The sequence below is a fragment of the Dunckerocampus dactyliophorus genome, chromosome 2 (assembly GCF_027744805.1).
Source record: "Dunckerocampus dactyliophorus isolate RoL2022-P2 chromosome 2, RoL_Ddac_1.1, whole genome shotgun sequence".
NCBI classification, from domain to species: Eukaryota; Metazoa; Chordata; class Actinopteri; order Syngnathiformes; family Syngnathidae; genus Dunckerocampus; species Dunckerocampus dactyliophorus.
Window position 1 is genome coordinate 7,977,327 of NC_072820.1, and position 287,773 is coordinate 8,265,099.

General features: G+C 40.2%; 15 protein-coding genes and 1 non-coding gene across 32 annotated transcripts in view; 12 read left to right on the forward strand and 4 right to left on the reverse strand.

Moving 5' to 3' along the window:
• gtf2b (general transcription factor IIB) overlaps positions 1-7,450 on the reverse strand; it is a 7,885-nt gene extending 435 nt beyond the window's left edge. Inside the window, exons 1-7 of the mRNA XM_054769414.1 lie at positions 7,397-7,450; positions 5,856-5,968; positions 2,736-2,869; positions 2,492-2,638; positions 2,274-2,403; positions 121-402; positions 1-36 (exon numbers count right to left, since the gene is read on the reverse strand). The exon at positions 1-36 is cut by the window's left edge and continues 435 nt beyond it. Coding sequence (XP_054625389.1) covers positions 1-36; positions 121-402; positions 2,274-2,403; positions 2,492-2,638; positions 2,736-2,869; positions 5,856-5,968; positions 7,397-7,413 — 859 coding nt within the window. The 5' untranslated portion in view covers positions 7,414-7,450. The remainder of the gene's footprint in view (positions 37-120; positions 403-2,273; positions 2,404-2,491; positions 2,639-2,735; positions 2,870-5,855; positions 5,969-7,396) is intronic.
• Positions 7,451-10,046: 2,596 nt separating this feature from the next.
• lrrc8da (leucine rich repeat containing 8 VRAC subunit Da) lies at positions 10,047-22,934 on the forward strand. Its single transcript, XM_054766769.1, has 2 exons — positions 10,047-10,333; positions 18,911-22,934. Exon 2 carries the CDS (start codon positions 18,913-18,915, stop codon positions 21,304-21,306), a length of 2,394 nt encoding a protein of 797 aa, XP_054622744.1. The 5' UTR covers positions 10,047-10,333; positions 18,911-18,912; the 3' UTR covers positions 21,307-22,934.
• Positions 22,935-32,106: 9,172 nt separating this feature from the next.
• LOC129176588 (DBIRD complex subunit ZNF326-like) lies at positions 32,107-42,569 on the forward strand. The gene is made up of 12 exons (XM_054766781.1): positions 32,107-32,297; positions 32,620-32,693; positions 33,207-33,300; positions 34,622-34,735; positions 35,480-35,798; positions 36,160-36,235; positions 38,026-38,092; positions 38,241-38,388; positions 38,651-38,711; positions 38,787-38,917; positions 39,008-39,097; positions 42,445-42,569. Exons 1-12 carry the CDS (start codon positions 32,221-32,223, stop codon positions 42,463-42,465), a joined length of 1,272 nt encoding a protein of 423 aa, XP_054622756.1. The 5' UTR covers positions 32,107-32,220; the 3' UTR covers positions 42,466-42,569.
• Positions 42,108-56,971, reverse strand: znf644a (zinc finger protein 644a). Its single transcript, XM_054766768.1, has 6 exons — positions 56,704-56,971; positions 52,300-54,757; positions 50,287-50,856; positions 47,589-47,714; positions 44,611-44,713; positions 42,108-44,529 (listed from the first exon to the last, which is right to left on the reverse strand). The coding sequence occupies exons 2-6, from the start codon at positions 54,752-54,754 to the stop codon at positions 44,334-44,336; spliced, it is 3,450 nt and encodes a 1,149-aa protein (XP_054622743.1). The 5' UTR covers positions 54,755-54,757; positions 56,704-56,971; the 3' UTR covers positions 42,108-44,333.
• hfm1 (helicase for meiosis 1) lies at positions 42,449-78,750 on the forward strand. 4 transcript variants are annotated; one of them, XM_054766763.1, is made up of 43 exons: positions 42,469-42,623; positions 43,218-43,265; positions 48,480-48,539; positions 58,705-58,804; positions 58,882-58,997; positions 59,525-59,768; positions 60,116-60,459; positions 60,719-60,760; positions 60,877-60,947; positions 61,029-61,161; positions 63,433-63,584; positions 63,653-63,730; positions 63,864-64,019; positions 64,095-64,295; positions 65,029-65,117; positions 65,206-65,249; positions 65,901-66,002; positions 66,233-66,378; positions 67,173-67,267; positions 67,345-67,478; positions 67,563-67,592; positions 67,661-67,741; positions 69,172-69,263; positions 69,325-69,431; positions 69,540-69,587; positions 69,662-69,759; positions 69,850-69,984; positions 70,069-70,154; positions 71,660-71,743; positions 71,869-72,026; positions 72,161-72,264; positions 72,356-72,541; positions 72,620-72,685; positions 72,776-72,900; positions 74,093-74,172; positions 74,243-74,337; positions 74,424-74,498; positions 74,576-74,613; positions 74,688-74,907; positions 77,289-77,337; positions 77,449-77,521; positions 78,118-78,260; positions 78,384-78,750. In XM_054766763.1, the coding sequence occupies exons 1-43, from the start codon at positions 42,617-42,619 to the stop codon at positions 78,436-78,438; spliced, it is 4,590 nt and encodes a 1,529-aa protein (XP_054622738.1). In that variant the 5' UTR covers positions 42,469-42,616; the 3' UTR covers positions 78,439-78,750. The 4 variants fall into 4 exon arrangements, with proteins under 4 accessions (XP_054622741.1, XP_054622738.1, XP_054622739.1 ...); XM_054766766.1 differs by lacking the exons at positions 43,218-43,265; positions 48,480-48,539 and having other exon boundaries at positions 42,449-42,569; positions 67,545-67,592; positions 78,384-78,527; XM_054766764.1 differs by lacking the exons at positions 42,469-42,623; positions 48,480-48,539 and having other exon boundaries at positions 43,223-43,265; positions 67,545-67,592; positions 78,384-78,527.
• On the forward strand, positions 70,808-70,879 carry trnam-cau (transfer RNA methionine (anticodon CAU)). The gene has a single exon. It is a non-coding gene; the product is annotated as a tRNA-Met (tRNA).
• A 206-nt stretch (positions 78,751-78,956) lies between the features above and the next one.
• On the forward strand, positions 78,957-86,558 carry cdc7 (cell division cycle 7 homolog (S. cerevisiae)). Of its 3 annotated transcripts, XM_054766776.1 has the most exons (13): positions 79,002-79,017; positions 79,127-79,182; positions 79,408-79,489; positions 80,667-80,753; positions 82,709-82,844; positions 82,932-83,025; positions 83,710-83,852; positions 83,924-84,227; positions 84,345-84,449; positions 84,538-84,701; positions 84,788-84,870; positions 85,692-85,841; positions 85,931-86,558. In XM_054766776.1, exons 3-13 carry the CDS (start codon positions 79,408-79,410, stop codon positions 86,323-86,325), a joined length of 1,743 nt encoding a protein of 580 aa, XP_054622751.1. In that variant the 5' UTR covers positions 79,002-79,017; positions 79,127-79,182; the 3' UTR covers positions 86,326-86,558. The 3 variants fall into 3 exon arrangements, with proteins under 3 accessions (XP_054622750.1, XP_054622751.1, XP_054622752.1); XM_054766775.1 differs by having other exon boundaries at positions 78,957-79,182; XM_054766777.1 differs by lacking the exon at positions 79,002-79,017 and having other exon boundaries at positions 79,070-79,182; positions 79,356-79,489.
• A 9-nt stretch (positions 86,559-86,567) lies between these two features.
• Positions 86,568-100,010, reverse strand: glmna (glomulin, FKBP associated protein a). Its single transcript, XM_054766772.1, has 19 exons — positions 99,908-100,010; positions 99,586-99,656; positions 99,263-99,388; positions 96,262-96,375; positions 96,083-96,191; positions 94,283-94,586; positions 92,745-92,844; positions 92,239-92,420; positions 90,784-90,837; positions 90,550-90,580; positions 90,345-90,434; positions 90,224-90,265; positions 89,153-89,226; positions 88,998-89,082; positions 88,818-88,927; positions 88,593-88,656; positions 87,953-88,088; positions 87,810-87,880; positions 86,568-87,734 (listed from the first exon to the last, which is right to left on the reverse strand). The coding sequence occupies exons 2-19, from the start codon at positions 99,622-99,624 to the stop codon at positions 87,645-87,647; spliced, it is 1,821 nt and encodes a 606-aa protein (XP_054622747.1). The 5' UTR covers positions 99,625-99,656; positions 99,908-100,010; the 3' UTR covers positions 86,568-87,644.
• On the forward strand, positions 100,008-115,997 carry rpap2 (RNA polymerase II associated protein 2). Of its 5 annotated transcripts, XR_008569478.1 has the most exons (16): positions 100,008-100,110; positions 100,189-100,234; positions 100,343-100,457; positions 100,648-100,746; positions 100,831-100,896; positions 100,981-101,069; positions 102,900-102,935; positions 103,024-104,011; positions 104,279-104,379; positions 105,965-106,045; positions 107,563-107,631; positions 111,816-111,951; positions 113,078-113,225; positions 114,161-114,467; positions 114,579-115,131; positions 115,199-115,994. XR_008569478.1 is itself a non-coding variant. In XM_054766771.1 (14 exons), the coding sequence occupies exons 1-14, from the start codon at positions 100,020-100,022 to the stop codon at positions 114,211-114,213; spliced, it is 2,118 nt and encodes a 705-aa protein (XP_054622746.1). In that variant the 5' UTR covers positions 100,008-100,019; the 3' UTR covers positions 114,214-115,997. The 5 variants fall into 5 exon arrangements, 2 of the variants coding, with proteins under 2 accessions (XP_054622746.1, XP_054622745.1); XR_008569477.1 differs by having other exon boundaries at positions 114,161-115,131; positions 115,199-115,996; XR_008569479.1 differs by lacking the exons at positions 114,579-115,131; positions 115,199-115,994 and having other exon boundaries at positions 114,161-114,315; positions 114,427-114,467.
• Positions 115,342-141,558, forward strand: rpl5a (ribosomal protein L5a). Of its 4 annotated transcripts, XR_008569480.1 has the most exons (11): positions 125,087-125,226; positions 125,328-125,390; positions 127,556-127,679; positions 128,010-128,079; positions 128,271-128,386; positions 128,474-128,608; positions 129,098-129,300; positions 129,610-129,787; positions 131,290-131,378; positions 131,564-136,493; positions 138,307-141,558. XR_008569480.1 is itself a non-coding variant. In XM_054766782.1 (10 exons), exons 1-10 carry the CDS (start codon positions 125,144-125,146, stop codon positions 131,664-131,666), a joined length of 1,164 nt encoding a protein of 387 aa, XP_054622757.1. In that variant the 5' UTR covers positions 125,087-125,143; the 3' UTR covers positions 131,667-137,256. The 4 variants fall into 4 exon arrangements, 3 of the variants coding, with proteins under 3 accessions (XP_054622759.1, XP_054622757.1, XP_054622758.1); XM_054766782.1 differs by lacking the exon at positions 138,307-141,558 and having other exon boundaries at positions 131,564-137,256; XM_054766783.1 differs by lacking the exon at positions 138,307-141,558 and having other exon boundaries at positions 125,093-125,226; positions 127,533-127,679; positions 131,564-137,257.
• On the reverse strand, positions 131,364-141,682 carry dipk1aa (divergent protein kinase domain 1Aa). Of its 2 annotated transcripts, XM_054766779.1 has the most exons (6): positions 141,090-141,680; positions 137,637-137,771; positions 136,259-136,366; positions 136,009-136,185; positions 134,603-134,734; positions 131,365-133,874 (listed from the first exon to the last, which is right to left on the reverse strand). In XM_054766779.1, the coding sequence occupies exons 1-6, from the start codon at positions 141,141-141,143 to the stop codon at positions 133,194-133,196; spliced, it is 1,287 nt and encodes a 428-aa protein (XP_054622754.1). In that variant the 5' UTR covers positions 141,144-141,680; the 3' UTR covers positions 131,365-133,193. The 2 variants fall into 2 exon arrangements, with proteins under 2 accessions (XP_054622755.1, XP_054622754.1); XM_054766780.1 differs by lacking the exon at positions 137,637-137,771 and having other exon boundaries at positions 131,364-133,874; positions 141,090-141,682.
• A 367-nt stretch (positions 141,683-142,049) lies between these two features.
• On the forward strand, positions 142,050-155,724 carry mtf2 (metal response element binding transcription factor 2). 2 transcript variants are annotated; one of them, XM_054766773.1, is made up of 15 exons: positions 142,050-142,503; positions 142,988-143,174; positions 144,220-144,301; positions 146,867-146,977; positions 147,056-147,156; positions 147,245-147,363; positions 147,475-147,570; positions 148,075-148,143; positions 148,410-148,533; positions 148,962-149,029; positions 150,343-150,504; positions 150,695-150,806; positions 153,644-153,702; positions 153,853-153,954; positions 154,035-155,724. In XM_054766773.1, exons 1-15 carry the CDS (start codon positions 142,499-142,501, stop codon positions 154,408-154,410), a joined length of 1,773 nt encoding a protein of 590 aa, XP_054622748.1. In that variant the 5' UTR covers positions 142,050-142,498; the 3' UTR covers positions 154,411-155,724. The 2 variants fall into 2 exon arrangements, with proteins under 2 accessions (XP_054622748.1, XP_054622749.1); XM_054766774.1 differs by having other exon boundaries at positions 142,051-142,503; positions 147,248-147,363.
• Positions 155,725-156,255: 531 nt separating this feature from the next.
• ccdc18 (coiled-coil domain containing 18) lies at positions 156,256-181,223 on the forward strand. Of its 3 annotated transcripts, XM_054769255.1 has the most exons (25): positions 156,256-156,711; positions 156,817-156,960; positions 159,325-159,431; positions 161,326-161,454; positions 161,564-161,660; positions 162,034-162,155; positions 162,239-162,527; positions 162,657-162,744; positions 164,144-164,352; positions 164,481-164,591; positions 165,720-165,851; positions 167,136-167,270; positions 167,357-167,434; positions 169,250-169,366; positions 169,442-169,609; positions 172,381-172,523; positions 173,062-173,225; positions 173,310-173,523; positions 174,645-174,744; positions 174,821-174,952; positions 177,573-177,662; positions 177,750-177,887; positions 178,636-179,025; positions 179,098-179,721; positions 180,355-181,223. In XM_054769255.1, the coding sequence occupies exons 2-25, from the start codon at positions 156,829-156,831 to the stop codon at positions 180,373-180,375; spliced, it is 3,930 nt and encodes a 1,309-aa protein (XP_054625230.1). In that variant the 5' UTR covers positions 156,256-156,711; positions 156,817-156,828; the 3' UTR covers positions 180,376-181,223. The 3 variants fall into 3 exon arrangements, with proteins under 3 accessions (XP_054625230.1, XP_054625232.1, XP_054625233.1); XM_054769258.1 differs by lacking the exon at positions 156,256-156,711 and having other exon boundaries at positions 156,936-156,960; positions 159,325-159,426; XM_054769257.1 differs by lacking the exons at positions 156,256-156,711; positions 159,325-159,431 and having other exon boundaries at positions 156,854-156,960.
• A 4,500-nt stretch (positions 181,224-185,723) lies between these two features.
• scinlb (scinderin like b) lies at positions 185,724-210,784 on the forward strand. Its single transcript, XM_054767780.1, has 17 exons — positions 185,724-186,005; positions 188,194-188,381; positions 190,441-190,595; positions 196,788-196,949; positions 198,059-198,208; positions 200,909-200,998; positions 202,406-202,538; positions 202,720-202,808; positions 203,868-204,083; positions 204,316-204,437; positions 204,640-204,730; positions 205,787-205,957; positions 206,033-206,207; positions 207,039-207,154; positions 207,231-207,308; positions 207,385-207,445; positions 210,118-210,784. The coding sequence occupies exons 2-17, from the start codon at positions 188,201-188,203 to the stop codon at positions 210,276-210,278; spliced, it is 2,151 nt and encodes a 716-aa protein (XP_054623755.1). The 5' UTR covers positions 185,724-186,005; positions 188,194-188,200; the 3' UTR covers positions 210,279-210,784.
• Positions 210,785-212,883: 2,099 nt separating this feature from the next.
• On the forward strand, positions 212,884-238,407 carry wls (Wnt ligand secretion mediator). Its single transcript, XM_054768811.1, has 12 exons — positions 212,884-213,157; positions 218,563-218,835; positions 225,630-225,754; positions 225,861-226,022; positions 226,989-227,125; positions 231,319-231,487; positions 231,569-231,666; positions 231,771-231,834; positions 233,686-233,829; positions 233,911-233,994; positions 234,772-234,940; positions 237,501-238,407. Exons 1-12 carry the CDS (start codon positions 213,052-213,054, stop codon positions 237,608-237,610), a joined length of 1,641 nt encoding a protein of 546 aa, XP_054624786.1. The 5' UTR covers positions 212,884-213,051; the 3' UTR covers positions 237,611-238,407.
• Positions 238,408-238,966: 559 nt separating this feature from the next.
• On the forward strand, positions 238,967-279,003 carry gng12a (guanine nucleotide binding protein (G protein), gamma 12a). The gene is made up of 3 exons (XM_054767823.1): positions 238,967-239,302; positions 277,385-277,492; positions 277,565-279,003. The coding sequence occupies exons 2-3, from the start codon at positions 277,400-277,402 to the stop codon at positions 277,688-277,690; spliced, it is 219 nt and encodes a 72-aa protein (XP_054623798.1). The 5' UTR covers positions 238,967-239,302; positions 277,385-277,399; the 3' UTR covers positions 277,691-279,003.
• The last annotated feature ends 8,770 nt before the right edge of the window (positions 279,004-287,773 follow it).

The window sequence follows — 287,773 nt, forward strand, 5'->3', positions numbered from 1 at the left end:
TCGTGACATCAGCTACGCCGGCGATGTCGCCGATTTCTGTGGAGGCACACGAGTAGATCATGTAAAACTGCTGAATTGAATAAAGAGACTTTTTTTTTTTTTTGTCCAATTGTGACTCACCTTTCTGTGTTTTCTTCTCTGCGGAGGCCTGTGAGGCCATGTAGATGGCTGCAGCAGCCACGGAGATGGGGCTTCGGCCGGGCACCAGGTCCAGCTCCACGGCCTTCATGGCGATGTAGGTGGCGGCCATCTGCACTTGCTTCGGCAAGCCCAGGTTGGAGCAGAAGCGGGACATGAAGTCGCCTGTGGTGATGAGGTCCACGCTGGTCTCCAGAGCCTTGAGGATCAGCTTGAAGCACCTGCCTATCTCCTTCTTGGAGATGCGGGACACGGCACAGATCTCTGCGGAGAGCGGGAATGTAAGGCCGAGTATGGTTACTGTGATCACTAGGGACCATTACTTGATTGACCATGGGAACTTCAATCAATCGCTTAAAACAGGGGTGTCCAACGTGAAGCCTGCGCTGTTTTTTTTTTTTTAACAATAACAACAAATAAGGGGAAAAAAATTCAATTTACAAGAATAAGTCAAAAATATTAAGAGGAAAATGTTGTAATCTAATGAGAAAAAGTCATAATTTACAAGAATAACGTAATACTATGAGGAAATATAGCATAATATAAAGTTATGGAAATAGTCAAAATATTATGGGAATTTCTAATATTACGAGACGAAAATTTGTTTTAAAGTTTAAATATTTGGCAAATTTTACAAAACAGGCCGCACGGTGGTCTAGTGGTTAGCACGTTGGCCAATACAGGAACAGCCTGGAGATCAGGAACACCTGGGTTCGATTCTCCCGTGGGCATTTCTGTGTGGAGTTTGCATGTTCTCCCCCGTGTGCGCGTGGGTTTTCTCCGGGTACTCCGGCTTCCTCCCACATTCCCAAAAACATGCATGTTAGGTTAATTGGAGACTCTAAATTGTCCATAGGTATGAATGTGAGTGTGAATGGTTGTTTGTCTAAATGTGCCCTGCCATTGGCTGGCGACCAGTCCAGGGTGTACCCCGCCTGTCGCCCGAAGTCAGCTGGGATAGGCTCCAGCATGCCCCCGCGACCCTAATGAGGATGAAGCGGTATAGAAAATGGATGGATGGATGGATTTTACAAAACAGCAAAAATGGGGCAAAAACGAGTCAAGACCGAAGTTCAAACTAATAAGCTTTTCCACCAACAGTACGTCACAAAACTGTGATGCGGTTTGATTTTTTTGACACTCCTGATGAAAATGTTAAGACCAGTTGAGAAATTGCAAGAATTTACATTTTGCACAGTTGGACCTTAAGGAGGTTCTAAGTAAAGCTTCAAAATGAAAAAAGAAGAAATGGGAGTGAAACAAAAACTAATCTGAGTAAGCAATTTATTGCAAAGCGAAATAGGCTGTTCATCACCGGACAAAAAGACCAAAAGACCACAGCCTTTAAAAGCCCAAATTTTGGCAAAAATTCATTTTCTGTCAGGTATTAACATCATCATCATCATCATCATCATCATCTCCTGATGGCAAAGGCAAAAAAGCTTTCTCTCATTGGATGCGGCCAGATTGTAGAGCTGCATAAGCAAGGCCTTTCGCAGCGCACGCCATTGCTGCTGAGGGTGGACGCAGTAAGACATTCATTTGAAACTTCTTTTAAAAATCCTGGGTATTATGGAACTAAAGAGGTAGAAAAAAAAGAGGATCCAATTGGTTGTCTTGTGTCATTACTAGGCGGCAGTAATGACCCAAAACATCACCTGACATTACATTACCTTAACACTGCATGAAGTCATGAAATCAGCCATGGCATGTCCGACATGATAGGAGGGGGAAAAAAAGCTCTCCCATTCTGTGTGGAAGTGGTACATGGCTTCTTAAGTTTAAGAGAAATAAATTCAAAGCTAACTGATTAGCTTGTTAGCTGGCTAGCTTGGGGGACTACTTTAATGGTTTGCAATAAATTGCTTATTCTTTTTTTTGTCTCACTTCCATTTCTTCTTTTTGTATTTTGAAGCTCTACTTAGCAGCTCCTTAAAATCCTCCTTAAACGTGTTTGTTTACAAAATATCCAAGTGGCCCTTGCATCCTTCAATTTTTCAGTATGTGGCCCTAGGTGGAAAACGTATGGACACCCCTGGCTAAAGAGATGGGAGAAGTTCTGAACTTTTGTACAAAGAATTTGAATATTTACAACAAATGTCCTGTTTCCATTTCCACAACAGTATAACGGGTACCTTTAAAGGTTCTCGGGACACCCTCTTGTCTGCAGGCGATGTAGAGACAAGCCGATGCGATGGCGTCATTCGCTCGCCCTTTCAGGCTCTTCTGTTCATAAACTTGCTTAAATAAGTTGTTGGTTCTGTCCTGCAAGGCAAACACATGAACACAAAGTAATGATCCCCAAGGTTCCGTCAGTGCCGCAAGTTACCAAACCAGTTGATTAAACGCTTACGATGATGTTCCTCGGCAGGTTGATGCGATCCGCCATGGTGGTGATTTCTTTGAAGGCGTTCAGCATGGCCCGGTCAGAGCTGCTCATGGTGCGACGGTTCTGGTACTTGGAGTTGCCAAACTCGTCAAAACTAGCGGCACCTGTTCCCTGTGGTGGAGGAGCATGTGCAGTATGTTTTTTTCAGGTGATGCCATGACATGCCTTCTAGATCCAGAAGGAGCAGAGAAGATTATCTGGAGGATACCTTGCTGATCATGGTGGTGAGGTCTCCTCCATTCAACAGTGTATTCTGGGCATCTCCCACTCTGGACGGATCTTTGAGGGCTTTCTCATTGGAAAAAGTCCTCCACTCTGAGCCAACATCAATCACTCGATCACCTGAGCAGGCACAACAGCACCATTAGCCTCTTAAACCCTGGGTCATGTCTCATAAATGACATTCACAATAAACGGGAGCAATGTTTTAAAGCTTTTAGTCAAGAAATGTAATAAACTTCGCGAAATAACATATTTAAAACATCTGGACACATTTTTGGCGCAAATCATACATGTCCATATGTCTAATATTGATAGTTCTCATGATGTAAATGAACCGGCCTGTTTATCTGGGATACAATGGCCGAGCTGAATATGTAACGCCAACGCTTACAGCCAATAAGACGAGCTTCGGCCTCCAGTTTCAAATTGGCCAATCCGTTTTGACTGTCCACACACATGTCCACATACAGTCGTGCCTCATCACATTGCGGTTCCAATTTTGCGGATTCACTCTCACCTTTTTTCAAACATATATTAATAAATCACACTGTTTTGTGGTTGAATACGGTCCGTTATTATTGCATATTTAAGCAATTGTTGGGTATTTATTTAGCTAAATTAATCATTTTCAAGCATAAAAATGTCTAAATGAACTATAACACAAACGTAAGGCATTCAAAAGACACATTCAAACACATTGATGATATGCAGTATTCTACACTGGTCACTAGGTGTCAGTCATGTTACTGTAATGTTCAGTGAGACACACAATCACCAGACTTGATTGCCAGCGCATATCTCAGCACAGACAATAATCCCTAATAAAAACACATGCTACTGCTGTGGCCGTAACCCACAGCAAGCTGAAACTCAACTCTGAACCCCCAATGTCCCTTCCTGTCCACCCCTTCACTCAGCTCCCATGACACCGGAATATGTTTATAGTAACACACACGAGCATGAGTTGGGTATTATGAGTGCAAATGTGACTATAGGGGTGTTATTTTCTGTCTAGAGGGCTCTAATATAAAAAAAATATTCAATTTAAAACAAAGGGATCATACTTAGCGCAAATTCACTTATCACGGTCGGGTCTGGAACCAATTAACTGCGAAAAATGAGGGATTACTGTATATTAGTGATGGTCCGATCAGGGATTTATGCTGCCAATTCCAATACCGATCATCCGTGAGTAAAATCGTCCAATACCAATACAGATCACATGAATTAATATTATAAATTTTTTAATTTACTGTATTTATGATGAGAGCTATTGTTCATGGGTGTCATAGAAGGGTGAAAAGTCAGGAATATTCCAAGGTCCCGTGACTGCCAAAGTGATTCCCCCGCCCCTCTACTGCTGACTAAGGCTGCTAACCTCGTCTGAAGAATTCAATTATTTTTCGCCTTATTTCCTTAGCCTTCTGACTGTCACGCAGACTCGGGACGCACTTTGTTATACAGAGTTTCGGCTTTGTCGTTTGATGATCACACCGTGAGCCTCGAAAACTCACCATACTCGGTGAAGAGTTTGTTCTTCAAATGCCGTATTATTGCCGTATGCATTTTTCATGGCATGTGTTGGCAGGTACGTTCCACACGCCAGACATGTTTGTTTTTGTTCTGGCGTGCCCGCGCAGTGTTAAGGAAAATGGGAGGACGCAACAGAAGACGTTAGGGCAAGACACTACACTGCATGCAGGGATCGCTATAGGTTGCAGGCTGCAATGGTACGGGCCACAGGTGATCGACATTTATCGGCATATGCCTATCACATGCTTTTTCACGGAAATCGGCCGACACTGATCGGTGGCCGATCGATCTGAGCATCCCTACTGTATATGGTTCCTACCATAGAGAAAATACAATTGTTTCTGGTGGAAATCATTTCACTGTAACAATTGGCTAACATAAAAACCTTTTGCAAAACTATTCACAATTGCTTGTTTTTCAACCATAGACAGCTCTCTGGTTTTCATGTTTTCACCTACACAGTCAGTCATCCCTCGTTTACCGCAGTTAATTGGTTCCAGACCCGACCGCGAAAAGCGCATTTTCACGAAGTAGGATTCAATATTAATAAATGTAATATTTTCATAGAGCATAGAAAACCTGTTTATGACCTTGTAAAAACGTTTAACATTATTAGAGCCCTGTAAACACAAAATAACACCCCTATAGTCACATTTATAGTCTTATTACCTAATATAGTAGATATGAAAAGCAATAATAAGGCATAATAACTCCCCGTTAACATTGGGAAAGTTCCTTTTTGTTGTCAAATGTAATGTGGGTCGATTGCACATCGTGTTAAAAAAAAAAAAAGAACCATCAGCCTATCATCCATCCTCACTATGACGTTTGTCACTTGATTGAAATATAGTGTTCCCTCGTTTATCACGAGGGATAGGTTCCCAAAATAGCCCGCAATAAGTGAAATCCGTGAAGTAGCCAACGTCATTTTTTTTTATTACAATGTTTTAAAGCTGTAAAACCCCTCACCATATACTTTATACACTTCTCAGATGGGCAATAACATTTTCTCACATTTTTCTCTTGTTTAAACACTCTCCAAAAAGTTCAAACCTTTGTTTGAATTTTAATGATCAACACAAGAAATTATTAAGCCACTCACGCATATTTCATTCCTGTGACCGTGCATTTTCGTCCTGGCGACGTTCTGCTGTTCTGTAGAGTTTTTGTATCCTTGTTAAAACATATTGCTGCAGACGAACCGAAGATCCATTTACAAGCTAGCAAGCAAATCCGCGAAAGGTGAACTGTGAGAGAGCGAGGGAACACTGTATTCATGCCAGTCTGACACGCATCTGCCCTACATAGACGTATCCGTACTGCTAGCTTTGTTTACGTCACATTGCGCGCCACTTGAAATGTTGTTCTCTGGTCTAATATTCATTTTTGACATCAAATCCACATGTTTTTAGTCTACCCCAAAAATAAAGGAATTGACCTCACTGTTCCAAAACGTCTGGAGGGCACTGAATGTTTCTCCCAAACGTTTGCTCCACCTTCTGGGGGAGTTTTGACTTAAGGGGTTATAGTCTACTTAAAAAAAAAAAATACGATTTTCGTAGGGTATACTCACCCACTACAAGGCCACACTCAGGACAGATCATGTCTCCTGCTCGGTAGTCCTCCACCAATATGGCATCAGGATGGTTGGGACACTGAACTCTGGGCAGAGTCAACCCATCTCCACTAGAAAACAAAAGGCATAAGTGAGGAAAAAGCCCCCTAATGAACTTTCAATCCTATTCAGAAAGGCTCAAAACAACAACAGTGATATAAAGCAAAGTCTGTGAATATATTTCTAACTTTACCGCAATTTGTTGGTGGACTTGAATAGAGTTGGACTACTGAATCGACAGCACTACCTGCTGTTGTCGAGTGCAAATTACAGGCCATTTCTCAGAAAGTTTACTGGCATTTGTGTGTGGATCTGCAAGGTGGAAAATGAGTGCCAAAAGTCACAGTGACAGTTTTTCGTAGTTGTAGAATTTCTTTTTTGTACTTTCAGTATTTTTGTTGTACTTGAAAGATATTTTTTGTATCTGTTTAGGCTCTCAGTCGTACAGGAGTTGTCCATCGAGGGAAAGGCTTCTTGAGACGTCATCTGTACTTCTGCGAAGAAGGTGTCGGATGAGGAGCGAAAACGTCCGATACCTTCTTCGCAGAAGTACAGATGACGTCTCAAGAAGCCTTTCCCTCGATATTTTTTGTACTAGAAAATTTGTAATTTGTACTTTTTTTTTTTTTTATATGTTCCTTTGTATGCATAAAACATGCTGGTATTTGTTACTGAAGCATGATGTATTTGTTTGATAGGCTAAGTTTCTTATTTGCAAAACAAAATGCATTAGTTTGCTAATGATGTTTCGTATTTGCAAACCACACGGTTTGTGGATGTTGGGCGTGAGTAAAACATGTGTGTTTGAGGTTCTGGCATGATTTTAACTCCTTAGTATCCTGCCTCTTGCCAAAGTCTGCTGGGATAGGCATCCAGCTCACCCTAATGACAAGAGGTCATGAAAATGCATGGATGGGTGATATCACGGTATCACTTTCCATTCTCCTGTTGCCAAGGAGAACCTATTATACACAACAGAAACATAAGATACAACAGAAACTGAGGGTGAAAAGAATAATTGTGTTAAGACAGAACAGCAATGGGTATGGTTGATTACTCTGAGGTGTGTTCGCTCATTATTTTTCTATACAGGTTTCGTTAACGCCTTCACAAATGAAACAACATGTTTGAATGTGATGACGCTGCGCAATACACGCCAACGTCAACGAGAACCGGAGAGAGAGGCACCGTTAGCTAGCTGGGACAATGTCGCAGAAAATAACATGTTAAGCATCACTGGCAACAAATGCGATTTGGAGACGTTTGAATGAGGCATATGAGATACTGAGCGCCAACATAAAGGACGGGAGCAACCGGTGAGCTACCATGCTAACTACAAGATGCTACTTCTACGGCGGGGAGAATCGAGAGGTATTGAGCGACCACTTCGTGTTGTCTGTAATTTCAACTTCGGTCGCTTTAACTCATTTATGTGTCACAAACGAAGAAAGTAATGACGTTAATCCATTCTATCTACGAATGAAGAAGGCTGTACTCACCGGCTCGTCGACGCCATTGCACAACCTACACTGACTGGAAACAAGCCAATGCAAAACGCAAGGCACCCCTTATTTATAGATTTTTAATCACGTGGTCATTTCAGTACGGCAAGCCAGACAAATCAAATTACTCTAAATACAAGTTTTTATTTTAATACACAACCAGAAATAGGCACTTGCTCGTCACAAATTCCACGATGGGCAATATCCATGTCAATGTAAAATAATGCTACATAAATACCGGACCAAGTAAGGATACAATAAACAGTTAGGAAACAGAAGAATGAAAAGTGACTACTAAATACAATACAATCACAAATAACAAATCAATCGGGGCTTGTCGAACTTAAAAGCAAACTTAATAAAAGGCCAAAACTTGAGGGCTTTCCTATCTTTTGCAAAATTCAGTGCCTTGCTTAATACGCCAGTGAATATTATTATTATTATTATTATTATTTGCTTAATAGTTTTAACTCATTAGTCCTCTGGGACAATATTCCAAATACATTTAACGGGCCTACTTTTGTCATTTGGTTAACTAGATGCATTTACTTGAGTTCATTATAAATAATGGGTACAATGATGAAATTACTTTACCCAATGTCTAATAAAGCACTTTTTAATACTTTAATTAAAGTGTTATAATGCCATTCCTACTATGGTATGGATGCTGCTAGACAGTGTATTTATAATTATAAGACTGATTTAAAGTTGCAAATGATTCTGAATATATGTATCGAGCTGCATTTATTTGTAGATGAAAAAAATCCAGTGAAACACCTTCAAATATAAGAGAATAATATGACCTACTGCCAAACTACAAATAAGCAGTGATAATGGATGGATGTCAGCCTCTGTCTGACTGTACCAGTCTGTGTTTGTGCTCGTCCCTTGTGTTTGCTGGAAATCAAATAGTCACAAAGAATCACTTGATCTGAGCAACCCAAATTTCTGCACTATTTGAATGATATGCCTCTGAATATATAGTAAAACATTGTGGTTTTCTTAGTAACAGAAAACAAGATTGTGGTCAAAACATTACAGTTTATGTGAATAACTAAACAGAAAATAATAGGCCTTCTCATCAATCTTCATCGCATCATTTGTCTTTTATTCAGATCAAAAATCCAATGTGCATCAACACTGAATAACATTTTTTTTTAGAAACACTTTGTTTGAATGAAGGAGGTTGCCAGGCTGCATCTCTCAGCGCAAATACGCAGCATATGACTTTGCAGAAAACTGCTACTAAAATGTATGTACGTTGTAGATCACGGGTCTCACACTTGCGGCCCCCTACTTGACATCAAAGTTTAGTGTTACTGTGGCCCGTGACCTTATGTCCCGCAAGAGATGGTCGGAGGCTCTTTAGCCTGCCAAAGTAAGAGGCTCTTTCATTGGGCAAATCATAGTCAACAGTGACGATTACGCAAAGGCGTGAGCACAAAAATGACAGCACAACATGTAACAGGTAAGTGAACATACATAGGACACTATTACCACTATGGGGAATAAAACAACTCCCATTTCTCTTGGCAATGAATAAAGTATATATACAGCATATAAATAAAGTACATTGAAGGTAGAAATATGTTAGACAAGTCAAGTCCATTTACATGGTAACCAGGGTATAGAAATGATACATATTATAACTTTCAAAGGTTCTACAGTCACAAAAATCATGTGGTCCCAAGAGTGGCAGATCTAATAAACCTAATGCATCTTGACTTCTGGAGTCTGCAAAGTCCATAAACCACACTGCTGTGCTGTTTGTGGAATAAGGCTGCATGCACAACTTACATGTTACATTAAAAAATGGATGCTGTAACACAGACTGTCAAATAACACGCTCCAATGATTGATTTATTTTCCTCTTGTTTCCTACCCCCTTTCAAAGTACAGTGCAGTACATGAGTATCGTGAGGAACAGCCAGTGCCAGCAGCCAGCAGCCCAAGACCGGTTGAAACCTGTATAGGTAAAAGGGACACTCCCTCTGCCCGGTGCATCATCAACCAAATCCAGTAAAAGCTGGAAAATGATGCCATGAGTTTAGATTTTTGGGTCCTACTGACTGTTGAGTTAAACAGGCGAGCAGATGGAAGGAAAGAAAGGGACACTGCCACGGTCACAAACTTAACCAGGAAGGAAGGATGTTTGCATTATTATGTGAAGTGATAATGTAAAGATACATGGAAAGGCTAAATATTTTCAGATGAGACAAAACCACATACACAGCTATTCAACATGTGCCTATACAAAAATTGTGTATTCAATAACAGCTGCCACTGGAATGTACCTAAATAAAGTAACTATTGCTGAAGCTGGAGCCTATCCCAGCTGACTTAGGGTACTGGTCAGCCACCGGAGACATAACGTATAGACAACCACTAACGCTCACATACTGTAGTCTGTCAGTCTAGACACGAAGTGCAATTTAGAATAGAGTCTTCTGGGATAACATGGATAAACATGCAAAAATCCTCCCAATAATTAACAATTAAACATCTGATTCGGATGCATATTGGGTGTTAACTTTATAAATGCAGGGACAATGGAAAAGTGCATTCCGCTAATAGGTTTCTGTTGATCCTCTTTTTTCCGTTTAACATGAACGCCGCATGGGATAAAGGTAGCAAGCCGCGTCTTCAGGAAGTAGCAGTCACTTGATTGTCCAATCAGGAGCGAGGAAAGCACAACAACGGCTCCATGTTTGATCAGCCTCTCTCCTTCACTTACTCGGGCTTCGTGTCTACGCACATTGTCCGAGGCTTCAAGCTAACGGCTCTAGTCGAGAGGGTTCTACTCAGGAGGATGTAGCCGCACTCCCACATCCAGATGCTGCGTTTACACCAGATCGTTTTAACAGCTGTGGATTTGGATGACTGAACCCTGGCATGTCGGCTGAGGAAGAAATAACTGTAACCGCCACAGTGGCAGTAAGTACTTTACTTCTGTATGCATTATCATTCCTACATGATTGCAGTCCTGAGTAGAAGTAGAACTTAATTTGAGGGGTTGCTGTAATGAATGGCTAAAATGACTACATTTATTATATGTAGTTTCCCAGCAACAAGTCACCTGACTTGTGTCCAACAAGACATCATTTAAAGCACAGGAAGATGTCACGTGAGGAAATGTTTCGTCCTTCAATGGATGGCGAAGTCTGTCTGATCAGAAAGAAGGGAGCACCACTTCTTCTCCAACTACTCTATACCACTTTATTATCGCTTAATGTACATACAGGCCATGTCATGCTGGCATCATTCATTGCGGCGTTTACTTGACCTCGAAATTTGGGAGATGAAAGAAAAGCGTTTCAGACATGAGGCACATTTCTCATTATTTGAACAAAGAAAAGATCGCCATACTTTTATACATTCCCCCCGAAACCTGGAACGACCTGTCTTTTGATTTTTGTGAAGTGTGGTTACATGTAGAGCTCCCCTGACGATCAACATCTAATCACATCTCGTCCTAACTGATACTCGTGCATGTGAACGTCATACATGGAAATGTTGTGTTACATAAGCGTCGTTGTATTCACTGATGGAGACGACGTATAGGACACAAAAAATGACGTTCTCTGTTGTTATCACTAGCGAACACATGGGGATATGTTGCTTTTGTTTATATCGCCTGTTCAAAACGCTCTATTGAACTTTGGGCACAAGCCATTCCCCACTTTAATGGTTAGTGGACGTTAGCGAACACCGGTTGCATCGTATCACTATGAATTTCATTCAGAAAACCCAGTAGCTACACGTTTGTAGATAGATGTTTGATTCAATGGATCAATTCAATTGATTCGACAACACCGTTAAAACAAGTTTCAGCACTTAGTGTACTACTCCTCACTGTTGACACAAGCAGTAGCCACTTCATGCTGCATTCACGGGGTGCTTGTTTCCCTTAATTTTCGAGTTGGAACGCAGCATTATACCCAAACCGCTGTACTGTATACTGTATATATAATGATAATTAAATTAATACATTTCAGCTCTGAATGCATAGTGTCTTTGGGAAGACGTGCTTTAAAATATTAAACGTTTGGCTAACTTCTTTACAGAGACAGAAGAGAGGCATGTCATCTTAAAAACTATGTTCCTAGTATGTTTTCAGCACAGGTGGTCATCAGTTCTTACAAGTGCCCGTAATCCGTTCTTAGACTGTGATGTAAGTCAGGTTTTAGTGTAAATGGGACGTAAATTATACCTAAATTAACTCCTAAATGACTCACACTGCACACAGAACACATTCAGGACATAAAACACGGTAATAAGAAGACTAAATACAATAATTAAGTGAAAGAGTAATAGAAAAAGAGAGAACAAGTCCTTACTTTTATCCTTGTGGTTGTCTTCCTGTACCTTCTTAAAATGTTCCAGGCTAGTCTGGAACATTAACCGCTTCTGCTCCCACATTCCTTGTAGCAGCGCACGGAATCCATGACCCCTCTAGCTTTCATTAGCATTCAGTAATCTTTATTTTTAATGATGGTCGCAACAGTCAAGCTTTGGGAGCAAAAGAGCGGCCAATATTGGTGGGCGTGTCTGTACTCTCTGAGCTTTTTATGATTTTCACCTCCACGATGATGCCTTTCTTTTTCTTTGACACGCTGCGGCTTGGGAGACATAATGAAGTGCAAAAACTAAACGAATAAGCGATGTCATCATTCCTCATTGTAGCTGCGCAGGCTCACACTGCCGAGGGTTCGAGGCATACACTGCATTCTTAATGTAACTAGTCCTCGAGTGAGTCTCCTATTTATGTACCAAAATAAAGTTTTTAATTACAGTCGTCCCTCGCAATATTGCGCTTCAATCATCGCTCCCTCGCTATATCGCGTTTTTTTTTTTTTTTTCAGAAGGTGAGAGAGAAGTTACGTGAAGCAGGGTTTGTACGAACGCACCTTCAAAAGTGTCCGGGGGGCCCATGGTGGATGTAGCATGGATATGGATGGCACAGCTCCGGCTCCATTTCCTATTTCTGCACGTTCTCGCCTTGCATTAACAAAGAATGTGAGACAGAATAGTGTCAAGTACTGGTGGTGGGTCAGTACCAGCACCAAAGTGCAAACAAACACGTTAATTATCGGCCGTGCCGGTGTTGTTGTTGTTTTTGGACACAAGAAGAAGAAGCGGAAATGACGCGCATCGCGGAAATGACGTTTTCCGTGCGTTTTTTTTGGTTGTTTGTTTTTTCACGTCACACATGTAAACGGCTTATTCCGAATGTTTCAGAAACCGGAATAGTGACCGTAACCCGAATATTGACTGCATGTCAACGTAGTGATTGAGACATTACCTTACATTACCTTAACACTGCATGAAGTCATGAGGTCAGCCACGGCATGTCCGATATGATTAAAGTCCCCCTCCCATTTCCGTGTGGAAGTGGTAGGTTTTTGACTTCTTAAGTTTAGACGAAATAAAATTCAGGCTAACTGGTTAGCTTGCTAGCTAGCGGCCGCCTCAAGTCCCTGCAGGATAAGAGTTTGCGCAATGTGGTGTAAACTGAATAATAGGAGTTTAAAGGTGACTATAGGGGTGTTATGTCATGTCTACAGGGCTCTAATAATGTTAAAAAAAATACTATAATATCAAAAAATATTCGAATCATTAACACTTAACCACGATAAACCAGGGACGACTGTAATTTAAAACTTAACACGGAACGTCATAAACCGAGGACCACCTGTACTTAGCACTTATTCTGTAAAACCATGTACATTTACGGAATTTTAAAGTATGTGAAAGTTTGCAGGACAAGGACAAAATGATGTAATGTCGACTGTTGGTTACATATTCACTCACTGTGAATGCAGCTTAAATAAGTAACCCGGGCCTTTCACTCTCTTGTGGATTTAAACCTGGCAGGTTTAACTTCCTGACCTGGTTTTATTATTGTTCCCCCCAAAAAAGAAGCATGCAGAACAGGAAGGATTGTTCATGTTAAATCGTAAGTAACATTGTGTTTCACAAAGATTGCCCTCGAAACCAGGAATGCAAATAACATCCTTTGCTGTATAAATACTGCGTATACATACAGTGGAACCTCTATAAGATCCAACAATCTTCAGGATGCTGGGAATAGAATGGAAATAATTTGTTTACGAAGTCGAGAATAAAGTGAAAATATGAAGAGAAAGAAGTTTTACGAGAAGCTCGTGGGGCTCCTGAAGCAGCTGACAAGTACCGACCAGCAGGCCAAGCGGCACTCGGCTTCGGCGGTGGCTGAGGCAAAAACTCGGTGGCGGGAAGAATTCGGCGAGGCCATGGAGCACGATTTTCGGTCGGCCTTGAAGACTTTCTGCCAACCCATTTTGACACCTCAGAAAGGGGAAGCGGTGCCCGGTCCACACTGTTTACAGTGGGGACGGAGGCCTGCTGACCTTGACTGAGGTGTACTCGGGCGTTGGAAGGAATACTTCAAGGCCCTTCTCAATCCCTCCTCAGTGGCACAGCTCTAGTGGTGGACGAGTTTCGCAATGAATTCCTCAAGGCTCTGGCTGTTGGGGGACTGTATTGCAGGGCTCCAGACTAACTTTTTTTTTTTTTTTTTTACAAGTAGAACAGTGACCTTTAACTTTAAATGTTAGGAGTGCAAGCAGAAAATTTAGGGGCGAACACCAAAATGGACTTGCAAAGTAAATATTCACATTGCCTCTCATTTTCACTGTATTACTGATAAATATTCAAACAATAAATAACAACTGTCTTTTCTATCCATCCTGTTTCTGTCCTGCCTCATTGGTGGCATCCTAACCATTATAACTCCAATACCGCCTTCTTGCCGCCGCCTTCTTTGGTGTTTGTCTCCTTTCTTCCTCTTTAGGAGTTAGTGTGGGTTGGCAAACAAGCTCATTTGCACGTTACTGTCAACTACTGGGCTAGTGTGGAGCACAAATTTGCCCGCAACAAAAAATATCCAATAATAATAAAATAAAATGGGCAAATCAACTGGTAAGGTGCCATCTTCTGGAAAAACAAAGGGCCAACTAACCTGACTATTGTTTTTTTGCCTTTAATTGTGTGAAACAAATTTTGTACTATTTGACAAAAACCTTATTTTAATTTGATGCCTGGGAAGTTAATTGTTTTATAAAATATTTTTTAGTTAAAAATAACACAATTAACAGAATAAAATAGCAATTTAAATACTGTCTTATAGAAATCTGTCCCTCAAGAGTATAAATTGAGTATCCAGGTTTATCCAGGTGTATCCAACTTCCAGCACTACTTTGACAAAAAGAAAGTAGACGAGAGATATTTGTGTTTTATGTGAATGCCCACATTTCAATTGTACTTTTGTGCTTTGTATGTATTTACAAAGCACATCTCCACTCAAACAGTGTGCTCATTGTCTTTATGCTATTTTGTGTGCATTTGTCATTCGATACAGGCATCATGTCTGAATTGAACAGTTATAATCAATACTAAGAGTTGAAGCAAATATTCTTTGGTGAGCTCCTCAATCTGATCAGACGAGCTACCTGTTAAGATCCCGTGATAGCATCGCTGTTTTAAAGCTGGACACACTACGAGGTTATGTTGAACAACTTAAGACACACAACTAGCGACACAACTGTGGTTAAAAAAATTTAAAAAAAAGTCACATTAGTCCAATGACCTCAAACCAGGCGGATAACTATAGCAAGCGAGCCAGGCGAAATGTATGATGGTAGAATAGTGGAACTTCAATGCAAGTCAAACATGAGCGATCACACACTCTGGCCTCGATAGGCTTAGACTGTGACAAGCTGTCGTCAATTGACTACACATTTCACAGACTAGCATTCATTGGCACGGCAATAAGGGACGTCCCTGGTGAACTCAATACGGGCTACGTACTTTTATCTGGACATAAATGCGCGAGTAGATGAAAAATTCACTCGCAATGTCTCATATTTTTGCCGCAAAATACGACCATTTAGTCGCAGTCTGGACACGTCTTTAGAATATAGACTATTATTGGGCAATCCCACTTCTCAGCCTCCTTGGGAAAGTCTATTCCAAGTTGACGGAGAGAAGGGTACGACCGAGAGTCAAGCCTCGGCCACAGGAGGTGCAATGTGAGTTTTGTCCTGGTCGCGGAGCACTTGGACCAGCTCTATACCCTTGCAAGGGGAGGGAACATGGGAGTTTGCCCACCCAGTCTACAGTATATGTGCTTTGTGGCATTTGACCACCTGTGGGGGGGTGCTCTGGGAGTACGCTACTACATGCCATTTGGTTCGCATTACCAGCAGTAAGTCGAGCCTGTTTCCGGTGAACGTTGGCCTCTGCCAAGGCTTCCCTTTGTCACCAAAACAATAATTTTCATGTACAGAATTTCTAGGCACAGCCAAGGTGTCAAGGAGTCCAGTTTGGGGGCCTTAGGAGTTTGTCTCTGCTATGTGCAGACGATGTGGTCCCGATGACCTCATTGGGCTGTGACCTTCAGCGTTTACAGGGGAGGTAAGCAGCTGAGTGTGAAGCTTCTGGGATGAGACTCAGCACCTCCAAATCCGAGTCCATGGTTCTCATTCGGAAAAGGGTGGATTGTACCCTTCGGGTGGGGAGTGAGGGAAGGTTGGAGAGTGAGGTCGACAGGCAGATCGGCACAGCGGCTACACTAATGCAGTCGCTGCTCCTTCACATCGAGAGGAATCAGTTGAGGTCAGACGCATCTCTGGTCAGGTGTCCTGGGCATGCCCAGTCGGAAGGAGGCGTCGTAGGCAGACCTAGGACACGCTGGAGGGATTATGTCTCACAGCTGGCCTGGGAACGCCTTGGTGTCCTCCCAGTGGAACTGGTAGAGGTGGCCGGGTACCGGGAAGTCTGGACTTCCCGACTGAGACTGCTGCCCCCGCGACCCGCACACGGATAAGCGGAAGAAGATGGATGGATGGAAGTCAAAATATTATGGGAATAGAGTCATAATTCCAAGAAGAACAATGTTGAAATAGTTATATTAAAGTTGATTTTTTTTTTAATTAGGTTGTTGAAAAAGTTAGACTATTATGGAACTAAAGTCAAAATATTATGGAAATAAAATCATAATATTACGAGAAGAAAAACTACACAAATGATTTTAAAAAAACAACAAAAATGGAGAAAAACGTAAAGAGTGAAGTTGACACTAATAGGCTTTTTCACCTACAGTATATCACAAAGCTCAGATGCAGTTTCTTGAATACAGTGGTGTAAAAAAGTGTTTGCCTCCTACCTGATTTCTTTTTTTTTTTGTCACACTTAAATGTTTCAGATCATCAAGCAAATTTAAAGATTAGTCAATGACAACACAACTGAAAACAAAATGCAGTTTTTAAAGACAAAAACTCTGTGGTCTGACGAGACATAATGCCACCTTTCAGAAAAAGAACATCATACCAACAGTAAAATATGGTGGTGGTAGTGTGTTGGTCTGGGACTGTTTTGCTGCTTCAGGACCTGGAAGACTTGCTGTGATAAATGGAACCATGAATTCTCCTGTCTACCAAAAAAATCCTCAAGGAAAAATGTCCGGCCATCTGATTGTGACCTCAAGCTGAAACAAACTTGGGTTCTGCAGCAGGACAATGATCCAAAACACACCAGCAAGTCCACCTCTGAATGGCTGAAGAAAAACAAAATGAAGACTTTGGAGTGGCTTAGTCAAAGTCTTGATCTAAATCCTATTGAGATTTTGTGGCATGACTTTAAAAAGGAGGTTCATGCTGGAAAACCCTCCAATGTGGCTGAATTACAACAATTCTGCAAAGATGAGTGGGCCAAAATTCCTCCACTGCGCTGTAAGAGACTCATTGCAAACGCTTGATTGCAGTTGTTGCTGCTAAGGGTGGCCCAACCAGTTATTAGGTTTAGGGGGCGATCACTTTTTCACACACATGTAGGTTTGGATTTTTTTTCTCCCTTAATAATAAAAAGTTTCATTTACAAAGTATTTTCAGTGAAGTTGTGTTGTCATTGGCTAATATTTACATTTGTCTGATGATCTGAAACATTGAAGTGTGACAAACATGCAAAATAATGAGAAATCGGGAAGGGAGCAAAGACCTTTTCACACCCACTGTACTGTTTACTGTATTTACATAATACATATATAAAAAAATTGGACACCCCTGTATTAAAGTTGGAGAATTGCCGCCATGAAGGCGAGGATTAGTAACTTAGAAGAGCATCTCCGCACATACTTTAGCCACAGTAGCTAATGCGCTACATTACATTTATGACTTGTCGCAACTTGTCGCTCTCAATTTTGCAGCACAAGGCGAGGCTGCGTAATCAACCTACATTGTCGCAATAGGGCAATACAATGAAAATCTCTATCGTAGGCAAAGTTTTTATTGTTTCTATTGTGTATCTATATGGTAATTTCCTACCACAAATAATGGATGCACCCATAAAAAGCCCTAAGAATACCTATTTTTGATACTCCAAACCCTATAATATGTCTCTCACATATGAAACAATTTGTTTTACACATTAAGAAGCAATTGCAGGCATACATTGTACAGTATTGTCCTTACAAACTGTGTAGTTCCACATCACATCTTGTCAAAGCATCTTGGGGTGCGTTGAGTGAACTTGTGTGAGAGCTCCCTCTGCTGGATTCATAGTGGAAGCACTTTATTCCCCTGCAAATAGTGCCATCGAACTACATTATATTTAACTTACCTTAAAAACCTAATTATTTACAATTTAAAGCACAGAAAAGAAACCTGTGACTATGCGGAAGAGTGAGTGACGAACCACAAATAGGTTGGACTCTACGCAAATGCAAGTGAGCCATTTTGGACGCACATATTTTCTTTGTATATAAATCAGGGAAACATATCATTTGTCATTCTGTGGTAAGCTGTGACCGCTAATGTTTTCCTGAATTTTCAAAATACAGTCAGCCCTCGTTTATCGCGGTTAACTGTGAATTTCCCCGACGTAGGATTCAATATTAATAAACGAAATATTTTCGTAGTTAGAGCCGAGAAAACCTGTTTATGACTTCTTGAATATGGGTTTTAACATTATTAGAGCCCTGAAGACATGAAATAACACCCTATAGTCACTTTTACACTCCTATTGTTAATTGTTTACATCACATTGCGCAGGCTACGCGATCACTGCAGGGACAAAAGACGGCTGCCGCTAGCATAGCACTGAGCTAACTAGTTAGCCTCTCAAATTGACTTATTCTAAACTTAAGAAAGAGTTTCAAACGGAGTGGGGAAGAAGGACAAAGAAGCGAACAACTTACCACTTCCACACTGAATAGGAGGAGAACCTTTTTTCACTCTTAGCCATGACATGTCCGACATGGTGACTCCAAGCAGTGTGAAAGTAATGCAATAGAACGTCATGTCTCATCAGTGTAACATTACTGATTTTCGTTAATAATAGGCCATAGTCAACCACAAAACAGTAATCACTGTTGAAAAGACGCGGTTGAGTGAGCAAGTGATGTTTGAACCACGATATAATCAATTGCTCTAATAATAGTACTCAGTTAATTGATTGTCATTCTTTCCGTTGCAGTAATGTTCACAGTTACCGAGTTTGCGTCCTTGAATGACGTGCAGCCGACGTACCGTATTCTGAAGCCATGGTGGGACGTCTTCATGGACTACCTGAGCCTGGTCATGCTGATGCTGGCCCTGTTTGCCATGACCATGCAGATCACCAAGGACCAGGTAGCCTGCCTTCCTTTAATGGAGGAATCGCAGGAGGCTGCAGGAAACAGTTTGAGCCCTACCGCTACAGGGATCAAGACCGATTTGGACTATCAACAGTATATGTTTATTAACCAAATATGTTATCACCTTGCCTTGCCCTGGTATTCCAAATACTTTCCCTACCTCATCCTCATCAACACTGTCATCCTGATGATCAGCAGCAATTTTTGGTTTAAATTTCCCAAGACCAGCTCCAAAGTTGAGCATTTCGTTTCAATTCTGTGTCGGTGTTTTGAATCACCGTGGACTACAAAGGCTGTATCCGAAACGGCCTGCGAAGACTCTGAGGAGAACAAACAGAGGTTGAGTGGCACCTCGTTTGCACATAATAAGGCGTCTTTAGAGGGAAAAGAGGACAGCTCAAACGCCACCCCAAGCTCCCCCATGCTTGGAGGGGTGGTCTCCGCAGATAAGCCCATTGCAGAAGCTCCTATCAGTATGCCAATCTTGGATAAAAAGGACGGGGAGCAGGCCAAAGCCCTGTTTGAAAAAGTGAGGAAGTTCCGAGCTCACGTGGAGGACGACGATTTTATTTACAGGTTTTACGCAGCGCAGACCATTTTCAAAACGGTCACATTCATCACCATGCTTTCCCACACGTCAAGCTTTTTGGTTCAAATAAAGTTCGTACACATCTGTGAGAATGACGTCAAATCGTTGGTGGGGTATGACCGTTTTTTTTGTACGCATAACATGGCTTTCATGCTGGACAAGATGCTCATTTGCTACATAGCTCTGATGATAATGTATGGAATAGTGTGTCTCTACTCTCTCTTCTGGGTATTCCGAGGACCTCTGAAGGAGTATTCCTTTGAGAAGGTCAGGGAAGAGAGCAGTTTTAGTGACATTCCTGATGTCAAAAATGACTTTGCATTCCTCCTACACATGGTTGACCAGTATGATCAGCTCTACTCCAAGCGCTTCGGCGTCTTCCTGTCTGAGGTGAGCGAGAACAAGCTGAGGGAGATTAGCCTCAATCACGAGTGGAACTTCAAAAAAGCCAGAAAGTGCGTGACGCGCAACGCACAAGACCAGCAGGAGCTGCACCTTAAGAATCTCTTTGGTCTCCCAAATGTGGTCTTTGACCTCACAGACTTGGAAGTGCTAAAGCTAGAGAAGATTCCTGAGGTGAGATTCTCCGCCAAGGTCTCTCAGATGACCAGCCTGAGGGAGCTCCATCTCTACGAGTGTCCGGCCAAAGTGGAGCAGACCGGTTTTGCGTTCCTCCGGGACCATCTCTACTGCCTGCATGTCAGCTTCACTGACGTGGCAGAGATCCCCACGTGGGTCTACTTGCTGAGGAACCTGCGAGAGCTTAACCTCGTCGGGAACTTGAGCTTGGAAAGTAACCGGATGGTTGGTCTGGAGTCCATGCGGGACTTGAAGCACTTGAAGACGTTACACCTGAAGAACAACCTCACCAAATTGCCCACAAACATCACGGATGTGTCGCAGCACCTTATTAAGTTAGTGGTGCACAATGACGGCACTAAACTCCTGGTGCTGAATAGTCTGAAAAAGATGATCAACCTCATTGAACTGGAGCTGCTTAGTTGTGAACTAGAGAGGATTCCTCACGCCATTTTCAGTTTGATCAACCTCCAAGAGCTCGATCTGAAAGCTAACAACATCCGAACCATAGAGGAGATCGTCAGCTTCCAGCACCTCAAGAGGCTGACGTGTCTGAAACTGTGGCACAACAAAATAACCACCATCCCATCCTCCATCGGCCTGGTCAAGTCTCTGGAGTCTCTCCACCTCTCGCACAACAAACTGGAGTCCCTGGCTCCGGCCTTGTTCAAGCTACCTAAACTACGACATTTAGATGTGGCTCACAACTTCATCACGGTCCTCCCGCCAGATGTGGGCCTCCTGCTGGACCTGCAGCACCTGGACATCACTTCCAACAAGCTGGAGGTGTTGCCAAAACATATGTTCAAGTGCACCAAGCTGAGGGTGTTATGCGTGGGCCACAACGCCCTCACCGACCTGCCGGAAGCCGTGGGCGAGCTGGTTCAGCTCACTCATCTGGAGCTGAGAGACAACTGTCTGTACAGGCTGCCTTCCCAGCTTGGCAACTGCCGCCGGCTGCGCAGAAACGACCTGCTTGTGGAGGACCACCTCTACGAGATGCTGCCTGTGGAGGTGAAGGAGAGCATCAGCCGAGACTACAGCATGGCGAGTACAAGTGCTTTATAGCACTAAACGTAACGGGCTGGCCTGCTGGAAGCTTTGTGGAACAAAGTAGTCCTTTCACAATTATTGTATTTTTGATAGCTACACAAATGAATGCAGTTCCATTGTTGTATTAATGGATTGTCTTACTTAGTTGCTCACTCTATGTAAAAAGAAAATGAATGTGCACCTACCTGGTATTTAAATGAACTCTTTTTTTCCCTTTTTTTTATAGTTTAACAATACCAACCAAACCTATGTGTATCATCTTTTTCAATGTAGAGCCTCTCAGGTATAATTATACACGGTACGGTGTGTTTTTCCACAGTGGGCCCGAAAACCCCCCACATTCTCTTTTCCGTTTTGTTCTGCGCACTACTTCAAGAATATTTCACCACTCGTTTTTTGTCACAGTTCAGGTTTTTAGTGTTTGGTCATATAATCACAGCGTCAACCGCAAAGTTGTCGAAATTATTTCTTTGCACATTGAGATCAGCAAATGTTCTGTGAATATGTCTTCCGAGGATTGCAGGACATTTACACCGTTTCCTCAAGCTGTAAAATGTAAAAATACGCTAAACCTGTGTATTAGATTAAAGGACTAATTACCCTTTTGTGTTAGAAGAAAGAACTTGAATAGTAACTAACGCATTGCGGTAGAAAATGAATGGATTAAAATGCATTAAAAGGTTTTATATTTTGAACGTTATTTCAACACTGTGATTTCTGTAATGTTTTACTTTAAAATGTCTCCAAAACATTTTTTTATATACATTTTATCGTGAGAAGAACAAAAGAGCCTCATCTGGCTCCCGACCCATAGGTTCCCTACCCGTTTTAGAAGAGAGAACTTGAACGGTAAACCCGTCTGCCTTTATTTCTGTATTTATATGTGTTGTAAGTCAGTAGATTCATTGTCACAGCTGCTGTATCACCTCAGTGTCCAACGCTCACAAGTTCACATCTTTTATGGCTCAATAAAAGATTTTTCATGACACCGTTCATCAGTATCTATCGTCAGTACATGTTTTTACCATAAAATGATAACAGATGCGATTGCGTGAAGGCTATCTGTCATTGAATGTGGATGGATTCCTGAACTGCACAAGAAAGGCCTCTCGCTTGACGGGGATTTTAAATATCTGCAAAAATCCTGAGCGGTATGGGACAATAAAGTCAAGCAGTAGACTGCAGAAAATGTCAGGATCCGAGGGGTTTGTCCATGCAGACACGGGTCAATCCTCCATTCCCCAAATTAAAGCCCTTATTACTGATGCTGGCTGCAGACCTGCCGGTGTTGTGCCGAGTTTGGCATCCATGCCGAGATCTGCATGCAGGTCGCGGGAGCGCGCACGCTCAGCTGAAAACCACACCGTGCTATTCTTAAAGGCACAGTACTTCATGATAACGAAGCGATGGTACGTTTTGTCAGCTTTATGGGTAACTATACAGCACCCAAAGCACGAATTTCTTGGCTTTATATTTGTTAGATATGTGGAAGCATTTGATTCAAGCATATCTAGAAACGCGGTGGGAGGAGCAGGTTAGACATTCACAATGTAACTGTGGCACTTTGTTACACAGTTGTCCCTCGATTTATTTGTTTCTGCATAACAAATGACAAATTACCAAGCTCATTCATTTATAGAAAAGAGGGGCATGCATGCAGTATTCGGTAGGGAGGATTTTGGAGCTGCCGAAAATTGCATGCACCCCTGGTTGGTCAAATACGCCTCCTAAATGTGTGTAATTCACACGATGTGCTTCAAAGACACCCATCTCTCACATGGACTGCATCATTTCATCTAAAAATGTCCCAAACAAGAAGTAGAGGGTGCATGCAATTCTCGGCAGGACGGATTTTGGAGCTGCCGAAAATTGCATGCACCCCTCGTTGGTCAAATACGACTCCTAAATGTGTGTAATTCACACAATGTGCTTCAAAGACACACATCTCTCACGTAGTTGGCGTAATTTCATCTAAAAATGTCCCAAACAAGAAATAGGGGGTGCATGCAATTCTCGGCAGGACGGATTTTGAACCTGCCGAAAATTGCATCCACCCCTGGTTGGTCATATACGACTCCTAAATGTGTGTAATTCACACGATGTGTTTCAAAGACACCCACCACCAATTCCGACATAATTTATTTAAAGTGCAGACAAGTAAAAGCATGCATAATGACATGTTACTCATATAAAAATACAGTCTGTATACATATACATATATTTAAATAACATGATTATTTGTAATTCCTGTGTTATTTTTGCATTTTGTTGTAATTTTAAAGGTGTCTAAACCCTGTTTTATTGGTTGGTGTGGCATGTTGTGGCATGTTGCATTTTGGTGTTGGTCTGGAGAGGTTGAATTAGTGATGTGCGATACTACTGATTTCATCTCCGATTCGATACTAAGTAAAATTCAAGCTGGTATTGGCTATACCAATACCATACCAATATTTTGTGCAAATACACTTAGTGTTTCTGATAATTTTAACAAAGTACAGTATTTCAAATCACACTGCATGATAATCCCACTGCATAAATAATACAAGACATCAGAATGATTTTGACGTCGGTAATTCACAATCATCACAATTCCATTAATGATCAGGCATAGTTTCAACAGGCTGAGAGAGACTGACTGAGCAGTGTTGTTTTTACGCATTCCACACTTACCCTGGAAGAAAAAGAACAATTAGCTCCCACCAATTACCGATCATTTCAGCAACATCTCAATCATTACCTTACCTTCCATTGTGTTCATGATAATGATATACATTACCAGTAAATCTGACTTAAGGATCAAAATTATTGATATTTTGGTTTAGAATCGATTTTACAACATAAACATTTGGTATCGGAAGTAGCGATATTTCCGTATCGATTCCTACATCACTTACTAGCAAGTGCTTTACAGTAGCTGCGGTAGTTTTTGTAATTATCGATTAGTTAACATGGACCCTGCATTGTACGAAACTTTGTTGTTGTACAAAACACAAGGAAAGTACACAGATGGGCTGACAAGACCACAGAAGTCCGAACTTCGCAGAAAAGCGTCGAAGTATTATGTTGAAGGTAAGTAGGCTAATTAAGGTTCACTGGCAAACGTCAACTTGTGTCAGGACTTATGAGATCATTTGTGAATCCCTTAGTTTGTCAAACTATCGTGAAAATAAAATGCTCTGCTTTAAGAAATACAGGATGTCACAAGAAATTGACATAGTTTAAGTTTTTCTCAACTTTACTAAGTAGGTTAAACGGTGATGTAAGGTTTAGTCGTGCATGACACCAACCACTATATCCTCATATATGTATAGCTTTAAACATTAACAGGCTACTTAATGTCATTGATTGATATCGTATCAGTCAGCAGACTTTTTCATAGTGTTAGTGTTTTAAATAAATTCAAGGTCTGGTATGCTATAAATAAATTCATGTCGTCATTTATCCTGTAGGTGGAGCACTGTATTACACCAAGGGATCTGGCAGAGAAATAAAAACAAAAGTGGTTTGTGGTACAGAAGAAGCAAACACAATTTTTGTTGAGTTTCATGCTAGCCCCACAGGAGCTCACACTGGCCAGAAAAAAACACGGGATGCTATTTGCATACGTTTTTTCTGGCCTGGAATGACCAAGGACATAGATACATGGGTAAGAACACACTAATTTATAATTGTATTTTGTGTTTGGCCTCACAACCAGTTTGGCTCTTGTAGAACATACTGACGATGCTGAAGTTGGCTTCCGATTCACCAGATTCTGATTCGGCTTGTGGAATTTAAGGTGACGTTATGAGCAATGCAAGTTTTTTTTTACTGATGGTCTTTTTTTTGTTACTCTTCTTAATGTGAAAATATTGAAGACATTTTAGTTAAGACATTGCCTTTTCCTGACACTCACTATTGGATTTGTGAAAGTTTTGATTTGTGAAAATGCAGCAGAGGCACATTTAGACATTTGTGCATAGATTTATAAGAAGGCATTGAACATGTACAGCTATTATTTGAAGAATATTAAAATGAGTCAATTGTGTGCACACGGTACCATACTGATTTCATCCTAAATCTTCTGTGTGCTAAGACACATACACACACATCTTGTGAGTGTTTCCAAGAGCCCCTCCCTCAGCAAAAGACCCACCAATGTAAGAGGATATTCTTCTGGTAATAGCTGTAGTGTATACTGTATGCTCAATGCCTTTTCATGCATACAATGAGGGCCTCTGCTCTACACAAAAGGGTACTGACCAAGTTAGTTACCTAGGGGTCATATTGAGGCCATATGCTTTTTCTGACATTTCCACAAATAAAGAAAGGTTTCACAAATATCAACTATGTTTTTATAAATGTTTGGGGTCTGTAGATTAACCCAGTCCAAATTTGAGAAGTCTAGGTCTAATGGTTTTCAAAGTGGACCTGGTCTAATATGGACTAGGTCCTAAAAATGCCTAAAGTAGTTTTCTATTGTAGTGGTAGTAATGCCTACAGTAAAAGATAACGTATAGAAAGGATTTGAATAACACCTCCAATGTTTTTCATTTTCAGATTTGCTGTGACAACTGCAGCAGGTGGTTCCACCACACGTGCTTAAATACTCCTTCGCTGGATGACGAGTATCTCTGCCCTCTCTGCGTGTAGGATAAGGGGGAGAGAAGAGCAAGTGTTTGCTACAGTTGGGACTTACCGCATGGTGGCCTAGAGGTTAGCATGTTGGCCACAAAGTCAGGAGATTTGAATTTGAATCTGTGTGGAAAATGATGGATGGCGTTCTGATTGTTCTAACTTTGCCTGTGTTTACTTTTCACTGTGTTTTACTTTTGTTCCATCCGAGTTACATTTTTATTATTCATATATATTTATTTATTGTATATAGTTTGAAAAAATCACCACTAATAAGCACATTTCTGTTAAAATACTATTTATATATTTTGTAATAAAGTTTTCATATAAAACATTTCCCCCTCCTATTTACTGTTTGGGACATTTTGAAAATATATGATCTTAAACCAAACAGAGTGGATTTTGGTCCTGCCAAATATTGCATCCGCCTTCCTTTTTGCTGTTTGGGACATTTTTAGATGAAATGACGCCAACTACGTGAGAGATGGGTGTCTTTGAAGCACATTGTGTGAATTACACACATTTAGGAGTCGTATTTGACCAACGAGGGGTGGATGCAATTTTCGGCAGCTCCAAAATCCGTCCTGCCGAGAATTGCATGCACCCCCTATTTCTTGTTTGGGACATTTTTAGAAGAAATGACGCAAACTACGTGAGAGGTGGGTGTCTTTGAAGCACATTGTGTGAATTACACACATTTAGGAGTCGTATTTGACCAACGAGGGGTGGATGCAATTTTCGGCAGCTCCAAAATCCGTCCTGCCGAGAATTGCATGCACCCCCTATTTCTTGTTTGGGACATTTTTAGAAGAAATGACGCAAACTACGTGAGAGGTGGGTGTCTTTGAAGCACATTGTGTGAATTACACACATTTAGGAGTCGTATTTGACCAACGAGGGGTGGATGCAATTTTCGGCAGCTCCAAAATCCGTCCTGCCGAGAATTGCATGCACCCCCTATTTCTTGTTTGGGACATTTTTAGAAGAAATGACGCAAACTACGTGAGAGGTGGGTGTCTTTGAAGCACATTGTGTGAATTACACACATTTAGGAGTCGTATTTGACCAACGAGGGGTGGATGCAATTTTCGGCAGCTCCAAAATCCGTCCTGCCGAGAATTGCATATACCCCCTATTTCTTGTTTGGGACATTTTTAGAAGAAATGACGCCAACTACGTGAGAGATGGATGTCTTTGAAGCACATCGTGTGAATTACACACATTTAGGAGTCGTATTTGACCAACCAGGGGTGGATGCAATTTTCGGCAGCTCCAAAATCCGTCCTGCCGAGAATTGCATGCACCCCCTACTTCTTGTTTGGGACATTTTTAGAAGAAATGACGCCAACTACGTGAGAGGTGGGTGTCTTTGAAGCACATTGTGTGAATTACACACATTTAGGAGTCGTATTTGACCAACGAGGGGTGCATGCAATTTTCGGCAGCTCCAAAATCCGTCCTGCCGAGAATTGCATGCACCCTCTACTTCTTGTTTGGGACATTTTTAGATGAAATGATGCAGTCCATGTGAGAGATGGGTGTCTTTGAAGCACATTGTGTGAATTACACACATTTAGGAGTCGTATTTGACCAACGAGGGGTGGATGCAATTTTCGGCAGCTCCAAAATCCGTCCTGCCGAGAATTGCATGCACCCCCTATTTCTTGTTTGGGACATTTTTAGATGAAATGACGCCAACTACGTGAGAGATGTGTGTCTTTGAAGCACATTGTGTGAATTACACACATTTAGGAGTCGTATTTGACCAACGAGGGGTGCATGCAATTTTCGGCAGCTCCAAAATCCGTTCTGCCGAGAATTGCATGCACCCCCTATTTCTTGTTTGGGACATTTTTAGAAGAAATGACGCCAACTACGTGAGAGGTGGGTGTCTTTGAAGCACATTGTGTGAATTACACACATTTAGGAGTCGTATTTGACCAACGAGGGGTGCATGCAATTTTCGGCAGCTCCAAAATCCGTCCTGCCGAGAATTGCATGCACCCTCTACTTCTTGTTTGGGACATTTTTAGATGAAATGATGCAGTCCATGTGAGAGATGGGTGTCTTTGAAGCACATCGTGTGAATTACACACATTTAGGAGTCGTATTTGACCAACCAGGGGTGCATGCAATTTTCGGCAGCTCCAAAATCCTCCCTACCGAATACTGCATGCATGCCCCTCTTTTCTATAAATGAATGAGCTTGGTAATTTGTCATTTGTTATACAGAAACAAATAAATCGAGGGACAACTGTGTAACAAAGTGCCACAGTTACATTGTGAATGTCTAACCTGCTCCTCCCACCGCGTTTCTAGATATGCTTGAATCAAATGCTTCCACATATCTAACAAATATAAAGTCAAGAAATTCGTGCTTTGGGTGCTGTATAGTTACCCATAAAGCTGACAAAACGTACCATCGCTTCATTATCATGAAGTACTGTGCCTTAAGACTAACACGGCGTCACACGGTTGAGTTTTCAGCTGAGCGTGCGCGCTCCCGCGACCTGCATGCAGATCTCGGCATGGATGCCAAACTCGGCACAACACCGGATCCTTCATCGTAGCACAGGTGAAATTCTTTTTGAGGTAATGTGTATGTATTAGGGGTGTCACAAGACGACACGTTACATGACATTGGGGTCTACAAGACGAGATTGGTGCAATGACGAAAAAGAAACATGGCTGGACGGACACATTTTTTTATAGTCACAAAACAACGCTTGTGCATTTTGAAATATGTATTGTCCCCCCAAATCATTGATATAATATTATTGCCAGCATTATTTTGAGGCAAAGGGGGTATAACGCGAAAATGGCTCAACGAACCCAGGCTTTGTACGCAAGATGCAACTCGACAAAACCTAACATCCGCGATCACATTTAATTGGTGGTTATCGACTTACTTAATCAAGTCCGGTTTTTGGCTTTGTGCTAAGTGCGCGTTCACATGAAAGGCGGCGTTTGACGTCATATTATTCTACAAGTACTTTAGTTGAAAGGTGAAGCGATCCCAGCCAGTGTATTTTACTAAAATTAGTACATAATTACTATGCAGCGTTATGAGGAGTTACCAAAATATCATGACTGCTGAAAGAAACACTGTCGCCGCCAATAGAGCGAAGAAAGACCGCTGACAGAATAATGCTGATCATGTAATGCGCAAGTTAACACTGATTTATTATACTAACTATACCCTACTAGTCTTTTCATTTATCAGCGCTCAACATTGCACAACTATGACATTTTAACACGTATCCATTCTGAATAAATTCAAGCATAAACTTATTTATTTAAATCTTTTAAGTATGTCTTCTTGTTGTATCGCGTTGTGACCACTAGATGGCAGTGTTGACTTGAGTACTCACGCAAGGACTGCGGCGTTTACGTCTGCTCGTGTTGGCCTAATTATTTCATACTGCATTTCATTCCTGGTGCCCGTGTGAGCGTATCTAGCGTATTCCCTCGTCTGGAAATCTATCTCGCTTAAAGATGGATAATATCAGGGAATACTCTTTTTGTCCATCTTTTTTCTCCATGTCCCCTAGGGAACCTCGTAGGTTCTCAATAAATGGTGAAGCCATCTCCGAATTAGTTAAAACTGTGAACTTTCATAGCTGATTTTAAGATGAAAGCCTGGGCATAACCTGGTCCTGACCTGGTTATGAGTTGAGCTAAAGTTACCATGGTGATACAACTGCTTTAAAAGAGGCATTCCACTCAACACCACCCACTAAACTCGCTTTGCAGAATAGCCCCAAATTAACCACTAATGTTATAATATATCATCGTACATAGAAAAAAAATATATAAGGTGTCACAAGATCAAAAAGTGATGAGATTTCTTGTTCAGATAAAAACTGTCTCGTGGTAATAATTAATCACACAATCAATGAAAATGAACTTGATCATTTTGCCGGCCTCCATATATTGCCATGTGCGTGCATGTCTGTATTCCTCGTCTCTCACCTCCAAACAGGCAGGAAGAGGACTCACTCTGCACTGGTTCACCACCTACACACTTCATATAACAACGGTGAACAGAGTGAGACCTCTTGTCAATCATACAGTCACTTTGCCCCTGTGGGGGAAACGGGGCCCTAGCATACACACAGCAAAAGAGTGGAGCCTCGTGAGCAGCAATGCAAGGTAATGCAGTAAAAGTTAGGAGGGAAAAAGATACTTGCAAAGTCAAATGCCAAAGCCCCCATGTGGGAATATTAACAATGAGCAAGGTGAGCTCATCAACACAAGCGAGCCAGTGTGCCGAATTTATTGGAAAGTGGGAGCAACCTAAAAGAAAACAAAACGAACTTGCACACCTCAAACATCCACCCGACCCAGTTTTCCCATCTGGGAAAAAAAACAACCCAAACACATCGAGATGCAGGAGCCTTCGTCACGATAGTCAACATTTGACTGCCAACATAGGCGTTTGGTCGGCAAAGTAAATACAAACGAACAGCGCAAAATTGTCATTGTAAAAGAAATGATGCTCTTTTACAGTTGAAAAGCCAACATTTCAAGAAATGCTGCAAACATTAGACAGTACGAATTGCCTTTGAGAAAATACACATCACAAAAGCCAGTTCCGCAACTTTACAAAGTAAAAGATGACATATTAAAGGAAATATTGCATCATTATATTACTATTATGGGCCTGCAAGCAAAGCGCAGCAGCCCATCTTACTGTTCCTCAGTTATACTTTATTATTATATCTTATTCTGCCGCAACAAATGACAGATAAACCATGCAAAGAACACCTGCATATGTTACATCATTGGAAAGTACATCATGAAAAGACATCATTTGTACAACCGTGGTTCTTGTTGCTAATATCTCATGGAAAGCTCCATAGACCGTCGAACAGAATGATGTCGCGACCGTTTCACCTGCAGTTTAGCTTTATTACACGTAACACGTGTGCACTAAGCACTTATAACACTGTTTAGTTATACCAACTGTTGAACCACGGGGTTTAAACGAGTAATATGTGGGATAATATGACGTGTTTGTAATGTTTAGATGCGCATTGGCTAGAGTTTCCTAGTTAGCACTGTTAATAACACACTTCATGCTAGGGGTTAGCATGTTCGTCACAACCTCAAAATTACCTTAGCATTTTATATTAAATTGTAAATAAAACAGTTTAGCAATTCTAAGACAATACAGTAATAAATTGCACAAAACAGTACATGTAATATGCTCAGCATGGACCTTGGCAATCACAGAAGTACAGTATTAATCAATGATACATCTTTCAATTGCACCCCATTTCTTTTCATATAAAACAAGCTAAATCATTTTAACAGGCTGGATCATTTTTATTCATCAATAAAGATCTTATTATATATTGACAATTAAATGGATTTAAATTGAGCTCAAAACCAATTTGTAGAGTATAAGAACAAAGTATCTTTTTAATATTTTTATTAGACCTTACAGCGGCATTCGACACAATTGATCACCAAATCCTAATACGGAGATTAGAACATGCCCTTGGCATTAAAGAAACTGCATTCCAATGGTTTCAGTCCTGTTTGTCAGATCGCCTGCAGTTTGTATCCATTGGTAATAAAGAATCTAGACACGTGAAGGTCAGTCATGGCATCCCACAGGGTTCTGTGCTAGGACCTGTGTTGTTCAGCCTATATACAGTATGTCTCCTTTAGGCAATGTTACAAAACGCTCCATTGACTTCCACTGACGCACAACTGTACTTATCAATGAAACCTAACTCCAGGCGTGTCTTAACGACATAAAGAGCTGGATGACCTCAAACTTTTTACCATTAAACTCAGATAAGACTGAAATCATAGTCCTTGGTTCCCAGTACCTCAGAGACAAGATTGCAAATGATATTACTGCCCTAGATTGTCTAAAGCACTACACGGTCTGGCACCAGTATAGAGCTCCAAGAACCCTATCAACCCAGGAGAACACTGCGCACCGAGAATTTACAATTACTTGCCACTCCTAGAATTTTTAGAAGTAGAATGGGAGGCAGACCTTTTAGTTAACAGGCTCCGCTGTTGTGGAACCATCTCTCCAACTCAATCAGGGGGGCTGACACTCTCTCGCTATTTAAAAGTCAACTCAAATGGATGGATACCAGGGGTGAATCAGTGAACGAGTTAACGGAGTCGAGTACCAGTGAGTCCCGATTCAGTAAAAACCACTCGCGAGGTTGGAACGATTCGTTCATGACTTGACCATCTCGACTTCATTCTCATGTCCTGACTGAGCTGTAACTTATAGCTTCTCCGTCGCCGTTCATAGCTGTACTTCAAATACTTTAAGGATAATAAACAATGAATCAGCAAATAAATAAAAGACGAGCCACAGGGGCTGTTGGAAGAGGACTATTCAAAGAGCAACAAGCTAGCAGGTAATAGGCCTATTGTGCTCTCTGAAGATTTTGTAGCCGCTAACCAGTGTTAACCTAACGTCTTTTTTTCAGCACAGTTTAAAAGTGTGACACCTTTCCTAGCCAACTTGTATGGTCGTTGTTTGATTTACTATGAAAAAAATCGCTGAAGTGCTTGTGTTTGTAGCTTTTTGGCTAATGCTAGATAGCTTTGCTAGCATGATACGAGTTGTTGCAGAAACGACACCCCTTGATTAGCATCGTACATTGGTACTCCATGGCTGCTGTTGTGGCATTTGCTTGTTTTCTTTATTGCTATTTCTGTTGTCTTTTTTATTGACAGAGTACATTGCGACTTGAACGAAAGCAAGGTACACATTCCAGCTGCTGGGAGAAACGCAGAGTATACTAGTGCAGGTAGCGGTTTAAGTACACCTAGCAGACACACATGCATTCAAAAGGAATCCCGTCTTGACCCGTACTTTGTGTCAATCCACCACTAAACGTTGAGTGTTGCTTAAAATTGGCATAAAACGAGCAGGAATGTAACTTTCTTTTGATGACAGGATATTTTGTTTCCATGGGAATGAAATGTGCAAGAGAGGCCTCTAGCGGTGACATGGGATATGACAAGTATCTAAAAAGGAAATGGAATCAGTGTTCTAGTAATAAACCACATGGAGTCGCGCCAATCTATCACAAGACATCTTAACAAGCAAAGATCTACCTGACGGTGTAGTTTTATCAGATTGACGACAATCACAATCCCATGTGTACTTGTAGCCAAATCAATAACATTTAAACATGTTATTTTATCATCACAAAATCCCTTCCTAAAATGGTTTGAAAATGCATAGCATGAAAATGAATGAACACTGAATTATGTCCTGTCAGTCAAGATAACGTGTTCTTTGTTCATTTACCTGTTAGCGCAAGCCTCTGCTGGTAAATGGAAGTCTTCATTCAAACCAGTCGACAAGCAAAATCCTGAAGATGATTCCCAGGAGCAAAGCAGTGTGCAAAGGTAAGTTGCAGGTTGGCATATAGGCACAGTTGGTTTTGCTTAAAGAAGCGGCGTCCAAAGTGCGGCCCGCAGCACAGTCTAAAAATGTAATTTAATAAGAAAACTAAAAAAAACAATACCGGCAGCAAAAATGCAGAAGTCAAAATATTTATTTAGGAGAAGAGTTGTAATGTAGCAAGGAAAAAAAGCCATAATTTCACAAGAATAAAGTAATAGTATCAGGGAAAAATGTCATTTTAGTAGCATGAAGTTGAAATATTAAAGTATTAAATCATATTTTTTAAGTAAAAAAAAAAAAAAAGCAACAGCAGACATTTTACCATAGTAAAGTCAAAATATTAAGAGAAAAATATCTATTTTTGTAACAACAAAAAAGATGCAATTTTATGAGAGTAAACTTGTAAAATAAGGAAAAATATCATTTTTGTAACCATGTTGAAATAAAGAAAAAATACATTATTTTTAAAAAGAGATATAAAGTTATCATTATGAGAAGAAAATTGACAAGAGGGAAGCTGAAATGAAATAGTTGGGACATAAAAAACCCCCAGCAGAAATGGATAAAAAACAGCTTTTATTTTACAGGAATAAAGTCAAAATATAAAAAAAAGTCATAATGGAATGAAGAACAAAAGTCGCAGTTTTATAAGAATAAACTCTTATTATGGAAAAAACGTCATTTTCAGTAGCATTTCACCTATATGACAACGCTGAAATGCTGTTTTTTTTCTTGGGCTACAGACACAGTAGCTTCTTAGCATATCGCAATGTGTTGGTTGGCGAAATATCAAAGCGGCCATTGCATCCTTTCATTTTTCAGAATGTGGCCCTCGGTGGAAAAAGTTTGGGCACCCCTGGCTTAAAGCTAGTGTATGTTAGTGGCTCAAAATTACATAAAAAAAAAAAAAAAAAAAAATATATATATATATATAAGACCAACACCACCAGGTAGCATATACAAGTGGTTTAAAAGAACTGATTTAAAAAAAATGCCGATTTTTTACAAATTAATTTAAAGTAAGACATACTAAACAATGCTGTTGTAGAAATAAAAAAATATATATATATATAACATTAGTAGCTAAACTTTGCCAAATCCCTACCATTAGCTGCCATCAAACATAAGTCATTTTACCCACATTTGCAGTTTGTTACAGCCGAAGTGGAACCACCAATGACATCCAAGTTCTTATGTCCTTTTAATGTTTTTATTTCTCTCACAACCTCATTGAGAAAGATGTTGTAGAATGGCTAGTGTTGCATTGTTGCATTTATTTTAACTTAAATGTTCTACTGATGTTTTCCCTGTGCTTTGCCTTAGATATGAAAAATACAAGAATGATGTTGTGACCTCTACACCGTCACACCACCAGCACTTAGCAAAGGCTGCTCACCCGCCCGTGTCCAATATTGTCTCAGGCACTGTGTCTCAAGGGTAAGAAAATGCTCTGAAGCCAGTTATGGCGTGTAGCTTCTAATTATAACTTTTTCCTCAACCTAATTTTACAAAAAATTTCAACTTTACTTTATTTTGTTCTGTTTTTTCTCATAATATTCCGACAAAAAAATAACATTTTTTCTGTAATATTTCAACTCTATGCTACTCAAATGTTATTTTTCCTCATAATATTACAACGTTATTCTCATAAAATTATGACTTTTTCTTGCTAGATTACAACTTTGTCAATATTTTGATAATATTTTTGTAAAATTACTGCAGATTTTTGCTGTCTTTTAGTTTTCTTTTTATATTTTTAGTGCAGCTGGCCAATTAAAAAAACAAAACAAAACAAAAAACAGCCGAAGGCAGCAAAAGGCCCCCTGACTGCACTTTGGATACCCCTGAGTTAATGTATCCAATTAACTTAACATGCATGTTTTTGGAATGTGGGAGGTAGCCACAAAACCCACTCATCCACAGAGCGAACATACAAAATCCACACAGAGATGCCCAAATGGAGATTCGAACCCTGGCTCTCCTGACTGACTTATCTAAGATAAGATAAGATAAGATATGCCTTTATTAGTCCCACAAGGGGAAATTCCAGCATACTGTATTGTCTAAAAAGTGTTTTACTGACTAGTTTAAGCACTCAGCGCCTCATTCATTCGTCGATGAACTCCGATGTTATGACAGAAAATGACGCACTAACAGTCATCCTCCCTCTGTTGCCACCAGGGCTGAACTTTATGACCCCTTTGATAACGACGCGGTTGACTCGGACTCGGCAAATGACAGCTTATGGCACACAAAGGACAACTTCCCACCTGAGCGGCAACGTTTGTCTCCAGGCAGGAGCAGTCATGTCATGGCCTCCTGGGAGTTAAGCCGACCCCTTGACTATAACACGGAAAACGGACACAGTGAGAGCCATCCAGGTCACACACTGCCTGAATGGCGGTCTTACAGCCCGGACATTAAATCACTGGAGCCACCAGGGTATGGATCCATGAGTACACCCTATGGAGGAGAGCGTCCCGATGGAGGGGAAAGGATGGTAAGGCCAGAGCACAGAAGCACGGTATAGTGTCAGTGTGATGTGATGTCTAGTTGTGTGTGCTTCCGGTCAGTGAGCATGGTAACACATGAACAACATTACAGATTTCATGTTTGGGATTATGGAGCAGAGCAAGACATTTATTTTTGGATCCAGCAAGCTTGTTGTATGTGGCAAATGGGTAGCCTTTTTTAATGCACATTACCGCTAACTACAAGACTGGAGTGGAACAATACATCTTGGTATTTCATGACTTTTCTCCATGATTATTCAGCCCTGGCCCTTTTAGGTATGTTTTTATGTTCAAGTACTGATAATACTATGATTCTCTGAACCAGTTACTACCCTTTCCCCTTCACAGATGGTCCCACGTGTTAGGTTGTCCTCACCCAAGTTGCTGCAGGACCATCAGATTGAGGTGGAGCCCGTAGAAGCAGGTAAAAAAGCACCACAGTTCAGAACAATTAGTTCCAGAAGGTGCGACTCTTAACTGAAACAGGCGCTAACTGAATCAATTTTTCCCTGAAGAAATCATGTAAATCCAGTTAATTCGTTCCAGAAAACCCAAACTTTTTTACAAATATAGTTTTACATGCAGTAAACAATTCCAAGTACATATAAATACAAATACAGTACGTGATAGTCCAAAGTAGATGATAATTAACTACTTCCTGGGAATGCACTCTTAAGCATCATGGGAACTGTAGTTCTTTTACTGTTAAACAAAGCTACTTTTCTGCCATGTGCAATCCGTTTTACTTGTGTCGTCACAAAACTACACATAAACATTAATGATTAGCAGTAGAGGCTACAACTGCCATCAGTGTTTTAACGTTGATCATTTTTGGGTTTTTTTTTCCATTGATGGAAAAAAGTTCAACAGTTAAAAGCATCACAAGCACACAAAGTTATACATTTCACCCATTTCAAAATGTACCTGCATTGTTTAGTGACACAGTTAAAAGAAAATTTTGCCATTGTAGTTTTTTTTAAAATTTTTTAAAGTAATGTTAAAATATCGTCTTGCGTTGTTCCCGTGAACCCAATATTGTGTATCGTCTCGTCTCGTGAGCTGAGGGTATCGTGACGCCCCTGGCATCAAGGCATTGGAATGAATAAACGGATCTTAAATTGTATTCCTTATGGTCTTTAAAAGTCTTAAATTTGATGTGTATAAACTTGCAGAGACCCTGTTTTAATGCCCCATTTTTTTTGCTTTTAAGCTAAATAAACACCCTGTTATTATTATTCACGATAGTACAGTAATCCGTCATTTATTGTGGATAATCATTTCCAGGCCCAACCGTCACAAGTGAATTTCCGCAAAATAGGATTCAATACTAATAAACGTAATGTTTTCGTAGTTAGAGCGTAGAAAACCTGTCTGACTTTCGACATAAGATTTTTGCCATTATTAGAGCACTCTAGACATGAAATAACACCCCTATAGTCACCTTTACACTCATATTACCCAATGTAGTAGACATAATCCAAGAAAATAAGCCATTCAAGACATAAATAAGACTCGTGCTCGTGTGTGTTTCAATAAATGTCCGGACGTGTGGGCAGGAAGTGACTTCGGCGACTCAGACTTGAATTTTAGCTGGAGTACGGCCACGACAGTAGCCTGGTAGTTATTATTTTATTATTTTTATGTTATTATTGTGCCTTTTGTGAGATGTAATTATAAAATAATAAAAGCCTGTCGTTGGTGATCAAGTCTGGTGCGTGTTTGTAGTGACATCTAGTGGCCACTGTAGACTACAGTTCATCAACATCTTGTACTACCTTAAACTGTATTTGTATTTTAGTTTGTTTAGAACATTTCTATGTTTGAAAATGCTTAATTTAGGCCAAGAATACGTAACTTTTGCTTAAATATGCATTTTTTTAAAACTAATAATAGGCCATAGTCAACCACGATCATTTATGAATGCATCTTTGAAAAATCACAATAGAGTGAGGGAGCGATGTCGAACTGCGATGCAGCGACGGACAACTGTATTACTTAAATCTTTAATCTAAACTCATAAAACACCTACGGTAGATGTTGCGCTGACATGTTGAGGGGCTGTTTATAGTTGTCTAATGTATTTCAGAGGGTCTGCAGTTCTTGCCTCCACTACCTTAGGACACGGAATGTTATTTTATTGCCTCTATGTGTTTCCCATCATCGTTAGATTGGTAAACATCCAATCACAAATGTTTTTGTGTACCGTTTTTATAGAAGAGGAACAGAGTGCGTCTTCAAGTAGGACAAAAAGTGAAAGGACCAGAGTTATACGAATGGATCAGTGAGTAGCACACATCTCCCCTGGCTTATTTAACTAGGATATTGACTGTGCAAATGAGAAGGATAAGCATGTAAAAGTGTAAAAAGGATTTCCACCTAAAATGCACCACAGCACTATTAACAAATTCTATGCTATTCTGGTTTTGAAGGATAACCATCAACTGTGACCTGTGCGACATAGAAGTGAGCAATGGGAAGGAGCTGGAGGACCACTTGGACAGCAAAATTCACTGGGACATAATGGAGCACATCCAGCAGCAGAATAATTATGACGACATGACTATAGCCTTCCTGCAGGTAAAAGACTCACTTTAGAAGACCAAAGTCGGGTTTACTGACAGCAGGGTTTCCCAAACCTTTTTAGCTTCAGGCCCAAATTGGAAATGAATAGCATGTTAATCAAAACAGAGCATTATATTCTTTTGTAAAGGCGGTATTACTCATCCAGCTTTTGTATTGGACGATAGGTGAGTGGTATCAAGGCGATGTTTTGGTTTTTAGTACGTGGAAAAACATGAAAGAAATGCACATATTTTCACCCTGTGTTTTAATTTTGTAGGACGTCATGCTGTATAAGAGCATCAAGTGCAGCCGAGCCATAGATGACAGCTCTCTTCTCGGTAGTGAAGCCTTCAGGACAAAAACCTACCTACGCTACGCTCAGCCTAAAGAACAGTGTTTCTCTTTTCGGTCAGCTCTGCAGGAGAACGACCACATGACAAAGGTAGCATTGTTCCACTGCGCAGCGTGCCAAGTTCTCGTATCCACGGCAGCATCATCTGTGCAGAATCACATCACCTCGCCGGAACACCTCTCCAACACAAAGGTAACATCTGTGCTGTGCGCTAATTAGCTGTACTCTACTGTCATACATAGAATTCTCCCCTAACAATGGAATTTTGTTGAATTCTTGGAGGAATTTGGAGCACAGCGGAGACATGCTTCACTCGACAAAGCAGATACCATCATGAAAGAACTGCAGCCTCAGTTTGAAAATTTCCTCAAGGTATTTCTGACATACTAAATATTCATCAGGTGAAATACTACTAAAAAAAACTTTTTTCTTACCAAACACTTTCTTTGTTAGACCAAGATTTTAATCCTAAATGCAACTCACTCCCTATTACATTATTTATAACCAAAAAATATAAGATCACCACCACCAGCTAGCATATGTCAGCAATAGTGGTTTAAAAGAATGTAGCTTTTACAAAAAAATGTCAATTTTTATTTTTATTTTTTTACAGTTATGAGTTAGCAACCTAGTGAGTTAGTAACCTAGTGGTTAGCATGTTGGCCAACACAGTAACAGCCTGGAGATCGGGAAGACCTGGGTTCGATTCGCCCTCATTTCTGTGTGGAGTTTGCATGTTCTACCCGCGCGTGCGCGGGTTTTCTCCGGGTACTCCGGTTTCCTCCCACATCCAAAAACATGCATGCTAAGTTAATTGCCGACTCTAAATTGTCCATAGGTATGAATCTTTGTCGTTTGTTGTTTGTCTATATGTGCCCTGCGATTGGCTGGCGACCAGTCCAGGCTGTACCCCAGCTGTCGCCCAAAGTCAGCTGGGATAGGCTCCAGCATGCCCCCGCGACTCTAAAGAGGAGAAGCAGTATAGAAAAATGGAGTTAAACTGCATCAAAATTGTCGTAAATTTTAGTTCGACGCGAATAAAATAATGGCTGTCACTCACAGCTGTGTGGTATTCATGTATACGTCCACAACACGTATACACACACACACACACACACACACACACAAAAGCAGTCTCAGTGATGCAATCAACCATTTACATTCATGTTGTTACGATATACAGTCTTCCCTCGCAATGTCGTGGTTCGATTATCACTCCCTTGCCATATTGCGGTTTTCAGATGTGAATTAATAAACGATCACTGTTTTGTGGTGGACAATGGTCTATTATTATTCAAAACATATTGAAATACAAGTGATATGTAGTATTGCGGTCACTCAGCGGCAGTAATGACACAAAACATTGATGAGACGTTACCTTACATTACATTACCTTCACACCATGAAGTTAGCCATGGCATGTCCGACATAAGAGGGAAAAAAAGTCCTCCTCCCATCCCATGTGGAAGTGGTGAGGTGTTGGGTTCTTAAGTTTAGAAGATGTGAGTTCGAGGCTAACTGGTTAGCTCGCTAGCTAGCGGCCATCTCGAGTCCCTACGCAATGTGGTGTAAACAATGAATAACAGAAGTGTAACGGTGAATATAGACGTGTTATTTCATGTCTACAGGGCTCTAATAAAGTTAAAAATTTCATTTTCAAAGTCTTAAACAAGTTTTCTATGGCCTAATTACGAAAATAATATTTGTTAACATTGAATCCTATATCACAAGAATTCATTTATTGCGGTCGGGTCTGGAACCAATTAACTGCATAAACGAGGGACGACTGTGCATTCAATGACAGCTACATTTTGCCAAATCGCTATCATGAGCTGACAACAAACATAAGAAATGGGCATGCTTGTGTTACACGGAGCATACTTTATGTATGTACTTTATGAGGAAGGGGGTGGGATCTACAATAATCCCTTGTTTTATCGTGGTTAACTGACTCCAGACCCAACCGTGACAAATGAACTTACGTAAAGTAGGGTTCCTTATTTATAAGTGGAATATTTTCGTAGTTAGAAAACGTGTTTACGATTAGAGCCCTTTTAGACATGAAGTTACACCCCTATAGTCACCTTTACACTCGTATTACTTAATATAGTAGACATAATCAGTAAATAAGCGAGTAATTAAGTGCTAGTGTGTTGCTATAAATGTCTCTACCTGGGGAAGCTGAGTGGCGGGCGGACAGGAAGTGACGTCGGGAGTTCAAAGTTGAGGTTTAGTTTGGTGTAGGTTGCTGCAGCAACAGTAGCTTGTGTTTTATTATGGATTATTGTGCCTTTTGTGAGAATAATTCAAACCTGCAATAAAAGCCTGTTGTTGCGGTGATCAAATATGTTGTTTGTGTGTCTCACCAAACATTACAGTAACATCACTGACATCTGGTGACCAGTGTGGAATACTACATAACATTCTCAGCGTCTTTGAATGCGTCGTCTGAATGCCTTATATATGTACTTTAGTTCATTTTGCCATTTTTATGCTTGATTCTTGTTCGTGAATACACATTCATGCAGAGGTAAGTAAAGCTGCTCAGTATGCTTCAAATGCAGCTACTGCCATCACTACAGTGTTCCTTCGCTACATTGCGGTTCACCTTTCGCAGATTTGCTCTTTTGCCGATTTTTTTTTAAGCGCAATTTTGCATGTTTTTTTAACAGCGTATGAATCATGCATTGTGTTCTGTGTCCTTGTGGTGTATTAAGAGTGATCTATCGATGTTCTGTTGCTTGGGTCTGTTATTGTATTTACTACTACTACCAGTAGAGGGTGTTGTATACTCATGTGAGAGATGAAGATGTGTCCAGGTCGTTTCAATAAATATAGAACCACAACAGTCCTGATTGGCTAAGGGAGAACCCGCCCATTGTGTTCTGCATTCTGATTGGCTGTAGATCATTGTCAATCAGTCTTCGTGCATGACTGCCTGTTTCCTGTTGTATGATCGCGAGCAGCTAGCGAACACACATGCTGAATGAAGGCAGAAGTTACGCGGCTGTTGGGTGCCTGGAATACTGTAAATTACCCTTTGGTTCATGGAGGACGATGAGGAGGAATATGTTTTAATAAGGATACAAAAACGCTACAGCCTAATGGCGTCACGATCAGAGGAGTGGTAGCCGTGAGCCACTTAATTTCTTGTGTCCAATCTCCTAAATCAGGGGTCACCAACGTTTCTTCTTGTGAGAGCTACTTTTAGAAAATGAAAATGAATGCTGGCCTGCGGGCACCTCATGTGGTCGTGGGGGCTACCTGGTGCCCGCAGGCACTGTGTTGGTGACCCCTGTTCTAAATTGATCATTAAAATTCAAACGAAATTTGAACTTTGAGAGTGTTTAAACAAGAGAGAAATGTGATAACGTTAATGCCCGTCTGAGAAAAGTGTATAAAGTTGTATGATGAGGGGTTTTACAGCCTTAAAACATAGATAGTAATTGTACAAAAATATAGTTGGCTATTCTACGGATTTCACTTATTGCGGGCTATTTTGGGAACCTATCCCCCACGATAAACGAGGGAACACTGTACATCAGCAGGTTGACTACAGCCACATCACCCAGAAACCATAGGAGACTATGTGGTTAATTGAACACAAGTGTGAATAGTATGTACCTTATGGAGACTGTCTTAAGACTAGTTTCAACTGTACATATGTGCTTGACCATGTGGAAAAAGCATAATTATATATACATATGTTGTATTTATAGGGTTTCAGCCAGTTTGAATGACGGAAGACCTCCACCCCAATGATGGTATCGACATCCCAAGTGCTGTTTGCCACAAGTTAACAATGGACTTCACCTTCACCATCACAACCACGTACAATTTGATGGTGTGTGTGTGTGTGTGTACGTACACCAGTGATGTGCGGTGAGGATCATGGCTGGTGAGGCACTGACTTTTTTTATGTTAATATAGGTTACTCATTAAGAGAACAACCAAAAAAAGAGAATCATTCACTTTAGTTTAAAAACAAATGATACTTCCATCCATCCATTTTCTATGCCGCTGGCTTTTCCTCTGCGGAAGGGCGTCAATGTCAAGCGTCTTCCAGCTCACGCACACCCCCCACCGCTTCAAGATGCAGTGGTTATGCAAGTGCCTCCAGTATGACATTTCTATGTATTTTATTGTCTGATTAGCAAGAATAATGTCATGCTTACCGGTACATTAATACATTACATTGGCTATAGAAAGTCATGGTGTGTAATGTCTCTGCAACATTGTTATTTGCGACATGCTGACCAGAAACTGAACAGAAACTGGTAGGTGGGGCTTGCGCACAAAATTGAGAAGCCATGCTCGGGGTGGTCTCATTTTAGGTTTCTTCCTTGTATTAGATCAGGAAATCTGTAAATTCAGCAGTTTTTATTAAGATGTTAAAAACTATTGGAATCGTACAGAAAATACACTTATAATACGGTTCAATGGACAAATATTTATTTATTATTATTCGTTTTTGTATTTTTTATCGCGACAGGTGAGTCTCCCCTGACCGCATGCCACTGGTGTACGTGCAGCATTTCAGGTATTTTTTTCCCCAAAACCTTGAATCTGCCTTTTGTAGAACTTTTGTGGGGGAAAAAAACATTGGAGAAAAGTCAACTTGTGCATTTTTTAAATTTATTTAGAAACACAAATGTTTTAAACATTGTATTTGTGATATAATACATTTCAAAATTAAATTATTTAAAAACCATATATTTCATCGTTAAATATCGTAGACGTGGATGTAGGGCATGAACAGCAATGGTTTAGTTTTTTGTTTGTTTTTCTTACCCATTTTACAGTGGAACCTCCAAAGTTGAAAACACCAACAACTGAACATTTTCAGCCATAAGTTGGTGGAAAAATATGCCTCAAAAGTCAAACTAAAAATGGAGTTTGAACAGCTCATCAAACGGGACGTCACATAAGACGTCAGCAAATCTCATAAGATTTCAGCTCACTAAGCATTTAACGAACTTTATAATGAAAACTTGTTTTTTGGGGTTTTTTATACATGAAATTAGAGACAACCGGCATGAAAGAGGTCGTCTTCTACTTGGGAGGCTCCACTCTATAGTTAAAATAGAAACAAAATCAAATGTAAAGAAAAAAAAGGTTCTATGCATAATAGTTGCACATTTTATTTTCGTCACTTTTTTTTGTCTTTAGTGAAATTTTCTGATACTGATCACTTAATTGGAATCTGTCACGAAGTGTGTATGGGTTTATGATAATGGAGTAGAACAAAGCAATTAGCATTTTTAAAATACAGCAGAGGTGCTCCCAAATTTAGAAAAAGGGTTGACTCCAACACGAGTTAATCTGAGGTATAGGTTGTCTTCCGTGGACACTTACTGCATGAAAACAAGACTATTTGGAACTGTACTTCCAAAGGGTGAATGCATGTCAAAACAGAAAACAGGCAATATCCAAAATAACTGTCACCTGCCAAGTGTCTCGACGTATACGGGCAATCTTAAAGATGAATTTTGTACTTTTGGACAGTACTTGACTAAAAAAAAGTGAAAAAACATCCAATGTACATACACATACAGTCTAGTAAAGTCTAAAAAAAAAAAAAAAAACAGAAAAAAGCCCCCCACTGGTTTCACGAGGTGGCTTGTGCAGCATTCAGATTGTTCTCTTGGTCTGTCTTGATGCAAGCCAAGTCTGTGGATGGTGATGTGACCTCAACCATGCCAAGCCCAGTGTGGGGGACACCAGTGTTCATTATGTGTCTTTGTAAATGCTTAACCCAGTCCTCCTGGACCGATAAGGGACCCTGGAAGACGAGGTCACAGAACCTGTAAGGAGAATGTGATAATGCATTACAGTACATCCGACGTGATGGCACACTGACACGCAAAAGGGCCAGACGAGGTTACCTGCATGTAAGTCTGTACATTTCCTCTGGAGTTTGTGTTAACGGAAGCATCTTCTTCTTTGAGCTCTGCCTTAAACGCTGCCGCCTCGCTTTACAGTCAAATGCTGAAAGAAACAATTTATATTAGGAATAAAGGGACTTTGGCAGTGGTTAGCACGTCTGCCTCACAGCTAAGAGGTTCTAGGTTCGAATCTCAGCTGTGTTCATCCCATGCTTGTGTTCTTTCCATGCTTGTTCACAAACAGTGGTGCACACTATGAGAGGCAGGGGGACTTTCTGTAGTAATGTATTTATTTATTCATGTTTGAACGATAAACAAGCCTCCAGCTAGATGGCAGCAATGCTCAAATTGATCAATAGGCTGACCAGGGTATGAAATGAAGTGCAGTAATCTCTAGTTTATCACGGTTAATCAGTTACTATGACGGAGTATTAGGGCCAAATTGGAAAAAAAATAATCTTGAGATTGAGAATACAAAATCATAAATTCACAAGCAAAAAAGTCGTAATATTACCTTTTTTGAAGGCCAAAGGTCAGATATGTCCCCCCTTCATAGCTGTCTCAGTCAATGCCTGTTACTACGGAGTGACAAGCAATTCACTTAACTTTTTCCGTATTCTTAAATATTTTGCTGTCATCTGTCATTCGGCGTCTGCATTTAATGAAGTTAAATGTTTTGCCTCAATGTTTTCCGGTAGTTACATTTTTCAGTTGCTTCCATGTTGTCCATCAATGTTTTGCATGAGTTTAGGTTTTGTAGATGGCAAGCATATGTTTTGCCTCTATTTCTTGTCCAAGATGAGTTGATTAGGTCTCCATGTTATGTCTTCAGTTGCTTTGTTGTTGAAAAGCATTTTTTGTCACAAACCGGGTTTATAGGCAATTATGCATTTCCTATTTTCAACTTTATTTCAAATTTTGCTGGTCAAAGCAAACTCAAGCGTGATCATATTTGGCTGCACGTGACAAGAGAGCAGCAGCCACAATTCTCTGCATTTTTTTTGGTTCTTTCTTGAACTTTTTTCTCCTTCATGATGGACTAATCTCAGGAACTCTGTAATAACTTTTTCCAAAAGTCGTATTTGAATAAATGTATGAGGCATTTTCACTTTGATTCAACTTGGAGTCTCGTTCCGACTATATTTGCCCCCAAGTGCTTGAGCCCGTTACGACGACAACCCAGTGATCACGACAAATTGTCAGTGTAAGATGGCGGCATCGTGAGGCTATGGAAGCACTAGCTTCAACAGTCAACCTGATTACAATCTGGCCTCAAAACCTGCAGCAAGGTGAACACAACATGTATTTTAGTAAGTTGTTATTGGAATTACAAGCAAGCAAGCAATGTGGATTTTCTACACAGCTTGGGGAAACGCCTTGTCGGGCTAGGATGACCCAGTGGCCAAAGGAGCCGTGTACCACTGCTTGCTGCTTTAGAGGGAGCTTAAGGCAGCCCCACAACACACAGAAGGGCGGTTGTAGCACCGGCCTGATGACCAGGCTAAAGGCTAGACCGTGACTCATATTTCATCTCTTTCATCATTCATTAGTGGTGAGTACTTATACATGTTTTACTATAAATGCATTTTACATGTCAGAGGCATATTGTAGGGCTTAATAGCTTGTTAGCTTCATTTGTAACAAGTGAAAATTGGCAATTTAAGAGACACGGGGAGGGTTGTGGAGATCTAATCTAATAATTACAAAAGTCACTTATTGCAAATGATCCAAAATCGGCTCGCAGCAGGAGGGTTTGGAGGGGGAGGAGTGAGCCGGCGTAGCGTACGGTGGCGCCTCGATGCAGCAGCAGACTGTCAAAAATAGACATTTTTATGCGCGTCTCAATTACTCACATTTATTTGAATAGCAGGGTTCTACTGTAGCAGTATTTGGACATGGCGTAAATTACAAATGGTTGTTGTCTTTTTGTCACTGTGCCCTCTGACTGCTGACCAGTCCAGGGTGTACCACACCTCCTGCCTACAGTCAGCTGGGATAGGCTCCAGCTCACCCTGAACAGGATAAGGAAAGAATAACTAATGAAAAGGTGATCAATCATGGCCATCCCTACTGGTCAGTATGAAAGACTGTTGCCACACAATTGGTGGTGTATTACACTATAGACCAGGGGTCACCAACGTGGTGCCCGCGGGCACCAGGTAGCCCCCCACGACCACATGAGGTGCCCGCCAGCATGCTTTTCAGTCAGGTTTTCAGTTAATAATGTGAGAACACTAGAAAGAAAAGTATTCTGAAACATAAAATGTGGATTGTGGATAGCAGCATTTTGTGAATGTTTTGGTAAAACAAGCATATTTGCTTTGTTTGGGTTGAAATAAGGTATGAAAATCATTTCTACAAAAATGAGTAACTCGTGGCCATTTTCATTTTATAAAAGTATCTCTCGCAAGAAAAAACGTTGGTGACCCCTGCTGTAGACATTATAGCTGCAAAGACACACTGATTACGTGCATCTGTAACCTTTAATGTCTGTTGACCTTGGTAAATTGAAATATTTGTTAGTTTACTTTTAGAACAAATTATGTAACGTTCGTGACAGCTGGAGAGGCTTCGACATTGTTCATGCTTAAACGTATATTACTACAAAATTATTGTACACTGTAAAATAGGCCGACTAGAGCCTGGATGTTCAACATTCTGAAAAATCCAAAGATGCTGGGTCATTTTGATATTTTTCATTTTGGCTAAAACCAATCCAATGTATAGTATAAGCTAAAATTGGACATACTGTATTTAAAGAAAAAAAACCTTTGGTTTGGTTTGTGTTACACGTGAAAATATTATTCGTATTTCTTACGTTTTTTTTTTTTTTTTGCTCACTTCCATTTTTTCCCCCGCTTTTTTTTTTTTTTTTTTTTTTTGGTTTGTTAAATTGTATTTTAGACTGTGCCGTGTAAGAAAACAAGTTCTGGGTACTTTGGAGAGCAACATGGGCAATTTATTTGGCTGGCACTTACCGGTTCCCTCTAGTGAAGCAGTTCTTTTCCGCTTTACACATGCCCGGAGATGATTAGACAGGCTAACGCCACTGTGAAAACTTGCATTGCAGTGGATACACGCCTTCCTGTTGAATTCACCTTTCTCTGCAAAAGGAACACACATTCACACATCTAACACTTACAGCGGGGTGAAAAAGTGTTTGCCTCCTTCCTGAATTATTATTTTTTTGCATGTTTGTCACATTTAAATGTTTATCAAACAAATTTAATTAGTCGGTGACAACATAACTGAATGCAAAATGCCGTTTATAAATGAAACTTTTTATTATTGAGGGAGAAAAATCCAAACCTTCATGGCCCTATGTGGAAAAAGTGATTGCCCCCTAAACCTAATAACTGGTTGTGCCACCCTTAGCTACAACAGCTGCAATTGAGCGTTTCTTCAGCCATTCAGAGGTGCTGGTGTGTTTTGGATCATTGTCCTGCTGCAGAACCCAAGTTTGTTTCAGCTTGAGGTCACAATCAAATGGCCGGACATTTTTTTTACAGACAGCAGAATTGATGGTTCCATTTATCACAGCAAGTCTTCCAGGTTCTGAAGCAGCAAAATAGCCCCAGACCGTCACACTACCACCACCATATTTTACTGTTTGTGTGATGTCTTTTTCTGTAATGCGGCGTTACTTTTACGCCAGATGTAAATGGGACACACACCTTCCAAAAAGTTCCAACTTTTGTCTAGTCAGACCAGAGTATTTTCCCAAAGGTCTTGGGGATCATCAAGATGTTTTCTGGCAAAAGTGAGACGAGTCTTAAAGGAAAACTGCACATTTTTTGTAATTTTGCCCATCATCCACAATCCTTATGAGACATGAACACACATCTTTGTCTTTTCTGTCCGTTCTCAAGATATAAAGAGACAGCCAAAGATCCACCTCCAAAGATCGCTGCCAAGTCACCTCCAACAAGGTTTTATATATTTATTTTACATATATATATTTTTATATACATGCTGTGAACGTGTAATACTAAGAGTATTTTGATCATTTTAAACATTACCAGAACTTCTTTCCAGGGAGCATTGATTTCACATCTAGTGCTACTTCCGTCAACAGCAGCAGTGTTTCAAGTGCATGTCTGTTTGCTACTACTAATCATGGCCGACTTTGTGAGAGCCGCCGCCGCAGACTACTTTTGGACAAATGACAATCCTTATCTTTTTGAGCCTGAATATACGGAGGATGAGCCCACAGGAAGAGAGAGTGAAACTTCGAAAGTAGCAGATAGGGGGCAAGTCATTACACCGGCGTGACTTGGTGGTGTAAATGTGGAGCTTGTCAAGTCATACCAACAGAAATTGAGTGTGGTATACAGTGTTACCATCAATGGAAAGGCTTCGTGTGTATGTCGAGGAGGACATTGCTCCATGAGACTGCGTCACAACGAAAGAAGAATTGTTACCGTTAACAAACACTGCAGTGATAGAAACTTTCTTCCACCTACCCAACATAAACTGGAAAAGACACCCTAGACCAGCTGGACAACTGTCCATCTAGTAAGTCACCATGATATTGATTGTGATACATGGAGCACATAGCACATCACAACTATCACAACACAGTCCATTAGCTGTGTATAAACAAAACATGGAACCCTGGGATAATTTGGTTCTCTATTTGCAGTTGCTCATATGTTTCCTAGTCAGTACAGATTGGTGTCCTACCGCATTGTTTTGAACATTGTCCTATCGCACTCAACATCGCTCGGCCGTGGCGTGAGGCCCAGCACAACTACGCCAGAAAATAGTTTTGTGTTAGCTGCTACAAATACAGTGTTGCTGTAGCTTGGTTTATATACAGATCAGTTATGTAAATAGAACATTTTTGGCGTTTTTTTTTTTAGGGCTTTATGGTCAAAATAGGTGTGTCCTGTAATGTGCATTGTTAGCTCCCACATGCTAGCTGTTTTTTCTTTACAACGTGCAGAAAAGAGAAAGGCGTTTGGTCATGTTTAACATAAAGATTGTGGATGACGGGTGAAATTAAAAAAAAGTGCAGTTGAACTGCCAAAACCCTTGGAGTGATTTAGACAAGTTTGTAAGGTTTGAGCAATGTTGGCAAATGTGTAAAATAAGTTTCAAATACATTTCGCGGAGAGTTTGTCAGGTGACTTATGTCGTGTGACGTTTGGGACTCGGCTTACAGTATTGTTCAATTCCTAATTGTATCCAATCGAGATCACTGTATTTCACAGTTCAATACATGTATTGTTGCACCCCTAAAGACCATACAATCATGGAAAAAATGATTAGACCACCCTTGTTTCTTCAGTTTATTGATACATTTTAATGCCTGATACAACTAAAGGCACATTTGTTTGGACAAATATAATGATAACAAATATAGCTCATAAGAGTTTAGGAGCTGATATCTAGCAACTTCCATGGTTTTGTTGATAATAACCCAAATCACTTAAGTTATTACATGAATAGCTATAGCACTTTACTGCCAAAAATTTAACTCTTGTGAGCTATTTTTGTTATTATATTTGTCCAAACAAACAAGGGTGGCCTACATTTTTTCCATGACTATACACTATATATTTTTATTAGATATTATTATATATATATATATATATATATATATATATATATATATATATATATATATATATATATATATATATTATACATAGTGCCTTTGATAAGGCTACTTACCCGATGTAGCGATTGGCAGTGAAGACGCAACTCTTGGTCCCGAGCTATGTTCACTGTTTGAGGAGACTGCTACAGGGTACCTGGATATATGTAAAATCCCCTTGGGTTTGGAGTCTTCCTGGCACTTTCTCTTCTTCAGAATTCCTATCAATGCAGTGGTGTCCGAAAGTGACTCCTGCTCTTCTAACTTGGTCTGTAGTTGCCTTTTGTCAGCGTCCGTTTCCAATAATGAAAATACAGGCATGAGTGGTTTGACATCAGTGCACACGTTTGAATCAGAGTCATTCTGGTGGATTCCAAAGGAAGTTGGCATGAAATGATTAGCACCATAATGGGAATTATTTTGTTTCTTTCCTAGGATCTCAACTGCCCTCAGGTACTCCTTTTTGTTCCGCATCAACTCCTTGAGTACAATTAATGGGGATCTGTTCTTTGATAAATAGCCTCTACCAATCTTTTTGAGGTGACCACGTACGTGGTTGGACTGTCCTTTCCTATTGTCAAATGAGTCCCCACATAATGGGCAGGAATGGATACCCGTTTCCTCAGAATCTGGCTGCAACTGCAACACTGCAAAACAAAATCAAGAGTAAGCATTAAACAATATCGTCCAGTAGAAGAGCCAAAACAAAAACATAAAAGATATTCAAAACAAACTTTGTGGCGTGGGCTCAATCACAACTAGGGAATGGCATCATACAATTTAATTACTGTATTGACTATAAATATAAGTATTTTTCCCCTACAAAACAGAAAAAGATGTCGGAAAAGTTGTGTCGTTTTATATTTGGAGTCTAGAGATTTATACATGCAACTCCCACAGCGAGTCAAAGCTTTTCTTCCTGTCACTCACACACACTTGGAGGCTGGGCGGTTTGTAGTCGTCCCTCGTTTACAGCGGTTAATTGGTTCCAGACTGCAATAAATGAATCTCTGCGATATAGGATTCAATGTTAATAAATGGAATATTTTCGTAGTTAGAGCATCGAAAACCTGTTTTGACTTTCAAAATACGTTTATTAATAGAGCCCTGTAGACATGAAATAACACACCTATTGTCACCTTTACACTCCTGTTATTCATTGTTTATATCACATTGCACAACTCTTGTGCTGCAGGGACTTGGGGCGGCCACTAGCTAGCGAATTAGCAAGCTAATAAGCTAGCGAACTAGCCAGTTAGCCTCAAATTTATTTCTTCTAAACTTAAGCCAAAAATTTACCACTTCCACATAGATTGGTAGGAGAACTTTTTCCACTCACGTCAGACATGCCATGGCTGACTTCATGCAGTGTTAAGGTAATGTAAGTTAATGTCTCATCAATGTTTTGTCATAACTGCCACCTAGTAACCAGAATATTACACATCACTTGTATTTCAATATGTTTTGACTGATAATGTCTACCACAAAACAATCATTTATTAATTAATCAATTTCTGAAAGAACGCAATATAGTGAGGGAGCGATAATCAAACCACGCTATTGCGAGGGATGACCGTGTCTCAAAAGGTAAAGGCAAGTTAACACACAACAGAAGATGAGGTATGATGCCACTTTTAAGATAATGATCAATGAAATCGGGCGTCTAAGAAATATATCCTTTTTTTAACGCAATCTACCTGTCAATTACATTGAAAACGTGATTTTTAATATTTTGTCAAATGTGTGCAAAGGATTTTTTTGTGAATTTAAAAATATGTATTATTAAACAGGTCTTGAAAAGAGGGATCGCCTTATATTCAGAGTTGTCTTATATTAGGTCAGTACGGTTAATTTCTAACAACTGAGTCCACAGCTGGTATTGATTGTTAATTGCATCTTGAAGCAACTGAACTACTCCACGAATAAGAAGTTGCAACCAGCAAAAGCAACATGACACCAGCTATGGAAAGTTGAGTTACATCCTATTTTCCCCTTAGATGAACAAGGAAATTTAGTCAAATGCCCATCCCTAATCACAACCATACTTTTTTTTGTAACCGGCAGTTAAAATAAAAGAATACAACAGGTACCTTTTTTCAGTTTCTGGAACGATGTGATCTTCCGAGGGATTTTGGGCTTACGGTCTTTACAAACCACCTGCTCAGGAGTCAGGACATGGCGCGCTTTGTAGGTCAGTCCAACCCTGTGAAGATGTCCTCTCACGTGATTGGACAAGCCCACTCCCGACTGGAAGACCGCAGGACAGTACGGGCAGCTCTTGCGGTCCAGTTCCAGCTCTGACATGTCTTCTGCTATGGATTCTTGCAGTGGCATTGGATGAGAGTCAAAGGCTTCTTGAAACACTTCTGTTTCGATGCATTCTTCTTTTATTGTAGGGTCGCTCTGCTCCTGCTCCGTGTTTTTTGCTTTCTCAAAAAGCTGTTTTGATGCTTGCAGAGCACCACGTATTGACATTCTTCTGCTATAGGTATAAATTAAATTATGATTTTCTGGATTGACACCATTGTCAAAAATGTTGGCATCTGTATCTTTTAGATGGAAAGTGTCTTTTCTGTTATAGTCATCAGCATCTCCTTGGTTTAGTCTCTTCGGGCTTGGCACAGGTTTTGGCAAGATGAAACATGAGTCTTGGTCAGAAGTGTTGCGGTACGGGGTGGACATCTTTCTTTTAGATGGGGACTTCCTGATGGGCGACTGATGTAGGTTGCAATTGGAAACTCTTTCCGCCTCATGGGATGATCCTGTGAGGCCATTTGGAGATAACACTGTATTTTCCCTAACTGGAGGGGCTACCTGATCAGAACCTTCTTTTTCACAACTCCAATCAGTTACAGATGTGCCGCATGCGTTTTCTTTCCTCTGCACTGCAGTCTTCCTTCCATGTTTTTGTCGGGACAGTAGAACATTAATGGATTTATCCAATTTGGATTCAGTTAGTTGAGACTTTAGACCTCGCCTGATCTTGTTACTTTTAAATAAATCCGAAATGTCGCTTGGCTCAGCGGGCAAACAAGCCCTTTTTGAAGAGACTTGATTTTTTATCATAATTTTTGAGGTCAACTCTGCATCTTCTGCTTCTGTGCAAGAAGCAATGTGCTGCTCTTCGGATGGTTGTATGTTTTTCTCAGCATACTGTGCAGATTCATATTCCTCAAACTCTTGTTGGTGGCGACGCAGCAGGTGATTTTTAAAAACATTTTTGCTAAAAGCTTTGTAAGAACAAATGTGGCAAGAGAAGGTTTTCGAGTCACTGTCCCTGATTTGCTTTCTAACCGCGTTTACAGTGTGCTGTACGATGTCATGTCTCAGAAGATCATGCCTGCTCTCGGTCCTGTAGCTACATTTGTCACATTGAAACTTTCTCTTGTCGTGGGTTTTTGCATGTTGAACAAACGTGTTGGGGCAGTTTGTTCTAAATGGACACTGCGGGCAGAAAAGCTTTGCATCGTTATCCTCATTGTTCTTCTCCGCCCATCCTTTCAGTTCGTCGGGGAGCCTTGATCTTTTTTCATGGTGCACACGCATGTGCTCAATCAGGAGACTACTTTGTCTGAAAGAATCGCCACATTCTCTGCACATAAAGGTCTTTGGCAAATTATTTGGTGGGTCTTCATGAGTTTTCATATGACGTTGCAAATGATAGGCCTTCTTGAAAATGAGCTTACATTTTGAGCATGGGTGACGAGATGCTTTCTCCTCTGAATGCGAATTCACTGTGAGCCTCCCATTCAACGATGAAAGGCCATGGCTTGGGTTATCTTCATGTGAATGTCTTCCCGGTACGTTGCAGAGAACTTGCTTGATGGCTTTCATGGTTCCATTGGGATAACCTGGAACGTTCACTGTCTGGGATGTCTGCAGCTTAGAGAAAGTCCTTGCCTGTCTGACATCTTTGAGAGGAACTGAGTCCACTTGGTCTTCCGTATGAGAAAAATCCTCAGGTGACTTGCGACTCAAATCTGAATACACGTCCTCTGAGGGATCCATCATGACAACCATGTCCATTTTGCATTTTCTTCTGTTCTGGTTGTTTAGAGGATGCACTTCCTCTTGAGGTTCCTGACCTGAGGAATCATTGTGATTCTCCCACAGAAGCTGCATAAACTCTTTATGAGGGTCCCATTGGATGTCACTGGGGCTACTGAAATCATCTGACGAGTTCGCCGGCAAATCCACATCAAAGCCCCAAATTCCAGCAGTATCTATTTCTTGCACAGTTTTTAACTGGGTGATGCTTTTTTCCTCATCTTTTTCTATGGGCATGCTGTTGAGTTCATCAGCCTGTGTGGCCTCTTGTAAAGAAAGTCCATTTCCTAAGCCAATTGGAGACAACATGTCTGTGTTTGACAGAACATCTAGGACAGTGGATTGCTTTAGAGTCTGTTTGTCCAAAGAATCATTGCAAGAGGTTGATTCTTCCGCCATTTTCACTGATTCTTGCAGAAGGATGAGGGCGTTAATGTCAGGCTCTGCATCTTTGTCATCTCCATCAACACCTGCCAGACATGACATTTCAGCTGCCATGGCCTAAAAGACAGCAAAAGAAGTAAAAGATTTTTTTTCAACAAAAAAAACCTGGACGACTCCGCTGATTAGTTCAACACATTTCATATGGTCAATTGATGTGTAGTTTGCATTTTCTGTCAGTATGCTTCCATGCACTAAATTAGTCAGATTATTTCTCCATTTTTCACATCTCAGCGTGAGGTCCCTGTTTATATGCACAATCGCCCCTGCGATTATTGGCCATACGTTGAATGCTAGATGGCGCTTATGTTTCTTTCAGCACGGGCAAAGTTTAGCGTTTCCAATTGACCTGTTATGTCAAATATAAACAAAGCATCGCGGCCAGCATTTCCCAGATTTGTTGATGATAAGCGACTTGAGCTGTTTTTTGTAAAGACGTTTGCAACTTCCCAAGTTTCCTGTTTTGAATTTTTTTTTTTGTAAAGTCGCTTGCAAATTTAGACAGTTTAGATTGCAGCTAAAGATACATCCATGAAACATGCACACATATTAGCTTAGCTACAAAAAAACACCTAACATTGACACATATCAGCTACTAGCAATGTGTATGCAGAGAACATTTTGCAATTTCTACACAATCATGACCCACTTGGCCACAATTAATTACGGGTTACATTCCCGCCATGGAGACTGGCGTGTGCACAGAACGCCAGCTCCGCTCCAGTACCACGGACATATAAGAGAGAGAATTAGTTTCCAAGCGCTTAATCTAGGTATGTTAATCTGACTTTTAAAAAGCCAAACACGATCTCGATTAAGGCATTTACATGCATGTTTAAAATGTAGTTTTATGCAAATTCATGCAATAATTTGTTGGGTTTTTTTGAGCACGCAAACATACTGAGTGTGTGGTTGAATGGGTTCTTTCTGGGTTTCCTTCCCAGAGTCCAAAAACATACTACGTATTGTTATGTTAGTTCAACTAAACACTCAAAATTAGCCAATTTCCACCATGGACAAACTACAGTTTGACTAAAATGCCCAAAAGCGTGAAAGTGTGATATAATTTTTATAAAAACTTCATGGTCCTCTGATAAGAAACAAAAACTTCATAGTCCTCTGATGATAAACTAATCCATAACAGTGTAGTATGCATGCCACGCCAATAGATGGGGATGTAACGCTGAAAGCCTTCAAAAACATCAAAGAAAGATGATCGTCTGCAGAAAACCACATATAGTTTGGTAGTCTGCCATTGTTCCTGCTGTCTTCCTGCTCACACAGTAATATTTATCTATAAGTAAAATACACATGCGTGAACTGAGGCCGGGAGGCTACAGTCTTTACAGTAATCACATATTGCAAGCCACTACTGTACATGAACAAACCAATATGTACACAACCGTTTATGTGTAACCACAACTGATTTTGTGTCTTGCCTAAAATGCAGTTGGGATCAGGTTATTCAAGCGTTACTGCTCCAATTAGCGGTGTTTACAAGCTACTTAGCTTGCTAATGCATCGTACATGGCCATTGCTTAAATGTTTAATTGAAACCATTTATGAAGGACAGAAGGAAGTCCGATGTCTCGGAAGTGCAGGGCAATATAAGTGTCACAAGAAGTGAGTGCATCATCACAAAATACGAGGAGAGCATCAACACAGCAGAGACAAAACAGAGGGTTAAATGACAATAATGGCTTTTGACAATCGCCTTTGAATTGTGTAAAACTTTCGCCAGCGTAGTTTATAGATGTAATGCCGGCTAACAATGTAGTTGATGCCGGAGTTATGGACGTATTGGTAGATCATTGTTTCCTAATATTTCTGCCATTAATATTAGCCTGTGTTGTTGGATGCTGCTGGCATGAGCTGCAGACCATTCCAACAAGGCTGTTCCATACCAAAAAAACCCATTACCGAAGCTAAACTGCAGCTAATGGCAAATACCACTCACTCGATTCGACACGGATGGCAATGAAATGTTAAAAACGAGCACATATTACCTCCCAACTGTGTGGATGGAGACTGGACGCAAGGAATACGGAGCATTTGACAAATTCTGACTTTCGTCTTCCATCTACTTCACAGTCGCCATTTTCCGTGGTGGTCTGGTGTGGCACAGATCATTTATTTTTTTAATGGGTAACCGTGCACATGTTTTCCCGCACAGCACCAAAACCAACGAAGTGGACATTCGCAGGGTTGTAATGTGAACAATTTGTGCTAAGTGTCGAATCAAAGCTACGTGTGTTGCTGTCGCTTTGAATTTAGCCACGTAATGTTTGGAGTCGGCGCTTGTACCCCCGCAAAGTGCTAAGAATGGTACGTTCCACATAGAACGCATAAAAGAGAGTTAATGCCCATCCCCTGTAGGTGGCAGATTTTGGTATCATAATGGTGAATAACCGTCGTTAGACTAGTTTAATCGGCGCCGAAATGCAGTTAACAGCTGCGGGGGTTATTATTTTTGAAAAATTAAAACACAATGGGTTGGTTAAAGAAAGTTAGCTGACAGACAGGCATTGATGATGAAGACTGGAGAGACGTTACCATAATGCCCCCATAGCTGCCTTGGTATGGCTCTTTGTTGCCCTGATGGATTAGTCTGTTGTAACATTGCCTATTTAAAAACTATACGTCACCTAATTAATTGGAGGACACAAAAGTCTCATTCTTTTGTCATGACAAACTTTCAGCATGATCAACATTAATCAATTACATGTGCATGGAAGCCTTGAATATGCCTGATTTCCCCCCCGTTGCATTAAAAAATTGTTTTTTTCCCACACAATTATAATTATTCTGCCCGTATATTTTTAAAAAGTGCCATACCTGAGATTAAAATTAGTAAGGTGCCAAATAATACGGTTGATAGCGATTTTAATTTGCGGATCATTCAAACTGGCAATGAGGGCGACTACTAAAATTTCTAATGGTTAGATTAATGACAAATATATGGCGTCATTGTATAGCATTCTTGAACGGAACAATTTGTGAACACAGGTGGGTACACCGAAAAGGATAATAAAAAAAAGGCAAATGTTATGGTTGAAATGTATTCTGGTGTAAAATTTATTAAAAAAGATGCTTGCTATCCGTTCGTAAGGCTATGTAGTTATCTTAGCTCTTTAGCTAGAAATTAGCAATGCTTAAAAATTTCTCTGTTCTTAAGATCATAAAAACAGTGGAAAATACATGGAATGTTTGTTGAAACAGGTATTTCATTAAAATTTGTTATTCACAAATCGTATTTTAGATAGTAATATATGAATATTTTGTGCTAAAGAAACGTAGAAGGCTAACTTTAAAAATTGTGTTTTCATTGGATTAAAAAAATGCAAATTATGAAAAGATATGTCTAGTAATTGTTAATATAATGGAATATGAAGTTCAATAAATCATGACAATAAATGGAAAATACTAATGCATTTTGGTAAAAATATTGCTTTAAATATGAAATCCAATTTTTTTTCATTGAATAATGTGTCATTTAGGGGATTGTGGCTCAAGAGTTAATAGACTATTTGTAATGACTCTGGAGCACAGACAAGTCTATTTTCAACATCTATTGTTGAATTCTGGGGTTTCTTGTAATAATTGCTCAACTGAATCCATGCCAAGTTAGCTATTTATTGAATGTTGTGTCATTTGGGGGCTTGTGGCACAGGCACATTTTCAAGCACATGTATATTCACACATCTGTGTAGTCAATATTTGTAACATCTTTGCCTATACAATTGCAAAAGACAAATGCACTAGGTCCCCAACCAACGAACACAATTCGTTCCAGACGACCGTTCGCAAGTCAGAATACAAAATACATGAAAATATAGACCAGTCAGCTTGCTTTTGTATCTCCGAATGTTTGCAAGTCGGATGTTCGTAAGTTGGGGACCTAGTGTACATTATTTCCAAATGCCTGTGGGATCTTTGAAAAAACAAAATACTACAGTTCATGTGTGTATTGATAATTTTGCAATTGTAATTTTGTTGTTTCCTGGTAGTGACACCCCTTCAATCGACAATGAATGGGTTTTCCAACTCAGATGACTGCACCTTGTCCTTGGACAATCTATTTCATGAGAAACCCATTGTCCACAAAGTGTAAGTACAAAGAGATAGCACTGAAAGCTGTTCTCATCCCTTTGATTATAGTTCACATTTTGGGTTGTCATTAACAGAAAGCCACTGCACCAGGAGGCCAGTGCATGGCAGCTGGAATCACCTCCGTCTCTTTCACAGATTCCAACCACTCAGGTCATGCAGGAAGGGGCAGAGTCGCTAGCTGCACTGTGCAGTATGTAATGCTCTGGATTAGGGGGAATTCCTTTTCACTTGACTTGCGTAAACTACTTAGTATCTGGCTGATTTTAATCTAACTGAATTCAACACACCAACATTATTGCTTGAACAGACTTGAAAGCTTTTCACTTGCCTCGCAAAATGATGTTGTGAATAGTATTTCAAGATGTACAGTAGGTGGTTAAAATGTTATAGAGATGCTTGGTTTTCTTACCGATAGCCGATATACCGATATTGTCCAGCACTTCATTACCGATATCAACAATACATGTACAGTATTGGCAGCAGCTCTTCCCTCAAACTGATGTTGTGTAATGAACACATTATGCTTCTTTTACTGTGATGCTTCTTTTACTGGATGCATTTCACAAATAGACACTGGAAATACGCAATATGCATTGTAAGTTATAGAAAAAGTGCCATATTTATTTGAAACATTTTTCCTCACCAAAATAGTCATTCATATGCCTACATTTGAACATTGTCACATCAATAAAAACCTGAGGTCTACCTCTCTTTTAGAATTCACAGGTTTCTCACAAAAGAAAAGATCAGCTGGCAATTTCTGTGGGTTAAGCAGCGTTGAGAAAGACAACGAGGAGATCCAAGATGGCAGCTGCAGCACCGGCAGATACGAGTCCCTTTGGGGAGGTGAAGGCTTCAGCACCATAGCTGAAGATGAAAGTCTGCAGGACGCTGATCAAGGAACCGTCAGCATGAAATATTTATCTGTGGGCAAGAATAAAGGTCCACCTCTGCAGAGAAGGCAAGTGGCAGTGAATATTTAGTCTACATTTTAGAATGACGTCCCTTTTTCAATGCACATATTGAAAAATACTTGAGGGATTGTGTTGTTTTTTAAAATTTTCTATTGCAATCCTGGTCATATTCACAGTTAAGCTGGGGCCTATCCCAGCTGACTTTGGGCAAAGGGGGGTACACCCTTGTTCTGGTCACCAGTCAATCACCGGACACATAGACACAAAAAAACCATTGCTAATTTAGATTCTCTGTTTATCCTGTTTGTTGCTAGAGGCCTGTTTTAAAGTAACCTTTAAAGTCAAAGCGACAACATTATTTATATTCTTTCTCTTCTGTGTTCCTCCAAAGCAGCTTGTTCAAGGTTCCTGCATTGAGCGGCGTAAGTGACTCGTCCAACACAAATGACCTCTGCAGCAGCGACAGCAGCGGTCGCCAGACAGCAGCCAGACCTCAAACTTTTCCCAGTGTGGTTACCATGGCAACAGCGCCTCCTCCTCATCAGCCACCACCACGGGTGACATTTAGCCAGGCCGCTCCTCCTTCCCCCTTGAAGAATCCCTTCCTCCCCCTTGCTTTGGGCTCGTCTGCATCGAGTGTCAGATCCCCCCAGCAGACGGCACATGCAGAAATGCAGAACAAGGGCACAAAGAGAGCCTTGGTAACCCCCATGACGCCTCAACCGCTCCACATTCAAGGTGCTGCACTGCAATGACACACACACACACATGCTCTCTAATGACCACAGTTACTGGATACTACATACTGCAGCTAATGTTCGTGTCATGACTGCAGATAGCACAATATGTTACAGTTGATGGGGTTAACTGAGGTGAGCTTCCCTCATTGACTTCCTAGTTGTAATGGAACACTTTGGCCACTAGATGGTAGAAATGAGCAATAGGTAGAGCAAACTACGTAGTTGAAATTTAGACACTTGGATTGTGTGCATTCCAGGGTCTTCAGAATCTGACATTTTGCGCCCGGTCTCAGAAATCCGTATCCTTTTTAACTGAGAAAAAAGCAAAAGAAAAAGAATGAAAGTTATACCTTTGAATTATCTTTTAGGATTTCACAAATACTACAGATTCATTTCCTGAACTGTGCTAACACAGCCGCTAAGTTCAGACCTGTATTCGATGAGTTCCCCTTTTTCAACTATGTCCAGTCCAAAGCTCTTGATGATGTAAGTAGTATTTAAACTATTGCTTTTGTTGAGAAATGTTTATTTTGAGAATATAAGCATCTATTTTGGTTCATTTTCTAGGTTCTTTATACGGACAAGAATTTTGTGGCATGTGCACCTACTGGATCTGGTAAAACAGCACTGTTTGAACTCGCCATCATTCACCTGTTGATGGAGACCTCAGAGCCCTGGAGAGATGTCAAAGCTGTATATAGTAAGCTAAAGTTAGACCAGGGGTCACCAACGTGGTGCCCACGGGCACCAGGTAGCCCCCCACGACCACGCATGAGGTGTCCGCAAGTCTGCTTTTCATTTAGGTTTTCAGTTAATAATGAAAGAACAGTGGAAAGAAATGCATTCTGAAATACAAAATGTGAGTTGTGGACACCAGCATTTTGTTAATGTTCTGGTAAAACAAGCATATTCGCTTTTTTTAGGGGGTTTAAAATAAGCTCTGAAAATAAATATTACAAAAATGAGTAGCTCTTGGCCATTTTCATTTTGTATAAGTAGCTCTCACAAGGAAAAACGTTGGTGACCCCTGCGTTTGACCAATTAGTCAAAAAATGTGCTTATGTGGCATAGATGGGCTGTACTTTTCCCACAAGAAGATCAAACATTTGTATGTGGACTAGAAAAAAAAACTGTTGGTGTAGATTAAAATGATGAGATACCTAGGGCTGTCACATATGATCAAAATGTTTCTGCATAAAAAACGGTCTTGCAATCCATCCATCCATTTTCTATGCCGCTTATCCTCGCGCAGTTAACGTGCGCACGTCTTGTTTGACCCTCAGCCCACACCATAGTTTGAGGAAACGCAGCAGTGTGGCAGATGATGTTGACCCACAAACGGGAAAAAATATTAAATAGAAATGGACAAAGGGTATTTTGAATGATAAGCTTCAAAGCCCTGGCAGATGGCGCTCTCGACAAGACCAAAGTTATTCGTATCTACTGTCGCTGTGAGTTGACTTGTCACAGAGTACGTCAAGTCTCAAATGACAGAGAGAAGAGAAAAGGTACTGGACGACTGCAGTTTTTTTTTAATTGTCATTTATACAGTGGTATGTTGGCATATGAGTGTCCCCATTGAGTGCTTTTTAGATATGATTTTTTTGCTTTGAACTGTGAGCTAAAATTTGGTTTACGAACTGCTAGTTACCAGCAGGCATAACTGTGCACAGCTATTTGTAGGGCTTGTGTCAATGTGAGGCGGAAGTGAGCGGGCACACACACAGCGCTCAATGAGATGGCAGTAAAGGCTCGCGAGGGAATTTATTAGCGATTTATTAGCGTTTGTGCTTGAACTGCTGTCAAAAATGACAGAATAAAAGTTGCGTGCTGAAAGACACGTGGTATCATACTTCCACGCTTTTGAAGTCGCCAGACCAAGAAAAGTGTGTAAAAGTGTTTGTAAAAGAGTGTTCTGTAAACGACTGACTGTTCTTGAGCACACCAATTTTTTGTAAGTTGTCAATATGTATTTTTCTAACACCCTGTTTTTATTTCACTTAGTTGTTGGGTGTTTCTGCAAACCTTTATTTATAATGACGAGGAGAATTATATGTGAGTGATTGACCTTTTACCTTACCAGTGTCTCCTTGTTGTACACTGTGTTTGTGTTTTCATACAAGATCCATTTTGTGTTGAGCTGTTTAAAAAAACGATTGTTTAATAAACAAAAATTCATATAAAGCAAAGATATTATCCAGTTGATAGGTGTATTGTAAACTTTAGAATGATCTTTCAAAGGTACACTTATTATAGATAAAAAGTTCTTTCATCTGCAATGAATGGCAATTTATTACAAGTTAACTGTGAACAAAATACAATTAATTTGCTTCAATATTTTAATTGATTGACAGCCCTAATTATTATATATTATCCTATCCTCGTTTATTTGGTTTAAAAAGTGCTGACAATAATAAGCCTTTAGCTTTGCTTTGTGGGACCACAAACATTTCAAAACGCACCTGCATTTCAATTAAATAAGTTTGTTTGTCATATTTTTTCATTGTACTTTTCTTCACATTAATGTTAAAATCTCGTCTCGTTCTCACAGACCAAATCTCATGTATCGTCTCGTCCCGTGAGTTGGGTGTCTCGGGACACCCCAAAATAGCTTTGATGTCATCTCTTGTGTTACTCTCATCAGTTCACTTTGTCTTTGGTGTATTGTTTTTCTGCAACAGCATTTCTTGGTAATATCAGCAACTTTAGGCCAAATAAATTAATAAATCTCATGTGAACTCACAGCTAACAAGTAGATTCTAGGGATTTGAGAGGATAAAATATCACAACAAAATGTACTGTGCGTTAAAAAAAAAACTAATTTGAAAAGATATACTGTGCAGATCAAATGTACAAATGGACGTCATCATGCACATACTCTACAGTATGTCAAAGTGACGTGTAAGTTTAGACAAGCAAAGGAAAGAAAGATGTTTTATTAAATGTTTTATGGATTGTTTCTGCTTGCCAGTGGCTCCCATCAAAGCTCTCTGCAGTCAGTGCTTGGAGAGCTGGACGAAGAAGTTTGGACCTCTGGGGCTCAACTGCAAGGAGCTGACGGGCGACACAGAGATTGATGACTTCTTTGAAATTCAGGACTCCCACATCATCCTCACCACCCCAGTGTGTGACAGTAATGCAACGAGGAAAACAACGTGAGTACATGTGATGAGGATGTATTTCTTCCACAGGAAAAATGGGACAGCATGACAAGAAAGTGGAGGGATAACTGTCTGCTGCAGTTGGTCAGGCTCTTCCTTATAGATGAGGTCAGTGTGTTTATCAAACATTGAGTCCTTATGTTTGGGGAGTACTCCTTTTTAATACATGTGCAAAATAAGATGATATTCAATTTCCGCATTTGGATGCTAGCATCCCTTTATTTCAAATGTGTTCTTGTAGGTTCATGTCGTGAAGGATGCAACTCGTGGTGCCACTCTGGAAGTGGTGGTTAGCAGAATGAAGGCTGTGCATGCATACAGGACAGCCCAAAACCCAGACACAGCCCTCTCTATGAGGTTTGTGGCTGCGTCAGCCACTATACCCAATATTTCTGACGTAAGAACAATATAAATTGTCTGTCTATATATAACTTATGGTTAATCCTCTTTTATTATTGCCAATGGTGTTTAGATAGCAGACTGGCTTTCCAGCGAGAAAGGTCCCGCTACATATTTGGAGGTGGATGAGAGCCACCGTCCAGTGAAGCTGAGGAAGGTGGTGTTAGGATTCCCCTGCAGTCCAAACCAAACAGAGTTCAAGTTTGATTTGTCTCTCAACTACAAGATGGCCAATGTCATACAGACTTATTCTGACCAGAAGCCTGCTTTAGTGGTGTGTCAGGTTACACACAGTGGTGTCAAAAAGTGTTTGCCCTCTTACTGATTTCTTATTTTTTGCGTGTTTGTCACACTTAAATGTTTCAGATCATCAGAAAAAAATTATCAGTCATTGCCAACACAACTGAACACAAAATGCAGTTTTTAAATGAAACTCTTTATTATTAAGGGAGAAAACCTAAATGGCCCTGTGTGAAAAAGCGATGAAGCTGAAACCAACTTCGGACAATGCTCAAGTCCACTTGTTAATGGCTGAAGAAAAACAGTCTGCACCGGAATCCTATTGCGATGCTGTGGCATGACCTTAAAAAGGCGCTTCATGCGGCAAAACCCTCCAATGTGGCTGAACAATTCCACAAAGATGAGTGGGCCAAAATTCTCCTCCACAGCGCTGTAAGGGACTCATTGCAAGTTATTGCAAACGCTTGACTGCAGTTGCTGCTGCTAAGTGTGGCCCAACCAGTTATTAGGTTTAGAGGGCAATCACTTTTTCACACAGGGCCATGTAGGTTTGGATGTTGTTTCTCCCTTAATAATAAAAAGTTTCATTTAAAACTGCATTTTGTGTTCAGTTGTGTTGTTTAAGTGTGACAAACATGCAAAAAAAAAAGAAAGAAATCATGAAGGGGGCAAACACCTTTTCACACCATTGTATATTGTCTTGAATGAAGATTGTTCTATGGTGAATTGGTAAAGGTGGTTGACAACATACTCATCTACTTTTGCAGTTTTGCTCCACTAGGAAAGGAACCCAGCAGTCGGCTGCCGTTCTGGCTCAGGATACACGGTTTATTATGCCGTTTGAACACAAGCAAAGGTGCATGCTCATACATGAATACACATTCATGCATGCGATAACTTGTTTTTTCAGATTAAAGGCATTACTTGACCCTCTTGACCTACAGGTTGAAGAAATATGCACAGGGCATTGTAGATTCAAAATTGAGAGGTGAGTGTTTTGATCATGTTCAACATATGTGGAGTTTAGGGGTGTCACAAGATCATGCGAGATTAAAACGTGACAAGATTTCTCGTTCACTAGGCCTGGGACCATAATAAATTAATTAAATAATCACGCAATAAATGAAAATGAACTCGCTAATTTCGCCGACCTCAGTATATTTCCATGTGCATGCGTGTCAGTTTTCCTCGTCTCTCGCCTCCAAACAGGCATTAAGAAGGTTCATTCTCTCCGCCTTGGCGCGTTTGTTCCATAGAACGACGGCATGAATGGAGTGAGCCCTATATTAAATAGTAGATATATTGTATAAACAGACAATATATTGTCATATATTTTTTGTTCTCTTAGATCCAGCCATGTGTATCGTCTAACAAAACAACAACTTTGAGGAAGTAGATACTAATACTCCCGTGTACATGACAAATGTCTTTACAAATATTCATCAGTGAGAAATTAAATTTAATTTTTTGCTTTATTGCAGCACCTTTGAGCTATAGAGACTAGTAAATTTATACTTAGAGGGGGTGAATATTTTTTTTCAGGACAAATGCTCTGATGTCCACAGTAATATTAGCCTTGTTATGTTTGTTGAGAGACACACATGTTGATAACATTGCTTTTCATATATTTGGTGTCCAGATCTTGTGATGCTAGGAGTTGGTTACCACCATGCTGGAGTTGACATGTCAGACAGAAAACTGATAGAAAACGTCTTCGCTCTGGGAGACCTGCCTGTCCTTTGTAAGACAGATTGTGAATAAATATGTGTATTATATATTTTGTAATAAAGAATGAATGTACATTGCTTTTGTGTAAATGGCATAGCTTTTTAAATCAAATGTATTACATAGAATGTGTAAATTAGTTAATATTTTAATGTTACCTGCCAGAAATTGCTGAGGTTGTTATTGTATTTCAACTTCCATTTTTGTGATGTACGCTTAGACATTGACTGTGTTCCAATCCTATAGTTACCACACGCACACTGGCCATGGGAGTCAACCTGCCAGCTCATCTGGTGGTGATCAAGTCCACAATGCAGTATACTGCAGGCTCCTGTGAAGAGTACAGCGAGGCTGACCTGCTGCAGATGATTGGCCGGGCTGGGAGACCACAGGTGATGTCACAATGATGATAGACTTTGAATATACAGTGGTGTGAAAAAGTGTTTGTCACACTTAAAGTTTCAGATCATCAAACAAATTGAAATATTAGTCAATGACAACAAACTGAACACAAAATGCAGTTTTTAAATCATATCAAGGGAGAGAAACAATCCAAACCTACATGGCTCTGTGTGATTGACAGTTATAAAAGAAAAGGTTATAAAGCAATTTCTAAAGCTTTGGGACTCCAGCGAACCACAGTGAGAGCCATTATCCACCAGCAAGTCCACCTCTGAATGGCTGAAGAAAAACAAAATGAAGACTTTCAAGTGGCCTAGTCAAAGTGGTTCATGCTGGAAAACCCTCCAATGTGGCTGAATTACCACAATTCTGCAAAGATCAGTGGGCTGAAATTCATCCACCGCGCTGTAAGAGACTCATTGCAAGTTATCACAAATGCTTGATTGCAGTTATTGCTGCTAAGGGTGGCCAAAGATGTTTTTAGGTTTAGGGGGCAATCACTTTTTCACACAGGGCCATGTGGATTTGGATTTTTTTTTCACCCTTAATAATAAAAAGTTTCATTTACAAACTGCATTTTGTGTTCTGTTGTGTTTTCATTGACTAATATTTAAATTTGCTTGATGATCTGAAACAGTTTAGTGTAATAAACATGCAAAAAAATAAATACATCAGGAACACTTTTTCACACCACTGTATGTCTTAAAAACTATGATGCGCATCTATTTGTATATAATGCACTACAACCCTGCTTTTCGATGACTTCATTTTTTTATTGCGTTAGTTTGACACATCCGCCACGGCAGTGATCATGACCAAAGTGCAAACCAAAGACAAGTATATGAAACTGATGAACAGGGTGGAAATTCTCGAGAGCAGGTATTGCATCTCCTCTTCATCAAAGTAAATGTGCCGGTAGATCATCAAGTAGTCGTATTAAATGTGATGTGTGACAGTTTGCACAGTCATCTGGTGGAGCACCTCAATGCTGAGATAGTTCTGCAAACCATCAATGACGTCAACATGGCTCTGGACTGGATACGCTCCACCTTCCTCTACATCCGAGCACTGAAGAATCCATCACATTATGGTCTGCTCTCAAAGCACCGAAGTCTTCCACTGTTATTGAAAAGCTTTAAAGTAGTTCTTATTTCAGGTTTCTCTGCTAACTTAGACAGATGTGGAATTGAAGCAAAACTTCAAGGTGGGCTTTTACCTTTTTGAATATGAGGAATTAAGAGTTTAAAATCAAATTATGCTGTCCTCTTACAGAGCTGTGCCTGAAGAATCTCAACTCTCTGTCGTCTATTGGATTGATCAGTATGGATGAGGACGTCAACATTAAACCGACAGGTAGAGACACACCTTAAATAGCGCAGAAATCCTTCTCCGAATAGCTTTTTCTTTTCATTGCTGTGGGTTTTCCCTTTTTTTATTTATTTGTACGCAACTGTCTGGTGTCTGTTTTTAATATAATATAAATATTCATGTCTTGTAATACTAACCTTGTTTTGTTATGATTAGAAAAATCCCTGTCGTTTCTGAACTTGAAGACTTTAAGTTCAAATATTATTCAGTTAATCAAAATTTGCTCTACATATTTATTTATTGTTTATTTGATGTGGACATCACAATTACATTGGACCGACCAGATGCATTGTTTGAGTGTTTTAGCACATGTGCTAATTTGCACCACTTGTCGACAGGAGGCTTTTGAAATGATAAAAACATTTAAAATGAAAAAGAGAGACAAGAAAATAGAAAAAGAAAATACAGTGTACAATAACATGACATCAATAGAAAAGAGGCAGTTTTTCAAATTAAATACATTTGCAAGTTAAAGAGTAAAGGCAACTTGGTCAAACAATCAACCAGTTAAACGTCATGTGAACACTTCTGCTTTGAGTTTAGCCATTGTTTAAGTCTTTTGTTAAAACCATTATTGTTGGTCTCTAATTTTAAATGATTGGGGAGAGAGTTCCAAAGCTGTGCCCCTTTTGCAGAAATAGTAGACTGACAAAATGAAATCTCGCATCTTGGGACAAGACAATTACCACTGGTGGAAGCTCTGCTCTGTGAGAGCTCTGACGCCTCGTGGCCAATTTAGAAAACAATGGTGGCACGTGATTATTTAGACATTTAAAAAAAACAGTTTAAGAGTGCTAACATCCGTAGCATTTTCAAAAGTAAGACGGTTCTGTTTTCTTAAAATGCGGCAGTGGTGTCATTTCATTGGTTTCTGGTCCATGAGTTTTATTGCACGTTTGTATATTGAGATGATAAGTTTTAATGTGGTTGGAGAAGCTTGTGACCATGATGTAATACAAAATTACAGATGAGAAGAGTCAAAAGCAGAAAATGTAAAGTTAACATAGTGTAGTTAACATGCTGTATATATTTGTAATGGTCTTACAGATTTAATTTCTCATAGTTTCTATTTTTTTTGTCATATTTCTTATTCTTTTTTGATGTGTAAATGTTAGATTGTTTTTATTACTTTTATGCTAGAACCTGGTTAGAGATTTCTACTATATTTTAGGACCTTAATGTATATTGTGAGCTACTGGACAGCCGAATTAATAAAGTATCTATCTATCTAGAAACCTCAGACATGTACTATATTTCTGTCAAATCTTCCAATCAGGTTGTTATGCAGGATTGTATTACATTTGTCCCATTTTTTAACCTCCTTTTAACTGTTAGCCTATAATCATTTTGCAGATGACAAGTGGCAAGGACAAGGTCTGTGCTTTAAGGATGCTCTTGTTTGTTTGTTTTCCCAGAGGCTGGCCGGTTGATGGCGAGGTGCTGTGTCGCCTTTGACACCATGCAGCAGTTCCAAAAAGTGTCTGGCACTGAGAACCTGTCTGACCTTGTAAGTTACCTGGGCAGGTTGACCAGTATTACACTGGGATGATGAATGTCAATATGTTTAGATCGATGTGGTGTCGAAGAGCAGAGAGTTCACTGACATCCAGTTGAGAATGAATGAGAAGAGACCCTTGAATATCTTGAACCGGGACAAGAACAGGATTACCATCAGGTCAGACACAATAGGGGCTTATTACTGTATATCATAATATCTATTCATTATTAAGTTAATATTGAGTTTTGGGAGCTTTGTTCAAATAAATCCACATGTATTTCCCAGGTTTCCAATGGAAGGAAAGATCAAAAGCAGTGATATGAAAGTGAATTGGTAGGTGTATTTGTTCTCTGTGTCTTCTTATGAATCAAATTTTCAATGTACCCCGTGCTTTTGTTTCCTTGTAGCTTGATTCAAGCTCAGTTGGGTTCCATCTCAATTCAGGAGTTTAGCCTCACACAGGACACAGCAAAAATCTTCAGGAATGGGTTGCGAATCACCAAGTGTATGTCGGCCAAAGGCAATAACAAATGAGTTTAAAGTTAGAGCTCTCCAAACATGCTCTAACTTTGATCGTGATGTTGACTCTAACCAGGCCTTTTTGAATTCCTGAGTCAGAATTCCAAGATTGGGTTCAGTGCTCTGCTCAACTCTCTGATTCTGGCCAAATGTTTCAGAGCCAAGCTGTGGGAGAATTCGCCTTATGTTTCTAAACAGCTTGACAAGATAGGTGAGGATGCTGTCAACATGCAAAACATCTCTCAATGGAAATTTTGTGTAGCAAACATTTAAATACTTTAATGCTGCTTTTCAGGTCAGACTCTTTCAACGGCTATGGTGAATGCTGGACTCACCACATTCAGCAAGATAGAACAAACCAACGCAAGAGAGATTGAGCTGGTCAGTCTCCCGTCTATTTTCGAAAAGATGTAACAAAATGTATCGCTCCACAGTTTGTTTTCACTTTTGTTAATAGCTCAACAAGGTCTGTGATACTGATTTTAATTCCTCATGAAAATCAACGGGAAGTGTAGCTCCCTGTAGCCACCCACAGCTCTTAGTCTTGCAAATGAGGTGGAGCCAGGGCCGAGCCAGAACAATAGATGCTAACGAGCCAGTATCAGAGTCGTTCATACCCAACTACAGGGAGCTACACTTCCCCTTTGATCGGAGGTGCTAATGGCAGGAGAGGATTAGACCACTACTCCGCCCAGGCTTAGTGTAAGGAACCAATAGGAGGAGGGTGTTGGCACACCAATTCCGCCCACTCTTACTGTATTTAAGGCCTAGGCTACCAGTACTTGTTAGTTCGCTGACGAAGCTCTTCGGATGAGGAGCGAAATGTCTGACACATTCTTCACAGAAGTACAGATGACGTCTCAAGAAGCCTTTCCCTCGATGCAGTACAAGATGCTTTCCAAACATTTTTTCTACACATCTTATTAGTCAGGAAGTAGACTAGCATCCTCTCCAACAACAAGCGGCAATTTATTGCCACTGTTGCAGTTGGCCTATCAGCTGACATACACTACAGTGCTGTCTCTAAATCCCCAAGCAGAGTGGCGCAGCGGAAGCGTGCTGGGCCCATAACCCAGAGGTCGATGGATCGAAACCATCCTCTGCTAGTTTTTTTTTTTTTAAATGTCTCCAATGACAGGACTTTTGCCTTCCTCTCTTGCTGTGCTGTGCATCCAAGCTGTGACGCTTTTGCTTGTCCCATCACTTCTAGTCTGCTGTTTTACTGCAATTTCTCTGACTCTTTCCAGTCGTATTTGCGGGCGTTCTGATTATTGCTGCTGGTTGCTGCTGTCTTTAATTACTTGCAAGAAGAGCAATCACATTACTTAACTGACATGGCCTATTCTGCTGTATTACTGCAAATTCTCTGGCTTAGTGGACTATTTCCAGTCTCATTTGTAGTCTGATTATATATTTTTTGCAATGTCGCCGCTGTCATTGATTTTCACAAGAGCAGCGATCACCTGAATTAAATTACAAGCCTTTATTACACATGAATGTAGCCGCTGGTGAGCGAGAATGTTGTGGGTTTGACTTTTGGATCAATTTGGAGTCTTTTTTAATGTTTTATTATGAATTGTGTCTTTTATTATTAAGAATCTGCATGCAACAGTCACACCATGACTATACGTAGGGAATTAACCGGGTCTCGGAAATTTTTAGTCATTCATCAAAGAAAACACAATGTTGGTCCTAAAAATGTTTGAAGAGTATTTTTGAATCCTGATGAATCCAATTCTTATGAATCCAAATCATGAAATAACCCTATCATCATGTAATGTTTTCAAATCTGTATAATTAATTAACAATATGTATAGCAGTTGTTGATTAAGATAAATACTACATTTAGTGGGTGGATAAAGTGCGGTGTATTGTTTTTTTCGCAGATTCTCAACAGACATCCACCATTTGGAAACCAAGTCAAAGAATTTGTCATGCACCTCCCCAAGTACGAGGTCACCTTGGAGCAGGTAGAGAGTGTTGCAAAAAGTGAAAAGCATTTGTCATTTGGCCAGACACCCTAGTGCATGATTTCTGTAGCTGTAGTACCCCTCTTTTTTTTAACTTTCTCTCAAGTTAATATCGCCTTTTTCAGCTGCCGAGATATAGCTCCAGTATAGCTGAGATTATTGTGAAGGTGAACCTCAAAAACCAAGCACAGCTGCTGTCCAGGAGAACAGCTCCGAACCACCACTACGTGTCCCTGATCATTGGAGACTCTGACAACAATTGTGTCTTCCGGCAAAAATTTACGTGAGAATGAAATTAATTTTGCTTTCTGGTCATATTGCTAAGAAATCGTAATGCTGATTTAGCAACATTATGTAATGAAATTCAATGAGAATGAGTTGATACTCATTAAGTAGTCAGTATTGTTTATTTTCCAGTGACCTAACGCTGTTGAAGTGCAGTTGCTGGTCAAAGAAGATCGAGGTGGCAAAGGCGTTAAAGGGAGATGAGATCAGTGTTAATCTCATCAGCTCAGAATATGGTAAACATTCCTATATAACAATCACCATTGCAGCAGATGGAGACTACCTGATTGGACCAAATTGTCTTTTCTGTATTCTCCTCTTTTACAGTTGGCCTAGACATCCAGCAGAAATTCAATGTGTATTACTCTGGAGCCCGCAGGTTTGAAACTGATAATCTGTACAACACGTCATATGATTGTGCTGGACGAAGGCCACAACAGTCATCACCAAATCCACAGTGTGTTGACAAAGCTGCACCCCTGAGGGGAAACACCACATCTTCCACACAGCAAGGTGCTACACGCATGTTTTGAAATTGGTATAATTGAAGATTTTCTTTAACCGCTTTCATTGTTTGCAATGCAACTTCAGATGGTGGTAATAAAAGACAGTGTAACCACCTCTGCAAGAATAAAGAGCAGTGTGGCCATGACTGCTGTAAGATGTACCTTGTATCGATGTAATCATCCATCTATCAGTGTATCCCACAGACTGTAAATTACTGAATATTCTTCATCTGCTCTCAAGGTAAAATAGGTGTAGCCGTGGTAAGAAAGAGGCTGACCAACCAAGAATCTGGGTTTTCCTTGTATTTGAGAGATCTGAGGAGTCGGTGTGACACACTTTCACCCACTCCTGTGAAACGACTCAAGGTGAGGTGATGACATGACAGATGGGGATTTAATGCAAATGTACCACTACAGTGGGTTGACATGTATGTCAGTGGTTGTCAAGGAACCAACTTGACAGTATGTACTGTACGGTAATCACTCATTTATTGCGATGAATTTGTTCCAGACCCGACTATGATAAATGAATTTCTGCAAAGTAGGATTGCTTATTTATAAGTCAAACATTTTCATAGTTAGAGCATAGAAAACCTGTTTACGACCTTCTGTGTGTTTTTTAACATTATTACCGGCCTCCAGACATGAAATAACACCCCATAGTCAACTTTACACCTATAATTACTCAATATAGTAGACATAAAAAACAGAAAATATGTCATTTAAGACATAAATGCATTGGGAGAGTCCCTTGTTGCTGTTACTTCCTGCGGTGGCTATTGCCTCATCAGTGTAACATTACTGGCACCTAGTGACTAGTGTACAATAGTACATATCAACGACATGTATTTTAATGCGTCCTCTGAATGCCTAATACCAGGGGTGTACAAAGTGCAACCTGGCGGCCATTTGCGGCCTGCAGCTTGTTTTTTATTGGCCCCCGGCACATTATAGAAATAGAATTAAACAAAAAAAAATAGCAAAAATGCTAAATGTAAAGAGAAGAAGCTGAAATGTAAATGCTAATAACTAATAATAACACAAAGCTTTGTCTTTAAAGATATATAAAGTTTTATTTTTAACTTTTTTTACAAAATTTAAAAAATACATCTGCTATTGGCTGGCGACCAGTGCAGGGTGTACCTCGCCTCTCCAGCATACCCCCGCAACCCTAATGAGGATAAGAGGCATAGAAAGTGGATTGATGAATGGAAAAAAATACATTAAAATATCAAAGCGGCCTCCTGAATCCTTTGAGTTTCAGTATGCCGTCCTCTGAAGTGTGGACATCCCTTCCTTATACAAGTATATGTATTTTAGTTCATGTAACCATTTTTATGCTTGAAAATGCTTAATACGTTAATGATATTAAAATGCATAATTTAGTACAGAAATATGTAAAAATATGCATGTTTTTCACTAATAATAGGCTGTATAATCACCCACAAAACAGTGCTGATACGTGATAGAATGAAGCCACTAAATTCGAACCGCAAAGTGGCGAGGGATGACTGTACTGACGACGAAGTGGCTTGTTTGAATATTGTTTTCTCATTAGATGAAAATGAATGAGGAGTCTGTCGGTGTCGACATGCAGCAGTTTTCATACAAAGCTAAGAAACTGCCCGCTGTATCCAGGTGATTCCTGCAATCTTCTTGAAATAAAATGTCAGAGCGTGTAATTTCATTGTTTCTATCATGTTTTAAGCAATGCCAGGTATCGCGGTGCTCCCACTGAGACGAGAACAAGAGAAGATTGTTCACAATGTTCACACAGTTCTTATCAGGGTGACTATGATGACGGTACAGTTTCCTCCTCAAACTTGCTCTCATTCTTTGTCATTGCGTGGTTACTTGTTCTGTGACTACATTTTATGCTTCTTTTTTAGATGCTGCTGTTGTAGACACACACAGAACAATGGAGAAGGCAGTCCACGCTGACATCGCAGATCATATCCACCAAGGTTAATAAACACCTTAACTATTTTAGCCCAGGAAGCACAAAACATCCAATCAGTCATTTGTTTTAATTATTATTCAGGTTCCAGTGGGTGGAGGAATGCTGGATTGGATGCTGCTGTAAGTGAAACCTCCAAACGGCTCCTGAACTCAATCAACGCAGTCAACTCTGTCCATCATGTTTTGTTTCATAGAGACCCTGGCAAGTGTCCCATCAGGGCAATCACAGCAACAATGACATACTGTCACAAATACCAAGTGTCAACTTTGACCTTGGAAATGATTGGGACGACTGGAGCGATTTTGATGACGAGAACTTGGTTCATGCCAGCGACACATCACAGAGGTTATGTGTCCCTGCCACAAGTGCAATTCATCAGTCGGCTGAGTGCAGCATAGCCTACCTGAGTGCAGGTAGCCAATATACATTACTATTTATAGTCATGGTTAGCTTAAGTTGAAATTAATGTGTGGATCGGTCTGTTTTTTTATACACTGAGAGGTACAGTGGATTCTCTGGTTTTGTCATTAATCTGTTCTCAAAGGTCCGGAACATATGAAAACCAAATCAATTTTTTTCCCATTAAAAAATACTACAAATGCAATTCATCCAATGCACACCCAAAGATATTAACTCAAAACACATTTTATAGAGAATAATTGTAGTTGTACATGCAGAAAGCAATGTAAAATACTTATAAATGACAAATGAAATTGATAAATGAACATTTAACATCACTTTCACTCTTCTTGAAGACTTGTTGGTGAACATTACGATGAGTGGAGAGGAGGGGAGGGGACGGAAGACACACGGACACGTTTCACTGTAGTCCAGATGTTCCCCCCACGTCGATTGTGAGCTAACGGTCGATCACAAAGGTAATTTGGGTCGATCGCATAAGCGTCACTTTGTAGATGTCACACGATATCAGTCAGCTGACATTAAGCTCCCCTCCTGATTTGCTCTTGCTCCCCCTCGGCAATGATGAACAGACGTATCAAAGTACACACGGAGATGCAACTTTCATCTTTTTTATTCCAATTATGGATAAACGTCTGTGTAGGCTCTCAGTCGTACAGGAGTTGTCCATCGAGGGAAAGGCTTCTTGAGACGTCATCAGTACTTATGTGAAGACACCTTCTTCACAGAAGTACTGATGACGTCTCAAGAAGCCTTTCCCTCGAATTACGGATAAACTAACTCAGCGGTAAGATGCCCATATCTACTGTATAAAAAAGTTATCCGTTCACTTGTAGAGGCAAGTTATGCAGAAAAAAAGTCAATTGTTTGATGGCTTTGCTTTGCGTCCTGAACCCCACAATAGAAATGCGTGTTTTCTACACTTCCGTTTCTTAAACTGTTATTTGGTGATTAATTTGAAAATGTGCCCATTGCTGAAACCTTTTTAATATGTTGCCTTGACTTCGACTGCATTGTCTGTTGCATAATCATTTTCATTTCTTGTATATTGGTAATGTTTGATAGCAAATGCTAACTGGACGTAATACATGAACTGTGTGTCTAATGAACGCTACATGGCTATTTTGTACTGACATATTACCGGTACTCAGGTTGTGGACACAACTATTAGGGAGTTATGTGTAATTATCTTTATTACCATATTGAATTGAATTGTGAATTATATCAACTACTTTTGATTACCTGTAAACTTTAAAACTGTGAATGTGAAATACTAACCATTAGTATTTAGTATAGTAGTTTAAAGTTTACCGGTTAAATTTTATATATATGTTGTATGTTTTATAGTAAGAGATAGATCATGTCGACTCGTAACTTGCATGCTGAAAAAGTGCGTGCTCCCTGATATACATGTACATATACATTTACGATGTACGTACAATAAAAACTCATTTATAAATACAGTAAATATATATGTTTTCTATATTTATAGTATATAGTGTATTTTTGGGACTTGGTCATTTTAAAAATAGCTCGCAGGCTGAAAAAGTATCAGCATCCCTGCTCTAGTCCGTTACAAACTTAACTTTAAAGAGTGGACAGTTAGAGCTGTATACTTGCTCATTTAAACTTTATGGTAAACTTCAGCAGTAGGTGCAATCATCATTACACACACTGGCCAGGATCACTCTCTGTTTTGCATCTCAGTTAAACAATTCCCCCTGCAACCTGTGTTGATGAAGGACCCTTTACATTACAATCCCATTTAACAGTTGGTACCTTCATACTACGTGACAAATTTTTCTTGAATTCAGTAGCGTTTCTCACCTTCTTTATCAAAGCTCTGGCACTTGAAACTTTTTTGCAGACCTATTCTATAAAAAAAAAGCACATACTGTCTGAAAGCTTGTTCGCCTAACACTCAGAAATACACAGTACGCAAGGTGCACAGTGTTTTAGGAGGAAGAAAGGAGACAGAAACTTAGTTGTTTATTGTTCTGTGTGCGTTGTATGAATGAATAAACCACCCAAAAAACAGAAAATAAAAATTATTAAAAGATTCCCTGGCCGGAATCTGCCTACAGTGTCCCATCTCTAAAGGAACCACTATCCGTTCTCCACAGAGACTGAGTCACCAACACATGGATACTTTGTATGGGCACTAGATTCCGTGGAATGATACAGTGTACGTGGGCGAACAGACTAGTTCGGTGAGCGCACTGTTTAGCCGTATGATAACAAAGACATTTTTGGCAATCATTTTTTTTCGAAAATCAAATCCTACGAAAACCGAGGTACCACTGTAACTGAAATAAGTCACACTATCTCCTGTGGCACAAGAACATAAGACTGAAATTCACGTTTACATGTGCAGGTTACATTGCTCCATCACCACATGTAACCAGTGCCAGGCCCCCACTGAGGTATTTTATGTTGTAGCAAAAAAAACAACAACAACTGTTAAGTAGCTGAAAGATGTTTTAACTGGCGGTGGTTATGAAGCATTTTCAACATTTCCTCCTTTTTTTTTATAGGTCAATTTCCCAGACAGCATTAAACAAACCCGAACCCTCACACATCACAGGCAGACACGAGAACCAAATAAAGGTGTGTGCATGCAGAGATGCAGTATGTATGATGCAGTATGGAATGTTCTGCATCCGATATACATTTGTGAGATAATTCATATATATTGCAGGAAAACCAACGATGGCACATGTTCATGCAGGTTTAACTGATGGAAAAGATCATATAAAAAGATATATCTTAATCCGAAATTGAACAAATTGTGAACCATAGCGAATGTTTTAGTATAACCTAAATTTCAGAATGTTAAAACAGTCACAATATAACATAGACAACAGATTTTTTTTCAATAAATATTCAGATTTTGACTTTTTTTTTTTAAAGAATTTGTAATTTTTTTAGTTTGTTGGTGATGTTTACCCCATTTTGACCCATTATGTCAATAGTTGATGCTTGTAACTCAATATCCCAAGAGAGGTGTTGATGTGAATGTTGATGTGTTGCTTTTGCTAAAGATCTGTCAAGATATACAATAAATGTATTGTCTTGGTTACCCTAATGACAATTTCAGAGTATTTTAAAAGTAAGCAAAAAAAGTGGTTCACAATGGTACCCAGCTAAACCCTAAAAAATGGAATTGCCCTTAATAGAAATGTAATTATTTTCTTCTTGTGCAGTATCCAAACAAGTTAAGTAAAGGGCTGGCAGTAACGGCACCAGAGAGACAAACTGCAACCTGTGTGGCTCCACTTGTGCAGCGGTTTGATTTCTTCTCAACAATGAGTGTGCCATTTGATGCCACCACGACTGACAACAGCAGGTAGAGACTTGTTTAATTGCAAGGCTTGTTTTGAATTACTACAAATTAACACTGATTACCATAACCAATGAACTCCCTTCATGTTAATTTTACTCTGTCTTGTTTTGCACTCATTTTTTGCAGCACCAACACCAAAGAAGAAGAAGCTTTTATAGGGATATTTGATGGTATATTTTAGAACTTCCGGATGACTAGTTTACATAAATGCTCTTAAATGCACGTTGCAGCCTGTTTGAAATACCTGTAGGTATATTGTTGATGTTTTTGTGTCAAGTGGTTCCTCATCTCATTGTTAAATTATTTCTTCTCTATTAAATGAGTCAGGACAGTGTCAATGTGTATTAGATTTAGGCAGGTTTGTAGGGTGTATTGAGTATGTGCATTTGCAGAATGATGAATAGAAAATGTAAGGGCATGTATTGAAATGTTAATGTTTACTCCTCAAGAAGTGCACAGCACAAGCAGTTTTTGCATCGTATTTATTAAAACCCGTCAAGATAAGACAGTGTTTTTTTTTTAATTAAATGATTCAATTTTTTCTTACAGTATAGGGGGTGCATCAGTTATTTAGCTTTTACAAAGTTAAGGAAGCTCAGTTTTAATTGAGAGTCAGAAAGGTGTTAATCAAACAAACTACATTCTCACAATACAATTGAGACTATGCATACACGGTTGTGTACTGTTCTCGCGGTATTGCTTACCTATCGCGAGATTTTGGTAACGTCATTTTTAGCGCGTAGTTTGTTGGCGGAGAAGCGTAAGTCGACAAGTGAACTACTCTTCTGTATACTTTCAGTCGGGTTTTGCCTGTCAAGTGTTTACTAACCATCGTTTCTCCCACTGAACATCATCTCGGAACTTTACAGAGTTTATAATATAGGTGTACTTTTGAGACAGCCGTAGTCGACGTCAAACAAACACGGTGAGTTTCTTTTTGTTTTTTGTCTAAGCTGTTTAGATCTCCTGCTAGGAGTAACGCTAGCATACATTCAATGTAGAGTTTGAGATAAAATGAAACCTTTTAACCTATTTTAATTTGCCGTTTGAGCCACTTGATCTTCAGCCGACATGATTATGTTTCCACACTGCTTACAGAGCAGTCCGTGTGTCCTTGTCAACTCATTTGGCGTGTTTTTCTCTGATCAAGATGGATTCTTCCGTCCTCTGCACCGAAACCCTCCGGGTAGACGGATGTATCAAATCTGCAAACAAGAAAAGAAAACTCTCAAGTGAGTTGGAATGTGATTTAACCATCAGGGAGAATGAAGGACTAGCTTATGAGTTGACCCGGAAATCATTTCCGTGTTATTGACTGTACAGTACCTTGATTAACTCTAGCAGACAAGTGAAAAGGCACACTAGTGTTGACATGAACATGTAAGGCAGGGGTGTCTAAGCTTTTTCCACAGGGGGCCACCTAGTGAAAAAGAATCTAAGGGCCACTTTGATATTTTGTATACCAACACGTAGTTGTGCTCGGCAGTTATGTATTTTTCAAGAATAAACTACATTTCCGTTTTGTGATATACGTAGGTGAACAAAAGTATTATTAGTATGAACTTAGGTCCTTTTCCCTATTTTTTTCCATTTTTATCTTCCAATTATTTCAACTTTCCTCTTAAATAACCTTTGTAAATTTTGACTTTATTCCCATCATAATATAACTTTTTCCCCAACCTAATTTTCCAAATACTAAAATTTTGTTTGGTTTGTTTCTCAAAATATTGACTTAAAAAAAAATAACATTTTTTCTTTAATATTTCAACTCTATGATAAGAAACTGACATTATTTTTCCTCATAATATTACGAGTTTATTCTTGTAACATTTTTTCTTGTTAGAATGCAACTTTTTTTTCTTAATATTTTTACTCTATTCTCATAAAAATTACAGCAGGTTTTTTTTCATTGTTGCTGTTGCCTTCGTCCCATAATATTCAAACTTTTTCCTCAACCTAATTTTCAAAAAAATTACACCTTTATTTTGTTTTGTTTCTCATAGTATTACAACTTCAAAAAACATGTATTTATTTTAAGATTTCAACTCTATGCTACTAAAATTACATTATTTTCCTCATAATATTTATGAGCTTATTCTCGTAAAGTTGCAACGTTTTTTCTCGATGTATACGACTTTATTCCCCTAATAAAGTCGTATTCCCCTTATTCCCCTAATATCCCCTTTATCCCCTAATGTTATTCTCATAACATTAAAACAATCTTGTTAAATTAAATGTTTACAATGTGCCGTGGGCCAATAAAAAAAAAAAAACAGCCCCACTTTGGACACGCCGGATGTACAGTAAGTTGTTTTGCACATTTACATCCTTCATGTGTTACTGTGTTTTATCATTTAGAGTTGTTAAACCGTGAACATCTGCCATAACATGCTTCCTGTTTTCCTCCAGGGGATGTAGAGTCGGACATTGAATCTCTCTACAAAGCTCTTCCTCGACTTGCCAAGACTTTTCGCATCATAGACAAAATTGGCGAAGGTATACGATTGATAATATTTTTGAATGAATGCTTACAGTTACCTTATTGAGTCAAATATATGTCTCATATTCGGCGTCCAGAGGTTCATGCATTCATTTTTCTCCTGGAGCCTATCCCAGCTGACTGCTGGCGAGAGGTGGAGTTCAGCCTCGACTGTTCGCCAGCCACTCACAGTGTGGATATAGACAAACAAGCATTCACACTCATATTCACACCTACGGACAATTTAGAGTTTTCCAATTAACCTAACATTGGAATGTGAGAGGTTTTTTCCAAAAATGGGAATTGTCTTATATTCAAATCAATGCAGTACTACAGTGGAACCTTGGTTAGTGTTATTATTCTTTCCCAGGAGGTCCGACTAACCGAAAAGTACTCTAACCGAATTCATTTTTCCCACAAGAAGTCTTTTAAATCCATTTAATCCGTTCCAGAAAGCCAAAAATGTTTTAAAAATATACATTTTTATAGTTTTACATGCAGAAACAATTCAATATGCATATAAACACATACAATATAAATGATGAATGAAAGGAATAAATGAACATTTAAGGTTAGATGTAATTCTTTACCACGACGCGTTGTGGCAGCGAGATCAACACAGACACCACCTTTGTGTTTTGCCATGAGTTATTTCTTGAATTCAGTAGTTTCTCACCTCAAGTCTCCGCTTTTCCTTTGCTCACGGCTTCAAAATAACCCACAGTGGAGCAAAAGAACGTTGCAAGTGCCAACATTTTGATAAAGAAGGAGCGAAGCACTATTGAGTTCAAGAAGTAATCATGGCAAAACTCAAATGTGGTTAATCTCGCTGTCTGATGTCTTCAATGAAGGTAAAAGTAACCTTAAATGTTCATTTATCCCTTTCATTCGTCATTCGTTATATGTATTTACAATTGTTTTATTCATGTAAAGTTATAAATGTGAAAGTGTTTTGGATTAATGTTTAGCAAGTAACTCCAGAGTCAACTGCTGATTACATAGACGCGTGACGGAGCTGACTTCCGATTCTGGTTGCCATGTATTAGCAAGCTGCTAACAAGGTTCATTAAGAACACAGTTGCAGCCACACAGTGTCTTAAAGGGATAGTTCAGATATATTGACTTGAAGTTATATGACATCCCCATCAGCCTTGTAGTCCAATAACAGTGACTTACCCCCCACTTGGTCTCCTAAGTCCAGTTCTGGCCAGATTTCTGTGATGAAGAACGTAGATAGTTGCTGGGGACAATTAAGTAAAGACTTTGGCTTCTCAAAACAATATGCTTTCAAAATTTGCATCACAAAAATGCCTTCTCAAAAAACTCAAACCTCACAAAATGCTTGCGTTATATCTGTCTCCCGCCATATACCTGCGCGCTGTTGTCTGTGCGTTCATGTGTGTGTGAATGCATCTTCTTCCGCTGTGGAACACATACGTAAACAAGATGGCCGCGGCACTCCGTCGCGGAAGTAGATGCGAGCGTCTTTGTCGTACACACATGAACGCACAGGCGACAATGCGCAGGGATACGGCGGGAGACAGATATAACGCCAAGCATTTTGTGAGGTTTGAGTTTTTTGAGAATTTCTGTGAATTTTTTTGAGAAGGCATTCTTGTGATGCAAATGTATTAATCTTTTGAACACGTATTGTTTTGAGAAGCCAAAGTCTTTACGTAATTGTCCCCAGCAACTGAGTGGAACTACGTTCTTCATCATGGAAATCTGACAAGAACTGGACTTAGGAAATCAAGTGGGGGGTAAGTCTCTGCTATTGGACTACAATGCTGATGGGGATGTCATACAACTTCATGTCAAAAAATACAAACTATCCTGTTAATAACATGACAAGACACAAGCCATATTGTACGCTAACCGGAAAATGTACACAGAGGCAAACTTTTTACGGAAACGTCCGACGTTAACCGAAAACACACTAACCGAGGTTCCACTGTGGTCGTGTGCACACCAGGTACCTTCAGCTCAGTCTACCTCGGTGAGGCTCGGATGCGGGACGGCAGCAGAGACCTGTTTGCCCTTAAGCACCTCATCCCAACCAGCCACCCGACTCGCATTGCTGCTGAGCTCCAGTGTCTGACTGTTGTCGGGTTTGTTAACTATTATTGTTCTTGTTTTATTCTCCTAAAATGAGCTTGAACCTGAAAACTACATCACTGTCATGCTTGTTGTTGCAGGGGCAGGGAGAATGTGATGGGTGTGGAGTACTGCTTCAGGAAGGAGGATCATGTAGTGATTGTCATGCCTTACATGGAGCATCAAGCAATAGTAGTAAGAAATAGCCACACAAGCTGAAAGGTGTTGTTAACATTTTGGTTTGTTTATTATATACATGAGAGAGGTAGGATTATATAAGCTCTTTTTCAGACATGTTGAATTGTACAAGTGTAACATTGTGATGTACTTCAATGTACCGTAAGCATCCATCCATCTTCTATGCCGCTTATCCTCACTGGGGTCGTGGGTATGCTGTAGCCTATCTCAGCTGACTTTGGGCGAGAAGCTGGATACACCCTGAACTGGTCGCCAGGACACATATAGACAAACAACCATTCACACTCTGGACAATTAGAGTCACCAATTAACCTAACATGCATGTTTTTGGACATGTGGGAGGAAATCGGACAACATGCAAACTCCAAACAGAGGTGCTCAACGGAGATTCGAACCCAGAGCTTCCTGATCTCCTGACTGTGTGGCCAAAATGCTAACCACTAGGGTTCCGTGCGGCCCCCTTGTTAAGCATGTTGAAAACAAATACCTCCATTAGCAAAATACAGTTTTAGAAGCGCCTTGGCTTAATAATACAGTTTTATAATCAATAAAAAACATATTGTCTTTTACTTATCACATTCTATTGTGTACCAATTGCTGTGGTTGGTTGGTGATTGAATGTCATTCCAAAACAAGCAACACTGATTTTTTTTCCTCTTCTTTCTGTGTTCACTAAACTAGGACATCATCAGTTCATTAAGCTTTGAAGAGGTCCGTCTGTACATCTACCACCTGCTGAAAGCCCTGAGGCACATTCACCAGTTTGGTATCATTCACCGAGACATCAAACCAAACAACTTCCTGTACAACAGGAAGGCTAAGACGTGAGTAGAAGCCACTTTCACTTGACTATAGATCAAATAAATGGACATACTTTCTGGATTTGTGTGTGCAGGTTTGCGCTGGTGGACTTTGGCCTAGCTCAGGGAACAGCCGACACTCAGCTCGAACTGCTTAAGGTGGTGAGACAGAAGCCGTCGCAGCCAAAAGCTGGAAGTTCCACAGAGAGACAAGATAAAGCCCCACCTAAACCTCCTTCTACCACCACAGCCTCACACCAATCCACAGCTCACTCACCTCCCTCCTCCTCTTCCTCCCCCACCACCTCCTCAGCCGTTCGGAAAGCACTGATTAAAAAAACACGTTCCATCACTACCACAGCGGGCGCCTCCACTTCTCGCAGCGCAAGGCACACAAAGGTGTCTGCCCTGAAATGATCACTTTCTTGGTGATTTGGGATCATGTCACCATGTTTGTCCTGTCTTGTCTTCTGCAGTGTTCCAATGAGCTAACCTGTTATGTTCGTTTTGTTTTAGGATTTAATGGGAATACGTAAAGCACCGAGGCCTGTGTTTAGCGAGAGGAACCTGAACAGCTGCACTTTAGCTCCATCTATCACCAAGCAAGCAAATACATCAGAAGTAAGCCTGTTGCGAAGTGAATCTTCTACACCACTCAAAACCACAATAATAAATGATTGAATGAATCAATGTTTCCTCTTATATTCAGCTTGTGAAACGTGTGAAACCAGGGGACCTCTCAAATCGAAGGTCGACTTCAGCTAGAGGGGGCCCAGCTACTGTCAGACCTCAGAAACCTCAGCGAACCGTCCACCAGCCTCTCACCTGTACTTGCTTTCATACAGACCGAGTCTGCAATGTCTGCCTGGCCAGGTAAGGCTGTGAATGTTTTTTTGTGGCGGCAGCTTTCTCTGCTTCTGACAGTCCTCGACTTGACCTGCTCTTTTTGTGCTTAAAAGGAAGCAGCAGGTGGCTCCCAGGGCTGGAACTCCAGGCTTCCGAGCACCAGAGGTTCTCACCAAGTGTCCACACCAAGGGACAGGTGAGTGTATTTAATAGGAATTGTAAATGTACTGCAACAGTAAATATTGTTACAGTAACTGTACAGTAAATAATACAACCTAGATAAATACTTTGCAGTGTGATGTAATGCAGTTCTACACCACCGAAAACGACAACCACAATAAACATTAAGCGTAAAATGTATTACAATCTTTCCATTAGCTTGAAACAAATTACAAAATGACCAGAAACTTAGTAAAGTGTTTTTAAATGACTTGGCGCAAGGACAACCAATTGTAGATGTTTTACCAGATTTAAAAAAAAACAACATTTTTTAAATACTCAGTTGTAGATTTATTGTTAAATTCACATTTCACATACTTTGGGGCAGATTTTGTCCTTTTTCCTCTAACGCTGGGGTGTCAGGTCACTTGCAAAAGACACTATTAATCCCCATCGCTTGAAATAAAAAGTCAAAACTGAGTGTGAATGCACAGCCAAGTGCAAATCCCATTGATCACGACTGTTTAGTCACGTAGCAGTATTACCAAAATATTACGTAACTAACATTAGGGTTTGCTGCAAATGTGAAGTTATAGAAGGAGGAATTTATTTTTGTTCGCTTGAGGCCAAGTGGGGCAGTGACCCATCAGATCCAGCAGATGGAGCCGTGCAGGAAAAAACTTGGCGTGACAGTGGCATCCTGTTTGTACTGCACCCATTTGTTCTATAGATGTATCCCACCCACATCCTGACTTTATCAGCAGGTTAAAATGCACTCTTGTGGGCATTCATAAGTCATTTAATGGAAAAAACTAAAAATTTAAATCCTCTTGCCAATGTGTCTCATGCTGCACTCAGCCATCGACATGTGGTCAGCGGGAGTCGTCCTGCTCTCGCTGCTGAGTGGACGCTACCCTTTCTTCAAAGCCAGTGATGACTTGATCGCTCTCGCTCAGATTATGACAATACGAGGCTCCAGAGAGACCGTACGCGCTGCTAAATCATTTGGTGCGTATGAACATCTTTAGCCCTGGAAACCAAGTAGTCGGGATGCCAAATTGTTTGAAACTTCATTGTGGGTGTAACATCCTGTCCAGGCAAGGCGGTACTGTGCAGTCGGCAGCTTCCTCGCCTGGACCTCAGGGAGCTCTGTGAAACGCTGAGGGGACGGAGACCATCACCAGATGATGAAGTCACACCAGTCAGACAGTCACTTGATGCTAAAGCTCGAGAGGAAACACCACGGCACGCTCAGGAACGAGGCAAGGATGGAGTGAGTGAGACTGTTTCTCCCCTCCCAAAACGCCAGGATCAAACACCAGGGAAAAAAGCCTCTTCAGGGGTGGACTCTACAGGGCTTGGTGATGAACGGGGATGGGACGGGGTCCCTGACGAAGCCTATGACCTGCTGGACCAGCTGTTAGATCTAAACCCCACTAGCAGAATTACAGCGGCCCAGGCCTTGCAGCACCCGCTGTTCAAAGACTTGTAAAAGTCACAGTTCTGCTTTTAAACCATAAGTTACTTCTTTGAATGGCAGCTATGAGGACCGTTTGATTGGCTATATTGGTGTCCACCTGTTCATCTCTGCTACGATTACTATTGTATGAGACTCTCAATAAGCAAGTGTTATTCAAACCATTGTGTGATCTTTTCTATGAATAAACCACTAACCAGTGTGTCTCAGACACCCTAATAAAAAGTCAAATGATGTCAAATGTCAAACTGCCTATCTGGCATTTATTGTCCTATGTATACAGTACATACCCACTATTTGGTTTACATTCCTAGCAAATGGACAAACACAGCAAATAATGTATATGACCATAAATAGCCCTAAAAATGCCTATTTGTGATCGAAATCATATTTTTATTAAGACATTTTAAATTCAGTTTTCACACATTTATGTATAGTGTTATACTTGCAAAATGTCCTGTTACACATCATGTCTTGTCACCCTTTTTCTGCTAGAAAATGTCAGATTAATTTGCGAGACAGCGCCCTCTGCTGGATTCATAGTTGCTGTACTGTCCCCCCGCAGATAAGTGCCATCAAACCACTTTCTGTTTAAGTTAGCATATACTAAAATATATATTTTAAAATTTCTATAGGCGAGGGTCTACTGTACAGTGATATAGCACATATACCAGGGGTGTCCAAAGTGCAGCACGTGGCACAATGTAGAAATAACATTTTAAAAAATAATTGGGAAAAATAAGTAAAACGGTGGAATTTTAAATTTTGCAAAAAATATCAAAGTGGCCCCTTGCATCTTTTGATGTCTATTATTTAATTATAGCAAACATCACAAACAAGTACAGTGTTGTACAGAAAGTTGTAAAGCAGCAATTCAGTTTATGCTGACATGCTTTACTGTATACATATTTTCCACAAGTACTTACTTTAAAGGAAAACTGCACTTTTTGGGGAATTTTGCTCTGTGAAATCAATGTGCACAGGAAAGAAGTTCCGGTAATGCTTAAAATGATCAAAATATTATAAGTATTGCATGTTATCCTGAATACTGTAAGTATTGCATGTTATCCTGAATGTACCTGTCAGTGCATGGTCACAGAATGTATATAAAACATTGCTGATTTTTTTTAGAGGGCTTTATAGTCAAAATAGTTGTGTCTCAGTCCCATTGCTAGCTCCCTCGTGCTAACTGTTTTTCTTTCTTTAGAATGCACAGAAAAGTCAAAGATTTGTGTTCATGTTTCGCATTAAGATTGTGGACAATGGGCAAAATTCCCCCCAAAAAAGTGCAGTTTTCCTTTTTAAGTGCTTTTGACCAGCCCAGGAGTGGTGGTCTAAATTGCAGCCTTCACTTCGGTAAGCTCCTCTGTTCGTACCAGCACGCTCTCCATCATGTCAAAGGTGTGCAGGGCTGAATGGAGAGCCTGACGGGGGAACATTAGTAATCAGTATAATCACGTTATCACTAAAATCTACGGTTCAATTGAACAGCCACTTACCTGAATCTGAGATTCCGAGGTCATGTTAGGCAGTGTCTCGTCACCGACAGAAACAGAAATGACAGATGTCTCTGTGGAGAGGAACGTATAAAAACCAAAAAATAAGCGGACGTGTTGCGAGAGCTCGTGTGTGGTGGTCTGACCTTTGGCATTTCTCTTCTTCTTCTCCATGGTGTTTCTGAGCTCCCTCTCGTAGTGTGCTCTGGACATGTTAATCCCGACACGCAGGGGCTTCATGAACCTGTCTTCTATTTCATACAGCTCTGTCCAGATTCCTGTCTGTAAGGATGAGAAGATGAGTAGTATCGGTTGACATGAGTATCAGTAATGAAGTGCTGGAGAATATTGAGCATCTCATACAGTAATCCCTCGTGTATTGCAGTTAATTGGCTCCAGACCCAACCATGATAAGAATTTCTGCAAAGTACGATTCCTGATTTATAAATGAACTATTTTCACAGAAAACCTGCTTCATTCTTCTAAATATGGTTTTTAACATTGTTAGAGCCCTCTGGAAATGAAATAACACCCCTATAGTCACCTTTACATTCGTATTACCCAATATAGTAGACATAATCAGATAAAATAAGCCATTTAGAACATAAATAAGACTCATGCTCGTGTGTGTCACAAGAGTGAATCCGCAAAATTGTGGCGTGGGACGACTGTATGTTGATATTATGACGAGACGTGTTTGAGTCCCAGGAAGGAACTTTTTGGGGGTGGGTTAAGCAGTAATGTGGTAGAGTCACATGGTGGTGTTAGAATGATGGAGGAATTTACCTTGTTTTGAGTCACTTTGTCTCTTATCACGAGGTAACGCAGCAGGTTCAGAGACTCCATCAGTCTGTTATGAAGCAGTCAACACTGTTAAACTACACGATACCACCCAAACAGCTTATTTTACTGCTAATGGGTACGGTTTAGTCAAACACACAACAGTGCAATGTACCATCTGTATACAAGCCATTGCTTCATCATGAAGTGGATTTACAGGTGCGTGTTTACCTATCCAGGTACTGCAGGAGGTCAGTCTCCGGGCCGTCTGGGAGGCTGAAGACCAAGCGCAGCAAAGGAAGGAGATGAATCCCCTCAAACCAGCTGTTACTGTTGCCAGGCTACAGAAGACAAACGCGTGAGTATGAGCCACAGCAGACACTCACACTGACATTTACAGAGATTCCTCACCCGTAGCGCCACGTCGATCTGACTCCTGATGTTTTTGATGATGTAGCCTTCCACCCCTGAGTGATTGCTGGTCTTCAGCATGAACCTGAAACACGGCCGCCGGTTAGGCGGCGTTGGAGGAAAAGCGCTTTTCGAGACGGTGAGGCAGAACCTACTTGAAAAAATTGTACTTGGCCTCAAGATCAAACTTATCGATGCTCAGCTGGAACACCTTCAGACCTTTGGTTCTCTGTGGTAATGTGATGTTAGTGCAAATTCATCAATGTACCGTAATCACATCCAATAAAGCGGTATCATCATAATTCTGCCTTAACAGTAACAATACTCAGTTTGGACTTGCACTTGTTGCTATATTTAATAGGGCTAAAGCATAATTACCTCACAGGGCACAAAGGAACATGCCAGTTTGAATAACAGACTATTGAAACGTCTGTAAAACAGCACTACAGTAACCCCTTGTTTATCTCAGTTAACTGGTTCCAGACCTCACCGTGATAGGTGAATTTCTGCAAAGTAGGATTCCTTCTTTATAAACGCAATATTTTCGTAATCACAGCATAGACAACCTGCTTATGACCTCCCAAATATGTTTTTTTTAACATTATTGGAGCCCTCTAGACATGAAATATCAACCCTATTGTCACATTTACACTCCAATTATCCAAAATAGTAGACATAACAGAAAATAAGACATAAATAAGACATAACATTGGCTCACACGTTAGCATTGTGACTTCATTGTTTTTGTGCAGACATTGTACCTTCTGCGGTGGCTATTGTCTCAATGTGACATTACTGACACCTAGTGACCAGTGTACAGTACTACATGTCATGTCTTGAATGCATCTTCTGAACGCCTTATAATTGTATTTTAGTTTATTTAGCCCTTTTTATGTTTGAAAATGTTTAATTTAGGCCAAGAATACAATTTACTTAAATATGCTTTTTTTAAAAACTAATAAATAGGCCGTAGTCAACCACAAAACAGCGCTAATTAATTAATTAATCTATTTTGAAAACGCTGATAGAGTGAAGCTGTGAAATTTGAACGGTAAAGTGATGAGGGACGACAGCATATGCATTGCAAGATGAATTCATGTCAAAATATAATCATTAATCTGTATTAATCTACGCCAGGGCAGCTGTGGATACGGATGTAGATTACTACCACCAGTGTGAGACTGCACAGTGAACGAATAATCAATATCATCAATAATATGACTCACCAAATCATGTCTCGGACACATCGTCATGACTTTGGTTAGGTTCTAAAACAAAACAAGTGGCAAAATGAGCCACTTAATGTCATATACCAAAGATGCTTGTAATGCTTGTATGAAAGTTTACCTGAGGAACCGTGAGGAAGGTTTTGATTTCCAGCAGCTCTGCAGGCAGACTGCCGTCCTCCACACGCACAAGACTCTTTTCATAAAGCTCCTGTTACACAGTACAGCACATTGTAGTGGTGCATATTCAACATATGCTCCAGCTTGTATTTTTTCTTCATAACAAAGATAAAAAGCTATTAAAAAAAACGAGGAGTTTGACTCACCAGTCCTTTCTGAATCCTGAACTCTTCAGTTCTGACAATAACATGCATGGAAATGGTGTTAGGGGATAATAACAAGAACCACATCTGATTTGAACAATCATACCTATGATGCTGTAAATCATGCAGTATTGTAAAGTCTAATATTTAAAACAAAAAAAAACACTTCAACACCTGATGTGTAAATGTGCATGTGACGTGTTTTGAACAGAGATTGAAATGGTTGAATGAGTTCACCTGGACAGCAGGAGGCAGACATGCTCCATATTGCACCGGAGACAGAACACAGGACTGCAAGAAGTACGTACATACTTTATATCACCAAAATCAGCCTATTTGATGAACTTTGTACAAGTCAATATCATGTATCGGAGCTTCTCAAGTTCACATGAACCGGTACTCCAGGGTTATACACTCCACTCCAGTTGAAAAATTGCAAGAATTGACATTTTGTACTGTTGGATCTTAAGGAGGTGATCTTAAGTGGAGCTTTAAAATGCAAAAAGAAGAAATGGGAGTGAGACAAAAAAAAAATTCAATGATCAAAAGTTTAAGACCACAGCCTTTAAAAGCCCAAAATCTCTGCAAAAATGGGGATTCAGTGGCATTTCCTGTCAGGTATTCACACTGTCATGATCTCTTGATGGCAAAGGCAAAAAAGCTTTCTCTCTTTGAACACGGTCAGATTGTTGAGCTGCGTAAGCGAGGCCTCTCGCAGCGTGTCCTTACTGTTGAGGGTGGACGCAGTAAGACACAAAAAAGTCAAGTAGTAGACCCAAAAAATGTCACCGGCCCTGAGCTGGAGGATCCCCTTGGCTATCCGTCAAGACACGGGATGATCCTCGGCCCAAAGGAAGGATGTTACTGGTGCCGAGTGCCGTAATAACCATCAGAGTGCATCTGCGAGAGAAGGGTTATAAGAACAAAAAACATCTACATAGGCCTCGTTTCCTTCAGTGCCACCAAACATGGGACGTTGAAAGGTGGAAGAAAGTTTTATTCTCTGATGAGAAAAAAAATGCAACCTTGACAGTCCTGATGGCTTCCAACGTTAATTGGCATGACAAGGAGATCCACCTGAGATGTTTTCCATACAGCACAGTGGAGGGGGCGCCAACATGATCTGGGGTGGTTTGTCCTTCAGTGGAACAATGGAGCTTCAGGTTGTGCAGGGGTGTCAAACGGCAGCTGTCTATGCAAAGATGCTGCAGGGGGCAGCCCTGGGCCCTCGTCTGTGTGGTAATGACTGGCTTTTTCAACAGTTCACGATGCCCGTCCTAGAAAGGACTTCTTCCAGAGGAATAAACTCACGCTTTTGGACCATCCTGTCTGTTCCCCTGATCCAACTGAGAACATTTGGGGATGGATGGCAAGGGAGGTTTACAAAAATGGATATCAGATATCAGATGCCTTCTGTGAAGACATCTTCACCACCTGGAGCAACATTCACACTAGGCTCCTGGAAACAGCTGTGGTCTTCTGGTCAGCCGATGAACAGCCTATTTCACATTAATAGATGTTTTCAAAAAATTGCTTACTGAACTTTTTTTTGTTGTTTCACTCCCATTTCTTCTTTTTGTGTTATGAAGCTCTACTTAGAACAGTGATCCAACAGTGCAAAATGGTAATTCTTGCAATTTTTCAACGGGTTTAAATATTTTGATCAGGAGTGTGTAATGTGTGATGCCTTACTTAAAGACGCAGGGGAAGGTGTCAGCAGCCAGGTGATGGACGAACACCAGGTGAGCCAAGCTGGCGAGTGACTCTTTGGGATAACGCACGTCCTCCTCTAAAAACCCAGGCGCCTCCTTCCGTTTGGACAGGGGCTGGTGCACGAGGCCCGGCACGGACTCTCCAATAGCGTTGAGGTTCTTCTGCAGGATGCACACGAACACACTCAGCTCTAAATTTACATCACACATCCAAAGATAAGCAACTGAGGAGATCCTGATAGCATCGCTGGAGCCCTTAATCTTTTCATCCAATGGGATTGCTCTATTGTCATCTTCTATGCTTTTCACAGCAACTAGGGCAGTGATTCCCAACCACTCATCAGGTGTGCTGCAGGAAATTATCCAATTACACTTAATTGGTCCGAAAATGATTTATTTACTACAAATCTTTGTTCTATGCCAGCCACCTATAGTGACAGGCAATGCTCTACTACTAGATGGTAAGTGATGTAGGGTTTGTTATACCAAAATCTCTGTGGCAAAATTCCTGAGCGGAGAAAAAGCCAGCGTGTCCGGATCATTGAGCTGTACCTCCAGAAGGGGGCGACTCAGCGTGCTCATACAGCTGCAAAATAGAAACAATCATAAAATCAGGCACTCATGCAATGGGATAACAACATACAGTCATGGACGAAAGTCTTGTCATAGGTAGACAGTATGAAGTAAAAACCTCATAACTCCCTAACTAATCCTCCTATTGTTGAGAATTATGGTTTATATGAATCATTTTAGTCTTGGCATTCTCTGGTAAAAATGACACGACGTGTCTTTGAACCGTCTTGAATCAGTTATGTAATAGTCACAAATAGACAGGTTATTAGCTGGACAAAAGTCTTGTTACGTTTCAACAAACATTTCTTTGTTTCAGAACAACATCAAAGCATCATAGCAACAAGCATGTTGAACATTTTTACCATGAGAGATTTGATCATTTCAGTTTCGGCTGTGGCTTCCCTTAGCTTGGATGACGGTTGACATCTGGTGTTCTGGAAGGCTGTATTGCAGCACAGAAGCCAGCATTGAAGAAGAAGCAGCTGACTAATCGAGTTGTGTTTGCTAAAGACCACACCCCTGAGAAAGGCTGGACCACCAAAATGTGGGGAAAAGTTGACTTTTCAGATGAATCTTCAGTAGAATTGCACCCTAAGCGTCACCAGTACTGTCACAGACCTACAGGAACCCGCCTAAATCCAAGGTACACCCAGAAAACGGTCAAATTCGCAGGCGGGAAGAATGGTGTGGGGGTTCATCCGACATGGAGGAGGAAGGAAGAGCTGCAAAGTAGATGGAAACATCAACAGCATCAAATATCAACAGATTCTTGCTTCCCACTACATTCCAGAACACAAGAGGGGTCAGATCTTCCAGCAGGATGGCGCTCCATGCCATACATCAGTCTCTACCAAGAAATTTCTGCAGCAGAAGAAGATCAAAGTTCTCGAAAAGTGGCCCGCACAGTCCCCAGACATGAACATTATTGAGCACGTTTGGGCAAAAAGACACCTGGAAGACAAAGCCAAAGAATCTAGATGATGATTTTATGCCATCCCAGATGCCTTCATCAACTAGTTGTACGAGTCCCTGCCCAGGTGAATGTCAACCGTCATCCAAGCTAACGGAAGCCACAGCCGATACTGAAATGATCAAATCTCTCATGGTAAAAATGTTCTACATGCTTGTTGCTATGATGCTTTGATGTTGTTCTGAAACAAAGAAATGTTTGTTGAATAAATTTCAATCAAGTGTAAAACGTGACAAGACTTTTGTCCAGCTAATAACCTGTCTATTTGTGACTATTACATAACTGATTCAAGACGGTTCAAAGACACGTCGTGTCATTTTTACCAGAGAATGCCAAGACTAAAATGATTCATATGAACCATATTTCTCAACAATAGGAGGATTTGTTAAGGAGTTATGAGGTTTTTACTCCATACTGTCTACCTATGACAAGACTTTTGTCCATGACTGTAAACGAGTGAACCCTAAACCTCCTCACTTACAACTTCAGCAGTTCTGCCCTCAGCTCCTCTTTGTCCAGTAACACCCCGTCAGGTATGGCCAACATCTTCTTGCCGCTCAAGCTCTCATTCGGCTTGCCGTTACCGATAAAGCTGTCTTGTTTGGCCTCTTGGACAAAGGGCCTGACAAAGATTGTTAGGTCAGCGCAGCAACGACAAAGCGAGAAGACGTCATCCTCCTCTTGCTCCTTGGTGTGAGGTACGGGCAGTTTGGCTACCTGCTCCAGGACAGAGGACAAAGCCATGCCCAGAGATGACGCCTTACGGCTGCCCAGACGCTGGAGAACTGACAGCATGAAGACACGAGTTAGTGAAACAGAGTATCTGCCAGCTGGATGCTTCTAGAGCAGGAGTGTCCAAACTTTTTCCAGCGAGAGCCACATACCGAAAAATCAAAGGCCTCATGGGCCACTGTGGTATTTTACATTTTGTAAACCAACCCATGTAGATATACTAACAAGTTGTATATAATTCAAAACAAAGCACATTTTTTTTTACTATGAACTTTTACTTTGTTTGACCTTTTTGCTGCAATTTTTTTTGTTTTGTTTTGTTTGCCCAAATATTTCATCTTTAGTCTCGTAATACTTTTCTGGTAATATTATGACTTTATTTCCATAACAGTTTGACTTTATTCTCACAATGTTACAACTTTTTCCCAACCTAATTTAACAAAATTGCCCCTTTATTCTTTGTTTTGTTTCTCAAAATAAAAGAAACACATATTTTCTTGATATTATAATATTTCAATATTATGCGTGTAAATTATATTGTTTTCCCTCATATTCCAACTTTTTTTTCTCATAAAATTACTTTGTTTCTCTTAACATTATGACTTTATTTAACTAATATTTTAACTTTATACTCATAAAATTACTCTTCTTTTTTATTTGCAATAATAATCATATTAATCATGGATTAAATTATTATTCACTTCCATTATTAAATCACTCCTCAATCACACACTGGTGGTGGTAAACTACATCTGTATCCACAGCTGCCCTATGGTAAACTGCTGAAAATGTGGATGCCAATTCGCACCTACAGCCTCTCTGACGACCACCAGCCATTCATTCACATTCATACACCAGCGTGGGCAGCACTGGATGCACGATGGGTTAAGACACCACAACAGTGACTGGGATGGAGGAAGCAGGTACCATCCTCCTTAGAATGTGCCGAGGGCCAAGCTTCTCTTGGCCAGGCTTCGCGAACGAAGATTTTAGGGGCATTGACCATGTCTAGCGCAGGCGCGCTGGTGGCTGACGAGGGATTAGGAGGGTGGGAGGACGTGGAGCCTGTTCCTAGGGCCTGCGCAAAGGATTTTTTAGGTGAGAGACGGTGTGCGCATACCGTTTCCCACCCTATTACACCCAGGGTTAATCTGTCGTGGCCCGGCAAGCTGGGATGGCGACAGCGAGGTCCTCGGGTCGTAGGTTTTATATCAGACTGTCTTTGTCCTAGATGGACTGCTAACCAAAGCTGTCGAGCTCCGTCTACCCTGAAGTGCGGTAGAGGTAGTAGTAGTAGTAGTAGTACTTTATTAATCCCACAGCAGGGAAATTTACCTGTTACAGGTATGTGCTATATGTGGTATGTGACCTAGTCTGAAAGCATCAAGAAGACTCATAACAGACCGTGTTCTGGGAGGAACTGCTTGGCCAAGGATGGGGTGATCAGCACTGATGAAATACCTCTACTACCCCGTAGCCGAGGGCCAATAAAACAATAGTCACAGGCCACAGTCTGAACACCCCGGATCTAGCTGATGACATTCCAAACCTTTTTGTAGGGGCTTTAACAGTAGGTTGAGGCTCTCTGCTATGGCGGCAGGTTCCTCCTGCTCTAGCTGCTCCAGAAGGCCAATCAGCAACTCTTTTGGTCTGCAAGCCTGAGAAAGACAAACATCTATTAAATAGTTGGAACAGAAAAAATACAGAACGAAGAAAACGGATAATAACCTCAAGCAGGTGATTGAAAATGGCCAGGCAGTGAGGTAGGTTCTTATGTTCCTTTTTCAAAAGAACTTGAACCAGGGGAGGCAGAAGGTTCCATGCCATACACCTCACTATGTCCTACAGAATAGCAGACATCATCATCATCATCAACTTTATTTCAGACACATGCATGGTCCATAGAACAATATATATATATATATATATACTGTATATATACAGACCCTTTCCAAAAAATTAGAATGTCATGGAAAAGTTGTTTAATTTCCATAATTCCATTCAAAAAGTTAAACTTTCATAGATTATAGATTCAGGGCCCATAATTTAAACAATTAAGTGTTTATTTGTTTATTTTTACATAATTTGGGCTTCCAGCTCATTAAACCCACGAAAACAGGAATTCAAAAAATTAGAATACTGTGAAGAAATCAGCCCAAATTTTGCAGGGCATGAATGTTTTAAACTGAGTGTCACACACTAATCATCTACTAAACTCAAATCACCTGCACAGGCTTCCCCAGGGGTCATTAAATTGCTTCAGTTTGGTTCAATTGTCTCAGTTGGGTTCAATATGGGGAAGACTGTAGACATGACAACTGGCCAGAAGACCATCATTGATAGCCTCCATAGGATGGGTAAGCCACAAAAGTTCATAGCTAAGGAGGCTGGTTGTTCACAGAGTGCTGTGTCCAAGCATATCAATGGAAAGTCTAGAGGAAGGGCAAAATGTGGCAGGAGAAGATGCACCAGCAAAAGAGATGACCATGGGCTTCAGCGGATTATCAAACAGGGAAGATTCAAGAATCTGGCAGAGATCCAGAAAGAGTGGAATGAGGCATTCAGACGCATCCGGGAGATGGGCTACATCTGTCGGGTTCCTCGGGTCAAGCCACTTCTGAACCTGAGCCAACGTAGGAAGTGTCTCCACTGGGCCAAGGAGAAGAAGGACTGGACTGTTGGCCAGTGGTCCAAGGTCCTCTTTTCCGATGAAAGTAAAGTGTGCCTTTCATTTGGGAATCAAGGTCCAAGGGTTTGGAGGAAGACGGGTGAGGAACAGAACCCAAGATGCCTGAGGTCCAGTGTGAAATATCCACAGTCCGTCATGATTTGGGGTGCAATGTCCGGTGCAGGTGTTGGTAAACTCTGCTTTCTTAAATCCAAGGTCACCGCAACAGTCTACCAGAATGTTTTAGAGGACTTCATGATTCCTTCTGCTGAGGATCTGTATGGAGATGCAGATTTCATCTTCCAGCAGGACCTGACCCTGCCCATACCGCCAGAAGCACCAAAACCTGGTTTGATGCCGATGCCATCACAGTGCTTGACTGGCCAGCCAACTCACCGGACCTAAACCCCATTGAGAATCTATGGGGTATTCTCAAGAGGAAAATGAGGGGCACCAGACCCAACAACAAAGAGCTGACATGAAGCATCAAGGAAATCTGGGCTTCCATAACTCCCAGGCAATGCCACAGGCTGATTGCTTCAATGCCACGTCGCATCGAGGCAGTGTTTAAGGCAAAGGGATTCCCAACCAAGTATTGAAGATTGACATATCGTTTTGAACATACCATATTTTGATTGATTTGATGTGATCCTAATTTCTTTCTTTTTTTTCCTGCAAAAACTGAGAAGTAAATGGTGATTTCTTCACAGTATTCTAATTTTTTGAATTCCTGTTTTTGTGGGTTTTATGAGCTGGAAGCCCAAATTACATAAAAATAAACAAATAAACACTTGAAATCGTTTAAATTGTGGGCCCTGAATTTATAATCTATGAAAGTTTAACTTTTTGAATGGAATTATGGAAATTAAACAACTTTTCCATGACATTCTAATTTTTTGGAAAGGGTCTGTATATATATGTATTAAAAAAAACACACAATTAAAAATGGCTATCTCTTGCTACATAGATTAAGGCGCCAGTGTTTCCACAAGTGTTTTTTTATAATGCTGCCACAAGTGGGCAGTATACATAGGAATACAATGTGCTTTAAAAAGTGCAGTTTTAACAGATACTGAGCACATAGAAAACTTACGAACAAGCATATTAGCTTGTGCATATTGCATACAACATTGTCTATAAATGTCTCTATCATCTGTCAGGTCAGCGGATATGTAATGGCCCAAATATTTCACCTCATCATAGACTTTTAGCATGTTATCTGCCAGGGAGAAGTCAGGGAAAGTTAATTTAATGTCCTCTTTACTCCTGACAATCATAATATTGCTCTTTTCTGAATTATATATAATATCAAAGTCTAGGCCATACTGTGAACAAACCCTTAACTGCTGTAGACCAGCACTGTATGGACAGAAGATCACTAAATCGTCAGCATACATCAGGTGGTTTATGGTAGTATCACCAACCTAGCAGCCAGTCCTACATTTATTCAGCAGCTTAGATAGATCATCCATATACATGTTAAAAAGACAGGGAGACAAAATGCTGCCTTGTCGCACACCGTTACCAACATGAAAGGGAGATGATGCCAAGTTTCCCCATTTAACAGACATAGACTGCTGAGCATACCAAAACACTAACATTCTTATTAAATATTTTGGGACACCTCTATTATACAATTTGTGAAATAACCTTTCATGATTTATATGGTCAAAAGCCTTTGAGGCGTCAATAAAGCAAACAAAAATGGTAGTATTGTGCCTGTTGTACAGATCCATAATTTCCTTCAAGGTAAAAATGCACATATCTGTGCCACGCTCGGATTTGAAGCCAAACTGATTATCAGATGTCATGATAAACTTCTCCATTCTATTCAACATAGCCCTTTCCAAGACCTTTGATAAGGTACTTGCCAAAGCTATAAGACGATAATTATCTTTACTATTTATTTTTCCAGCTTTATTTTTCGCAATGAGCACTAAAATAACAGACAATATAGACTTTGGTAAGGTACCATGAATTAAAAACCCAGTAAAACATATTGCTAACATCGATGAGTTACATGTACAAGACAACTTCGGTCAACACAACTGTGCTGTATACCTGATTTTTGTCATCCAGGACGATACTGAGCACTTGAGCACCATTTCCTTCCTCGATGCATGTTCGACCAGCAGCCATAAAGACGTCATGGTCCTCTGTGGAGTACTTGTCAGCAGAGAGAGCTTGCTAGATGAGAGACACGCAACACAAATTATAAACTTTAAATTGTGTGAACCAAAATGCCAAAAACTGCATTGTAGCAGTTCACTTCTCTTAGCATTCACACAATACACAAGTTAATTTTTAACTGTAATCAACCCCACTATGATGCAATAAAGTTGTGGTTCTTTGAATAAACCTAAAATCCTACATCCTGGACTCACACATCTCTGGACTACATCACTGAACTGATCCAGAGCCATTCCGTTTGTCAGTTTGTCTTCACACAGCAGTCCTGACAAGTAATGACAAACATTATTTACGTTAAAACAGATTCTTGTACTCATTATACGGCAGACCAGTGGTTACAAAAAAAAAGTTAGCTTTGAAGGCCAATAATGACGTCAATAACACTATAACACCATTCACCGTAAACAAACGAGTTAATGCTAGCTTTGATAAGTCTAATTTAGCTTGGTGGTTAGACGGGCAAGAATACAATTTCAAAATACATTCTAGGTTTAGAATTAATTTTCAAATACTTACATATGTACCTAATTGGGAAAAAAACATTAAAACAATAAAAACCGAAAATGACCACGCGAGATTTTGAGACGTCCGGGTTTAAAGTTTGCTTCCTCTGGCTCGCCGTAGATTAATGACGTCACGGATCAAAGTTGAAATTGTTCCAAACAGAAAAAGCATGGAGTCCGAAGAGAGAAGAACCAGCTCTAGAGCTTCTAAAAAGGGTAAATCGGAGGGATTTTTGAACAAATAACACGCTCTAAATATGTCAACTCCTTCTTCCTATTGTATTGTTGTGGCAGGTGGAAAACACGTCAAAGTACAAAGCGCAGAAGAAGAAGCTAGAAGGTGTGTGGAGTGACATGTATTACTACTACAGTCAAACAAAAGTACTGTTTGGTTTGATTTACTCGCATATGACCGCGACTTAAACCTGTTAATACTCCCGTGGGGCAGGAGGGAGGTGGTCAGAGAGAAGCTTAGAGAGAGACTGGAACTGGAGAAAAGAGCCCTGCAGGTGGTGGAGCGTCTTCTTGAGGACAGTGTGGCCGAGAGCTTCTTGCTTGACTGTGTGAGTTTAGTTCCCTTTTTTGGGCCTAAGAACCTGAGACATGATATTTCTTATTTTAACTTACGAATGTGAAAAAAATCTCAGAGTCCTTGAGACCGAACCTCATACAAACATGTCAATAAAATTAAGGTATTATAGGATGATGTTAATTCATATTTCTTAAAAGGGAATCCTGTTATTTTCCTCACAGGCCAGGTTTATCACGGCTGCAAATTACAAAGATGCAGTAGAGGAAAGATCCATCACCAAACTCTGTGGTTATCCTTTATGTCCAAATAAACTGGGAAAGGTATCTGCATCCCTTCATCGTCATACGCTTGTGGCTACTAAATGATGTTTTTCTTCCTCATACTTAAGTTTGTTTACTTAACAGATCCCAAGACAACAATACACCATTTCTACTAAGCCCAATAAGGTGTATGACATCACAGAGCGCAAGGTGAGTACTACTACATGTGGCTCAACAGAACAGATACACTTATTGCACCTTAATGTACTGTTGTTACCCCCCTCTTACCCCCAGTGTTTTTGCAGTAACTTTTGCTATAAAGCCTCCAAAGAATTTGAGGTCCAGATATCAACAACACCACTTTGGCTCAGGCAGCATGAGAGGTATGTCTGCCCAACTCCCACAAGAACTATTTTTCCAATAGTCTTCCAAAGCGCGCACTTCCACATTTAATACTTCTATAATGTACACTGTGTACTTAGTTCCCGATTGGAACCATTATCGCCCGCTTACCGGATATGACGAACGCAATATTTGTCCACTTCCTTGTCTTCTCTTTTTTTTTTTTGTAATTGTGAATTGCAACCACTTGCGTTAGTCCCTCCCCCTTCTGCTACGGAGCCAAGATGGTGATGATTGAGGATGATTAGACTCAATTGCTGCACACGCATCATTTTGGGGCATATTGAATGCAACATCCAGGTAGTGGCGGATCACTACATTTTGTGGTACTTCTCAGTGTGAATTCCCTTATGCCGGCGTGTCCACTGTGATATTTTGTACATATGCTTAAACGTTATATACAGTATATATTTCAAGAAAAAAATTGCATCTCAGTTTTGTGACATAAGTAAAAAAGCCTATTATTAGTATGAACCTTGGTCTTTGCTCTTTTCCACATTTTTGCTGCTGTTTTTAAAATTTTTCCAAATATGTCAACTTTCTTTTCAAAGAATCTGTAACTTTTCTTTTCAGAATATGACTTTATTTGGATAATATTTTTAATTTATTCTCATAATAACTTTTTCCCCAACGTAATTTTTTATTTTGTTTTGTTTGGTTTTCATCATATTGCAACTTGGAAAAAATAACTTAATTTTTTCTTTAATATTTCAACTCTATGCTACTAAAATGACATTTTTCCTCATATTACTTGTTTATTCTCATAAAATTACAGCTGTTTATTTTTTTCATTTCTTCTGATTTTTTTTTAATTTTTTAACAATGTCAACTTTCTTCTCGTAAATGTTCTTCTCAGATTTATTACTTTATTCCCCTAATATTTGACTTTACTTAATTTATTCTCGTAACGTAACTTTTTCTGCAACCTAATTTTCCCCAAAATTACAACTCTATTTGTTGTTTTTCATAATACTACCACTTTTAATAAATGGCGTCTTTCAACTTTATCCTACTAAAATAATTTCTTGTGAAATTATATTTTTATGATGTGCCAAAGGCCAATAAAAAAAAACAGCAGCAGGCCGCAAATGGCCCCCCGGAAGCGCTTTGGACACCCCTGCCTTCCATCCATCCATCCATCCATTTTCCATGCCTCTTATGCTCACTAGGATCGCGGGTATACTGGAGCCTATTCCAGCTGACATCGGGAGAGAGGCGGGGTACACCCTGGACTGGTCGCCAGCCAATCGCAAGGCACATATAGACAAACAACCATTCACACTCACATTCATACCTATGGACAATTTAGAGTCGCCAATTAACCTAACATGGATGTTTTTGGAACGTGGGAGGAAGCCGGAATACCCGGAGAAAACCCTCGCACGCACGGGTAGAACATGCAAACCACCCCTACATTATGCACTCAAATTGCTAAGTATAAAGTGTGGAAGTCCGAGATTTGGAACACAGCCTAAAGTAATAAAAAGTCACAGTTAAGTTAGTAGTTAGTAATACTGTAGTTAAATGACAAGACAAAAGTAATGATGGCAACTTGACTTGAAGTCAAAAGTCCTTATTTTAACATGCATTTATGCTTGTAGTATTACGATTTTTAAAAATGACAATTTTCTGTAAATCTATTTTCTTGTAATAGTCTTTATGCGCTCTTCTGTTTTAATAATGACTGTCTCTTTTAATTCAGTGACTTTATTCAGTGTGGCCCCTTGTAATAACGTGACACATCCGTCCATCCATCCATTTTCTATGCCGTTCATCCTCACTTGGGTCGTATTAACTGAATTTTCTTGCAGTCCTCCAGAAATAAAGCTGATGAAGAAAGGAGATATGTATGTATTTGCTACAGTGACAACATTCCTTTACATTGCTCAAAATGTAATACTGTATAAGCTTATGAAAATGTCAACTCTTGTCCAGTGGGAGTTCTGGTAAGGAGGTGCTGCTGACACAGAGGCGCCTCCAGGAGCAGGACGTTGACCATCCAGTGAATACTCAATGTGAGGACCCTCATGAGCATGCGATTGCAACCTGCCACAGCGACAGCAGTGATGATGAGCTGGAGCAGGACTTCATTTCCAGTGTGGTCTCTCAGCAACAGAGACCCAGGGTGCACTGGCGTGACTTGAAGTCAAATGAAGAAAAGAAAGAAGGACGGGGGAAGCCTGTGAGGGTAAAGAAATTGACCGCAGAGGAAGATGGAGAAGTGCAAAGGCATCATGGGTCTTTTGCTAGCGAAACAGAGCTTGGAGCTGAAGAAGCTAAACAGCAATTGCACAAGGAAATCGGTGTGGAGGAGGTGACGGAAAACCTGAATTCATGCAGTCTGCACACTGAAGCAGCATCACAGCAACGCCATGCAACCACTCCTACTTCTTCTACTATTACTGAATCAACCCTCCAAACCGAAATCAGCTTGCCTGTATTGACAGAGATGAATACAGACAACAACGCTTCATCCAACCAGCCAAGCCTCAACATCATCCAAGTGGGGATGACCAAGCGAGGGGCACAAGGGCTCAGAGATCTCCTGAAGAACCACCCCCACCGGCCGGCAGTCAAACGGATTGGGCTGAATCTCCTTGAATCCCTAAGAGCAACGTTGAAGGAATGGCTGACAGATGAAACCCTGAAGTTCCTGCACTGTGCTGACCATCAGCTTGACTCTCCCCCTACCAACATGAAGGAAGAAGAAGAAGAGGAACTGGATGAAGATGACATAGAGGAGGAAGTGACGGCAGGAGGTCGAGGAGGGTGTGTTGCAGGCGAGCAGAAGAAACCTACAATGCCAGCTCCGGACTTTGAGATGCTTAAGAAGGAAACCCAGCAGCTGGGACTTAAAGTCAAAGAGTTTTATAATGGCACCTGTGTTCTTCCTGAGAAGGCAGAGGAGATGAATGGAAATGAAGTGAGTGATTCTGCACACACCGTGTGAATAAGTATGTAACAGTCAGTGACCACAAGGGGGCGCTATATCAAAACTTTTGACAGTGCTTTGCACTGAGGTTAGCGCTTTTGTCGCAGAAAGGACAGTACCCGTAGATCGCCTGATATTTTCTTAAGTACCAAAGTGTCTTTAGCATCTTCTAAGACCTTCATCAGCAACCGCAGTTCTATAGCTCAGTGAGTGGTCGGTAGACCTAAACAGTCACTTGATGTCTTGTTCTCCCGCCAGGTGGACCAGAGCACAAGTAACACCTCACTTCTGCCGCTTGTTGACTCCAAAGCTCAGCATCTCATCCAAAAGCGAATCACCGTGGAGAAGCTTGCCAGCTGGTGTGTGTGCCCTATAAACTGATTGTTCTGTCAATATTTAATTTAGTCTTTTTGTGTCCTCGTTATCAATAGCGCTATTTACGGCTGTGAACACCCATTCATAGTGACTGAGAGTTTTTCTTTTGTCTCAATTAGGCGTGTTTCAAAAGATCTCGCGAGATTAGAACGTGGCAAGATTTCTCGTCTGTGGGCACTAGGCCTGAGATGATGATAAATTCATTAATCACACAATCAATGAAAATGAATTCAATAATTTTTCCGGCTTCAATACATTGCCATGTGCGTACGTGTCTGTTTTCCTCGTCCCCAGCCTCCAAACAGGCAGGAGGGGGTTCACACTGTGCGTTGGTTTCAGCATCTTGGCGCCTTTTGACAGTCAGTCTCTTTGTCTCAGTGGGTGGAGGCGGGGCTGACAGCATACACACAGTGCAGAAGAGTGTAACGTAGTAGAAATTAAGTTCGTAGATTGCAAGATTGCGATATATTTTTTCATTGTACTTTTCTTAAAAGTAATGTTAATATCACGCCTCGTCTCTTTCTCATAGGCCCAATCTCGTGTATCCTCTTGTCTGGTGACGTGAGTGTCACATGACACCCTTAGTCTCAATGTAAGTGAACATATTTACAAACGCAAGCCAAGGAAGAGTCTACCCGATTTAGAGTTTTGTTTTAGAGCACATTAACTGTTAACTGTTTTGATGACTGCATCCATCGCATGCCACCTTGACACTTGCACAGATTTTGCCTCCGCATTGTTGCCCGTGACAATGCCTGTCATTTAGATGGTACGCCTGAAAAGCGTGAAGACTAGTTTGCATACTGTTTACGCATTCGTTACGCACTCGGCACGCAATTCGTGACCGAAAATGGTGCACACATTGGTACAGAATGCCATGTTTCCTTGCACAACTTCTTTGCACCTAAGTCAAGTGCTGTTTCCGTCTAGTACACAACGCATATTGTCCCCACATGAGTATGCATTGTCACCACCACTTCCCGCATCCATGAAGCAGCCGTGGCATTAGTTGGTCCCGCTTTTTGTACCGCATGACGCCAGACTGTAGCGGGCATCGCCCCTTCTTCATTAATTCCTCTATTTGCCAAGTAACCTAAAAGACAATGAACTCCAGAGAAGAAGCTCTGATTGCAGAAAAGAAAAGGTATAACCCTAACTGGAAGAATAGAAGGCACGTACTGTGTGGCCGACTTTGACCATTCCGATCACTTATTAACTTCACAAGGGAGATTCGAGAGGCTATAGAAATTACTTGAGAATTCCCCCCAATTTGTTGCAAGAGGTGCTGGAAAAGTTGACCCATTCCTGAGAGTGAGACACGCTTTGATGCACATAGGTTGCGGTGCGTTCACGAAGATTATGCGTGCCAGAAATGTTGAACATTTCCGAATTTCCTTTGTGCACATGTTCCGCATACTTCACACCTGTTTACGATGAATTTACTCACTGGCACGCAAAATTGCATACCACCGTAAATTCATGCTAGTGTCAAGGTGGCTTAATACTTTGGTACAGATTGAAAGGAGCTTAGGTTGTGGTGGAATAATGTTTGTCCTTCTCCATCTGCAGTCTCAAAAACATTGTGGGCCCGCTTAGTCTCACCTTGAGTGACATCACCAGTGACCTAAACAACCTGGTCAGGACATTCAGGTCAGTGCACCGCATACATCACACTTGCTGTCCTCTCCTACACACACATTTGACGTATTCATGTTTCACTGCAGCAACTGTTGCCAACTCATTATCTTATACCAGTATCTTATGCCAGGGGTGTCCAAATTTTTTCCACCGAGGTCCACTTAGGGAAAAATGAAAGGATGCAAGGGCCACTTTGTAGATATGCTCACAAGTTATATGTAGTTCAAGAAAATATTGCATCTCAGCTTTGTGATTTACGGGGGAAAGCCTGTTATTTGTAAGAACTTCGCTCTTTTGCTCTTTTTTTTCACCCTTTTGCTGTTGTCTTTCCTTTTTAATTTTCCAAATATTTCAACTTTCTTCTTAAATCCTTTTCCATTTTGTTTTCGTATTATTATGACTAATTTTCCAGGAAGTTCAACTTTATTTTGTTTCTCATGTTAGGTCTCTTAAAAAAAAAAAAAAAACAACCTTTTTTTTTTAAATACTCCTTTAATATTTCAACCAAGCACCTAAAATAACATTGTTTTTCATGATTTTATGAGTTTATTCTCATAAAATTGTGACGTTTTTTCTCGTTAGAGTACATCGTTTTTTTTCTTAATATTTTTTTCACTTTATTCTTGTAAAATTGCAGCTTTTTGTTCTACTTCTGCTGCTGTTGTTTTTTTCAATTTTTCAACTTTCTTCTTGTGAAATTTTCTTCTCATAATTCTGACTTTATTCCAGTAATATTTTGTCTTTATTCTAGCAAAAAAAAAAAAAAAATTAGTAACAAAAATGACAACTTTCTTAGTTGTTTCTTTGTCGCTCATAATATTAGGATTTAAAAAAAACCTCTTGATATTTCAACTTTATGCCACTAAAATGATGTCGTTTTCCTCATAATAACATCTTATGTGAATGAAGAGACACCATTTATTTTCACACAAGCGACTACGCAACAGCATATGTCAAAGCCCAAAGCAAGCTGAGCTGCAGTGTTGTTGGTTGCACAGATAGTCACACATCATGAAATCACCACCCAGCCATAGAGGACATTGGGGCAAAGTGGAGTATCTTTTGTGTGTTTTGACCGAAGCAAGTTACAGACATGTTAAGACACCTAGGAACTGTTGTTAAGTGTAAACGTGGCATATCTCTGATGTAATGAATGTGATTGCACACACAAACAAATGCCCGCTGCCACTGAGACACTGTGTGTTCCCATTGGCTGCTTAAGATGTTTTCAACAGGTTTGCTATTAAATCACCGTGTCAGTGATTTAAGACAAGCTTCCAGGAATTCTTTTTTTTTTTTTTTTTTTTTTTGAGCCGAGAGGCCCCTGCTGACACACTTTAAGTGCTGACAGAAAGACATATATCATTACACCATATACAGCATGCCATGGTTGTGCTGGTGGCTCTCACCATGTACAGTTTATATTCATACTCACATTCAGCGTCAGGTTTTTGCACCTGCTGAGACAGCGATGTATCATGTTGGGAATGACTTCACCATTTTGATTTAATATTATTAAATCCCCACAGGTTTACCAACACCAACATCATCCACAAAACTCCAGAGTGGACCCTCATCGCTGTTGTGATCCTCCATCTGTAAGTGCGGCTTCTACACGCATATATCACGTTTTCCCCTCTATAGGACTAGGACTCGGCTTGACAATGTATTTTAAAAATCATAGTAATGAATCCATAATTTCCCAGTCAAGGCACATCCCTAATTAAGGTTGGATTTGTTCCATTGAAATATTAAATATTCATGCTACAAAGGACTTGTCATAGGCCAGGGGTGTCCAATTTGTGGCCTGCGGTTGTTGTTTTTTCATTGGCCCACAGCACATACTAAAAATATCATTTAACAAGAAAAGCAATAATGGAAAAATCAGCAGGAATTTTCCAAGAATAAAGTGAAAATATTAAGATAAAAATGATGTAACCTAACAAGAAAATAATCTTACAAAAATCCCATCATGTTCATAGCATAAAGTTGAAATATTGAAGAAAAATACCTGTATGGTATTTTTATCAACCAATAAAGTTCAATTTTTTTTATTAGGTTCTGTAAAAAGTTATGTTACAAGAACAAAGTCAAAATACGGGAATAAAGTCATGATTACAAGATCAAAATTTAAGAGGAAAGCTGAACTAGTTGGAAAATTAAAAAAAAACGGGAGCAATGGAAAAAAAAAAAACAGCTGTAATTTTATCAGCATAAAGTCATATTCTAACGAGAAAAAATTAAAATTTTATGAAAAGTTTATCTTCATAAAATTGTGACTTTTTTTAATACGTGGGAAAATGTAATTTAAAATCATTTCAGTAACATGAGTCAAAATCTTAAAATAAAAATATATTTTTTATTTTAAAGTCGTAATATGAGAAACAAACAAAGCTAAATAAAGGTGTAATTTTTGTAAATTTAGTTTGAGATAAAAGTTATAACATGAGAATAAAGGCAAAATATTATGAGAATAAAGTTATAATATTACAAGGAGAACATTTACAAGATTATTTAAGAAGTAAGTTGACATATTTCAGGGGGGAAAAAACAGCAAAAATGGGCAAAAAAGAGCAAAGTTGATACTAATAATGTGCTTTTTTTTTTTTTTTTTTACCTATATCACAAAGCTCTAACTTCTTAGCATAGTTTACAAAATATAAAAGTGGCATCCTTCATAATTTTGTGTGGCCCTCGCTGTAAAAAGTTTGGACACCCCGGTCATAGGCCAACATTGTATACATCCCGCATGTGCATTTATTGCAGTCCAAAGTGCGGCCCGGGGGCTATTTTCGCCCCACCGCTCGTTTTTTTTTTTTTTTTATTGGCTCTCGGCATATTCTAAACCTGAAATGAATGCATTACTCATGAGATACGATATAATCATATGTAGGCCTACTGCATGTGCAACTGTGCAGAACCTTTCAGCTAAATAACCAAAGTAACGAAGCCAGCAAGTACTCGGATCAATCGTCTACTTGTGCCTTGGCGTCATGCTTCATTTGATATTGTGTCACCCACACCATATGGTATGCGAGCGTGCACGCTAGTGTGCACGTGGGGACGACGGCAGTTCACGGACAGTTCCGCGCTCCTCCCATCATGAGTACACACAGAAGCTCAATGGTCTTATCTCACCCAGATTGTCCCTCTCGAGATCCGTGATATAGGAGAGAAAGCACAAACACACACACACAGCACTGTTCTCAAGTTAAACACACACACATTCACGTAAACTAGCACTTGAGGAAACTTTCACACAATTCCAAGTGGCTCTGATTTATGATTTGCATCAACATCCTTACTATACAAAAACATCCAAAATGTCACTGTTAGGGTAAATATACAGTACTGTGCAAAAGTCTTAGACTGCCATTGGATACCGACATGTTGTTTTAGAAATGCTTTAATGCAGGGGTCTCAAACTCAATTTACCTGGGGGCCACTGGAGGTAGGGTCTGGTTGTGGCTGGGCCGCATGAAGTAGTGGGAATAGGGCTGGGAATCTCAGGGTACCCCACAATACGGTATGATACGCGATGCACGGCTCCCGATAATGATAATATCTCGATACAGTGATAAGGTGAAACAAAAACATACATACATTTCATAGTTTGTATTTTGCTGCATTCAGCTGGGATAGGCTCCAGCGTACTCGTGACCCTAATGACGACAAGCGATACAAAAGGGGTGGAATTTTTGCAGCATATTTTAACCAGACTACAAGCAGCAATGGTACAAAAAGAATGGGGATGTTTTAGCATCATAAGTGTAAACAGGATTTTAGTTTTGGTGTCTGAAAAACTGTAAAGCTATTTTATACTCAGTCAGAAAACACAACATCTCATGTCTCTCAAGTAGATCAATGCTATAAAGTAGAATCATATCAACAAGAAATATTTTTTTATAGCATTTACACTACTCCTCCATGTCTAGTCGCGGGCCGCAAAATATGATCCGGCACGCCACAAATGGCTCACGGGCCGCGAGTTTGAGACCCCTGCTTTAATGACTACATATAACTAGAATGTCACTAGTGGCGTGCAGACCTCCATTAAGGCTTCCTGGTTCATAGAGGATGGCAAACAGATGGGGAGTGCCATTATGATTCCGGGGAGTGTTATTTTATTATTTTGTTGCACAGTGACTGAAATTGTAATAACTGTAAGTAACTCCAGTATTATTGCTTCTATCCAGATCCTTACCAAAGTGAATTGTTCAGTGGTCCATGTGCCACCCCTCTACGAGGTTTGGTGGAAACGGGGTTTGTCTTTTTACGGTAAACCTGCTCCAGTAATTGGGTCTGTCAGATTTACTGTTTTACTGTGTCAAAATTGTTGCTGTGGGGGGGGGGAAATTTTATCAAAACAGTCAAACTTGTGGTGGTCTAAGAATTTTGCACAGTACTTTCACTTTATTTTGAAGTATAGCAATTGAAACAAATAGTTCACCTGCAAAGATAAGCTACCGCTTGTGCAATATAATTGTGCTGAAATGCTTTCACCTTTTTCGTTAAGTGGCAGGATGAAAATTTGAATAATGCAGGGGTGTCCAAAGTGCAACAAAACACTATATAACTGTGTGTGTGTGTTTTTTTTTTTAATTGTAGTTAACAGAGACAGGGTCTATTTTTTTATGTTTGTCATTTTGTCTTTTTTGTTTGCTTAATTTATTATGTTTTAATTTATTTAAAAGCTCTTGACATTCCAATCACATTGTTAAATACTCTTGAGAAATTAATGTTTATTGCTTTTGATATGATGCACTCTCATTATTATGCCATATAATAAATTGAAAAAAACAGTCTCAAAAAATGTTGTCAATAATATCGATTATCGACAATAATTTGTAGGACAATTATCATCCAGCAAAATTTTTTGTCGTGACAGGCCTACCTACATGCATACTTCTATATACTGTACATAGATCAAAGAGAATCAGTATTATTTGAGATCTATTTTGATTTCCTTGCATCCAGTTTTACATAACACTCTTATTTGGGAAGCATTGCCAGTGGTACGGTATGATTTCATCAGTTCTCATTCAAAGTCAAGCTACTATTTCTCCATCATGAATAATTTGGCGTGGTGCGATTATCTATCTGCTGCCCAGCAGCTGTGGAGCTCGTCTGGCCTCTATTGTTCAAGCCAGCTGAATAATGGATGCCCTCACTGCAACACTAGAACCTGAGGAGAAACCAACCTGCACACAGGTAGCATGGGGCAGGTCCAAGAGAGCTTTCAATACATCAATCATATACATTTATTGGCCACATCATTAGAAGACATGAATGGTATAAAAAATCTGCCGTTTAAAAGGTAACAATGCTACATTGTGATTGACACTATTATAGCAGTATTAATGTAAAAATATGTTTATTGTTATGGTTGTAGTTTTCAGTGATTTACGGAGCTACTGTATATCCTAGGAGAGGTGTTTCTTATGTCGGTTACCTTATTTTAATACATAAGGGAAAAGGGGCACAAGATAAAACACTTATCTGAATGATGCACCAACATTACTTTTTATAGAATTAAAAGTTTATTTTAAAAACAACAAACATGGATGGCATTTCCACATTGTTTGCGTTTTAGATTTTTTTTTTTTTGTAACATTTGCTCTGGAGCATCAAGCGGTGACTCAACAGATCCTTTATTCAGCATTACATTCATCCTCCTTGGATTGTTTCACATGTTTGTATGAACAGTGAAGCTGCCATGTTCCAGGTTGTTGTGGTATGTTGTCGTCAGGCTGGTGAGTGTGTTTGGGTGTTATCTTTTCAGGTTGTCCGGCGTGTCTCCAGTAATTCGAGAGGCCTTGGAGGCGCCGTCATCAGTAGAGCATTTCAACACGCTGATGGAGGAGCTGGGCCTTCAGCAGCAGGACCTCTTGAACCTGCTCGAGATGTTTAAAACCCCGGTGCAGTAACCGTGGACAGAATTTTGATTTGAGTGGTGTGGGGGGGTAGGGTACACAACTGGCTTGAGTTTGTTGAATTTAGGGGAGCACAGGGGCCTGAACATACACACACACACACACACACACACACACGGACTCAAATGTTGTAAATGAAAGCTCTGATTTTAAAATCTGCCTAGCTGACGTGACCCAAGCAGAAAAAAACGCCCATGTTAGCAATTTACAGTGGCAGATGAACACCGGCTCCAGCCAATTAACGAAAACAGCCATGTGCAAGTCAAGGATCTCATAGAGTGACAGCGGGGACGGCCAATCGATGAGCTTGTGGGCGGTTTAAAGAGAAACCGGCCTCAGCTTGAGCAGCTCTTTTTATGCTTGGTCCCAGTGTTTGACATGTCTCCTTTTAATACACTCCTGATCAAAATCTTGAGACCAGTTGAAAAATTGCTAAAATTAGCATTTTGCACATTTGGATCTTAATGAGGTTTGAAGTAGAGCTACAATATGCAAAGGCAAGATGGGGGAGTGAGACAAAAAACACTTTGAAAAAGTAATTAATTGAAAACAGCAATTAAACTGAAATAGGCTGTTCATCAGCTGATCAAAAGTTCAAAAAATAACAAAAAACTCTCCAAACGAGAACAAAAAATGTTCCCAGTAGGACTCAGTAATGAGTAGCTCCACTGTTCTTGTTAATCACTTCAAAAATTTGTCTGGGCATGCTTGATGCAAGTATTTCCAGGAGGCTAGTGGGAACATTGGTCCAAGCGGTGAAGATGGCTTCACCAAGGGCATCGACTGTCTGCATATTTTGCATATTGTAGCTCTACTTAAAACCTCATTAAGATTCAAATGTGCAAATTCTAGCCATTTTTCAACTGGTTTTAAGATTTGAATCAGGAGTGTATAGGATAACATTGTTTTCAGGCGGTAAAAACTACAGGGGACCAAAACTGCCTTTTGAAAAAGTGCAGTTATGTGACCTCCCCACAAACACAAACACTGCAAAGAATGGACAGTAGAAATTGGTTCTGGAATTGAACCAAATAAAGTTATATTTTCCAGCTGTGTTTTTATTGTGAATGTGTGCGGTTAAATGTCTGTTTCTGATGCTTTCCCACCTCAGGCATGTTTACTGCTAAGGCTACAATATCAAGATCTCCAAATCAGATCCTTGAGCTTCCACAGCTCTGGATGTCGAATGCGTGTCCAAACAAATCACACCCAGGATTTCCCAGTGAAAACAACATGTGGACATGCTGCTTACTGCTCTGGTAGATATACAGTAAAAGTGACGCTATTCCTGCAGACTTTCTTCACATGCAACTTTATGGTACCCTAATCGCATTTATTACACGGGTAAGCAAACAATCTGTGTGCCTGGAAATATTTGATTTTGACCAGGTGGTACATACAGCAAAACGTTTTTTTCCGTTTAGGACGAGTGGTAGAACTTTGTCAAGGAGATTAGGGACGTGATTGATGGCTCGCATTGCTTAACACGGCTTCTTTTCTTTTCTTTTCTTTTTTTACGCCACAAAATGATAAGTCACTCACTGAAATAATAAAATAAAATATTCCCAATTTTCAACTTTAAAGGTCGAATATGAATTTTAACTTTTGTGACCCAATTAATAATTTTTAAATGAATATTATGTTTTATACAATATAATAGATTATAATGTATTTACTGATTTGTCACATTTAAGTCAAAGTAAAGTAAAAATTTTATTTCATGCAACATTTTTGTCAAATTAATACAAAAAGTACAGAAAAATGTAATGGAATTTTAATTTTTATTGAATTTAAATTTCCAAAATTGGTTCCTTTTAACAAAAATCATCTATTGACTTTAATTATAATTAGAATTTTCTGATACTATCTCGATGTTGATTAAATGAAAAAAAAAATATATTAACAAAATGCAATTGTGTGGAAGTAGCTGAGAAGCAAATATGTAGAAAAACAACGTAATAAATAATTGATCTAAATAGACACACAAATCGGAAGCAACTTTAAAATGATAATTTATTAAGGATAAACAAATATAACCATAAATATTCAAGTAAATAACAGCCCCATGCAGTCTTGACAGGCTAAGTAATAAACTACATTCACCAAATATGACCAAATCGTGTGAAGAAAAGTGCAAAAAGATGACAAGAGATGATTATTTGAGTCCATGTTGCGTCTCCTTGTGCCTCCTCAGGTCCACTTTCCTCTGGAAGCCTTTCCCACAAAGGTCACAGCCGAAGGGTTTGAATCCTGTGTGTTTCCTGCTGTGTGTGATCAGGTTGGAGCTCTGGCTGAAGGCCTTCCCGCACACTTGGCACTTGTGCGGCTTCTCGCCTGCAAAATGACGCAGTTGAGTCGCGTTGATGCTCTAACAAAGTGCGCGTGTGATATTGTCTCTCACCGGTGTGGATAAACGTGTGTTTTTTCATGTCCGACTTTTGGTGGAACCTCTTCCCGCAGTACTGACACGGATAAGGCCGCGTGTCCGAGTGGATGAGCAGGTGGGTGGACAGCGTGGACGAGCGCTTAAAGCTTTTGCCGCAGATTTTGCAGCTGAAGCTCCTCTCCTGTGCACAAAAGCATACGATTTCATGCGCAATCCACCGTTTCAGAGAGCTCCAAATGGAACTGGCCTTGGCCTACCTGCGAGTGGACCGCCCTGTGTTGGTCCAGGCTTACTGCGTGGCCGAAGGTTTTGCCGCAAATTCCACACTCGAAGGGACGAGTGCCGCTGTGTGACCGCCTTACGTGGACCTCCAGGCCGTGGGGCGTGGAGAACACCTTAAGAAAACACGGCGCAGACATTCCGAATCGGGGAAAAACTTGTTTTTCTCTGAAGGCCATGAATTAACACCTAACCAAAATATTACTGTTCCCAGTCAACTACGGTAATAATTCAAAACAGCATTGGTTCTGTAATATACCCACGTGCAAATCTGGTATTGGATGGTATAATTCTCACCTTATAACACTTGATGCACTTATAGGAGCCATCAGTGTCGAGGTTGATGCACATTAAATCATCTTCACTCTTGATTTCAGTCCCACGCTGTCTCTCTTTTAGGTCCACAAACTGCTCAGAGTCCCGCGTCCTGCACATTTGTTGGACCGGAGCAGAATAATCCTGATAGCTTCCTTCTGCAGCAGTGGCCCTCTGTGCATAAAGTAAGGCCTCGGTTCCTGGGCCTCCGCAGAGCTTAAGCTGTGAGTGAGGCTCCCTGTGGCCCTGCAGGTGTCGGTGGTATGGACTCTGGGCCGCATGCCGCAGCCCCGAACCGGTGTAGGAGGCCCACGAGTAAGCTCGGAAGAGCGGCATGTTGAAGTGGTGGTGGCCATCCTCTGCTGTTGGTGTGTAACACTCCTCTGATTCTGGAAGAGAAATGTCCTCGAATGTGAGTACAGTGCGGTTTTACTTGGAAAAAGATTCAAAGTTTAGTAAGTAAGGCGGTGCAATTCCTTAAAAAAACGGAATCATTGTAGCACAAAACATGTGTACACGTGTATAATCATGCATAAGGCAGATAATAAAATATTAGAAGCCGGTGAGCATCCAAGTCAAAAGTTTCACTGGCATAATAAATGTTAATGTGTGCTTTACGGCTCCTAAAGTTGAAAACAGTTATGAGGCATAATGCTGAATGAGACCTGGAGAGGAGGATGGCGACGGAGGATGCCACAAATCACAGTCCGAACCTCGGTCACTGCCTCCGCAGCTTAGCGGAGAGCTGGAGGGCAGCGAACCCGATGACACGCGCTGGGGCCCCGGAGATAGTCTGTCAGTGGTCACGGCCTCCAAACTGCCCTCCACTTGACATTTTGCCTCTATAGTAAGCAGCAGGAGACATTATTTTAATATAATATGGACGATATTATCTGGGAATCCAGTGCGTAATTACGCACAAATGACCAACCTGCGTTTATGTGAGCCAGAAGTGTATCCAGGCCGATGTAGTCGTCATCCAGGTGTCGGGGTTGGTGGTAGCTGTGGGCCCGCTTACTCTTCACCAGGAAAGACCTCGGCATGTTGTTTACTGTGATCCAGTGAGGCAACTCTCGCTCTCTCTCTTTCTCAGCACTTGTTCTTTCTGCTTCTCGTGATCTCCTCACAGATTGCAACGCCACTGAGCGACAAGGGGTTGGGATTTGTTTTTTACTGGACTATTACGCATGCGCAGAGAGACAGCGTTGCTTCCCAGGTGTTGCGTGGCAGGTGGCCAAAAGCTGCTCCGCCCCACCCTCCAAAAATGAAACAAGGATGTTTAGACAAATCAGAATCGTCTGAGATCTCCTGACTTAACTGCATCGACATGATACAGTTGAAGAGATATTAACCGAACAGTATTGCACATCCATTTGCTCTGTACTGTATCATTCCGCCAAATAGCGTGCCCGTAAGACAGTGGTGTCCAAAGTTCAGCTCAGAACCATACAGTACTGTTTGCGTACGCCCCAGTTCTTGTATGATTCGGTTCTGGTCTAAAATTGAAAAAATTTGCCTGGGTTTTCGTACAATATTGCACTTAACAAACTAGTCCGTTGTACTGTATTGTTCTGCCAAATTGCGTGCCCAAACGCAGCACCCTACGCTTTGCTGACTCATTGTCTTTCCATTTTTTATTGAGTGTGCCTGCTACATAATCCACCATGGGGCCAAAGAAAGTTACGAGTGCCAGCAATTGGTTAAAGAAGGAGAGTAACACTATTGAATTCAATCTCACCGGGATGTACAAAAAATCTGCATCAACAATGAGTTCCATCCATTCGTCATTTATCATTATTTCACATTGTTTCCTGCCTGTAAAACCATAATTATTCTTTATAAAATGCATGTTTGGTCGATATTTTTGGGCGTCAGCAACGGATTAATTGGCTTTCCATTATTTCCTGTGGGAAAAATCGCCTCGATTTTCGTGCGTTTCGGTTTTTATTGAACCTTTTGGAACAAATTCATGGTGAAAATCGAGCCGCCAGCTGTGTTTTAATGCTGGTACACCTGCACAAGCTTACGCATCAATTCTTTCTTTACGCCGTTTTAATTGACATTATCAGAGAGCTATTTGGTTTTGGTTTGGTTTAGTTTATTTGAACATGAAGGTTACAATGGAATACCTCTCGTGAATCATTCTTTGACAATTCCACATGTCCAAAAGGAGTAGGAAGAAGCAAAGCTTATTTAATCCTACCCCCCATCCATTCTACATCTGGTACAGTACATGTAGTTCACTTCCTGGATTCCATGTCATGTTTTCAGTGATAGTCAGGATAACACATAATAGATAACGGTGAGATAGCCCTCCCCCCAAAAAAAGAGAGAACATTCATAATAATGATAATAATGATGACAATACTAAATAAATAAATAAATAAGAACAAAGCTTTTTTTTTTTCCCTTTCTTTTTTTTTTTCCTTTCCTTCTTTTTTTTTTAAACACGACAAAGAAAATTATAAAAAAAAATAAATAAATAAAAATAAACAAATAAAAAATAAAATGTAATTAAATTTAAAAAAATAAAAAAATAAAAAAATAAAAATAAAATAAAATAAAAAATAAAATAAATTAAAATAAAAAAATAAAAAAAATAAAAAAAAATAAAATAAAATAACAAACCTGACAGCTTGTTTATCAATATGTTTATTATTATGGTTTGCAGTGGCGGTTTTTCTTATATTTTTCCTTATGTACTTACATTTGGCAATTCAAATACGATTTACTTCGTTTTATTTGAGTTTATTTGATAGGGACAGATACACAATAACATAGACAAACTGATAAAAACCATGTGTGCTTATAGCGTGAGCTCATTTGCAGTACTTGTCCCTACATGGCTTTTAAAAACCGCGTCTCTCAAATACTACAGTACAAAAAATACTGATAATTCCATTAGAAACCACACAAACATACGGTATACTACAAGAACTTAATCAATCCTATAATAGGCGTATCTAATATTGTGTTTACCTTATTTAATTCCTTGAGGTGGGGCACAATAGTAGAAGTTGTACGGCAACAATAATAAACATATTGTGAAATTACACTACAGTATACTGTAATATCTCTCTGCCAGTATCAATCAAAGTCAGCATTATTGCCGTTGTAAAAGCAAATCTCATTATACTGGGCAATGTTATCACCCATGATATCAATATTGTGAACTGACTTTAAATGTTCTAAACGGAAGAAAATAACACTATTGTATTATTGTGAATGCAATCAGGCATAAAATAAGAGTGTCTGGGGATGACCCATGCTTGCTGTTGATGGACAGGGCCCTTTTTGTTGAGGCCGCTGGTAAAACGATCCTGTTAATGAGCCGCCTGGGCCGCATGCACAACAGCCTGCTGGTGGAGACTGATGGTGTAGCTTTACAGTTACTCTGCTTCACCTTACCACCACTGACTTCAGCCTTATTGTTTTACACCATTAAAGCCCCCCCCCCCACTTTCCGGCACACGCTGCCCACGAAGGGGGGGGCCGGGGGGGGGACCCTGCGGGAAGAGAAAATATTAGATTGCTAGCTAGGAAATCTGTCAGTTTCAAATCATATCAGAGATTTCGACTGTGCAGCTCAAGTATCCATTTGTGTTCCGTGTGGGAACTGAGGTTGTTTGATGCAGCTGCAGCATGATCGGCACCGTGTAGTTTACAACACATGGCCCGTACTCACGGTGCACTGATACCACTCTCACAGCAGTCCTGATCTGTGTACACACTTTGCCATAATGTCACAATGCTCGTGCTCCATCGCAGCCACTGATTCACCTCGTCGAAGGTGAGCTGCAGAAATCCAGTTTCAACGTTCCTGCCTGGATTGACTTATTTACGAGAGAATAGCTTTTGTTTGGCAATGTGGAGAACAACAATGATATGGCAGTGCTAATGCTTCGGTTCATCACATGTTTACATTTGCACAAATCAACAGGTCTGAAAAGGAGTAGGACGAAGCGGATCTTAATCCTACCCACTGTCCATGTTTGAGCAATTTACTGCTCGTCTGTTCACTTCCTTCCTTCCTTTTCACATTTTCTAATAGGGCTAAAAAAGACAAAAGGCAATGCCTGTTACGACGGGGTGTTAAAATAATCTGGGACTTCGAGAATAAGGTCGTAAATTTACGAGAAAAAACGTGTAACTTTATGTTACAGGCATTGCCTGAGACGGCTATGAAAAGGGGGGGCTTATGTGACCTTTGGCCTCGGGCATGTGGATGGGGCGCGGTAAGGAAGGCGGAAGTGAGAAGGGCTAGACATGCTAATCTGTTTGTGCTCAGCTGCTCTGTTTTGCTACCACGTTATAAATGAAAGCTTGCCTGAAGCAAGAGGAAAGTTGTACATCACACTGCATTATGTGATGTATTCCATTGTAACTTGTATGCATGTTCACATCAAATTCAACTGTTACCATTACTGTTACCATGACCGTTACCATTACTGTTACCATTACCAAGTTTCCTTCTTTCCTTAAGAGCTATGCTCTATTTTCCCTCTGACACATATGGCACGTAATATTACAACTTTATCCTCGTAAATTTACGACTTTATTCTCATAATATTATGACTTTTTTTCTCAGAAATGTCCGACTTTATTCTCGTAAACGTACAACTTTTTTTCTCGTAACTGTACAACTTTATTCTCATAAAATGTACAACTTTATTCTCATGAAATGTAACTGATAAATTTACAACTTTATTCTTGAGATTTACGACTTTTTTTCTTGTAAATTTATGACTTTATTCTCGTAATATTACGACTTTTTTTCTCGTAAATGTACAACTTTGTACTCGTAAATTTACGATTTTTTTCTTATGAATTTACAACTTTTTTCTCGTAAATTTATTACTTTATTCTCGTAATATTACGACTTTTTTCCCGTAAATGTACGACTTTATTCTCGTAAACGTACGACTTTTTTTCTCGTAAATATGCAACTTTATACTTGTAAATTTTACAACTTTATTGTTCTAAAATGAAACAGATAAATTTACAACTTTATTCTCGGGATTTACGACTTTTTTTCTTGTAAATTTACAACTTTATTCTCGTAAATTTACGACTTTTTTTCTGTAAATGTGTGACTTTATTCCCGTAAATTTAGGATTTTTTTTCTCGTAAACTTACGACTTTATTGTCGGAAATTTACGACTTTTTTCTCGTAAATGTATGACTTTAATTCTCATAATATTCCGACTTTTTTTCTTGTAAATTTGCAACTTTATTCTCGTAAATTTACGACTTTTTTTCTCGTAAACTTACAACTTTATTGTGGTAAATTTACAACGTTTTTCTCGAAATCTCTGTTTTTTGTTTTTTTTTTCCAATGTGGCCCTAATACTGCGTTGTATGCCAGAAATATTGTATTAGGAATAAATAAATGCAGACTGTATGGTCAATAATACCTTATTCATTAATAATAAATTAAAACCTTGTTCTTTAAACTGGTTCATAGACTGTAGTTCCTTGCTCAATCCGATCCATGATTTTACTCCACAAATTGATATGCTAAAGGATGCAAAAACTCAAGCATAAAAACTGTTGTGCCATGCAGACGACATGTTGGGTTTGTCCAATGAAATAGATCATCTCTCTCCCCAAAATGGCTGCTAGCCAGTTTTCTGGGCACAAGATAATGAAGTTATTGTGTTTTTAAAGGTAGAAACTGGGTGTTTTTTTAAGCAAAAATGTTTAACCAGTAATTTAAAGTGGTTTTGGTAACATACAGTCATTTTTATAAGATAATGAAAACATTTCTCCAATGTCCCCTGTGGTGGACATGAGGACTTACTACATTTTCATATAAAATAATGAAAACTATGCTTTATAATGCTTGAAAAAATGAACAAAAAAGCTTAAGTGGCACAATATTTGCAAAATGCCACAACCAAGACAAGTTTAACTTCAAGCGACAGTTTAGAATGTGTCTTTTTGTCCAATATTAATAAAATATTGAAACAATACACAGACAAGTACAACTGTAAACTGCTTTACAACGTAGATCATTTATATTTGCTTTACTTTCCTCTTGTCAAAACAATAGAAAAGATGACACGTGAAAGAATTATTATTGCATTGCAAGTAAACAAACCGTTTTTACCAAAGAGGGATATTTGCATCCACAAACTTTTATCTTTCTGGGTCTCAGGAGGGTAAATAAAAAAAAAAAAAAATCACATTGGGGAGCAGTGTGCATGGTTGCAGCCGTTTGAAAATAAACACATCATTTCATGAGGAAAAATAAAAAAGCATAATGTTCCTTCTCTCTGTAGCCATTTTACAAAGTCCTACTTCATCTTGTAATGATGTGACTGTATAATGTCGCATGTATAATATTGAGATAATGTTCATCACGTCAGTGTGGTGTTCATTTGACAATGTTCAAGTCTCAGTTAGGCCGAAACAAGTTGACTCAGACCAGGAAACCCCGCAGTTGAGAGTCACAACAGAGATGCTATCTATGTTGTCACAGCTTTTCACGCTTGTTTGGCAACCTTTACGATTGACAGCACATATGTGATTGAAATAGAAGCTGCAGCTTGCAGTTTCGCACATGACAGCACGCAAATGTTGATTTCACTCACTGTTTGAAGAAGCCCGACAGACACACGTCACCTAGTGGTGTTTTATAGGTATCGCTGGATTGAATTCATATATACGCTATTATTGTACGTATCTGTTGGCAGGCAGCATAAGCGTTGAGTTTTTTGGTTTGAATGCACTCTTCATCATTGTTGCTATGCTTGGTAAAATGAACGGTGTACTGACTCATATTGTACTGAGCGGCCAGAGCCCACGTCTATGTCAAAATGAGTCTGACACTATGGTTATCATCACACTTTTTCTCTTTGCCATCACTGGTATCCTTCTACGGTGACATCGCAACTCACTGAGCTGATGTAGCATACAGTATGATGACTGAATGAGTGGATGAAAAAAGCCTGAAAATTGACTTTGAAAAATGTGTCCTCAGTTTCTGAATATGAATAAAGGTGTATTTAAAAAAATAAAGATGTAATTTTACAAGAAAAAGTCATAATTTTATGGGAATAAAGGTCGAATTTTCAAGTAAAAAGTCATAATTTTGTGAGAATGACATTGTAATATTACAAGAAAACAATCTGAATTTTAGGAGGATGAAGTTGTAATATTACAAGAAAACATGAAGTTGTCATACTACAAAAAAGGCATAATTTTATTTAATTTTTAAATGTGCAATTTTACAAGAAAATGTCATACATTTATGGGAATGAAGTTGCAATTTACAAGTAAAAACAAGGGAAAGGCTTCTTGAGACGTCATCTGTGAAGAAGGTGTCGGACGTTTCGCTCCTCATCCGAAGAGCTCCGTCAGCGAACTAATAAGTGCTGGTAGCCTAGGCCTTAAATACAGTAAGAGTGGGCGAAATTGGTGTGCCAACGCCCTCCTCCTATTGGTTCCTTACACTAAGACTGGGAGGAGTTGTGGTCAAATCCTCTCCTTCCATTAGCACCTCCGATAAAAGATATTTAAGGCCTAGGCTACCAGCACTTGTTAGTTCGCTGACGAAGCTCTTCGGATGAGGAGCGAAACGTCCGACACCTTCTTCACAGAAGTGCAGATGACGTCTCAAGAAGCCTTTCCCTCATTGGACAACTCCTGTACGACTGAGAGCCTACACAGTTACAAGTAAAAAGTCATAATTGTGTGAGAATGACGTAATATTACAAGAAAAATGTGGATTTTATGAGGACAAAGTTGTAATATTACAAGAAAAAAATCATAATTTTATTTTTTTTTAAATAAAGGTGTAATTTTACAAGAAAAGTCATAATTTTATGGGAATAAAGTTGCAATTTACAAGTAAAAAGTCATCATTTTGTGAGAATGACATTGTAATATGACAAGAAAAAAATCTGAATTTTAGGAAGATGAAGTTGTAATATTACAAGAAAAAATTAGAATTTTATGACAATTAAGTTGTAATATTACAAAAAAAAGAATAATTTTATTTTTAAAAATAGAGGAGTAATTTTACAAGAAAATGCCATAATTTTATAGGAATGAAGTTGGAATTTAGAAGTAAAAACTTATAATTGTGTGAGAATGATGTAATATTACAAGAAAAATTGTGAATTTTATGACAGTGAAGTTGTAATATTACAAAAAAGGCATCATTTTATTTTAAAAATAAAGGTGTAATTTCACAAGAAAAAGTCATACTTTTATGGGGATGAAGTTGCAATTTACAACTAAAAAGTCATAATTGTATGAGAATGACATAATATTACAAGAAAAGTCTGAATTTTATGGGAATTAAGTTGTAATATTACAAGACAAAAGTCATAATATAAAATAAATTTAAAATAAATTTTAATTTGACAAAAAAAAGTCACAATTATATGGGAATAAAGTTGTAATATTACAAGAAAAAAGTGATCATTTTATGACAATAAAGATGCAATATTACAATGAAAAAGTCATAGTTTTATGCGAATGAAGTTGCAATATTGCAAGTAAACCAGGCATAATTTTATGGGAATAGATTTGCAATTTATAGGTAAATTGTATAATTGGATGAGAATGAAGTTGTAATATTACAAGAAAAACATGATAATTCTATGAGATTCAAGTTCTGCATTCCCAAAAGGAAAAAGTCAGAATTTTATGAGAACAAAGTTGTAATATTACAAGAAAATAATAGTCCGAATTTTATGAGAATGATTTTGTAATATTACAAGTGGAAAAAAATCAGGTTTTTTTTAGAATTAAGTTGTAATATTACAAGAAAAAAGTAATAATTTTATTTAAAAAAATGAATTGTAATTTTGCAAGAAAAAGTCATAATTTTATGAGAATGAAGTTGCAATTTATGAGCAATTTATGAGCAATTTATTCTCGTTGTATGAGAATAAAGTTGTAATATTAAAAGAAAAAAAGGCAGATTTTTTTTTAGAATGAACTTGAACTATTACAAGAAACAAATCATAGTTTTATGGGAATAAAGTAAAATGAAATAATTGTATGAAAATATAGTTGTAATTGACGAGTAAAAAGACATCATTTTATGAGAATAAAGTTGCAATGTTCCAACAAAACAAGACATAATTTTATGAGAATAATGTTGTAATATTACAAGAAAAAAGTCACAATTTTTTGAGAATTGAGTTGTAATAATACAAGAAAAAAGTCATAATTCTTTGAGAATTAAGTTGGAATATTACAAGAAAAAAAGTCAAATGAGAATAAAGTTGTCATATTACAAGAAAAAAAGCGACTGTAAATTATTTCCAAGTACTTTTGCAGTATTTTCATTTATGTTTTAACATATTATTTCATTAGAATAGTTCTAATATTAATATCGTTGTAAAACTTTGGAATAATGTGTATATGTAAAAGAAAGTGGATTGTATCTGTTACCATGTGTTTTTGTTGCCAGAGCAAAAGAACTAGTCACTGTTTTGCTGACAGGAAGCTCCTCCGTCTAATAGTCTGAGACATGAAACTGATTTTAATGAAAACACAGAGGATTTATGCCGCAAAAAGTCCAAACTGGCAAACTGACTTTCCTTGGTTGACGTCTTTGTTTAGTCCGCACCCTCTTTAGTCCGTTTGTCCTGCACCTCCATGCAAACCACAAATCGCTATCTCATCCCCTCACACGTTCCCTTGGCTCCAGTAGCCTAACCACAGAGTGACACCCCCTCCTCTCGCTTCTCAACCATCTTTGGCGCTCCATTCTGATTTGAGTGCCTTTTTCTCAGGCCCGACCGCAAGCAGCCCCCCTCAGGAGCGGCCTGCTTGATCCCATCTAGTGCAGCCAGCACATAGGAGCAGACTGTGAACATTGTGGGCCTGATTTACCGGACTCTGCTGGCCACAAGACACTTCTCCTTTCACACAGAGCTTGTTTTCCCAGCTTGCTCTCCCTTTACTGTCATTTAAGTTTGTTATTGCTGATGCAATTCAAAGATTTAACTTGATGACTCTTGGGTTATAAAACACGCTGAAACTAAGGTCAGCTCCTTGAAAGTGTGAACAACGGAAGAAACACTCAACACCAAACTGAATGCGTGGATTTATGCTTTAAACAGTCCACAAATCAGCCCCCCCTACATCTATCACAAGATCAGCAGCTCCCCTTGTTTGCAGGCAGCCCGTTTCTGGTTGTAAATTTCACCAAGGACCTCATCCACGGAACGTTGGAGGATGGATGTGAAGAAAGCTGCTCACTACTTCCTGCTCATTGTGTGTCTGTGTGCATGTCTTCAGGGCAAGAGGCTGTTTGGAAGGTCAGAGTTCAACAAGCACAATTAAGTCTGCTTATGTTTTCATTATTAGACATTTAAGAATGATCGAACCTAATTATTCATTTCTGGTCATCTTTCGGTAGATGCTGCCTGTTGCCGACGCGCAACTCTCTGGTTTTGCTGCCTTCGCCATCTTCGGTCATCCTGTAAGTCACTCTATCTTTATATTATACTCACATTGTACACATTGTGGGCCACACCATTTTTGATTCCGGGATGGGCAAACACTGAAAAATTCCTCATACAAAAGTGGGGGAAAACATATTTTTGTTAGTATGTCCATATGTTAGCTTTTATCATGATTTGCACATGTAGATATGCTAAGAAGTTATACTGTATATATATATACTGTATATATACTGTATAAAAGAAAGGTAATTCTAAATGAATGAAATATCCTTATTAAATATTTTGGGTCTTTACATAGTTTAATGTGCTGACAACAAATTCACACAAAAATTATCAACTGAAATCAAATATATTAACCCACGCAGGTCTGGATTTGGAGTCCCACTCAAAATTAAAGTGGAAGAAGACACCACCTTCATTTGAAATTGATTGTCAATCTGTGTTGCTTCCAAAGTGGACAGTTTGAAAAACGGCGCAGCAGTTTTGACTGAGTGTGAATTGAGTGTTCCCTTTTTTTGAGCAGCGTGCATGTTTATGTTTCAAAAAAACTGCATCTCATCTTTGTGATGCAGGTGAAAAAAAGCCTATTATTATTACGAACTTCCGTCTTTGCTCTCCCCCCCCGCCCCCCGGCCCCTTAGTTGCTGTTGTTTTTCAACTATTTCAATTTTCTTCTTGTCCATAATTTTAGAACTTTAGTCACAAAACATTTCGACCTTATTCCCATCATATTGTAAGTTTTCCCCCAACCTAGTTTTCCAAAAATGACAACTTTGTTTTGTTTGTTTCTCATAATATTATGACTTTTAAAAAAATAACGTCTTTTTTCTTTAATATTTCAACTTCATGCGACTAAATTATCCTCGTAATATTACCACGTTATTCTCGTAAAATCCCGACTTTTTCTCATTAGATTACAACTTTTTTTCCCTTAAATATTTTGCTTTATTTCTTGTGAAATAACTGCCGATTTTCCATGTTTGCTGTTTTGTTTTTTTGTCTTTTTAGAATGTATACCTCGGGCCACAAACACGTTCCACCTCCTCCACAGAGTTTCATGTAGTTTTTGCAGGACACTCAACCAACAAAAGAAAGACTTTTTACGCTTTTACCTTTCCGTTTCCACACTTAGCGGGTGTAATAAAGGATCCAAACATGACCATTTAGACTGAACACACACACATTAGAGTACAGTGTGGCCTTCGTATAACTGGACAGTTGCTTTCTCTTCATTGTGAAATCAGAATTCTGCAGAAACAAAGCTTGAATGTTCGTAAAAAACCTGCCCGCAAGAGTGACTTTGACTTTTCTTATCGCTGAGATGCTGAGAACATCAGCGAGTGACACTGAGCTATTTTATCTCGCTGCGACAGCAAAGCAGAAGATTCTGGTTCTGCTTTTTTTTTGTCATCTCACCGTTCATCATCAAAAGATTTTTGTACAGTACAGAAATGATATTAAAATGCCTCATTATGATTTTTTTTGTTCTTTTCTTTAGAACCCCAATTTCTATTGTTATTATTATTATACATGTGATGGCATTTAAATGTCAGTGTCAATTAAAAAATGATCTGGGGTGCTTTTTCCCTCAATGAACCAATGGAGCTTCAGGTTGTGCAGGGGCGTCAAACGGCAGCTGGCTACGTGGAGATGTTGCAGGGGCGTCCCTCATGACTGATGGTCCTTGTCTGCGTAGTAATGGCTGCGTTTTTCAACAAGAAAACGCTGCGGTTCATAATGCCTGCCTGACAAGGGACTTCTTCCAGAGGAGTAACCTCACTCTTTTGGACCATCATGCGTGTTGCCCATTTCTTCTTTTTGCATTTTTAAGCTCTGCTCTACTTAGAAGCTCTGTAAGATCCAAGAGTGCAAAATGTAAATTCTTGAAATTTTTCAACTGGTCTTCAACAGTCATTTTTGCACATGTATAGAGCTGTGTGTATATATATATATATATATATATATATATATATATATATATATATATATATATATATATATATATATATATATATATATATACATGTCATATTAATTACACCAGTACGCCTGTAAAGTTGTTAAAAAGTTTCCTCGTTAGTGGTTTTCTCTCTGGAGAAAAATGTCAATCTGTTTGTCCCTCAGTATTGAGTCGTTGCTGCCTGTTCCTGTTGGTTTAGCTGTCGTGTGCCTTCCAATGCAGCAGGGGGCGCTACTTTCTGAGGTGGCCTGTGGTTGAAGCATCTCAACGGGTAAAGTTCCCCCCGACAGTACGGAAGAGTGCCGTTGAATCCGAGAGGAAAGGTTGCAAAATACCCGTTAAAATGGTAAGAAAATGTAACGATATGTGATCGTATCCATCTGTGTCTATGAGAACGTGTAGAATGTTGACATTAGATAAGTGTTTGCAGCGGGTTAATGGTCGGATGGCGTGTGATAAATACCGGGGGTGGATTGCTTCCAGCGTGGCGCTTCAGTGCCTGACGAAACTCATCTGTTCGGCTAAACATTGAAGCCCGGTCACTTTTAAACCTAGCAAAGTCCCATTGCATGCATCAACAAGCACTCCAAAGTGTGTACTATTTACATAAAGTCGCCAATTTGACGCTTCTTTTTCCTGCTTGGCAGGCATTGATGAAAGCTTGATTTGTTTGCAGGGTTTCGTCAAAGTGGTGAAGAACAAGGCTTACTTCAAGAGATATGAAGTTAAATTCAGACGAAGGAGAGGTATTTATTGTTCAATAGTCACACAAGCTGATGTTTGTCATTCAGTATGATGAAACTTAATGTATATAGTGCCGAATTTCGTTAAAAGTAGGGTATATTGATGCAAATGTAAAACTATCACTATTATTTATTATGTCTTTGCCTTGTGTCAGTGTAGCCTCATGCTAATACTTGTTGTTTGTTCGTCCTAGAGGGCAAAACAGACTTCTATGCCCGCAAACGCTTGGTTGTACAAGACAAGAACAAGTACAACACACCCAAGTATCGTCTGATCGTTCGATTGTCCAACAGGGACATCTGCTGCCAGGTCAGCGGTTGAAAGATTTGACCTATTATTATGCTCTGACAAATTACTTCACTCTTTTTTTGTGTTTTTGTGTGTGTGTCTTGACAGATTGCCTATGCAAAAATTGAAGGCGACCACATTGTGTCTGCTGCGTACTCCCATGAGCTGCCTAAATATGGCATCCCTGTGGGTCTCACTAACTACGCTGCGGCGTACTGCACTGGGCTGCTGCTGGCCCGCAGGGTAAGGATGCACCAGTAAAGTGGCACTTGCCGTAAAACGGTCTTGATTAGATGGATTGTAGTTGTACTTCGCTGCTGGAATTTCACGGCTTCACTCTTTTCACGGTTTTTCAAAATAAATTAAGAAATTATGACTGCTTTTTGGTTGACTACGGCCTATTAGCCAACAAAACCCTGCATGTATAAGCCATTTATATGTATTCTTGGTTTAAATAAAGCATTTTCAAGCATAAACGTGTCGAAATGAACCAAAATACAAATATAAGCCATTCTGAAGATGTGAGATGTAATATTCTGCACTGGTCACTAGGTGTCAGTCATGTTACATTGATGAGACAACAGATGTACATGGGTCAGAAAACTCTCCAAATGCCAAAGCTATTCATTTTGACCTGGAGCTAATAGGATAGATGCATTTATGGTATGTCAAATGTTATATCTGCTTTGGGAATCGCTTCATCCTCCTAAGGAGTGTTTTTCTTTTTCCTAGTTGCTGCACAAGTTTGGCATGGATCAGGTATACGAGGGGCAGGTGGAGGTGACGGGCGACGAGTTCAATGTGGAGAGCGTGGACGGTCGTCCGGGGGCCTTCACCTGTTACCTGGATGCAGGCCTGGCCAGAACCACCACGGGAAACAAAGTGTTTGGAGCGCTGAAGGGGGCAGTGGACGGAGGACTGGCCATTCCTCACAGGTCAGCTGGAATATACTGTACAGTTGGACGTGATTGGCGACCTCTGAAGTCCACTGTGTGCTGCTTCTCGATGATGACCCAAAGCAGGCTGAGCTAAATGTGGTTGGTCCTTCATTTGCATTGGCTGATGTTTACTGTCATTTCAAGACGGGGCTGAGAGAAGCAACAATGGTTTATTCATCGTGTTAATTACCTGCTGAAGTTAGTTTATATCAGAGCACCGAAACTCCGAGACGCGTTGAACCGTTCATCATTCCGCTGCACACCACCAATCAACATGTGACACTTCTTCTCCCGTCTTGCTCCTAGCCTGAGACGCTTCCCCGGTTACGACACAGAGAGCAAAGATTTTAATGCCGAGGTGCATCGGAAACACATTATGGGCATGAACGTGGCCGACTACATGTCCTACCTGATGGAGGAGGACGAGGAGGCGTACAAGAGGCAGTTTTCTCGCTTCATCAAGAACGGAGTTGCACCTGACACGGTACGTTCAAGGAACGGGGACACATGGTGGTTACTCCGAGAGGGAATGAACTTTGTGGTGGCATTTTTTGTTTTTATCTATTCGACTAATCTCTCGTTTATTGCAGGTAATTGATTTTAGACCCGACTGTGATAAGTGAATTTCCGAGAAGTAGGATTCCCTTTGATAGATGAAATACTTTCATAGTTAAAGCATAGAAAGCCTGTTCAACATTCTAAATGCGGTTTTTGACATTCTTAGAGCCCTCTAGACATGAACTAACACCCCTATAGTCACCCTTACACTCGTATTACCCAATACAGTAGACATAATAATAGTAAATAAGCAGTTTGAGATATAAATAAGACTCGTGTTTGTGTGTGTTGCTGTAAATGTGTTCCGGTGGCGCGGACAGGAAGTGACGTCAGGGGTTCAGAGTCGAGTTTTAGCTTGGCGTGGGTTACGGCTGCAGCAGTAGCCTGTGTTTTTATTAGGGGTTATTGTGTCTATTGTGAGAATTTAAAACTGCAATGAAAGCCTGCTGTTCAAACCTGGTGCTCATGTGTCTCTCAAAACATTACTGACCCCTAGTGACCAGTGTGGAATACGACATAACATCACAGCGTCTTTGATTTAGTGCATTTAGCCATTTTTATGCTTGAAAACACTACATTTAGGCAAGAAATACGTACAGTTTGCTTCAGTATGCACATTTTTTTGTAGTAATGGGTGGTATTCAACCATGAAACAGTGCGATTTATTAATCTAATTTTGAAAAAACGTGAGTGAAGCTGTGAAATTGGAACCGTAAAGTGTCTTCATTTTGTAAAATGAAGACAGCGTTTTGCGGTTTCAACATTTAAGCGTTTTTTCTTGGCATTGTGACAGGGGCAGCGTTGCAGCTTGAGAAAAATAAAGAACCTTTTTTTTTTTTAAATCGGCTAATCGTACTTCAGTTATGTTAAAGGCCAAAATCAATGGATTTTAATTCCCAGCGTGAGAGTAAAGTCAGCAGAAAACTGAGAAACTGAGCTCCAGAAAATCAGGCTTTTGGGGGAGTAGAAGAAGCTAATCAAAACTGATGTGCAAGGACAGGCCACACGGATATTTTTTTTAAATAAATGTGTCGATTATTGTGGTCAAGTCAAATTATTTGTTTGACTTGATGTTGCAGCTGCTGGAATTAGTTGCTATTTGTCCACCAGGGTGCACAGTCCGTTTGAAACAGGGTTTTTATTTTTTTTCTTCCTGATGGAAAGGAAATTAAAGTTGGCTCTTAGCAGCTGAAACCGCTAAACATGCAGTTTTTCTACACACAAGTATCACAATCAAATTAACTGTTATTTGTAAGCACAAATGATGACTCATCCGTTTTTTTACCCATCCTGGCACTGCTTCTCTGATGGTCCCGACGTTGCTGAGCAAAACGTACGGGTGATGTTGGCTTTCGTTTCAAGACGGGACTGAGAGGAGCATAATTGAGCGCGACACACTGACAGGGCGTTTACTTGTGTTCTTTTCAGGTAGAGGAAATGTACAAGAAAGCACATGCCGCCATCAGAGCAAACCCTGTTCACGAAAAGAAACCTAAAAGAGAAGTCCAAAAGAAGAGGTAGGTGTTATTTTTGTGTTTTATTTTCTTTCAAATGAAGTGACACAACCTCGCATGCCTCACATGGAAATTTTGGCTTTGTGACGTGAAGCCAAGTCACGCAACAGGTGAAAAATGGCCGCTTCCCCAGTCACCGCTAACTGTCCTGAATGCTAATGGCGGTTCTTGCTCCTCTTTCTGGGCAGGTGGAATCGCTCCAAGTTGTCTCTGGCGCAAAGGAAGGACCGCGTCGCCCAGAAAAAAGCCAGCTTCTTACGAGCGCAAGAACGGGAAGCAGGGGACGGTTAGCGTTAGCTCCATATGCAACACTAGTAAATTTGTTACAAACTCGACTCTTTGTTGTGTCTTCAGTGATACTTGGAGGAATGCTGGTGACAGTTTATTCCTTCACATTGGTCCCATTGCACATTTTACTTTACCCACTTAATGACTCAAAAAGAAAGAAGGCAGGTGATATGATATTTAAAACAAAAAAACGCAAAATTGTCATTGTGCAAAATCATGCGTTAACATCTTTGTCCACCCAGCAGCACACAACTTTCTGGGTATCATGGCGCATTTTACAAGTTTACAAAGTTACTTCATTATCAGGTGTGTCTTTAGTGTCGAGCACACTGTATATACAGCGTTCAATTCATAAAGATCTTCACTCGTGTGTAACATTCAGCAGATGATTTCAGCATGTTTTCTATGGCACTGTGATGGGTCAAACCCAAAAGTGATACAGTACATTTTCTCGTGGAAAAATACAACATTCACAAATGACTACACATCTCTGTGATCAAGACGATTGATATTCACCTTCTTTCGCATCATTAATGACCAAGGCATCAAAAGGAGGCAGTGTCACCAGGTGATGATTGTGCTTCTTCCTAGTAGATTTGGCCACCTGAAATGTCCCACCGGTTACTGACGGTCATCAAGTAACCGTGAACAATGCACAGTCCCAAACGCAATACATTTTTTTCACCCTGGCTTTGTCAAAAGTAAGCATGCAAAAACTGTCACATTAGACATGGATTCTTCATATCGTCATACTCACTGAAAGCGATATAAATTGAAAAAAAAAAAAAAAAACAGGAAAAGGTCCAACACATGATTGGATAGTCTTCAATACGCCTCCCAGCTATGGTTTATCCAGCAGTAATATTTTGTCCAATTCTGTCAGTATTCATTTAAAGCATCACTAGTCGGTTTTCCAGCTGCTGAAGCTATGCTAAATGGGGACAAGTATTTGGACACCTGCCCACAAGACGGGGGTGGAAATATAACAAAACTAAAGCAACAATGGAAAAGTTGGCAGTAATTTTGCAATGAGAAGATGTCATCTTATGAGAATAACGTATGATATAAGGAAATATAACATTTTAGTTGCATAAAGTTGAAATATTAAAGTTATTTTAATTCGAAGTCACAATATGAGAAATTAAAAGTCAATTTTGGAACATTAGGTTGGAGGAAAAGTTATAAAAAAGTTGAATTTGGGGGAAAAAAATGGGAAAGAAAGCAAAAACTAAATGTCATACGCCATTTTTCAGTACGTTTTCTTTTGTGGAAAAAGTTTGGACACCCCTGCTCTTAAGACTTGTAGGGATTGACAGCACATTTGTGAGGGCCTGGCTCACTCAGATTTCATTATGATTGCTGCACCGAGCAAAGACTGGCAGCTTGTTGGTTTGCATGTGTAAATGATTCTTATATTTGTGTCAATAGGGTAATTAAGTGAGAGTGATGTCTCAATACTTATGCCCATATAGTATATCAAGGCGGTATAATTTAATTCAACAGCATTGTTACCACCTCAGCTCCTCCTGGTCATGAGTCCTTGGTGTGTGAGATCTGTCTCCACAGCAGAGCCTTCAGGTTGTTGAGGAGAAGCGAATGCTCCATGTTCATCTGCCCAGCGTCCCCCTTGAGGGCCATGCAGGCATACAGCTGCCTCTCCAGCTCTTCCCTCAGCGCAGACGGCGCCCCGTGCAGGAGGTAGTCCTTCAGCACGGTGCACGCTTTGGCCAAATTTGGCCGCACCGGCTCCTCCCTGCACCGTTTATCTGACATGTCACATGACGTCCAGCAGTCCACCCCGTACACACAGTCGGCGTCCGTGTCACACCTGAGCGCCCGCATGCTGCGCCGAAACTGGCTTTCGGGCACCACGGTGCGGGGGTTGGTGAGACGCAGCTCGTGGCCGTCGGTGTAGCCGAAGTGCACCGCCGCCAGGTCGCAGATGAGGAAGCTGCCGTAGGTCCCATGGAAGATGTCCTCCACCAGCTCCAGCAGGCCCATGGAGATCTTAGCCTTGCGGGGCCACGAGGGGGTGAACCACTGGTCCATCGTGCGCTGTAAGCCGCTGGGCACCCAGGACACAAGCGGCCAGGGTGCGGAGAAACCATATAGCGGGGCATGGGGGACACGTTCGGTCATGTAGAGGTCGCCGCAGTAGCCAAGAAGACGGGGAGTGTGTCCACGCTCCTGAAGCAGCAGGCCAAGAAGCACCTGAAAGAACCACAAAAAATGTACAGTTGGCCGGAACAATTTAAATATTAATGTAAAAAGAAATCTTTGAAAATAAAAAAAATATTTATGTCAAACAAGGATTTTAAAATGATAACCATAACTGCCGTTTTAGTGCACTACTTTGTAGCAACCAGTTGAGGCGCTGTCCATTCAGTATGGGTGATTGGCGATACCAGATTTGATTTTTTTTTAAATTCGAAACAATACCGATTACATTTTTTTAATATATTTTTTTCCCCCCGATACTGAAGACATTTTTGGCAAAGTACCAGACATTTAACAACTTTAATGTGCATTTTTCCACATTACATGTCATAAGAAATGATTTGTCTTTTTACACAACGTAAACTAAAGTTCCATTGTTTAGTGTAATTGCTACCATTAGGGGATAAAGATGTCCGCTTAAAAAAATCACAATAATCTTATAAAGGTGAAAACTCTGCAATCAATCAATATCATCTTCCGTATCTGGTATTTATGATCAAAACTGAAGTTGATTACAATATTTATGTACAAAAAAGTAAGCTGCACAGTGTAAAAAATAGAGCAGTATGTGATTTGTGCTTGGAATATCACAAGTAGCTTAATAGTAGTTTAGTACTACCCCAGCACCAGTCACCACTCTTCTGGTCGGTGGTCACGTGACATGAATGGATTAGTTATGTTCCTCGTGACAATTTGATCAAATCCCCATCTCTTCTTCTTACCTCATCCATCTGCAGGAGGGCCCACGCAGAGCGAGCTTCTGGCAGAGACACCTTTCCATCTTTGTTGCCGTCCGCCACAGACAGGATGACACTGACCAGACCGGCGAGATTGGCCTGATCTCCAAGCTTGGACTACAAGAGGTCAGAGAGACACAAATGTCAGACGAAACAACCACTGGAGAAGATGACATCATTACGAGCCGTTTATTAGGGCGACAGCATGTTTGTCACACTTAAATGTTTCAGATCACCAAACAAATTGAAATACTAGTCAGTGACAACACAACTCAACACAAAATGACAAAATGCAGTTTTTAAATGAAACTTTTATTAAGGGAGGAAAAAAAATCCAAACCTACATGGCCCTGTGTGAACAAGTGATTGTCCCCCTCGTCCCCCCCAACCACCACCACCCCGCCCCCCACAATCTGAACTGCAGGCCTCACTTGCCTCAGTTAAGGTCAGTGTTCATGGCTGCATGGCAGAGTTCCAACACGAAAACCACTCCTGAAAAGAACATCAAGGCTCGGCTCAATTTTGCCAGAAAACATCTTGATGATCCCCAAGAGCTTTGAGAAAATACTCTGGTCTGACTAGACAAATGTTGGAACTTTTTGGAGGGTGTGTGTCCCATTATATCTGGTGTGAAAGGAACGCCGCATTTCAGAAAAAGAACATCATACCAACAGTAAAATATGGTGGTGGTAGTGTGATGGTCTGGGGCTTTTTTTGCTGCTTCAGGACCTGGAAGACTTGCTGTGATAAATGGAACCATGAATTCTGCTGTCTACCAAAAAATCCTGAAGGAGAATGTACGGCCATCTGTTCGTGACCTCGAACTCGCGTTCTGCAGCAGGACAATGATCCAAAACACACCAGCAAGTCCACCTCTGAATGGCTGAAGAAAAACAAAATGAAGACTTTGAAGTGACCTAGTGAAAGTCCTGACCTGAATCCTACTGAGATGCTGTGGCATGACCTTAAAAAGGTGCCTCATGCTGGAAAACCCTCCAATGTGGCTGAATGACAACAATTCTGCAAAGTTGAGTGGGCCAAAATTCCTCCACAGCGTTTTAAGAGACTCATTGCAACGCTTGATTGCAATTGTTGCTGCTAAGGGTGGCCCAACCAGTTATTAGGTTTAGGGGGCAATCACTTTTCCACACAGGACCTTGGAGGTTTGGATTATCTTCTCCCTTACTAAATAAAAGTTTCATTTAAAAACTGAATTTTGTGTTCAGTTGTGTTGTCATTGAGTAATATTTACTGTATGTTTGTTTGATGATCCGAAATGTCTAAGTGTGACAAACATGCAAAAAAAGAAAGAAAGAAAGAAATCACACCACTGTACATGCAGGATGGAGGAGCTTATTCATTTGGTATGAATGCCATTTTTTCATTTTTACCTTGAGGTGATTAAAGACCATCTCTCTGAACTTCTCCACCGACGTGCCTCGAGTGGGAGTGTCGAACACGGGGGCCTCCCTCCGCGGCTCCAGCTCCTCGCCCATCTCGTAGTGTACAACTCTGCCCAAATTACAGCGAATGATTCCTTCATGGTCTCCCCAGCTTCCAGTATACACCTGAAAGACAGCGGCATTCGTCTGGAGAAACCATGGCTGAGCTAAATGAAGAGTCGGTCGGAGGGTCTTCTACCTGGTTGTTTGGGAGGGCTGACAGACATCTGCTCATGTAGAAGGTCTCCTTGTCACACAGGCTGCTGCAGGCCGAGCCGTCGATGATTCCCTTCCTGTATTTGTCACACTTGCAGGACGAGAAACACAGTAAGCATGGCCACCTTAACTAACAGGTTGCAATCGCTACAACGAGGTCAGACTGCATCCTGAGATCAAACCACGGTCTAACCAGAATAACCGGATTGGTGATGCAGGTGTTGTAAACCTTTTTACCACATCCTTGTTTCCCTTCACCTTGTTCACGGCACGTGAAAGGCCAATAAAGCAACATTATCCCTGTTAAGGTAAACGGACTTATTTGAAAATATGCTGTTAAATGTTTAACGCTAATGGCTATCATGTCTTAAGATGACCATAATGATGATACTGCAGCGGAACACGTTCATGTCGAAGTCCCTTACAGCAGGGGTGCCCAAAGTGCGGCCCGGGGGCCATTTGCGGCCCGCGGATGTATTTTTATTGGCCCGCCCCACATTCTAAAAATATAATTTAACAAGAAAAAAAACAATAACAGCAAAAAAAAAAAAGAAAAAAAGAATAAAGTCAAAATATAAACAGAAAATCTCAATCTAACGAGAAAATGTCATAATTTTTACGAGAATAATGTTGTAATATTGTGAGGAAAGCTAACGGCATTTTTGTAGCACAAAGTTGAAATTTTAAGAAGACATTTTTGTTGAAGTTGTAATTTAATAAGAAACAAAACAACAAAGCAAGTTGTAATTTTTGGAAAAATTAGATTGCAGAAAAAGCTATAATGTTACGAGAATGAAAATAAAACAATACAAACATTATGGGAATGAAGACAGAATTACGAAAAGATCATTTACAAAGAGAAAGTTGATAAAGCTGGAAAATTGAAAAACACAACAGCAGGAATGGAAAAAAAAACGCTACTGATGTACGTCTATCATAACCTTGATACGATATGACGATAATGGCGCTACTGATGTACGTCTATCATAACCTTGATACGATATGACGATAATGGCGCTACTGATGTACGTCTATCATAACCTTGATACGATATGACGATAATGGCGCTACTGATGTACGTCTATCATAACCTTGATACGATATGACGATAATGGCGCTACTGATGTACGTCTGTCATAAACCTTGATACCGAAATGATGGATGGTTCAAAGGAAATGTTAATTGTTACCTACTGAGCATTAAACAAGGCAGGCTAAATCACAAAAAGAGCCTGACGGTCCCATGGACAAAGCCACCCAAGCATTGACAAGCTCTAACAACGTCAAAGGTGTACGCATTTCAAAAATCAATGAGAGTCCCACAATGCAGACCACACAAACACAAGCTAATCAATAACTCACAATGGCGTTTTTGCACTGGTGCCCTCTGCACAGCTCCGTGTAGGCCGAGTATTGCACATAGAGCACCCAGCTCCCCACCAGCACCGTCAGCCAAGTGAGGAACAAGTACTTCACCCTGACAAAGGAGATACGAGCCTGCAAAGGACAAGAACAAATGAAAGCATGGATGATGGGCTTGAATCCTGAAAAGGTTGCGGACTACTTCCCAAGAGGCCTCACTGCTTTTTTTTTTTTTTTTTTTTTGGAGTGTTTGGGTTAACAATTAATTGGTAGGCCCTCTCTGACGGCTAAAATCAGCATTTTAACACTCTCATGGTGCCGATTGATCCGGTGTCTCGTGCTGCTTGTCACTTCCTTGTCAAATCACATTAGTGCTTTTGTCACGGGATGCGCACATCACATGTCTTACAGACGTCATTGTGACATTACGGAAAGTTAGTACACTTGGGCATGGCGGGAAAAACAACCAACAATACGATAGAAATTAAACTTTATATTAATTAGAGTAGCCCGTGTGCAGCTCTGAAAGCAGTGTAGCTTCACAAGTGAGGACACCTCACCGTCAATGTCCTAATTGTGTCCAAAAGTGTTAATATTTCAGGTGAGTGCCATTACACTGCCTTAATCCTCTTGGACATTGAATTGACCAGTGATACACATGTTTTTCCAGAAATGATGACATCACTGGTGGAGCTCGACACCTTGCGGCGTGCAGGTCAGGAGACCATCAACGTCACCCTCGGCTTCCTCATCAATACATTTGTCATCTTGGAGGTGTGTTTGGACTCGTTATCGTGTTGGAAAACTGCCACGCTGCCCAGTTTCCCCAAGGGAGGGGATCATGATCTGCTTCAGAATGTCACCGTACGTGTTGGAGTTCATGTTTCCCTCAAGGAGCCGCAACTCCCCAGTGCCGGCAGGACTCGTGCAGCCCCAGAGCATGACGCTACCGTCAGGCAAGACACAATTTGTACTCACTTGTGTTGCCAGCTGTTTCAGTGGATAGTGAATCTATGTAAGCTGTACGCTGGCTAGTAGGGGTTTCATGAGATGGGATGATGCACGAGATTGAGAGGAAACAAGATTTTAACGTTATTTTTTCTAAGTACAATGAAAAAATATGGACAAACAAACTTTTTCTGAATTTAAGAGTCACAAACAATACTGGTGCGTTTTGAAATGTTTAAAGACCTACAAATGGATGCGCTAAACGACATTTTTTTTAGACCAAATAAACCACTATCGCTATGATTATATTAAATAATAATAATAATAGATCATAATAATGCAATATTTCCTGTAATATGTCATCTTTTACTCCGTAAAGTTGTGGAATTGCCGTTAGTGACATGTATTTTATCACAGGCAATTCGTACTGTTTAACGTTTGTAGCATTTCTTGAAATGCTGGCTTTTCCACAGAATTAAAGAGCAGCATTTCTTTGGCGATGCATTAAACTACACGCTCTGTTCCGTTTTGTATTTACTTTGCCGATCAAATGTCTCCTTGAGTGTTGACTGTTGGTGTGTTGTTTTTTTTCCCAGTTTGGAAAACTGGGTTAGGTGGATATGTTTAGGTGGGCAAGTTTGTTTTGTTTAAGTTGCCACCACTTCTGAACAAATTCGGCATTGTGGCTTGTTTGTGTTGATGGGCTCACCTTGCTCATTATAATATTCCCACATGGGGGCTGTGGCATATGGCTTTGCAATATTCTTTTTTGTTTTCTAATTCCGACTACATGCATTGCTCCTCATGAGGCTCCACTCTTTTGCTGTGTGTGTGCTAGAGGCCCCGCCTCCCCCCACCGAGACAAAGCGACTGTATGACTGACAAGAGGTCTCACTCTGTCTCACAACGTCACAAGCCGCTGTCCTGTGAAGCGTCTCGGTGCTGAACCGATGCACAGACTGAACCCTTTTCCAAAACAGACATGCATGCACATGGCAGTGTATGGGGTCTGGCAAAAATCCATCCATCCATCCATTTTCTATGCCGCTTGTCTCACTAGGGTCTCGGTCGGGCAAAATCATGGAGTTCATTTTCCTTTATCGTGTGATTAATTTATTATCGTGGCACAGTTTTTTCCTGAAAAAGAAATCTTGTTACAGTTTGATCTCATGACACCCCTACCGACTAGTCTGAAGTATACACAAGTTTCATTTCCATCATATCGTCCCTTGAGAAACACTGTGATAAACATGGGTACAAGGTACGCCGTGTACTCACTTTGGTGAGATATTACTGCAGCAATGTCATGATTCTGTGACAACATGCAGCCAGCACGCAGGCAGGGACCGTTTCTAGGCTGTGCTAATATTCCACTGTATTAACAGATCATACCTGGGTCATGCTAATTCCAGTCTTTATAGATTACACACACACACACACACACATGACCTTTGTTGTTGTTTTTGAATGACAAAACATGTAATGAGGACTGAAAGGTGGGGGAAAACCACTGCATCCGCATTGACCCATATTCCTTTAAGAGCACTTTTGAGTGGTAACTGGAGACACACAGCTCCTGTGCAGAGCTGATGAATGGTGGGCCTCCAGGGAGGAGAGTGGGCGGGTAGCAGGAGAGAACATGGAACATCACATGGTGTGACTATTTGCTATTCAATATACAGACAATATGACAACACAAAGGGCATTCTTTGCAAGTGACTGTCCTGATAATCATCAACAAATTGAACATAAAATGTGCAAACACATAATGTTGACATGTTAAATATGTAAAAGACTTCCCTGACACTACATAGGGTACCTTCGGGGAATACAATGCCAGAATGTGGAAAAACCTGTGGTTGCATAGTGAAGACACTACAGGGCACATGGGTGCAAGTATGCAAAACATCTCAAAACAAAAAGTGTTCGTGCAAACTGCTATGTTTGCAATTGTGTTTGGTAACTCGCCTTGTTAATCCTCATGACTTGTTTAGTGAATTCTCGCCGCAAAAAGACCACTGAGTATCATGTTCGTTTGTTGCCGGGCAACCTGTTGCTCAGTCAGCGATCACCATGCTTTACTTTCACCTAGAACATTTTCAACATCGTTTTACTTTTTAAAAACAATATATGCATCTCGCTTATTGGTTTTGGCTGAGAGAAGACTTTTTCTGTCATGTCTTCAATGCTGGGGAACTGCATTGCAGAGGGAGCAGGCAAGCCTCCAACTGGGTCAATCTTATACTTCCCAAGATTTTCAGCACTTTAAGATTTTGAATTATTAACCTCCTTGGATTATAAAACCACATTGTAAGTCCCCTGTACATGCAGGTTAAACTGCCTCTAATGTGTCATCTGATATATGAAGCGTATTCGTCCATCAACATTCTTCAGGTATACTGAAACCATGCAGGATGTTTACTGCCAACAGTCCTCCTGATGTGGCACACCACAAACCCCATTATCACACACTGCCACTTTTAGAAAGACACAGAGCAACATTACCTGGAAATAGAAGGACTTCTTCACCCAGGCCCGTGGAAACAGCCCCTTCGCCATCACAAAAATAGATCATCTCAATACGTGGACTTGGCTGAAGGAGACCGTCATTCAAAAGCCACAGCAGGAGGCGTCTGCTAATGAGTTGAAGATGTCTCGCCTCGCTTGTAAAATGTACATTCACGCACGTACATTATTCCTGTTGATTTTGTCCCAGTGTGCAATGCTCTGTCTGCACGTTCGCGCTTCGCTCCAGCTGCAGCGGCTGTGTTTCCAGCAAAGCAACTTCTTAATGCCTCCAGCAGAAAACAGCGCAGGCTCGGGTCAATGCGCAGGCGCGGTGTGAAGCGTTGAAAAACGTTTGGTAGTTACAACATTGTCAATGAAACTGAGTCGAGTATGTGTGTCAAAATGCATTCACCGGTGACACATGGTATGCTGTAAGGTAGCGTTATAGTTCTAGAGTAAGTGACAGTCTGAAGCTGTGTTGGCGACTGTGTATTTGAATAAACTTCTACCTTTCCCAATAACCGTGTTACGTGAATGTTACATTATTAATTCGGGTAACAGTAAATTAATTTTTCAAGGCTGCTTAATTTAGTACCGCTGTTTTGTGGAAATTATATCAATGGCGATATCACTTCCGGTCAAATGTACCACTGACATTAATCTATTTTCGTTTTCATAATAAAACAACCCATACCATATCACTTCCGGTAATATTCTGCAAACCATCTTAATTTTGTACACATGTGTCCATAAGGCAGCTGTTTTTTTCAGGGTACTGATATAAAGGTCTAATTTGTTACAATAAAGGTAATTTTGTTAACGACGACACACTTCCGGCTCGTGCGAGTCCCTTTTTTTTTCGTTTTTCAGAATAAAATTGTTGATCCATACCGTATCACTTCCGGTACTGCACATTCTGCAAACCAATTCTAATTCAACAGGACCTAATTTTGAAAACAGGAGTATCCACACGCTCTTACAAGTGTGCCTGTGAAATAAGAGTACTGTTGATAATGTGTGAAAACGTTACGTAAGACAACAGTGGTTGACTGAAAGATGCTGTAATTAGCCACACGTTGACCGGGCTAAACGGCTTGACATGCAATGTTTCATGATGTGTGCAGTCGAAGATACTTGAAAGGCGATTAAACGGATGAGGAAGCAGCAGCGGCCGTTTAAGCGCTTCCCACAATGCACTCCCCGACCATCAGCGGGAAACCAAAATGGCGAACGTGCTCGGGGAAAATGAGCCGTTTGTTATTTTCTGAAAAGGGCACAGCGTCGACACGTTGTAGCGGCTTGAGTTTGGTGTGAATTTTAAAGGCAAACGGAGCGAGAATACCACAGCAGCGCGCATATATTTACTTTGTTACTTTTGGGAGCTGTAGAAAAACGGAGGTGCCCGAATGAGGTATTGTCATGTTTTCCTCTGTTGGGGGTGTGGGTTCGGCTGGTCTGCAACCTGGCCTGGCTAAAGACTTTGCCCGGAGATGAAGCTTACTTTGGCGATAATTCTGACAAAATACATTATTTAAGACTTTAATGCCACTGCACATGATTAGATGCCATCATAAGCGTGGGGTTGACCACAGCCACTCAAACGTTCGAACAAAGGGACAGCCCTTAAAGGACACCTAAAATAGAAACATAGTGGTTATTCACATAAACTAATATAGGGAATCCACCAGTTTACGTTTTATGTTACATTACATTAAAGTGTGTGTGCTCGAGTCAAAAGAAAGACGTTTTAGTGACAGGAAGTGCATGGAGCTACATTGGTCTCAATTGGCTGTCAACTATTGTATTTATTAGTACCTATGCAACTATTATGCTTAATGTAACTACTATAAAAATGCGACATGTTTCTTTTACCAGTCCATCCATTGTCATTGCAGAGACTCAGGGGTTTTGGGTCACCTGTCCGTCCATCAGAGAGCTCACCCCCCGGAGCAGCAGGCTATTCCTTTGTCCCCAACAAGCCAAGCGAGGGTGGCGTATGGTGAACAGGACAGGTTCACGGAGGGGCAGGACGTCTTGGCCCGGTGGTCAGATGGTTTGATATACTTGGGGACAATCACAAAGGTTAGTGTGCAAGGAAGTACAGGAAAGCACAAACTACCACTAAATTAGTACTGTTAATGAATATCATATGAAGCATCTAGGAAATAAGATTTTCATAACACTGCATTACTGCAACTTTCTTGACTGATATATAGATTGTATTATGTTTTTGTGTGAATTTCTCTTGGAGATCAATAAAGTATCTATCTGAAAGTCCTGTGCCAACTATGAGGCAGGGGTAAGCAATAATTCCCCCCCCCATTTGACAGTTGGGTGGATTTGATGAGTGTGCAAGATAGTGGAAGATAAATTGATAGTGGAAATGGTCCTCCCTCGCCCCTTTGCGGTTCAGATTTTGCAGCTTCACTCTATCACGGTTTAAAAAAAATAAATAACTCGTAATGTTTCATGGTTGAATACGGCTTATAAGTAAAAAGAATATATGTATTGCAGCAAATTTTATGCTTTTTTTGCCTAAATGAAGTATTTTCACGCATAGAAATGGCTAAATGAACTAAAATACAAATATAAGGCATTCAAGATGTTGAGGATATGTAGTGTGGTCACAAGGTGTCAGTAATGTTCAGTGAGCCACACACCACACTTGATCGCCGGAACAACAGGCTTTTATTGCAGGTTCAAATTATCTCACAACAGGCACAATAATCCCTAATAAATACACGGGCTACTGTTGTGGCCATAACCCACACCAAGGTAAAACTCAACTCTGAACCCCGCCACTCCGCTCCCAGAGGGAACCAATTTCTAGCAACATACATGAGCATGATTCTTATTTATGTCTTACATTGCTTATTTTCTTATTACTATATTGGGTCATACGAGTGACTATAGGTGTGCTACTTCATGTCTAGAGAGATGTAATAATGTTTAAAAATTCAAATTTAGAAGGTCATAAACAGGTTTTTTATGTTAGCTACGAAATATTTGATGTATAAATAAGGAATCCTACCTCGCGGAAATTCACTCATCACGGTCGGATCTGGAACCAATTAAGCCTGATAAACGAGGGATTACTGTATAACTATATTTTTCTTTGCTCTTACAGATAGATCGGGACAAGCAGCGATGCTTTGTGGTGTTTGAGGATCGATCCAAATCTTGGGTTCTGTGGAAGGACATTCAAACAGGTAGGCAGTAGTCGGGGTGGGGGAAATAATTGATTCTTTGATGCATCGCCATACGGACATTGACGATTATTAATCGATTCATAAATGTCAATAATCTATGCTGACGGAACAAAAAAACTGACCAAAAAGACGGAAAGCGAAAGTGCCGCCCGGACAGTTTATGGTGGTGCACCTAAGTGTAAGACGCTGCCAGAATGGCTGAGCGTAAACTCAAACCCGCTCCCGCTGAATTTAAAGCGAGTGCCTGGGAGCACTTTGGCTTCCATGTAGTTGAAGGTAAAAATGAGCCAGACAATATGCAAGCTTTGTCATACCAGCTTAAAATATTTTGGGAACACGACAAATATGAGAAACCACATAGCATGTTTCCACCCGAACCATGAGGAAAAACAGCCAGCTGAAATTGCTGCCAACCAGAGAACCATCGAGCAGGTGATAACTCATTTTCCATCCAACTCGGAAAAGGCGAAGCGAATAATCACGAAGTCAATCGCAACTTTTATTGCGAAGGATTTGTGGCTGTATTGGATTGTTGAGAAGAAGGGCTTTTGTGCTTTGTTGCGCACTTTGGAACCCAAATACAATGTCCCATCGCATCGTTATTTCACTGATATTGCGATTGTGAATAAGGACAGCCTAGTTTTTTTGGTTATTCATAATATACCGACGTCTGCAAGCATACTTCTTGTATGAGAGCCGCTGGTACAGAAATCTATATTTGGTATGAAAGCTGTTTTTGACAGCAAAAATATTATTTTGTCAGAGATTCTATGCTGAGGATTTTAGTTTGAATTCAGAAGTCTAATATTTATTTGTGAATAATGGCAGATTTTTTTATGTTGGTTACTCAGAATATGCTGAAGCTAAATTTTATACATGCTGTTACTGTTTCACTGTACTTCTCCTGCTGGTTTTGTGCAATGGGAAATATGTGGTAGATGTAACCTTCCAATTATTAAAAGATAATGGTAGTAAATTAATCTGTTTCCTGTTTATTTTAATTGTGGATCATTACAAATATGCTTTGACTATTGATCGCAAAAAAAGATGCATCGATAATCGTTTTATCATTGCATCACAGGCCTCTGAATGATGCGCATTACATGTTTACACTTGCACAATTCAACATATCCGAACAGGAGTAGGAAGAAGCAGATCTTATTTAATCCTACTCCACTTCCTGTTCCTTTCTGCGTTTACTAGGGGTATGACGGTATAGGTAACCCACGGTACGCTCCCTACCTCGGTGTTTGGGTTACAGTTTTGGTACGTTTTTGTGCATGAAGAGGGCAACTTTTTTTTCTCTCCAGAAATTTTCCCTTTATTATTTCTTACTGTTATTGAATGATTTTTAAAATGAAGCATGAATATGTAATTGTAATCTACTGGCAGGTAATTCTCCAACAAATGAAATTCTCAAATAAAAAATAAAAATATTGAAAAAGCATACAAAAAACTGGAAGGTTATTTGGGGGCACTGTTATGTACATTAAAGTTGTCGAAAGCAATCTAATGTAGGGTCAGTATGTTGTATTGGGCGGTATACAAGCTTTATTTTGTAGGTGACAAAGCAAATTGGTGTAATAATAATATATCCCATTAGAAAGAACAGAACTATCTGTGTGCTGTAAATGGCGTCTTGACCCCACTTTGTGAAGGTGCAAGTGCAACAGTAAAGCGTTTGAATGGGGTGATGATTATTTTATTTTTAGTGAAGTTTCTTACTTGAAGTGCAGAATTAATAGTTGCAGCTTGCAGAACTGTTCTCATCTTTACAGAACTGAAAGCACGCTGCTTTCATCCAGTCAGGTTTATCCCTTTATGGAGGTGAAAGTATTCAAAAACAACGTCGGGGCCAGGAGGCGGGGGTGCCGGGCAGTCACATAGCTAAGTAGACCGCTCGGTCTGATTCACTTCATGCATCAGCAACACAGACAGGCGGGGCCACGCGGCTGCTGACGCATATACTCGCATATACTCTCCCTGCGCTCCATCAACGAGGGTTTTTTAATATTTTGGATGCTTTTTGTCCCAAGAACCAGCGGATTGGTGCTGCGTCCGCAGTAATGTGGTCGCTGTACTGGGCCGTCGTGGTGAAGAGAGTATCTATGTTCTCACCCTTTTGGGTTGTGACCGAAAGAACGAGATCGTGGCCGAAATGAGTTTCCTCCGTAGGCTGGCTGGACTCACCCTAAGAGAGTAAGAGAGAGGGTGAGGAGCTTAGTTATCCAGGAGGTACTCTGAGTAGAGCCGCTGCTCCCTCACATTGAGAGGAGCCAGTTGGGGTGGCTCGGGCATCTAGTCCAGATGCCTTCAAGACGCCTACCTGGTGAGGTGTTCCGGGCATGCCCAGCCGGGAGCAGGCCCCAGGGCAGACCCAGGACACGCAGGAGGGATTATGTCTCACAGCTGGCTTGGGAACACCTTGGTGTCCTCTGGCGGAACTGGAAGAGGGAAGTCTGGACGAGAGTAGCAGCCTGAAAACCAGAAGAAACACTGCATAATATTTGGTTCTGTTTAATTATTACATGGCTCTCTACATTGTGACACACATGTTCATTTTAGGAGATGAAGATGAGGACGACGATGAGGACGATGACATTGTCTGCTCCATCTGTCAGGATGAAACTTCAGAGGAACCCAATGAGATTGTCATTTGTGACAAATGTGGGCAAGGTATACCTGACATTGATGAAATGGTTTGCTGACTTCTTAAATGACAAGGCTGTATAAATGATGTTTATTGTCACGTAGGCTATCATCAGCTGTGCCACTCCCCCATCATTGATGCTGCTGTCGTTGACTCCGACGACAAATGGCTCTGCTCTGAATGTGTGCTCACTGCTTTTCCAAAGGTAGCGCTCTTGTTTTGGATTTTTCAAGTGGAAGCCAAACAGATAATGTGCTGTGTTTTTTTTATTTTTTATTTTTTTTTAATTTAAGCAGGAGGAGCAGCAACACATGGAGCTCTCATTCCCGTATGCCCTGGAGGAACTGGTGTGGGATGAAGACCACACAACCAACATGCAACAGTGCTACTGCTATTGTGGAGGGCCAGGAAAGTGAGTGACCCAAGAAAACAAGAACACAATAACGAGCAGTTATATAATTTGTTATATCACAACTCCCGAGAGGACCAGCTAGATTATCTTTTTGTCTTTGTGTCCATGCAGCTGGTACTTGAAGATGCTGCAGTGCAGTAGATGTGAGCAGTGGTTCCATGAAGCCTGCCTCCATTGCTTGCAGATGCCAATGCTCTATGGAGACAGGTGATAAACCAGGATTCTTAGCGGGTTGAAAACTGTCTTCAACATAACTAAGTTGCAGCAGACCACAATGGTGTCTGAAGTCTTGCAATGTTGCAACTCTAGATGTAGATCTTTGTATCCATAGTAAAAAAAAAAAAAATGTTCCAAGATTGTGGATATAATTTAGTTGTTTTTTGTGTAATCTAGTAAATGTTTTGTTGGGAGTAACGAGGCAGCCTAGAAACAATAAGGCTTGTAGTTTGGGTTGCATAAAAAAAAAAATGACATACTAACCGTAACATTTGCATTATAAAATAAAATAAATGTTCTTGGAAAATATGGAAAATTCTGATCTTCCACAAAAATTTCCAGCAGCACCCAGAATTGCGAAATTGAGAATAAAACAAACAATAGTATGGGTCAATATATTAAGATGCATTTGGTCAAACACAGCATTTCAATTATTTTTGTATGATCTTTAAAAAAATAGACAGTCTAATCTGTTTTGTGTTTCTTGATCTTCAGGTTTTATGTTTTTGTTTGTTCTGTTTGCAACGGTGGACCAGAGTATCTCAGCCGACTGCCTCTCAGATGGTATGATGGTTTTTCAGCATCATCAAAAATCTGCAAAAATATTAGTCATCACAATGTGGAAAATGGGATTCCACAGAACATGATTGCCATCTAGAGGACTGTAGTGGAACAGAATAGACCATTTCAATTCATGCACCTTATAGCCATCTGGCTTTATTGATAAAGTAAAAAAGCAAAACAAAAACTTACTTAAATCAAAGATTTCACTTGCTCATCTCTGTATTTCGTATTATAGTCACACGAAAAAGTAATATAAAGCATTGCAGGGAGGACGTCACACACTTGAGCCTGTACAACCTGACTATGATCCACAAGAAGAAGTACTTTGACTGTGAGATGGACCTCATGGCCTACATCAACAGCAGTTGGGAGCTGCTGCAGCTTGGGGAGGTAATAGGAGATACAGTATGATGACTCAAAAAGAAATGAACATTTTTAGAAATGTATAATAAAATATTAGAGTTGTACCACTGAAATACATGTGATTTTTTTTTAAATATTATCTTTTCTATTAATATAGTATATATTGTTAGTACATTATACCTTAACCTTGTGCTATGTGTGGCGTGTATGCTTCCGCCAGCATATGCTGTAACCCGTTCTTGAGTGTGTCTTGTGGTTACGGACCAAAATTAAGTTTTTAATTAATGTGTAGGAGCACTTTGGTAACCACAAAATGTCGTAAACTGACTACCACCTGTATTGGCGCTCACCGGTGTCATGTTAGCAATTGGAATTTGTGTGTATGCATGAAAACAACCAGCTTTATTTCATCACGCCTTTTTAAATCTTGACTGCCTTTTGTGTTCCGTCAACAGCTTTCTAGCACCCCAAGATCATTGCGTTATGCGTTTGTAGTGGAGGCATTAAACAGCAACAAAACCAAGTAAGTTTCTGTAATGTGTAAATCAGATGTATACAATGTACATTTACAGTGGTGTGAAAGTGTTTCCCCCTTCCTGATTTCCTTTTTTTAATTGCATGTTTGTCGCACTTAAATGTTTCAGATCATCAAATAAATAAAAATATTAGTCACAACTGAACACAAAATGCATTTTTTTTATTAAGGGAGAAAAAAATCCAAACCTACATGGTCCTGTGTGAAAAAGTGATTGGCCCCTAAACCTAATAACCAGTTCGGCCACCCTTAGCAGCAACAACTGCAATCAAGCGTTGCAATGAGTCCCTTACAGCGCTGTGGAGGAATGTTGGCGCACTCATCTTTGCAGAATTGTTGTAATTCAGCCACATTGGAGGGTTTTCCTGCATGAAGCGCCTTTTTACGGTCATGCCACAGCATCTCAATAGGATTCAGGTCAGGACTTTGACTAGGCCACTCCAAAGTCTTCATTTTGTTTTTCTTCAGCCATTCAGAGGTGGACTTGCTGGTGTGTTTTGGATCATTGTCCTGCTGCAGAACCCAAGTTGGTTTCAGCTTGAGGTCACAAACAGGTGGCCAGACATTCTCTTTCAGGATTTTTTGGTAGACAGCAGAATTCATGGTTCCATTTATCACAGCACGTCTTCCAGATCCTGAAGCCGCAAAACACCCCCCGACCATCACACTACCACCACCATATTTTACTGTTAGTATGATGTTCTTTTTCTAAAATGCGGCGTTACTTTTACGCCAGATGTAATGGAACACACACCTTCCAAAAAGTTACATTTTTGCCTCAAGTATTTTCCCAAAGGTTTTGGGGATCATCAAGATCTTTTCTGGCAAAATTGAGACAAGCCTTAATGTTCTTTTTGTTCAGTAGTGGTTTTTGTGTTGGAACTCTGCCATGCAGGCCATTTTTGCCCAGTGTTTTCTTAATGTTGGAGTCATGAACACTGACCTTAACTGAGGCAAGTAAGGCCTGAAGTTCTTCGGTTGTTGTTGTAGGGTCTTTTGTGACCTCTTGGATGAGTCGTCAGTGTGCTCTTGGGGTAATTTTGATAGGTAGGTTTGGATTTTTTTCTCCCTTAATAACAAAGTTTCATTAAAAAACTGCATTTTGTGTTCAGTTGTCTTGTCATTGTTAAATATTTCAATTTGTATGATCTGAAACATTTAAGTGTGACAAGCATGCAAAAAATATAAGAAATTGGAAAAGGGGCAAACACTTTTTCACAGCACTATGTGTAAGAATATACTATATTTACAATATTGATGAAGGCCTGAAAGTTCATCTGTTCCCTTTGTGCCCCTGCCAGGTTCATGTCAGGGAAGGAGGTAAAGAAGAAGAAGCACTTGTTTGGGCTAAGGTTTCGATTCCCTCCTGCTCCCCCCAGTGCTGAGCAAGCAGGCGGCAGAATGATGGAGTGCTCCTCACGAGGGATGACCGTCAAGTCGAACAAAGCCCCATCTGCTTTGACGTAAGCTGCAAAATGCTTTTTGAAGACTTGGCAATACCAATATTTTCATGTCTACAAGAGTAGTTTGGGTGATTCCTAGTTAAAGAAAAAATGGTTCTTTAACTTAGTTTTGCATTGAACCCTTTGCAGCTTCTGGCTTCATTCTGTCAAAAGAAACAAAAAGTCATATTTGAAATGTTGTTTCCTGCAGTTCTTTAACCAACGGTGCGCAGAAGAAGTCGAAAAAGAAGTCGAGGAAGCAAGCCACACGGTCTCTGGAGAGGCAGGCCAAGCGCAGACGCTCCTGTGAACTCTTGTCCCGGGTTTGTACTGTACATTTGTATGTATGTTGTAGTGGGTTGTTTGCACTGTATACATTTGGATTTCAGCCAGTCACCTGAAAAAGGTACCAAAAGCGTGACACAACAAGGAAAAGCACAAACACCCTCATTAAAGAACAAAGCAATGTTTACTGTAGGAGTGTCCTGATCCGATATTGATATTGGCTATCGGGCCGATATCAGCAAAAAAACTGATGATATCAGCCTGCATGTAAAATCGCCGATATTGATGCTCCAATACTAGCATTCGATTCCAGACTTCACCCGAGCACATCCATCCAGCAGCGGCCAGGTAGAGCAACAGCGTGTGCTAACGTGTTAAGCTTAGAGTAGAAGTGATGTCGGCCAAGTGTATATTTCATTAAAGTTTGAAAAACATTTTGCTGCTGAGTGGAACACTTGTCATGCACAAGTTTCCTGTGGTGGTAAACTCATTGCGCATTAGAAGACAGTATGGGACGACAAGTCATTATTATTACAGAAAAGATGACCAACCCCTGTCGGTGGTGAGTAATGTCAGATTTAAATGCTTAATTGAGCACCTTGAACCTTGCTGTATTTTGCGTAGCCACCACTACATTGTAGATAAAACAGATGCTTAAAAAAAGTAAAGGGTTCTGTTGTTCTCATACCTACTGTTGCTTATTATTGTTCTCTGAGTAATATCACTTGATCAAGCCTTCTCTAAAATGCCACATTACAAAATGAATAAGTATGTATGATTTGTGTTTTTCCATTCATTGGGGCAGATAGTATTGTTGATTTAAATGCCTTTACATGCTAAACAGATTTTCTCTGCCAGGGAAAAGTGTAAGATACACCTCTCCATAGATTTTATTTGTTTATTGTTATGCAAATTTGGAGCGGCCGGACCGCAGCAGGAGGGGATAGAGAAGAAGAGAAAAGAAGACGGGAGAGTGCAGGGATAAGAGGCAGGACAATACAGAGAGAGAGAGTGAGAGAGAGAGAGAGAACACGAGCATCAACAACAAAGCAACAGAAACAAACAGGACTACATCAGCAGATGTCTATAACGGTCATAAAATGTGCTTTTTCAACATTCCACATTACAAAATAACCAAAAGTATGTATGATTCATGCTGATATTGGATTGATATTGGTATCGGATGATATTAAAGACTGCAATATTGGTATCGGATCCTGAAGTGAAAAATTAGAATTGGGACACTCCTATACTGAACATATATCATTCAAAGAAAACACAGTAAAATGCTAGAAATGCTTTAAACTTAACTTTAATTTGTCGCAAACATGCTCCAAAATGGTGACCCATCTTGCGCGTAATGCGGAGCTAGTGTATGAACCCCGCTTCAAACTCTGTGCAAGATGCAACACTGTGTTCTTTAAAACATTGTTAGTTTGCGCTGCAGTAAAACACTTCACCTTCTGTGGAAGCATGATGTAAAAACATGTTTCCCCAAAGTGTATTGATTAGGGAAAAAATAGATCAGTAGAAATCCTGAACACGCATCCTGGATGTTACGCCATATTTCTGATTTTCAGTCAGTGTCACTTTAGTTTTTAGTTTAGAATTTTTTTTTAAAATAACACGCAAATATCGGTACTCTGAAGTTCACATTGTGTGTCAAGGCAGAGGTCAACTCATTTGCATATACGTAGTCTTCCATGATTAAATTGTAGGTACAGTGTGTGCGTACTACACTAATTACATTTGCGACATGTAATGATAATGGTTTCATTTATTTTGAACATGAATACAGGTTACATTGGAATACGTCGCATAGTACAATTCACGACATGTCCAAAAAGGAGTAGTAAGAAGCAAAGCTTATTTAATCCCACCCTCGCTCTGTTTCACATCAATTGCAATACATGTGTTCACTTCCTGTATTCCAAATGTACTCTTTGCAAAATGCATAGGAAAATGATGAGGCAGTATAGCAATGTTGCACAATGGGAGTCAAGGATTATAATCACTGTAAATAAATGATACAACAGTCATGATAAATAGATCATATCTGATGGAAAGGTTCATAGTTGATAGAAACATATTTGGATGATGAGTGAGTACAAAGAATGTAATATTTCAAGAAGTCCTAAGAAATGAGGAGTTAAGTGCAAGAGTGGTTATTGATAGCACTGTATGTACACAGTGGTTCAGGACTCATCTTCCTTATACTTTGTAAACATCAACTGCTTGTACTGTTTCTTGAAATTGCTCATTTTAGTGTATTGTGAGTTCTTTAATCGGTCCGTTCCATGATTTGATTCCACATACTGGTATGCTGAAGGTTTTTAATCATTGTTTTTGCATACACAGTAAGTGTTACGTTTAATTTTTCTCTCAGGTCATATTTCTCCCCTCTTGTTGAGAAGTGTACACGTTTGTCGGAGTTTGGTCAAAGTACATGTGTTGGATGCAGCACAATGAGGTGTTTTATTTTAGAAATCACAGCAGCTGAAGTGAAGTGCCAACGTTTAGAATTATTTCTTACATCGTCTTTGTGACACACTTTTGCATGTCACAAAATGGCGATGCGCAAACGGGCTGAAGTTGACATCATATCGTGTTTTATCCACAACAGACACAAAGTATTCGAACCTGTTTCGTTTGTTCTTTGTGTTTGCAGTATATTTTTATTTGGTTATAGCTGTAAGTCAATGTAATCGAAGCGTCATGGCACCCTCTCTGGTACCCCTTTCAGGACACTGACCCATTTATGTTCTTCTAGGTCAGTTATAGTTGGACAGTGTGTGGGTGTTAAGATTGTACTGGTGTCAGTGCCTCTGTTAAAACGTGAAATGACAACTTTATTTTTATTTTTTTTATTTGACAGGAGCTGAGAAAGCCCCCACCAATAGAATCGCACTCATTGGATCGCTTTACTTCTATCAAGTAAGATAATTGACTGTAATGCTAGCTTTTGAAATCTATTGCGTAAAGCATCTGCACAACGATGAATTATCCTGTTTCAGAATGTCCCATATGTTTGCTGTTTTTCTTTTTGTTTTTGTGCTTATCTTCTCTTTTCACCCCATATAACAGGAGTGACAGATCTTTACTGTCATCTCAAACCTCAGATGTGGAGTCTATCGGAGCCCTGAGCACCACAGAAACTACCTCAACTAGCCTTTCAAGGCAGTCCAGGTATGCTAACTATGCATTCTTTTTATAGAATAATAGAAATAACATTAGAACCTCCTGCTTCCTATCAAACCCTCGTTAAGCCTCTGTAGCTCCAGCAAGACCCGGTCGACAGCCTCCACCATACCTATTTCCCCTCCACCCTTAAAAAGGAAACGCGGGCGGCCACGACGGGCCTTGCAGCCCCCCAACACAGAGATGCTCCCTCCCAGCCCAGCAGACCCAAACCCTTCGGCCACAGACGTGCTGAGCCCGCTCCCAGGGCTGCACTCCACAGACATTGTTCACGGCATGGACCCCAACAGTCAGCTGTCCCACCTCAAGAGCTCCATCAGCTCCTACTTCGGAGCGGCAGGAAGGCTGGCTTGCGGGGAAAAGTACAAAGTCCTGGCTCGACGGGTCACCCTGGATGGCAAGGTGCAGTACCTGGTGGAGTGGGAGGGTGTCACTGCCTCCTAGAGGTGTCCTACTGTGCACCCAGGATGTAATCAGAGCATTAATTAATATGTAACTTTGTTTAGTTAGACTGGAGTGTTATTAAGCTTTCTGCAAAGCCTACTGGTTCAGTGCAGTCCACTGTGAAAATAGTACATATAAACTGATTTTTCGTCCTTCCTTTTAAAATTTATTGATTAAAAACGAGGCTCTGGCATTAAACTATTGGTATCTTTTTGCGCTTTTTCTATTTTGTTGTTGCTTTGAATACTGGCAATAACAAACCCTCAGTTATGCATACATTGTTCAGTGCACTGCACCTGTAGGCTTTCAGTGATGTATTTTAAGTACAGTGATACACTTGTCAATTGCAAACCAGCTGAGTATAAAAGTCATTTTTTTTCACAGAATGTAGCGTGTATTATCGGTGAGGACGTGAGGGAGGTTCTGTTTTGCCGCTGAGGTTATACCGTGCACCTTTGTGTCCACGTGGGTATCGTTTGTACAGTATTTGCAGAGTTATAACCTCCCTACCCTCTGTTCCCAGCTGTTAGTACATCTTACTGTATTTGGCATATGTATTCTTAAGTTCAGTTTTGGAAAGTGTGCTCATTTGTGTGCTGTTAAGGAGGCACTTAGGAGCTGCTGCTGCAAAATTGTATTATTTTATATAAAAATTATATACTACATTTATTTTTACAATTTCCATTTTCCCTCCATTTATGTCTTGCTTTTTCTTTTTAAATGTCACAATAACAGTATAAGCTTAAATGCTCGAACTAGAGCAGCATTTATCATTGATTTAAAATTAACATAAAAATGTGGAAAATCAAATTTTTTTTTTGTTAACGACCTTGTTTTCCCGAGCTTTGATAACTAAATACGCGCGACTATAAAATTATATGATTTAAATCTTTAAGGACCTATTAAGTTTTTATGTTTTATAGTTAATCAAAAAATAAAGTGCTGCATTTTGTGACTGTCACACACTCTAATTTCCATTCTGCAGTTAACAACAGGTTTACTTATTTGAGTTAATCCTGTGTGTTTTGTTAGTTCAGAGTTCACTCAATTGGACCCTGCAGTTGAAATGTTTGAGTTATTGTGATGATTTGGTCTCAGGTGTTCAGTTTTGAGATGTTCAATGAGCAGCCTCTTTTAGGACCCGTGTTCTTTCATTTGAAATGTTGTGTGGATGTCTGGCTTACATGGGCAGCTGCAGCCAAAGAACAGTGGTTAACCTGTTTGAAAACAACGATTGGTCATGATACGCTTTATGTATCGTGATACACGTCGAAGTGTTATTTCTGCAAAAAATAAATAAAGCGGCATTTGTCATACAACCTAAGTAGTGGTTCTTTGTTGCTTTCTTTCAGTATCTACTTTCTCTGCGGTTCTCAACCTTTTTGCAGTGTGTAATATTTTTTAGCCAACTACCCCAATCATTTTTGGTTGGGGAAAAAACAGCTGGAGCATCACTGTCTGATTTATTACTGTCCAAAACAGTTATCTCGAGTGGTATTGTATTTAGAAACAAAAATACATAGAAAACTTAATTGAAAATGAAATTAACTTAATTGCGAAAAAAAGCCTCGTTTATGCGAAATAATTATCTTTAAAGTGCCCGCTTTTGAGATGAAAATAGAGATGTATTTATAAACGTAATACTATATCTGAGCGCCACTTCTATCTACAAGTCTCAGCTTCCGCATTGTGAGACTCTTGTGATTGGCTAGTTGGATCACTTCAGCGCACGCGCCATTGTTCGCGGGTTGCGTTATTGACAGCCGTTTCTACCAATAATTGTGTAGGCTGTTCTCTTCTACCCAATTAGAATCTGGTGTACAAAACCAGGGGCGGAGACAACGACTTTGAACTTATTTTGGCTAACGCTACATGATATCAAGTGGACTGTTAGGATTTGCTCGCATTAATGTGTATTTTCACGGGAAAACAGAATTAACACAAAGCTAGTACATACAACTTATCAACATGGTCCGGTTGGTTATTTGGTAGGTTTTAGCTTTAGCGCCGTTAACTTTACCGGCTAGCCACCTGTTGATTAGCGACCATCTTTGTTTACATGTAGCATGCCATCATGCTACCTACTCGTTGACAGTCATGTGTCATTTATTCTTATAATGTTAAATACCGCTGTGGGCAATTTTTTTCTCGACAAAGGACGAACCGATCGCTTACCACAACCGGCTATGTTGTTGATTCTTGAGCTGGGTTGCATGTTCCAGTTCGACGTACAGCAATGAGGATGAATTAACGATCTGCAGACTTTGATGAGTCTGCTTTGACGTGAGAGACAACAACTGGGTGAGCCCACGATTGTGCCACTAAAACACTGATGTTTTATCAATAAACTGTACGGTTTTCGTCAGTAACTATTAGTTCACTATTTTTCACACGTTTCTATTTTAGGCTAGATATGACATGGAGTCTGCTTCTGCAAGGAGAAAGATGGGCTATGTACGGCAAGAAAATGCTAGTCTGACCATGCAGGATATTCAACTCATTAGTGACCTTGATGCTACGCCCTATGAGCTCCGATCCTCCAACTCTCAGGTAAAACACCGATCTCAGATGCATTTGATGTCCCTCACTGGTGTTGTAAAATCTACCTGGTTATCTCTCAGGATGAACTTGAAACGCACTATAACAGAGCTGTCCGAAGTGCGGCCTGGGAGCCATCTGTGGAGTGCGGCTGTTTTATTGTGGCTCCCAGCACATTCCAACAATATAATTTTAACAAAAAACAGCAAAAATTGAGAAATCAGTAATTTTATAGGAATAAGTCAAAAATATTAAGAGAAAGAAGTTGTAATCTAATGAGAAAAAGTTGTCATTTTTCCAAGAATAACGTAATGTGAAGAAAAAACGTAATTTTAGGTGCATAAAGTGGAAGTATTAAAGGAAAAAATATATTTTTGTTAAGTTGATGTTAAGAGAAATTAACAAAACATCAAATAAAGTTACAATTATTGAAAAATTGGGTTATGGAAAAGTTGTAATTTTGCGAGAATAAAGTCAAAATATTATGGGGAAAAAAGTCATAATTACGAGAAGAAAATTTACAAGAAGGAAACTGAAATAGTTGGAGGAAAAAACCCCAGCAGAAATACAAAAAACTGCTGTAATTTTACGAGAACAAAGTCAAAATATTAAGAAAAAAAGTCGCAATTTTGCAAGAATAAACTCTTAATATTATGAGGAAAAATAATGTCATGTCAATGTAGCATGAAATATTAAAGAAAAAAAGATTTTTAAAAAATAGTAATATAATGAGAAAAAAAGTACTTTTTGAAAAATTAGGTTGGGGAAAATTGTGTAATATTGTAATAAATTGAAAATATGATGATAATAAAGTCTTAACCTTAAAAAAGAACATTTACAAAGGTTATTTAAGAAGAAAGATTGTATATTTGTAAAATTAAAAATAAAACAGCAAAAATTGGGGAAAAAAGCAAAGATCATACAAAGATCAGCAAAGCTCATACTAACAATACACTTTTTCACCGATGTCACAAAGCTGAGATGCACTTTTTATCTTGAAATATATATAACGTCTTAGCATATCTACATTACAAAATATCAAAGCGGCCTTTGCATCCATCCTTGCATTTTATTTTTCAGTATGTGACCTTCAATGGAAAAAGTTTGGACACCCTTGCACTATAACCTTTTGCCGTTGAACTTAATTTGATCTTCTCTAAACGTTTGAATGATGACGTTCAACAATTCAATATTTCAGTACTTTTTGCACAACTTGCTGTATGGATTTCTGTGAGTCTGTTTCTCAAATGCAGGGATATACAAACTTATATATATATAAAGAATATAAATATCTAAGGGCCACTTAGATATTTTGTAAAGCAACACATGCAGATATGCTAAGAATTGATATATAGTTCAAGAAAAATCTGCGTCTCAGCTTTGTGATATTGGTGATAAAGTGTATTATTAGTATGAATTTTGGTATTTTTTTTTTCCCCCCACTTTCTTCTTAAATAATCTTCAGAAATTGTATTTTTGTGACTTTATTCACATAACATTTTGTCATAATATTCTAACTTTTTTCCCAGCCAAATTTTCCAAAAATTACAAATTTATTTTGTTTTGTTTGTTTCACAAAATACTATGACTTTTTTAAATGTATTTTTTCTTTAATGTTTCAACTCTGCACTACTAAAATGCTATTACATTTCTACTTTTCATGCTCATAAAATTGACTTTTTCTCATTAGAATACTACTTTTTTTCTCCTAATATTATGACTTTATTCTTGTAAAATTACAGCTGTTTTTTTCCATTTCTGCTGTCGTAAATGTTCTTTTCGTAATTCTGACGTCATTCCCATAAAGTTTGTATATTTTTATTTTCATTCTCGTAGCATTATACATTTTTCCGCAACCTAATTTTTCCAAAAATTACAACTTTATTTGTTGTTTTGTTTCTCATAAAATTACAACAACAAAAAAAGTATTCTTTCTCTAACATTTTAACTTTGTGCTACTAAACTACTAACATTATTTTCGTAAAATTATGACTTTTTCTCGTTAGATTGAGATTTTCTGTTAATATTTTGACTTTATTATTATTATTATTTTTTTGCTGTTTTTTTTTTTTCTTGTTAAATTGTATGTGGGGGCGGGCCAATAAAAAAACATTCGCGGGCCGCAAATGGCCCCCGGGCCGCACTTTGGACACCCCTGCTCTAATGCATACTACTGATGACACTCTAAGCTCAGTGGCCTGAGAACATTGTGTTTAAAGCCTGGCAGTGGCGAGTCGATCACACACCGTTGTAAATTTTGCCTTCAGGTCCCTGATAGAGAACAAAATGTACAAAATGTGCTGAAACATTGAACAGTTGGACATGAGCATTCAAAAACTTCCACTGAGTACTGTAATAATGGATCGCCTTCTACAGGCCTGCCTGCGATGCTCCAGGGTGGGGCCTGCTAACAAGGAGGCAGTCATGAACGAGCAGATTTGTCATCTTCAAGCAGAAGTGGAGACCAAAGCCAAAGAAGTCAAGTAATCTCATGACCTTGTTACATAAAGTGTAGTGTTCCTGGGCCTATACTACGGTTGTTTATATCAGTGATTCTCACCTGGTGGGCCGTGAGCCTAAAGTGAGTCACGGACTCTTTTTCAATGGGTTGCGGGTCTTTAGCTTGGACAAAAGAAATGATGCTTTTACTCTGTAGGGTATTCTTTATGCAATTAAAAGTGGCAACAACGCTCTTACTTTAAAGAAGTTGTCTATTTGCAGCCATTAGCCAGCACAAATGGACATGAGGGCATCAAGAAAGACGCCTATCGAACTCGCAGTGTGAACAAAACCAACACAAGTCAACACAAATGGAACACAGAACACCACTGCACCACACGGGACTGTGCGGGTATCAAAATAACGCTTGCACACAAACATACACGCAAAACTATACCCACATGTACAAGCCGCAAGGCATGCTGGGCAACCTTGCGGTAGCGACTTTTCTCCGTACACTGCACATAAAGGAATTTTTGTTGAAAAATGTTGTCAGTTTAGGTTGCCGCTTGTCATTACGGGGTGATGGTGGGACCCGCAGCCAAACCAGTTGAGGACCATTATTTATATGCACTACATTTTATTATGCCAGGTGAGGCAGTGGCATGATCGTCAGCCATTTGACATTATTGACATCATCTGTGAGTAGCTGCTGCAGACTAAATAAAACCGGACCATCAATACACCACTATTGATCACAAATGGCTCCTTATAAGATGGACTACTTAGTAGGCGACCATCTTCCGTGGTAATTTACAGATCCTTCATGATGGTCATAGTTTGTCAGTGTGATGCTTGTGATCCTTTATGTAGCTTTTGCTTTTATTTGATACGTGAGCACATTTTAGTCAGCTGCAGAGAGCACGTGGCATCTATTAGGGGTAGGGTGTTCATAGTGGGAAATACCTTTTTTATTAAAGTATTATATACAATACCAGTCAAAAGGGTTGTGTATGTACAGTATATGTGTTGATGTTGATTAATATCAGGGGGTGTCCAAACGTTTTCTAGTGAAGGCCACATAGTGGAAAATGAGAGGATGCAAGGGCCATGTTGATATTTTGTAGATATGCTTTTGCAGATATTTTTCAAGAAAAAACTGCATCTCATCTTTCTGATACACAGTAGGTGGAAAAAGCCTATCATTAGTATCAACTTCACCCTTTGATCCCCACCATTTGTGCTGTTGTTTTTTTTTTTTCTTAAATAATCTTTGTAAATTTTCTTTTTGTAGTATTTTGACATTAATTTTCCCCGTAATGAGTTTATTCTCGTAAAGAATAAATGTTATTCTTGACTTTTTTTTCCTCATTTCTAATTTTTTCTCTTAATATTTTAATGTTATTCTCATAAAATTACAGCTGTTTTTTCATTTCTAGTGTTATTTTTAATTTTTTTTACATTTTTGAAATATTTCAACTTCTTAAATAATCTTTTCCCCCCCGTAATATTATGACTTTATTGCCATAATATTTGACTTTATTCCCATAATATTATAACTTATTATTATAACTTAATTTTCCAAAAATTACAACTTTATTTTGTTTTGTTTGTTTCTCATAATATTATGACTTTTTTTTTTAAATTAGGTGTTTTTCCTTTAATATTTCAACGTTATGCTTTTTTTTCATAATATTGCAACATTATTCTTGTAAAATCACAACTGTTTCTCATTAGATTACAACTTTTTTCCCTTAATATTTTGACATTATTCTTGTAAAATTACTTCTGATGTTTCTTTTTTCTCTCAAAGTGCTGCCTGCCAATAAAAAAACAGCCGCGGGCCGCAAATGGCCGCACTTTGGACACCCCTGATTTATATCATATTGTTTTGAAACCTTCTTCCGTTAAAGCAATTTATTTTCCTGTGCCTCTCAGGGCAGCAGAGCTGAGGGCAGAGCGTTGCCAGGAGGAAGCAGCTCACAGTGACATCATGGTAGTCACTCTAACTGAGAAACTGAGCGGTGTCAGAGAAGAACTGGCCAACAAGACTGCACTGAGCAAAAGGCAAGGGTCTTTACCGGAGCATATTCGTGGTGAATGCAGTTGACAGTGTTAATATCTAATTTACAATCCAATAAAATCCTGTGTGATTTTTTTTTATAATCCTTAATAGGGCAGAACAACAAAGAAACCAAGCCCTTGAAAATGCAGAGAAACTCAAAGAAGCTTTCAACGAGTACAAGGCCACCGTTGCCATCAAATTTCAAAAGGTAATATAAAATTGGATGCGGTGAAAACCTCTTATGTAGACCACACAGATCACAGTTTTCATATACGGTAAGAAGTTAATTTTCCCATAAAATAGGAACAGAAATATTCTGTTGCAACCTGTTGCCATCATAAAATCTTTATTAACTCCACAGACACTGATTTTGATAACACTGCAACATACAAGTGTACAAATAAGTTCATCTTTGTTAAGAATAAGGCTTACAGTATAAACAAATGTGTACTGACTCGGACTACAGGCGGCTGACTTTGTGGTGTACATTAGGTATGGGACAAACAAACCCAAGTTAGCTGCATTGGGGTGTTAGATCATTGAATGACTCCGATCCTCGTGTGTTAACTTATTCTTTAAAGGTGATGGAGAATGAAAACATGTTAAAAAAGAGTCTCATTGAGTGTGATGGTGAAAAAGAAGAGCTTGAACTGAAGTGCACTGTGCTGGAGAGAGAGAAAGCAGAGCAGGTTGAAACAATCGGGTGCGTAAACTTCTCTAGCTCTGCTTTAGTGTTTTAATCCTCTTGCAAGTTCATCTACCATTACCTCCCCATGGGTCTTACAGCCAGCTAAAGGAGGAGGTGAGACAGACAAAGACATTGGCTGCCAAGCATTCGGAGGTCCAGGCCCAGCTGGAGGATGCCGGACGACGGAGCGCAGACCTATGGAGGCAGCTGATAGAACGCAGCGCTGAGTGCAAGGAGCTGGTTTCTCTGCGCAAGGAACTGGAAGACTTGCGGACCCTGATCAAGAACCAGGAGCAGTGTTTGGCCCACAGCCACAGAGCAGCTCAGCAAAGCCAAGCTGAGACCGTCAGCCTGGAGGCCATCATATCCCTTCTGCATCTACGAGAGGTAGCTGGGGGTGACTTTTTGCTGCCACCTCACACGACTTCCCTCCCAGGGTTTCATAACTTCTTTGCGGAATTTTCATATATTTGTCTCTGTGAAGCACAAGATAATGTGTTTATTATTTTGTTTTAGGATGCTGTGGGCCCACTGTGTGTCAGGCCATGCATGCTGCCCCCGGTGGACTATCAAAGAAGTGCAGCTATGCTGAAGCTTAAACCAGGTATAGGTGAACCCTGGGAACTTGGAAACACAATCTGTTTCCTCTGATTGGTTGAATTAATTAACTCCAGGGGTCCAGACTTATACAAACTGAACCTGTAATGTGTTAGCAGAGTTAATTGCAAAAATAAGTAAACACAAGTTTATTAACAGTAAAGCTACAATGTTTCATGAATGAATCAATGATTAATTGATAATCCAATTAATTGAGAACTATTTTGGTGTTTGATTAATCTCTTTTTATATAAAAATTAAAATATCCTCTGATTCAGCCTCTCAAATGTGAATTATTTTTTTTATGTCCTTTGTCATCCGTGAAAGCAGACCTATTATCAAAAACAAGATATTCACACACATCAGCTTTGACTTTGACAGTGATCGTCATTTTTGCCTCTTGTCTGATGCCTTGCGGACCAAACCACTCACTGTTTTTGTTTGGTTCATGTTGATTTGGTCTGTCTAGGGCCCAACCGAATGCTCAATTAACTGAAAGAAGAAACTTCAGATTAATCATCTAAGAATATAATCAATAGTTGCAGCACTAATTAATAGTCCGACTACACTGAAATATCCTCAGTAGTTAATGCTGTTTATGACCTCAAAGTAACCCATCATTTTCAGTTAAATTCAAAGAAATTGTGGAGGAATTTTACTGAATTTAACTGAAACAATCCCCGAAGCAAGCAGGTTCCATGGTAACCAACTGCAACAGTCTAATTTGATGATTGGAAACGCTTTTTAAACTCTTAAAGTAGTATCCTTGAAGACTGACTGTGAACGGCGTTATTTGTAGTCATCATTCTTGCTCATTAGAATACGTTACAGCTGTGTTCATTTCATCCTCAGATCTGTCTTTGAATACCAAACAGAAAAACCCATTTGAGGGGCGTCAAACCCGTTTTCACCGTGGGCCACATTGCAGTTATGGTTGCCCTCAGACAGCCGCCTGTACCTATGAAAAAGTATAAATGTATAATTGCCTCATGATATTATTACACATTTGATCATTTACTTACATTATTTATTTACTTACTTGAAATCCAAAGTCAAGGTGCCAAGCAGAAATTTGAGTATACAAGTGCTGTCTAACTCATTTTAAATGGATTTAAACATAAAAAAAGAAACTGCAATTGCATGCAGAACACATACATTTAGGAAGAAAGATTAAGTGTCTTTTGGAATTTCTTTTGTATTATTTTAGTTTTTTAAATAAATAATAAAGAATTTTTTATGTAATATAATAATAATATATAAAACAAGAATGTTCATGAGCTTTGGGTAGTGACCGAAAGGACAGTTTGACACCCGTGCCCTATATTGATCATCGAAGTAACACAACAAAGCTTTTTAAATCATAAACCCCAACCATTTTAGTCATTTTATTTTCTTTGTCTTATCAGGTGAAGGTTACCGGCAGCTACTACAGGTCCTACAGGTGAAAGAGGCTGAGCGCACTAAACAAAGCAGCCTGGTTGAGCGACTGAAAGAGCGTGTGAGCCGCGCTCAGGAAGAGATTTCCTCCCTGCAGGCTCAAAGAGCCTCCCACTACCAAAACCTCCAGGCGGAGATGATGGACAAAGCCAACCAAGCCTCGGCCACAGAAAAAGAAGTAACGTCACTTGTCTTTTGTTTGTCCGGCAGACAATGTGACATTTGAACACTTTATGCTTTTGCGGTTTCACATTTTAGTTCAGCATCTTGTCAGAGCTTAGTTTGCTTTGTTCTTTGTGTTAACAGCTGAAGAGAAAGAGCGCTCGAGTTGCCGCGCTGGAGAATCAGTTACAGGAAAAAACATCAGCTTACAGTCAGGCTACACTGAAGAATACTGAGCTGGAGAAGCAGCTACAGGTACAAAACACGTTCACTTTGATAGTCACACACAATACAGTAATCGCTCCTGTTTTGCACTTAATTGGTTCCAGACCCGATCGTGATAAGTGAATTTCCGCGAAGTAGGGTTTCGTATTGATAAATGTAATAATTTTGCAGTTAGAGCATAGAAAACCTTCTAAATATGTTTTTTAACATTATTTGTGCTCTCTAGACATAAGAAGAACACCCATATAGTCGCCTTTACAATCGTATTACCCAATATAGTAGATACAATCAGAGAAAATAAGCCATTTAGGACATTAAAAAAAACTTGTGTGTTGCAATAAATGTGTTCCGGATGTGTGGAGGACAGGAAGTGACGTCAGGAGTTCAGAGTTGCGTTTTAGCTTGGCACGGTTTACGGCCGCGACAGTTGCCCGTGTTATTATTATTATTATTATAATATTATTGTGTCTGTTGTGAGATAATTCAAACCTCCAATAAAAAGCCGGTTGTTTCGGCTATGAAGTCTGGTGCTTGTATGTTTCACCAAACATTAAAGTAACATTACTGACACCTAGAGACCAGTGTAGAATACTACACATTACATTTAGGATACATCTTATTAAGGCCTTACTTGGTTTTAGTGCATTTAGCCATTTTTATGCTTGAAAATGCTTAATTTAGGTAAAAATAGGTAACGTTTGCTTAAGTATGCATATTTTTAAATTAATAGGAATGTTTTATGAATTCGGATATTTTTGAGAAACTGTGATCGAGTGAAGCCACGAAATTTGAACCGGTATGTGGCAAGGGACGCCTGTATACTGTTGGAGATGAAACTCTCCGCAACATAATAGAGGTCTCAAGGACCGCTCTGTTAAATAAATGTCACGTCCCCTTACGTGTTCGTTAATCTCCAATTATGAGAAGGAATAAGATTCACACTCCCAACTGACAACGTTTACACAATGTATTCAAAATAAGTCTGACAGAATCATTTCACATTGTTCGGATCCGTTCCGTCCGTTTGTCTTAAAACGAAGCAGAAGGCGCCTGGTTGGGTGCATTGTGGTTGTCCACAAGTAAACGATTATTGCTTCATAACAGGGTTAGCAAGTGTTTGTATGCTTTGCATGCACATTTTTCTTATATTTGATGCAGGAGAAGACGAACACTCTTCAGCATTACCAGTCACTGATGAGCAAAAAGCAACGAGAGTACCAGCAATCTTTGGAGAAGGCTAAACAATCACAAACCCAGCAATGCACGGAGCAGCAGCACAGAATAGACATGGTAATTTGAATCTTTTTTTGTTCCTCATTTTTTTCCTCCTCATTTTCAAACCTAATTAACTCCACTCTCCACTCAGGGATGGCCGCGACAATCGCTGAATTGTTTAATTTGGTTGGTAATGTGGAATTGATTTTTGATTTTGAAACAATTGGGCCAAAATGGAGTCCACCACTTACGCACTGTTCAACTAGTTTGCTGCCTAAATAAGAAGAGCATGACATTGGCTGTGGGAGTTTAACTCCAGCCACACAAACTCCTCTGAGCAGCTTTAATCTACACAGTCCAGTGTGACTTTGAAAAAGGAGTTCAGAACATTCTCCCATCTCAATGTATGTTTCTTTTCCAGTCAATCAAGGAAATGCCCATGCTGAGCGTCAATGTAAGCGAACATAATTGACCAAAAAGGAGGAGCTGTATCGAACAAAACAACCTAGAACTTACACTTCGTAACTGGTATTAAATGGTAATGTTATTAATAGTGGAGACAAAACTGCCTTGGTTGTTGATGCATAGAGCTCCCCAAAGAAGGACTCTATGTCTGATCTCAGTAGAAGTTGATCTGTGTAATAGATTTTTATGTTGTTACAGATATTGAAAATTGATGTCAATGGCAGTGTTAGTATTAGCCAAAGGACATTTCAACTCCAGAATGGCTATATAAGGGGTGTGGCTTGTGGCTGTTTTTTTATTGGCACTCGGAACATTCTAAAAATACAATTAAACAAGAAAACAAAGGCAAAAATGGGGATCATTTTATCATTTTATAGGAATAAAGATAAAATATTAGGAGAATAAAGTTATAATATTAAGAGGAAAAAATAGCATAAAGTTAAAATATTAAACACTAAAATGTAATTTTTTTAAATAAAAAAGTTAATTATGAGAAACAAACAAAACAAAGAATAAAGTTGTAATTTTAGGAAAAATAGGTTGTTAAATTTCTAATAATACTATAATAAAGTCAAAATATGAAAGTAAAGACAATATTACAAAAAAAAGATAAATAAAGTTTAAAATAAAGTTTAAAAATATTTTTAAAAATTAAAAAAAAGTATCTCATACTAATAATACACTGTCACCGATAATACTAACTGAAACATAGGGCTGTTTTTTCTTGAAATATAAAAAATGTCTTTGCATATCTTAAGGGGTTGGTTTAGAAAATGTAAAAGTGGCCTCTGGATCCTTTGATTTCTCAGTGCGTCAAAAAAAAATACATATACCTTTTTAAAAATATGCAGCAAAATCAAATAATGCAAAGCAACTGTTTTGTCGTGATTGCAGCTGCAGTTGTCTGTGGACCAAGCTCATTCTCGGGTATTGGAGATGGAGCAGGAACTGCGTTCTCTTCAAAGAGAGCGAGATGAGGCACAAGCCGCTGCTTTTCAGCTTCAGACCTCTATAGAAAAGGTCACACAAGTAAGGACAACTCTCACGCAAACTTGTGTGTATACACAAGTGCATTGGACTTTGTGAATGGATGCATGTGTGTTGTTTGGCTCCAGGACAAGCAGAATGAAGTGAGGCACAGTGAAGAGTTGCTCCAGAGTTTGAAAGAACAGACAGCCGAGTCTGCTACCAAGGTCAGTATAGCAATACAAGTGCAGCAAGAATTAACTTTCAAATATTGCCTTGGTTGGATGAACAAAACACTAGTAAAAAGTAAGGCGGGGACCAACTTCACATTTTTTTCAATTTCATTTCCTGATCTTGACAATGTTTAGGTGGTTTTCACAAAAACAGAAACTCAAAGAAATATAATACAATATTCTCTCTTTTTATCACGGTTAATTGGTTCCAGATTAAGTGACTAAGTAAGATTCCTTATTTATAAACATAAATATTTTCGTAGTTAGAGCAGTTAAATACGGTTTGACACTATTAGAGCCCTCTAGACATGAAATAATACCCCCATAGTCACCTGTACACACATATTACCCAACACAATAGACATAATAGAAAATAAGACATCTTAGATTACTTAAGTAGTGTTGTGAACGATAAACCGATGCGACCGGATAGCCGGTTTGACAAGCAAGAGATATGGTTGCAGCCTCCTGGGTCGATAAGAATTAGCCATGAATCCTGAGATTAATCGATTGTTTAGGCATGCACCGGGTATCGCCAGACTAGCAACCGCTTGACAGTCCACATCTTAAACAATGCGAGAGCCTGGACTGCCGGCGAAAAGGTTGTCACGCATTCACCGTAGCTTACCGTGACTGAAGACGAGAATGGATGTAAATTGTAGCAATGCGTACAATTTAGCGATTTAATGATCATAGATTATGTATTTTGTAAAACTAAGACAGGAACAACATCAAATTAAAAGCACTCAATGAATGCAAACCCACCATCCACCAGTATAAGCCTGGAGTTTGTATACATCACTGTTTGCTAGCATGAATTAACTTTAGGTTGTGCACAAATCCAACAAACAAATATGCTCATTAGCACTCAATAACATCGTCTTACCGTTCAATCTTACCTTTATGCATTCCCACAGTATCAGCATTTGGGACCAAATATGAGGTGAAAGGAAAACGGGAAAAATACAGTATAGTCGTCTATCTGTGCAGAGTGGGAGAAAGTTACATGGTGCGTTCAAGGACTGTCGAACACAGTGGGACAGGCCGCCACTTGCAACAAACAACATATGCAAAACTAAGGAATTTCTAACTGTATATTATTTGTAGAATGAAATAATGGACCATATTTCCAAAATGGACATCCAAGGCAGCAAATCAAGCAGCAAGTGAGGGTGACTGCAGTAAAGGCCTGGAAAAACATCTCTAGAGGGCAAACTAAAAATTTGGTGATGTCCATTGGCTCCAGGCATTAAAATTATATGGTTATATTTAAGCATGTCCCCTTAAGCTTTTGTTACAAACGTGAATTTGTGGAATTGAATATGGTTATGAAAATAGCTTTTCAAAGCATTCAAAATAGTGCCAGCAAAGTATTGCTGAATTTACTTTTTTTTTTTTTAACACAGCATGACCAACGGCCTAACCTCTGTGTGTCAGGTCCCTAATCCAATAAAAGATCCAATAAAAGTCCATCCAATAAAAGATAAAATCAGAAAACATGCCTGTGCAAAATACTTCTAGGGTAGGACTAATCATGGTTGCTAATGGTGGTGTTGCGTTTGCTTCTTCTTGCGGGTGGCGGGAGTCGAGTGTCAGCCAGCTTTTAGGTGCATTACCGCACCTACCATGTTGGAGTGTGGCCCAGAGTTACGAACGTTATACGGCAACCGGATCGGCCCCATCTCGTGGCGGAAGCCGATTTCATCCGATCTTCAAAATACATTCCCAAATAGTGAATGCCATATTTTTGTCAAAATTGAAAAGTTCACAGTTGCCAGTGTTGACTTTCACTTTTCGTGCCTTTGTCAGGTGTGTGAGCTCCAGTCGTCTCTATCAGCCTGCAGAGAGGAGCTGAAGTCGCATCTGCAGCAGATGGAGGACATAAAGAAGAACTATGAAGCTGATCTGCAGAGATCCAAAGACAAAGTAGGCAGCGTTGAAGCTTACTGACGCCCTGATCCTCTGCTTTACTTATTTACTCATTTCCTCCCATTCCCCAAGGTGTGTTCACTGCAGGAAAAGCTCCATGGGGTCACACGGGTGGCTGAGAGCTCCAGTGATCAAAACCTGCAGCTTCAGCTTTCTCTGCAGCAGCTACAGACGATGCTGACCGAGAGCACGGCCCGTATCTCTGAACTGGAGGAGAGCCAGAGTCAGCTGCAGCTACAGGTAAGTGCAAGGTTTCTATTTTATGGACTGTTTACTGCTAGTAATCTTGTTTGCTCAATTGTCCAGCATTCTCAGTCCAAATCACTTCCATTGTGAACTTTTCCGTAAAATCTTTTTTGCACTTAATTGACTGTAGTTTTTGAAAGGTCTTCTAAACTAATGTAAAGTGAAGACAGAGTACAGTAGATTCATGCTATTAATGAGAGCTACCTTCTGAGACCACCCACGAATGGCAGTAAAAAATGTAATTAAGTCATTGAGACATAAAAATGTCTGTTGTTGACACTCTAATCAAGCCTGGGTTATGCTGCTGCCTCTCCAAACCCTCCTGGTAGTTTGAGGTTGACCGATTTCGGATGAACATTTGCAATAAAAATTCAGATTCAGCGACAATAACCATATCTTTAATTGTCATTGTTTCCTTGCGAAACTCAAGCAATCAGCACTATGTTGCCTTGTAATGCAGGGATGTGCTATGCTGACCCTACTGTATATGCTTTATTATCATATGCTTTATATTATGTAAATTGTTACTGATTTAGGATAGATTAAATGGTTTTTCTGCAATAATCTGCCAACGTTTGCAGATAAAAAGCACAAATCGGCAGGGTTTCCCACAAAAAAAATCCACCTCATTAGCAAACTTTTGATTAGATAAAAATATGTTGTAACGCCACTGTGACTGTGGTCTCACTAGCAAACACGTAAGTGATTGCTCACAGGGAAAAAGCAGTTTGACCTTGTGATGGCATAAATAGCTCTGCGGCGGTTAGTTTGTGGTAAAATTTTGTATGCCTTAAAGAAGACAATGAGGTTCATTCTGTGAGCTGCGCTAAATAGGGGAAATAGGGATAGCACAAATATTCTGCTTTGGCTTAACAGATCAAATTGATGATCAAGTATGCATTTAATTACAATATCTGAATAAGATCAGACCCATTTAACAGCTTTAACTTGAGAACCACAGGTAAAGCGAGCAGCCCCAATCAGACATTGCAGAGACTCACTCCCTTAAAGGCCCCAAATCACGCTGGCTATAAATCTGTTTCCCCAGGACAACCTACTTTAGTGGACCGGATTCTTATGTGAGCATTGCTGCAAGTCTTTATTGCATACCAAAATGATAATCACATGATGTTATCACACAGACAAGTTCAGTGGGTGTTTGTACATCCACTGGCTTGACGTCTTTACCTTATGACCATCTTGTTAGCTTATTGATAACTTAGCAAGCACTGGCTTAATCGATGAACCATTAATGTAATATAAATGGTAGTGCCCAATGATAGAAAGTAATTAATTATGCTTAAAATGTCATTTAAATTGCATTATGAGTTCATCTGAGAACAAACATGACAACATTCAGGCCTGCAACACAAACGTTATAACTAGGGTTGGGCGTCAACGGGAACCGAGACTGACATTCCGATTCCCCCGGAATCGTTCAGATTTTTACATTTCGATTGCTAGTTTCGATGCCCAGTCCGGGGATTGAACAACAACAACGGAAAAGAAGCAGCTTCTGTCCATTCCAACCATGGACAGTGTGAGAGGCGAGCTCAAACGTTTGTCTGATCTGAAGACTGATGCAGCATTTGCAATACAATTATATTGTGCAAAGGAGGGTGCACGACCAACATGATTAAACACCTCCAGATTGAAGGTGGAGAATTAACATAGTGGCCCGTCCTTGTTACACTGCGCCACCCGAACTAGTCAGAATCCAGCAAGTAAAACAATGAATTTCTTATGCCAACATTGACACGGCAAACAAATTATACTAGTGCTAATACGGTGGGTCAACTCAAATATCCAGTTTTACTTTTTCATAGACAAATGTTTTACGAGTAGTTTTTTTTGTTTATTTTCTGTTTATATTCTGCATTCGCAAGTTAAATGCTTCGATATGTACAGTGGTGTGAAAGTGTTGCTGATTTCTTATTTTTTTGCATGTTTGTCACATGTAAATGTTTTTTTCTCCCTTAATAATAAAAAGTTTCATTTAAAAACTGCATTTTGTGTTCAGTTGTGTTGTCAATGGCTAATATTTAAATTTGTTTGATGATCTGAAACATTTAAGTGTGACAAACATGCAAAAAATAACAAATCAGGAAGGGGCAAACACTTTTTCACGCCACTGTATATTGCAGGTGAAAATAGCTGCAGCTGAAATAACACTCTCCTTCTCTCTTTAATTACCGTTGCAACGGGAAGCTAACAAGCTAAATAGTCGATGAGAGCTGTGCTTGCTCACATAGTTGACCTCACGTCACACACTCTATAAAAGCAGGGGTGCCCAAAGTGCAGCAACACGGGCCATTTACGTCCCGTGGCTCATTTGTTCTTGGCCCGTGTGACATTGTAGAAATAAACAAAATCACAAGAAATAGAGCCATAGGCATAATGTAAAACTGAAATGTCACTATTAATAATTCTCTTGTTACTTGTATAATGTTTTTTTTTTAGCCTTTTTACAAAGTAAAAACAGAATTTTTTTTTCCCCCAGAGGAAATAGAAATGGAACGCCTCATGCACTGGAAAATGCAAGTCCATTTACTTCATGTCACTTGTTTTGTTTTTTTTTTACTACTGCTTTTTGAAATACACGCACAAAGTTCATTCTATGACTCTCACTGAGGTATGATGAGGTGTCTCGCCATATACTGCGAGTTGATGTAACTTGGTGTATTTTCCTCCAAACATTTGGTGGAATTCCAAATCGTCCAACCTTTTGAGGCAGTAACCTGCAGAGAGGCATGTTTTGGATGTAGGTGTCCACTTTGGAGCAGCAGCTGGCGCGAGCTCGAGTGTCTCTGCAAGACGAGGTGAGGAACAGACATGAAGCTACTGAGGAGAAAGATAAGCACTTGTATGACATGAAGCAGAAGAACACCCAACTGTCTGAGACTCTCAGGTAAGTCCCATCACATACGTTGACCGTAACATCAAATCGTTTCGACAAGTTGTTTTCTCCTTCTCCATCATGCCAACCGGTTATTTAATAGCAGTTATGTAAGACGTTTCGCTATGACTGATACTGTTTTTTCAAGTGTTTGACTTCCAGCAAAGATAATCAAACACTTCAGCAGCCTTTCAGTAGGTCTTATGATTACACCACCCTGTAGGCGTGACACGGCTCTTCTTAGTCCGCCCCCTTGTCCATCAAGTGCTTATAAATGAGGATCCAGTTGCGTTTGAAGCAATTTCCTTCTGCTGGATTGTGATAGTTAAAGAAAACCGAAAGAAAAGAAAATTAGTTGTTTTTTATATACCATAAAAGGCATTTTTGTTCAGTCTTACTAGGCTTCTCCTTTTCTCTGTAAGTGAAAAATGGGGGCTGTGCTCATGTTAAGGTGAGGCAAATATTACCGTGTGTTAAGTATTTAGTGTGATATTTTTATGTCGAATCAGTTGTTTTCAATTATAAGAGCCACATTTTTCCTTCTGTGCAGCCAAGTCAAATCGGACATGAGAAGCTGCCAAGTGGAGCTCACGTCTAAAGAGTCCGAGCTGCACCGTCTGCTGAAGGAAGTCGCCATCAAGACTTCTCAGATCAGCAACATGGACAAGAACCTGCAGCACACAAGATGCCAGCTTGAAAACAAGAACGACTTGGGTAAGCAAAATACGTAAATTCACAAACAGTCTGGCTGCTTCACACGTTTGCTCTAATTTGGGTCCCTCTCTTTGTCTGTCCTAGTGGCTGACCTGGAGGAGAAGCTCCATCGCTGTGAGGCCGACAAGCAGAACTGTGTCAAGAGGGTCCAGCTCCTGGAGGGCCAGCTGCAGACGGTGCACGGAGAGTTGGCTGAGACGCTAGCGCAGCTGCAGTTGCTCAAAGATGTTCTGCAGAGAACCCAAACTATGGCTGAGGAGCGGCAAATGGAAGTGGAAAAACTGAGCATACGTCTTAGGTGAGGCTACGCTCGCTTCTGAGTGGTGGAGTTCCAAAGATCCATTACTTTATTTGTGCCTTCTGTGAAATAATACCAAAATTGTGATACAATATGTTTTTCATGACGAACGCATAATGGCAAGTTAATACTTTTTTTTTTACTGATGCTTTATAATGTCATATGCATATCTGTATATAATACTATATAATATTTGCCATTTGAGGTGAAAGCTTTCTTGTATTTCCTTATGTCAACTTTGTAAAGCTGTTGCGTAACATACTGCCTGCAGCTACTGTACACAAAGCACCCAAGGGAACATACAAGGGAACATACTGCACACTAACGACATAAAGAGTCTACTGTATGACTACAAAGACTTCAGTTCTGTGGTTTTTACTCACATGTGACATTTTCTCAAGTGTTACTGTCCCCCAGTGTCATGGGGAATTATTATATATTAATTATTATACTATAATAAAACAACATTATTGATAATTCATCATTATTATTATTATTATTATATGAATTTCACTTAACTATAGGTATGAATGTGAGTGTGAATGGTTGTTTGTCTATATGTGCCCTGCGATTGGCTGGAGACCAGTCCAGGGTGTACCCCGCCCGTCGCCCAAAGTCAGCTGGGATAGGCTCCAGCATACCCCCGCGACCCTAATGAGGAGAAGTGGCATAGAAAATTGATGGATGGATGGTCTGAAAAAAATATTTACTACAAATGATGTATCTTTATCTATATATTCCGGTGATGTATTGTGATGGGCAGAACAATTATCTTCTTCCACTAGATGGCAGTATGTACATAATTAACCTGTTTATCAGCCTGTGGCCATTCATACAACAGAATAAGTAATTGTAGCTTGGTGGTTTTTGTCATGTAAAATATGTGCATTGGTTCAATAAACGTGGAAAACACTGCCCCAGAGTATAAGCAAAGCCACAATAGACAACAATGTGAATGAAAACAACCTTGTTCCTTAAAAGGAGCCCTGATGGGATGCAGGAGTGAAACTTTCACACACACAAACATGACACTCAAATATGCTTTTTATTCTATCCACATATTCATGTTATAACATTTCAAAGAAATATAGAATGTAGCCTCTGTTAACGTGTGTTCACAGTGAGACCCAGAGGGAGTTGGAGGAGAGAACTCATGAGGCGTTACACTTGGACACTGCACTGAAGGAAAGACAGGGGGAGCTCCAGCAAAGAGCAAATCTGGTACCACACAACCATATCTTCAGGTTTCATTTGTACGAAACGCTTTTACGCCCCCAACTATGCGTCTCCTCCTCAGCTGGCCCAGCTGGATGTGGCCATCCAAGAGCACAAGCAGGAGATGGAGAGGAAGGCGGAGTCTCTGCGACAGAGCGTGGAGGCCAAAGAGAAAGAACTGAGGGAAGCGCGAAGGGAGCTTGTGGACAGAAAGGTCAGAAGTTAAATAAGAGCACTTGAGAACAGTCTGTTCCAAGATGTGTATACGTAGAGCAGGGGTGGGCAAACTTTTTGACTCGCGGGCCACATTGGGTTAAAAAGTTTGGGGGGGTCTATATATAGGTGTCATCAAGCAAAACGACATACTTGCTCACGGTGCAACGAAGCACAAACCCAACACATCCATAGCAAGTTAACGCATCACATGAATCAACAACTGGCCGCTAAACATAACGTACAACTTCAAACTGATCTTTTCAAATGCCCGCAAGGCATGCTGGGTAGTCCAGCTGCTACAAAAATATGAGCTACTAGTATATCAACTCCTCCTTGTTTACTTCTCTGACGCCCTCATCAACATATTTTGCAATCAAGCGAAAATGCGACAAGCACGGCAAAATGTTGGGGGGAAAGAGTACCACAAGCTACCCAGCATGCCTTGCGGCGGGAATATGTGGATGTTTTTCATGGCATGGGTATTGCGCGTAGATATGTGCATGCCCACATGGTGCAGTAGGTAGGTTACTTAGTGCGTCATGTGTGTTGATATGTTGTGTTGTTTGCATGTGTTTTTTTGTACAAGCTTCTGACTATTTTGACGACTCAAGTGTGCCACAATAGCGCTGCAAGTCATGTTGCCGGCTGCATTTTCCATGTTAAAGGTTTAAAAAGAGAAATTTGGACATGCCCGGTGGGCCAGATTAAGACGCTTGGCGGGCCTGATGTGGCCCACGGGCCGCAGTTTGCCCACCCCTCGTTTAGCGACACATCAGTAATGTAGATCTTATATTTCGGCCTCTCCCAAAACTAAAATAATCCCACAGAAAAGTACAACCACTGTAAAAAAACAAAAAACACACAAAAAAAACATTGTTAAATTAGATCTAACGGTATCAATGAAAACTGATTAGATTAAAAAAAGATGATTGACACAGCACGTATGATTATGCAAGGGCACCTAATATTTGGATACACCAGTATAGTGGATCCTGGAATGTTTGCGATTTACCATTGATGCCCTTCCTGCAAAATATGTTGATATGTTGAAAATTAGCTGAATCTTATCTAATAATTTCAACGGTCAACCTTATTGCAAATGTTGATCCGAAATCGGAGGACAACGTCAATCTCAAACCACCAGGAAGGTTTGAATGGTTTTTATGGGCGTATTACTCGTAAGCGATAAGCGGTGATCTACTGCAGACATGAGCAATGTCATGTGAATAAGGCGTATCAGACATATTACAGAATCGGGTCACAATGTTCCTTCCTTTTGTATTTGAAACCACGCATGAAAATGACTCAACTGAAAAAAAAATCCAAAAACATGTGACAGCCTAAAATACATTGGACAGAAGAAACTTTTGTTGTTGCCTTGACCAAATGCCAGGCATTATGTCACCTGTGGCTCATGGTACAAATACAGCTTGAGTCAATGCAGCTTTAATATGTTTAATATGTTGACCTTCATTGAGTAGAAACGACAAGCAAGTAGCTGTCGCTCTCGTTGGTGGACGTCACCATCCTGTCATGTTGGCAATTGGCCGATATGCTGCCATCTGCTGTCTAATCCTAGTAATAACACATACTTTAGCAGTCAGATGGAATTGCAGTGATATGCCTTTTACTAATCTAATGCAAGGATGTCTGAAGTCCAGCCCTGGAGCCATTAGAGGCCCACAGCATATTCTAAAACAAAAGTTATAATCGCTTAAAAAAAAATACAAAAAAATACAAAGTTATACAAAAAAGTTGAATGAAGAAATGTTGAATGTTACCAGACATTACCAATCCTGTTAATCACTTGCTTTGTTGGCCGTGACCCATGACACAGATTCATCTGTTCTACTGGTCATCATTATCATTCATTAGTGTACCTGTATACATTTAGGGCTTAAACCTGGATTGTGGGTTTTTAGCATCTGTCGCTGGTTTCCGAAGGCAGTGGAAGAGAGAAGGGGAAGGTTTTGGATTCAAGATTCAAGAGTTTTATTGTCATATGCATAGTAAAACAGACAGTTATACTAAGCAATGAGATTCTTATTCTGTTCATTCTCCCAAGAAAAGAAAGACAAACACAGGAAAAAGAATAATAAGATCTGAATCTTATCTAATAATTCCAACTTTTATTGCAAATGTTGACCAGAAATCAGAGAAGAGCGTCAACATCAAGCCAGCAGGAGGGTGTGGAGGTGTAGGAGCGAGCATTGTGTTATAACAGACATTTTTATGGGCGTGTCAATTACTCATGGATTTTTGCCATACGCTTGCAGGCGTAGATCGACTGTATACACCGACATTGGATTGATTTTAGTGTGCTTTGTAAACAAAAAGGTGAAGAATTTCCTTCTTTGATTTGTCTGTGTGTGGCTCTCGGTGCAAAAAGGTTTTGACACCCCTCATCTAATGTATCGAAATAATGATCGGTATTACGCCAACTGCTACAAAAAAATCAAGAAAGGGTGCTATTGCAACCACATGGGGGCGCTGATGATACCTACACATCATTACTGCTATCCGCTGCTGCGGTCATGTGAGAACGTCTGCAGCAGATAGGAGCGTTGAATGTGATGTTTATCATGAATTAATGACTAAATGCTGGTGTGTGTCAACAGAAACTTCAGACTTTACTACAAGAATCTCAGTCTCAGCGTGAAGCCCTCAACACAGAACTGGATGCCTTCAAGCTGCAGGAAAAAGAGACGGTACAAACTACATAATCCGCTTATATAGCCCCGTAGCGGCAGTCTGGACCATATGTGTTGGTGCCTCATGTGTGTATGCCTGTGCAGGAGGTGAGGCTGCGCCGTGCAGAGGAGGAGCTGGCTCTGAAGGAGGCGCGCTGGCAGCAGTCGGAGGCCAAGTTCCAGAACACGATCACTTCTCTAGAGCAGGAGCTGGAGCTGGAGCAGGACCAGCACAACAAAGAGGTACACTAAATCAATTTGTTTCTCTTGGTTTTACCCGAGAAACATTCCAATAACACTTGTACACCACTGATAATAAAACGTAACGTGAAATGAACACTTGACAGGATCAAAACTGTATCTTTGTGCAGAAGATGCGGCCAGCATGATAATGGCGTGTCTTCTCTGAGATGTTTCAAGCTGGTTTGAACACTGTTGTTGTGATGACGTGCGTAGTTCCTAATTTCTCCTGTCTCTACGCAATATGGAGCAATCCTTGTTTATTTCTGTGTGCTTTCAGTACCTCTTCCTTTTATGCATGTCCCTTATTTCTTCGTTTTGGCTGTCTCATTTTTAATACCACCAACTTCCCCACACAGCCACGCGCACGTCTTTTTCTCAGACTTTGGATGGAGTTTGGATTTTCTCACACCAGAATGTGCTTTAAATTTAGACGTAGACAGACTTTATTGATCCGCAAGGGAGATCCCTTGTCGCAGTAGCTCGGTTGCAGATGAAAAAGAAAAATACTCATATTAAAATCATTACAATATGAATAACCTTTAATAAAATTGAAAGAATATAAGATATACAAGATGTACAAATTTACAAATAATTAGTAAACGTATAAGTGAATACAGTTAAATTAAAACGAAATAAAATAACATTTATTTACACAAAAAATAATAAAATACCAATAAATAAATAAAATACATTTAATGTAATTTAATTCCAATGTAAATTCATCTGCATTGTGTTCCTTCCTGGTCAGCTGGAGTCCCTGCAGCAGAACCGAGGTCAGCTCCTCAAGGTGTCCACCACCATGCGCTCCTCCCAGGAGCAGCTCACCTCTAAACTCCAGCAGTGTCAAGCCCAGCTGGATCAGACCCAAACCCAGCTGGAACAAACTAAGGCCGAGTTGGACCGCACCACGAGCAAAGCCAGTCATCTCCAGAGGCAGTTAGAGCAGAGCCAGCAGCGTTTCCTTCAGACTGAGACCCAGCTGGAGGAGAGCAGGGTTTTGTACGAGCAGGTTAAAGCTCAGAACGCTCAGCTTCAAGTCCAGCTGGAGCAGCTCAGTGCTCAATTAAAGCAAGCCAGAGTCCAGTCGGCTCAGCTTGAGTCCTCCATAGAGACCTCCAATGAGAACCTGCTCATCAAGGTAATGCTGTTTGTTTAGTGACTAATTCATTTCCAGTGCTGAAATGTCATCTGTATTCTTATCTCACTGCAGGAGTCTGAGGTGACCCGTCTCCAAGCTAGAATCTCCAGTCTGGAGCGAGCAGCGGACCGTCAGAATCCAGCTGTGTGCGACCCCGCTGGCTCCCTGCCTTCTCTCTGTAAATTCACACACTCCTCTCCTGCTCAGGACTCCTCAGCGCCTCACTCCCCTCCGGCAACTGTCCACTCACCATCACACGCTCACAGGACTCCCTCCAACACGCAAAACACAACATCACCCCCAGATGACGGAGGCCTTCAGTTGCTGCTGCAGAGCTGTAGCAACGATCTATCCTTGGAACTCCCGCCTAGCCTGAAGGCCACACTGCGGGAGGCGCTGAGTCAGCAGCCGTGGAGGGAGTCCTGCGCAGACACAACAGACCACAGCTGGCAGGGCCTCGGCAGCACCGAGCCTGCGTCAAGCTGCGAGCTCTCCTTCGACCCTCTCACCTACCTGGTGGAAGACACAAGCACAGAGCACACCATGATACAAGAGGGAGACAACGATGTCACTCCAGACGAGCACATGAGCTCTTTGACGGGAATGCTGATGTTTGTCAAGCAGACGCTAGCGAATCAAGAAGATCCGTCCTTGTGGAGTTCTGACACGTCATCGCAGAGTGGACGCAGCCTCCAGGTAACACCGCTCCAATCTTAAGGCCTGTTTCCATGATAACAAGGTGGGAACACAAGAGGCTTCTCTCAGGCATTCCGATACTTGTAGCCCATTTTATACACAAAATGGAATTTAACATTATAATTTAGGGTTATTTTGATGTACATGTGAGTTCGTTTTTTGTGGCCAAAGAACAGAGAGGAATGTTATAGTTATTGAGTACAGATGAGAAGACAATATACAACGTTATTGCACACACTATAGCACATTATCAAAAGCAGAAACCACTCGCCAAAGTGCTGAAAAGGAGGCAAATGATTAAAAAGTGCAGAAAAAATATGGAAAACACACATACTGTAACAACTAAAAATACAGGGCTCCAAAATAGATAGAATAGGTCAATATAAAATAAACCACACACAGAAGAGCAGAATAAAATATGAAAACGGTAAAATAGCATCAACCTCTCATACTGGTGAGTCTTAACAGACTGGAATGGAATGCACAAATATACATTTTTTTTGTGTAAAAGGGGCTGTTTTATGTGATATTTAGATTATATTTGGGGGATGGGGGTGTATGAGGCTCCCAGTGAAAGGCCCCCCATTCACTCATGTGTGATGCATTTCTGTGCAACTGTTTTCTTGCCCTCAGAGCGACGCCAGGGAAGCATGAAGCGCCGGGGAGACGTTCTCTTTCAGTCCCTTTAATATCAGTTGCAGAGAAGTGTTTGATTGTCCAGCTTAACAAGCACTATATTACAGCCTGTGGTCTGGAGCAATATTTTTAAATGGAATGGAATGTAAAAATGTCTTTCAAAGCTATATTTATACTTATTTTTGACATTTTTAATACTTAAATAAATGCATAAGGACATGTTATTTGCTTACTAGTCTTATTCTCCAGAGAAATTCCATGTCGGCAATAATCCTCACTGAAGTTCTCAAGCTGCAGGGGTGACTAAGGGGGTCCTGTTACCGTAGCGACTGTCGTTTCCCCATCCAAGAAAGGAATTTTTGGCTCAGGATCCTCATAGGTCACAGTGAAAGCTGATACTGACTCAAGCTGGTTTGAATTTGGCATCCAGCTGTGGCTTTCGTAACAAGAACACAACTTTTGCAACATGTAGACACATCTTTTGTCTACATATTTGACCCTGCCCTCCCATAAAGAAGCATTCTCTTCCCCCCCACCTATTAAGCTGCCGTGCGTTTATTACTGCATGTGTTTGAACGGGCGGCTCTGTTTGCACTGGTCAGTAGGTGGTGAGCATTGTTTGTAGATGGGTGATAAAGACGTAGCGTTGCCGTTGGAAACAAGCAGACCTGCCCTGCTTCACTCTTCTGGGCTCAAACCTGCAACATAGCAGCTTGCTTGAGTAGTGCTGGTTCCACACATTTCTGTCTGTCTGGAGTAAAAAAAAAAAAAAAAAAACTGAACTAATGCTATGCAAAGAGCCTTTTAGAGGATGTGGTTGACTGTGTGGCTTGTTGCGTGCAGTCTTGTTCCTCAGTAGAACTTCCTATGTTCGAAGTATTTTTGTACACACAGTTGCAGGTTTAACTCTTTAACTCTGTCTCTTTTTTTTTTTTTTTTTTTTTTTTTTACAAGGGCACCATAACTAACTTTCCATTATAATACCGCATTTTGTTTGCGTTATTTAAAATGTGCATGGTTTTCTTGTAAATGTTTATTTTTTTAATTGCAGAACCTAAGGTCATTTTAACTGTTTTTATAACTGTTATAAATTTCATTCGGTCAAATGGTGAAATGACAATAAAAGCCTATTTTATTCTAATTTAATGTAATCAAAAATAGGCTTTTGTATGCACTAATACCCACTCAGAATAAATAAACATATCATGAAAAAAAATAAAATCTTTTGTCTCTAAAAACAACAACAAAAAAACGCTTCCTGGCACAGAACCATTCTCTACAGATGGGGATTAAGAATAAATACAAACATCAACTAAAAATGAATGAATTACTTAAAAAAATACAGAAATAAACAAAAAACAACAATAAATAACATCTTTATAACAGATGTATAACTAAAAATAAATTAATAAAAAAAGTACACGCATGTTAACGTATATGAATTTTATTGATTATTTTGTTTGCCAAACAATACGCATTGTGGTACCTTTCATCAGGATAGAGAATAAAGTAAATACAGTACATGACCATAATATGTACAGCTGCAGTTTGTACAAATAATATAAACATAATTTAGGGGGAAAAAAAGTCTCCATTATGAGTGCTTAAAAGATAAACAATCAAAAAGTGATGCATAGTGTACCTAGAGGAGACTGTCACGTTGTAAGTGTGAATAAATTAGTGACCATTATCGGTGCAACTTTTGCATTGTGCGCCATTACATGGTGTCTTTATTAAAGATCTCTTTGTTGTTGGTGTGTGTGTGTGTGTGTGTGTGTGTGTGTGTGTGTGTGATCACCTTGAACTAACATATGTAAGAGGCTTTATTTGCAAATGGTCACCTTCTTCCACAACTAGACGAACGAGACAGACTAGTGTCACAGGTGGGATGGCGCAGGTGCATGCATGTTTGAAAAAGACAGTCGGCTGCAGGGATTATTTGAGGTTGGGGTTAAAGTGCTGTGGTTCACACACACACACAGAACTCAACCAGCTGGCAAGTGGCCCCCAGTGTTGATATAATTAAGCATGCGGCTTGTCAATAGTCATTGCAGTCAGGCACTGCACTTTGCCGATAGCATTTCTCCATGTAAAAGGGGATCTATTCAGGTATAGGACTGGTTTAAACTGATTATCTGCCTTTGGTGCCATGACTACGCCTTGACAGGCGCATTATTACATTCAAGGGGACAAACTGTCTCCAAGCAGCTGTGCAATCCTTATCTCAGTGACCACATATCCTGGAGCTCCAATATTGCTCTTGACATGCTCCACCTGTCTTTGCAAGCTTGCAAGTCAAACATGGAGGTTCGACACTAAGCACCGTATTCAAACTGGAGTTTTAATACATTTCATGGACTGTAAAAGTAGAATCAGCAACTTTGTCGAAAGGTCACGGCTATCCCATCGTGCCACAGCCATTGTTGCCTGTGCATGACTGAAGACATGAGCAAAAAGAGGAAGTGCTATTCCCATTCCGATGCAAGTGTGAATCGTCCAAAAAACGATATTTGATTTTTTTAAATTTTTTTGTCCAATCAAGTTTCCGCTTGTATGTGTTGCCATAACAACGCTGTAAGCAACTGCTGTTAATTTACGGCCAATTTCCAAGACTGGTTTACTGTATTAATGCAATACGGTTTTGTACTGTAGTTTGCAATGCATTGTGGGCTGTTCAACGTGAAGAAACAGAGCACAGGCCTTCAACGGTATGTTAATGGGATAAATTAAATAAATTTGCTGCGTGCCAAACTCATGAGGGAAAGTTGTGTTGCTGCACATGAACAAGAAGCCCTGCGTCCTCCGCAGCTACTGGATTGTGCATCTACAAGTAACGCGGTAAGTATTGTTTGAAATCATACTGTTGCTGAGCAAATGCATAATGATATCAGTACCAGTTAATTAGTGATACCACCTTATGTGACAGACCTCAGACTAGCTTCACACTACAAAATGCAGCTCTCCATTCAGTCACTGATTATAGACTATTCTGATTTCAGGTTCCTCATTGCTATCAATCTGCAGACAGAGAATCAAAGACCATCCAAGGGCGTCTCCAAGAAGACGGTCCAGAAGAAGTCTGCCACAGTGAATACACACGACGCTACACTGCTTAAGAACCTCAGGAACACTGAATATGTTCCATATGGGACGTCATATACAGTAGGTCAGTGAGCTCTCTCCTGTCTCTTGCACTCAATTTTTCATGACAAAGCATTATTAAACATAAAATACTATGTTGTTATACATTCCTGAGTTGTTTTTTATGATTTTCTGTTGTTTTTGAGTGGCAACGCTGGAATAAAGTAAGGGAAAAGGAACAATAATAACTAGTACGGTGACTGCTGAGAAGATTCCTTTTTGAAGAACCAGTCCACACCTGCTAAAATGCATGCACGTACTTCTAAATTTGACCATGCACAATACAAATGTTTGAACCAGAACTACTTACTATAAAGTGAATTAACCAATTAATTATGTTTAACATTTCACTTTAATGAAATGCAAACATTTTGTTTGGTTTGTTTTTTAAGTGTGCAGCAGTAGGGGGTACATGGCTTCAAGTCAAATGTCTGAAGGGGTACGCCACTGTGGAAAAATTTGGCAACCACTGTTCTAAGAGGTCAAACACAAGCCTCTCTCTGTGTTAGTGGCCTCCGTGTTTGGCCCAGTTGTTTGATCCAGATAAAGTTCACTATGGTAATATAAGACACGCTTCGTAAAAACAAAAGTATGGAAACCGTTACAACTGTTGTGTTTTGATGTTTGCTAAGGTCTCTGACATGTAATCTAAGAATTTGCCGCCAGTACTTTACCGTAACATTTAAAAAATACAGAAACATACTGTATTTCACTATTACAGTAGTAAGCTGTAAAATAACCGTAAACAGCTGGCATCTCTGCTACCGTTATTTTACAGAGAAATTCTTCACAATGAATGTAATCTGCCCAAGGCCTTCAGAATCAGGAGTGCTGGCCCCTGTCACATTCACACTACTAGCAATGGGGCTTTCATTTATTTATTTATTTATTTTTTATAGCCAATCAGACTTCTGAGCCGCCTCTCAGGGGCCAGCATTGCAGGCCCCTAGTCCTGATTGGTTGATCAGAGCAAAAAGACAGGCCCCCGGTCCTGATTGGCTGATCAGAGAAAAACTGTTCAACAAGATAAGTTCTGCCCACAATGACTGACTTACTTAAAAGGTTTGATACTTTTGTAATGTTGTTGGATAAATATTGATTGTGAAATTCTTCAGATGATGTTGTAGTGTAGATGTTTGGTGTGCCGTGCCGTTCTGTTTATACTCGTGGCTGAGCGCCAACTTTACAAGCACCGGTGTACTGCCGATCACGGTGGAAATTAGTCACTGACTCGAAGTTCCTGAAAGTAAAGTACTTAAATTAGCAGATTGCAATATATTGACATTTATTTTTTATGTTTTTTCATTGTACTTTTCTTAAAAGTAATGGGAAACCCTCACAAGGTGATTCATTTGGTTTAAGAATGATGTCAAAGAAACAAAAGAGTTTGAAGAGATTCTTCAAGGTGCAAGTATCCGCCTCCTATTTATAGTGCCTACCCAATCACACATGATTGTGGAGGCGCCGCCTCTGCTTCATGTCTCTTGTCTTCTTTTGTGTGGTAAGCCTGACATGCTAGCGGCCTAATCCAGTCTGACTCGGGCACATTGTTGGTGAGGATGTGCACCATCAGCTCTCCCCTGCCAGCTGCAAGCCCAGTGTGTGTCACTTGCTGTTCAACGATAACACTCGCCAGACAACCCCCATTCTGGCACCAGCCAGGTCTCACCGCCCACATGTAAACAAATGACTTCAGAGAGAAAACAGCCTCCTCACCCATGACTTGGAAGGCATTATTATGAAAAACAGACTTTTTAATGATGTTACAACAGTAAAATGTGTCCCTAGTGCCTGTTTATGAACTAAATGTGAGAACAATCTATCGCCTCCCTCTGTTGTTTGCTTCACTTCTGAGATAAGAGGTAACTTTTGAAGTCCTCCTTCCTCATACCACCTGGCCCGCCCCTAGCTAGATGAGCCTGCCCCATGTATACCCCCACCATGTCATGTGACTGCACCAGCAGTCTAGTTTTTTATTTAAACAACCTAGTGGGCGTTGCTGAAATATTCTTTTTTTTTTTAAAGCCACAAGAGTGTTTCTGTAATTCTGCCTAGCAACAGGTGGCAAGGTAACCTCAAGTATTTGAAGAATTCTCTTGGTGCTAGCTAGCTAACATTGTATTTTTAAATATATTTTATATTGTATTTAGAAGGTTGTAACAGGTAAGCTTTAGTTAAAGCTGAAAACCAAACAAGACACCTTGCACACTACTTCAACTGAACTAGGCGAACTTTGTCCCTTCCCTGTTTGAACACATTATGTATCCTGGAACGAACCGGAAGTGGCTGGCCATCAAAGTCTGACAGCTTATTATAAGGAAGACCAAGTGCGTGAAGGCCAAGAGAGAGCATCTGGACCATCCGACCAATCAGCACGTCAGATTCTGACAGAAATCCCACCCTTTTTCCTGCTCTTCCTCCCCCATTGACTACACAGGCGAGACGTGGGGATCACTCCCACATCTGCAGCCTCCGCCGACGTTTCTTCTCCATTCATCTCTTCAAATGTGAGTGTCATCACTTTATTACAATGTTATAAACACCATGCGTGAATAAGCCTTCGCGTTAGCTTTCCTTTTGCTGGCTGTTGCAAAGCTGCATGTGATTGCATTTGCAGATGTTGAGCTGTTTTTTTTTTTGCCTTAACGCAAATATTCGATGAGCGGCTTTAAAGGAGCACGAAGGGAGCATAAAACCAAAGAGCGCTGTTACGTAACTCCAAAAAAAGTGTGTGTGAAAGTCGCACGCAAGAGTATTAAAAGTGTGATTTTTTCTTAAGAATCAAGTGAGATGACCAGCAAACTAACGTTGTGATAATGTCGATGCCGTTTTAGTCTAATGTGGATATTTGGTCACACTTTACAATAAGGTACACAAAAATACAGTAGTTACTGAGGAACTAATGAGTAGCTAATGAGTAGTGGTTAGGGTTGTAGGTAGGTTCGTTCCTCTTTAAGTACTGTAATTTTGTGTACCTTATTGTAAAGTGTTATCGAATATTTTATACTGGCTGCACTCACTAGTAAAAAAAAGTGTCCATTATTGTCCATTATGTGTGCAGAATGCAGCAACTTATTGATCAGCCGGTTCCAGCAAACCTATTAAGCACTTTCCTGTTTGAAACCCGAGCTGTGCAATAACAAAAGCACACAGTAGAGACGGACTAGTGCTGGTTAATTTAAGTATTGTTTCCTGTGTTAAGCGTATAGTTGTCCCTCGCCACATTGCGCTTTGAATTTTGCAGCTTCACTCTATCACGGTTTTGCTGTTTTGTGGTTGAATACGGACTATAAGTACAAAAAAAAAAAATTTAGCAAATGTTATGTATTTTTGCCTAAATTAAGCATTTTCAAGCATACTAATGGCTCTAAATGAAGTAAAATACAAATACAAGGCATTAAGAAGATGCGTTTGAATTATGAATTGTAGTATTCGACACTGGTCACTAGGTGTCAGTCATGTTACTTTAATGGTGAGACAAGCACCAGACTTGGTTGCCGGAACTACGGGCTTTTATTGCAGGTTTAAATGATCTTGCACAATAATAATAACATAATAATTGTAATAATCATAATAATAATAATAATAACACGGGCTACTGTTGCGGCTGTAACCCATGCCAAGATAAAACTCAACTCTGAACCCCCAATGTCACTTCCTGTCCTTCACACATTTACTGCGACACACACAAGTTTTATTTGTCTTAAATGTCTTATTTTCTGTGATTATATCTACGATATTGGGTAATACCAGTGTAAAGGTGACCATAGGGGTGTTTCTTCATGTCTAGAGGGCTCTAATAATGTTAAAAACTGTAGTTAGAAGGTTGTAAACAGGTTTTGTATGCTCTAACTATGAAAATATTCCATTTATAAAGAAGGAATCCCACCTCGTGGAAATTCACTTATCACGGTCGGGCCAATTCCCCGCGATAAACGAGGGATTACTGTAAATGCAGTGATGTTGAAATCACATGTTGACCTCCAGCAATAATCCTGCTGCCACGCTATAATTTGTAATCTGGCTGTTGTGTAACAATCTGCGTCATCTTGCATTTTTGGTGGTACAACAGATCGTAGCAGAGTTTATGAAGCATCAAAGAAAATTAAAATGGTTTTTTTGTGTTGTGTTTGCGTGTGTGTGGGTGTGTGTGTCAGAATGCCGTCAAGCACATGCAGCAGTAATTAATAAATGTCCACAAATTGCCGTCATAAAGAAACGGAAGGCAGTGTGAGTTGAAAGCATACGTGTTTAATTCCAGAAATGTGTGTGAGAATGTATTTTTTTGCATTATATGAATGGATATCTAAAACATGTCTAAAAATAAGCTTTTGCGACAACGGGTTAAAGGGAAATTGTATTGTATTTCAAAAAAGCTTTTCCTGACAATTATGGAAAGTCATGTCATTTCTTTCCAAAATGTATTTATAAAAAAAAAAAGGCAGCGAGAAGTGACTAATTCCATGCTTTCAAACTATTTGGCCTGGTTTCAAAGGAAGGGCTTTACTACAAACTTGGGAATGAGCCTCATGTCACATAACATGCACTTTTAGCCACATGTGCATGTGCATCAAAATGTTAAGTACCGGACACAACAGCCTCTTTGTCCTTAAATGTGATTTACAAGTGTGCTGCAGCGGCAAACATTTGCAATGCAAAGAACATTGAAATCATTCTTTGTCTCGTCCCTCCCAGAGCCATCATGGTGTCCCATAAGGAGTTTGCAGGTGCAGGGAAACAGCCGGGCTTGCAGGTGTGGCGTATCGAGAACCTGGACCTGAAGCCCGTCCCGAAGGCCCTGCATGGCAACTTCTACACGGGAGATGCCTACTTGCTGCTCTTCACCACCGCGGCCCCCTCCTACAACATACACATGTGGCTGGGTAAGGCTAGGACGATTCAAACGGTCAATTTTACACTCGTTTGATTTTTCTTTGACTATGTTGTTGGTACTCATCTAAAACAGAAGCTGCATCTTCGTCACGTTGTTGTGCTATGAAACCTTGTGGTTCATCTTGCCTAAAATTCATATTTTCAAAACAGGAAGTCAATTAGGAAACACTTAATTTGTCCATTTCAACATTTTCTCTTGGGTTTGTGCCACTTCCTTGTTTGTTTTTAGAGCGGGATAAAAGCAAAGAGGGTTAACGCATGCATGGATCATAAAATGAATCTTATAATTTATTATTAATTATTATTTACCACTGTGGAAAGCTGAAGGCATCATAAGGCAGCAGATAAGTAAGGCTGCCCTTACAGCGGCACTTCCATCTCGTAATGCACATTGCTGCCACCTTCAGGACCGGGGTGGAACATTAACAGCCCAAACAGATGCGTTTTTAAATTGGCATGTCTTTATCTTTCTACATGTAATTTCATTTTGTTTATAAAAAGGCGGACTTGTATTTATAAGAGCATCTTCATGAGGTAAAGCAATACAGTAGAGCTCTGCCATCCGTAAACCCACTTTTTTGCTGATTTCTTTGCTTTGCTTTGAATCAGGGGTGTCCAAAGTGCGGCCCGCGGCACATTCTAAAAACATAACTTAACAATAAAATAAAACAAAAAAACAGCAAAAATTGACAAATCTGCAGTAATTTTACAACAATAAAGTCAAAATAGTAAGAGAAAAACTAGGTTGGGAAAAAAGTTATAACATTATGGGAATTAACAGCAGAAATGTTATTTTAGTAGCATAGTGTTGAAATATTAAAGAATAAATGTGTTATTTTTTCAAAAAGTTGTAATAGTATGAGAAACAAAACAAAATCAAGTTGTAATTTTTGGAAAATGAGGTTGCTTTTTAGTATATCTACCCGTATTGTTTTACAAAATATCAAAAGGGCACCTTGCATCCTTTCGTTTTTCAGTATGGTGCCCTCAGTGGGGAAAAAGATTGGACACCCCTGTTTTGAATGGTAAATAATGTGTTTTTTATAAATAAAAATGTAAAAAATAGAAAGTGGTTTGATGGCGCTATCTGCAAGGGAAAAAGAGTGTTGGCGGTCACTCAACATTTTCCAGCAGGAAAATGCTTTGACAAGACGTGGTGTTGTGTAAGTGCTGCATACTGTATGCCTGTAATTGTTTGTTAATGTGTAAAAGTGAATTTAAAATGTGTTGAATAACTGTGAGAGGCACATTAATGGCTTTACAGCTCATTTTTAGGCATTATTCGTGTTTTTGGGGGCACACTGCAAACTTGCTGTGTTAGAAAAATAAACAACAAATCATATTTTACCATAATTTCAAAGCAATTAAACCATTTTTAAGTTAGTTTGCTTACAATTCTACTAATTTGTAATGACAGACGTCTTCTCTGGTACGACCAAACTTTAAAAATGATTTCTTCTAAAATCTGGACACATGCTGACATGTTATTATGTGGTTGCTACACAATACAGGCTGATGCTTGTGATGTGGGAGTGGACCAAATCAGGCAGACACGCGTTACCAATGCTTGGCTGGAGGAGTGGATTCGCTGTGCCGCTCTAAAAGTTGCATCGGCATGTGAAAATGCCCTCCGTCATACTTCCCTCTTTGCGCTCTCACTCTCGGTTCTCTGTCCAGGCATTTAAATGGCATTACATGTAAACCATGTATTTTCTCATGCTCTGGAAATGACCATAAAAGCAGTTCGAATCCCAGCGGGAATACGACCATAGGCCACAAGAGACAGGAACCAGTCCTTACATGTTCGCGCTGTAGCCTGCCAACAGACAGATGAGCCTCTGCTGCACTGATACAAGATTCCAAAATGAATCCCCTCGTCTTACATCTAGTCACATGGAATTATGGAAAAGTTGCATCCATGCTGTGATTCATGCAGCAGCTGCGGCAGATGTGAGTCAGCGCCTCACAGCCTGACTCAGAGGTGCCATGAGGACTCGCAACCAAACTGAAGTCAATCAGAGAGCGCTTAATGGTGATCACTTCTTCCAGGTGATGAGTGCTCGCAGGACGAAAGCGGCGCGGCAGCCATCTTTGCCACACAGCTGGATGACTTCCTGGGTGGTGGACCGGTGCAGTTCAGGGAGCTGCAGAGCTGCGAGTCCAACACCTTCCTGGGCTACTTTAAGTCCGGCATCAAGTACCAGGTGAGCTTCAAAGTGCTGCAGGGACAGCAAACAGTATAGCTTACAGTAAATAGAACGTGTTTGCTCAATATGTTTCCTCTGTTCTAATATCAGTATGTTTCCTCTGCTCTAATAGCAGCCATGTCCGAAATAATCCACTAATCCACCTCAAATAGATGCCTCCCTTTATTTTCCTTCAGGTGATTGACACCAGCGCTGTCACTCTGTGGGCATGACCACAACACATTGCGCCTGCAGGACAGACGTGGGTCGGTAAATCTGAAGTTTACATTCCTGTTTAGAAAAAGGAATACAGAAAAACTAAACCGAATCTAAACAAAATCATACACATGTAATAGAATAGTGGAAACAGTACCTTGCCACTTTGTGGCTTAACTCCGTCACCGTTTTTCAAAATCATTGGCCTAAATTACGCATAAAAATAATTGAGCGAATATACAAATGTGTGTAAGGCATTCAGAAGATGGTTAAAAGACATGTAGTATTTTGCACTGGTCACTAGGCGTCAGTAATGTTACATTAAGGAGACAATAGCCACTGCAGGAAGTACTCTGTCCAGACAAAAACAAAGAACTCTCCCAATGCCAGTGTGAGTCTGTTGTGTCTAATATGTCTTCTTTTCTGTTATTATGTCTACTATATTGGGTGATAGGAGTGTACAGTATTATTTCATGTCTAGAGGGCTCTGATAATGTTAAAATTTGTATTTAGAAGGTCAAACAGGTTTACTATGCTCTAAGTACAACAATATTCCATTTCTAAAGAAGGAATCGTACCCCGCCTCTCCCCAATGTCTGCTGGGATAGGCTCCAAACATACCCCCACGACCCTAGTGGGGATAAGCGGCATAGAAAATGGATGGATGGAAAGAAGGAATCGTACTTTGTGGAAGTTTACTCACGACGGTCCGGTTTGGAACCAATTAACTACGATAAATGAAGGATTACTGTTATTATATTATGAAATAATAGGGGTGTCACTAGACGATAGACGAGATTGGGTCTACAAGAACGAGACTGGGCGAGATTTTAACTTTACCTTTAAGAAAAGCACAATGAAATGATACAAAAAACTAACAATATAATTTCTACTATGTTACATTCTTCTGCACCCTGTGTGCATGCTATCAGTCCTGCCACCACCCCACCGAGACCGTGCCATTGTTCTATGGAACAAACACGCCAAGGTGCTAAAACCAAAGCACAGAGTGAACGCTTTGCCTGCCTGTTTGGAGGCGGGGGATGAGAAAAACAGACACACATGCACACGGCGATATATTGAGGCGGGCAAAGTGATCAAGTTCATTTTCATTTGTTTTGTGATTAATGAATGTATTTGTTGTCGTCCCAGGCCTAGAGCCCACAACACTTTTTTTTTCTGAACGAGAAATCTTGTGACACCCCTATTAAATAGTTATCTTCTTTATGTCAGTTGCCGTAGATTAATAAAATATTTATGTTTTTAGGTTTTTGACTTATTTGAGGAAAACATTCATAGTTGATTATTTAATATCACTATAAAAATACATTTGTAAAAATACATTGACTGACATTCTCATTTGCATCGAAGCAAATAAACGGCCACTGCATGAGGAAATATTTACACAGATTTTTTTCCCCCATTGATTGTTTTCTTTTTTGTTTTTCGGTATTTCAAAAACTAAACGTATGTCTTTTGTCCTTGGGACTTACGAGTATTTGTTGAATTATTTTCTGGTATGTGCAAATTACAACCCTTTGTTTGTCGTCATTCATTAATAATTCACTTCGTGTGCAACATCCATCAAATTCCAACGTCGATCTAATTTCACATTGTTGCAGGACGGGGACGATACAGTATGTGCTCACGACAACTTGTCATTGTGCAGTACTGTACATACATACTACTACTACTACTACTACTACTACTAGTACTCCTAATAGATAACTAGTATAACAATGATCATTTTAGTGTGTGGCAAAGTTTGTACAAGCAATGCAAACAACTCACATTAGCACTGTGAGCACAAGTGCTAACTCAACATAACAGCTGTCCCGGCTGGTTCGTCAACATTTTAGTCGATGGACGCCATGTCATCGGCTGCTTATGACAAGCGAGTGTACGTTCCAAATATTGTAGATCTGTTTTTTCCAGTTCACTATCATCACACACTGTTGCTTTAAAGAGGCTCTAATGTTGGCCTTATCCACCATTGCAGTGTGCACACCATCACGACTGCCATCAAGCCATAAAAAGTAAAAAAAAAAAAAAAAGAACGATAAAGAATTTGAAAGTGAGGACACCGTCTCTCTCTATGCTGCCAGGCACCAAGTCAGATGACCGGGGGGGGGAAGGGATTAAATTGAATGGAAAACATGTACGGTAGTGTAGTTTCTTTTAACTGCTAGCTCAAATGGAACTAACCATCTGTGATGATTGTCTTTGACCTCGGTATATCTATACGGATTAATGATTGTCAGCGCCACGTGCACTTTGTCGCGTAGTTACGCTAATGAGTGTGAAGTTCACGGCGCACACAAACCTTCCCTGTTGAATATTAATACATGCCAGGGTGTGTCCAGGACTGAGGCCGCTTCTTGAATGCCCATCTGTTTCTCGTTGCCTGACTTCCTCCTAACTTTGTCTGCCTATAATTAGCTCAAACACCCCCCCACCCCCCTGCAGGAACTTTGCCCAAACACGATTACGTAACGGTAATGAGAAAACTAAGAGGAAAATGCTCGTTTGACTTGAGAAGAAGACAACGTGCATAGGAGAAAGAACATTTGTGGTGCCTCAACATACAGTTTATAGATGAGGAGCAATCTGGGCTGTAGTGTTCCTTCCTTCCATTCTCCTCATAGTTTTGGTGGAGGAAAGCAGTTTTCCATCAGAACAAAACACAGGCCACATTGTTGCCATGGAAAATTTTACTGCCTGGCTTTTGAGAGAGGCGAGCAGCATGAATGTGGTTCCATTTAGCCTCAGAAGGCACTTCTCCACACGCTGCCAGGACCCTGCGGGCAAAGCGCAACTTTGTTCCACAACAAGAAACTTTGTTTTTGTTCTCAACAACTGAAAGTTTTTTTTTATTTTTTTATTTTTTTTTTAAACGGTATTCTTCTTATGAGTGTGCCTGTTGTTCATTTGCATGACTTGTAAATACGTCCTCTGCTTCACGGCTTCTCAAAGGACGGCACGTTACGAGACACTTCTGCCTCGCAGGTACAACGCTGTTGTACACGATCCTCCTATTTCTCCACAACCCCATTCGATGATTCACACTCAGTCACCCGATGTCCTTATCTGACAGCTCTTTGAGATTTGACAGTGAAAGCGCAAAGTAGAACTCATCATCACCACCCATGAAATCCTCCAACCTAGTCATGTACTGTTAATCCCCAAAAGATTCATACTCTGAATTTGTACTTTTGAATGGATAAACTCCACAAGATAGTGGAAAAATAATTTCATTTGCACATATTAATAAAGTACAGTAGATATTACATTTTGGAAATTAACTTGACTTATTGGACACGTTTGAGTCTAAAGTTTCCTGGTCATTTCGACCGTAACCTAGAGCAGGGTTTTTCAAAGTGTGGCACAGTGAGCCTCCCGTCAGAGAACATAATATACCATCATTTCCGGTGTATAAGCCGCTACTTTTTTCTTAAACTTTGAACCCTTCGGTTTATACAGCGGTGTGGCTAATTTATGGCTAAATTCTCATCTCGTGACATCTGCTGTACTTCAGAAGTACTACTAATTGTTTAAATTCTGTGCCGTTCGCGAGTCGGTGAGGGAACAATAGCTCTTTGTTTGGCAGGAGCCAATCACGAGCTATCAAAGCAGTCACAACGAGCTTGTCAACCCAATTGGAAATTGCAGTAAGTCATTATATATAACAGGATAACAACATAACAGTCTCACGGTGTCGTCTTACTGAGAACAACACTAAATTCACCACACAGCAACTTAACGCTCCACTTAATGCTCCAGAAATATGCAAACATGTACCAATACAGGTTGAAAATGACAGTTTTCCCATAAGGCATTGCATGTGAGCAACGTATTCATTGGGGTGCTGCAATGACATCAGCCTCCCTCTGGGCTCTGTGCTCCGTACTCCTCTGGCTTCCTCTGGTGGACAGAGGCAGCATTGCAGCACCATACGTCTATGTTACTTGTCCTCCAATGAACTGCTTTTCTGGCAGCAATGCATTATGGGTAGATGTTAAAGTACCTGCTGTTTATTTTGTACTCGTATTGGTCCAAGTAATGTATGTTTCCTAGGTACCTTTTGAGTGTTTAGTTGCTGTGTGATGAGTTTATTGTTGTTTGTAAGATGACACCTTGAATCAGACTTACATTGAGTAAAGTACACCGAAATTTGCGGTAGTTAGTTCCTCCCCTGCTCCCCCCCCCCCAAATATTTTATGAAGCATGTTTCGTGGGTTTTTTTTTTTTGCTCGGTTTATTTTGTGTCTCTATCAGGGGTGTCTAAACTTTTTCCACTGAGGGCCACATAGTGAGAAATGAAAGGATGCAGCTTTGCCACTTTGATATTTTTAAACCAAAACATGTAGATATGCTAAGAAGTTATACTATATGTCAAGAAAAAAACTGCATCTCAGCTTTGTGATATAGGTGATGTTTTTTGCTGTTGTTTTAAAAAAAAAAAAATTTAAGTATTTGAACTTTTTTCTCAAATAATCTTTGTCAATTTTCTTCTTGTCTTCATTCCTAGAATATTTTTCCCATAATATAACGTTTTCCCCAAACCTAATTTTTAAAAAATGACAACTTAATTTGTTGACTTTTTAAAAAATTACTTATTTTTTCTTTAGCATTTAAATTCTGTGCAACAAAAATTACGTTATTGTTCCTCATAATATTACAAATACGACTTTTTTTTTCGTCTTGTAAATTCTCTTCTTGTAATTTATGACTTTATGTCCATACTATTTTTTTTATTCTTGTAACATTGTAACAGTTTCCTCAACCTATTTTTCCCAAAATCATTGTTTTGTTGATTTGGATTTCTGATTTTTCAATTTTTAAAACATTTTTTTTTGTTGTCTTGTTAAATTATATTTTTAGAATGGGCCACGGGCCAATAAAAAACCGCCACAAGCCGCAAATGCCCCCCAGGCTGCACTTTGAACACCCCGGCTCTATAGGAACTAAAAATCATTTCACTTTGTTCCTAAACATAACTGAAGTTAGCAGGTTTTTAAATTTTTCTTAAGCTGCCGCGCCTCCACTGAAATCTTGTCCGCCTCACACTTTCAGTAACCCTGATCGAGTGCATTCTCATAATGGGCAGTATAGAACATCATTGAGAAAGGCTGTGGTTGTATGGATGGGTGGTGTAATGGTCCTCCCTTTTGTGTAGACAGGCACGGGTTCGATTCCTGTTGTGTGTTGGGGCCCGAAAGTGTCCAGTGCGTGTCCCATGTTCGGATAAATGGGAGGATTGGGTCAGGAAGAGCATCCGGTGTAAAAACTAAGCCAAATCAAGCATGCGATTGACTCGCTGTGATGACCGTCCCCTTAAAAAAAAACCTTAAACCTTTTGAAAAAATCTAAGCAACTAATGAATATAGGAAATGTTTTTATCATTATACAGTGGTAGCTCGGTTTTTGTTATGAATTCATTCCAAAGGGTCAGGCAAAAACCGCAACATACGAAAAACAAGGCAGTTTTTCCCACAGGACGTCATGTAAATCCAACTCATCCCCTCCAGACACCCAAAAATATTAACCAAAATACATTTTATGGAGCATAATTCTAGTTTTACATGCAGAAAACAATGTGAAATTATAAATGATAAATATAATCGATGGACTTACCGTACATCCCGGCGAGATCGATTTCAGTAGTGTTGCTCACATTTTTTTTATCAAATTGCCGGCACTCTGCTTGGCCCCGTGGCGGGTTATTTTGCAGCTGCACTCAGTAAAAACAACAAGGTTTGACTGTATGCTAGCACAACTGAATACAGTCTTTTTCTTGTGACATTTCCAGCTTTCCACCAAAAAAAATAAATCATTTAAGCTCCAAATTATCCAGGGTATGAATATTTTTGGGCTTAACTGCATCCCTGCCCTCATGCGTGCATCATCGAGGTTGACCTTTTTTGCTCCCCACTTGCATTGTGCTTGAAATAAGTCCCATCGGTACCTAACGGCCCGTTTATAATGTTCTCACAGAAAGGTGGCGTGGCGTCTGGTTTCCAACACGTGGTGACCAACGGCACGAATGTGAGCCGACTGCTTCACATCAAAGGTCGCAGGGCCATCCGAGCCACGGAGGTGGACATGTCCTGGGCCAACTTCAACAAGGGAGACTGCTTCATTGTTGACCTGGGAAAGGTGATACACTTGACTTTGGATTGAATCAGTTTGCTTGCTTAACACACAACAGGCCAACTACAAATACAACCGGGGATGTTGATTCACTCTGTTCACTCCATTACGGTTTTTCAAAATAAATTGAGAAATTATTACTGTTTCGTGGTTAGCTATGGCCTATTATTAGTCAAAAATATGCACATTTAAGCAAATTTGACATATTCTTGGCCTAAATTAAGCATTTCCAAGCATAAAAATGGCTGAATGAACTACAATACAATTAAGTATAAGCAATTCAGAAGAAGCATTCAAAGACATGCAGTATTCTACACTGGTCACTAGGTGTCAGTAATGTTCCACTGATGAGACAATAGCCACCCGGCTGTTCAGAAAAAAACAGGTAACTCTCCCAATGCTAACGTGTGAGTCTATGTTATGTCTTATTTTCTGTTGTTATGTCTACTATTTTGGGTAATAGAAGTGTAAAGGTGACTTATAGGGGTGTTATTTCATGTCTAAAGGGCTCTAATAATGTTAAAGCGCTTTGAGTGCCTTGGTGGTGGAAAAACGAAATACAAGTGAAAGACCATTTACCATTTAAAAAAAAAAAAAAAAAAAAAAAAAAAAGGTTTGCAAAGCATGCTGGGAACCCGGAAGCACTCCAGCGACACTACAATATTTGTATATTTAAAGACAAAGCTTTGTTATTATGTTATTATTAGTTACCAATATCAAAATGTCAGCCTTTTCTCTTTACATTGTGCCTTTTTGCTCAGTTTTTACCATTTTTGCTGTTTTTTGTTTGTTTAATTTTATTTCTACAATTTTCCAGGGGCCAGAAAAAACAAAGCACGGGCCGCAAATGGCCCCCAGGCTGCACTTTGAACACACCTGCTGTGTGCAATGTACTGTAATGGCTATGTGACCCAATACTTATGTACTTAGCACGTATATATTCCATTCCAGTGCCAGTGTGTAGTGTCGTGTGTGTCTACTCCACTATCATGCTATGTAAATGATAATTAACGGTCTGGATCCGGTGGAATAATAAAGAAGCTCATAAATTGTGCCCCCAGATGGCTGTCATGTGACCAGTAAATGTTGTTTTCCTTCTCTTCTGGTGTCCCCAGGACATCTATCAGTGGTGCGGCAGTGAGTGTAACCGCTTCGAGAGGCTGAAGGCCTCCCAGGTGGCCATCGACATCAGAGACAACGAGAGAAACGGCCGCGCCAAGCTGCACATGGTGGAGGAGGGCGAAGAGCCTGGAGCAATCACGGAGGTAATGGTGACACGCACACACACACACACACACACACACACAATTAATGGTCTCACCCTCTCCTGTTGGATCCCACTTGGTGTTTGAGCCCAAAGGTGGTCTCCTGCGAGCAGAAGCTGGGAGCTCTAATGATGCGTGTCACGTCCAGTGAGATAGTCAGCGTGGGAACAAACACACACAATGCTGTGCTTTGTAACGAGCTGCTCACGGGCCAAATTTGTGCCAACTCCCGGCCTCGTAAACGCTTGAAGGGAGGCGTGGTGGTAAACTCCACAGAAGACTGATGAGTAAATACAGTAGCTTGGAAAATATACTGGAAATCTAAAAAAAAGGTGTCATTATAAATATGCTGTATTGGAGCCCTTCATATCAGTGGTCCCCAACTCCCGGGCCGGCCGCGGGTCATTTGGTACCGGGCCGCACAGAAAGAAAAAAATAATTTCCATTATTTCATTTTTTTTTTATGTTTTATTTTGAAAAGTGGCCGGATTCTCTCTGTTACATCCGTCTCACTTGACGCATGTCCATTGTGCGTGTGCTAACTTTATCTCACGGCGCACAGATAGACTACTACTGTATTTTTACCATTTTTCTTTCACCTCATATTTGGTCTCAAATGCTGATACTATGTGGGAATGCATAAAGGTAAGTTTTGATGACTTATTGAGTGCTAATGTGTACATTTGTCTCAAGTTAATTCATGCTAGCACACTGCCTTTTACCACACACGTCAAACAGCCATGTAATCATCTCTCTGGAAAAACTTGGCTGGAACTTGAACTGGTGGATGGTGGGTCGGCATTCATTGTGTGCTTTTAATTTGATGTTATTCATGTCTTAGTTTTACACAATACATAATAAATAAGATCAATTAGGTTGCTATAATGTACGACCCCCCCCCCCCCCCTCATTTTTATTAACCTAAAACCATCATTTAAGCCAGGGGTGTCCAAGGTGAGGCCTGGGGGCCATTTGCGGCCTGCAGCTGTTTTTTTTCATTGTAAAAATGTCATTTAACAAGAAAACTAAAAACAACAACAGCAAAAAAGGAAAAGTCAGCAGCGGCTTTACAAGAATAAAGTCAAAATATTAACAGAAAATAGTTTGATCTAACGAGAAAAAGACCTAATTTTACGAGAACAACGTCGTAATATTATGAGGAAAAATAAACTCATTTTAGCAGCCTGAAGCTGAAATAAGACGAGACACTTTTATTTTTTTTAAAGTTTAACATTAAGAGAAACAAACAGAAAACGCAGAATAAAATTAGGTTGCGGAAAAGGTTATAATGTTACGAGAATAAAGTCAAACTATTATGGGAATAAAGTTTACAAGGACAAAGTTGAAATAGTAAAAAAAAAAAAAAACAATATAATTTTACAAGATTAAAGTCAAACTATTAAGAGAACGAGAACAACAGATGCAATTTTACAAGAATAAATTCCTAATATGAAAAAAAAGTCATTTTAGTAGCCTAGATTTGAAATATTAAAGAAAGAATATTACTTTTGTGAAATTATGAGAAACAAACAAAACAATATAAGATTAAACTTTTATGGCGATAAAGTCATAATATTACGAAAACAACATTTCACAAAGAGATTATTTAAGAAGAAGTTAAGTTAAAGTTAAGTTAAAAGTTACTCGATTCAGTCTGCCTGTCTGTGATGTCATCGCCATGCGCCAGCAGACAACACAACATAGCATATGGGATGGCTGAGGACGAGCCGGCGAGTGAGAAATAATTAAGCCACCATTGCGGTCCAGTGTGTGTAAAACACTTTGGCTTTTGCAAAGAGGGAGATGTTGTAAATAAGTCGCTCGCTGTTTGTAGGATATATAAAGGCCAAGTAAAATACCACGGCAACACGACAAATCTCTCCAACCACCTACTAAGGCTCCGTGGGATTTCACACACACTGGCAGACTGTCCACACCTCTTGCAGGTTGCACTTTATTTTTATATTAATATTGTATTATTTTTATGTTGAAAAACAAAAGCAGCAGTAGCAGGTAAACCTACTGTGGACATGTTGGTTGCACTTACTGTCCTTGTATTGAAAATGTATTGAATATTGGAAATGAGAGCAGAAAAGATTAACCTCCTGTTAATTCAACCTCAAGTGTTGGTTGCACTTTATTCAAATAAAATGTGAACGTATTTGCCATTCATTTTTGTTGACTTATTTGTTTATGTCCATAATTAATTTATACCTGATTCTGTCCAGTATCCAGGTATTTACTGTATCTCACAGTCACACTGGTTGAATTTTAGGCTAAAAAGTTGCTGAATCGATGTAAAGTTACTGAATCGTTTCGCATCGTATCGTTTTAAATGAACCAATATCTTCTCTGAATCGTATCGGCAACCACGAATCATGATACAAATCGAATCGTTATTAAAATGAATCATTACACCCCTATTGTTGGTTCATGCCAATAATAGGCTTTTTCATCTTTTACCACAAAGCTGAGATGCAGTTTTTTCTTGAAAAACAGAACTTACCAAATTCAAAGTGGCCCTTGCATCCTTTTATTTTTCGGTTTGTGACCAAGGGTAGAAAAGGTTTGGACACCCCTGAATTAAACTAAGAGCTGTTCATGTGTGTATATATTTTTGCCACACACTGTACTTATTGTGTTAGTTTCTTTTTAAAGGATGAAGGTAAGCTCTGTGGTTAATGGTTGCGGTTCTTGCAGGTGCTGGGGCCCAAAACTGCCATTGCACCGAGTACTGCTGACGATGACAAAGTGGACACGTCCAATAGGAATAAGGCTGCCCTCTACATGGTGAATATCATCGAATCAGCTCATTTGTTTGTTCATGTTTACACCTGACTTGGAAAAAGTCGAGTTATTTTAACAGGCACTAGTTGATTTTGTCAAGTACATCCTAGAAATGATGAATAAATCCATTCTGGGAGTCAAACTTGGAAAGTAGGGATTTTACGGGGCCTAGTGGTGTAGGTGCAGGCGTCGCGGGGTCGCTTGAAATGTCCAGTGCTGCTTCCAAGCTGGTATAAATGGGAGGGCTGCATCAGGAAGGGCATCTAGCGTAAAAACTAAGCCAAATGCCTCATGTGATTGACTCGTCGTGCTGACCAGGGCTCCTCCTGGAGAAATTGGGCGCAAACAAAAAACAAATTGTTCAATAAATTATTTTTAGTATAAAATAACAAATGAATAGACTAAAAAACCCAAATTGTTCAGGGCTGGGATTGAATCAAAGCCCTCTGCTTTAAAAGGCAGCAGCTGTACCCTTACACTACCAGGGACTGAAATGGCAATGGGTGAATTCTGCATCTTGTTCTCTTAATTCTGCTGCTACAAACTTTTCTGCAAACTATTCAGAAGTAGGATTGCATCCGGGGACTGTTCAAATTTGGAAACTTTATAAGAAGGACTATATGGTATTTTACAGGAAACAGAAACGTTTTTAAAAGGGATTTGAATGCAAAAACAAAACACATCTTGAAGCATCTTCTTGATCCAAATTCAATTGAATTTCAACCCAGCTTCTTGTACCCAATTTCTTTCCAGCCCATACACACAACTCACAACTTACAGTACTTTCGGCATATAAATGCTACCGATCGCCTAGCATAGGCACAGAGTTTTTGACCGGAATGAATCTTAGGAAATATGTTTAATCTATTCCACACTTAGGGATTCTGTTTTTCAGTCCAATACTTTGTACTGGTGCCTCCGTTTTTGTCATTAATCCATTCCAGAAGGTCAGATGAAAATCAAAATGCATGAAAAGGCAATGTTTCCCGTAGGAAAAAATGTAAATCCGGTCCAGACACCGAAAAATATTAAGAAAAAATAAATTTTTATTGAGAATAATTAACAGTTTTACATGCAGAAAACAATGCTAAATATTTCTAAAAGACAAATGGATGGAACTTATTGTTGATGCGGACTTCCCGTACATCCTGGTGAGATGAAATTCAACAGCGTTTCTCGACTTCTTTTTTGCTAGCATTTTCCCGTTTCTTTGGCCCCGTGACGGGTTATTTAGCAGTCACACTCAATAAACAAATCTACGGGCAGTGAGTCAGCAATGTGTAGGGTGCTTTGTTTGGGCACTCGATTTTGTGGAAGGATACAGGACAGGGCAAATGGACTAGTTTGTGATGTGCAAAAAAACAAGTTTGACTGTACGTATATTAGTAAGGTTTTGCTTTTACTGTACAGATTTCGGATGCATCTGGTTCCATGAAGGTGTCTTGCGTGGCACCATCCAGTCCCTTCAAACAGGCCATGTTGTCTCCTGACGAGTGCTACATTCTGGACAATGGCGTGGACAAAAACATATTTGTTTGGAAAGGTACCAACGAGTCTGTAAGAAAAAATGCTAAGCAATAAATAGAATGTTAAATGAATACCACTCTTGATAATAATATCTTTGTGAAGTTTGATCCAGCGCTAGTATTGAAAACGATTAGGTTCCGGATGAAGTGTCCGGTGAGATTGATGACCTTCTCATTGTGTCATTGCCTTCAAATCAGGTCCAAAAGCCAACACATCAGAACGTAAAGCCGCCATGTCTGCAGGTCAGAAGTTCATTAATGAGAAAGGGCACTGCAGCAAGACCAAGGTAATGCTACACTTTACATACGCAACCTGGCATCATCAGTGCTTTACATCTCTCGTAAATTCCGGTGTATAGGCTGCTATTTTTTTCTTAAACTTTTAACCCTGCGGCTTATACAGCGGAGCGGCTAAATTCTAATCTTGTGACATCTCCTTTACTTTAGAACTACTGCTTATTGTTTAAATATTGTGCCGCTCGCGAGTCGGTGAGGAAACGGTAGCTCTTTCTTTGGCAGGAGCCAATTACAAGCTATCAGTGCACTCACAACAAGCTTGTCAACCCATTGAAAATGTCAGGAGGTCATTATATATAACAGTATTACAATATAACAATCTGACTCACGGCGTTATCTTTCAAAGAACATTTTACCAACAACACTAAATTCATCACACAGCAACTTAACACTAACCAGCATTTTAAAGTTTTCCCATAAGGCATTGCGCCTGAGCAACGCATTCATTGGGGCGCTGCAATGACGTCAGCTTCCTTCTGGGCTTTGGGCTCCGGGTCCACTGGCTGTCTCCCCCTGGTGGGCAGAGGCAGCATTGCAGTGGCATGCACCTTTTTCTATGACCTCTATGGTTTCTATGCTCCTCCAACGAAATGGTTTTCTCAAACACAATGCCTTATGGGAAAACTTTAAAATGTTGTTTTTTTTCCATATTAAACTCATATTGGTACATGTTTATTTCCGAGGTATAACGTTTGAGTGTTAAGTTGTGTGATGAGTTTAATGTTGTTTGTAAGATGACACCGTGAGTCAGACTGTTACATTGAGTAATGACCTCCTGTAATTTCCAATGGGTTGACAAGCTCGCCTTTAATTTTTAATAGCTCATGATTGGCTCCTGTCAAATGAAGAGCTGCATGGCCTTCACGGACTCGTGCGTGCTACGACATGTCATTTTATGACGTGGACACGTGCTGCTTATACACCGATGCGGTTTATATATGAACAAATCTGGTTTTTACTCTAAATTTAGTGGGTGCGGCTTATACCCCAGAATTTACTACAATTTATTACAAACATGATAAATGTTTGTGCTCACACGATCCTTGCAGATCCAAGTACTTCCTGCTGGAGCCGAGACAACCCTGTTCAAGCAGTTCTTCAGTGACTGGAAGGACAAAGACGAGACCACCGGTCCGACTAAGGCCTTTGCTATTGGCCGGATCGCTAAAGTGGAACAGGTGCCTTTTGACGCGGGCAGCCTGCACTCCAATAAAGTCATGGCGGCTCAGCACGACATGGTGGATGACGGCAGCGGCAAATTCCAGGTAAAACCGTGGCGTAGTGTCAAGGGAAAATCTGCTGCTGGCTCCACAATACTGTAGATAAGCGACAAGACAAGTTCTTAGAGAATAATGAGAGGTATAATTTCAAAAAACAAATCAATGCAACCTGAAAAGATGGCGTCTAGAGAAAATGTGTGACAACAATTGTGGTGTACAACTGCAATGCATGATACTGACAAGTGTTTGGGTAAATTATTTTTGGTATGCGTTTTAGATCTGGCGTGTGGAGAATGGGGAAAAGGTTCCCGTGGATCCTTCGCGTTACGGTCACTTCTACGGCGGTGACTGCTACCTCATCCTCTACAGCTACAAGAATGGACACATCATATATACTTGGTGTGTTTCTGTGTGACTGATTATAAACTTAAACACAAGTCAGCACTGACACATAAACCGTACGATGAGCTGTGTCGGTGCCGTGCCACACCCAGTTTCGTGTTATATTTAAGACTACAGTGTAGCTTGTTGTTACAGAAGTATTCTAACTATGTTTGTGTGTGTGTGTGTGTGTGTGTGTGTGTGTGTGTGACTTCGTCAGGCAAGGGCTGAAGGCTACACAAGATGAACTTGCCGCTTCAGCGTTCCTCACCGTGAAGCTGGATGACTCAATGGGTGGATCCCCAGTTCAGGTTAGAGCTTGTTGATGTACGCTACACCTACCAGTAGAAACTAGATGACAATCTGGTGTGATATGAGAAGGTTCAGCCAGAGTAATTCCTTCATCACTGAAAAATACATTATTTTTGCTAGAACATTAAGTGATGATGCCCGTAATAACATCCAGGTTATACCTTGCCTTTTTCCCAAATCTAATCCAATGATCTAACCCATGATCCTACACAAGATAAGCAGTAGAAATTGAAATTAATTATTTGATGAGGCAACCTTAAAAGTGTTTTTAAAAAAAACCCTAAAGTGCAGCTTTCTTCGGTCATGAAAAAGACAATGCCAATGGATGGCCAGAAGAGGGCGTCGTTGTGTCAATTCTAATTGTGGCCCTTTTGTAAGTCCTCATACTGTGATTACAGAATGAATCAGAACAACATATCATCCAGGAATGATGTCATTCAAAGGGGACGAGTGCATTTTTATTGTAATGAATAAATCAATAAAAATCAACCATTTGTGAGCAATTTGTCAGTAGAACACAAACCTACACGATACAGTTGTGCAAGTCTGTGGCCACCATTACAAATGTGCTTTTAGCGATAATTTAATGACCACATATAACTAGAATGTCACTGTAGAGCACAGACCTCCACCACGGTCAATTCAGTTCAATTTATTCGTATAGCGCCAAATCACACCAAGTTACAGTATCTCATGGACACACGTGAAGGTCAATCTCCTCACTCAATAAAAATATGTATTTGTGTTTGTTTGTCCATCTGCTCGTTAGTTAGCAGGCTACTACCTGAATGTGATGTATTGTAAAGCATGCAATTGCTTTGTTTCTCCTTATTATTGTTGTAATTATTATTATAGTATTATAATATATGTTTTTATATTTTTTATACACTACAACAAAAACCACATAAAAAGATTTTTATAAAAAAAAAAGAATAAAATAATTTTTAAAAAGGTGGTAAAAACGTCATCCATAACAATATACAGTATGGTTATTTATATCGTAAAGAGGGTTCCAGTGCAGCCTGTGTGTGACCAAGCTTTGATCCACCTTACAGGTGAGGGTAACTCAGGGTCAGGAGCCACCCCACCTGATGAGCCTGTTCAAGGGCAAACCTATGATCATCCACAGTGGGGGAACATCACGTAAAGGTGGACAGACTCAAACCGGAGGCTCTCGCCTCTTCCACATCCGGCAGAGCTCCTCCCACGCCACCCGCGCCGTCGAGGTGGGGAACGCTTTTGTTCAAGTTTAAGCAGACGTCAGACACCACCTGGCATGACTCATAATTTGTTGTCCTCAGGTTCAAGTGTCTGCTTCCAACCTGAACACCAATGATGTGTTTGTGCTGAAGTCGCCGAGCGAGCTGTTTGTGTGGCGCGGTGTGGGCGCCAGCGATGACGAAATGCAGGCCGCCAAGCATGTGGTGAGCTTCCTCGGGGGAAGCGCCATCCCTGTGTCGGAGGGAAAAGAGCCAGGTAGGGTGTCCTCTCTGGATTAGATATCAACTGAAGAACAAGTTGAAGGGTGGCGTTTACTTTATCAGTGTCAGTGGTAATATTCAGGAATGGTCACTATATTACAGTATGTACACCTGCACAATCTAATCAAAGACATTTTCATTTAATCGTAATTTGCATTGCATTATACTGACATTGTTTTGCAAGCAATTGAATATACTGAGATCATAGAAGCAATTGTGAAAAAAGTATTACAAAAATAAACTTATTGTCAAATGAAGCACTCGTTTTTGTGAGTGCACAAAAAAAATTTTTTAAAAGTTTTTAATATATTGATTTAGCGCAAAAAAAAAATCTAAATAATAATGCACCTCTCAGTGTGATGCGGCGCTCTGTTTCTTTGTGAAGGTAGAATTTCTTGACACTGAATGTGCCAAGTGCACCCAATAAAGTGGCTTGTAAGTGTACATCATCACAAACGGAATGAGTGGGGTTCATTTCATTTTAATCAAATGCTCATACTAGATAGAGAGATCATTTACTGAGGGAATACATACTAGAGGAATGTTCCATCTTAGAAGTAAACTCATTTAATTATGTTTTAAATAAAAAAACATAAAATTTTAAAAAACATAATATTTTAAACAAATATAAAAATATAAAACACATAATTTGTGTATTTTATTTTGTATATTTTTATTTTTTATCTACATATATGAAAAACACAAAAATATAAATGTAAAATATAAAATAACATTTGAAAAAGACATAAAAAGGACATGATTGACTTTATGTTCAGTCCAAACTACCTTATGACTTATACACACCTTATGACTGTCTTCGTCTCAGCTGCGTTCTGGTCCGCCCTGGGTGGCAAGAGGGAATACCAGACCTCCAAGAGTCTGCAGACAGTGATCAAACCACCACGTCTGTTTGGCTGCTCCAACAAAACTGGAAGGCTCATCGTATGTGAAATCATATGAGTGAGAAGAGTGTTCATTCATGATTTGATGCATTGCTGTGGTGTTGTGCTGCTGTCAGGTTGAAGAAGTACCAGGAGATTTTACCCAGTCTGACCTGGCCACTGACGATGTCATGATTCTGGATACCTGGGGCCAAGTAAGATGTCCACCAATTTCCACAGTGCTCTTGTAGAATTCTACATGAAAAACCTCTTTTTCTCATTTCCTTGCAGCTTTTTCTTTGGGTTGGCAATGAGGCGAATGCGCAGGAAAGGGCTGGAGCTCCCAAAATAGGTTGGTTGCGCATGAACTGTAAGAGCTGTTATTTGCAGTTACAACACCCCACGTAGCTTTCAGCAGAGATTTAAAAAAGGGTTTGCTTCCTAATTAGTACACAAGTCAGCATCTTACTAGCAAACTCTTTCACTATTAACCCGTATATCATGACCCTCCAACACGGATGGCTTGATCATGTTGCTAATCTTCACATGCGGTAACACAAATCACTTTCTTACACTTTCAAATGAACAAAGACTATTAATTCAGACCCTAAGGAGCTTGAATGGTGCGTTCAAGAGATGTACACCTTACCCATCATGCCACACTGCACCCTACTATGACATGCTGGCCTTTTGACTGGCAACAATGTCGATACAGTAGATGGCCTTTTTACTTTTAGCTCCAGGGGCGCATTTTGCATTAGAGCATCTCAGATGAGCTCAAGCTAAAAGATGTCAGCAAAGTGTCTCTGGATGCTACTTCATTAGGCGCAATCTACTGTCCTGATATGTGTAATATTTTGGTTACCGGAAATTCTGGTGTATAAGCCTGTACTTTTTTCTTCAACTTTCAACCCTGCGGCTGAAACCGCGTTGCGGCTAAATTCTAATGTTGTGACATCTTTACTTCAGAACTACTACTAATTATTTAAATACTGTGCCGCTCGCGAGTCAGTGAGGAAACGGTAGCTCTTTCTATGGAAGGAGCCAATCACGAGCTATGAGTGCAGTCACAACGAGCTTGTCAACCCATTGAAAATCGCAGGAGGACATTATATACAGGCATGGAAAAAATGATTAGACCACCCGTATTTCTTCAGTTTATGGATCCATTTTAATGCCTGGTACAACTAAAGGTGCATTTGTTTGGACAAATATAATAATGATAACAAATATAACTCATAAGAGTTGAATTTAAGAGCTGATATCTAACAACTTCCATGGTTTTCTTGATGATAACCAAAATCACTTAAGTTCTTACATGAATAGCTATAGCATTGTACTGCCAAAAAATGTAACTCTTATGAGCTATTTTTGTTGTCATTATTATATTTGTCCAAACAAAGGTACCTTTAGTTGTATCAGGAATTAAAATGAACAAGAAAACTGAAGAAACAAGGCTGGTCTAATCATTTTTTCCATGACTGTATAACAATATAACAACATAACAGTCTGACTCACGGTGTCATCTTAGCAAGAACTCTTTACTAACAACACTAAATTCATCACACAGCAACTTAACACTCCAAAGGTATACCTCAGAAATATACAAACGTGTACCAGTACTAGTTCACAATGAAAAATGAAAAACATTTTTAAGTTTTCCTTTAAGGTATTGCGTCTGAGCATCGCATTCATTGTGGCGCTGCAATGATGTCAGCCTCGCTCTGGGCTCCGGGTCCTCAGGCTCTCTCTTGTGGACAGAGGCAGCATTGCATCGCCATCCACCATTTTCTATGCTACTTGTCCTTCAATGAAATGGTTTTCTCAAACGGAATGCATTATGGAAAAACTTTAAAATGTGGGGTTTTTTTCCCCATTTTAAAACTCGTATATATTTTGAGGTACACTTTTGGAGTGTTAAGTTGCTATGTGATGAATTTAGTGTTGTTAGTAAAGTGGTCTTAGTAAGATGACACCATGAGTCAGACCGTTATGTTATATATAATGACCTCCTGCAATTTCCAATGGGTTGACAAGCTCGTTGTGAGTGCACGGATAGGTCCTGTCAAATAAAATTGACGGTACAATATTTAGCAACATGAGACGGGCACAAAAATGCTGGACAGTATCGGTGTTACGACCCAGGGGAACGTCACATATTTAAAGAGGACACACGGGGTGGGAGAATTACAGTACAACTAAAACCCTAAACCAAAGAAACCTGAAAACAGGATAGCTGGTCACACCAAGACAAACAAGAAACTGGAAACATCACGCCAGGAGCCAGCAAGAAGCCAAACTCAGCTGCTTCCTGCAAAAAATCCTAAAACACAAAGATCAAACACGTAAAAACACATTGCTCATACATAACTATCGGTAAATCGGATATTGGTAAGAGAGCCAATATCGACGATCTCTAATCACACTATATATATTTATTTTATTACTATGGTCCAACCCCCAGAATCATAATGGTACCCCCCCCGTCTGTTTGACTTGAGACTTGCACTGTAAATTAATACTGTAATAATATAGTGCAGTGTCATTGAAAATAGAGCATTATTATTTTTATAAAGGGCAGAATTTTTGGTACAGCATTTGTTTTGAACCACATTATATTGTGGAGGTGTACAGGGAGTGTCCTTTAAAGACCCTTGTTGACTTACAGTAATATTGGAGAGCTCTGTCAGGAATAGAAGGTCATTTATCCCAGAGACAATAAAGAAAGGCAATAAAACTAATGTAGGTCATTATTAGCGGTGCTAGCTATGGGTCATATGGGCAATTGCCCGGGGCGGCATTCCCTTAAGGGGTGCCGCGAAAAAAAAGCAATTTATTTGTGCTCATCAAGTCAGGATGTGTGTCAGATGGGCGACCTCTACAGGTGGAAGGAATTGTGAGTCAGTATTTTTTGCTTGTTTATTATTATATTTTATATCTTTTGGGGCAGTGGAATATAATAAAAACTGCTGGTCATAATTTGTTTGTTGCAATCTTCCTCATTTGTCTGTCTACCTCCTCCAGCGAGGGAATACCTGGATTTGGACCCGGCCGGCCGTAAGGGGCTGCCCATCACCACCATCAAACAGGGAGCGGAGCCGCCAACGTTCACCAGCTGGTTCCAAGCTTGGGACCCCAAGATGTGGGAGACAGATCCGTTGGATAGAATCCGTGCCCGTTTCTGAGCACCAAACTCCTCTGAGTCTTTGGCTAACTTTGCACCTATTTAGCACCTGTTGCCATTGTTTCCTTACCTCTTTAAACACCTACCGTAAGTGCCAAAAGCCAAGCTTGCAAACAGATTGAAAGGCTGATACCACGCCCTGGTGGACCAAGAGGGTGGTACAGTGGTTTAGAAAAGGATGCTTCCTCTCTTTGTCTGATGTTATAGTGGCTAATCCAAATGGGTTTATTTATCTTTTACTCCTCCAACTAGACAGCTTCACTCTCTCAGTTTAAGAGTAGGAAACTATGTACGCAAGACATTACAGACAAATATATCATCATGCTTTTTCCCCATACTGCCCAATTAATCCATTGCCACGTTGTATGTTGTTTGTCATTTGTTTTCATGCTGCTTTTTTTTTTTTTATCCTGCTGTGAAAAGTATATGCATGCACATCATTTATCACAGTGTCCATAGAATGCTTTCATGGTTGACTTTTAAATAAAACTCACCCAGAGTTTGAAATGTGTGTTGTGTAAATGTTAACATGGAATATATAGCAAACTAACAGTGGTACACATTGTAACACACACCCAGCACAGGGTTGTGGGGTGCTGTCTGTACAAAGAAAAATGAATTCCTTTGTCAAAAGGGAAAAAAATGACGTAACAATATCTTTCAACTACCTGTTAGCTTGCTGAAAGCTAGCTTAATAGCTGAGGGGGCACTAAAACAGAAGTCAAGGCCAAAAAGTTTGGTTTTCAAATTTCTTCTACTTCTAAAATGCAGCACAGTGTTCCCTGTTTTTTACAGTTAAATATGTTTTAAGGCTGTATATTCCCTCACCAAACACTTTGTACACTTTTCTCAGACAAGCAATAACCTTTTCTCAGATTTCTCTCTTGTTTGAACAATCTCAAAGTCCAAATTTTGTTTGAATTTTAATGATCAACCTACTAGGTTGGACACAAGAAATGATAAAGTGACTCAAGCGTATGTCACTCCTTAGACCGTGCCTCGTTGTCCTGGCGCTGCTCAGCTGGAGCGTTTTGTATCCTTGTTGTCATCGTAGTTCCCTCACACGGTTAGCTTCTATTGTTTACAATATTGGCGGTTAGCAAGCGACTCACACGGTTAGCTAGTTTGGTAGCCATGACCACAACAGGAAATGGCATGAAGGAGATTGATTGCCAATGGTCTACAGCCAATCAGGACGCAGAAAACAATGGGCAGTGCAGACAGAAGAGAGAGAATACAAGAGCCACACCCTCTTGCTAAAGCCCCGAACTACAACACTCAATTTCCCACAATGCAATTCTTCTTAAAGGGCCAGGCTCGGCCTGTAACAGCGTTCATACGTTGTAAAAAAACAAAAAAAACACAAAAATAGCATAGGGTCTAAAATAGGGTCCACGACAGGTGAACTGCGATAGAGCGAGGCAACACTGTAATTTTATTATGCGACAATATACGATTGAATCACTCCTTCCGATTTTAAAGGTCTCTATATTTTAGTATTTCCAACCATTTTAAATAAGATTCAGAAGTTGCCACAATAGTGTATTTGAAGTTTATTGTCCAAAATCTAGCCTTGAGCCTGAAGCCCTACTTCCTGTTACTGTAATGCTAATGAGCTATGTTTGTCCAAGCCTGCAGATGAGATCTCCAGGGCTCCGGTGTTTGAAGATGTGTAGTGAAGCCTGCTTTAGAAAAAATAAAAATACAAAGTGGCTTCAAAAGCAACCGTTTGAGCGCTTCTTCTATCAAATGTGAGGGAGATTATCAATTTTTCTCAAGTTTGGTAGTGCTAGGGACGCATATTACCGTTATGACGTCATTAAAAAGTCAATTTTGCTTAATAGGGGACAACCCCTATTAGATGTAGTAAGGAAAGAAAACAGCGCCATCTAGTGGGGCACTACCCGCCCTGCCCATTGAAAGAATAAAGAAAAGGTTGGTTAAAAATAGACAGGAAGCGGCTGAGGGTCAAGAAGTACAACTAAAGCTTCTTTAAATAGGAGCGACACAACAGGGGCGCTATGACAGGCATCCATGACACGCTAACCTGCTCTAGCACACTATTGCAATGCGGCGGCTCTCCACTAGGGGTGACCCGCACATCGATACCGAGGGTAGTATCAGTACCCTTCGATACTAGAGTGATGTCATTGATATTTTTCAGTCCTCTTCTATGATTATGTTCACAACTATCCGTATTTTCCGTTTTATTGATATTGTATATATGTATATATTATTAACAAACTCAGGGAACAAGTCGTTATTCGCGCACCCCTACTCTCTTCTAGACAAAAAAATACACTCATTTGTGAAGAATTTAAAAATAAATAAACACAACAGTTTTAAGACAATATAACAACATTAACATATATTTAAATTATATTTAAATATAACAATATAAATAATGTAACAACATTAACAACACAACACAAAACACATATTTGTGGAAATAAACATGTAGTAGAAAAACGTGAACTAGTCCAGCGACTACTGTGCCGGCACGGATACCGCCCATGGTATCAATACTCTCGATATTTGGATCGAGTCTTCACTGCCTCACTCTCTCTCCCCGCCGCTGTGCTTGGGGTTCTGCTGGATAAAGCTGAGCGCTGTTCGGTCATGTGATCCATTTTTTTCCCTCCTTGGAAGTTGAAAGGCAGGAGAGGGAGTGGGGCACGATTTCTTCTTCCCACACTGTTCGCAGATGAAGCCACTTGGTTTCTTTTGATCCACATTGCGTTCGCTTTCCTTTTGGAACTCCTTCCATCACCACCATGGCGGGGGCTATTATCGAGAATATGAGCACCAAAAAGTTGGTGATTGTGGGAGTGATCCTGCTTTTGTTCCAGGCGTTTGCCTTCATGGTGGGCGGGTTAATTGGTGAGTTTATTCCACGTTTATGTCTGACTTTTAGAACTAGTTTAGCTAGCGTTGCTTGGTGGAAGCCGTGTGCCTTTTTTGGAATGCCGAATGCTAACATCTCAAACTTTTCCACTTCCCCTACATGCCTCCACACCTAAGCGCTAAGACTCGTCTTTTGCCACAGAAAGAAGGGGCTTTCTTTCGACTACATTTTCACATTGCCGAGTTTGGCCGGCTTATACATTCACTTTGACTGCTCCTGTGTACACTTTAGCGCAATCACTGCTTTGTGTCAAGGTGTTTCTTGTCTAGCGTCAAGCGTCATCTCTAACTTAAAATATCACCCACTTTGAATGTCTCTAAATTGCACCTAGCCTACTTTTCACTTGTTTAATCCAAAATTCAGTCTGTTCTCCTCCCACCTCCTAATCCTCCTCACCCCTCCTCCCACATGTAATGTCTGCAGTGTGAGGCCCCAGGCAGCATCTCTACCTTCCCTTCACTTCTCCTTGTGTGGATCCCACTCTGCCCAAATCCCCCCTGGCCTTGCGGCTAGTGCATTTGTGTTTCCTCGCCTCCCCCTTTCCCTCTACTTTTAGTTGCACTGATACACAGGGACACAGCTGTCAATGTTAGATCCTCCCTTCAGGACTTTACAGAATTCACTGTCAAATGTCGTCAAATCCACCCACGCTCATGCACAACGCACACATCTGGTTGAGGTCTCATCTTGGAACCACTTCACACCTAAAGCCTGGCACATTTGGCTAGTGTGAGTGCTCTGATCCATGCTCAAATTTGGTACACGTTTCCCTCCTTTCGTCGGACTGGAGTAGGTGGGCCAGGGCACTCACGACTGCATGTACATTTGGACCTGCACGGTTCTGCAAAACATGGGCGTTACAATTTTCTTGCAATCACGGTTTTTACATGATTCATTTTCACACACACGCATGCACACCATCTTGAGGGCCATGTGCTTATGTGTTAAAGACATTACACTGTTTTGTTGTGTTTATTATTATTATTATTATTATTATTATTATTATTATTATTATTATTATTAGACTTCTCATTGTGTAGTTCTGCTTTAAAGAAATGTTGAATGGTCTTTCTGCCGTTTTGCTTGTAAGGTCCCGGAAGGACAGTTGACGGGAGACTTTTTAATAGAAAGTATCCATCAAGTCACAAACATGGCACGCTTGCTCAGGCCATGGCACAATGATGCACATAATAAAAATAAGTCAAAGGGTATTAAAAATAAGTATCAACCGATACAGATATGTGTAACATCACATATCGTTTTCTTGAGTTAAATTGTTCTAATGTAAGAATACTCTTAAGTGAGTACAGTTGTATTTTGGCTACTCCACCCATCTCCGAGTAGATAATTAATGTGTTACATATTTGATATTAGAATACATCTTTCTTGTGCCTTGATTTATGTTATTCTTGGACAGATTTAATTTATTTTTAGTTTAAGGGGTATTGTTTGAAATACATGCATTTGCTGATTATTTTGAAAAATGTTTTTTTTCGGCACTACTTTGTGCTCTCCAGCTGATATCATGTGTCAGTGTCGACAAAGATCAAATACATTGTTTTTGGTGCCTAACCAAAAGTATATTAGTGCATGTGTGAATGTATAAATGAGAGGTATTAACTTAAATTCCTTTGTAGAAAGGCGCTTTATGAAGTACATTTACTTCTTTTCACTTACAGCACAGCTTTGCCACATCCAGTATGGCGGCGACGTTGACGTACGGCTCAGCGATGCGGCCGACGTAAACGGTTTTGACAACAGCGCTTCCTGTTTCCCAGCGTGCTTTGCTGTACTGTTGTAAATAGCTGCAAAGTTATAAGTTTAGGGCTCACATAGTTGTCGATTATTCAGCATTATTCGTTGGTAGTGTCTTGTCTATTGTTGTCTACCTATTACGTTGCTGTGTGAAGTTTTTTTTTTTTCTTCTACAAAGCTGGTTAGTTTGATGTGAACACGATTGTTACTCTGCTTGCTAAATATAGAGATACTACTTCCACACAGACTTGTGAGCGGCACAGTATTAACTGTAATTCAGCAATATTGCAACGTTGTGGCTAAAACCTTAAGATAGACTTTCAATGTAAGGAAAAAAACGATACCAATGTTGGCCGATGTCACATTGTTATGCCAAAATCGGGCCAATAATTATCGGTGGCCGATATTATCGGACAACCCTAGTCAAAACGAAAGTCATTTAATCAATGCGATCACTTCTTCTCCTTGAGATGATTAATGATGGCCAGGGCGGCAGATCCAACTCGCCCTGGCTGGTGAGGCTCGCGAGGGGAAGGGGAGAGCGAGGCAGAAATTGCAACGTTTGTTCATGATGCAGTAAAAAAAAACACCCGTCAGAGATTAGATGGCATATTAGTGGGAATCTAGATTGCAGTTTTGTTGTCCAGCCTTAATGCACATTCTTGAGCGCAACATAATGGAGTCATGGTGTGATAGATACTTTTGTTAATCTCCAAGAGAAATTCACGATTGCTGCACACAAGTCCTTAATGGTAACCAATACGTTTCATAAAACAAATGAAATGCAAAGACTCCAAATAATCCAAGAGTCGAAACCCACTGCACGCTTGCTCACCTGTGAGTACGTGTGTGCGTAATAAAGATGTGTCATTTAATTAATGCGATCACTCCTCTTGTATGTAATTAATGATATCTGCCATGTTCCATAAAAAAATAATCACAATGACAATCACAATAATCCACAAAGTCAAGAAATTGCAGAAATCCAGCAGTAGAGAAGTAATTGGCACAAGAAAAACCGTAACACAAATCACTGCTGTGTGCGAGCGTGGGCCAGTGGGGACCAGGTGATCGGTCTGGTGTCCCTCTCGCTGACAAATTAGCCCGTTTGGTTCCTCTTCGGCTGCGTGAGTGCGAGTACACCCTAAGATGGTTTTAATGAAGCTAAATTCCTTTGTGTTTGCCTGGTGGCCCAGAGGTAGTGGGGCCAATTAAGTAGAAAGGGTCCCCCCTACTCTTGTTTCCCAACAAACCCGGGAGCATAGCATGGGGTCGGCTGGCTGCAGCGATGGCCATTATTCCGGACACACTGTGGTGGACACTGAAGCAGCCGCTGGGCTCAGGGTCACGAGCTAATTGAATGCAGAGAGGATTCAGATAACTGGATTTGATGCAGTTTGGTGTCATTGTGTGGTTACGGTGTTGGATTGTCCAAACAACCTGTATGCATACTAGAAACCTACTTGTACTTGTTTTGTAAAAAGTTGTAACGTATTTGTTGTGTATTATTCCTCATAGCAGCTACTGGATATGTGTTTACTTACCTATTACATGTTGTGCTGTCATTTTTGTGTAGGCGACGTGATCGTAGGTAGCAGTCATTTCGCTGTGTGACAAGCTCACCCAAGGGTTCAGTGTTGGCTTGTGCTTGGCCTTTCAAGTTCTACTAAACTCACCCAGGCACGCACTTTAATGTTTGATGTCAAGTGGGGACCACAAAATATGGTCTCAAACTCGCGGTTTGAAACCCTTATACAAGTATATCGTGTGTGGCTGAGAGATCGGGTTAATTCAATTACACAGATTTGTGTGTACAAATATTTCCATTATGAAAGGTGGTGCTTGCGGGAGCCACTGCAATACAGTTGACAATGCTGTATTTTTGTGTTTGTCAGCCGCTCCAGGGAAGATGTTGCAAGCAAATAGTTGTACTTCACATGCTAAAAATATGTGCTGCCTCAGCATGAATGAAGACACGCTAACTGCAATCATTTGTTGATTGTACCTATCCTATTGTAAACTTAATATTTGCTTTCAGTTCCAGACACGCTATCTCCAACATGTCTGTCCTGTTGAGGAGTTGCTTTCTTAGAAGCACATTTGGCAGTGATTACTGCTTTGAGTCTTCTTAGATGTGTCACTAATCTTTCTCATGAGCGGAATCTGTAAACTCTGGGCTTTGATGTGCATCACCTTCATGAATCAGTGCTTTCCTGAATCACCTTTGACAGTGATTACACCTTAGGGAGACATCTTGGATACATAGAACAGACAGTAGTACTCCTCTTTCTCACAGATCTACGACACTAGAACTAGAAGGACTGTCACTGCAAAGCATCTACGTGTGCTAGGACCTCCTAAAGCAGGGCTGTTGGCCAGTTCAGTTCAAAACATTTCTGCAAAAGTTCCTTCAACACACCATCGCGCTCTTGTCAGATGCATGATCTTTGACTAGTGTAACCATTTGGATTGTTTTAATTTGTGATGATTACTTTATGACTATAGTATATTAGCCATTTGGTGGGCTAAAAATGTGAATATAATAGTAAAGTGATTTTAGAAGCTTTGTAAAGTATAAACCAACTGTATTAAATTCTGGAGTTTTACATGAGTATGTGCTCACAATTTGCTGCCTCTTGGAAACCACTTATGCTACCATAGTTAGACAATAAAGGGACATTCAAGACTTAGTGAGTTGTGACATAACAATGACCATGGTAAAAGGTGGGGATGCACAATGTTTTTTTTTCAAACCAATACCGATAACTTTGTGCTTCTCAAGACTGATACTGATATTGATAACTTTTTTAAAAATTATTTTTTTTATTTTAGATTTAACTGTAGTTTGTACACACCAGGAGGTTATTGATACTGATCACTTTTTATCCATCCATCCATCTTCTATGCCACTAATCCCCACTAGGGATGCTGGAGCCTATCCCAGCTGACTTCGGGCGAGAGGTGGGGTACACCCTGAACTGGTAGCCAGCCAATCGCAGGGCACATATAGACAAACAACCATTCATACCTATGGACAATTTAGAGTCTCCAATTTACCTAACATGCATGTTTTTGGAATGTGGGAGGAAACCGGAGTACCCGGAGAAAACCCACGCATGCACGGGGAGAACATGCAAACTCCACACAGAGATGCCCAACGGAGATTCGAACCCAGATCTTCCCAATCTCCTGACTGTGTGGCCAACATGCTAACCATTAAGTCACCGTGCCGCCGATAACTTGTTATATGTATTATTTTTAAAATTTAGATTTAACTGTAGTTTGTATAAACCTGGAGGTAAGAATGACTCAAAGTTGGATTTGCTAAACTGTACCTGTAGATTTGGCCTTACCAAATGTCATGACATCACTACTATTAACAAAACATAATTCAGAAGTCTATTATTTATTTGTGAATAATGGCAGATTTTTTTTATGTTGGTTACTCAGAATCTACTGAAGTTTGTTAATTTTATACATGCTGCTACCCGTGCACTTTTCCTGCTGGTTCTGTGGAATGGGAAATATGTTGGTAGATGTAACCTTTCAAGTATTAAAAGATAATGGAAGTAAATCAATCAACCCATCTCACACACTTCTATTTTTTTTTTTTTTGTCTCACCAGCTCCCAGTCCCACCACAGCAGTCCACTACCTGGCCACCAAATGCGTGGACACAGTCAAGCACCGCCAGGAAACAAAGTGGTTCATGCCATGGGGTCCCAACCAATGCGACAAGATTCGGACCTTTGATGAAGCCATGGCCAAGGGGATTGAGGCCAACAACATTGTGTTTGCTGTCCACATTCCTCTGCCTAACAAGGAGATGAGCCCCTGGTTTCAGTTCATGCTGGTCATCTTGCAGTTTGACATCGCATTCAAGATGTACAACCAGATAGGTGAGAGCGACATACTGTAAGAATTTCGTCATCCGTTCAATACCATGACATCCAGTGTGTGTGTGTGTGTAATACCTTTTTTCCATCTGAGTTTTCTTCTGGAGTGTCGGTGTTAGCCTCCATCCTGTTTCTTGGCATCGCCATCTCTCTGAGACTGAGCTGGCCCCTGAAAAATTCACTTCCTTTGTCACTTCTAATCCTTCACATTATACATTGAAGAGGAAAGCCGTACGACTGCTAGAATTAAACAAATGTCTTATATAATCTCACTTCTGTGCTCAGTCGATCACAATGAGCGCTCGTGGAACCCACTGGAATGTGTTTTTCAGGAGATTGGATTCTGTTTACACTGAAAGGGAGCAAACACTGATGGATGTCCTGGGGTTTGTTATCTATAGTGCCATAGACCCTGGGGGCGGTGGGTGGTTTGTAGATGGGCTTGGGACACAATTGACAGGTATAAAGACACAGGTAAGATAATGTGGACCTGTTTTATTGCCTTTAACCTCTCTAACCAATGAAATTCTTCATTCTGAGCTATCTATTACCAAGACAGATCTGGTGTGCTTACCCCATGAGTCACACTAAAGGGATGTTGACACAACAACAAAGTGATGTTCAAACTGGAGTTTTTGTTTCTTTGCATTTAAGAAAGGTTCCACGTACAGACGGCAATGTTGTCAAAGTAGTCTGTGTTCACACTGCTACAAAAATGGCTGAAGACAGTCATTTGCATGCCTTGCCATCACCACGCACACACCAACTGCTTGTTCGTGTCCTCTATTATTGTCCATAAGCATATTTTCTACTCTACTTTGCATTTGTTTGAGTTGAGAATATGCGCCATGAGAAGATTGTGTCTCTGCTGGTTACAGTGAACGTACACTTCAGTTAGGCATGCACCGATCCACGTTTTCACCGATACTATTCCAATGCCCGAGCTCTGTTTGCTTTATTATTATTGTCGTGTCTACAGACGCAGTAAGAATGAGGTGGTCAATCAACGATCACTTCATTGGTCAAAAGAGATTACTGTCTGTCGCAACCACGGCAAAAGAATATCCGCAAATGTATCTAGAAGAATATCAGAATAACACATATACAAGCGCTCATCCTGACGTGTTCACGGCTTTACACAAAATCGGACAACACAGAACTCTTAACACCATCCGTAACATCCGGGGCACTACAGTATCATTATTGGTGATTTTATAGGAGGCTGTTATAAACTCCTCTCTACAGGCAAGTTTGCTATTGTAGAGAACTGGAAGTTTTGTGTGGCCATGAACGCATCAGAGGGTTCTTGTGGCACTAGTGAGGAGCACGGCTGCAGTACATGTGTGAAGACGGCTACGTTCACTGATATCTTCTAGCAGTTGGCTGACAACAAGTTGACAACATTAAAGCACAGACATGGCTCATGGACCGGAAATTTCCGCAGGTGGTCACGACAATTTCTGATACGTGAATTGGATACCGATTCTGGATTGGATTGGCCCCAGTCCATAATTTCAGTGGAGAATTTCAGAGAAGATGTCTTTCAGAATTTACAATGCTACCACTATTTATTTATTTTTTTTTTATTTAAATTTTTTTAAAGTATGCCATTTGCTGTATAAAGGAGTGGCTAAATGCTACAGTTATTCAACGTAACAATGTTATATAATAGTCTTGTGTAAATGGCTGTGTACATTGTATGTACATAAATACATACAATGTATTAGATTTCTAATTTCTCACTTTTTCTAATCAAGAATATTGCAGCTATTTGTATTAGAGGTATTGTATTAGAGACGTTATCCTATTGTGTACAGTTTCCATAATATTACTCCAGCCTCGACATTATTTGTAAACTAGACACTGCTATTACTTCTAGTGCAGTGGTCGGCAACCCGCGGCTGTTCAGCCGCCTCCTTGCGACTCCCACGCCGATCTCTGTGATTTTTATTTATTTATTTTTGAAACACCGAAGCAGAGAAAATGTGCGTTTTCGAAAAGAGATTGAAATATCTGACTCACTGCTAGTCCGTGAATGCATCTACACTGCGTTCTGACTGCTGGTTGGATGAGCAAGGGAAGAGGGAAGGGTTCCGTTTGTTCAGTCAGTGAGACACAAGAAAGACGTCTCGACAGTGTGCTATCCCCACTGTAAGCTATCCATAACCATGAATCCATCCCTAAAAAGAAAAATATAGGAAGAAAATAGAGTTTATTTCTGAATGGCTATATCTTTGCCTTCACTGTCAATGATGCTGGATTACCCACCTGTGTGCTTGATATGTGGTGAGAAATTAGAAAACAGAAAATGTAACGTTGAAAGACATTTCCAGCTTTTTCTGAAAAGTACCCAACTGCAGATGGGCGAAAGGGAACGATTTCGGAACTACTGCTGAAGGTTGAGCAGAGCAAATGTAGTTTCAGCTGCTAGCGTTGTGACTGAACTGGAGATCGTAAGGAGGAGGAAGCCATTCACAGATGGAGAATAAATGAAAGAATCGTTCATAAAAATATCACAGCATCTATTCTCCGAATTGAAAAAAATTAACAATACAATTATTATTATTATTAATAATTATTCAGAAAATGAAAGAAATGCTTCTCCCTGCAAAGATGGTCAAGAACAGGACCAACAGAATGGCAACAAACATCACCATTCAGTGCAAGCATATTGAATTGTCTGTGAGCAAATTAAGTAAACAATATTGAGCAGACACACTGATATGCAGATATGTGAACTCTGATGGGCTTCTTTTATGTTAAAGTTGGCTAAATTGTCTTTTAATTTTACACAAACACGGGAAGGACCCAAAAAAGCCTACATAGTTCAGTGTTTAAATAATTTCAAAGTAGGCCTACACATGCACGCTGCACTTTTGTTGGTCAAATTTCAAAAAGATTAAAACTTTTCAAAGTTTATAAACTGTGTCATGTTTTTCGGCTCCAGACCATTTCTCTTTACTGGAAGAGGAGGCAAAATGGCTCTTTTGATGCTAAAGGTTGCCGACCCCTTTTCTAGGGTGATGGAGTTCAGAGCATATCAGTCCACTGTGCCTTTACAAATCTTTGTGCACATAGACTATATTAACTCACACCCTCTACCCTCATAAATTCATACGTTGCTCTTGACCATAAAACTTCATGAGGTTTGTGGAAGAGAGCCGAATCAAGGTATACATTTATTCCTGAATAATGACGACAGGTTACTTCCTGCTTTATGGAGAACTGCCATAATTATTGTGAATATGGACGTTTCCATTGATTCCTTTTTACTCAGATCCTCACCCAAATTTAAGCCCATCCCTTCAAGACAGCAAGTGGCCATTGCAGTGCATCATTAATGTGAATATTATGTTATGTAACCATTTAGAAGTAGGTAACCATTTTGGAGAACAAAAAGTTTGGGGAAAAAAATGCTCATGGCGTAATTATTTAAGAGCCAGCCTCTGTGGCCTTCCTTGTCTAAATAGTCACGTCACAGTAATGGGTAGCTCTTCAGCATAATTGATGTGCTGACATTCTTGGCCTCGGTGGAAGTGTGCAAGCGAACTGTGGCTTGTTTACTGCCTGGTTGCCAGACAGATGAGTCTGTGATTCAGCCTGGACCACAGACAGATGTTTGTGTAATGCACTGAAGACTCCCTTTTGATGAATCTGAGCCTTAGGAAGTGCCACAATAACCTAAGTTTATGGAGCAAGGCCAGCTTGTCGAGATGGCACCATTCCAGGAGGAAGATTCAGGATTCTGTCTTATTGTCAGTGTTTACAACCAGAAATCTAATCTATTGTGGAAGTTATAAGTATATACGAGCAGTGTCACGTGACAACCAACTAAAGAGACAAAACTGGGTCTACAAGAATGAGATGAGATGAGATTTTAACATTAATTTTAAGAAAAGTACAATGAAAAAATATAACTAGACAAACTTTTTCATTTAACAGTCACAAAACAATGCAGGTGTCTTTTGAAATGTTTGTCGCACAAATAAATATATCATAATGCAATATTTCCTTTTTAATATGTCATCTTTCACTCTGTAAAGTGGCGAAATTGGCATTTGTCACATGTATTTTCTCACAGGCAATTTGTCTTGTCTGTCAAATGCTGGCTTTTCAATAGAGGTGTCTGCATTTACAGTTCCAGCTTGTAGTTGAACACTGCCAGCTCATCGTTTTTTGTCTTATCTACTTGTCTTTGGCTATTTACGTCAGGGCTGTCCAACAGTCCTTTTGATATTTATGATTAAAAAAAAAAAAAAAAAAAAGAAAACATTTGTGCATATATTTAAAGACAAAACTTTGTGTTTTTATTACTTATTAGTATCAGCATTTTAGCTTTGCTGTATTTTTCCACTTTTTCTGGGTTTTTGTTTTTTATTTCTGCAATGAGCCACCGTCCACAGATGGCCCCTGTGCCACACTTTAGACACCCATGCGTATATAACCAGGATGGCGAGGTGCAGCCACACTACGGTGGTTTGTGTCTCCCTTGTTGGTTATGTCGCTGGTCAGGGGTTGGGTTACATTGTGGAGGGGTTTATGCAGCTTTCAGCCCCGCAATTCATTACATTACACGCTGGTACATTCCACTCCTGCTCGCCTGCGCGGTGGATACTTCACCTTTGTCGACCACTTGTATTTAACTACTGAATAAATGCATGACGCAAGAAACACTTCCTGTTTTTCACTTTTATTGCGCACCCCTGCTTGCTAAATATAGCGACCATGTCGCTATATTGTCAACACGAATCTCTTCTATGTATGAGGTGTGTGTATAAAGCAGCGTTATGGTCGCCTTAGTACCATTATTAATGTTGAGGTAATTAATGGTAATGGCAATAAAGGATGCGGACAAGTCCGACCATCTATGTGTTTTTGATCTGGCAAATTTTAAGTAACTTTGATCCAATGTGGTGGGTATGGGTTGGGGGGGACAGCCACACGTTACTTACTGGCACTGACAACACCAGTTAGGTTGGATTGCAAGATTTAAAATGTGAGTAAAGCACTTAAGGTGCAGTTCCAATCCTGCCTCGTGTACTGCCACTTCCATATTATACTGTATTATCATTCATTCTGTATTATTATAGTAGCGATGTGAATTCACAATCTGATTGGCTTCTGGCGGTTCTGGCCTGTTCTTACGAGACAGCTAATAATAATAATAATAATAATAATAATAATAATAATAATAATAATAGGCCGCACGGTGGCCTAGTGGTTTGCATGTTGGCCACACAGTCAGGAGATCGGGAAGTTCTTGGTTTGAATCTCCATTGGGCATCTCTGTGTGGAGTTTGCATGTTCTCCCTGTACGTGCGTGGGTTTCCTCCGGGTACTCCGGTTTCCTACCACATTCCAAAAACATGCATGTTAGGTTAATTGGCGACTCTAAATTGTCCAAAGGTATGAATGTGAGAGTGAATGGTTGTTTGTCTATATGTGCCCTGCGATTGACTGGCGACCAGTCCAGGGTGTACCCCGCCTCTCACCCAAAGTCAGATGGGATAGGCTCCAGCATATCTAAGGCCCTAGTGAGGATAAGCGGCATAGAAGATGGGTGGATGGATAATAATAATAATAATAATAATAATAATAATAATAATGAATAATAAAGTTAATTTATAAGCGCCTTTCTAAAAACCCATGGACACTGAAAAGAAATCTTGTCACGTTTTAATGTTGAGAGATCACAAGCTCTCGTGACACCCCTACTATACATGTATACTCTACTTCTGTATTGTTTCCTATCAAAAAGTCAACAAAGTGTTATTGGCTCCCTAAAAAGAGATACTAAAACAGAGATTACATTGTTGCGTGAGAATTGAGCAAATGTTTGTAATAATCCTAATCTATGAACGTTTGCCCCACCCCTTCTATCAAACATGTCTGGATCACAGAATTTGTACCCTTGTTAAGTACTCCACCCAACTGCCCTAGTCCACCCGAGCACAGGAGTGCCGCTTGGCTAGGTTCCAGCAATAACACAGCTGTTGAGGAGGTTTAGTTCCCGTGGCAATGGCCTCTGGATTAGACTGGAATGTTGCATGAAGTGAGCTCACATTTGAGGCTGCCTGACAGACTAATGGCAGAGTGAAGGGCATTGCACTTCTCATTTAACTCCCTCTCCCATTCCTCTATGGTTATCCCCCTTCCTCATACCACCGCTTCCTGGATTCCTCTCTTTATACCAGCTTGTTTCATAACTGCACAAGAGGCTCTCCTGCAGGGTGGAGGAGAAACACTTGGCTTTGTAATATGATCTATAGATGCTGGTGTATTAGGAGTTGTGTTGTGGTTCGTAGACGCTTCTGTGATACCTTGAAAAGGCCTCCATTAGTTAGGCTGTTACCTAGATTTGGGCCAGCATGGTGCTCATGAATTCTATGCAGCCAAGGAGTAATAAACAGATTTTCGGAAAGCTCATCCAAAGCCACATAAGTTGCAAATAGATGACTTTGGTTTGCATCATCTACAGACGCACAGCTTGTTAATGATTTAAAGTGAAATACGCATCATCACCCTCACTACTTGCACCACTCTGAATACATTAGCATTGCATTCTATGTCAGCTGAACAGGAACATTATGTTTGCAGTCTGGTGGGGAATTCCTCCCTGTCGTTACGTTAAATGGCAGTCTGTCGTCATGACCTTATCACTCTCCTAATAGTAGGCACTGTTGACAAGTTAGCTAAGGAAATTGAATTATACACACAGATGTTTTTTTTTGTTTTTAACTGAGTGTTTTAAGTGATTGTATGGGGTTAAAAGCAGTTATGGCTACTTTTATGTCCAGAGGATGGAGCGATGGTCACTGTGGACGTGGGCCTGGCCTACAGAGATGATACAGTCAGTGAGTGGACGGAGATGGCTCACTCTTTTGAACAGCGGAAGCTCAGCTGCAACTTCACCACTGCCAAGGTGGGTTGCATTTGCGTTTTAGGGAGTTATGAATGCTTGGAGACTGCCGTCCGGGCTAAACCGATTCATGTACTGTGTGTCACCGGTCGTTGTTTGTGCTCCCCAGACTTTTGAAAACGAGGGCCGCTACTACGAGTGTGACCTGCTGCCCTTCATGGAGGTTGGCAGCGTGGCCCACAAGTACTATCTTCTCAACATCCGTCTGCCCGTCAATGAGCGCAAGAAGATTAATGTGGGCATTGGAGAAATAAAGGACATTCGTCTGGTTGTAAGTTGACTTCTCATTGCACACTGCGACCTAAACAGAGGTGTGTGGAGTCTCATTCACAGGCTTCCCATGTGTTCATGACACTTTGGGTTACAAATGATTGACTCTTTTTTTCTTTTTTTTCTTTTTTTTCTTTTTTCTTTTTAAATCTTAGCAGTGGATCCTCCAATGCAGAGCACCCCAAAAGTTGTCCAATTTGGAGTTCAGATAATTCTTTTTGGAATAATGTGTGTCAATTGTCCAAAATAACTTGGAGTTTGAGTATTATGCTTCATGTCAGGCGAGATGTCAGCAAATGTCATGAGCGTGTAACAGATTTTGTTTTGTTTCTGGCTGATGTACAATACTTAATTCATTCCAACAAAACATATAAAATGCGACTGGGTGACTGTATCGCTCTAGCAACACGTTCCTGTTTCTTCTCCGTTGTGTCTGTCAGGCGTCTTCAAAGGATGAGTACTTTTACTTTATTTTAGTTTTATTATACAGTAGTTCCAGTCCAGGCTGTACCCCGCCTCTCACCCGAAGACAGCTGGGGATAGGCTTCAGCTTATTCGCAACGCTAGTGAGGACAAGTAGTATAGAAAATGGATGTTTGGATGGATGTACAGTAGTAGTTTTAGACTGTTGAATGTTAAAATGCTACTTAAAACATTGCCTGTGTAACGTGCCTGGTCCAGCCAACCCCACGTCCCGCCCGGACCCGAACCAGGGTCCGCAGAATGAGAGTCGAGAGTGCTAGCCATAGCGCTAAAAGCCCAAACTGTCAACTCTATGTCCACCACGACTCTTAAGGTGTCGGGGAGTGAGGTTTACCAACGTACCAGCAGTTTATTAGGCCAACCGTTTGAGCCGGTTTAATTTTTTGTTATACTCAACTTTGACTACTACTACTATAATGACACTTTACTGATGAGATTGGGACATATTTGTAAAAAAACCTGTCACTTTTCTTTTTTTTTCAAGGGCATCCATCAAAATGGTGGTTTTACTCGGGTGTGGTTTGCCATGAAGACCTTCCTGACCCCAAGCATCCTCATCATCATGATCTGGTACTGGAGGCGCATCACGCTCATGAGTAGACCTCCTGTGCTGCTGGAGAAGTAAGGTCACACCTTCATCTCTACTACAGTTTTTGCACTGTGATTGTTTTCGGAAAGTCTGCATTACGATTGCATCATAAATAGGCAATGTGCAAATGCTAAACTTGCCTAAACATATCTCCCATCCTTTTATTTGCACCAAACTTCCACATCAGCTAGCATCCTGAATCCCTCGCACGATGCATGAGACAAAAATCCTTACATTTATTGATGCAATACATCATTGGACAATTTTGCCCAGTATTTTTCTAACTTTTCATTGCTACAGAATCCTCAACAAACTTTGTGGTTAAAGAAGATTTAGTTGCGGCTGCAATTCCAATCGTTTTACTAATGTGACCTACCCTTATTTTATTACCACTATTAAAGGATGTGCACTGCTCTTATTTTGAAGGCCGGAAATATGGTGTGTGTTGAAAATGTATTTTGACTGTTGCTAGCTAGCTGGGTGCCTCTCTCAGCTGTGGCTGTCGTCTTTTTAGTTCACGCACTGAGTCAGGGGCACGGGCATCCTAAAACGCTCGATTACATTACCTAAAACACAACTTTGACACACACAAGCCGCACTAGAATCTGGTTATTGTTTGTGAGGACATGCTGCTATGAATGAGCGATTCGCTGGGGAAATATTTCCCCACACAAACGTTCCTTCTCCTCATGATTAGAGCATTTCATTCACAATATGTTAATATCTGAGATTCCGCGTTTAACTAGATTCTGTTTGTATTGGACAATTCCGCGATTCCATCTGCATTTCCATTAACACAGAAATTGTAGGGCCCTGTGTGATTGATGAGTGAATGAATAATGGGTTCAATTCACTCTGAACCGCTTTGGGTACCTTTTGTAAAAGGTGCTATAGGTTTTTTTTTTTTTTTTTTTTTTTTTTTTAAATGAAGTTAAGACAAACTTTTTAGCCGCTTCTTCTTCGCTGGTGCTCGCCGGCTGCTTCTTCGTTGGTGTTTGCGGCTATTTCGTCCAGTTGGCAAAGTGGGCACCAAAACTAGGAATCAAAATAAAAACATTTGAAGTATCCCAGGAGAATCGTAATGTTAGTCCCGATTCCCATCAATGCTCGAGACTTGATGCCTAACCCTAATCTTAAATAATCCCAACAGCAAACCCAATAGTGTGTGAGTGGTACATTTTAAAAGAACTGCAGCCAGAACCCCCATGAATAGTTTCATCACAAGCCACTGAAGCAATGCATCTACTTCAAGGTGCATATTAACTATGGATGGAATGTGCAATTGGGTCACGCAAATTATGTGCACTCAAGGTCAGTGAGATAAGACGTCTGACATCTTCAACTCCTTCACCAAGGTGTTATGCAAACAACTGTAGTCTCCACCACACAAGATCCAAGATGATGGTTGACCTAACTATAGAAAGACACAGCAACCTCATTTTTGTCCTTTACCCTTTGGACCAAATCTGAAGCACCCAAATAAAGTACACTTATTTGAGTTTCAAGCAGATACCACAGGGCCAAGTGTGTGTCTCAGTCCGTGTGGTGCTGGGAAGACATCAGCAAGAGTCAGTGTGCTGTGCCACACAGGAAGTGCCTGGCGAAGCGTGAAACATGAAACAAAATCTGCAACCTCGCACTTAACTGACAAATACTACACATTCGCACACACGCACACAGACAGTGACAGACAGTCCGTATCGCCCTCCTTCGCTCTTTCCGACTTAGTGCTCTTATTCCCAGATGAGCAGCAGGCTCTTAGAAGGTACCACTTTTACCCTATTTGTGGACTGAAGATGACGATTTTTGGCTGTAAAAGATGTACTCCAGTTTTTATCATGTTGGCTTTAAGAGGATTCAGAACATCAACTGCACATATCTCCTATGATCAGATGTTTTTATCTGGGATATATGACAGTTTTACTTCCGTATGAATTGTTTGTGCTACTATGTACCATAATGCATCTCTATGTGCCTTCATACAAAATGCTGTTAATTAGTGCCACTGATTATGCCTTAATATCCTACACAATGATGCCATTCGGATTTCATCCTCACTTTTACCTTCTTTACAGTATGTGCCCAAGCACTGTTTTTACATCCTCACGGTCGTATAAACACACTGTGTTGATTTTGCACAAGGCACATTCCTCACATACCACCCAAGTGAGGTTTCACTTTGTTCACTCCATAAAGCATTGCTGAGGAGCGCAGTCTGGAGCTGAATGATTTAGAACCTGGATTGCATTACTTCTATTACTTTGTCAAAGATGTTTCTATCGTCATACTTCAAGTCACTTTTTTTCCATTGGCTTTTTTTTTTTGGCCAAAGAGTATGAATGTCCTAGTGGTTGTGCGCTGTCCCCTTTCGAGTCAGTGAACAGTGCTATTTATCTGCAACGAAAATCAACTGCTGTCATAACACTGTTTTGCCCGCTTCTCTTCACTATTTATGACCTTCTTTTCATCTGCTGGCGGCATGCATAAACCTGCTGCAGGCACTAGAAAGATGAGCTCTAGTCTGCCTCTCAGAAGCTTTAAATTCTCTTACATTTAAGTGTCTGGATTTCAGGATGGGGAGATGTTGTTGTTGTTTTTTTTTTTTTGTTTTTTTTTTACAAGGGTTTAGAAGGGCTATCACAGAATTCAACACTGCACACATAAATGTAGCTCGCAAGTCTGAAAGTTGAAGCGCCTGCATTGTTTGTGCTGGCCACCAGGAGGTGATACAGTATTGCATAAGAGTCCTATGCAACATTCTGACCTGAGGTATTTGCAATACTGTGCCATACTGACTTGCAAATACTTACTCTGTGGGGTAACCTAAATTCTGAGTAAGATGGTTTCTTCTCCGTCTGTTGTTTGGCAAATTGCACTTTAACGCGATCTACAGCATTGTCGGGGGAAATTACATATTGACAGCTGTTTGGCTTGATTACAGAATCACAGTATTTGCAATACTCAGAAGGAATCTACCACCAGGGTTTCACATACATACATTTATTTATTTGTGGCGGGGGGGGTTGCATACAAGGACCACCGGCGAATGGTGAAAACCTGTGGCTATGCATTTAATGATAGCTAACGTTAGCAGCCAAGCTTTGCCAAATCGCGATTAGCTGACATCAAGCATAAGCAATGCGCATGTGTGCGTGTTTCGTGGGGCGTGACTTGGAACATTTGAAAGGCAGACAGCAACTTTACACGCACTTTACACATTTGTAAGGCTTGTGCTAGAGGCTAGCAGACTAGAGAAGGCATTTCTCCAAGCTGCGTCTACATAATCTACATTGTTTGCCTGTTGTAATTCCAGTAACAACTTACAATAATATATTACCTTGTGTTCACCTCGCTGCAAGAATGTTTGTTTGTCTATATGTGCCCTGCGATTGGCTGGCGATCAGTCCAGGGTGTACCCCACCTCTCCCCCGAAGTCAGCTGGGATAGGCTCCAGCATATCCATGACCCTAGAAGGGATAAGCGGCATAGAAAATGAATGGATGGCCTTACCAACTATGGTGCTTTCAAGGACCGCCGAACAGTGTGAAAAGTGTAAATTCAAAGTGTGGGCTCTCTAACAGTGGTACATGTATGCTCTACATTTTACCTGTACTATAAATCATTACTGCACGGTGGATGAGTGGTTAGCATGTTGGCCACAAAGTCAGGGTCAGGGTTCCAATCTCCGTCTGTGTGGAGTTTGCATGTTCTCCCCGTGCGTGGGTTTTCGCCGGTACAGTCCAAAAACATGCATGTTCAGTTAATTGGTGACTCATGAATGTGAGCGTGAATGGTTGTTTGTGCCCTGCGATTGGCCAGCGACCAGTCCAGGGTGTACCCCGCCTCTCGCCTGAAGTCAGCTGGGATAGGCTCCAGCATACCCTCGCGACACACTCCACACTAATTAGGTTAAGCGGCATAGAAAATGGATGGATGGGATGGATATTACCGATTTATGGTGAATGAGGTGTACAACCTATTTAAAAAAAAATAATAATAATAAAAGTAAAAACACAATAAAATAAAAAAAAATGACGAAAAATCCACTAATTTGTGGGACGGACTGTTAATGCTGAATTGTGAACATGCCGGGTCCCTCTGTATTTGTGTCACTACATTAATTTTATAGTCAAACTATAATCCCACTGTCTATCTTGGATGCATACTTAATAAGCTCCAAAGTAGGATCTGATGTACAATACTACCATACTTTTTGCTGTTGCAGAGTAATCTTTGCTTTGGGCATCTCCATGACATTCATTAACATCCCAGTGGAGTGGTTCTCGATTGGCTTCAACTGGACCTGGATGTTGCTCTTTGGAGATATCCGACAAGGCATTTTCTACTCCATGTTGCTTTCCTTCTGGATCATCTTCTGTGGCGAGCACCTTATGGTAATTTGCCTGTCTTGCCACTTGTTTTCCCTGACATGCGGAGCGTCATCTTGACGGCTATTATCTTTTCTCTTCTCTCAGGACCAGACGGAGAGGAATCGTTTTTCAGTGTACTGGAAACAGGTCGGGCCCATAGTGTTTGGGTCTTTCTGTCTTTTTATCTTTGACATGTGCGAGAGGTGAGATCAAGTGTTTTTGACACTGTTAAAATGAAAAAAGACTGAATATCTCCCCATATGTCGTATACTCTAAATAAGTGTAATGTATTGTTTTGTGTCACTAGAGGTGTTCAGCTGACAAACCCCTTCTACAGCATCTGGGCGTCTGATGTGGGGACTGAGCTGGCTGTATCCTTTTTTTATGCTCAATCTGTGGACAAAAACAGACAATATGTACTTTATCACTCCAAAAAAAAGGTATACCTACAAATAAATCATTGGTGTGTGAAGATATGCATATGGTAAAAAAAGCAGACCTTGCTTTTTGAAGAGGCACTTAATTTTTTATGGTTTCTTGTTATTCTCACATAGATTGGTTCCCTTGACTAATAAGAAGAGGAATAATTCAGTAATGCCATATGTTGCCTCTGGCTGGGGAAGGATGTGTTTTTACTTCTCCGGTTTGTTTTTAAGCTTGCCAGATTGAAAAATCACACTTTTAAAAACTCGTGCTAAGTGTCCCTCGTCAGTTGTTTTAGAACGGCCATTCTACCCATGTTCCTTAAATATTACAGCATGTTAGAATTAGGGATGTCCCGATCCACCTTTTTTGGTTTCCGATCCAATCCGATTTTTTTTTTTTTTTTTTTTTTTTTTTTTTAATAGTCAAACCGATCCGGTACCGATCCTTTTTTTTTTTTTTTTTTTTTTTTTTTTTAAATACTAATAAGCTTTTGTTACAAACAGGAATTTGTGCAATTAAATATGGTTATGAAAAAGCTGTTTGGATTTTGTAACAAACCTCAGTGAGTAAGGTCCCTAATCCAATAAAAATCCATCCAATAAGAGATAAAATTGGAAAAAATGGGCGTGCAAAATACTTCTAGGGTAGGACTAATCATTTGACATTGTTATAGATCAATTTGTGGTGTGATTTAGATTATGACTTTGTTTCGTTTTTCTCAAATTTTGTTTTTCTACCTTTTCCACTTAATTTACCAGCATAGAGTGTGTGTGCTATTTGGGTTTATGAATAAAATGCAAAAATCCTTACATTTATTGATGCAATACATCATTGGCCCATTTTGTCCAGTAACTGAGAAATGGACGTAGCTTAGCTAACTTTTCTAATGGGATGTCAGCCTCAGCACATATTGCTACAAAATCTTCAACAAACTGTCATGTCCGTGCTTGTGATTAAGGAACATGTAGTCACAGATGTCATTCCAATCGTGTTATTAAGGTAAGATATTTTTATGACACTATTTTGTTTACACAATTAGACAAATGTGACAAAGAGCGCTCTTATTTTGAAGGCCACAATGTGTGTGTGTGTGTGTGTGTGTGTGTGTGTGTTGAGAATGGCAATTGACGGTTGATACGCGCTGGGTGCAAGAATAAACGTGCCTCTCGTCTTTTTTTTTCACTGAGAACCTGCACGTCATCAGTGGGCATTGCACAATGGTCCTTACATTAAAGCAGTAAAACACAACACAGTGAAAATACACTCGTGCGCACCCTACACCATGACGCAGCAGTCCGGGCACAATGAGAGGGAACTACTGCTGTAGCTACAGAGCCGAATGTCCAACGTACATCGTGAAACTAACTTCACCACAGTACACTGTGGACATGTCTCAATGGTGGTGTTGTGTTTTCTTCTTCTTGCGGGTGGCGCGAGTCGAGTGGCAACCAGCTTTGAGGCGCATTACTGCACCGACCATGTTGGAGTATGGCTCAGAGTTACGAACGCGATACGGCAACCGGATCGGCCCGATCTCGTGGCGGAAGCCGATATTATCCGATCTTCACAAATACATCGGATCGGGACATCCCTAGTAAGAATTAAATACTGTATAAGACTGTGCTTAGAATTTAATAATACATTTGGTGTCTTCAGTGCTTGGTTTGCAATGTTGTTTTTGCATATCTAAGCCATAACTGTTCACCATTATAGTACATTGCTTTCTAGAGGATGTTATTTCAGCATGTTCTACTGAATGAGGGAGATCTTAACGTCCTTCACTGCTGTTCACTCAGATGGCTTTCATTATTGTGGCAGGAATCTGTGCTTGCCTCTACTTTCTCTTCCTTTGCTTCATGGTTTTCCAAGTATTCCGCAACATCAGTGGTAAGAGGACTTCACTGCCTGCCATGTCCAAGGCCAGACGCCTGCACTATGAGGTGTATACTATTGCCATATTGGATATTTCACTGTTACTGTCCACTTGACCCTAATTATAACACCCCTTCTTCTCTTTTAAGGGTTTGATTTTTAGGTTCAAATTTCTCATGCTGGTCACACTGGCCTGTGCTGCCATGACTGTTATCTTCTTTATCATCAGTCAGGTCAGTTTTGGAATGACCTCATGTATTTGCAGTACAATCATCCCTCGCCACATCGAGGTTCGAATTTTTCAAAAATATATGAATTAATAAATCATGCTGTTTCATAGTTGAATATGGCATATTAGTCAAAAATATGCATATTTAAACAAATGTTACGTATTGTTTGCTTAAATTAAGCATTTAAGCATAAAGATGGCTAAATGAACTAAAATACAAATATAAGGAATTAAAGACTCATTTAAATTGTGATGTTCTACACTGGTGAAACACTGTACAAGTGCAAGACTTGATATCTGGAACAACAGGCTTTTATTGCAGGTTTGAATTATCGCACAACAGGCACAATAATCATCATAAGAACATTGGGACTGTTGCGGCCATAACAGACGCAAAGCGAAAACACAACTGTGAACACTCAACGTCACTTCCTGTCCTCCACACATCTGGAACACATTTAATGCAAACCACACGAGCAAGAGTTTTATCTGTCTTAAATTTATTATTTTCTCTGATTATATCATTTTGTGTAATATGATTTGTAAAGATGACTATAGGGGTGTTATTTCATATCTAGAGGGTTCTAATAATGTTAAAAAAACGTATTGAGAAGATTAAGAGGTTTTCTACGAAAATATTCCATTCATAAAGAAGGAATCTTACCTTTCAGAAATACACCTATCACAGTGGAGTGTGGAACCAATTAACCGCGATAAACGAGGGATTACTGTATAGTGTTTGGAGCTGTTGCACAATAAGTATTCCCTTGTCTTTGTCCAGGTCAATGAGGGTCACTGGCATTGGGGAGATTACACAGTGCAGGTGAACAGCGCTTTTTTCACTGGCATCTACGGAATGTGGAACCTATACGTATTCGCCATCATGTTCCTGTACGCCCCATCTCACAAGCGATACGGAGATGACCAGTCAAGCGCTCAGTGCATCACTGGTAACTATGACAATCGTTTCTACAAGCTGTTTTGAAAAATCAGATGTGGCAAATACTATTCTCCAAGCCCAGATCTATCCTAGGTTACCCGCTCATCTTGGCACTACTTGCTATTGGAGTTTTCCCATTGGCAAAAGCAGGTACTATGAGATACTAGTGCTTGGTGAGAGGCATTCCAAGAAATTACAAAAATTATTTTGAACTTTAGCACTGTTGCTGTGCCTTAACCTTTTTCCTGCTGCTCTCAGGCTCGTCTTGGATAAAAGTGGTCTATTTACCATGACTGACCGCCACAAACAATGCGAAAGTAGAGTTGAGTTTAGCCAGTATTGCACAGTAGGAAAGCGGCATTTTTATGTGTTATTTTTCACATTTGGGCATCATTTTACAAATTCTGGTGTATAAGCCGCACCCACTTAATTTAGAGGGAAAAAAATGATTTATACATACATATATAAGCTGCAAAGTGTCCACTTCATAAAATGGTATATTGTGGAGTGCACAGGTCCGTAAGAACCAGGCATCTCTTTGACAGGAGCCAATCATGAGCTATGAAAAAACTCACGATGAGCTTGTCAACCCACTGTAAATTGCAGGAGGCCATTACTTAATATAACAGTCTGACTCACGGTCTCATCTTGCAAAGAACACTAAACTCCTCACACAGCAACGTAACGCTCAAAAGGTATGCCTAATAAATATACTAACAAGTACAAATTTAAGATGATTTTTTAAAAAGTTTTCCCATAAAGCATTTCGTCTGAGCAAAGCATTTCATTGGAGGACAAGCTTTGCTTAGATGCAATGCGTTACGCGAAAGTTTTAAGAATTGTTTTTTTTTTCCATTTTTTTTCAAATACACAAACATGTACCAATAAAATGAAAAAAAAACTCATTTAAGGTTTTCCCATAATGAAAAGCATTTTATTGGAAGACAAGTGGCATAGAAAATGGATGGATGGATAGATGGATGGCACTGCAATGCTGCCTTTGTACCCCAGAGGGAGGCTGACATCATTGCAGCTCCCGGGCAGGCGGCAATGAATGTTTTGCTCAATACATTGTGGGAAAACTTCAGTTGTTTTTTTTTTTTTTTCATTTTAAACTTTTATTGGTACATGTTTGTAGATTAGATTAGATTGTACTTTATTAATCCCACAGTGGGGAAATTGGCTTGTTACAGCAGCAAGCAAGATATACAAGTAAGGAATACAGAAATAAGATCAGATTAAAAAATAGGTATAAAAGATATAAAAAAGTATATTTGTTAGGTCTCACTTACTTTACTACACTTACACTCACTCTTAGTGTTAAAGGGATAGTTCAGATTTTTCCACATGAAGTTGTATGACATCCTCATCAGCAGTGTAGTTTATCAACAGTGACTTACCCCCCACTTTGTTCCGTGAGCGGAGTTCTGAGATTGGAGTTGATGGTGTCACTAAAGTAAAGAGTTTGGCTTCTCAAAACAATATGCGTTCAAAAGAGTAATACATTTGCATCACAAAACTGCTGCTAACAAAAAGTCAGACCACTGACTCGCTCTGCGTTGTTTCCTCTCCGTTTGTATCACTACGCGCACTCGGCTGTCTATTGTTTTGTGTGTGTGTGTGTGTGTGTGTGTTCCAGAGTGTGTACATGCGCGGAGGGAGACTGCTGCGACAAGAGACTTGCGTTGCAGCAGTCTTCCTCCTTCCCAGTGGAACACATACAGTACACAACAATGGACAGACGAGAGCGCGTACTGATACGAACGGAGAGGAAACGACGCCGAGCGACAGAAAGGTCTGACTTTTTTGTTAGGACCGGTTTTGAGATGGAAATGTATTACTCGTTTGAACGCATATTCTTCACTCAAGTGACCCCAGCAACTAACCGGAACTACTTTCCTATTCATTGAAATCCGACCAGAACTCTGTTCACAGAACATAGGTGGGGGGGTAAGCCACTGTTGCTAAACTACACCGCTGATGGGGATGTCATACAACTTCATGTCAAAAAATCTGAACTTTCCCTTTTAAGTTGCTGTGTGATGAGTTTAGTGTTCTTTGTAAGATGACACCGTTAGTCACTGTTATATTGAGGGGCACAGTATTTAAACAAGTAGTAGTTCTGAAGTAAAGGAGATGTCACGATATTAGCCACACCACTGTATAAGCCGGAGGGTTCAAATTTTAAGAAAAATTTAGCGGTTTATACAACGGAAATTACGGTAAGTAATTATTTGGTGGGGAATTCCCAGTCTTTTTTGGCTTGAGAAGGGAGTTTGAATAGTTTCTTAGCCTCTCTCCCCAGCTCAAAGCATGGGAACAGTGAAAACAAGGGTGTAGAAGGTAATGAAAAGCATCCATCTCCTGAGTTAGTTGTTAAAAAGAATTTTTGGAGGCTTTCCCAAAAGTGCATCAACCACTCTGATGACACGCATGCCTCAACCACTGTTGATTTACTTCATCTCACACTTCTTTTCTGTCGAGTCACCAGAATTTTATATGGGAAGCAAGGTCCAAAAGGGCAACATACAGCACATGCCTTCAAATGTATTCTGTGTCTGTCTGTGCAGGGGATGCCGGGGCATCCAGCGGCGAGGATATCCAGTTGACCACGACCATCACTCAAGGTGACGGGCCCACTGAGATCTACAAGATGACTGGCAAAGAGGCCCAAGAATAGATCTCACATTGTTGTTGACATCTGTCCTTTATTACCTACTGTTCCAATACCCCCTTTTCCTATTGACATCTTGTTACAAGCTTTTTTCTTTACACCTCTCCGCACTGTTGCAGCAGCAATCTTTCAATCTTCAGCTCCATGCCACCTGTTTCCCCAACATCCCTGTTGTTTTACCTGAATTCTGAACAAGTCCTTTTCATTTCATAGTGGAATTTTTTTTTTTTTTTTTTTTTTTTTTTTTTTTTTTTTTTACATTTCATACTTTTATGTACACTATTTGTAAATGTTGCACAACACTTTTGACACCAAGTCAGATACTTGAAAGCTTTTTTGTAGGCAAGAGGGTCAAGCAAATTATTGGTGGAAAAAGTTGCATTAAGCAGCAATTTGCACTGAAGTTTTAACTATTTGCTAAGCCCTGAGCTTTTGATGGGAATGAACAGTGTGATTTTTATTTTTTTTTCCTGGATGCAGTACTGCCACTTTGTCAATTTATGTCCTGTTATATTCATAGTGAATGGGATAGAACCTTAATACATGCTTTTTTCTCTCTACAAAATAGGTCATGTGATACACATCATTAGTCAAGTGGTGGAATTTTTTTATATTAATGGGGAAAATGTACAGACTACATAGTCCATTTGGGAAATTAGTATCATCGGTTGTCTATTTTTTATAGTGTTTTGTTTGAACTTCAGAATAATGTATCCAGCTCTATCAATTTTGAGAGGTTAGAAGTTGCCAGTAGTTCTTAAATGCCATATTATTGTTCTTTGCTTTTTTTCTAAATTAAATAAAAGTACGTTTACTTAACTTTTTGTGCAGACCTGTTATTTACTGTGGTTATTTAGCTAATCAAGGGGTGAAATACTTCAGCAGGATGTTAGGGGCTTACAAAATTGCTGAAATAACAGGTTTAGAGCCGTGGACTATGAACATAAATGTTTGGTCAAACAGCGCCCTCGCCAGGCTCATAGCAGAGCCGATTTTCATTTCCTCGCGTCTGTCAAGGTAGCCTGTATAACCGGAAGTTGTGCCTCACAATCAATGTCGATTTGGAGCCAAATGTGAATTACACTCAATGGGATTCATTATTCAATAGACGGGCTGTATTGATCAATGTTAAATAATGTTAAAAATGAAATATCACAGGTTATCTACTTTTACAGAAAGTGTTCAATCTAATGCATTTGAAGTACGAATTATGAATATTTATAAATTGTTCTCAACTTGTAGATGCTGTCAAAGCATTGATGTTATTCTTATAACCCCATAGTCAATGTTTGACAGTTGCTCTTATTTCGAAAATATAACCAGGAAGCAGCGCCTCCAGCTGACGCTGGTGAACGTCAGCCAGAGTCTCGTTCGGCCCGCCTATCTCCTCCCGTCAAAATTCGGGTGTTGTCGTCTCTAAGCGCACTGCTGGAGGAGGAAAAGGGTAGGGGACGGAAACTCGTATTGGTGAGCATACAACAAGAAAAGTCACCGATAGTTAAATATTAACACCGAACCTCAGCAGAAAGTGAAAACGGCACGACTGAACAGCTCTAAAGTGGACCGTGTGTTTGATGTCGAGTACGGCCGCTTATTTGCTACATGTTAGTGTAGTTGTGACATTGCCACCGAGGGACAACTCTCCTTCCACTGTGTGTTGACGGATACAGCTTTGCAGGGCAAGGAGTGTACATTAAGGTAAGGCAACACATTCACATTTTCAGTGGACATAATGATCGCGCCCCCCCCCCCTCCGAGCAACAGTTGTTTCAAGAACTCTCACTGCGCTCTTATGCAACAGCACAGCTCTTTTCCAGGGCTTACAATGTCACCCCCTAGCGCGGCAATATGACTTTTAATGACGCATTCAACAGGTGAGTGATGGAGACTAACTGGGCCCTGAATATTTCCTGCAAGCCTCTCTGGTGAGAATGTGCTAAAGCAAATAGTTAACTCTAAATCAACCTCTTCCTTTACCTTCAGCTTCAAGCAGTCAGATTCCAAACTTGATGTCATGGTGCAAGTGGCTGAGATGTTTACACAGAGCATCAACAGCTCTGTTGATCTCCCCTGACCATAAGGAGGACAGAATACAGTCTGACAATTGATAAGACACCCTCATTAGTACCCCATTCACCACCATCAAAACCTCCTCTCACACAAGGGCCAACCAGGAGAGTGTAGAGTGGGCCGCACTGGACGCTCCCACACATACACACAACACACTTCCTGTCTTCATGCTGACATGCACACATTGTTATGAACGACAGTTTTATGATACGCACACGAGAGGAAGTGGCTGAGAGTACAATGGTGGGACATAAAGATGCAAACAAACATGAGGGTCTTGTTCTGCGGAAGCAGGGATATGCGGCGTCATTTCAGTTGGGTTGTAAATGAACAGGCCTCTTGTTTGATGCCATCAGGTCTGGTCATGAGTCTGCCTGCAGTGATGGATTTGAACACAACACTAGTCTCTATTTAGAACATAAAAAAAGTCCATGTTGATTGGGGTGTTTTTGTCACTCATTCTGAACAACAACATCCTGTTGCTCCTGGACTATTTTGTGAAGGTTAAAAAAGCGACCTTTGACCTGAAATACCAGTTTCCACCCTCATTAGCTCTCTGTAGGCTTGGGTGGGATGGGTTGCACTTGAATGGGTTTGCCTCTTGCTGCCAGGATTGAAAGTGACATGCATGTTAATTGATTAGTAGGGTGGTCGGGATGGCAACAGCTACTTGCTCGGTGAAAGGATTAGTTTAAAAGGACAAGGTTGGGAAGTCCCCTGTCCAACTCGCCGTTATAGGAGAGGATCGACTAGATCTCCTTCCTCTGTCTCCATCTGAGTTTAGGTCGGCGAACAATGGCTTGGACTGTTTGGGATCACGTGGTTGGTGGCCGACACAGCTGTAACCAATGCTTTAATATGCTAGTGGTAACAGGCTCTTCTGAAAGTAGTGTGCATTGCATTTCCTCTCGCACAGAATGCTGCCCGACCCGATTGGCAGCTCTGTCTGCAAACTTCTGACAGTCAGGCATAAAGAGCAACACTTGGAGCAAGGCTAGCGCTGCTGCAGGTCCTCCATTGTAAGCTGTTACCATCAAGGAGTTATTGTTGTCAGTGTTTGCTTGTGCCAAAGCATGCACCAAGAAATAAACCATTAACATTTGGGACAGATTAGGGCAGGGTTTTTTTTTGTTGAGTTGAGAATTATTCTTAAGTATGTAGTCAAATGACTCACCTTCAATTGCTATAACCTGAAAAAGATAATTGTGTTTTTTTTATTCACATTATAGGGTTTTGAGTGGAGCTTCCAAATTGAACAGTGCATTCTGTGCCAATCTTTGACTTCCAAGTCGTTCCAATTTCAAGATAGACTTTTTTCATATATGGTAGATTCCCGCAATCCGCAGGGGTTAATTACCAGGACCCCCAGTGAATGGCAAAAAACTATGAGTAATTTGAAACGGCCAAAAAAATATGCATTTTTGACACACAGCTCGCTCCTCCCCCTCCAGACCCTCCTGCTAGCTTGACATTAACGTTCTCCTGTTCTACCGCCAATATCTAAAGACCCAAAAAGGCTAGAAACAAACTTTGTTTTCTGATGAAAGAAGAGAGTCGAAGGTTTCTTTAGATAGTTTCAATGTTTATATAGTCCTAAAACTCAATATTCTGTGGGTCTTGAAAGTTCAGCAAAAATGCCCAAAAACTGGCAGTATGGAGCTCTCTGGTCTGAACATGGCTGCCAGTCAATGAGTTAATGACTTACAGTGAATGAGATGTGTCTTCTGCAGAAAAAAACTACCTATCTCTGGATTTTTTAAAATTCTGTTAAAAAAAATCAATTAAAATAAAATAAATTTGTAACCAAAATCCAGAAATTAGCAGGGTAGGGAACGCTGAATCGTAAATATCTGGGGGTTCACTGTAATCTAAAATGAATTACTGTTCCATCATAAAACGTTATTTTAACTCTATTAACATTTTAGAATTCCTAACTATTATACAATTATACGGAGCCGCTAAGTTAACCTAAATTTGAAGTTAACAAAGTAAAATTAAAGTAAATAACACTTCAAGTCTAGGGTTATAATCAAACTTTTCCTCATTACTGGCACCTTTCTGTTGTTGCATCATGAAAAAGCCTAAGAAAAACAAAATATAATGGTGATTGTTCAACCTGCAAGTTATGTTTTTGACTTTTGGGGCATATTTTCACAGAAAATGTGGTTGAACTCCAAATTGTTCTTAAATACGACCGTTCAAATATTAGAAACACTTCGTAGTATTATTATATTGCAGGGGTAGGGAACCTATGGTTTGAGAGATGAAGCCATCAAGAGTCACGTCTGGCTCTGACATTTCTTAACACGATAAAATGTATTTATTTATTTATTTATTTTTCCGCTGACATTTTAAAGTAAAATATTACAGAAATCTCAGTGTTAAAAATGTGTTAAAAATAAAAACATTGTCATGCATTTTAATCCGTCCTCCATCTTCTACCGCAATTTGGGCGGCAGCAGCCAATACCAGCTGATATTTTCCAGGTCAGACACCAAAACGTGATAATTATTGGATAATGAGGTAGCCTATCACTGAGATGTCAACAAGTAAACCCCCCCTTAATCAAATAGTCAGATAGCTTATTTTGCAGAGCAAACCCTTTTGACGAAGAAGATGGCAAAAAGAAACAAAGATGATTATCGTGCAAAACCCTGCAGCTCCAGATGTCGCATTAAAGGGATTGTTCAGCTTCTTTAACATGAAGTTGTATGAAATCCAATTCAGTAGTGTACTACATCAACAGTGACTTTTCCTCCACTTTGTCTGGTGAGCCGAGTTCTGGTCGGTTTTCGGTGTTGAGGAAGGTAGTTCTGGCTACCGTAAATTCCGGTGTCTAAGCCACACCCACAAAATTTTGAGGAAAAAACAGATTTGTTTTTATATAAGCCGCACTGGTGTGTAAGGCGCAGGTGTGCACATCATAAAATGGGATATTTAGTGCACAGACGTTGCACGTAAACACATACACCTCCACTCCGTTTCCCGCATTCAGTTTATTGACGTGGCAGCACACCGAGAGGAATCAGTTGAGGTGGCTCAGGCATCTAGTCCAGATGCGTCCCGGGTACCTCCCTGGGGAGGTGTTCGGGGAATGCCCACCCGGGAGAAGGCCCCAGGGTGGAGAGATTATGTCTCACAGCTGGCCTTGGTGTTCTCCCGGTGGAACTGGAAGAGGTGGCCAGAGACCGGGAAGTCTGGACTTCCCGACTAAGACAGCTACCCCCACGATCTGGACCCGGATAAGTGGAAGAAAATGGAATGGAATGGATTGTGTGGTCTGACTTTTTTGTGAAAAAATGTTTTGTGATGCAAATATATTACTTTTTTAAATGAGAAGCAAAACACTTCACTAAAGTGACCCCACCAACTAGCTGGAACTACAAGTACTTTCCTCAACACCGAAAACCTTAAAAACTCAGAACTCGGCTCACGGGATAAAGTGGGAGGAAAGTTACAGCTGATGCACTACACTGCTGATGGTGATGTCATAAAACTTCATGTCAAAAAATCCGAACTAACCCTTTAATGGTAAGAATTTTATTTATTATTGGTTATTGTCCATAGGTATGAATGTGAGTGTGAATGGTTGTTTGTCTATATGTGCCCTGCAATTGGCTGGCGACCAGTCCAGGGTGTACCCCGCCTGTCGCCCGAAGTCAGCTGGGATAGGCTCCAGCATACCCCCGCGACCCTAATGAGGAGAAGCGGGATACAAAATGGATGGATGGATGGATGGTTACCTTTAGTCTAACATAGTAAAGTAAAAATAATAAACTCTGAGAGACTTATTATATTCTGTGATAAGTTGTTGGTGTTGCTTAAAAATGCACACATTTAGTTGTATTCAGTGTTAAAAAAAATATGATATGGCTCTTATGGAAATACATTTCAAAATAGGTGGCTTTCATGACTCTCTTAGCCAAAACGGTTCCCGGCCCCTGTTGTACAGTATAGTATGCTTCTTGGTATATAGTGTGCAAAAGCTACTACCCCCATGTCGTAACACTGGATATTCTTTTCATACTAAATGCTGTTGTGAGTGTGACACAACTCTTATCTAATCAGGGCTTGTGGTAAACCCCTTAGTTCCCCCTGAATCTTAACCCTTTAGGTGCCAGAGATTTTTCAAGAAAATACCAGGTTTTTTTTATTACTATTTCAAAAGGTTGTAGCTTGAAAATGGTTAGATAAAGGTATACTGTAAATGAGAAAAATCATCAGTATGACCCAAAGTCTGTGATGGAAGTAAATGTACTTATCTAATTTGCATATTAGGACATCACCAGGCTCAGAAATGGTCAGATCCCTGGGTCCACGATACCTAACAGGCTCATCAAAATGTCTGATCCGCTTGTGATACTCTTCCTCATCTCTCAGACAAACTCAGCCATCATCATCGTTTGCAGTGGGATCTTGAACACCACTGCTGCCTAGTAGTGTATTTCCGCGTTTTTTTTTTACATTCCCACTAACCCACCTCACCATTAGCGGTATTTTGACCACCCGTGCTACACGCACCGTAAGTCGTCTTTTAGGAGAAACACAAAAAACATACATGCATATTTTTTCTGTGCCGCTTATCCCCATTAGTATGCTGGAGCCTATCCCAGCTGCCTATGGGCGAGAGGCGGGGTGCACTCTGGACTGGACAGCCAATCGCAGGGCATATAGACAAACAACCATTCACACTCACATTCATACCTATGGACAATTTAGAATCGCCAATCCGGAGTACCCGGAGAAAACCCACGCACGCACGGGGAGGACACGCAGACTCCTCACAGAGGTGCCCAACAGAGATTTGAACCCAGGTCTTCCCGATCTCCTGACTGTGTGGCCAACATGCTAACCACTAGGCCACCATATAAAAAACATTTTTAGACAAAATAGAAACTAAAATGAGGAAATAAGATTAGAATCTCAAATTTGTAGAACAGCAAGCTTTGAGCAGTAAAATGTTCCTTTGGGATGTCCCCTCTTGCGACCCTGAACACTCCAAAATGTGCTGTTTTGCGGACTGTCATATCGTGCGGACTCGCTGCAGCAGCCAGCAGCCTCCTGTGTACGCGGGGGTTCAAACTCATTAAACCTCTGTACTTTGCACACCCACAAATGTTGCTCAGATTAAAGTTACAGATGTACGCCATCTCCTGGTGTAAAATAGTAACATAATATTTGTCTCTATTGCGTGTTAAATCAAGCAATGTTGCTTGTCGCAATTTTGCCACTTTGGTGCTTAATGGGTTAAATCCTGAATTTTCCCACAATATTTTGGACAATCGTATGCTCCCAACTTTGTTGTAACAGGTCAGGGTCGTTTAAGAAAACGTCCCTACAGGCATGCTTTGATGAGTTTGATGTGGAATATCTTGATATCCCTGACCTCAGTCCCATTAAACCTCATTGGGATTATATTCTGTATTCTGGCTGGGGACGGAGACACCCCCGCCTTTTGTAGAAAGTCATCGCAGAAGAGTCGAAGCTGTTATATCTGCAAAGACGGAACAACTCCTTATTTTCTTGCACGTTCACTTCCTTCAGTTCTAGATATACTTTTGTCCACATAGTGTGTGCTGGAGTTTAATTGTGGTTAACTCTGGGGTGTGTTGAACAGCGCTTTGTGCACTTCTCTGCTTTGAGTTTTTACGATAGAACTGTACGTAGCGACCAAGAATTCCATGCTTATGCACACAAAGTGTTTACTCTTTGAATGAAATCACAAAGCTGAAGTATTTAGTAGATTGCAGTGTATGCAAATTCATATGCTTCTGTGAAAACTTAACAAGAATGGTGCGTTATTTGTGTTGGGAGTCACAAGCTTTAGCCTCCAGTGGTTGTGTTTTGCTTGAATTCCTCCTTAGCCAGGAGCAGATGTACTCTGAGGAGTGGTGGTGATACAGTCACACCCTTCTGTTGGTTTGGCAACAGAACACATGCGTTCACAGAATACCAAGACTTACTGGAATGCTGAATTTACCCAGAAGACTCCAACTCGCTGATGTTTCTTCTCCAAAGCAGAAATATGGCATCGTGATGTGCTCCTTATCTGAGTTTCTTTAGTTAGATTCAAGATTCAAGATTCAAGAGTTTTACATGACAATAAAACTCTTGAATCTTGAATATGGCATCGTGATGTGCTCCTTATCTGAGTTTCTTTAGTTAGATTCAAGATTCAAGATTCAAGAGTTTTATTGTCATGTAAAACACTTGAATCTTGAATCTTGAATCTTGAATCTTGAATCTTGAATCTAACTAAAGAAACTCAGATAAGGAGCACATCACGATGCCATAGAACCACAATGAATGGTGTTAATGAAACTTACACAGGAAGTAGTGTGTTTTGTAGCTTTCGTGGCCTAATCAGGCTGATATCAACCACAGATTTATAGATTCAGCAAGTCAGACAGGAAATGTTGCTATAGCAACTCTCTCAAATAGGTAAGAAAAGACCCAGGTAGATGTCATTTCTCATCGTGATTCCTAATACAGAGAAGTTCGAATTGAAAGTCTTTTCAAAGTCAAGATACGATTCCGTGCCATACAGCTGGTACAGTATGTACGGTGTTTAACATCTGTACTGTACCACTTACTAAACTGAACCTACTAAACACAAGCATCCAACTGTGAGTGTCACTCTGCCAGCAGAATATAAAACCGGTAGCATATTTCCTGCTGTTGCGGGACACTAGTCTGCACATAAAGTATATATGAGCCTTGAGGGAGCAGGGTGTGTTCGCATAGTGTGAAAAACTACACCTTGCTTTGTCGGCCATCAGTAGATATGATGGCATGGACCTGTCTGTGGCTGTGTGTGTTTTATTATTGCCACAAGTGGGCTCATGATTTTGTTGTGTATTTTGTTTCTTGTACAGTTGTCCCTCGCTACATTGCTGCTGCTAACATCACGCCCTCATTCTATCATGGTTTTTCAAAAATGAATTGATTAATAAATGATTGCTGTTTCATGGTTGAATACGGCATGTTTGTCGAAACATACGCATATGTTAGCAAATTGAACGTATTCTTGGCATAATTAAGCATTTTCAATCATGAAAATGGCTAAATGAACAAAATTACAAGTATAAGGCCTTTCAGAAGTGTTGTGTGTGACGTCGGCTAGCTAATGTAGAGTTGCTGAGTGTTAGCATGGTTAGCAGCGTGGAGAGTGCCAGTGACTGGCGTGAATTGTGGCTGACAGCAGCTCCTGTGTGAATGTTGTCTACATACTGTATGTGTTCTCTGCGCCATTGCAGTAGTATTCTACTACACTGGTCACTAGGTGTCAGGAACATTACAGTGATGAGACAATATCCACACAGTATGTTGTCAATGCTAACGTGTGAGTATATGTTTATGTCCAAGACGTCTTATTTTCTATTTTAATGTCAACTATAATGGGTAATACAAGTGTAAAAGTGACTATAGGAGTGTTATTTCATGTCTAGAAGGCTCTAATAACACTAAAAACATATTTAGAAAGTCTTGAACAGGTTTCTATGCTCTAGCTGAGAAAATATTCCATTTATAAATAAGGAATCCTACTATCGCTGTTGGGTCTGGAACCAGTTAACAGCGATAAACGAGAAACGACTGTATTCATCCCGCGCAAGTGCAGCCATTTCAGTGTTTCTCATACATGTATTAATTTGGAGACTCTGACATGGAAGCATGTATCGCTCTTTTCATTGAGCAGCGGGTTCAGCTGGCGGCCCCTCCCCATCTAAAAGCACTCACAGGCGACCCTAAAAAAAGGACAAAAACAAGTGACAGAAGAAAGTTAATTTCTAAGCATATTTGTTTTGCTTTTTTAACCCACTTTTTGCATCTGCCACAACATTATTCCTCTCTCCTACAGCGTCCCGTACAATTTCCAAAGAACTTGCATAGTTGCTGGTTGTTTTATCCATTTTAAACCAGATTTATGGTTGTTGTCTTTGCTGGGATGTGGCTTATGAATGCTGCCACCAGGAAAATAAAATACCAGAAAAAACATCACAGTGGAATATCTGGAGTGTGTCTTTTGTTTTGTCTTTGGCTTTGTGTATCTTTTTTTATATTAAAAAAATGGGGGCCACCAAGACCGTAGAATAAGCACCGGAAGTTATGTGACTTAAGTGACTGCTATTAAGACTCAAGCTTCACTTGTTATCAATGTTAAGCAAGAGTGTTTTATTGTTTGTACGTCTTGTCGTACATCTGCAACAGAAATCATCTTTGCGTTACATCTTTTGGCGTCTTCACTGAAATTAGTAATAGTTTTATTACTTTTACACCTCACTACTAATAGTGATTTTCACACTTGCGTCACCATTAAAAATGAAAAAATATGAATTGAAAATCGCGTACCATTTGAGAAATATGATGTTTTATGATGGTGACAGTTTGACCCTGCAGTGTATTTCTGTTCTGAAAAAAAGGTTTCGGATCAATCAGTGTCCAACGCAACACAGCGGTTCTCAACTGGTTTGGTTGCGGGACCCACCATCACCCTTCAATGATAAGCGCCGACCCAAACTGCAGACATTTTTGAACGTGAACTTCTCAAATATCTTATTTATTTAATAAATCACACTCATTTATTTAAATAATATATATTTAAATATATCAATAGCGCTTTGAATTTGAGGTAGTGCAAAATAACTCGGTGTGCCAGTACAAAATAAATTTTACGATCAGTTCAGCAACAATACATTTTTATTTACCAATTCATAAATTATTTGGAAAAAAAGTGTGTGTAAAGGTTTTCAGTACATGTTACACCTGGGGAGTTGAATCAGAGCATTTGTACATGGACCTGGATGAGAAGTGACACGAAGTTAAAAAATCAAGAGAGTTCAGTTGCTCTGATTCAATTCGGTGGCGTAGCAAGCAAATAGCACGGGAGCAAGGTGCTTTTACGGACATCGGGTCATTACAGTTTTTTTTTTTTGTTTTTTTTTTTTGCAAAGACCCTGCAACCCACTGAAAAAGGCTCCCCACCAGTTGACCTTAGAGCAGGTGTGTCCAAACTGCGGCATGCGGCACATTCTAAAAATATGATTCAACAAAAAAAGTTTTAAAAAACTGCAGAAATGGAAAAAAAAAACAGCTAAAACATCTTGAGCTGTATTCTAACAAGAAAAAGTCTCAATTTTACGTGAATAAAAATAATGTAATTTTAGTAGATTAGTAAGTTACAGAAATCCAGCAGTTAGTATTAGTTGTCCAATACTTGTAGTCAGCTTTGCCTCTGGTGCTTTTTAAAGTGCGGAAATAGGTTTGTGGTGTTGCCTCATGATGTGGCCTCGGTTCTAAAGTTGGCTTTACACAATATCTTCCTTAGTCATTGACCTGAAAGTCCCAATATTGTCAAAGTCCTGCTGCTTTATTTTTGCGATAAATGTTGTCTCTGGGGCTGCAGAAGTTATTTCATGACATCAAGACTTTGGTTACTGTTTTTTTCTTATGATTGTTGATGGTGAATCTGTGTAGGCTCTCAGTCGTACAGGAGTTGTCCATCAAGGAAAAGGCGTCTTGAGACGTCATCTGTACTTCTGTGAAGAAGGTGTCGAAGGTGTCTCGACACCTTCTTCACAGAAGTACAGATGACGTCTCAAGAAGCCTTTTCCTCGATGTTGATGGTTAATGTACACTATGTTGTCCATAGATAGGTCTGCTTTGGTTTTTGAGTTACGGCATGTACTGTACCTTATAGCGCTTTATATTTAGACTGCCTTAAATTGTGATTCCTCTCATTTGTTTTGTATTTAATTGTAATTTAAATTAGACTAATCTGCTTGAGGGTATTCTGGCAAGTAGCAATGGAATTTTTGGAATTTTGACTTGTTCTTTTAGCAGAGTATTTTTTATGTTTTCAGATTATAGTGTACATATTCATGCCTGGTAAGAAATGACAAGCGCTTTTGACCTTAAAGGGATAGTTTGAATTTTTTGACATGAAGCAGTATGACATCCCCATCAGCAGTTTACTACATCAACAGTGACTTACCCTCACCACTTGTTCCCGCTAGTCCAGTTCTGGTAGTACCGCTTAGTTGCTGGGACATTTAACCCATAAGAACCCACGGTGACACGAGTGTAACAAGCACTTTGAATGTCCCAGTCTCTTACTTATAAAAAGCTTCATGTCTGATTTTAACTCAATAAGTCCCTAAGCAACATATACTAAACATCCTGGTGTGATGACCATGTAACTGTGGCAGGAAGTGCCCTCTCCAAAATGCAGGTCTGGCCTTTGTGCAAACTAACAGCTAATTTCAAAGAGCTGTTTTTTATACTAGAAGTAATTTCAAACACATTTATCAGGTTCAATGCTTTGATAACATGTCCTATATGACTTTCAACCTGGTCTGGCTATATTTGTTGAAAAATGTAATATCAAACAACTAACCTAAATATTACTGTAACATATTTGTCACATTGGGTTTTTAGCCTTAAAATCAGAATGAAGAACCTTATGTGACCCATTTGTCACAATAACAAAAATGCTAATAACACACCCAATTAATTTAGCTGTATCAATTATATTAAGTTGAAATATGTTTTGCTGTCAATGAAAAGTGTATTAAACAATTAGAAACACAAAATAATGTGAAAGTATTTGGTTTGTGTTACAAAACAGTTTTTGCAAATCCGTACATAATGTTAACAAATTTGAATATCCTGTGCCGATCCCACAAAAATGTAAATGTCTTATTCTTGTTATTAAATATTCTATTATTTCTATTTCATTTGTAGTATGAGAAAGAACAAGCGCTACACTCTTCATGATGCACTGAGGCCATTTTGGGAGACGATCGTGAGTTTGAGGGATGTGACGAGTGCTCAGTTGAAGACCCTGATTACTACCCTTTTAACAATCCCAATAGTCAAGACAGGGAGATTGACGAGTCAAATGAGTGCGGTGATTCGGACACTAGTGAATCAATTACACCGGATGATGTACCACATTGAAACGTGTATTCAGGGCAGCAAAATACATCCGTCCTTTGGAAAAAACAAGAAACTGTCCATGGCCAAAAACAAGGAACTGAAGAAAGAACTGTCCAAAGGAAAAAACACTTTTCTTGGAGGAAGAAAGCATTTGATGCCCCCGAGTGTACATCCAAAGGACCACATGTCACACCTCCAGACAATCTTCTGAGTCCTCTGGGGTGCATCAGAAAGTCCATAACACCAGAAATGCTTGAGTTACTAAAGGAACCCACAAATTTGTACAGTGTACAAAAATCTGCACATCGCAACAACGTTAACACCACTGTAAAAGAACTGGAAATACTGATTGGCCTCTACCTGTGCATGGGTCTTTGCCAACTGACAGGAAATCGTGCATACTGGGAAAATGATAAAGGTACATTTTGAATACCTTCTTGAGTGCTCATGTGCAGATTTGTTGGTGCACCTCTCTGAAAAAGTCCAGGCTTTTACTGGTGGATGGTGGGTCTGTATTCATTTAGTGCTTTTAATTTGATGTTGTTTTTGTCTTAGTTTTACAAAATACATAAAATACAAACCAAACCAAACCAAGATAAATTAGATTTATGTTTTGCTAATGTGTTGAAAATATTTCACGGTAACTAGCTAGCATGCTGCTAATGCTATTGACATCCATTCTCGTCTTCAGTCATGGTCACATTGACACAAGTCCCCAAATAGCTGTCCTCGGCTATACCTGCCGGTAACTAGCAGCTCGTAACCCAAATTTTATCTCGCAGTTCAAAGCAAAAAATTAGCAGAGAGACGGCTCGCATCTAAAAGACACTGGTTATTTGGGACACTCATATGCCAAGTACTGCTGTATAAATGACAATAAATAAAATACCGGTAGTGCTGTCTTACCTTCTCTCTTCCCTGGCAGTCGACGTACTCCGTGAGGGCTTTAAAGCTAAACTTACCATTCAAAATACCTTTTTCTTTGTCAATTTCTGCTCAATATTTGTTCCCTCTTGTGGCTCCACATCCACCACTGCGTTTCCCCAAACTACAGTGTGGGCCGAGGATCAAACAAGACGTGCGCACGTTAATCGCGCGTCAAAAAAAAATTAGTGCCGTTAAAGAAAATGTCTGTTAAGGTGTTAACTTTGACAGCCCGAGTAAATATAGAGGATCAGAGCATTTAAACATTGGCCAGTCCATCTGTGTGCATTAATGTGTGTTTGTGTGTGTGTTTCCGGACAGATAGGACACTAATGGGTAAATGATTTAGAAGGAAGCAAAAGAGTGATGAAGGTTATTTATAGATCACTAGAGACAACAGAAAGTCTATTTGTGGCCTGACTGTCATGGTCAGACAGCCACTTGCGGCCACGCCTCTCTGCTAATCACATGGCTGGTCTCCATCAGCCAGACTGGAGGTGACACTGACTACCTGACTGCACTCGAACGCCTCACTTCATCTGATATTAACACTCTTCTTAAGCAAGCCAAATCAGACAGAAGGTTGGATATGTTTTTATGCCCAAAGTTGTGACTTTATCTGAAGACTTTCAAAGTACTGTATCTTCACGCAAGTTATTGAAATGATCAGCTGGAGGATACATTCCTGCTGTGTGGTATGACGCTCTGCTTCCGTCTAAGCGGTCAAGTCACAAGAGCGTAGGATCGTTGACAGCTACCCTGCAGCTTTTGGTAGGAACAAGGAAATAAGTGTCTCTCGCAGCAGTTTGGCTTGGTTTATACTTCAGAACAGTATTTGTCATTTGAACAATTTGCATGATTATCTGTGGCAACAGCAAAACTCTGGTTTTTAGAGATTTTTGTTTATTTGGTTCATTAATCAGGGATGGACAACATAATTGATCTGTCATAATTTGGAGGCTAAGAATGATTACTTGTGTGCAATTGACTGTTCATGAGGTGCATTACATGGCTGCAACAAGGGCGGCACCTTTTGATTCAGTTTCAACTAGTTAGTGGTCTACGGCGAGGCTTCTCAACTGCTGTCACTCTGGCAACCAAACAAGTTTCTTTTTATTTGAAGTAGCCTCCAAAAATACACATATTTCATCTTTTAAACATAAACACACACACTTGTAGGGCTGAAAACATGTAGTAGACCACCACCCAGTGTAAGGTTGATACCACAGCTGTCTTAAATTGGCGTTTATCAAAATCAGTTTTTATGTTTTTGTGTAATGGTTAATAGCATTCATACATTTTTATATAATTTATATCATTTTGGAAATACTGTTAATAGCACTAGTATTACTAAAATGATATATTTAATCCTAACATAGAATTATTAGTGTTATCCATAGGAATGCTCCGATCGAACGACCGCCGATCAATATCGGCCAGTTTCGGTTAAAAACACGTGATCGGCATAAGCCGATAAATGCCTTTCAAAGCTGATCACAAAAAACAATTGGCATGTGGCTGCAAACCTTACATGTGTGCTGTGTCACGTAGGGTTGCCAACACCCCTGTGCTGAGCTGCTAAGGATGCACTTTGTCCTGTATTGCCGTGAGAATCAAAACTAGTATGGCTTCAGTTTGACAGCTTGACACAGGCTATGCCAGTGGTTCTCAATTATTTTCTGTCATGCCCCCACTGGAGGACAGAAATGTTTTCGCGCCCCCCCCAATTTTAAATACTATTGACAAACTAATATTATTCATTTATTTATCTGTACTGTACAGACTGAACTCTTAACTGAAACCAGCGGAATGCAACAAATAGGAGAGCCGTAAACCAAACAAGCGTATTCAAGAGTCAAATTCCACGCCGAGTACGACAAATTCATACATGTTGGCAGGTCTGCACTAATATTCAAAGTCCTCCCTGTCTCTCACGCCCCCCCTGACAGTTCACCGTGCCCCCCCAGGGAAGCCCACCCCATTATTTGAGAAGCACAGGGCTACGCCAATAGATGCCAGCGTGTTAGTTCGGAGCTTGTTTTTGTCCCAGGGGAAAGCCACAAGTGGATATCACATTCATGGGGTAGGTACTAACTTTTTCAAGTGTCACTGAACAACTTACCTCTCATGTTGTCATTATGTCTTGTCCTTAAACTATTTGTGTGTCGTTATTTAATGAACATAAACACATAGTGTGTCCAGCTGTATAGTGGTGATACTATGACCGGGGTCTCCTATCTTGCCAGCTGATTTTTAGCTCACAGAAGGGTCAAAGAATATTTGCTGTATTTCTTAGCAGTTTTTGATTACAACTGTTGAAATCAGACTTTATGCCGTTTATATAATGGAAAATGACCACAAAGACGATGGCCACACTGTTTTGAGTGGAGATCTGCCTGGTAAATAAAGTAGTGTGCAATTTAAATGTTGCCAGTCATAAATAAAACACAAATAGTTGACAGCTCTAATAGTAATCAAACATACTGTTTTAAGGTAAGTAGGTTCTTTTAATATTGTTATCTTGAACTAATTTATTTCCTATACTGTATATTCCATTACTCCAAAATATGCATCAAATTAAACTCAGCTTTGTGTCAAAAAGTACAAAAATTGTTTCACACAAATAAAGACAGAAAAAAAAGACAATCTGGCCAAATGTTTAATTTTGAATAGTTTCCTATTTGCCAGCGGCCCTTGGCCAATAGCCCTCATCATAAATACATTTAAAAATGTACAGTTAATACATATGATTGCTATTGGTATCAGAATCATCAGCATAAAACCCTAATCAGAGCATCCCTAGTTATCAAATTTCAAATGTAGTGTTTTATAAATAAACAGAAAAAAATATATTTCTTCATTGTGAATGTGAAATTATAATTATTTTCTTTTACTCGTGAAAATAAAATGTGATTTAGTGGTTAAATGCTATGCTTTATTAAATTTGTTAAGCACTGCACAAAACGTTTGTCATACAATAAAATGTTAAGAGGAAGAATGTATGTATAAAAAACTATAGAATAAAATAATTATTAATATAGGAAGAAAATCAAAAATATGTTGTAAACATTTTTATTCCTAGATTAAAACATAGGCTGTAATTTAAATATTGATATGTAATTCTTAACTCACCCACTTGTGGATCCTGATCGCTGGTCTAAGGAATTGTAAGCTCCAAAGCATTTATGTTGTTAAAACTGTTTTTTTAAGGCGTCCACCTAATGCAGTACAAATCTGCAGTTACTTCTATACGCCACAAGGTGGTGGTCTCTCACTGCGTTTCCCTCCGTGCTGAACCACTGAGCCAATTAGATGACCTATTTGCCTTTTGGTCTACATGCACACCCTTTCTCACACACTGAGAATTAGCCGTCTGTCTCTCTGGCATTGCAAGGTGGGCCCACCTCTCTGTAAGCTTTCACTAATGGTACACATTGTATTTTCCGCCCATTGTTTAACAGAGACTGTGGGGAACAGCAAACGGGCCTTTCTTGCAGAGGTATGTTTTGCAGGTTACACCTGAGACATGAGTCAGTTTTCAGTTATTCATCCTGCTTGGTGGCTTACAGTGTGTGTGTGTGTGTGTGTGTGTGTGTGTGTGTGTGTGGACCTGCAGATCACATTGCTATCTGTACTATTTACTGGAAGGGCACTGTAGTAACCAGCATAAGCAGCACAAGTCCAATCTTTGGACCGCTGCCTTTTGGCCTCCTACTGTTTTCTGTGCATAGGTAAAATACACACTCTGATACTTTAAAAGACGTATTGAAATGTAAAAATCATGTTTTACAGGGAAATGTATTCCACCTGTAAGTTAAATAAACAAGTGAGTTTATGTTTAAGAATATGATGATACAGTATATAAAAGTATTTCATGGCCGGTATCACATTCCAGGTATATAAATGTGTAATAGCAGTCATTTCCCACAGTTCTTTGAAGTACACCCACTCACAGGAAGGCACACCTCCTGCAACTTACTGTACTGTATGTTTCCTCTGATTGGGACACACGATGATGTACTTGACTAAATATGGTCATATCCTGTCAGACTTGTAGAGTCCACTTTTATAACCCAGCTTCCTGTCAGACAGGTATATAAAAAAGAGAAGGTTGTGACTTCCACAAAATCCTGGTTACATGATGCAGATATTTTAGTGAAGGTTGTCATTTCGATGCGTTTGTTTAGGACTTTTATGGAGTGTATAGAGAATTATGCCGGCATCCCCAAACCGAGGCCAATGTGTGCGCTTTCTTGTTAGACTGTAGCCGTGTGTAAGGCACCTGTAGCATCGGAAGATGCAGCAATGGGCGTCTGTTCGTGCATCCGTGGGCCCCAAACTTTTTTGTCCCATGCAACACTATGTCTTTGTCCCGAGTGTTAGCAGGAACAGGTGTCCAAGCCATGCACAGTCGCAACTTGTTTTCTTGTGCACAGTCTCATCCTCATTTAAAGAGCTTGACATCTTTCTTCCACTCTCATTTAAAGTCATTTATTCTTCTGTGGTGCACTGTGGAGCAAGCCCCCCCTGCATTTTACAAGGAAATGTGCCTCTACAGTGACTCCTTGTGCAGGTTACCTCTTGAACTCTTGAACAAAAAGGCAATGTTCCCTCTCCTTGGGCCTCTTACACTTATCTGATAGCGTTTTTCTTTTGTGAGGGGCAATCAGCTGCAGGCTTTGCAACACAAATACGTCATGCTGACAGAACATATAGATGCTTGGACATTTAAGCATGTAAACTTTGGCACGACTTGAAAATGCTTTAGCAGATACCTTTCATGCGTGCATTATTCCATATGCTAATGTCATCACCCTTATTTGCGCATTTGCTGGTGTTGTCACTCCTCAGCGTTTCATTCACATGGACATGCACTGCATTGGTAACATGTGTGCACAATGTGAATGCAGTGTGCACAAATAAAAATAAATACTGAATGCAAGCAGCAGGTGGACCTCGTGACCTCAGTGCTGACCTACTTGTGCTGAGAAATGTTCATAGCGCATGAGGAGAAAGGAAGTGAAGGGAGGATGAGGAGGCGGCGACGTAACTTTTTCAAGGGTGGGCTGCAGAGGAAGTGGCCTCAGTGTGACCCACAGAGTGTCTTTCCTGTGCCGGACATGTCTTTGAAAGTGTTAGATGGAGAGGGAGGAGGCACCGTTAATGTGATCCTCCCCCCTGATTAATAGCGTTATTTGTCTGAGCGCCTGTCTGACCCCACTCTTGATGCATCAGACTTTAAACCAGTGGACAAGTTTGGCTCGCGTTACGTTAGCCTCGTGCTTCCTGTAGCAACATTCCAATCAGTTTATGTGAGTTGAGTCAGTGTCACAAGTTGTCAATCTCTTTACACTATTTTTTTATGAATGTGAATGAATGTTTTGTGGTTGTTTTTTAACCCTAAATGACTTTAAATGGCATTGCTTTGATTTATGTTGCTCACTGTCACATGAAATAAAATGACACTTCACGATCCTTTTATTGCGCTGATTTGTGCCATCTCATTAGTTCTGCTCTGGGCCTTCAGTCTGACTGAGACATTCACCTCGATCATAAATTGTCAGCGATCATAAAATGCATTACCTGCTTCTTAAAAACTCGTGTTTTGTAAATTCAGAGTGAAGAAAACTCATAGCCTGATTGTGTTAATCAATTTGGGATATGTGACTGTAGATACTAACCTTTAACAGTGTGCATCTATCAGGATGACTGGTGCATTTGTTCCCCTGTATCTTGGCAGATTAGAATGTTAGCTAGCAGTCACGTGCAGTGTCCTGTCTGCAAAGCACGTGCATGTCATTCTTGTCCTGCCTCAGAAATGTCTCTTCCTGCTTGAAGATAATTTGGACTTAACTACACAGAGATAAAGACTCAGTGAGAGTTGTAGTTATCGCTCCTGTCTTTCTGCTGGGAGTAAAGCTGCTTCTTTTCCAGCACTGTGAGTTGAAGAGCAAGGCAAACTGTTGAACACACTTGAAGCGTGCACCATTGTCCAAAATAGCCCCGCTGTGTCTTGGACATAGTTTATGACTTCGAAACCCAGCTCCCACAATTGAAGGAGGGTAAAGTTTCAAGTATCTGATGTCCTCTCTACTGCCATCTCTGTATTTGCAGTCTCCCTTATCAAAGTGCAGAAATCACACATGTGTAGTGAAAAGTACTCAAATTCGGGGAAGAAAAGGAAATCCACACTATCCCGGCCAACCCGATGAACTCTGATCTGTTAGGGCAAAGGTCTGCAGTTTGTAGGCAAATAAATTCCACCACGACAGGCTGGGCACTTTTTCAAATATCCTGTGGTTTAATGAGGCGGCAAAACACTGACCAATTTCTCGTGCAACTTGAGATATAAGTTGTAAAGTGTCCATCCCGGCTCTTGTCTCTACAAAACAGCAGTCTGTCATGCTTTATTTGCAGATCACAGGGAGCTGGTAATAATGAAACACTTGTCCACGCGTCTGCAGTTCAAGCTATTTTGCCTTCACTTCGTTTTTCAGCCTGTCCTTAATTTCAGAAGAACTGCTTCATATTTTTGTGCCATTAGTTTTGTGAAGTGATTTCAAGAAGGTAAGTGATACCTTGGGTGCAGTGTCCGTATCATTTGCTTAAAACCTTCCTCATCAGTTGTTGACAAGGGTCTCATGCTTTTTAAAAACGTGTTGAAGATGCTTTGCAGCACATCTCCGGTGTGCACTGGCCCCTTCTGATAACAATCTCGTCCACTCTTCTTTGCATGCTGCTTCAAAGCAGACAAAAAAAATCAGGAAATCTGTAAGCAACACATACGATGTCTGTGATGTGCAGTCCGCGGAGGCAGGTGAGGCTCATGATGACAAATACGAATAATGAATAATGAATATTTGTCCATCTAACTGTATTTTATATGTATCTTCTGTATGATTCCAATCGTTTTTAACATTTTCTAAAGTCAAAATTGCTGAATTTGCAAATTTCCTGATAAAATACAGGGCAGAAACCTAAGATGAGGCTGCCATGAGCATCTGTCCTTGGCTTAGTGCGAGCTCTGAGTGCCTTCACGGAGTTGAATCATGGCGCCTGCCAGTTTCTGTGTGTTAGCATGTCCCCGATAATATGATGTTGCAGAAACATTCATTATACACCATGGCTTTCTAAAGCCTGTGTAATGTCTTGAATTTAAGTGTGACATCATTATTCTTGCTAATCGGACAATAATATGCACAGAAACATTTTATACGGGTGGCGCTTGCAGTACTCGCTTCATCCTGAAGGAGTGGGGGCTTGCGTGAACTGGGAGGTGCTTGTCACTGCCGTCCTTCCATAGAGGAAAAGACAGCATTTTTTTTTTTTTACAAGATTAAATGCAAGATATGTTTATGCTCTGCTGAATGAATGAATGAATGGATTTGACTGCCAAGATACAGGATTATATAGCCATATAAATGCCTATGTCATGCTATATAAATTACTCTGTGCCTCTCTATCAGTTAAAATTGTATTAAGCGACACATCAACAATCACAAATCTCCATCTAGGAATTTTCATAATTGACGACAGCCCGAGCATTTTGGTAAATTTACTCCATCAATTATGGTTGACGTTATAATTTTTTACTTTTAAGGATAATCTTTTTGTACATCCCTTCAGCTTGTTGTTGTTGTTGAGAAATGTGAGCATTTGAAAATAAATGCAGGTGTAAACACAGGTGATGTAATGCATGACACGCAATCAACAGCGCCTCTGCTAGTTGCATTCAAGTAGTGCACTTTTTTTGCGAGATGTGATTAATCAACAATTAATTCCACACACTTTTAATTCCACTTTTAATTCCACACTTTGTTCATAGTATTTACTATAACACTACCTGTATAGCTGCTGTGTACAATACACATGTGGCGACACTCCCAATCAGTCTCAAACACATGCATGTAATCTTTTTCTACCAGATGCAAACACACTTAAGCACCAGTCATATCACCCTGTGTGACTGGATCGTGTTTTCTCGTTACTTGAAAAAACAGACAGCCCTTTATTACCTTTCTTTTGTTGTCTAATGAGCTGTGTGACGTCCATGGCCATTGTCAATTATTCCATCCACGTACGCAATTGTTTATCCCTCCCTACTTCATATCCAGCTGGGAAGAGAGACAGTTTGATGGCCAACTAGCAACACAGTCGACCTTTGGCCTCCTGTGCTCCACCTTGGCTGGCATACAACGCTTGTAACGTACATGCAGCCGCTCGGGCGCTGAGGCTGGAAAGACTGAAATCGTTTGTTTATTGTTCCACATAGGCAGGGCAGAAGTGAGATCCATTGTGTAGTGTCCCTCTGTCCTTGTCATGAATAGTAGCTTTCAGAGGCAAGGGGGAGCAGAGGCGAAAGGCAAAAGACGCACAATAGCTTTAAGTTTTATGGCTCTTCTGTCGCCGGCTGCAGATTCTTGGCTTGTGCCCAAATGCAACATGCACACAGCTGCACAACTTGCAGACCGCTCTGTCTCACACACACACACACACACACACACATATGGGCATAAACCCTTATCTCTCCCCAGTTGCAGCCTTTTACAGTGCCTCACCATTCAGTGCTGCCCTGCATCCATTTCCAGCAACCTCCACTCAGTTTGTGCTCAGCTGCCCTTTGTGCACTTTTTGACAACAATACTATTTGTTTTCTGAGGGGAGAGCAGAGATGCTGCCCGGCACCTTTCTCCGCCTTAGTTGCCTTTTGTCTGCTGCATGTCGCTGTGCGTCTGCAGTGACGTCTGAGGGACATTATCTGCCACAGGCCTGTGTTTGTTTTGGGCTGCTCTGGGCTTGATATTGACCCATTTCTGGCGAACCAGAGGCTCCGAGGCACCTCAGTGGAACCTTGATCATTTGGATGATACCCAGCTGGCACCCGCCCCGGTGGCAAGCGACTGACATTTTAAGGCTGAAACCAGCTGCACAGTAGCCAGCAACAACATAGACGGCCTGTTGGCTATTTTTAGAACACGCTCAAACTGCTAATGATATCACAGAGGGGCTGACTGCCTCGGCACCTTTGTTAGACCCCTGGCATCTCGTGTGTAAGAAGAGGTGTCTAAATACTTATTGAGCATCAACAAACGCTTAAGTGTTGGCCCCTCCTATGCAAGGAATGCAAGGAAAGAACATCTCCCAGTGATTCTCATCACCATGTCTCACTCACTCTGTCTCCCCCTGTTTGTCTTGTCTGGCTTGTGTACAAACAGTGTGATAGCGTACATTACAGACAGTGATACAAGGTCATAGTGCTGTATGAACCACACGATTTTCAAGTCGCTTGTAACACTTGCAAATGTTGCCCTAGATTTGCTGGTCCACTGCTGCACATGCAGCTTCACTCTCCACCACATTCCCTCTTAAACCACACTGAGCCCACTTTTTTTTAGGATTACACAACTGATCATTTGCAAATTCAACAATAGCCAAATGGCATTCCTGACCCTGTTAGCTTGTAATGTCCCACTCAGCAGTTCAGGAGCTATATTTTAATACCCGGATCACTGATTGTGTAAGGGCAGCTACAGTAAGGCAGGCCATGGCTACAAATAGGGGGGTATTTTTCCCCCCAAAACACTGGTCTACATGAAAATGTATTTGCTAGCATGCCAAAACACGTGATGGTATTTGCCATAAACGAAAGTGCCTTAGCATTTCCGCTAAAGCACTGATACTAGAATGTCAGTAGAGTGTAGACCTCTGTCAAGGCTGAACAATCCTGAATGTCAGTTTGACTCATTTGCTGTAATTAGAAAAGCCATGTCATACCAAGCCATACTTTCCCACCCCAGTCCTGTAGGTGGTGGTAATTTGCATTGGAAAAAAAATGGCACCAAGCACTGCGGTTGTTCTTCACTGCAAGCAGAAAGTAAGTAAACATACTGTAGATTCCTCTCTATGGGATTGGAGGTCTTTTGTGTTCCTGCAAATTTTTGGTTTACATCATCTGTCGCTGCACTGCTGCACTCCCTCACTCTATCACGTTTTTACAAAAATGTATTAATAAATGTTTCGTGGTTGACTATGGCCCATTATTAATCAAAAATATTGATAGACAAGTCCTATGTAGTGTTCTGGTCGCTAGGCGACAGTAATGACACAAAACATTGATGAGACACGGCATTGCATTACATTACCTCCACAGTGCAAAAAGTGAAAAAAGTTCTCCTCCCATTCCATGTGGAAGTGGTAAGTTTTTGGCTTATTTATTTAGCTTTGTTCCCCATTTTGTTTGGAACCCTTTAAGTTTAGATTAAATAAACTGGTGGCTAACTAGATTGCTAGCATGCTATGCTTAAAGCCGTGGCTGTCTCTTATGTCCTTGCAGTAACACAATAGCGATAGCAAACAAAAAATAATACGAGTGTAAAGGTGACTACAGGGGTGTCGTCTCATGTCGACAGGGCTCTAATAGAAAAGTCTAAAGAAAGTCATAAACAGGTTTTCTATGCTCTACCTTTGAAAATATTCCATTTATTAATATTGAATTTTGCAGAAATTCTCTTATCATGGTCGGGTCTGAAACAAAACCACGATAAACGAGGGACAACAGTAGTCGTTTTTGTGACCTGACCCACAAAACATCAAATGAAGCTCTTGCTTCATTTGGTGAGTGTAAAAAGAAAAAAAGGTCCCTTACAGATAATGGTGCACATTGTGATGTTATCCAATGAGACAAGGCTAATAAACCTGCAAAGATTCTCTTCTGCACCGAACTATTGATCAGGTCGGATTTAGCCAAGTCGTGGTTGGATCCGAAGATGCAGACACAAATGTACGGAAAACAAAAAATAGTCTTTATTGACAAGGTCCAAGCAAAAGATAAGCGTAAAATGCATGACGAAGAAGAGACACAACAGAAAGAGAAGCAGTAAGCAGAACCAACGAAACCCAATAAGGGCAGTAAATAATAAAAGATACCACACGGGTTTCACCTCCGAGCATAGCAGTATCCTACCAGTAGTTTTCCAAAATGTCAGTTTTCAGCGAACTAAAACGCAGTGTGCATGTGGACGAGAGGTCAAATTGCATTAAAAATGAAATTGAAGATGCACCCCTAATACCTCTGCAAACGTGACCAGTCCAGTGCATCTCTTCCCACTGCTGCAAACTCCGAAATTAGCCCCCATGCGCACGATAGATGAGTTTGTGTATTGTAGTGAGCATGCACTGTAATTATAGCTTGTCCAGATTTGACCATGTGTGAATCGTAGTAGCCTCTGTTTAGCTCTTACATACCAGGATGCTTCCCGCGCCCTGTGTTATCACAGTTATCTGTCATGATGTCAGGCAGTCCCTGACACACATGCTGCTCCTTGTCGGTCTTGTTCCACTGCATTTGCAGTCAGTCCTGTTCGTAATCCTGTTCTAAACATCAGCATGTTTGAGGACACTGATTAGCTCCCTTGCTTGAGCTATCACACGGATGTGCTTACCTTATCTAATTTGACATGCCGCTTTGTTTCTGGAGCTGAACAGTAGTCGTGCTTTGACTTATGTAAAACTCGTTCTGTGTGAGCTGCAGCAGAATTTCAGTAGTCCTGGCGATACTCAACATCATTCATGGTACATTTGGACAGGAATGAGCCTCAAGAAATTGCGCATGAACGCAGGATTTAGAAATGAGTCTCATCTAGTCTTCTGTCTAGACACTTTATGCATGACTGCTGCACTGGTTGTATTTCATTATTTTGTTGAGCCACAAGCAGAACGTACAAGGCTGTACTGTTTCAACTACTTCTACAAGCCCACTGTATCATAGTTCAAGTTTAACTGGAAATTCTTCATGGCAATGCAGGAATAACAGAGTTGGGTTCTTTGCATCAGCGCATGTTTAACCAACTTCACATTAACCTTTAAAGTACCCACCCCTTTTCCAAGAAATCCCTCCATCCTACTGAGAAACTCTCAGCTGATCAGCCGTAGGCATTCTTGCAGACTGGAATGAGAGCATTGCGTTTTCTCAGAATTCCCTTTGTTCTAAATGAATGTTCAGCCTGGGTGGGGTTCTGTCAGCTTCACTTATCTCTCTAGCCATACCTTCTCTTGTGGGGTGGTGCTGCAGCTCTGGCTCTCATCATAGCACTCCCTCTCCTTCCCCCAAACCACATCACCATCTATTTTTCTGCTTCCTTCAGCTGACCCTCAGCTGATAAACACTTGTGCATACATTGGCTCTCCGGTAGAACCTCTAAAAAGGTCAAACATATTCTGTTCTGGGACGCTGGTCAACCTCCAATTTTATCCAGACTTTATCCAGAAATGTTTTGACCCGGTGCAAATACAGTGGAACCTCTGTTAGTGTCATTAATCTGATTAATTGTTTTTCACATATGTACAGTAATAATGCAGATCCAATTAATCCATTCCGGACACCAAAGAATATAAATACAAAACACTTTCAATGTAGAACAAATATAGTTTGACATGAGTACAACATTTAAAAGTGCATATAAATACATATTAAAAGATGAATGAAAGGGATGCATTCACATTTAATGCCACTTTTACTTTGAAGACTTGATTGATGACAAAGACGGCAATGACGAGCAGCGAGGAGAAGAGGTAGCCACGCTTTTGAATTCAATAATGTTTCTCAACTTATTTATCAAAATGCTCGCACTTGCAACTTTCTTAAGCTCCTTTGTGTGTTATTTTGCATCTGTGATCAATAAGAAAAGAAGAGACTTGTGGTGTAACTGTGTTAGTTGGCAAAGAACTACAGAGCCAACCGCCGATGACGTCATAGATGGGCGACAGAGATGGGGGGCATTGACTTCAATGACGCTGCTAACGTGGACTTTTGTAATAATACGTTACGAACACAGTTGGACTCACACACTGTATTAATAACATGACAAGACGTGCGCCATGTTGTATGCTAACTGAAAATCTGTAAATTTTCAAAAAAATGAAAAATATGCTAACCCGTGTGTATGCTAACTGAGGTTGCACTGTAGAGTCCCTTGCTGCATTACGATTCAAACAGAGTTCCCTCACGCTATTGCAGTTTTTCAAAAATTAATTAATAGATTATCGCTGTTTTGTGGCTTACTATGGCCTATTATTAGTCAAAATATCGAAAGACTATTTATATGTAGTATCCTGGTGACTAGGTGTCACTAATGTTACACTGATGAAACATGACCTTAGATCAAATTACCTTCACATTGCATGGAGTCAGTCATGGCATGTCCGAGTGGAGAAAAAAAATTTCTCACATTCTGTGTGGAAGTGGTAAGTTTTTGGCTTTTTAATTTGTCCTTATTCCCCACTCCATTTTAAACCTTTTCGTAAATTTAGAATAAACAAATTGGGGGCTTACTAGTTAGCTCGGTGACATGCTATATTTAAAGTGTCGGCCGTCTCCTGTGTCTCTGCAGTGATCCCGTAGCCTGCGCATTAGTGTTCAGCAATGTGGTGTAAACAAAGAATAATAGGAGTGTAAAGGTGACTATAGGGGTGTTATTTCATGCCTACAGGGCTCTAATAATGGTAAATATCATATTTAGAAAGTCATAAACAGGTTTTGTATGCTCTAGCTATGAAAATATTCAGTTTATTAATATCGAATCATACTTGACGGAAATTCACTTACCGCGGTCGGGCCTGGAACCAATTAACCGCGATAAACGACGGATGACTGTATTATAGATTTGTCCAGTAACAGTTAGCTATTAGTACAGTATGTAGCATTCTCTTTCTTGCTGCAAAGCACTGAAATGACCAAAATCGTCCCCTTGCGTTCAGGAGGCACACCGCTTTTGACCAACGATTGAATTAGAGAGACTGCATGTACACTGGGACTTCACAGATACAGTAAATGTGAAAATGGAAGACATGCATGTAAACCTGCATGCAAGCATATTGAAAAAGGTACTGTATGATTCATGTATGAGCGGACTTGGAAAAGTATTACAGTGGAAGCTCACACGCAATATTAGGTACATACAACTGCCAGCCATAAACAGCAACTCTTTTCTTTTTTTGCTGGTGGGAAAGTAATGATGTCACTGGTGGTTCTCACAACATGAACAAGTGCTTGTCCACACAATTTAGTTCCTGCCTCACCCTTTTGTCTCTCACAGAAACTCAGCAAAAGTCCCACAACCCCTCTGGCTCGTAAACACAGTCCCAGCAGGACTGATGACTGAGTATTACTGCGTTTGACAAACAGGGTACCCGAGTAAGAACAAGTCAGTGTTTATGAAACGGGGGAGGACTGCAGAGAAGCGATGTGCAGTGCGGGGTCATGTCGAAGGCGTAGCTGGCGACGGTTTCTCACTCAGCTGGAAAAGTGCTGACTGGCGACAAGGAGCATGAGAAGGCTACTGTTAGCTTGGCCTTCAGACTGGGAAACTCTTGCTTGCATTGGGAGGGGTGCAAATGAGAGGAGGATGTGTGTGTGTGTGTGTGTGTGTGTGTATGGGTACACCAGAAGCAGCAACTAATATACTGGTTTGTGGCTGAAGTCCATGTCTTTGAACTCTCCTTTTGTTCAAAGCTGCAGACATCTGTCTAGACTCCAAGTATCGGCTTTCGTCTTCACTTGTTAGTTAATGCACGGCTTACTTTATTTATCAGTCACGTTTCATGCATTAAAATGTCAAATCTAATGAGTATTTAACAAGAAAATAATTGTGCATGATATGCATTATACTGCATTCAAAATTGGACACAGCAGATTTGTGTCGTTGTCATCCACTAAGAGACATGAGCATGAACTTGCTTTGAAGTACTCACAGTAAAAAACTATTTGGCGACTAAAGCTGTTACTGTCTCTGTAACTGTCTCTGTAACTGGCTGAATTGCAGTCTAGTTAATTGACTGCCTCCTGCTACATCTCACATAGATGTTAAGTGCTATCAGATGTGCGGAGGACTGTCATAAAGTGTAAACTGGGTGAGGACCTGCAGTGAGGCTTCATTGACAGGTCGGTCTGGTCCATGTGACTTGCATGCATAACATGAGAGAGAGAGAGACAAAAAGCGTGTTTCTCTAGGAGACATTTGCGGCCCGCCGCTGTTTTATTATTGACCCGCAGCACATTCTAAAAATATAATTTAACAAGGCAACTAAAAAAAAAAGGAAAAATCAGCAGTAATTTTACAAGAATGAAGTTAAAATATTAACAGAAAAAGGTTTTAATTAACATGAAAAGGTCGTAACTTTACAAGAATAACAACATAATATGAGGAAAAATAATCATTTTAGTAACATTGAGTTTAAATATTAAAGACGTTATTTTTGAAAGTCGTAGTATTATGAAAAACAAACAAAACAACAGACAACGAAACTTTTGGAAAATGAGGTCGCTGAAAAGGTTATAATGTTACGAGAATAAAGTGAAAATATTAGGTGAATAAAGTCATAATTACGATAAAAATTGTATAAATGGGAAAAAAATTGCTGTAATTTTACGAGAATTAAATCAAAATATTAAGGGAAGCAAGTTGCATTCTAACAACAAAATAGTCACAATTTTGTGAGAATAAACTCATAATGTCATGAGGGAAAATGATGTAATTCTATTAGCGTAGAGTTGAATTATTAAATAATTGTTTATTTATTTTTTTAAGTCATAATATTATGAGAAACAAACAAAACAAAATAAAGTTGTCTTTTTTGGAAGATTTGGTTAGGGAAAAAGTTCCAAAAATTACAAGAAGAAAGTCAAAATATTATGGGAATAAAGTCAGAATATTACGAGAAGAAAATTTACCAAGGTTACTTAAGAAGAAAGTTTAACTATTTGCAAAAAACCCCCCAAAAAACAGCAAAAATGGGGAAAAAAAAAGCCAACTGAAGTTCATACTAATAACAGGCTTTTTTACCAATATCACAAAGCTAAGATGCATTTTCTTCTTCTTATCATATCGACATGTGTTGGTTGGTTGATTGGTTGATTGGTTGGTTGGTTGGTTGGTTGGTTTACAGAACATCAAAGTCACCCTGGCATTCTGTCATTTTTTGTATGTGGCCCTCACTGGCAAAGGTTTGGACATCCCCGCTCAACGTCGTCTTTGTCTGTGTAGTATGTAAAACACTTAAAGAACATATAATTAATGTAGAACATTTAAGCTATTATAAGTGAGCCTGTTTTTGGCTGAAGCAAACCCTGATTACGTCTGCTTATGCATATGGGGAGTGATAGCTGCATCAAGTACGTAAATGGCGTCGCCACAACATACCAGCGTGTGACAGCGTGTAATTTTGACAAATGACTAAACAATGAAAACAAATGTAAAATACAATGTGCTGACAATACCTGGAGTGCCTTTCGTCATAATCCACGGTATTTTTTTTCATTTATGCATTTTCTACTGCTTGTCCGGTTCACGGTCACTGGTGAGCTGGAGCCTATCATAGCTGACTTTGGGCAGACTACACTTTGTAGCAGAGCCCTGCATGGGTCCAGTTGCACAGATCCAGAACCGCCCCACCCATCAGTAATCACATTCGTGTCTGCCCTGTTACTTAAAACTCCAATCCAGACCTGCCCCGCCCATCAGCAATCAGACCCATTGCCCGCCCAAGTACATAAATGTCACAAAGACTCTCACGATGCTTTTTGTTCATTTTCAACTCAGTCAGTGTAACTTGTCAGCAAGACAAACTAAACTTTCCCCAAGCTTCCCATTTGGCTCTTGATGATCTACTATCTACAATTCTGGGTTCCCCACTCGCTAGCTTAGACTTAATCTTCTCCATGGTCTCACCATGAATGCCACACTCGCCTTCTGCAAAGCAAAGTGAAAAAAGTAGAAGTTAAAGTAAAACAGCGCTACTGTGGGGCGGTCTTGGATTTTGTCAATAAAATGAACCACCCGCAGTAGATTCATTGACACCCACACTAATGATTTTATTATTTATTTATTTATTTTATCTTTTTTTTTTTGTGATGAAAGGCATTTTTCAGCATATGCCGATCACATGTTTTTTACGGAAATTGGCCGATGCTAATCGGTGGCCGATCGATCGGAACATTCCTAGTTTGGAACTACATTTAAGCCAGCAAATGCAGGTGTTTGTGTTTTTAAAAATTTAATCGGAATTATTTTATTCCCTAATATCGGAATCTGCATTGACCCCTGCGTTGGCCCCAAATAAATACATTTCTGAGTCTTATCGTACATCTTCCACTTTATTAAAGGTTAATTGCTACTGTGTTTGAACACCCTGAGCCTTACAATGCACAAAGCGGCTGATTCAAAATGTCTTACTTGTTTATTTGAAGTGAGTAATTGAAGGTTTCCCACCTCTCACCGTCTGCTGTCAGTCGAGTCGAAGGTGAAGACAGCAAGAACTACTTGAGCCTTAACAGTCTGTATCCAGCGGTGCTTCTTTATGGCAAAAGACACCCCAGTTTGTAAAGTCTCTTTTCTTCCCTTACCAGGACCACACAGACTGTACACTAGACGGGCCTGAATCTTCTTTTACACTGTAGTGGATGTTGTTTGTATTCGTCAGCAGCAAATTTAAGAGTTTTCTTTAGAGTACACTGAGTCATAAGGCTTCCCTGTTCTTAGCTCTTTGAACCAGCACCTAATGAATCGCATGTGTGTGTGTGTGTGTGTGTGTGTGTGTTAGGTACAACATAGCAGTGTGGCAGCGCTGCTCTGGTGGTCTTAGCTTCTGTGCGTGTGTGTTGTGATAGGGTGGGCTGCAAGCGGTGGTCTATTTCTGATCCTGAGAGTTTTTTTTCTGCAGGGCTTGTACATGCACATATTGGTCTCTTGCATCAAACACCCAAGCATGCCCTCCCATTCAGTTTCAAGCAGACCAGCGGTTCTGGCAGCAGCTGGCATCACATCTGAAGAGCTGCACACTTAGACTGAGGTGACGTGCCTGGTGAGATTTAAGGCAGGTCTTCCCGCACTTTCACATCCTGCTCGATCTTTTGGCGCCAGGGAGAAGAAAACTATTTTCATGTTGTCTCAAGTTACTTAGGTTATGTTCAGCTGCATGGGCGAAAAACTCGCCTCTCATGATCCCATTGTTTCCTGCATCTTGCGCAAGGCCGCGTATCACAAAGGACTCTCCATTCACCGGTCCTTCCCATCAGCACGGTGATTAAGAATACTGTTTCCTTTTTCTTTGGTCAGCAAGCACTTCGGGCAGAATGATTTGAGTATTTGCCGGGAAAGCAAATAAAGGGTGATGAACTGATATAAGATGGAATGTTGTCTGTTTTTTTTTTCTCTGCTCTTATTGTGGAGATTCCTTTTGAATTAAGTGGTTTTGAACTGAACATGGATAAAGACAGTGTCACATTAACAGCTGTGGCTGTGGGCATCTTCCTGCTGCATTTGTATCAAGATGGCTCGGCATTCGGTGGCTTCATCTACCTCTACATGCACTTTAAAATGTTGCGCTACACAGCTGTTGTTTCCAATTTACTGATGAGCGGTGTTAATGACTGGCATTTGTTCCTTACCACTGTTACAACATTGGTTCTGTTGCTGCTGTGTGCTACATTTAATCAAAAATGATCACGTGTTGGAAGACCATTACATTTTTCCTTTCCACTTTCTCAAATCCTTATCACAGTTAAAAAATTAAGTTACTATATATACAGTGGAACCTTGGTTAGCGTCATCGATTTGTTCCAGAAGGTCCGACTCTAATCGAAACGGATGAATAAACAATGTAAATCCAATTAATCTGTTCCAGAAAGCTGAAAACATGAACAAATAATAAAATGTTTTATAGTTTTACCATTATAATGTAACATGCGGAGAGCAATGTGAAATGCATATAAATACATATAAATGATGAATCCATCCATCCATCCATTATCTATGCCACTTCTCCTCATTAGGGTCACGGGGGTATACTGGAGCCTATCCCAGCTGACTTCGGGCGACAGGCGGGGTACACCCTGGACTGGGATAAAGGAACATTTAAGGTTATTATTTCCTTCACTGAAGACGTGACTGTTCCCAAAGATACGATGTGGCAGCGAGATCAACCTTCCCGTTTAGCCATAAGTTATTTCTTGAATTCAATAGTGTTTCTCACCTCAATAACCCAAAATGGACCCAAAGAAAGTTGCAAGTGCCAGCATTTTGACAAAGAAAGTGAGAAAGCCTACTGAATTCAATATGGAAAAACAGGAAGATGGTGGTTGATCTTGCTGCCACATTGTGTCTTTGGGGATAGTCACGTCTACAGTGAAGGTTAACAATAACCTTAAATGTTCATTTATCCCTTTCATTCATCATTTATATGCATGTAGAAATGTTTTACGCTTTTACAACTATAAAAACAAGTTTTGTGTTAACGCTTTTGAGAGCCAGCCGCTAATGACATCATAGATGGGCGACATACCGTAGCTGACTTCTGGTTCTAGTCGCGATTTTGCAAGCTAGCTAATAGGATGCTAACAAGGAGGGACATTTTGTGATTTAAAAAAAACAAAAAAACATTTAGAACACAGTTGGACTCACATAGTGTGTTAATAACACAACAAGACGCGCGTCATATTGTACGCTAACCGGAGAATGCATGCAAACTGAGGCAAAATTGTGGTGTAAATTTTCAACATTAATCAAAAAAACACACGAGCCAACACTAACCGAGGTGCCGCTGTAATGAGTTTTCAAATTTGGGAACTAACACCCTCTCTCCAGTTAGTGACTGCTTCAATAACTCCCTGTCCTCTTTACGGTTTAGGTAGATAAACATGGTGGCTATGATTAGAGCATTTCCAGTTGTAGCGCTTGTGCATGTAGCACTTCTCCAACAAAGTGTACATCTACTGCACCTGTGTGCATTATAAGTCTTCATTCACATGCTTTACAAAATACCATTGCCAACTAGTGGTCTGGCATGCATATTGCAGCATCTTGAGACTGATGTCTTTTGGGTTGAAAATTTTCAAATATTTCTAAAATCAAATCTGAAAAATGTTTTGCAGTAACATTAAAAAAAATCCACACCAGTGGCATTGTCAAAAGTCAAAAAGTCTAGACCGCATTTGCAGGCTGTTAAGTCCATGCCAAAGCTGCAGCTGGTCAATTCCTGATAACATTGTAGAAGTTGTACATAAAACAGGTCATTAGTTTGTAAAAAGTTTGCCTGGCAAGCCTGACTCCTTCACTCATCTTGTGTGGCTGAAAAGGATTACAGTGCAGTGTTCACCTCTGCCGCCTCGCCTGTATGACTAAGCACGGTGCATTTCCCTGTGATGACTGTTCACTTTGCTATGCACACTTGCAGTAGATGCCCCCACGTCTCACCCTTGTTACTGTCTAACCATCCTAATCTCAGGGGTCTTTCTACAAATAAAACTCTTTAATCAGTCGGCAAACAGAGAATTTCCTTCCCTTCCTGTTTTTTTTTCTGCAGTTTGCCTTTATTTTCACCTCAGTTGTTATGGTGGAACAACTATGGAGTCATCAGCATCAGAGGCTGATGTGGAGGGGCCACATCCTGTGGGACAAACAGGCTGTCGACAGCAGTACTTGCCACACTGAAGACATTTTCTTTGGGGGATTTGGGTACCTGCGGCACTGTGGAAGTGTGGTGAGCATGTCAGCCTCACAGCCTGGTGGCTCTGGGTTTGAATCTCTGCTAGTGGGGGTTTACCTCAGTCCAAAAATATGCATTTTTGGTCCATTGGAGACTCTAAATTGTCCATAGGTGCGAATGTGACTGCCAATCGTTCCACGGTTTTCATCGTTAATCCAAAAGTTCAGACAAAACATAATCAATTTTTCCCGTAAGAAATCATGTAAATCCAATTAATCCAGATATATTAACACAAAACACATTTTACGGAGAATAACTATAGTTTTACATGCAGAAAACAAAATGAAATACATATAAATGATGAATAAATTAGATAAACATTTAACTTGTTGGTGAACACGGTGATTAGTGGAGGAGGGGACGGAAGAGCCAGAGGAACTCATTGTTCCATTGTAGTCCATCACAAACTTAACTTTAAAGAGTGGATGGTTAGAGGTGTACAGTATACTTAAACTTTATTGTAAACTTAAGCAGCAGGTGCAATCATCATAACACACACTGGCCCAGCTCACTATCTGTTATGTGTCCCCTTTAAATTATTCCCTCCGCAACCTGTGTTAACTAAGGAACCTTTACCGGTGTTTTAACAGACGCTACCTTCGTTCTTTGCTACGACTTCTCTCTTGAATTCAATAATGTTTCTCTCCTTTTTATCAGAGTGGTGACACATTTTTGCAGCCGTATTTAGTTTTTAAAAAAGAGCGCAGATTCCTCTAAGACTCAGAAATACACAGTGCGCTTGAACACCTCACCAGAGCATGGTGCACTGTGCTTTTTAGGAGACATTTTTATGAGACATTCTTAGACTACGTTCACACTATTACGCCCAATTCAGATTTTTTGTTAAAATCCCATCTTTTATGTGGTCTTTCACATTACCAAAACAATGCGACTTGTCAATGTGAACGCAAAGTGTCTGGGAAGTCACGCGCATGCTCAAAAGTAAGACGTCACAAGAAGTGTGTTTACGGAAGTAAACATTGCCTCAGTTTGTGCTCTCCTTGGAGCGTTTGTAGCAATTTCAAGGATTTTGTGCAACGGGAGCCAACATTTTCCTAACCAAAAGATTAAGAAGAAAGAGGGCAAGACTTTTGGCTATGGCAGCTTGTGGAGAACTTGCTGCGACGTCTGTTCCGAGGAGCGTGTGGATGGATATCGGCGCCATGACTGGCGGGACATTAACGTGAGCTGCTTCATTGACACTTTTTAAAAATCATTTTTGGCTTACAAGCATAACATTTGCCTACATCGGTGAGTACCTATATCTAAGTCTCCGTAAGCACAGCAAAACAAGCCTTTCGATGATATATAGGTCGGACAAATACAACCTCACCGTTCAGACTGCAGTAGCTCAGATACATATTGGACTTATGTCTACATACTAGGGGTGTCACAAGACACTCCGTTCACGGGATGAGATGAGAGACTGGGTCTGTGAGAACGAGACATGATTTTAACATTACTTTGAAGAAAAATACAATGAAACTGCACTCTGTGTGCATGCTAGCAGCCCCGCCTCCACCCACCAAGACAAAGAGACTGGATGACTGACAAAAGGACTAATTCGGTTCGTGCCGTTGTTCTGTGGAACAAACGCGCCAGGGTGCTGAAACCAACCTGACCGTTTGGAGGCGGGAGACGAGGAAAACAAACACACCTGGCAATGTATTAAAGCCGGCAAAGTTATCAAGTTCATCTTCATTTATTGTGTAATTAATTAATTAATTAACTATCCTCCGAGGCCTAGTGCCCGCGAGTCATTTTTTTCTGAGTGAGAAATCTTGTCACGTTTTAATCTTGCGAGGTTACATATGAGCAAAAAAGTGGAATTGACCTGCAGTGTAAACGTAGCCTCAGAGGGAACTTGGTGTCCTTCTGTCACAGGTTGCATTCCTGACCCCAAATTAAGTGTGTGCATGTCACACATGTAGCTCATTTAACGGTGCCCTTTCCTTTTTTGTGCAGTTATTGCAACTACAGCTTTCATGTACCCCAAAACTATGCACACTATGTGTGGACAAATACCTAACAACATACCGATGGAACAATGTGTCTCTTGTCTTGTCAACTCTCTCTCCTTTCATTTTCTCCTTTTACATCAACATTTTTTTTCCTCCCACGAGCAAATTTCTCAAGAAACGACTGAGAGGAAGTCGTACTTGAAGTTTCCTTTCTCCTGCTGAGAACAGTTTTGCCGAAAGTGGGGAGTGTCTCAAGAAGAAACCGTGTTGCAGAATGTGTTCGAGGAAATACTGCGTGCGTTAATTTGTTGAGAAACTAAAAGTCAGTAACAGGAAGTCGGCTTTGCAGGCAGGAGCAGTGGAACAGGAGTGCATGGAGCTGTCACATGGACTGTATGGGATATGCCCGGGCGTGTTCCCATCATGTCTGTAAATGATTTGCAGGAAGTGGAATCACAAGTTCAACCTGCTGCAGCTTTGCACCCATACATCCGCCATTCACTCACGCACAGCCATGGAATCTTGACCTTGCCTTCAGTTTCTGTGTGAGGGGAAAAAAACACATTTTTGTTTATTAGAGGCAAAAGGGTACCAAACAAGTAGCCTTACGTGGGCACTGTTACCACATTTGCAGTGGAGCTGTGCTTGAAACTGAAGAAAATAATATGAGAAAGCTGCATTTGTAAAATAATAATGTTCAGTTATGATATAGAGGTATTCATTGAACAATATGTGTGTTATTGTGGTTGCAGTGGTGTAGCAATATCATATTGAGAAGGGTATGTTTTTGTATTTTTTATACACACTTTCTATATCAGATGTTATTGAATGCGTGCACAAGCAGCTAATGCAATGGTGTGCTAGTGTGTGCTTGGTACAGAGCCAGATAGCTGATGTCACTTCTGGGAACAATGAAGCAAGAGGAAGCATGAAAGATGAGTGGCTGACGTTCATTCACCCGACAGTGTTGTTCCTTTCCACGACGAGCTGTGTGATTTATGACCTTCACCTGTTGTACATGACGTTCATCGGCCCACAAGCCGACAGGACCTTGTTTCTTATCTTCTGGTCATTTTTTCAGCTAATTCCATCCTAAAGCAAAAAGGCTTGCTGCAAGTACGCAGATGATACAGGGAGCTGGAACCTCTTAATGAAGGAATGTACCAATCAGCTCCTTAATTGTCTCTAAATCGTGTTTGTTCGTCATTTGGGACAATGGTATGCTTTCAACTTGAACACTTTGGGGAAGGCCCTTTTCCGTTCCAACTTCACTGTGCCCCCAGTGCAAAAACACATGGTTAGATGAGTTTGGTGTGGAAGAACCTGAGAGACCACACCTCAACCCCACGCTACAAAAAATGAAATCGAAGCCATGATGATGTAAACTGAGTTTTAGTGTAATTCGGATTTTATACCTAAATTATGGGGGTGTCCCAATACAACTTTTCCACCTCTGATACAATTTCGATATCGCGCCTTGAATGTCGGCTGATACTGATATCGATAGCACATACTTTATGTGGGTGTCACGAGACGAGACATTGATGGATTGGTTTTACAACGAGATGAGATTTTATGATTATTTTTAAGAAAAGCACAGTGAAAAAATATAAGAAATGTATGACAATATATTGCAATCTACTCATTTAATTTCTACTACGTTACTGTGCATCGCTCCTAACGAGGCTACACTCTTTGCACTTTGTGTGTGCCAGTTGTTGTGATCATGTGGGGTCTGCATGCTGGTAATGCTGGAGCGGAATACGAAATGGACTGCTTGTATCATAGTGCTGATATGGGAAATTTTTAGATGCAAGCCGATATAATCAGATACTTTTTACCGATATCCAATATCAATATCAGATCGGGACACCCATACATAAAACGCGTAAACTCGGAACGCCATAACCACCCATATTGCAAATACTGAATAAAAAAATAGTGATTTTTGCTGAACAACATTTTCCTTCTTATTTACCGTAAATTCGGGTGGATAAGCCGCAACCACTACATTTAGAGGAAAAAACACATTTGTACATATATAAGCTGCACCTATAAGCCGCACGTCCATGTCATAAAATGGCATATTGTGGCGCGCACAAGTCCATGAGGACCAGGCAGCTTTTTATTTGACAGGAGCCAATCATAAGCTATGAAAAAACTCACAACAAACTTGTAAATCCACTGGATATTGCAGGAGGTCATTACTCAATATAACAGTCGGACTCGCGGTGTCGTCTTACAAACAAAACTAAATTCACCACACAGCAACTTAACACTAAAAAGGTGTACCTGAGAAATATACAAACAAGTACCAATACGAGTTTAAATTATTTTTTTAAAGTTTTCCCATAATGCATTGCGACTGAGCAAAACATTTAATTGAAGGACACGCGGCATAGAAAATGGATAGATGGATGTTGCTGCAATGCTGCCTCTGTCCACCAGAGGGAGCCACAGGAGTCCAGAGGGAGGCTGAGATCATTGCAGCACCCTGGCAGGCACCAATGAGTGCTTTGCTCAGACGCAACGCATCATGGGAAAACTTTAAAATAGTTTAAGGTACTTTACTATATTATACTTTGTATGTTTCTTAGGTATTCCTTTTGAGCGGTAAGTTGCTGTGTGATGAGTTTAGTGTTCTTTGTAAGCGGACACCGTCAGTCAGACTGTTATATTGAGTGGAACAGTATTTAAACGATGAGTAGTAGTTCTGAAGTAAGGGAGATGTCACCAGATTAGAATTTAGCCATCAATGAGCCGCACCGCTGTATAAGCCGCAGGGCTCAAAGTTGAAGAAAAAACTAGAGGCTTATACACTGTTAATTACGGTAGACCAATTAGCTTAGTGTAAGTAATATGTACTTAAATTTGATATATTGTTCAAAATAAGCAGAATAATTATCCGACAAAATAAGAAAATCAGAGTTGCCAAAGCACTTGAACCAATTTAAATTGCTTTATTTTGTAGCTTAATTTCAACACCTTTGGTGGTGAAGTACATCATCTCTGACCTCAGACTTTGTAAAAGTTCTTCTGGACGCAAGGACAAAAATTTCCCAAGGATTGTAGAGAACCTTTGTTATAGCTGCAAAATGTTATCTTGCATTTTTACTTGCCGTATGTGTTATGTGTCATGGCCGAGTGCCCCAATACTTTTGGCCATATTGTGTAAGTTCCTGCTGGTGTGAGTGTACAGTATATTGGTACAGTGTTGTTTCCCTCGTATGTGCGTCAGTAGGCCCTTAAGCAAACACAGTCGGTCTGGGTTTACCATCTTTTCCGCACACTTTGTATTGTGTACCTTGCGTTCCACACTGATAAAAGTGTTTCTCTGTGTTGTTTCTTGCAGTGTTAATTGTCCAGGATGTCTTCGAAGGCTCACAGTTCCAATAACATTGCCCATGCCAGGCGGACGGTGCAGCAGCTGAGGATAGAGGCGAGCATTGAGAGGATAAAGGTACATCTGCTGCTAACATTTGCTTGTTTGTATGCGTTGTCATGCACTGGCTGCTTTTCTCTCATCCTGCAGGTATCCAAGGCATCTGTGGACCTTATGAATTACTGCAATGAGCAGGCCAGAAACGATCCTCTCCTTATGGGCATCCCTGCTTCAGACAATCCCTTTAAGGACAAAAAACCCTGCACTATATTGTAGTGGCGTTCCCTCGGCCTTCACAGGTTCCGCGTGTTAATGTTGCCGTGTTCTGTTTGTCGGGAGGAGTGAGGGGTGGAGTGTGATCGTATCGTTACCACGCGCTTGTCTTTTCTGTTAACAAAACACATGATTTTCTCCAAATTGTCTTTGTGTAAGGAGCAAAGAAAGTGTTCCGTGGCTCCAGGGCAAGTCTCTAATCACTGTGCCACTGCGTGAATTAACATCCTGGAGTCCCTGGAGGCCCTCAGTTTAGTGGTTTCTCTCTATTTGGGCAGCGACTGTTATTATCTATCTCAAGCCAGCCCTTTTTTTTTTTTAAGTACCTTGCACCTGGAGTACAGTATGTGACCAACAATGTCCACTTCAGATGGATTCTTTCAGGGTTTCTGTTGCACACTTAAAAGTGTGGCGTCCACGACAATCCACATTCCATGTAGTCATCAGTGAGGAATCTTGTCTTGTCATTTTTAGGATAATTCTCAGTCCATCTGGAGAGGAAATGGTCGCCGATACAGTATGTAAGATTCTTCTAGAAAGGTCTGTCTTTGTTTAGCTGCCGCTGAAACGTCTGGGACCAAACCAATAATGCAGCCTTTAAGACCACCTGTGGTTCCACCATTTGGTACAATTCAGCTCACCCTGGTACACAACAATGTCGAGCTCCACTCGTTTGGTACCCAAGTAGCGTGGTGCCAGAAAGTAGCATGGGAGGCTGTTTTCGGTACCCTACAACATTTACTACAGTGGAAATAAAATATATAGGGAGCTGAACTCTACTGTTTGGTGGAAAGACCAATCTTCTCTCACGCTTTACCGCCTTACCTACGCTTGCCTTGTATTATGAAGAACACTTATTGGGAGAACTATGTTTCTATCAAATATTTTTATCGGCAGGATAAAAGTGTTTTTTAACAATATTGTGCCATCTTTGTGTGTGTGTGTGTGTGTCGTAAAACCTCTTAAATCGTGTCGCCTGGTGCTCTGCTTTTCTGCAACTGCGGTATTGTCGCCACCCCTACACAGGATACCTTCAAATCAGCTAAGTGTTAACAATTGTTTTGTTTAGTTTAGTTTGTTTTTTTAAATCATTGTCAGTAACAGTCAATGACTCCTCCTTCTTTGCAATAATTCCTGTCAGCCTCTAAGGGAGAGTTGAGATTACCGCTGTCGCCGTGTCGTCGTGTGTGTTAACAGGACCGTAACGTCTTTATTATGAGTTGACCAACGTTTGTATGAAGATGAACGATGACGATGAAGCATTCCTGCAGTACAGCACTGTGCTAATATCTCAATAAAGATGTGTTGTGTCAGAGGATCGCTGCTTCATACGTGCTTTTCTTCACTGTGTTGGGATACCGGACAAATTTACCCGCAGAGCTTCCTGGGTTGTTTCACCCTCGAAGTTCCAGGCCCTGTCGGTACTGCACACCCAGGTAGGAAGGTGACATTGAACTAACGTAGAATCTACGTCGAAATTTCAACCTTGGATCATTGAGTCATCGTCATGCTTCGGTGTTGACTTTGCATCAGTTTGCACCCGCCGCTAGCGTTGCGACAACGTTGCTTTCATAACCATCGATCAACACAATTTGAATTCTATTTCAGGTCATGTGAACATCGAAACAACGTTGAACTTTGAACGCAACTAAGAAGCAATGTGGTTTCTGTGGTATTGAAATGAAAATGCCACCATAAATAAATAGGGCTCGTTTCATTCATCGCCACACCGGAAACCTCCTGTCCAGTCTGGCGCATTGAATGTAAGAAGCTTTTCTTCTCGTCACTCACACACACCTGTGACCTGGAGAGATGCCGCCACGGGACCCCCCCCCCTCGAAAAAGGTGTCTCAAGGTTCGCAAATACCAGGAGTTCTGATGCAAAATTGAAGGTAACGGTGATCAATGAGACAGAGTCATTAAACAGAAGTAAAATCAAATAAAATGTTCCATTTTTTGCAGTCTACAAGCTGTCACTTCACTGATATTTAAATGAGTTAAAAATAAAATGTATTTTGTCTTGAATTTTTTGTTTTTCCCAGAAAAAAGTTCTTGAAAAAGGGGGATCGTCTTATACTCGGGGTTGTCTTATGTTCAGGCCAATACAGCATTTGAACAGTTTTCATGATTTTTTTTGTGATTTTTGTCTTTATGCGCAACCATAATGGATTTGGACATAAAACAACCAAGATGTGACGTGTCAACTTTAAGATGTTACACAAAAACACGGTGTCGGCCATTTAGGAACTATACAGCTATTTTTTACTGAGTCCCTCCATTTTCTGCTGATCAAAAGTATTTAACGAAGCACATACCATACGGTACCTGCGGTGACCTGCATTCAAAATGCATCCATCCATCCATTTTCTATGCCGCTTATCCTCTTCAGGGTTGCGGGAGTATGCTGGAGCCTATCCCAGCTGACTTCGGGTGAGAGGCGGGGTACACCCTGAACCGGTCGCCAGCCAATCGCAGGGCACATATAGACAAACAACCATTCACACTCCCATTCATACCTGAGAAATTCATACATGATAAAGTGAAAAACAGTTCTCCTCCCATTTTGTGTGGAAGTGGTACATTTTGGCTTCTTATTTTGTCCTTTCTCCCCACTCGGTTTGAAACCCTTTCAGCCACCTTCACTTGCTGCTTGCCTGTCACCATACATCAAGCAGCTGTAATTCCTAAATAACTCTTTGGCTTTTATTTCAAATGCATTGTGGTGGTCTATATAAAAACTCTCTTTGTCCAAATACTTTTGGACCTAACTACATCTGACTCAGGAGCGGAAAAAAACGTGGGCCTCTCACGCTGGCCGCTTTAAACCACAGAGCAGACATTTAAATCTAGAAAGGCCGCTTTTAGCTCTGGGAGAGTCGTGTTACTATTTTGGGAAAACGCCTGCTTTGTTTTCCTTCTCTCTTGGTGGCCTCTCGGGTCTTTCTCACTTTGTTTCTGTCCAGCTGGAGGAGATGATGCGCTTTCCAGTGGGAAGACAGCACAGGAATAGAAATGACGTGAACGACAGTCACGCTCATTCATTGGCCTGACTTCTTGAACATACCGTGCAGGTTGTCCTCATCAACGTGTCTCCACAGAAAATAAAACTAGCAGTGGAACGTTTTTGCAGTTTGTAATGCCCTTCATAGATGGCACTCGGGTTGCGTCCACTGACCTTTGATTGGCACTGTTGAGGATGTATTCATAGAAACAATATGTTTGTTATTGTACTTTGCAATGTTTTGCTGTGCTGCAGTCATCCCCGCCCACTCAGCATTCACAGCCTCGTAAATTCGAAGATTCCATTTTTTTTCTCTGCCGAAATCTCATTCAAGTAATGATTTATAAATATTACAAGTGAAATGTACAGCATACATGGACCACTGTTAAAAAAGACAAGGATTTTTACATGTTTATGTCTTTATGCGTCACTGATCATGTTTTTTTGCCAAAGCGTTGAGATTTCGCACATTGCTCAGCGATCCTTGAACGCACCATATTTGTATGCTGCGACTGGCTAGTGATAAATGAGTTTAGTAAGTGTGTGAGGCATATTTAGGGCTTAAACCCGGATTGTGTAGTGAGTGAACAATGGCAGTCGAAGAGAAAAGGGGAGTAATCTGGATCTGAATGCTTTCTCATCATTTCTACAGTCACTTTTATCGCAAAGAATGTCAACAACGAGCTAGCAGTAGGGTTTGGGGAGCCTTGTGGCGTATTCACCACATGTTGGTGTCCCCTGAACGCAACCGCCAAGGAGGATGCACTGCAGGGGAGTACAAAGTGCGGCCCAGGCTGTTTTTGTTTGGCCTGCGGCACAATCTAAAAATATAATTTAACAACTTAAAAAGCAACAACGACAACATTTAAAAAAAAATCAGTAGTAATTTTACAAAAATACTGTACAGTCAAAATATTACGAGAAAAAAATGTTAATTTTGTAATTTTATGAGAATAAAGTAATATTATGAGTAAAAATAGCATCATTTTAGTAGCATCAAATTGAAACATTAAATATAATAGATGTTTTTTTAGGTGATTATAATGAGAAACAAACAAAACACTGAATAAAGCTGTAATTTTTGGAAAATTTGGTTGTGGAAAAAATGATCATGTTATGGGAATAAAGTCATAATTAAAAGAAGAAAAATTATAAGAAGTTGAAATGGTTGGAAAATTATGTTTAAAAAAACAAAACAACAACAGCAGAAATGGGGAAAAGCAGCTGTAATTTTACTAGAATAAAGTCAAAATATTAAGAGAATCAAAAAAATTGTATTTCAACAAGAAAAAAGTCTCAATTTTAAGAGAATAAACGTGTAATATGAGGAAAATGATTGTCATTTTAGTACCACAGAGTTAAAATATTAAAGAAAAAAAAACATTTTTTATAGAAAAGTTACAATATTATCGTAATAAAGTCATAATATTGCAAAAAGAACATTTAAGTTAAAATATTTTGTGGAAAAAAAAAAAAGCAAAAATTTGAAAAAAAAAAAGCAAAAAGCGAGTTTTCACCTACACCACAAGTTGAGATGTTTATTTTTTCTTAAAATATCTATAACATCTTAGCATATCTACATGTGTCACTTTACAAAATATCAAAGTGGTCCTTGCCTCCTGTCATTTTTCACTAAGTGGCCCTCGCTGGAAAACGCTTGAGCACCCCTCATCTCCTGCATACGCATGTATTTTCATTGATGCACTTTTTGCACTAACTGCCACATCACTTTGGATCTGAGTTTCTATCATTTTTAGCAACATAGCATCTCCCACAACACAACACAGCTGCAGTGCAAAACGACAAGCAGTATCGTAAACACATTGCTCACGATAAAATGGACTAATATCATTTTCTCCCAGGCTGATTTTTTTTTGGGACGGGATGGCATCAGTTTGTGCAGGTGTGCCCCATGAAGTGTCTGCTTTTTAAGCATGAGTGCCCTGCAGGCGCGCAGCATGGTGCCTTAGCGGAGCGCACATGCGCAGCAATGTGCCGCTGTATGAAAATCCAGCGTGGCAGTTACAGTGTCACTGTGTTGGAATGTGCTGATGAGGGGGAGAAGCGAGGGGAGGGAGGGTGTGAGCAATTTGACTGCAGTGGCACCTTGGTTCCTGTGGTCGGCCCACAGGCTCACGGACACCTACAAAACAGACCTGCGATTCAGTGGGGCCCACGCTTCCTTTTGAAACAAGCGGTAAAAGTTAGCATTCACGCTCACGCTGCAGATCTCGACAAACATTGTCTGCACAGCTTTCACGGTATTCATCACAGACGATGTCAAAGCTGCTGATGAATAAATGAGTGTGTACTTTATATGTTTTATCTGCAAGTGTAATCTGCTCACTGGATGTCAAAGGCCGCCCTAACATGGAATTTGCAGCGACGTTCCACAGTCGTGTTGATAAAGAGCATCATTATTGCACGGAGACTTGGATGCTCTGTGATTAGGGAGCAGCGTTGAAAGTCATTTGGGTGGAGCACGCCAGATCATTCGCTTTAGAATCTCTGTCTTGTTGCGCACTTTCCCCCTAAAACGGGTGTGGACAAAGTGTGCAAAGTCCTCTTTTTATTTGCCCTGAAATGAATTGAATTCATTATTGATGAGATATATTATTAGACATTACAGTTGTCCCTCACCCCTTTTGCGGCTTCACTCTTTCAAAAATATATTAATTAACAAAACATGCTGTTTAGTGGTTCAACATGCCTTCTTATTTGTAAAAAAACAACTAATTTGACTTTTTTTTTGGCCTAAATTAAGCATTTTCTAGCATAAAAGCGGCTAAATGAACTAAAATGCAAATATAGGACATTCACAAGGTGCCTTCAAAGACGTTGTGAATGATATGTAGTATTCTACACCGTTCAGCGGGTGTCAGTGATGTGACTGCAATGCTCGGTGAGACACACAAATGCCACACTTGATGGCCGAAACAACAGGCTTTTATTGCAGGTGTGAATGATCTCACAACAGGTACAATAATCTCTAATAAGAATCCCTAATAAAAACTACTATTACTACAGTAATCCACGGCAAGATAAAACTCAACTCTGAACCCATGACGTCACTTCCTATCCGCCCCCCCACTCAGCTCCCCTTGGACCAGAACACATTTACAGCAACACACACGAGCACAAGTCTTATTTATGCCTTAAATGGCTTATTTTCTCTTATTATGTCTTCTATATTGGGTAATGTGAGTGTAAAGGTGACTATAGGGGTGTTGTTTCATGTCTAGGGGGCTCTAATAATGTTAAAAACTGTATTTAGAAGGTCATAAAGAAAGTTTGGAGCATCTCGTTTTTCTTTATGCTGCTTATCTTCAGCTAATGTTGACCTTTGGCTTTACAACGTGTGCTGATTTCTTAAGTTCTCCGGCACAGTCGGGCTTATGCAACACATTGTCAATTCACGCAACGGAATACTTCAGTGTTTTCGAATGGGACCGATAAAGGCTACACACGACCTCTGCCTCACGGGTTTTCTGTGAGTGACTGGGCTGGACTGGAAGCCCGCCTCAAGTGGGATGACCTCGGCTGCCCCAGTTTGAAAGGAGCCGTTTCCATTTGTCGTCACACGGTCCCACGTCACCCGGCATTGAGTCACATGCCACACAACCTTTCACACAGTGCCAGCTGAACTCACGAGCGTGGAGGGCGGGGCAGTACTTGGAATCTACTACTGGGTGTTTGCTGTTTTAACTTATTTTTAAACCTCGTCTCAGAGCTTCTTTTTTTTTTCAACTTTACTCCTCAATTCTCTTTCTTGTGCCGCACCACGGATGAACGTGTTCAATGTGTGCGTGGCTGTGGTGTCGTCGTTTGGGGGAAATTGTGTGTTCAAACTGACGTGACAACCTCACATGCCCGCCACGCTATGCGAAAGCACAGACTGATGACGTCCTTTTTCATCAGTAGCGACACAAAGGGTGTGTCACATTTGCCGCACTTCCTTTCAGGGGCGTATTTAATCATCTGGGGGCCCGAGACAAACCCAGTCATCGGGGCCCTCAACATATTTAAGCAAAGTTGACAAATCATGTCAGTGACCTTTGAAATCAAAGAGAAAAAAAATCAATAATCTGTTCTTATGAGACGTTTGGGGGCCCCTGGAAATCTTGGGGCCCTAGGCCTGTGTGTGCCTAATGGTAAGTCCGCCCCTGCTTCCATATTTCTCGTGTCAAAGTCAAGGCCCGGGGGCCGGATTTGGCCCGCCATATCATTTTATGTGGCCCGCGAAAGCCTTGAAATAACGCATGCCAAAGGACACTTATTTTAATATTATTTTAAAAAATATTTGTATATATATATATAGATATAGATATAGATATATACTGTAATTTTGTTAATATTAATTTTGTCTTGACCTTATTAAGCTTTATTTTGCATTATTTTACTATTGTAAAATTATATTTCTATGATTGTATTTTTATATGTATGCTGTATGCTGTAATTATTTTTTTTACTTAATATAAATATATTTAAATAAGTAAACATTTTAATATATCAAAAATATTTGTACAATAATATTTAAAAAATGTAATATTTAAAATAGATTTTTAGAATAATAAACAATAATAAAAAAAGATAAACGTTTACCGTTACATTTGCAATAAATAATAAAATAATATATTCAAGTAAAAACAAAATTTATATTACTAACAAAAACAACTTACTTTTTTTTTTGTTCAACAAAAAGACAATCTTTCCTGCTAAATGTGTTTGTTGTCAATGTTGACAGAAAACCTATTTTTTAGTTGTCAAATCCAATTAAAAATGACTATTATTTATGAGTTATTCATAAAAAATGAATGTATTCATTAATTATCAACGAATTTCTAAAATAGAATTATAAAAAGTGGCCCTCTGAGGATAACCATAACTGCGAAAAGGAGTTTGACGCCCCTGGCTTTGGCATTTTCAGCTCTTATTGTAAGTGCGTTCACACTGAGAAGCAGTCGAACAAAGCAAAATGGTGGGTGCGCCTCTAACCCCCCTCAATCATCACCAGCTTGGCTACGTAGAGGAAGGGGACAAACCAACTCAAACGCTAAACAGGGTGTTTTTTTAACTTTGGGGGTAGAAAATTAGAAACTGTTCCTTAAAATGGCAGATTTGGACTTTACTGAAATGTAGTTTTTGCAGCGTTAGATCATGAAGAACACCTTGACTCCCCAAGGATCCTGTTTGTGGACTTCAGCTCTCATCGTCCCGGAGATCCTCCACCAGAAGCTCTGCCAGCTCACACGCTGCTGTGCCAGCCTCCACCTGTCAGTGGATCGCCAGCTTCCTGACTAACAGGAGCCAGCAGGTGAGGCTGCGGAGCATCACATCCACTGGCGCACCCCAGGGGTGTGTTCTCTCTCCGCTGCTCTTCTCCCTCTACGTAATGGCTGCACCTCAGGGGACCCTTCTGAGAAACTCCCGCAGAGATCCATCGAAAAACGCAATGAAGGTGGCTGCTGAACCTGTCACTCTCGTCTGCATGGGGAGTGCTAACTTGTACCTGTTTTGCCAGCATATGAACCCACCCTCTGATATTGCAACCCCCTGACCCACGTAACGCACACTCACGTGCATTAGTTATGTTTGTCGTCAGCTAACAATGGCCATTTGGCAAAATGTGGCTGCCAATGTTAGCGATGATCAAGTACATAGCCTGTCATAACCATCCAATGAGTACATGAGACAGCGGTGAATGAAAACCATGAACACCAATCATCTGGAATGAAAAGTTTAACTTTGAATTGTGACAATATATAGATTTATATAGATATAGATTTTAAAAAAACACACACACTTTTGGTAATGTTGATACTCCTGATAAAAACTTCAATACCAGATGAAAAATGGGGTAAGGAGGTTCTAAGCAGAGCTTCAATATGCAAAAAAGAAGAAATGGGAGTGAGACGTAAACATGATTTAGGAAGCAATTTATTGCAAACAAGCATTAAAGTGAAATAGGCTGTTCGTCAGATGATCAAAAGTTTAAGGCCATAGCTCCAAAAATACCCAAACCCCCCTAAAATAAAAATAAAATGCTCAAAAAAGGACTCAGTAATTAAATAGCTGTGCCATTGTTGTTAATCACCTCAAACATGGCTTTGGGCATGCTTGATGCCAGTGTTTCCAGGAGGCTGGTGGGAACGTTGCTCCAGGTGGTGAAGATGACTTCATGGAGGGCACCCACTGAACTAAACTTTCCTTGCCATCCATCCCCAAATGTTCTCAATTGGATTTAAATGAGGGGAACATGCAGGATGGTCCAAAAGAGTGATGTTATTACTCTGGAAGAAGTCCTTTGTCAGGCGGGCATTGTGAACTGCAGCGTTGTCCTGTTAAAAAAAGCCAGTCGTTACCACACAGACGAGGGCCTTCAGCCATGAGGGATGCCCCCTGCAACATCTCTGCATAGATAGCTGCCGTTTGACGCCCCTGCACAACCTGAAGCTCCAGTGTTCCACTGAAGGAAAAAGCACCTCAGATCATGATGGCGCCCCCTCCACAGTGCCGTGTGGAAAACATCTCAGGTGGGATCTCCTTGTCATGCCAGTAACGTTGGAAGCCAAAAATTCCAAACGGGCGATTTTGTGGCATTGAAGGAGACGAGACCTTTGAAAACGTTTGTTATTCTTTAAACCCTTTTTCTGATGGTTATTGGACTGCACTCGGCACCAGTAACAACCTTCATTTGAGCCAAGGATCGTCCCGTTTATTGACGGAAGGCCAATCGGATCCTCCGGCTCAAGGCCGGTGACATTTTTTTTAGTCTACCACTTGACCTTTTTTGCTCTCAGCATCTTTTAAGAAGTTTCAAGTGACTCTCTTATCACGTCCAGCCTCAGCAGTAACGGCGTGTCGCGAGAGGCCTCGCTTATGCAGCTCAACAGTCCGACGGCGTTCAAAGACCGAAAGCTTTTCTGCCTTTTCCATCAAGAGATCACGACAGTGTGAACACCTGACAGAAAATGACAATGAATCCACATTCTTGCCATTTTTGGCTTTTAAAGGCTGTGGTTTTGAACTTTTGATCAGCTAATGAACGGCATATTTCACTTTAACGCTTCTTTGCAATAAATTGC

Excerpts from the sequence above, each read along its gene's own strand:
- mtf2 (XM_054766773.1), top strand. Across the intron at positions 147,157-147,244 it reads TGCTCACTGCTTTTCCAAAG|CAGGAGGAGCAGCAACACAT; the intron begins GTAGCGCTCTTG and ends TTTTAATTTAAG. Across the intron at positions 153,703-153,852 it reads GATCGCTTTACTTCTATCAA|GAGTGACAGATCTTTACTGT; the intron begins GTAAGATAATTG and ends CCCATATAACAG.
- glmna (XM_054766772.1), bottom strand. The coding sequence starts at position 99,624 with ATGGCTCTGGATCAGTTCAGTGATGTAGTCCAGAGATGT. Across the intron at positions 90,266-90,344 it reads CCTTCCTCACGGTTCCTCAG|AACCTAACCAAAGTCATGAC; the intron begins GTAAACTTTCAT and ends GTTTTGTTTTAG. Across the intron at positions 88,657-88,817 it reads CTCCTGCAGTACCTGGATAG|ACTGATGGAGTCTCTGAACC; the intron begins GTAAACACGCAC and ends GCTTCATAACAG.
- LOC129176588 (XM_054766781.1), top strand. The coding sequence starts at position 32,221 with ATGAATCAGCAAATAAATAAAAGACGAGCCACAGGGGCTGTTGGAAGA. Across the intron at positions 38,389-38,650 it reads TGACTATAGCCTTCCTGCAG|GACGTCATGCTGTATAAGAG; the intron begins GTAAAAGACTCA and ends TTAATTTTGTAG. Across the intron at positions 38,918-39,007 it reads AACACCTCTCCAACACAAAG|GAATTTGGAGCACAGCGGAG; the intron begins GTAACATCTGTG and ends GAATTCTTGGAG.
- lrrc8da (XM_054766769.1), top strand. The coding sequence starts at position 18,913 with ATGTTCACAGTTACCGAGTTTGCGTCCTTGAATGACGTGCAGCCGACG.
- znf644a (XM_054766768.1), bottom strand. The coding sequence starts at position 54,754 with ATGGCAGCTGAAATGTCATGTCTGGCAGGTGTTGATGGAGATGACAAA. Across the intron at positions 50,857-52,299 it reads GTTCCAGAAACTGAAAAAAG|TGTTGCAGTTGCAGCCAGAT; the intron begins GTACCTGTTGTA and ends TTTGTTTTGCAG. Across the intron at positions 44,530-44,610 it reads ATGTACAGACTTACATGCAG|GTTCTGTGACCTCGTCTTCC; the intron begins GTAACCTCGTCT and ends TTCTCCTTACAG.
- rpap2 (XM_054766770.1), top strand. The coding sequence starts at position 100,020 with ATGACGTCACGGATCAAAGTTGAAATTGTTCCAAACAGAAAAAGCATG. Across the intron at positions 100,111-100,188 it reads CTCTAGAGCTTCTAAAAAGG|GTGGAAAACACGTCAAAGTA; the intron begins GTAAATCGGAGG and ends TTGTTGTGGCAG. Across the intron at positions 102,936-103,023 it reads CTGATGAAGAAAGGAGATAT|TGGGAGTTCTGGTAAGGAGG; the intron begins GTATGTATTTGC and ends ACTCTTGTCCAG.
- ccdc18 (XM_054769255.1), top strand. The coding sequence starts at position 156,829 with ATGGAGTCTGCTTCTGCAAGGAGAAAGATGGGCTATGTACGGCAAGAA. Across the intron at positions 159,432-161,325 it reads ACCAAAGCCAAAGAAGTCAA|GGCAGCAGAGCTGAGGGCAG; the intron begins GTAATCTCATGA and ends TGTGCCTCTCAG. Across the intron at positions 162,528-162,656 it reads CCCTTCTGCATCTACGAGAG|GATGCTGTGGGCCCACTGTG; the intron begins GTAGCTGGGGGT and ends ATTTTGTTTTAG.
- scinlb (XM_054767780.1), top strand. The coding sequence starts at position 188,201 with ATGGTGTCCCATAAGGAGTTTGCAGGTGCAGGGAAACAGCCGGGCTTG. Across the intron at positions 202,809-203,867 it reads GGCACTGCAGCAAGACCAAG|ATCCAAGTACTTCCTGCTGG; the intron begins GTAATGCTACAC and ends CGATCCTTGCAG. Across the intron at positions 204,084-204,315 it reads ACGGCAGCGGCAAATTCCAG|ATCTGGCGTGTGGAGAATGG; the intron begins GTAAAACCGTGG and ends TATGCGTTTTAG.
- dipk1aa (XM_054766779.1), bottom strand. The coding sequence starts at position 141,143 with ATGGCGAAGGGGCTGTTTCCACGGGCCTGGGTGAAGAAGTCCTTCTAT. Across the intron at positions 136,186-136,258 it reads CAGCCCTCCCAAACAACCAG|GTGTATACTGGAAGCTGGGG; the intron begins GTAGAAGACCCT and ends GCTGTCTTTCAG. Across the intron at positions 133,875-134,602 it reads CCCTCCTGCAGATGGATGAG|GTGCTTCTTGGCCTGCTGCT; the intron begins GTAAGAAGAAGA and ends TGGTTCTTTCAG.
- hfm1 (XM_054766763.1), top strand. Across the intron at positions 60,761-60,876 it reads GCGCCCGGTCTCAGAAATCC|CCGCTAAGTTCAGACCTGTA; the intron begins GTATCCTTTTTA and ends GTGCTAACACAG. Across the intron at positions 63,585-63,652 it reads ACATCATCCTCACCACCCCA|GAAAAATGGGACAGCATGAC; the intron begins GTGTGTGACAGT and ends TTTCTTCCACAG.
- gng12a (XM_054767823.1), top strand. The coding sequence starts at position 277,400 with ATGTCTTCGAAGGCTCACAGTTCCAATAACATTGCCCATGCCAGGCGG. Across the intron at positions 277,493-277,564 it reads CGAGCATTGAGAGGATAAAG|GTATCCAAGGCATCTGTGGA; the intron begins GTACATCTGCTG and ends CTCATCCTGCAG.
- wls (XM_054768811.1), top strand. The coding sequence starts at position 213,052 with ATGGCGGGGGCTATTATCGAGAATATGAGCACCAAAAAGTTGGTGATT. Across the intron at positions 226,023-226,988 it reads TAAAGGACATTCGTCTGGTT|GGCATCCATCAAAATGGTGG; the intron begins GTAAGTTGACTT and ends TTTTTTTTCAAG. Across the intron at positions 233,830-233,910 it reads CCAGACGCCTGCACTATGAG|GGTTTGATTTTTAGGTTCAA; the intron begins GTGTATACTATT and ends TTCTCTTTTAAG.
- cdc7 (XM_054766775.1), top strand. The coding sequence starts at position 79,408 with ATGGATTCTTCCGTCCTCTGCACCGAAACCCTCCGGGTAGACGGATGT. Across the intron at positions 79,490-80,666 it reads CAAGAAAAGAAAACTCTCAA|GGGATGTAGAGTCGGACATT; the intron begins GTGAGTTGGAAT and ends GTTTTCCTCCAG. Across the intron at positions 82,845-82,931 it reads CAGTGTCTGACTGTTGTCGG|GGGCAGGGAGAATGTGATGG; the intron begins GTTTGTTAACTA and ends TTGTTGTTGCAG.
- rpl5a (XM_054766782.1), top strand. The coding sequence starts at position 125,144 with ATGGATGTGAAGAAAGCTGCTCACTACTTCCTGCTCATTGTGTGTCTG. Across the intron at positions 125,391-127,555 it reads TCGCCATCTTCGGTCATCCT|CAGGGGGCGCTACTTTCTGA; the intron begins GTAAGTCACTCT and ends CTTCCAATGCAG. Across the intron at positions 128,387-128,473 it reads ACAGGGACATCTGCTGCCAG|ATTGCCTATGCAAAAATTGA; the intron begins GTCAGCGGTTGA and ends GTGTCTTGACAG.